This window comes from Thamnophis elegans, chromosome 3, assembly GCF_009769535.1.
Source record: "Thamnophis elegans isolate rThaEle1 chromosome 3, rThaEle1.pri, whole genome shotgun sequence".
Taxonomy (NCBI): Eukaryota; Metazoa; Chordata; class Lepidosauria; order Squamata; family Colubridae; genus Thamnophis; species Thamnophis elegans.
The window spans coordinates 118,163,500-118,365,377 of NC_045543.1; the positions used below are offsets into that span (position 1 = coordinate 118,163,500).

Sequence of the window (201,878 nt, forward strand, 5' to 3'; positions counted from 1 at the left end):
AATGTTCAGATTCAGAATTCTGACTGAGTGCTAGTCAGTGGTTCTGTGTTTTAAGACTACAAACGGTGAAGCTATAGCTATCTTAAGAAGCAAGAATTTCCTTAATAAAATGTTTCTTACTAAAGCAATAGTTTACCAAAAGTTCAGTGACAATTAAATCAGGATTTAGATAGCAAATATCTAAACCATCATCAATAATAAATGACCAATAAAAGACCAGTTTATCTCTTTAAAAATGGAGTTGCTGAGGAGTCCAGAAGCTCCATTGATGATTGGAAGTATGTGGCAGAACTAGGGAAAACAATTAGCAGTATTGATAGGTTGCCAGAATCAGAACCCTAGGGAAGATGAAACTAAGAGTTCCTTCTTGGCCCTACTCATTGAATACATAAAAAGGTCAGAACCTGCTGCCATGCATGAAGTTCATTCAGATTGCAAAAGGAGACATTGTTACTTCTCTCTACTGTGATTGACTTGAGACTTTGCTACTTGCTTCAGTAGTGCATGGGCTGCAGTGAAGCATCAGTCCAGAATTTGGATACCCAATCATAAGATCCTTGTTGAATGGTATTTCAAAGTCTGTAGACTGTAAGTAAGGTAGTTGCAGTCATTTACAACCTAGTCTTGACTCTGTGCTGTTTCCTTCTCTTACTTCCCTGTTAATACTTTCCAATTAATACTATTGGCACAAAGTGTGTCTGCCTCTTCAAAATATAATTGAAGTGCTTGAATCATGTTACACAGCACAAGCATATGTTTGTGTGTTATGTTGTTCGTTGGAGCTTAATCATAAATAACTTTCGGGATCATAGTTTTATCAGCTTAGTGAAATATCAGTTCATCTTTAAAACATAATCATTTCTGAAACAAGGTCAGTGAAAGAACTTTTAAATTGTAGCCATTGGTTTTTTTTTCATAACTACTGTGTTGAAGTAGTAAGTAATGCTGCATATAATTGTCTTAAAAGTTAAAAAAAATGCTACCTATTTGAGATAAAGTATTTGCCATTGGTTCCCTCTCTTTGGGGATATGTTTGGATGACAGGCATGTTTCAGCATTCTGTAGCATTTATGCATTAATGGAAACCTTTAATGTATTAAAATAATTGGCTATAGATGTCTAAATACGATAAAAGTAGCGATTATTTGCCACAAACATTTCTTACCTGCTTCAACTCCTGTCAAAATACACTGCAAGTTTAGATGTGTTTAAGAGCTAGGTTGTAGGTGCAAAGCCTGTGTCTGTGAAGTAATTTGAAAGGTTTTACTATATTTTACTGGTCAAACTTCTGCTACTGTATGCCTTGCTTTTATTTCATTTTAATGCTATTAGGCTGCATGATACCACTTGATATATAGCAGTTCAAAAGGCTGACTGTAAATTGTTTTATCATTGGTTTTAAATGCTGTTGCTTGCTTCATGTAAAACTCTGAAGGTGTTGATTTTAGGAGAATGTGCAGAAATATTTGTTGGTTAATATTGACAAAGTTGAGCTCTGCTGCAAATATAGTGTACTTGTATAAAAGTATTATTTAACTGAAAGTCACAAAAGCTACTGTGAATATAACTATTATAGTTGTCTGAATTCAAGTTTTACCAAAATCAGCTCTTCTTGTTTGTATTGTATATAACTTGTTCAAGCAGAAATTAAAAACTTGCTTCATACATCATTGATCTTTAATTTTCTTTAGTGTACTAATGAGTGCAAGTTTTTAAAATTGTTTTAGCTCCAAAGAATTTTTAAGAGCTTCATATAAACTGTTTTAAGAGTGGGCTGTATTTGATTAAAGATAGATTTGTAAAATGATGATACAGTAGAATTTTGATTAAATGCAGTGTTCAACAATGCTAAAGAAAGGTATCATATAGTATCATATATAAAATGATACCATATGCAACGATACCCAGTTACACAGTAGCTTATAACTTTATGCCATGAGTTATTTTCTAATTACTAACAGGAATAGGTCAAAGGAAGAGGAGTTATTGCATAAAAATATCCATCTTCTGCACCTGTAATACATGTAAAATAGCTCACAAAAATAAATATTTAACAGTTGTGATAGTGAATATAGTAATAAAGTTATTTCATCCAAACTGTTTCTTCTTTGAAGCTTATTCTTGTCAGAAATTGAGTCTGTCTATTTCTCTGTGTGGTTTAAATAATACTTGGTGAATTCTTTTAGAGCAGGTTAAAAAACCCATCATATATTAAGCTGACTGTGGCATTTATCAAAATGATAATCACTAATATGTCCCTATAGACTTGAAATTGAAATTTTAAAAAATCTCAGAAAAAGACAATGGCAACCCTTTCTATAGAAAGCTAAGAAAATTTATGGATGAGTGCCTGAAGTAATCAGAAAGTCCTTGATTCAAAAGGAACATTACTTAATTTTCCAATACTGAGTACACAATCAAACCATATTCTTTATTATAAAAATAGAAAGCAACAAAAGTCAGCATCAACATAAGGAAGAAAAATAAGAATAAAAAGTTGCTAGAAGAAATTAATATAGAATAATAGTACAACATAAAAGAATTATTATTGTCATGGTACTTTTCAAATTATAGAATTTTTACATTACAGAATTTGTTTTTCTTAAATTGATATACAGACATAAATCTTTAGTCTCATGTGCCAAGTTTTCTTGTACTGTACCTATCATGAATATTTAATGTAATTTCACTTGGAATTTTGGCAATGTTTGGAGAGCCTCTGAATAGATTTTACAGGATATTCTGTATAAAACTTTCTTGATTAAATTGAATAGAACTGAACTTAAAACTGGCATGATTCAGTCATGTTCTCCTCTTAGCTGGTGATCAGTAGCTAGAGCTTTGTCAGATTTATCCTTAAAGGAACGCTACCTAATACTGCTAAGTCAAAAGCTGTAGGAACCACATTATAATTATATATAAACACGAATTCAATAAGCTTTCCATTCACTTCCCATTCTGAGCTGTAATATTGTAATCTGGTTAGGTTTACAGTGGCATATGAACCAGGTCCTGTGTTGTATCTAATATTTGCTTTAGAAAATTATGAATGCTTAGCTTATGCTGAAGCCACTTTTTGGTCTCATCTTTTGTACATGCTTTGAAAATACAGACATAAAGAACCCCTCTCAAGATATCTAACATTCCCAGCTAATGTCTTCTTATAACAAGGATCTTATATTGTCATTTATTGTACTGGGCTAATTCAAAGATTATAAAAATGTGCTAGCTTTTTAGTTTGCCTCATCTTTTCACCCCACAAATGAAATAATGGGTTATAGAAAGGAGATATCTGATAAGATAGAATGTTGAGTAGAGTTGCATTTAAAATGCAGATAATCCTCTACCAAATTTAATAAATTCACAGTGTTATTACTAAGAATTTATGGTTTTTGTAAATACTGATCTCAGATTTCCACCTAAAACTATAGTTTGGGCAACTCTTGATGAAACTGATTTACTACCAATCCTACTTGACACATCAAACACTACTAAAATATTTTTAATCAGATCTGAAATATCTAATTTTAATTAATTTTTTGTGAAGTCATCTGCAACTCACAAAGTGGAATTGTTTGTAAACAAAATATTTTATCCCCAACTGTAGATCATACATAATAGTAACATAACATTATGAAAATGGAATAGCACGTGCTTCCCATGCCAAGTCATTCAAAAAAGCAGAAACCAATTAATATCCACATAAGACATATATACAGGAAACAAAATATGATTGTTTTAATATGGTTGGTTTTTTTTTACCTTTATTAAAAACATTAAAAATATTTTTCAGAGCATTTTGAAGACATGACTGAAATCCGTTATGAACTTTTTATGCCAGAAATACTTAAGATTTCCATATAACTGAAGTCCCTGAGGTGTTTTTTTTAAAAAAATTAATATTACTATTATTTCACAGTGATGTTAATAATGCTTACATCTTCATAGGGTTTATCTGTTTTGGATTCACTTTCACATTTGAAATTCTCTGAACAACTTCCATTCCTTTAGTGACTCTTCCAAATACGCTGTGCTTATTATCCAGCCATGGCTGTTATGTGGTTGTAATTAGTTGACATGTGAAAATAAACAGAGAAACATTAAAAAATTAATAATTGAAATTATCAATATTGACAAATTGATCCTATAATCTGTAACTGAGGGAACATGCATAAACATGAAAATGCCTCTTGGCTGGCATTCTAGGAGGCAGGCATGCAGGCAAATATAGATATAGCCCAAACTATATAGGAATCATGTATAGAGAAAAAAATAAATATGCCACCTTCAGTTAAGGGAAATGACTGATTTTATTAACATGGATTCTATTTCTACTTATGGCAATATAAAACATAACAATTCAGTATAATATGATTATTTCATTTCAAAACAAATGTGAAAAAATACAGTTGAATTAATGCTACTTAGTGCCATGGGGCACCTCAGAATTTGATTCAATTCCAATCTTAAATTTTATGGTGAAATGCCCAGATTTCTTGTTCCTTTCATTTACTAGTTAACAGCAAATCTGTGTTTGAGGGGTTAGATTCTTCCTATTAAAGCTTGAGGAAAACTGTCAGAATTGCACCTTAATCACACTTGGTAGGTAAAATACAGAGTCCACGAAACTTTCTTAAAATATCTGTTCAGATCAACTGTCTCAATCCTTCCTGTCTCTCACATGAGTTGTTTTCATTTCAGCTAGATTAAGGGTGAGCAATGAGCCCTCAGGGCCACATACAGCTTTTTCCAAAAAGCAACTGGAATTTTGTTTTGTTTTTTCTTTGAAAACATTTTGTTTCTCATTCATACTATTTTAGAGAGATTTAGAGATTTATTAATATTTGTAGGCCGCCCTTTTCCCTGAGGGGACTCAGGGCGGCTCACATAAAATCGGGGAAGGGGAGATACAGACATTAAGATAAGACATATAATAAAATAATAAACAACATACATTCATCATTCGGGAGGGGAATTATCCTTGTCCCCAGGCCTGACGGGCGAGCCAGTTCTTCAAGGCTGTGCGGAAGGCCTGGACGGTGGCGAGGGTGCGAATCTCTACGGGGAGCTCGTTCCAAAGGGTCGGGGCTACTACTGAGAAGGCCCTCCTCCTTGTAGTTGCCAGCCGACACTGGCTGGCCGATGGTATACGGAGGAGGCCTAATCTATGTGATCTTATTGGTCGCAGGGATGTAATTGGCAGAAGGCGGTCTCTCAAGTATCCAGATCCACTGCCATGTAGGGCTTTATGGGTGACTAATAGCACCTTGAAGCGCATCCGGAGATCGACAGGTAGCCAGCGCAGCTCGCGGAGGATAGGTGTTATGCGGGTGAACCGAGGTGCACCCACAATCACTCGCGCGGCCGCATTCTATTTTTGGATGAGAAGTAAAACATTTTCAAAGGAAAAAAAACAAGGAAGTCAGGTTGTCTTTTGGAAAAAGCACCTTTGTGGCAACTATGACCTGGATGATTGAGAACTTCTATTGACATTTATTCTTGAGATACAACAAAGTAACTCTTAAAATAAGGTAAAGATAATTAGAAAATAAAATCCTGCTTCTATTCAGTTTGCAACATCACACAGCCCATGGCAGCCCTTCATTCCACAAAATATACCTGAAAAACTGACAAATAGCTGACATGTTACTAAACCGTTGGTACTACGGTTACAAAAAAATTGTGAGCCATTAGTGTTGGTCCTGCATTGGCCATACTAAGTGTATATGGCCTATCATGTCGTAAGGTTGCGTGGAACTCGTCTTCAAATTCTCCTCCCCAGATGCTTTCACCTCCCATGCCAGTGCCAGTAGGATCACCAGTCTGATCATAAAACCCTGCATTGAGCAAAACATATGGTCTTAAGTTATCATTAACATTTTAATCATGTAACAGCAGTCCTACTGCCTCAATTTAATGCCCATTCTTTACCAACCAGAATACCCTACTGATTAATCAGATCTCTCTGAGAAATTCTCAAGTAGAAAAAACAGAATGAAGTATTAAATCACTCTTGAGTCTAAGCAGTTGGCATTCATGGGAAGTACCATGATTACTAGTTAGTGACAGGTACAACCTCTATGAAATCTTTCCAAAAACTATGCTCTAGAGCAGGGGTGTCAAACTCGGTTTCATTGAGGGCTGCATCAGAGTTGTGTTTTATTTCAGGGGGCTGGAGTGTGGTGGCTAGGGTGGGCATGGCAGCTCGACATCACTCATTGAGGCTCCGTTTTTGACAGCGACAGCCTCCCTGGGCTCGGGTTTCCACTGGCAGAGGGCTGCAGGAGGCTATCACAGCCAAAAATGGAGCCTGGGAGAGCACACGCTCTTCTGAGCCCCATTTCATTGGTAGAGGCACCGTGGGGCTGGTCATTTGTTGTTTCCCAGCGAGGCTCTGCGGGTCAGATCTAAGCACCCCATAGGCCAGATCCAGCCCGCAGGCCTTGAGTTTGATACCCCAGCTCTAGAGTTACCACATACTGTCACATAGATTTCACAACACGTTAAAAGTTGTAAAATACAATCTCGTAATACAAGCTCATAAAAAGTATGTCCTTTAAGTCAGTATTTCTCAAACTCTGAAAGTTTAATATGTGACTTTTAACTCTCATAATTCCCCAGCCAACATCCTGGGAATTCTGGGAGTTGAGGTCCATATATTTAAACTTACAGAGGCTGAGAAACACTGTTTTAAGCAATCCTGGATATCTGATAAGGTATGAAATATAACATTGAAAGAAGGAAAATATTCTTTGCTTCCTCCATAGCAAGATGCTTCTTTACTTCTCTAATACAATAGGTCATTTGTTAAGTGTATTTTTAAAACTAACCATACCAAATACTTTTGAGAGAGAATATATGTAGCTCATGGCTTAAATTGTGAAGTCCTTGGTGCTCTCTGAGCTTGGTTGTTTGCTTGCAGATGTTTCGTTACCCAACTAGGCATATCAGTGCCAGGCTAGTGTGGGGTATACCAGAGAATGCAATGCAGCATCTGGAAACCACAGCACTCCCACATGTGCAACCAAAGAATGGATCCAGTATGCAGATGGCACGTTTCTCGAAATAAAAAAGCCACAGCCAGAGAAGACATATGAAACAACATCTTTAAAGGAATTAAACCACAAGAGAAATAGAGCGAATGCATTAACCCTTCCTTTATATTCTCATCAGAAGAAATATTACAGCAAAAGAGAAATACAAGTCTACTGAAAAACACTCTAACCTCCCACAAATGGAGCTGTGTAGCAATAAAAAAGTTCCTAACCACTCAATCTATTGCAACACAACAACATAAGCTATGGAAAGAGAAACTACCATACATCAAAAACGTCTCAGGAACAACAAGGTATTACAACCATGCAGTAACACCGTACCATATAAACCCTAAAGATTCAGTAGCCCAATAACAACAACAAAACCCAGGAGTTATCTACATACAGTGTAAGGAATGTAACACCAGGTAAGACAGACAACAGAAGACTAGCAGAGTACATTTATGAAAACTAACTTGGCAGTCAAACCACGCTGTCAGCTTAACCATAGTTTCAACTAGGAAATTGAGTCTACCAGAACCATCTAAATCAACTCTAAGGAATTCCCAGAAGCCTGGCATCCAGACAAATCATCCATCAAATCTGCCATCATAGAAATAAACCATACTTACACCCATTTGAAAGAGACAATAAAAAAAGCTAGGAAGAAAACAAAAACTGCAGAAAAGCATCCTCTTAAGCTGCCAGCACAGAGATAAGCAAGGACTAATACTAGACAAATAAGCAGAAAATAGCACCCCAATTAGGATAAAGTACCAAAAAAGGGGGGGGGGAACCTCTACACTCTCACCAAGCTACTATTTACAGAGAGCAAATCTTGCATCACTTGAACTGAAGATGTTATCCAGTTCAGTAATGAATGATTTCAAGCAAACAACCAATCTCATAGGACTGCATAGACCAAGACTGCCTAGACATTAAAACTTGTGTGCATATTCCAATTATACACAGGAAGTCCTCATATTATGACCACAATTGGGGCTAAATTACTTTGAGACATTTGTTAAGTGAGTTTTGCCCCAATTTATGACTTCTCTTGCCACAGTTATTAAGTGAATCATTGTAGCTGATAAGTTAGAAACCCAAGTTGTTAAATGAATCTGGCTTCCCCATTGACTTTTCTGGTGAAAGGTCTCAAAAGTGATCATATGACCTTGGAACACAACAGTGGTCCTAAATATGAATTCAGATGCCAAGCATCTGAATTTTAATCTCATGATCATGGGGATGCTGCAAAGGTTGTAACTGAAAAACAGTTATAAGTCGTATTTTTCAGTGCTATTGTAACTTTGAAGGTCATTAAATATACTGTTGTAGGTCTAGGATTACATGTAACTGCCTTCAAATTGTTTAAATACTTCACTGCATGAGTTACACAGTTTCAGTGATGGAGCTTAAGATTCATTTAAATTTTTTTTATTTTATTTAAAAAAATCATTATCATTTTATCTAATGGCTTGATTCCCAAATTAGAATCATCCATAAAGTAAAAGCAACATATCAACTTCATATAAACATTGTACAAAAATTTTAAATGGATTTTACTACAATTTTAAAAAATGGCACAGATTGCTTCAGAAATACAAAACTCGTTATGACATGTAAAGGGCTAAATTAACTACGTAAATCTAAGCTACAGCAACTTTGCTAATGTAAATAAAGGCATCTCAATTTGGCCATTTCACTGAACCAAGTGTATGAACGTATATTATAAACACTGAAAGGGATGAATAGCCATCAATTACCTTTATGATCCGATGGAAGGTATGTCCATTATAGTAACCATTCCTACTGTGTACACAGAAGTTTTTCTACTGTTTTAGGGCACCTGCAATCAGAGAGTTATCCTGTTAACATGAATGTAACCCAATGTTTTCACTTAGACTTAAGAGGACCCCACTGACCAAATCTAGCATAGGATTTTTTTATTTACAATGAACAAGCAATGCTAGTTGAAAGGCTGTAAACAACAGCAATGCTAACTCTTGTGTTCTCAAACACTAATACTCAGAAGTAATGCAATATCAGCGTCACCTTCATAACTAATACAATGTTTCCTACATTAAAGAGTTTAAATCCCCTTCTGTAAGTTTGTGTGTAATCAAGTTTGTGAGGAAATCAAATGCTAGAGAGCCAGTAAAAAAAGGAAAAACTCATCTACCGGTGGGATTTTAGAAAATTGTCCAGATCTATTTGTTTTTTCCCTTTTGCCTCTTCTCTCAGAAGAGAATGAAGAGCATGTCTTCCTGAACTGTTTTAAACTGAGATAAATCAGCTGTTACAATCCCAGCTGCTGGTGGAATAAGGATTAGAATTTTATTTTATGGAAAATGAATTATACTTGGGCGCCTTTGTTATGCATCGTTCTATTTCATTCTGTCTTTCTTCTGTGGCTGTATGTTGGAGTGTGTGATTGCACACATGCATGCATCAGGTGCATATTTCTGAATGAAAAAAGAGCAACTGAAGGTAACCATTACATTCATTTTTTTCCATTCTTCCTTTCACTTTCCCATTTCCATCTAGTTCCTTGATCCACACAATAAAGACATACATTCTTATAGAATCACCAGTCTCCTTTTGAAAGGATTGTAACTTTTAAGTCCCAGTCAAACAGAAGCACAAAAGAAGGCAGGCAGAGGGAAATGTCACCACCACACCTTCTACAGAGTAAAGTAGAAGATTTGTCAGTTATTTAGTAACTGCATTTCCCAGACAAGCTGTCTCCAGAAATGTGGAGGTGGAGGAATTGTGGTTAAGCTTTTAGGGACATCCCACTTTAGGGAATGAGAAAGGACAACCCATTACATCCCAGGCAGATATGCATTTGTGTGCATGTTCTATTACACTGTCTGTTGTTACATCTTGTGAAGCCATCAATTTAACTGTGCATAGTGCTAATTAACATTGCCTCTTCATTTTTGTTTATAAGATTTGCCTGTAGTTTGCAATATATGAGAACAAAAATAAGAACAATTCCCCTTCTTTTAAAGTTGAAGTTTGATTCTGATTATCTTACAAAGGGGGAAAAGAGTGTACAAATGAAGATGTGCCCTGTTTGGGGAGAAACAGAATGAACACCTTCCTCAGCTTTCAATGAGAATCGTTTTTTCAGATGAATAGGCCACACCAGATAGCAGCTGTGCGGTTGGAACAAAAGGAGTATATTAAAATAGTCTTCATATACGTACTCAACAGGAAACAGTTTGACATGAATATCTCCCATGCTTGTGTGAATAATGGCACTATCAGAAACTCTTTTGGGCCCTTCAGCTTGAGTGGCCGCCATGACTTCTTCTTTAGATGGTTTCTCATTGAAGACATCTCTATCAGAATCTGCACTCTTGGTATCTTCTGGTTCACGTTTAGTAACTGAAATACAAGACAGGGGAATCCGTTTTGTTCTTGATGTTAAAAGTTTACAGAGCTAAAACTGTCCAGTTTTGGGAAGACCTAGATCTCTGCGGTAGGTTCTAATGTTTGGAAAGGTAGAAGAAAAGAGAAGAGGACAACCGGCAGCAAGTGAACAAACTTGGTTATAGTAGCAATGAGTTCACTATTGGAGGAGCTGAAGCATCAAAACAGAGACAGATCTTTCCCCTCCCTCTTTCAACAATGACTTAATAGCACATCATTAACATCATCATCAACCCCACCAACACCAACACCACCATCTAGTATGTAGATAATCACCATCAAGAAAAGTGCATGAATGCAGTCACCAGAAATCACTTTGAGTTAAGTACATCTTAGTTTTAATAAAATGCGGTTAAGTACATCTTAGTTTTAATAAAATGCGGTAATTTTGGTTTAAAAGAACTTGGATTTGAGAGTATAAAACAGTGCTTACATTGTTGTATTTCTACAACAATATAAGCTATAACAATATAAGTTCTATTATTAAGTCTCGGCTTTCCTTAGAAATTACAGCAATACATAAAGCAATAAATTAAAAAATAAAACATACCACATAAAATCTGTTCTTTTTAAAGGCAGTACAGATTATTGTTGGATCTGCTTGGATGTTCTGGAGAACTGGATTGTCAGATGCCTTCATCTCAACGGTAACAGCAGCACGATGTTTCTTTGCCACTCCCTGGAACAGAGCCAGTTGTGTGACTCTGATATTCTCCTGTTTACCTAGGATTCTCACACATCTATATTTAGAAAGTAAAATCTAGGATCACCATTAAGTTTCTAATTCATCATGCAATCTTTACTCTTGAATCAACAACATAACGCAAAATATTGCTTTAACTCAGAACTGGCAGGAAGGATGTGTTGTGGGTCCCATTCACGAAGGAGTGTTGAAAGAGCCAAGGTGGCGCAGTGGTTAGAATGCAGCACTGCAGGCTACTTCAGCTGACTGTTAGCTGCAGTTTGGCTGTTCAAATCTCACCGGCTCAGGGTTGACTCAGCCTTCCATCCTTCCGAGGTGGGTAAAATGAGGATCCAGATTGTTGGGGGCGATATGCTGACTCTGTAAACCGCTTAGAGAGGGCTGAAAGCCCTATGAAGCGGTATATAAGTCTAACTGCTATTGCTAACTGCTATTGCTATCTGACAGGATCCAGTAGGAGAGCCTTTCTGCAGGGGCACCCATCTTTTGGAATATATCAGTGTGCACAAATTACTACGTGAGACAACCCAGGAGCAATAACAGCAAACAGGTTTGTAATAAATAGTAGGTTTTTATCTACAAAATAATATACTATACATGCACGTACTATAGGCAGCAGTCAAACAATCAGTAAATTACAGCAAGGAGGAACATTCATAGCAAGAGAGAGACACGCTAACAGGGTCTCTTCTTATTATACAGGTTCTTAAAGGAATAAGAGCCAAAAACCTTACTGACTCATTCCCATCAGTACATCTGTGCATCATCGTAGCAGCTGGTCAGCTCTTAAATCACTACCCTTACAAAACACAATTCCCCCTAAGGTCAGATTGGCTCTGACTTTGATAACCTTTTAGAAAGACCTGAAAATATGGCTTTGTCATCTGCCTAAGTATTCAGTAATGTGAATATGGAATCTCAAAGATAGTATATTGTTAGAGAAAACTGACTGTGCTTTTCTGCAAATTATATTTATGGTTTCAATGGTTTTACTGTTTTTAATATTTTAATGCTTTTTATGTTATTTATTATTTGTTCTGCTATTCTTTAATAATTTGTTCACTGCGTGGAGTAATGTATGTCAGATGAGTGGCTAAATAAATTTATCAAATATCCAACTTTTCAAAAATCAGTGGTGAAGGGAACAACTTAAACAACTGTAAACCATTTTTAAACAACTTAAGTCATGATCTATGATCACGTTTTTATTAACCAGCTCTTTATCGGTGTAATGAAAAGACTGATATTTTCCAAATGGTCAAGGTTTAATAAAGTGTTTAAAATGACTGAAAAACTTTTTACATGATACACTTTCATTTTTAAAAAAAAATCTGTTGTGTTTTGTTCTTTTTTAGTTCTTTTTTCTATATCCTGGAGTAATTATTTAAAATGTATACATTTATATTTGATAAGACAACATCCACCAGAATTCTGATTTGCAATGTTTATGTGAGGGAATATTTATATCAAACATAAATGTAAAACTGTTAAAAATAGGAACGCTGAGGTTGAATGCTTTAAGATCTCTAGAAAAATTTCCTAACATTACAAAATATGCTAGTTACAATGAAATAAGCAGAATTTCAACTTACCGATTTGTTTCCACGTTGATAACCTTAATTCCCAACATTGTCCCATAGAGCACAAAATGTCCAGTTTCATCAAAAATGATGTTAATTAACCTTACAGCATCCACCTTTTCCAATTCCCTCTCCACAGCCATACGTCGTCCAAATTCCATATCAGGAAGTTGCTGTCTCATCTGCTGTAGCTCAGTAAACATCTACAAGATGACATTTAGCCATAAGGAAAAGGTAATAAACCGGAATTTTCTACTGTATATTAACCATTTTATTAATGCCCATCAAGGATATTGTATTGTTTACATAAACACTACAATAAAATGACTTACAATAAATATAAAAAAATTAATTATGAAATATTATTGTTAATTCAATACTGTTAACTCATTTATTTATTGGCATTAACTACATCCCCAAACTGCCCTTGAAGCAGAAAATTTCAGCATAATATACATACATTTTATATTTAAAGATGAATAAATATAGAATTACTTAATGTGAGACTTTTCATAACTGCATAATATGTGAGGTCCAGGAGGAAGTTTGAGTTTCTTGTTTCTCAGTAGTGGCACCTACCCATGAACCAGCCTTCAAACAGAAGTCCAAATGGCCCCATTAGGCTTCAATTTTAAGAAAGCTTGAGTTGTTTAGAAGGGCATTTAGTTAAGAACTATCATCAGTATGCTTATTACTATCATAGTAATAGCATTGTGACAGTACTATTTTATTTTAATAATTTCTGGAGGGAGTTGATGGTGAAATTACTATTTCTGTATTAGTTGTGATTATTTTGTTTTCTACTGAATTTTGCTATGTATCAGCTCATATACTGGATTGTATTACTCTAGTTAATCAAAGAATTAAAGCTGTTTTAGCAGGAGGGAAACCCTTAGAAAATAATGTTTTAAAGAAACTCTTTGCATAGATTTTGCATTGAGCTGGATTAAATGCTCTCTAAGATTACATCAAACCCAATTATTTTATGATTTAAACTTTCTGTAAAGTTTGTTTCAAAGTGTTAAATATTAACAGCATTAGTTATTAGAATCTTTACTTACAATCTAGTAATCCATATACTTCAAAAATATGAAAAAGAAAATGGAGCCAAATGGTGGCATTTTCTTATTAACATATCAGTAACACAAAACTGCTACAGGCTAAATATGACAATGAAAATCCATTTCTTACAAAAGAATTCTTATAATCAAATACAGATAATCTCATCACTGAAAGAATTAAAAGAAACTATTGGAAAGTGAATAAATATAAGGAAAAAAATACTTACACTCAAAGATTCATCAAAGACTCGCATAAGCTTTCCTGTTAAGAATCTAAAAATCCGGACTTTTCTGTCAGAGCCAATAGTAGCCATTTTTTTGCCATCAGAGGAGAAACTCATACTGGTTAGGTAGGATTTACATTTAGCAAATTCATATAAATCAGTGTCTGTTTTATATTCCCAGTTCACATTTTTAGGAAATTTATATTCATGGGAAGGACCAGTCCAATATTCAATCATTCCAGACTTGTCAGAAGATACTATGATTTTAAAAACAGAATTCAGTCGTATCTGAGTAAGAGGGGATGTATGTAGTTTATCAAAAATGTGAAGCGGTTGATTATTGCCTCGACCATCATATATAAATATTTTTCCAGTACTCTTTTCAGATGCTGCAACTGAAGAGATAGCATCTCCGGGGCAATAGACCCACTCACACTGGCCCGGATGGTAGCTAGAATGAATGAGATGGACATAATATTAGGACTCTTTTTAACATTCCAAAACAAATTTTAAAAACTAAAAGGATCAAAATGTACAGAAAAAATTAACGTATTTCTAAAGTACAATACACTACAGCCTCATTAGTAATAATATTTATTAGTTACTAAATCATTCAATGCATATCCTACTATTCGTTTTATCCTTAAAGCAGTCCAACTCTGGAGATATTCAGACGTGCTGGTAAAGCTCATCAAAGTAAAGTCCCCATCCAGTCAGAGCTGGAAGAAACTTCTTGGGTGAGAAGCAAAACATCTTCAAAGAAAAACCAGAAAGCCCACTTGCCACTGAAAAAAGCAGGTTTGGGACAACCATGGCCCGAATGACTGAAAATCTCCATAGATACTCACCAAAGTAAGCATCTCTGTTTTTGATGTTTCCTAAAATGCACAACTATATATAGCTTTTTCCCTTCCACTGGCAGAAGCATGCAAGAAATTAAACCTACTTTAATGCTTTGATTACCATAAATGACTAATTAAATCCATAGTAACAATATATTGCCTCTGATTTTGTGCAATCTGACACACTGAAAAAAGTTAATTTATCAATCATCACTTAGTCATCCATCAATTTCTAATGACATTTTAGGCAAAAATATATTAAAACAGTTGGCAATCAAACCACTATAATTGAAAATATTAAGTGATTTACCCAAGTTTCAACATGTTGATCATGTCAAAGTTCACCACATCAAAAACTTTCATTGCTTTATCATCCCCAACAGAGCAGAACAGCGCCCCTTCTGAGCTAGTTGCAATGCCTTCGATAACACCTATTGAGGTTAAAAAAATAACTTTCATTTAAGAAAATGTTTGAACAAAATGATTAAAAATGAGTTGTATCATAAACATTCAAAGATGGCTATAATTCTATAAAAACTATCTCTTCCTATTAAACTTTTGAATAGATCTTTGTAGGATATTGCTATATGGTAAGTATCCAATACACGGAGATTTGAGGGCCACAGTAATTTTCTGACATCACAGCATGGCTTCAAACACAGTCCTGGAAAACCAATTTTCAGAAGTGCTTCTTTATAATTCTGAGACATTCAAAAGAAAATTCTCAGATGTCTGTATTTTGCAGAATGTAATATTTCCAATCCCTTACTAGAATTGCTATTAATTTTTACCTGCTTCTGCTGAATAATGTGACTCAAGAGACAGACTGTTATCCAACAAAAAGCTTAAAATTAGTTAAGACTGACACGTATCTCTATAATAACATTTAATATTGAAAATGTATATTTAAGAACAAAGAAAGAAAAATAGGCAATATAAAATTATACTATACAGATACACAATAATTTACCTAAATGGCTACGAAAATGTTTAACAAATTCAATTCCTTCTTCTACCTTCTTCCAGAATTTGACATGTCCATCATGGCTGGCTGTTATTATGAAATCTGTTCTGCAAATACAATCATATGAAAGAAATAAAGGCCTAGATCTAAAGATTCCAATGCACTAGGTGTTTTACTTCCCTAGTTTTACACACTGATGTTTAAGACACGCTTCAGATCTTAGTATGATAAAATTGTAAAACTTGAGCAAGGATCTAGGACAAAAGAAAAGGAGTGCAAGGTACCATTTTTGAGAGAAGCCTTGTTTCTCTCATATTTCATATTTGAGAACCCAAATATGTCACACAATTTGGATTAAGCCTTCTACTGAGCTTGGAACTCTGGATTATGATGTGGATTTACCCCAAAGAAGAATTCTAGAGCACAATTCAGAAAACCTTTCCATAGAATTTGAAGCAGGATTCAGCTAACCACAATGAAGCTAAATTGTACATCTAAGGTAACTTTTAAGCAAAAAACACTTTGTGAAAGAGATATACAATGTAACATTACATTAGTAAAAACAATTAGACTTACTTAGAACATACTACATGAGTGATAACGTCTCTGTGCATATAACTACGTTCATACATTGAAGCACTGGGAAGATTATCCAGGTAGACATGTTCAAACTCAAGAACTATGAAAAAAATAAACATTTTTAATGAAAATGCTTCACTTAGATTTGATTTAAAGCAAAATTTAACAAGACTTTTAGTCAGAGCAATGCAAAATAATAGAACACACAGCTAGAGATATGTATAATTTAAACACTGTACAAACAAGGAAATATGTGTAGGATCACATGGCTGAAATCCTTCCATTCTAATTCATTTTTAGGATGATTATTTTTATCTTGCTTTTTAAAATGTATTTTGCTCAATTCAAGGTAGCAAGCATACATAACATTCCTGCCTATTTTTTCACAACTTAATGGGACCCACAAAATGTCACAATTCCTTTGGAAAAGCATTCTTCCAGAAATTTATATGACCCCCAACTGACCTATTTAAATGAAGCCTTTAAATTGCCCCTACCCCCAGGGAAGCCTTTGGGTTAGATTGGATGGTGAATCCATGATGGATATACTGTATGTTAAGATGTGTTGGCTTCATTTTGCCTAGAAGACTTAGTATTTCTTTCCATTATTGTTAATTTATTTTTAATATTGTAAACCACCTAAGTTGCTAGGAAGTCTGAGAACCTTACAAATTTAATAAATAAGCAAACAAACTTTTATAAGAAAAATATGATGAGTTTGGGCACTCTGGTAATTAATTTAACAATCTGATATCAGTTTAAAAAGGGAAAGGATAAGTAGGGGTAATACAAATTGTATTTAATAGGACATGTAGAAGAGTTAATAGCATTGTGGAATTTCACAGTGAACAAGCTAATCACATGGAGTGGTTGGGTGTTCTCAATATACAATAAGATACAAAAAAAATCTAAACAAGTCCTAAAACCAATCAAAAGTGTTGGCCCATTTACTAACAAACCAAATAACACCCAGTGGAGTCAGTGGGAAAAATAACCTCAAACTGTTCATAATAAGAGTACATAGTAATCTTGATAATAGGACTAATACTGACAAATGTCATAATATGTGTGTGTCTATAGTGGATTTAACCTTGTGAAACCTAAAGGTTTATAGGTACAAGTGTATAGATACAAGTGTGCAGATACAGTTGCCACATCCAGGAAGTAGACATCAATTTAATCCATAGATCTGAAAGTCATCACTGAGAAAAATTGCCCTAAATCAATTTGTGCGAGTGGGAACTTGTGATTTAGACACAATGATTAGAAAACCCAGCAGGATTAGACTTGGGTTGCAATCTTTCAAATCTGTACTTGGCATTAACATAATAACATTAATCGCAGTAGGATTCCCCGAGAAAGTGTGTCTGGAATCAGTGTCAGGATTGACGGGGCTCTAGGTACTTCTCCGCTCTTGAATCTTCCGGACTAATTTTTTTTTTGGAATTGATCAGATTTTTATCCCATCATTATTACTTTATTTTTATTTATTTATTCAATTTCTACAGCCTCTCAACTCAACCAAGTGGCTTGGTCCCTGGTCCTCCTTTACCTCTTCTCTTTTTCGCCTGCACAGCCTCCCCAGGTAGGGGCCCAACCCAACGCTCTTGGTCTTTATCTCCTTCCTCCTCAGACCCTTCATGTTTTTCAGACACCTCCTCCTTCTTCTTCTCCTCTTCTTCTTCCTTCTCCTCCTCATGCTCCTCTTCCTCCTTCTCTTCTTCTCGAACCCTTCTTTTGCGAGCACATTCCGCCGACGCCATGTTGTCTTACGTCACCCGACGTAAATCGACGAGGGCCATCCGAGAGCCATCCCCGTCGTGACGCACTTACGTCTTCGCCCGCTCTCCTTTCGAGCGGCCAATGGGAACGCAGCCCGCGCGGATTTGGACGCGAGAGGACGTCCTCGAGTGTCGGAGCTCCCCGCGGGGCGAAAGGGGACCAGAAGGAAGGAGCGGAGCTATTGCTATGGTAATGTCGGATGGGAGGCGGTGCATCTCCGGGTAGAAGACTTAGACTTAGAATAACGTAACTTACATTAAAATGAAATCTACCGGTAGTTGCATACAGCTCTCAGAGGGTCACTACCTCCTATATAGAGCAACGGTGGAGAGGCACCAACGCCTCCGTCCGTTTCATTGAAAAGAGGGAAACAGAATTGAGAAACGGCTGTCTGTCCGGGAGGGTTAGGGGAATGTGTGGTCTTCCAGATGTGGCTGAACAACATTTGACAGCCCTGCGGGGGAGCTATGAGTCAGCTGGTAGGTCTTAATCCCTGCTCTAAAGGACCTCAGTAGCACTGTTTATAATTAATTATATTTTTCTTTGTAATATCTTCTTTAGAGTATCAGGGTATTGACATTAAGTCTTTATTGATTATCCCTTGGGCCATACCAAAGTGCAAAGTTCCAGAAACAAAATAACATTGAACACAGCACAGTACAGTACTTAAACAAAATAGTTCAGTTGAGAGTTGCATATGTGGGACTGATTGGGGTAGATTGCAGGGGTGACCCCAAAATATAACCTTATCATATTTTATCCATATCTTAAATTATTGTATTTGATTCCAATTTCATTTTAGACTGTATTTTATTCCAATTACATTGTAAATTGTATTTTATTCTAATTACATTTTAAATTGCTTTTATCAAATTTTAGTAATAATTTGTTTCTGGAACTTTGCACTTTGATATGGCCCAAGGGCTAATCAATAAAGACTCAATGTCAGTACCCTGATATCTTCTTTAGAGCTTTTTTTGTACCTGGGTTTAAAAAAAAAATCTTAAAAGAACGTTATATAGTAAAAAAAATGTTTAGGTATCAACTGTTGATGCGTATATGCTGGTTTTGCTTAAACTGTTTTATGTCCTGCTTTTACTTACAAGCTCCTTTTATGTCAGCAATAAATACAAATAATACTGTTCCTAGGCTGAGAAACTTGCCAAGAACTTTTCTTCAGATGAGCAAGATGTATCTAGCATGTTATTAGATTCAGAAAATTCCAAAGAACAACTCATAGAAGAATGTGAAGAAATATGGAAACAAGTGGAGGAGGTAATAGGCAATAATTGCATGTATTTATGACATAAGTGAAGCTATGCATCTGAATATTTGCTATTAATTTCCTTGTTTTCCTTCCCTCAGCTTAAGCAGAAAGATGAACTTTACTATCATTACATAAAATCATTAACTTTAAGATACAAATAAACATTCCCAAAAAACCTTTTGGAAAATATAATCATAGTATTAGTTCTCCCATTATAATGGCATAGAATAAATTATAAATAGAAGTTGATTGTATCTTAAAGTTATTTTAATATTAGGAATATTTTTAAAACTATAAACATTATATAATATAAATGGATTTATCATATTTTTGGAGTATAAAACATTCTGAAATATAAGAGAGGAGGGGAGGGGAAAAAAGGGGAGGGGAATCTGCCTCTGCCTCCCAGCAATTTGCCTCCTTGCAGCAAACAGTACAGAAAATATACACTGTTTGTGGTGCTGTTAAAATTGATGTGGCTTTATTACTATAAGCTTACATTTAATTTTTATATCCTTTTCCTCTTTGAAGTGCCATACCAAATTATCTCTTCAAAGTGTTGAAACTCTTCCAGATTCAGATCTCAAGGTAAGAGTAAAGTTTCAGAAGTTTTCTAAGCAATGAAACCTTGTCAAAAGGCTAATTGGGGAGATGGGATTTCTGTTACTCAAGAAATGTCAGAAAGTAGGACAATTGGGATTGAATTTACCATTGATGCAAATTGGTAAATTACTGAGGAAATTTTGCAAAATTTGTTTCATTGGTTAACATGGAACTTCACAGTATAATACATTGACAGCATGGTATGATAGAGTAGGTGTTGGATTACCAGCAGGAAGTTTTGATCCATTACCGTCCACAAAACATTGTGTGACTTAGGACTCTTATAGTCCAACCTACCTTACAAGGTATTCATCATGAGAAAAAAAGCAAAAAGAGGGAGTACTATGTATGCTGTCTTGAGCTCTTGCATAAAAGAAATATCATGGGGAAAATTATACTTTTCAGTCTCTGCTTCAACTGGGGTAGTTTTGAAACTTTATTTCAAGCACTGTATATTGTTTGATAGAGAGATGGGTGACCTACAAATTTCTTTAATAAATAATATATACATGCATACATACATATTGAGATAATGTTTACATTTTTCCATGTTTGACAGCTTTCATTGTTAACTAAACGATTCAAGGCTCTGTCGGCTGAATTTAATCAATGGCAAAAAAGAGAACCAGAAAGTAAGTTTTTTTACTTGGATTGAGATTGAATTATAAACAAAATTATAAAATCTGAAGTATAGAATATACAATTGTACCTTTTATAGAATATAATAATTGTACTAAATTAGTGCCACAGCTTTTCTGCTTTACCATATGTTGGCCAATAAATTTAATAAATAAAATATGAATTATATCATATAGATTCTCTTTATTTCACGTCTCCTTTTCTTTCTTGGATGAACAAATTTAAGACACTATTCCTTACTATTCTTATATCCTTTGGAAATCAATTCTCTATTTTTGTTTTTGTTAGCAGTGAATAGTACACTGACATTGATAACACTCTCAGTAATAGTCTCCTTTCCCCAGCCATGTCTTGTATTCAATAACCTTTTCTGAACTAAAGTGGAAGCTGTTTCATTTTTCTGCTACTTTTGATGGTATTTTACTATTCTGACATCTTATTTTTGAGTTTTAAATTATCTGTAATCAACAAGAGAATTTAAGCTGAGCAGTTGGATTCTTTTCCTTTCCTTTCATGTCTTTTCTAACAAGCATATTTGTATGAAACAGATTACAATATTTATTTTTTATTTAGCATATTATATAGCTGTCTAAGTAACATGTGATTCTGTGCAGTATATATATAGGACAGAAAAACTGTAATAAATGACAAACAATAAAAATAAAATAATGTAAACCTATAAAATAAATAATCAAAACTCAAAAGACAAGAGAACAAACATTACTTAATGTCATCCAGCTACATTGTAGGGTCTCCTTGGGATCCCACAGGCTGGTGAAAATATGTGTTTCAAGGGCTTTCCAGAAGGTTAATAAGGAAAGGGCTAATCTCACCTTCCATGAATTGATACTACAGAGTGTGACTGGTGAGATAGATATATGTAATTGGGAACAGGCAAGCCTTTAAATAATGTGGTCCTGTGCCATTTAGGATTTTAAAATCAAACCAGTATAGTCAGCTTGAGATGTTTCCAAACAGATAGTCACTATTATCAGAACTTTCTGGCAAGTATAGCAAGATCTTTGGATAATAACAAGGAGTGATCAAAGATGATTGATTGTCTGTTTCTTCCACTTGACTCTTTCCAAGCTTTTGATAGAAAGAAAAATCCTCTTAGATGATGTTTCCCAACAACAGTATATTTTTTCATAATCAATCCTGAAAGAAAATAATGAGTAATAAAACACTTCCCATGAATGATTTTTCATTACTTTCATTTACTTAAAGTTATAATGAGTGATACATACTCTTCCTTTACTAATAACCTTGTGTTTCAAAATGCAGAAACTTGTTATAGCCAGAGGTGGGTTGCTCCCAGTTCAGCCTGGATCAGGCAAACCGATACTAGCAGCGGGGAGAGGCTCCGCCCTCCCACCTGGACACTTCTGTGCATGAACAGAGAGTTGCAAGCGCGCACGCATGAGCGAACCAGTAGAAAAAAAATTGGGAACCCAAATTGATTCAATCAGAGTATAATATTTTGGTAGAATTGTTAAGACACCAGAGTAGAAATTAAGAGTTTTAGGCCTGCTTTAGTCACAAAGTCAACTGGATGACCTTAGGCCAGTCACCCTCTTTTCTGCTTATGAAGCAGGCAGTGGCAAGCCATTTCGGAAAAAAAACTTTCTAAGAAAATCGCCATAACTAGAGGCAGACACGGGAGTCAACACTGACTGGAGGGATGCATAGTTGGTTGGATAGGTAGACAGACAGATAAATAAGTTTCAAAAACATTTTTTAAAATCTGACATATTTTCTTTTTCAGTAATTACTACAAATCCAGATGTCCTAGTAGAATTAGGAAGAGAACAGGTATGTATGTTAATGAGATGGCTGCAACTTTATAAAATTATAATTTTAGGAATAATTATAGGAACCTATGGCTAAGTTTCCCTGAAAAGCAGTCCACTATGAACACTTGTTTAAACAAATTGCTGTATACTATGTGATGTGGTAAAAAAATCAATTAGAATTAAGTAATTGGAGTGTGTTAAGATGGATCTAGAAAATTTCGATCATCTTAATATAGGATTGTAGATAAAGTCCAACATATGGGTAGCAGGTTAAGAAATTGTAATTATGATTAAAGTCAGGATGTTGAATTTGAAATAAAATTCTATTTTTGCTGTCCACTTGAAGCAACTGTTTACATTGCTCACTAGGGTGTCATATAAGAAAAGTTGCAGGGATATTATGCCTGCAGAGTTACTTGTACAGCAATTTTAAATGCCTGCTATCTTTTTGCTGTGTTGGGCAATTAGTTGTTAATCCACAATAAAGATTGTGATCTCATTGACCTGTTTCTTTAAGTCTTCTCCAAGACAAGCTATAAATGTGTGTTTATGTTGGGGTGTGTGTATGTGTGACATAGTGAGTGAGTGTGACTCATCACTGCCATGCTCAGAGAAACCTGATAGGTAGCAACAATCAAGCTGGTCAACTGCTCGCCGCTCAAGATATCTGTTCTGAAAGTAAAGCTTGGTGCTGCTCATGATTTGTCAGTTCAAATACCTAGAGAGATTGTATCCATTCTAGTCTCAGCAAACCAAGTTAGCCCATTGTTCTTGAACAGAGTCCAATAATTAGCACCCCTAAGTTAGTTGACATGGCATTCAGCTTATAACTAAGCCCAAGGAGTAGATAGTATACAGACACCAGACTTGCTCTTCAGTCAATAACTCTACCTTCCACGCCCATTGTGTCCATTGCCTTTTACAGATATCATGATGGTTTTACTGCCTCAGTCCCTCATTCAGAAAGAACTGGCTATGATTTTATTATGTTATTGTTCATTATTTCATTTGGCTATGGATTCATAAAATAAAAATCACACAATATTTATCCTGAATTAAATCACAGTATTTATCTTTAAAAAGTCAATAATGTATCTCAGAATACCAGACAGAAATAATTTTTAAAAAGTATCCATTCTCTCTATGGGTATAATTTCTTCCATTTTCAATTTAGAATCTGTAAGTTTGAAGTATAAGCCTAGTATATATCACAGAGAGCATCTAAACAAAGAATTCAATACTGGAAAAAGATTTTGATAGCATAATGATTTGAAAATACAATTATTTTGTTTTTAGTTGCAGAAATTAGACCACGAACTTGAACTGGTACTATCAACAGTTAATGCAAAGAACAAAAACTAAAAGAAGATTTTATAAGGTATAGATTGTGCTGAAATTGTTTTACAGTTCTGAAAAATCTGAACTAGCTATTTATGCTTCTCACATTATCTTCAAAGGGAACAGAAATGGCTGGAGGAACAGGAACAGCTTATAGAATGTCTCAGCCAAACAATGGAAAAAATGAACAATCATGTGGTACATTTTTCTGAAAAACGGTATTCCAACTTAATTTAAGATAAAGCAAATTGTATTGTCAAATTCTTTGGATAATTGAGTATTAACATCCATGTCATTAATAACTGACTATCATTCAAACCCAAACTAAATCTAGAATTATGCTTTTGTCAAGCATTTACACCTTAATCTATAACATTGGGTTATTCTCAAAATTTTCATCCTAAACATATCTTCATGAGTTATGACATTTGTTGGCTATTTTTACAGTGTAATTCTGCTATGATATTTGGACTTTCCATCTTCCCTATTAATTTGAATGTAGAAAAGTTGCTACAAAGACGTTGTTAATTATTGATTTATTTAATTGCATTGTGATTTATTTATTAAATGTCTATGCTACCTATCCTGTAATACAACAATTCTGTGTTTTGTTATAAGCACATGTTTATAAAATTATTACCACTAATATTTAGAAAGCTCATAAACCTTAATCTTTTTTATATCTTAGAGCCTTCAGGAACTGAAAGCTAAAATGCTGAAAATAAAAGCTTATAAGGAAGAAATTTTGAATGCATTGGGAGATTTCCTTGACGAACATTCCCACTTCCTGAAAATAGTGGAACTGCAAAAAAGAAAAGGGCAGGTTTATTTGCATTTCATATTAAAATGTTGCTTTTGATACTTATTTATTTATTTATGACAGTCATATACCTTTTCAGTTTCAATAGATTGAAGTACTGCATATAGTATAAAAATACAATAATAAACATAATATGTTGACAATACAATAGTACAGTAGATGGCGCCACATTCCTAACTTAACTCTTTATTCTATAGTGTTCCCTAAAATCCGAAGGCGCTTTTAACAATCTCATGGAAAATTGGGGGGAAAGGTGCCATTTTCACTTCTGAATACAAGCTGTTCTAAAAGATTGGACCTCCTGCAGAGAATGCCCCCTTCAGTTGCACATCTTAATTGGGAGGAAAGCTCATCAATCACTATGCATGCAATAGATTTGCAGATTCTACACAAAACAAGCCAACTCAAAAGATACTAAGATACTATCTGGTTCCAAGCCACATAGACTAAATAGTGATAACCAGTAGCTTGAATTGCACCTAGACAAGGTGGTAACCAGTGCAGCTCCTACTATGTTAATGTTATACATCAATAGTGAGTCTTACAGGCTCTCAGAGTGAGTAGCGGAAATGTAGGAAAATGTGTTGTAGATTCAGAGGTTCCTTGCAAAGCTCAGCAAATTTTTATTCAAAGCCAGCTGCATAAGTCTGATATGCATAGACTCTGAGAGTCTATTTCAGGGGTACTTAGGGTAGAAACAAATTTCTATAATATATTTTGAGAGAGGTTGATAACCTTTGAATTTTTGCTTTTTAAAGAGCTAGGGTTTTTTTTGTAATCTATTATCTGATTGATAGAAAACTATAGGTAAATGTATATTTCTTTGACAGGCATGCTATATGGTTAATAAAATATCCATGTATACTATAGAAGTCTTAAATATTAAATATTCATTGGGGGGAGGGGGAGAAATAGATCCATGACAGTATACAGAGCCTGTTTCTCAATCCATTATCATAAATAATTATCATAAATAAAAGCTTGTGATCTCAGATCTCTTTATATTGAATCTTTGAATCCCAGCTCTTCATTCCTGAAAGTAAAGCAATGTATGCATATGCATGCAGAGACAGCCAAAAATGATTCCCAATCGACGTGACTATATTAACAATTTCTATGTATTGCAATGCACCTCTTTTAAACATTTTGCATAGTATATTATGTGACCATATAAAAAAGGATATCTTTTCTTCATAAAATATTTCTTTAAAATGTGGCACGCATTCTCATTCACTTCTGGTACGACTGGTTGTAGATAAATGCAATTTTAAGTCTAAAGGAAGATGAATGCATTCTAAATATACATTCATAACTATAATTGAAATGCTGTTTTTCTTTATAAACATGCATCTCACTTATAAAAAGATCTTGTCTTTTACTTTCTCTAGCATTCATCAAAAGAGGAAGATGTGCAGCTCATATCATTACATGAAATTTTAGAGGTAGGAAAGTTAGGACTGTTGATTAACAGTGCTGGTAACTATAGTTCAACATAGCTGAATTACAGATTAATGATTACTGTCTTAGAATGTTGAGTTTTTGTATCCAAACATATCATGGAATCTCTCCTTATCATTTCTTTTCATTTCAAACGGATAGGGAACTCATTTTTCATACTTAATAGTATTTCGATAGACATCTCGTTTAGTGCTCATTAATACTTTTCAGGCATAAATGTGTTTCAACTGAAAAATAATAAATAATACAGTACTGTCTGTGCTATTGCATATAGTCTATTTGAAGTGAATTTTATTAAATTTAGTTCCAATTGAAAATGAGATTGCATTTGAAAACATAGTAACTAAACTGAAGCTTTACTTCAGACCCAATTTAGTGATACATCTTTTTACATTTTTATCATTGCTACCTATTCTTTAAAGCTAAAATGCTTACTAATAGTGACTGCTCATTCAGCAACCGTTCAAAGTTACAGCACTGAAATAGGAGATTTACAACTGGTCCTTCAAGTTGCAGTCACTGCATCATCTCCATGGTAGCGTGATCACAATTAGGGCACTTGGCAAATGGTGCATATTTACAATGTGCATTCATATTGTACAGTGTCTTGCACTCACATGATCACCATTTGCAAGTTTTATAGACCGCTTCCAACGAAGTCAGAGGGGGTGCTTGCGGGAAGTTGCAAGTTTTGATCACATGATGTGCTTAACAACTGGCTGATTTACTTAACTGCACTGGAAATATGTTGGTGTGGTCATGTGTTGTTTCAATTCATGACCGCATCGCTTAGCAACAGTTGTCAACTCCAATTGCTGTGAGGGAAGACTATATCTAGAGCTGTTCTAATAAAGTAGCTTTAGGCCTACTCTATCTTTTTCTTAGTCTAATCTACTTTACCGACATTCCACTTGCTAAACTAGGAAGAATCAAGCTACTTAGTTTGATGTGCAAATCAGCTCTAAAACTCAAAGTTAATGGACTATCCAGGTTAATTGTGATTTGGTCTTAAAACTGGCTACTTAAAATTGGAAATCATGTATAAGGTCAATCATCAGGGATTAATTCAGTGCGATAAGAAATGATGGACTGAAAACATTCAAAATACAATAAGAAATATAAAATGGCTTTCATTCTATACAACATACATTGGAAAATATTTCATTCAAATAAATTTTTCATCTCAATCTCATATTGTGAGGACTAAAATCTGACATATTTCAATACATTCTATTTCCAGAATCTCATCAATAAACTGGTAAACACTCCACATGATCCATATTTAACAATCAATGATTCATTTTGGTCACCTTACATTGAGCTTCTACTGAGATACGGGATTGCGTTGAGACACCCGAAGATCCAAGCAAGATACGTCTGGAAAATTTTCACCAATAGCAAGATATTTTAAGATGAAGGTTATTCAGAAGAACAGAACTAAAAAACCTGGAATCTGAGAAGATATTATTAAGTTAAAATCCTTCATGTTTTCAGGCACACTCCTACAATAGTTCTATAGACCATTTTTTAAAAGTTGTGATTGTCACAATTCCTTTTATGTTTTACTGATGTTAGTAAATTATGCTTGTATTCTAAAACTTGGCTTGTTAGATCAGATTAAAGGATTATTTTAGACAAGTGGTTGACTAGCTTTCCTATTCTGTCATTCCGATGTCAAAAGAAATGGTGGGAGGAATAAAATTGTTGACTTCTAAATGATAGGCATGATTCTGTAAGAAAATATATGAAAAAAAGACAGGGAGATGTCATTAAACTTTAAATTCAGATGAAAAGTATCTGCCTTCATGCAACGTTTTCATCCATTGGTAATGTATTTAAAAAACATTTATAATGGAAAATGTAATAGAATACAGGTAGTCCTCGAGTTATGACCACAATTGATCCCCAAATTTCTGATGGAAGGCAGGGCAGTTGTTAAGTGAGTTTTTCCCTAAGTTACAACATTTTGCTGTAGTTAAGTGAATCACTGCAGTTGTTAAGTCAATAATTTCATTAAGCAAATTTGGCATCCCCCATTGACTTTGCTTGTCAAAAGCTGGCTGGGAAGGTTCCATATAGTAATTGCATGACTCCTGGACAGTGCAACTGTCATAATACATGCCAGTTACCAAAGGCCCAGATTTTAATCACTGACTATAGGGATGCTGCAACAGTTGTAAGTGTGAAAACCAGTCATAAGTCACTTTTTTCAGTGTTGCTGTAATCTTGAACATTCATTAAACAAATGATTGTAAGTCGAGGACTCGGGTACTAATATTGAAAGCAGTGTTTCTCAACCTCAGTAATTTTTAGATGGACTTTAACTCCCCAAATTCCCTAGCCAGCCATGTTGATTAGGTGAAAAACACTCACCTAAATTGTCTGAGGGAAAAGTATGTTTTAAAAAATACACAATATGTCTTTTACAAATATTATAGTATTATTCACAGTAGAGATTTTGAAAAGCCAAGATGGTGGCCATAATCAAAGCCACCAGCCTGACCTTATTTACTCTCATCTATACATGCTTCTAGTTTAGCCCTCAAAAGATCATGACAAACAATTTCAGCAGAAATTCTTGAAGTTCTGAATTAGGACATCCCTAAATGTAATTTTGTAGTCAATGCACATATCTCTTCTGATAAACAATCAGCATCAATAGTGCAAAATAGGAATCAGTATAAATAAAGGATGGAAAACCAGAAGCTAGACATATATTATATAGTATTTAATATATGTGAGAGTAAGCAAGGATACAATGTCATTTTAGCTGTAACTCATGAGAACATTGCTGCTTTTCAATTGGTTTAAGGCTTGATCATTTTTAAAGATATTCCTACCGGTATTAATATGTAGTTCAGCAAATTCATTATTGTATATCTTCCATTTTTCATAGAATATTACTTTATTATCTTTATATATCTTTGAAGTAATATTTTATGCATTGTGTATACTTGTTTAAAGTCTTGCAGTAAAATGTCACGCCAGCGCAGGTAGTTAATAGATAATGTATCTACTGTAGAGTCCTTTTCTTTCAAGCAACCCATTTTATAAAGGCCACACACTTCAAGAAGCTTTAACATTATAGTGGGCTCTTGGAATTTATTGGGTTCTAGTTATTTAAACAAGATGTTTTAGTCCTTTCTTAATGTATTAAACTTTTTAAACTACTTTCCATCAAGTTACTTCTGGCTTTCTGCTTCATCTTTCCTGTGATGCTTGTTATATGATATTTATCAGATTACCATCAGTAGCAGCTGCTATGAGGTTAATCACAGCTCCAAGTCACCCAAGGTAGCCGAAACATTAGCTAAAATAACCAAGTCCAGCACTCTTCAGATGTATATAACACTATAACAAAATTTGATGAGGAAGATTAAATCTGTAATCCAACACATTTGGCTATAGACTGGTTTCTGAACAAAGTACACATTTCAGATCCAGGTGGATTAGATTTGAACCATTCTGAATGAGCATTTCCCCAAATAATCCTTTGAGAAAGTCTACCTGCAGCTGTCGTATATCCATCTGATGTCGGGGTCAAGCTGCTACTGACCTCCCTTTTGGTCAGTAGCAGCTTGACCCTGACATCGGATATGCTTTTGAGCTAATTTTAGTATCCCATCTAACATCTTTAAAATGTCACTTCTGTGAATAATTATTTCTGTGAATTTAATTCTTTACACTGATTCTAATTGCCTTGCTAAATTGGAATGTATAAACCAGTGCAGGGGTGTCAAATTGGCAGACCGCAGACCAGGTGTATCACGCATGGGCCATGCCTACCCAGTTCCGCGAATGGGGACAATGTCATGAAACATCAGATGATGGAAACATGGTCCGCCGAGTTTGATGCCCATGAATTAGAGCAGTGGTAATCAACCTGGTCCCTACCACCCACTAGTGGGCGTTCCAGCTTTCATGGTGGACGGTAGGGGTTTGCTGTAACTCTGCTTTATAAATTTTATAAAGTAAAGTTACTTCCCTACTTTATAAATCACCATTACTGTGGAACTGGTAGGTGGTTAGAAAATTTTAATACTACCAGAAATACAAAAGTGGGCGGGTAGGTATAAAAAGGTTGACTACCCCTGAATTAGAGCATGTGATTGACAGAATAGACAGGTAAAGAATCATAATTTGGAGCCACCAGATAGATTTTTGATTTGTGTAAATGAAACAATAATGAACTGATTAAAACTTCATGATTACTGAACAGGGAAGACTTATCATCCAATCATCAGCTATGGCAAGGAAGATATTACCTGAAGAATATTGCCTGTGTGCCATAACTCCATTTACTTCTTCATCTCTACAGTTTCATACATTAATTTGAATCCTTTAGTGGTAGAACTCTTATTTCTGCAATTGATCAGATCATAACTGTTTTGTTACTGAAACCTAACTGAGTAATTCATTGTTTAAACCACTGTACTTGCATCTCTTCTTCTAATCTCAGATAACTTTAGCATTTTGTCTTAGTTCAAATTGTTTCCAGATTAAACAAATACATTCCAAGGACCCTCGGCAGGCAGATCTACCATAATTATAATCAGCCATAGTTCCAGAAACTCCTTTGTTTATAAAACTTTTCAAATTCTGTATTTTACAAAATATATTATGTCAAATGAAATTTAATCTGGCCTTCTCTTTCTGGCAAAGAATACAATTTGCAGGTGCTTCCAAATGAGCTTTAAGATTACAGTAAGCCAAGAAAAATGTAATTTTGGTGGTATTTCTATTGTAATTTAGCACTCATTTAAAGAGTTCTGGAAGCTGTTTCTTGCAGACATACTTTAAATGCAAATTAATCTAGATGACTGTTTTGAGATTCTTGATATATATGAGCAGCAACTTGAGACCTTTACTATTTATAATAAATCATTTCCTTTTCAATCAGTTCCTCATGTTTCTCCAATGTTATAATATCCTTTCTTTTGCTAAAAGAGCATAGGGGAATTCTGGCTGGTTGGCAAGGAGTTAAGCTGTTAGCCATTTGGTGAAAAGATCACACAGCAGCATCAATGCCAAAATTCTAAATAAGTCACAAAATCATTCACATTCAGAAAAACAATCCCCATGAATTGATATTTAATGGGACACTTATTTTTTTCTCCCTTATCTTCTAATTTCTTCAGCACTACCTGCTTTTTTTTGTGTGGCTTTTGTACAATTTCTGAAATCTGCATCGCAAAATTGTTTCATTATCACCATGTATTCTGTGTATATTATAAATACAAATCTATTCATCCTGGTTTCTTTTGTGAATATGTAACTGAATGCTCTTGAGAAAACAAAACCCATTGACTAAAGCCCAGTATTGCTGGCCAGGGAATTCTGGGAGTTGAAGGCCAAACCTCCTAAGGTTGCCAAGGTTGAGAAATACTGGCTAAGCCTAGAGGGAGGGGAGAGGGACATCAGCTAGTAGTTTTTTTAATAGCTGTGTGCCAATGATTCAATTCCAATTTGAAATGGAAGTTTGATTTATATTATTACAATAAATCTTTTAATGGAGTAATAGGCAATAGCAATAGCAGTAGACTTATATACCGCTTCATAGGGCTTTCAGCCCTCTCTAAGCGGTTACAGAGAGTCAGCATATTGCCCCCAACAATCTGGGTCCTCATTTTACCCACCTCGGAAGGATGGAAGGCTGAGTCAACCCTGGGCCGGTGAGATTTGAACCGCTGAACTGCTGATCTAGCAGTAGCCTGCAGTGCTGCATTTAACCACTGCACACCTCGGCTCTTCACCTCAGAGAAGATGTCCATTAAACCAGAAACTCCATTCCTACATAGTCTTTCAAAACACCTGGAGCTCAATACTTGAGTACAGGTTTTTTACAGTAACATAACCTCTGTCTGAGTATAATTTCAGCTCATTTCTTCCTATCATCAATTTGGGCAGCATTCAAGGGTATAGACTGATTCCTTGATCCCACTGGTTCACCCTTATAAATCCCTCAGCTTTAAAAGATCGAATCCCACCAGGTACTCCAGAAGTTGAAGACATAAGCTACTGAGAAGTTCAGGGAACCAATTGAATTGCACTCTCCCCCACCACCACCCCGCCACGCTCCATCCTGCAGCCAGTATAGGTCACTAAGATGATAAAATAGTTTCTATATTATTTCTTGGCTGAAAATCAAGCTGAAACAGGTCCAGAAAATCACTATCATTCATATTGGAAACAAACAACTACTTGATCACTTTCCTCAAAATAGAACTTTTGAAATTGGACTAAAATTGTACCGTTTAGCTGAATCAAGAGAGGAAGATGGAACATGTGGAGGCTTTGATCACCCTTAATCAGGGGAGCAGTCACACTCTGGGTAATTTAGCAATATACCAAGATACCAATATTTTTTTTTTAAATCAATTTGCAAATTTGATATTATAAGCCTTAGATGTAATAAATTCTGTGACTACAAAATTTATAATGCGGTGGCTCCGTGGCTAAGAGGCTGAGCTTGTTGATCAGAAAGGTCCGCAATTTGGTGGTTTGAATCACTAGTGCCCCATAATGCAGTGAGCTCCCGTTACTTGTCCCAGCTTCTGTCAACCTAGCAGTTCGAAAGCATGTAAAAATGCAAGTAGAAAAATAGGAACCACCTTTGGTGGGAAGGTAATAGTGTTCTGTGAGCCTTCAGTGCTTAGTCATGCTGGCCACATGACCACGGAGACGTCTTCAGACACCGCTGTCTCTTCGGCTTTGAAACAGAGATGAACACCACCCCCTAGAGTCGGGAACAACTAGCACATATGTGCGAGGGGAATCTTTGCAGAATTTATTATTTATTTAATGGGTTTCTATTCTACTTTTCATGGCAGCACAGAAAAACAATATGAAGAACATAGTGTAGTGCAGAGTTCCCCAATGTTTCCGGTTTGACAGATGGGAGGGGGGAGAGGGGATGGTTGCACATGAGTGGCCAGCAAGTGTGGGCTCATGCACACTGCTTCATTTGTGAGAGTGGCATGACACACACCTGCCACTCACGCAAATGGAGCATGTGTGCATGCACTCACCCACTGCTTCTATGAGTGAGGATGCATGTGCATGCTTGCTGGCTGTTTGTTGCTATCCCGTCACTGTCCACTAACGGCCGACAGGTTAGGGGACTCCTGGTGTACTGCATATTAAACAGAAACCAACATTGCAAATGACCTCAAAAGCTAGTAACTATATAAGAATCTACACTAGGAATCTCCATATGGAGGGAGATAAATCAAGTTTAGAATAGTAACATTGCCTGAAATAGTAATCTACAAAGTAAAAATCATAATATAGCAATCAAGCTATTACATCTGGCTTTTAAATTATGTTTTATCTGGAAACTTGTTTTTCCTTTTTCTTTACCTCTTTTTGTATTTTTGGACTATTATGGAAAATTGAATTAATTACACAAACTAATCTGAATCATACTATTACGGTATAAGTGTTTTTTAAATTTGTTTATATCAAAGATTCACTTCATGGTATGCCATCCATACAGCTTCGGAAAGGCTCATTCAGTCAAGTCAGTAGCTTCCTAATCATATTTAGCATAAAACAAGTTGTGGTCACTAGCATGATAATTTCTTCTTTGTTTCTTGTTTACGTATTAATGTGATTAGAAATTAAATTAAAAAGGAGCAAAACATTTTCCAATATGCACATGAATTAATTATTAATTTAAAATGAGGATTTTAAAAAAGTGATCAGCAAGATTGTTTTAAAAATGTTGAAAGAGAACTGCATATGTGAAGAAGGGTGTTCAGAAGAGAAGATGGATTAATTAATGGATTAGCCAAAAATAGCCTTTCCATTACATCCTTTTTATGAGGCTTCACCCCTAATATTCTAATCAGATAAGGTGCCAAAAGTTTATGTGTTATATTTATTGATCATTTGGTCTATTGATTTATATTTTGAAGTTTATTGCAAAACAATACTATCTATTAATTGTTATCTTTAGTTTTTGAATAGCCTCATTAGTTTTTAAAAAGGGATGGGTCTGTAAATAATTTGGCAACAATAATAACAAAAGTTGATTGATTTTCTGGGCTCAGTTTGTAAATGAACTGCCCATTATTTTCTTCAATTACTATGTAACCATTTCATTCATGGAAAGAACTTCTCCCTCATCCATAAAAACTCATAAAATAATATATTTTAATAATATACAGTATGTAGCAACAAATGTATATTTAATGTATTCCACATTTGTCTTAATGGTAGGAATATGGAACACTTTCCAGTTCCACAATGGAAGTATTTTACCTTTACAAAAAAAAAAAAATGCAGGGAAGGTTTTTCTATGTTCTGCATTCGTGCAGTACCATTATTTTATCCTGCCCAGGCACTTTGATTCAATCTGCCAAATGACAATGACTCATAACAGAATAGAGTTGGAAATGACCTTGGAGATCTTCTAGTTCAACACCCTGCTCAAGCAGGAGACCCTACATCAGAGGTCAGCAACCTGCGGCTCTGGAGCCGCATGTGGCTCTTTCATCCCTCTGCTGTGGCTCCCTGTCGCGAGTTGGCACCACAATTTTGAGAGGAGCTTATGGTAATGGGGAGGGGAAGCAAGGCGTGCCAGGAGAAAACTCTGTGGCAAGGGGCAGGTTTTCCAGTCAGCTCCACAATTGATAGGGCTTTTGGTTAGGACAGATAGAGGAAAAAGGACACTGTGCTAGGAGGAGACTCTATGCTAGGGAAACCGGAATTCCGGTTGGCTGCAGAATTGAATGGGGGGTTTCTGGTTAGGATCTTTGTGGCTCTTTGAATGTTTAAGGTTGCCGACCCCTGCCCTACACAATTCTACACAAGTGGCTGCCCAGTGTCTTCTTAAAAACATCCAGTGATGCAGCATCTATTGAAGGTTGTATTTGAAATTATTAAAATCATTCCCATTTATTGCAAAACCTTGTTTGAAGAGAGGTAGTTTGGGTATAATTAAGATATTATGAATAATTGCTTTTGAAAGTGATCCATATTTTTGCATTAATCTAATGCAAGTTGAAATCTAATCTTAAATAACGTGAGAGGCATTTAAAAGGTTGGCTAATATTTGGGCTAAAATATTCATAACAATCCTTAGCAGTTTTTTGCGCTAAAGTATTTTCTTCCAACATTTGTTCTTACAACAAATTACAGGGTTTTTTAAAATTATTTTTGGGAAGCATCTACATTTCAAGACACCTTTTGCTGTCAAATAAAATTAAAGCAGGCACTGATATTGTAAAACAATTCAATATTTGAAGACAAACCTCTATTTCATTTCAAATTAGTAATTCTTATAGTAATTTGTCTTTCCGATATGTAAACAATATCAGCAGCAGCAACAACAAATAAGCAAGAGGCTTTTCAGCAGTGTTTCTCAATTTTAGCAACTTTAAGATGGGTGGACTTCAACTTTCAGAATTCCCAATGCTGGCTAGGAAATTTTGGAAGTTGAAGCTCATCTATCTTAAAGTTACCATTGTGTCCTTTTCTGCTCCTGAAACAAAAGGAAAAAAAATGCAATGGCACATCTAACTGGGAAGAAACAGACTCCAATGTTGTTATTGCTACTGAGTTAGGGAACTAATGCCCTTTAGATATTGTTGGTCTTGAAATTCTGGTGAGAAAAATGCACAGAGATGTACAGCTTCCTCACTGCCGAGCTTTAGCTTCTATTCCTTCCATTAGGTAGAGCTAATGACTGAGAGCCAATTTTGTGTAGTGGTTAAGGCATCATGCTAGAATCAGGAGATCATAAGTTCAAGTGTCACCTTTGGTACAAAGCCATTTGAATGATCTTTAGTCCAGTGGTGTCAAACTCAAGGCCCGTGAGCCAGATCCAGCCCATGGGGCCATTCTGGAAAACATAAGGGGCTAGCCTGCATTGCTTTGGTCCGGACTACACCTGTTGCTTCAATCTGGTCTTCCTGCATCACTTTGGCCTGGTCTACCCACGTCACTTCGTCCTGGTTTACCCAATGCAAAGAGGAAACATCAAGCCAGCATGGCTTCGGCCGGGTCTACCCAATGCAAAAAACATCGGAAACATCGGGCCAGTATGGCTTCAGCCAAGCCCACCCAGGTGGTCACACCCACCCACTTGGCCACATCCACCCAGCCCCCTAGGTCAACCACAGCCCTGATGTGGCCTTCAATCAAATTGAATTTGACACCCTGCTTTAGTCACTCACTCATTCTCAGCCTTAGGAAACGGGCAATGGGATGTCACTTCTGAAATCTGTGGGGACTTTTTATAGGCAGTTGCCAGATGTCAACAGTAACTTGGGATGCATTTTATTTCATGTTTTTAAATTTACTTGGAATCACAGGAAGTCAACAAAAAGAACTATTATTGCAACAAGAGTTTAGGCATCTTCTCTACTTGCCAGTCCTGGAAAAAACCATATGGTTGTTAAAAGTCAACATCGACTTGATGGTACACAATCAATCAATCAACCCAATAGTCAAAAGATTCACAATTGTGTACTAGCAGATTCACAAATTGAGGATGGTTGAATCTATATGGCAACAGTCATTTTATACCCTTCCTATCTCCTGTGAAGAGTTGGGAAGCTACTTCTTGCCTTTTCCTAAGATGGAATGAAAATAATAAGAGAGAAAAAATCCACAATGGCATAGCCTAGGATTTTTGCCTCTGCAAACATATTCAAGAAGAGTGCTTACCCGTTCTCCACCTAGTGGTTTATGACCCCCATCCTTTTGGGGCTCATTGGATGGATACAATCCAAAACAGCCTTAGAGACATAGTGTCAGTAAAAGTGTGAGGTGTCTCTAAGACTTCATCTTGATCTTAAGAAAATTAAAAATGTTAAATCCCTATTTGTGATACCCATGATGAAGCTGGCTAAAAGGATTAGTTTAAGTCTATGTAACATTAGCTCTATTTAAAGCTAAAACTAATTCCCTCAGTCAGTTATCTGCTTTTGGGAATTGCACAGTGTACCACTAATTGACACAATTAAGCATGTCATGGGAATTGGATCTAAGATATATCAACTCTATTGAAATAATACAGCTGGAAATGTAGCCAATTGATAGTTGTATAACTGACAAGTCTGTTAACCCAATTCCATAGGTCAATCAATAGGGATTTCTCAGGGAGAAATGTTATTTATCCACTCCCAACTGTGGTCACCAGCTCAGTGTTCAGATGTCACTAGAAAACAAACTTTACTTGTCCAGCTCCTTGACTAATCAATGGAAGTTTTAGCAACTCTTCTTGTTATGATTGGTTATCACCCAATAAATTGTCATTGCTGAAAGAACAATCTGAGTATTTAGAAGAGGTGCCAAAAACTATTCCATAGGTACTCAATTTAATTGTAGAATTTATCCGGGGGGGGGGGGACGGATCTGCATTGATTTATAAAATACTTGTGATGGGAAATCAGAAATGTACAGCATTAACTGTCCATTATATCATAAATGGATGTTGAGAAGTGAAGTGATAGCAATGGGTATCTCAAACACCAAATTACTTTACTTACAAGATGAACATACAATGGTAAATATGATGTCCTCGAAAATATTTTGTGTATGGTGTGTCTAGAAGAGAAAAAATAAGTCAGATCTCTGAAATATGAAGCCATAGTTCCCTATTTTGTTTGATTTTTATCCAGTTAATGTTTGTATTACATATTTTCTTCTCTAAACTCATGTTTGGCTTGTCATAACTCAGGATTATGCCAGATTGGAGACTCTAAGAGATGAAGTCAGACAACTGTTCTTACAGCAAAAATATTGGGGAGTGAGTAATAAATTTTCCCTGTCCATACATGTGTACTTTTGAAAGTGTTTAATGCAAAATCTCACCAAATAATTGCCATGATAAGCAGCTCTGGTCATATAATACCCATTTATCAGTGGGCAAACCCTCTAGTTTGCCATCAACTCATTTTTCTGGGGAAGTGATCACACTTCCCAGAAATCAAAGAACAGCCACCTGTGAATTCATTTTTTTTTCTTGGAAAGAAAGGTAACTACTTGGGGCTGCTTTGCTTTTAATTATACTATCTTCTCAGTTATAAACAAACAAACAAGCAACCACCCACTGAGGCATGGAGAAGGTAGGAAGATTACGGTCCTCTGACATATTGCCATCTCTGAATGCATGAGACAAGGCGGTGGGAATTGTCTGTGGATTGATGAAAGATAGGAGAAGATAACTATTCATTCCATACTCCTTCACCAAGACTGCAACTTGCACACCAGGCTAACTGCTTGGTGCCCTTTCAAAAGTTTGTAACTGGGAGTGTTCTCACCCACTCATGGACTTCTCCATATCTGTTAGGCTAAAAGATTCATAGGAAGGGGGGCAGGTTGAAATGGAAAGGAAGGTTTAATGAATAGCTAATGGAGCACCGTCTCCCTCAGTTGGCATAATTAAAAACAGTAAAACCCGTAAATATTTGAAACCTTGGTGGAAGAAGCAAGGGAAAATTGGTGAAAGAGATAGCAACACGTATCTACCATAGTCTGTCCCTCTGTACACTACATAGGACAGGCAAAAATTCTTTCTGGAAATTGCTAGTTCTGTTTTTTAAAACCAAGTCTAACACTCTCAAACAAATGCTATCCATCCATCCATCCATCCATCCATCCATCCATCCATCCATCCATCCATCCATCTATCTATCTATCTATCTATCTATCTATCTATCTATCTATCTATCATAGACCCATGTGAGTTGAAAAGTGAGCTTTGTAAAAGCCAAGTATTCAGTCCAAGCCAAAATGGCCACAGAAGGCTGTGCTATGCCAGCAGATGGTGTAGGGCCGTAATGACGAACTTATGGCACATATGCCAGAGGTGGCACCCAGTGCCTTCTCGCACACGTGCCACAGGTTTGCCATCATGGGTCTCTACCATGCATGCACGTGGGATGTGGGGCATGCAGGGGGTGTGCGGGGGTCATGCACACATGTACATGGGGTGAGGCGCATGCAGGGGAGGTCACATGTGCATGTGGTGGGTGCATGTGCGGGGTCATGCATGCATGCATGGTGCATGGTGCACAAACGGGGGGGGTGCAAGCATTGTATTTGGGGGGGTTGGGTGCTTATGCGCTTTGTGCACTCGGACCAGAAAAGGTTAGCCATCTCTGGTGTAGGGAACCTATACCTGAACAGCCTAAAGGGGCAGTCCCCTGGCCATGTCATTAATCATCTGGATCAGTGAAATGTGTTTGATTTTGGCCATGGCCACAAGAGAAGTAAAACACCTTTTAACATTAGAGAAGTCAAAGATGATTTTAAACTAGACCAGCTGTGGGCTCAAAGTTAAACATCAACATTTTAAGGACATGTGTTCTAAAAAAGATTATTAGAGAATATTCCTAAGATGGGGAGAGAACATGAGGAGACCTGGGTGTTGGTGCCTCCTTGATGGCTGCACCTAGGCTGACTGTGGACTTTGTCCAAGAGAAGAATAATGTAAATTATTTATGTTGTGCTCATTATCTTTTACATACTTGATGCTCGCAGTTGATTAGGCCTCTTGAGTGCCATCTGTTGGCAAAAAGATTGATTATAGACTGTGCACATTAAATAAAACAAGCAAACAAGCATATGGATAAATGAACAGTGTTCTCTACAATTCTACTCATATCTAGTTTTCCATATGCCTTGTTATAATCACCAATGAAATGTTAAGTAAGACCTTGAATCATCTCAACTCTAATTATGGCTAGCATAGTTTCTGGCAAAAAATGGAGAATTTATCTTATACAAAAACAAACATTTATTTTCTGGGGGAAAGGTCTGTATGTGTATTCTCAGCAAGGGAAATGTTTGTAGCTTCAGTCAGGCCTGAATTCTTTACAGCAATGTTAAAGGAAAGTTAAATCCAACAATGTAGAAAACGGAATGTGATTCTCCCTCCTGCACCCGAAGCTCCGTCTGGCATCTTGAAAAGCAATATTTCAAGCTGTCTTTCAGATATTTTGTAGCTGAATGCTATGCAAGTCAGCTAGAACCGCAACATCAACTTTTCATAAAGTTGAGAATTTGATCTCGCCCCCACCCGCTTCTATCATTTGTCTATTGACACATTTAAAATCATTTAATGGCTATAACAGAAACAGAAACAGCTGAATCCAGGTGCACAGTGCCCAGAATGTTGAAAACGTGATTCATTTAACTTTTTAAATATAGGATCTTATGTCTACTTAAGGGAGGTTAGTAGGAAAGGAAGGAAATCTCCTGTTTCCAGCTAAGGTTGTCCCTACCACTAAGATGTCTACAGAGTACAGTCAGATGATAACTGTAAAAGTGTGATTGGAACGTTGTTCTTTTTAAGTGCATTACAAAGTTTTAAAAAATATCATCGTAGCTGCCGTCTGGATGTTATTTTAATCATACTTCATGGATGCCCTTGCCTGCCATTCTCATCCTACCTCAGATAGAATTCTAACCTACAGGCTAGGGGAAAGAGGGAAATTTTCAATTGGTATTTGATAAAGTTGGAAGAAGATGTGTAACGTTCTAAAATGAGCAATAAAAACCATCAATAATATGGCACTACTCTGATTGCCCAAAATGCAAAGAAAGCAAGTAGTTAAAAGGGGAAGGAGCATCAATGCAAAAAAAGCAGGGCTAAAATTAAATATAAAGACCAAACTAATGATATGTACAATAATCAGCCTTAGAATTGACAATGAAGATACCAAAGGATATCCAATCCCAGTTAGGATTAACTATCAACAGTAAAAGGAGGCAGCAGCTGAGAAAAATGTCCCAGACTAGCACTTGTTAGAGTAGCCAGGAAGGTCTTGGCATGATGTGTCTTTACCTGCAAAAATCACAATCATGCAGGCAATGGTATCCCCTGTGATACTTTTATTGCTGGATAATTAAAAATAATAGTATGGACTAATCCTTGACTTTTTATCCATTTTATTCCCTTTTTCAAGATCCAATGCTGGTTCAGATATTTTGCTGCTTGAGGAGGAGAACTCGTCATTGTTGTAATTAGTTGCAAAGTCATATCCGACCCATCGTGACCCAATGGACAACATTCCTCCAGGCCAGGGGTCCCCAAACTTGGCAACTTTAAGACTTGTGGATGTCAACTCCCAGAATTCTCCAGCCAGCAGAGCTGGCTAGAAAATTCTGGAAGTTGACATCTACAAATCTTAAAGTTGCCAAGTTTTAAGCCCTCTGCTCCAGACCTTCCTGTCCTCTACCACCTTCCAGAGTCTATTTAAGCTCATGCACACTGCTTCAGTGACTCCATCCAGCCATCTCATTCTCTGCTGTCCCCTTCTTCTTTTGCCCTCAATCTTTCCCAGCATTAGGCACTTCTCCAGGGATTCCTTCCTTCTCATTAGGTGGCCAAAGTATTTGAGTTTCATCTTCAGGATCTGGCTCATCATTGGGAGTACCACTGTTTCCATATATTTTATGTCTTAGAGATGGACAAGCTGGCAACTAAATATTACCAGGCAGGGACCTCCAAGGAGAGCAGAAAAAATACCAGAACATGAAGACTGGTGCAAAGCAGACACATACAGATTTATCTATTTGCCATGACTTTCTGTACCCAATCTCCATTATCTCCTTTTTCTTCTATATAGAGATAAGACCAAGTTCCTGGAATATTTCATCCAATTCTGGAAACCGTGTTTCAGAAAAGATGATGTCTACCTGTGAATGTCCAAAAGAGTATAGCCAATATAGTTTGGAAGGAAAAACCTAATAGGAATTGCTAGAGGCACTGGATATGTTTAGCTTGGAGAAGAGAAGATTGTGAGCAGAGATAAAGTGGATTCTGAACATTTGAAGAATTTCTTGACTTTATAAGCAATTAGAAATGGTAAACTCTCCTTCATTAGAGCTTTATAAACAGAGATAAAATATGATGGAGACTGTTGCATTAAGCCTGTTGGGTAACCACTTTTCTTCACTGATAGAGAATTGAATCAGACCCTTCTCAATTTTATTTCAATTTTTATTCCTAAAAATTGGGAGATTGGGGGCAGATGGCAGGAACATTTTGCTTCTAACTGCAAAGCTGAAGCTTCTTGCTGATTTTTTTTTGCTTGGACCAGCAGCCCTTCATATACTGTAAAAGAAGATTTCTCATCCACCATTGCTAATGATCTGTAGTTTAGATATTGCAAATGATTGTTTCCTGCCCCAGTTTGGTCTTATTTTACATTTAACCACAGTTGCTAAAGACTGTACACTGCTGAAAGTTTTTTTTTTGTAAAGTAGTCATTTTTAAAAGTTTAAATGGATAGCAAGATTTTTCGGACAGTTGTCCCACAAGCTGATTTATAAATATTTTAAATGAATAAGCAAATTGATGAAAGAGAGATTTCCACTATCTCTAGGCAGAACAAACTTCTCTCTAAATGGAAAAAGGTTGAAAATTCTACTGTGATCTTCCAGTAACCTGATTAATGACCACATGACTACAACTGAGCCCAAAATTTATATTGCTAAGCGAGACACTTGGGTTTTGCCCCATTTTACAATCTTTCTTGCCACAGTTGTTAAGTGAATCACTGCAGTTGTTAAATTAGTAACACGGTTGTGAAGTGTATCTGGCTTCCCCATTTACTTGGCTCGTCAGAAGGTCACAAAAGTGATCCCAGGATCCCAGGATACTGCAACCTTCATAACTATGAATGTTACCAAGCATCTGAATCTTGAACATGTGACCAAGGAGATGCTGCAACGGTCTTTAAGTGTGAAAAATGGTCATAAGTCACTTTTTTCAGTGCTGTTGTAACTGTTACAAACTGTTGTAAGTTGAGGACTACCTGTATTTCCTAGAGCTGATGAAAAAAATGTTTCATTTTTTTTCATTTCATTTTAATTTTTAAAATGTTTCATTTTGAAAGGTTACTTGAAATGGGGGTAACATTCAGATAAACTGAATGAAGACTATTCCAATGTGTTCTTTCAAGAAAAATAAGTAGGAAACAAAGCAAGGCGAATGCTTGTGTGTATGTGTGTGTGTGTTCTATTTTTTTGACAGTAAGTCCAAGTAGGCCTAACACCCCAGCAAATTTTACAAGTAACGGGAATCTATCCAGTGGTGGGATTCAAAATATTTTACTACTGGTTCTGTGGGTGTGGCATGGCTTGGTGGACGTGGCTTGGTGGGTGTGACAGGGGAAGAGTACTGCAAAATCCCCATTTCATCCCGATCAGCTGGAATTTGGGAGGCAGAAAATAGATGGGGGCGGGGCCAGTCAGAAGTAGTTTTTACTGGTTCTCCAAACTACTCAAAAATTCTGCTACCAGTTCTCCAGAACTGGTCAGAACCTGCTCAATACCACCACTGAATCTCTCCAGGTGAGAGAGAGAGGCCTTCCAGATATTTGGATTGCCCATCATGCTTCATAGGATCCTGGCTAGATACAGGTGATAAAAGCTGGTTTCAAATACAAGGAAAGCCGGTATTTGCCCATTCCTGACTTAGCTCTATTTGTATACATCTTTTAGAGGTATATAACTTATATTAAGAAGAAGAAGAAGCAACAGAGAGGACAGGCCCTCGCGGTTCATAATGAACATAGGCGAGTGAAACCGCAATTTCCACTAAACAAGTAGCCAAATTCAGTGCCAGCAACTATCGGAATTCAAAGAGTTATCCAGTTGCTCTTTACCGCCACTGGCCGCAGGATGGCGCTCCTTGAATAGGCAATAAGTATTTCTCGGCTTCGCTCGTTTCTTCTTTCTTTTTTAAAAGGAGGCAGCCAGTCTCTCTCCCTTTTGTTGTTAAAGCTAAAGGGGTGAGGGCTTGGAAGCCACGGGGTAGGTTGCAACCCACCCAACAATTCGAGTTTTTCATCCCGTCGAGGCCAAGAGCAGACGCAGAGCCTTGACACCTCCCCCCCCCCGCGCCCATTGTCTCGGAAACGCTTTAAACTTTTAAATATCAGGAAAGCTTTTCTCCAAAACTCAGCCTGCTTATGCCCTTGGTACGGGGCAGCCACAGGCCACGTTTCTTTCGGTGTCCGCCTGCGCGAAGCTGAGCCTCACCGGGATGGGGAGGGGCGGGGTGTGTGTGTGTGTGTTGGTTGACCCTGGGCTGTGGAACAAACCGAAACCCGCCAATCTGAATCCTAAATTTGCACCCAGGAGCGCTGGGGGGGGGGTGTTCCGCGGGAAGATCGAGCCTCCACGGGCGCAGAGCCATTCATGGGCCCAGCGACACAAACCACTGGGTACTGGGGGGCGGGGGGGGGTGAATCGCTTGTGCCACTCGTGCCCAGCTGAGCGCTCTCGTGGTGGGTGAAATCTTAAAAGCGCCCGTTATGCTTCCTCCTGGAGCCTCACACACTTTCAGGTTGGAGGAAGGCTGGTGGGTTTTTTTTGGGGGGGGGGGTGTTGTGCGACCCAGCTCACTCGTTCACCCACTTTTCTACCGTGCCTAGGTTTGCTGCTCCTTTTTTCTTTGGAGAAAATAAGCCTTGAGTTTACTGTCTCGCCCTCCCACTCGGATCCCCTCCAAGCAACCCTTTCGCCTGTCTGTTCCTTAGGTGTGAAGAGCCGTTTAAATGAAAGCGAAAGTGCCTTGGCACTTTTAGTCGGAACGCGTAGCTTTTGTTTCAATTCGGGTTTCTGCATATCTGCAGACAGAGAGAGGGGGGGGGGAGAGCGAGCGTTTCCCTCCTGGCTGCGACCGGTGCAGCGTGGCCATGAATATCCTCCGTACAGGAAAGTTTTGAGGAAAGGGTGGGAGGGAGAAAACCAACCTCAAGAACCGTCTCACTGCCAGTTCCAAAGTCGGCTAGTTTCTGGTTACCATCTGGAAATAATGTGGGACGGAGAAGGGAAAAACAGAATCTCTTTCACAAGCCGGGTTAATTGAGTGAACAGAAATGGGATAGGAGTAGAGGAGTATTTGTTGTTGCTTTTGTCACTTCTCATATGTCACTATGTGGCCCCACTATCCTAGAATGAGACAAGGTGGGATTGTCAGCATAGTAGAGAAATTAAGTATCACCAAGATTTGCTGCGTGCACAAGTTTACAGACGTCTAAAATCAAAGGTGTGATGAATAAAACCAATACACATCTGGAAACCACTATAGTAAACGCGTAGTGTACAGAAACTGTAAAACCACTATATTACAGGTGTGATATAGCATGCAAGAACCATCAGCTGCCTGTATCTCCTTGGGACTACTGAAACCTGCTCTTTGGTGGTGGAATTCTGTGTGTTGTTGTTCCTCGTTGTCATGTGGACACTTGCTCAGATGGACTCTCATGCATGTGTGGAGAATTTATAAGGTAAACATGCTATCACCCCTGGACTTTAAAAAGTGACTGGCCTTAACAGATTAAATTAGGCAATTAAAGTCTCTTGTGCCTTAGTTTGCCACAAAAATATTACCCCCAATGACTCATTAGTCTCCATGTTTGGAAGTGAATAGAATACCTCTATGGATAAGGAGTAGGTGCTTCTATATCTTGCTTGCTTTCTAGCCTACAACTAAGTGTCCAGATGGGCTCAACCTCGGGCCACGAGGACAAAATCTGGTCTTCAGCGACCCTTATCTGGATTTAAGCAATCTGGATGGAAGGAGTATGCAACTACCAAACTTTTACCTACTGATGAATTCACACATTCGGTTGCATATGAGGACTAGATTCGTACAAAGGAAAGCAATCAAATGCTTTGCGTTCTTTTCCTGAAGAGGCGACGGGGTAAATCTTTTGTGTAACGCGGATAACACCGCAAGTTTATTGCAGACCGAAGGTACCGGAGCTGATCAACCTCACGCCGAGGCCCCTCGTTTGTTCTTCCTCCTCCCTCAGTTTTGACTACCCCGGTCCAGGGCAGTGCGCGGAAGCCGCCTGGTTTTAGCGGTCATTTAAGTTCCCCGAGCGCGGAAGATTTTTCCAGATACACCGGCTCATCCCGAGTCAAGTCGCCTTTCCCCCCATTTCTGCAGAGCAGTTTTGGAACAGCCCGTCTGACCGAAAGAACCAGCAGAGGTACGCGGCCTGGGGAGAGTCATGAGGAGGAAAGAGTGAGAGAAGAGCGCTATGGCGCGCGCAAAAGAAACAGACAGTCGGCGGGGTGTGTGTGTGTGTGGGGTGAAGTTTACATTGTCCTAGCCCACTCCATTACCCCTTAATGGTACCTCTGCCTTCCCCTCCTCCTCCACGTAATGGCCCGACATGCGCAGCTGTGCCAGCGGCACAGTTGCAAAGTGACGTCAGCGTGCCCTCCCAGGCCAAAATAGTCCGCTTCTGCTTCAGCTCTAACTTGGCTAAAGGCCGGTAGTGAGCAGAGATCTCGAGCTACTTCAACAAAAACTTTCTCTCCAGCCTTTCCTGCTCCCTCTTCCCCTCCTTCCTTCCCTTTCTCCTTCTTTTGAATGGTATTCACATCATATTTCTGCCTCGAAAGGGTGGCCAAGAAGCAAACCTTAACTCCCGATTAAGGCTTTACCCCCCCCCCCCGCTCTCCCCGTTTCCTTTTTCCCCTGTTCCTTTCTCTCCCCCTTCCTTCCTTCCTTTCTTTTTTGGGGGGGTTGTAAAAAGACAAAAAAAATGCAGGGAGCTTAGACAGGCTGGATAAGCCTAAGGCATCCCTCTTTTCTGCTTAGTCTGTCCGGTTTGCCTCAGTTTAGGAAAAGCTAGAGGATTTTATTCTGCTCTAGAATTTACCTCTGGCTGGCTTTTGCCAAGAGGGGGAAATCAGAGAGGAATACGGGACCCGTCCAGTCCAATTGCCATTGTCTGAAAGTCACTTTGTAGCAAAGACATTGAAGATGAGAACGGTAAGGAAAGCTTTGACGGGCTTTTTGCCTTATGATTTTCTTGTCTCCCGTATAGATACGGAGTGGGGGGTGATTGGTAAATACACTGGCTAGGCGATCTGGATTTGCAATGATTTCAGAGCGATCTCTGAGCGGTGAGGATTAACGGGGGCGGGGGACGAGGGGCGCGAAGACTTTCTGCGGCAAAGCAGCTGGATTTAACAAGTGTGCTCCTAAAGGAGCGGAAACGCTTCACTGAGAACCCAGCAAAACATCTGGCCGCGAATGGGAAACTGGGTGTCTGCGAGACTTCGCTTCTAATCCAAACCCGTTACTTGGCAGGGGGCCGCCAGTGTCTATAGCAATGGGGAAGACAAGTGCGTGTTTTTGTGCGTGGACTCAAAGGGTGGCATTGATGGGATCGCTCGAGCCGGCTTGCTCCACTGAATGGAGAGGGACCTCCAACTCTTGAGGGGCGAATGGGAGAGGTGGAAGTGCGGGGCTTTGATTTACTCGGCGATCCGGAGGGCTTTGCTGGACACGCAGCCCTTTACGGGGCTTCTGGAATCGCGGCGACGGGGCTGCTCAAAGGGATGGTGTGTCTGTGTGTGTGTGTGAAAGGTGGCGGCGAAGGTGTGTGCCCGGAGAGTGAAGGTAGGGGGTGAAGGACGATTCTCTGCGTCCAGACTCCTTGTATTGGCTGGTTCCTTTCACTGCTGTGAACGCGGAGAGAGTTCAGTCCCAGACGCTTGTTTTCAGCTGGGCTGCTTCTGCAACTCCTATGGGCCTGGTGCCAAGTGTCTGGGCTACACGCGTTTTATCCAAATAGATTTAGCGCTGCTGTCTGGAAATGGGCTGCTGAATGTTAACTTTAGGATCAGCTCCATTAGAACAGCTCCAGACTCTTCCCTCTGATGGAGGGGGGAGGGAGGCGGGGAGGCAAGGCTTTTGTTCTAGTTCTCTTGAAGGGGGAGATATGTTCTTTTGTACGATGTAGGATTATGTGTATGCGGGGGGGGGCGGGGGCGGAGGACTTTTAAAAAAGTTTTGTCTGGAGTTCCAGCAGTAAAAATGACAGCTGATCCTTTTTGAGAGTGAAGAGGGGGGTGGGTGGAGGGAGGCGCGAAGTTATTCGAATCGGCTCAGTTTTGCCCTCTCCCCACCCCCATCCTCCACCACCCAGGTGGCAGTTGCTCTCCAGGGCTGCCTTGGGAGAGGAGGCGCCGCTTTCTGCTCGGATCTGCAGTCCCCCCGTCTGGTTTGAGAGTCCCTGTCGGATTCCGTGAAATTTGCCTCAGAGCGGACAGGCGGGCGGCAGCCTTTTCCTTTCGCTTTTTTCCTCTCCCAAAATTACAATTGAAAGCCGGAGCGAATAAATCCCCCCGTCCGCCTTTCGGTTTTTAGTTCCCGTCCTCTTCAGCGTAGAAATTCTCGGCTCCGGAACCCAAAAGAGGCAAGCTGTGGCTGCGGCCAAGCGGTTACCTGGGACCGCTTTGGAAACGATTACCCCACATCGCCCCCCTTTCCCTCAACAGCCCGGGTATCGCCTTAGCAACCTCAGGCTGGCCGCCTCTCACAGCCCTCCCTGTCCAGCGTCTGCAGCTCTCCCGAGTCCAGCTCAGTGCCAGGAGACGCTGCGACTTGCCTGCGAGCCAGAGCAGGGTCGGAGGGGGGGGGGTGGAATGGGCCGGCTTCGCCTCTCGCGTCCTCCCCGTAGGGAACCGGAGCGCCCGCCAAGGACTATAAGCGCCTCTAGCCAAGGGCGTCGCTGCCAGACACCAGCCGGGTACGCGCGAACCTGAAGGCCGCGCGGCGGAGCTCGAGGGAAGCTCTGGCCGGGAGTAGCGGCGAGGGGGGGGGGCGCGTCCAGCGCTAACTGGCTGGCGAGGCCGTGACCTTCCCTCTTGCTCTGGTCTTACGCGCAGCGCGGCATCCGGTCAGTTACTCTCCCTCTTCCTCCTCCTCCCCACCCGGAACCAGAATTGGCGCGACTAAATGCCCGGCGGTAACCGCGGGCTGCAGGTGGTAACGGGGCGGAGGGGGGAGAGAAGGCGGGCGTCGCGCGGGGTTAAAGAGGCTCATTGAGAAAAGGCGCCTGCCACAGTCGGCGCAAAGCCACTCGCTTCAGCTCACCCGCTGCCTTTGCAGACAGTCCCGGGGGCCAGCGGCGAGGATTGGTGCGCTGCGGGCGCGGAACGGTGGCCAAGGCTCCGCGGGGACGAAGAACGGAGGAGAGGAACCCGGGTGGCGGCGCTGCTGCTGCTTACTTGGTGGCTTAAAGAAGCCGGGAGTGGGTTGTTGGAAGTTCGGAAGAGCTTCTCCTGGGTTGCCCCTGCTCTGTAACTGGATACGCGTATCCGAAGCCTATAAGAGACTGCCACTGCCCATGCACAGAATTGCCACAACTTGTTTTCCCTTTTCCTTCCACTCTCCAGTGCCTGGTTGAAAATTAATCATGGTGTCCTTGGAGCTTTTGTTGCTTGTTTACAGACTTTTCATTGCCCAGCTAAGGAACTATCAGTGCAAGTTAAGTGTGGGGTTAGTTCCCTGTGTTTATATAGTACTGTTTGCCCACTAGTTGACCCTGAGCTACATATTTTTTTCTTTTGGTCGTTCTCAACATGACTTGTCCTTTGATGACCATTCAAAGTTCAAAGCATGGCCAGGGAAGGGTGCTTTATCATCTGTAAAGCACCTCCAGCCATCAGAAAATCTCTCTCTTTCCACAGACACATGATCCTGGGTGTTTGGCAACCTGTTCACTCTTACAGCTAACTGGTTGCCAAGTGCCCTATCATCAGGTGACTGCCATTTGCAGTTTTCTCTGTTGGCCTCCTCAGAAAATCAGTGGGGAAGTTAGCAGAGAAGGTTGCAAGCTGCTGGTATCTGAAGAAGGATTTCCCCTTCCCTAAAAAAACCCCCAAAAACGAGGGGTAGGGAGACATCAGGGAGACATCCTTCGTTGGAGTGCAGAAATGAAGCAGGGATCTTTGTGATGATCCCCACTTAGCTTCTCCAGCCCAGTGCAGGGTTTGCCTTCTAGAAGGGAGGGATACTTGTGCAATGAGCTGGATAAATAAAACAGGATCTTCCAGATTGGATCCATGCTTTGTTTCTCCAGCCCAACACACAGAGAGAAGAGAAACTTTTCCAAAGGGCTGAAAAAATGCAGATCAGATCCAAAAGTTTTCTGCAGCCCCTTGAAAGAGTTTCTCTCCTGTGGTGGAGAAAAGAACTCCTCTGAAGTGCTGCAGAAAGAAAGCTTAGATCCATGATACTGAACCTATGGTACGCGGAGCCCTTTCTGCAGGCACGCAAGCTGTTGTCCAGCTCAGCTCCAATGTGCTTTCTACCAGCCAGCTGCGCATGTAGGAGTCATGCACGAAGGCATGGGGGGGGGCGTGCATGCATGGGGCCAGGGGAGCATAGGGGTGCAGTGCTCACCCCCCCGTGCCCCATTTTTGGTTTCAGGGGGCTTCAGGGAGGCCGGCTAGGCCCAAAACAGCATGAGGGGAGGGCACGTGTATGCACAGGAGGAGCATGGGGGAGGTCACACGCATGAGTGGGAGGAGGGGGAGTGCAGGGTGGGTTGTGCACACATGTATATGGGGCGGGCCCCATTGCATTGTGGGAGTAGACGTGTGCATGTGCTCGGGTGCACACCCGATTTTAGCATGCGAGGACAAAAAGGTTAGCCATCACTGACTTAGATCCTGAACACCTTGTTTCTTTCTCCAGCCCAGTGCAATAGTTCCCTTCCAAGCATGAGGCTGACTGCCTCCTTTGTACTCTCTGCTTAATGCCCCATGCAGTTGCCTACCAATCACAACTGGGAGAACAAGGGTTGGCCCTTGCTCCCGGTTCAGGTAGGGACGCAATTGATGCACCAGGCCCAGGTCCGCCTGGTGCATCAATTGCGTCCCTACCTGAACCAGGAGGCCCTCAGAACAGTCACTCACGCCCTTGTGACCTCAAGACTGGACTACTGTAACACGCTCTACATGGGGCAGCCCTTGAAGAGCATTCGGAAACTTCAGCTTATCCAGAATGCAGCCGCGCGAGCAATTGTGGGTGCACCCCGGTACACCCACGTTACACCTATCCTCCGCGAGCTGCACTGGTTGCCTATCGGACTCCGGATGCGCTTCAAGGTGCTAGTCGTTACTTTTAAAGCCCTACATGGTATCGGACCTGGGTACTTGAGAGACCGCCTCCTGCCAATTACCTCCCTGCGACCAATTGGATCCCACAGATTAGGCCTCCTCCGGGTTCCATCAGCTAGCCAATGTCAACTGTCGACCACCCGGGGGAGGGCCTTCTCTGTGGCTGCTCCGGCCCTCTGGAACGATCTCCCCGTGGAGATTCGGACCCTTACCACCCTTCAGGCTTTCCGCAAAGCCGTCAAGACCTGGCTGTTCCGGCAGGCCTGGGGCTGATGACTTCCCAACCCCACTCGAATTGTTGTGGCTGTTGTAGTGTTTTTTTAATCTGTTTTGTATTTTGCTTTGTCCTGTTTGTCTTCTTTGTATTACCCCTATTCCCTTATAGTTTGTTAGCTGCCCTGAGTCCCCCTGGGAATAGGGCGGCGTACAAGTTTAATAAACTAGTAATAAACTAGAACTAGAACTAGGTTGTGGAATGAAATCATGTTTCACTCAACAACCGTTTCACTCAACAACCAAGATTTCAGTCCAGTTATGGTCATAAGTCAAGGATTACTTATACGGAAGGTAGAAATGGAGAGGTATAAACTTAAAATAATTACCATGGTATCTTTGGAATAAGTAAAATGCTCTTTCCAAGCCTTTAGTAAGCTTTCCGAACCTTCATTCATCAGAATTAAACACCTTTAGAAAAAGTGAGAAGGGAAAAATGGGAAAAGACCCTAACTCCTATAGCAATTCATCAGTGGCATATAGGTGGACCCATATGTGGTTGGATTTATCTCACTGGCTGTGGGACAAGATGTAAAAGAAAATATTGTGTACCAGTGACTGAAAATATGATACTACCCATTCCTGTGTCCTGCCATTTCCAAGTGGGTGTCATGGCTGGTAGGCTGCTTTGGCTCTGGCACCTCTCCGTTTCAAAAATAAGTTCTGAGCCAACCAGCTAAGGCTTCCCTGCAAAGGGCCCTACGGTCATTACCCCAACCTCTGCCATGGCAAGCTTTCTAAAATAACTGTTCACTGCAGAAGGAAACTGAGGTGAATGTCAATGTAACTGTATCACACCCTCCCTACTAATATATTTATAGCATTTTAATTGTAGTATATTAAAAGAGAAAAAAGGAAGGTTTGTGCTAGTCAGGAAAAGGCTGCTAAACTAATCACCTGCACTTTTGTGGAATTCCCCTGTGCATTATTTATTGCCTCTTTTCTTCACTTAGTTTCTCCTATTCCAGAGAGGCTTTTTTCATTAGGCATAACATTAATCCAGGTGCATGCAGCTTTTTTTTCTTTAAAGCATAACATCTGAACCAAAACCATAATGGACAGCTGAAATCATCATTCCATAGAATGCTCCACATGAGTCTCAAAGCATAAAATTTGTTTTCAGATTATGTTTCTTGCCTTGGTACTAAGTGTTGGCTCTCTGAAGTAGAAAGCAGCACTTGAGGGTCCTTTGATCAGCATGATGATAGTGCAAATAACTTGAATGGGTAAGGATGGAGGTTGCTTTCATTTAACACCTCCTTTATATAGTTCCTCTGTTGTTTAGCTGGTACTATGTAAAAAGGATCATTAAAATATGTTTTTGCTTTTTAGAGTCAGTTTCACAGATGACAAATGGTACATGCCTTGACGTACCCGTATATGTATCAGGAATTTAATTGTCTTTGATAATCTAATTAAGATGCTCCAACTCAAGCTTGGATATGAAAAATTTGGAATAAATATAGTGTGACAGAGAAGGGTTTATGGATTGGCTTCTTTTCTAAAGAGAACCAGACTGCAAACAATAAATAAACAATGCAATTGTCCCTTGTGGCATTAAAATGTGTGAGTAAAAACTGAGAAATCCCACTAAGCCCAAGCATCTGCAAATTTAAATGGGCAAAACTGTGGCATGCAAAATAACTTTAGATATACAGATACAGTGCATTCAGAAAGTATTAGGACCCTTTCGCTTTTGTCAATTTTGTTATGCTGCAGCCTGATTCTACAATTGTTCAAATTCATTTTTCCCTCAACGTACACTCAGTACCCCATAATAACAAAGTGAAACTAAGGCCCTTCTCCCCCAATTGCTCAATTTGACTGGGTGGCTAGCTCTTGGAAGATTCCTGGTTGTGCCATACTTTTTTCATTTGAGAATTATTGAGGCCACTGTGCTCTTAGGAACCTTCAGTGCAGCAGAAATTTTATTGTAGCCTTCCCCAGATATGTGCCTTGAATAATTCCCAGCAAGCTGGCTGGGAAATTCTGGGAGTTGAAGTCCTCCACGCTTAAAGTTGCCAAGGTTGAAGACCCCTGCTTGCAGACAGTTCTTTTGACCTCATGGCGTTTGCTCTGCTACAGTATGCATTATCAGCTGTGAGGCCTTCTATAGAGAGGTGTGTAGAGAGGCCTTTCCAAATCATGTCCAATCAATTTAATTAATTAATTAATCAATTAATTTACCACAGGTCACCTCTAATCAAGGTGTAGAAACTTATCAGCAATGATCCAGAGAAATGGAAGGCACCCGAGCTAAATTTCAAGTTTGTTGCAAAGGTTCTGAATACTTACGCCAATATGATATTTCAGGTTTTTTCTTTTTAATAAATTTACAGACATTTCCAAAATTCTGTTTTCACTGAGTGTACTGAGTGTAGATTAATTAGAAAAAAATGAATTTCAACAACTGTAGAATCAGGCTGCAGCATAACAAAATTGACAAAAGTGGTGGGGATCTGAATACTTTCTAAATGCACTGTAAGTTATAGTGACACATGAGATATATTTGATACATATTTTGTGTCAAGTAATCATGGTCTTAACAGGGATATCTTAATGCAAGGTCTGATGGGCACTTGCCTGTGGGCCCCACAAGCACAAGGGCCCCACACTAATCTGTATGTTAACCCTTCAATGCACCTTGTATCATAAAAATACAGCAACATGTTTATTACATTTTACTGCATTTTTAAATTAATGCTAACACACAAATATATGTTTAATTTTATCTACCATTTACATTTTTATTCCTGTGAGTAGTTCACACTGGGGCCCCAGTATCCTGCTTTGCCCGGGCCCATAATGTTGTTAAGACGACCCTTGTCCTAACTCAGAGAAAGTTAGTCACAATTCTCACTCTGTTTTGGAATTAATGCAGATTTTAATTTAGGAAATAATTTAGACATATCAAGTCGAATGAAAATAAGTGCTGCCAGTGTAATTCTAGGGGAGAAATATCTGAAATGCACACTACATTAGAACGAATTCAAAGATAGCTTGAATGGCTTTGCAGGGTTTTTTTATATAGGATTTGTCTATTTAGAATTGTTTTCAGACAAAAATATCATTTGTAACTTCTACTTGTTCAAGAGCAATTCATAATGTCAGTTGACCACTGATGATTGTGACTTCTGAACCAGAGGTGGTATTCAGCAGATTCTGACCAGTTCTGGAGAACTTGTAGCGGAAACTTTGAGTAGTTCGGAGAACTAGTAAATACCACCTCTGACTGGCCCCACCCCCATCTATTCTCTGCTTCCTAGGTCGCAGCTGATCGGGAGGAAATGGGGATTTTGCAGTATCCTTCCTCTGCCATGCCCACCTAGCCACGCCCACCAAGCCATGCCACTCCCACCAAGCCACACCCACCAAGCCATGCCACTCCCACCAAGCCACACCCACAGAATCGGTAGTAAAATATTTTTAATCCCATCACCATTCTGAAATGTAGTTAAATCCAAGTACTTTCATTTTAATCAGATGCCATGCTGCATATTTACACTTGATTTTATTCCAAAGCATGGATGTAGATCTATAACACAAATTATATAATGGTAAATCAAAACCTAATCTTTGCAGGATAATGTATACAATTATATAATTTATTAATTATGATTGTACTGTTTGAGCTGTCCTAGGTAAAATGTTGAAGAAAGGAATCTAATTTGAGGGAATGATATAGGGATCACAAATATTTTGTATAAAAATAGAAAATTTATATCCTTCTATGTTAAGAGTGTCTGCTACACTCCAGAAATTTCTCCCGTGTGCAAAATGTATATATAATCACCTGAAGAAATCACATACTTTTAGATCAGTAATACAGGTATAATTCAGTCAGTTGGCAAAATTTGGTACAGTGGTTAAAGTGCTGTGAATTGTAGTGTCAGTTTGGACATAAGAAATGGCTGGGTGATTTTGGGCCATTCATATAGTCTCACCATGGTGGTTGTTGTGGAGAAAATGGGAAAAGGAGTGTTATGTATGCTTGCTGCCTTGAATCATATATGAAAACAAGGCAGGATAAAATGAACACATCTTTATTTATATGCTGCTGCAATAGGTAAGGAGTAACAATTCCTACTAGAGATGATTTTTGCTGACCTGCACTACACTGTCAGTAGACAATGAAAGTGCCTGAAAAGCAGAGGAATGTGTTTTGGAAGTTAAAATGAAGGACAAGTAATGATTGGACTTCCTTTGACTTCCATGATTTTACTATAGAGTGAGTGTAGAGTGAGTGTAGCTATACTCACTCTTTTTTGGATCTATTGTTTGTTATGTGACCATAGGGCAGGACTGTCTTTCAAGCTGTAATGATGCAGCATCATAATGTAGAAGCAATGCTGAGAATGTTAGTCATGTAAGATGGGGGAATGGGAGTTACATTGAAATTGGAGTTCACCTCCCCTATTGCTACCATAAATGTCTTGAATACTGTTTAGTACTACTACTATTACTCTGGAGTTCTTAAGTTATCACATTTCTGGGGTTCTGATTCATTGTCCAAGATGAAGAATTAAAGAGGCCCATAATAGCAAAGGACAAACTACAGAAATATAAGCTCAGCTGAATCACATAGAGTTGTAAACTCCCCAAAGACCGAAAAGTCTTTTAAGGTAATAAATGTTGGCCAAGTTGTTGAAACTTCTGTCCTGGGGATCAGTGGCAATTTGCATTTGCGCACACACTTCAGATGTCTGGCAGAATTGGCACTTACCCAGAGTCTATTTTAGTCGGTAGGCTCCTATATGACCAAGAACTTCCAGAAGTCTCTTTATGCTCTACCAGAGGGTTTTTTTTTTTTTGTAAGGGTTAAATTCAAGAAATTCTGAAAAATTCCAGAATGTTAATGTCATCTACTTCCTTCTCAAACAACCTTTTTATGTGTTGGAAATGCATTGGCCTTTCTCTTTCTATTTTTCTAGTTTGGATGAGTAAGGAAATTGAGGAAATGGCTAGATTTACATCTAAAGCTGGAATGTCAATATACAGTTTGAACTTAAGACTTATGAGGGCTGCTGAGTACAAATTAGCCATAAGTAATTTTGACTGGTCGTAAAAGGTTGAGCCAACTAATTTTTCACCTTATGGGTCATTGTGACATTTGTTGGGGGGGGGGAGGAAAACTAGATAATGATTCATATTAATGTCCACAAGCAAACCACTATCTTTGGTGGATCCCCAAGCAGATTTATAGAAAATTTCAGCCATACAGTGAATCACATAGACTCTTCTGCTTGCTTCTACATGAACATGTCAAATGTTTAATCTCTTTACTGTCAACAGACAATGGAAGGTATGAGCTGAAAGATATGGACTTCAAACACTGGAAGTCATGATCAGTTGACTATGGCATGAAAAGGGTGGCATATTGACTAATCTGTGAACAGCAACTTCCTCATTCTTAATTCTTGCTGCCCTCCAGATTCAAGTCCTTGTGTTTGATGGTTGCCTCTAGATCTCGGGCTTCACAGATCCTATCAACTTTCTCCACAATAACTACCGACATTTTTGTATGTTTGTATCTATTTATTTTTTAGATAACAGCAGCTTCACGCATCAAAAAAGACTCCTTCCTGTAGTCCAGTTCTACCAGTATCCCTTGTCTCTTCTTGTTTCCTTCAGGAGAGACCCCATACTTTGTAGAAAGATGGTCTATAATTATGGATGGCACCATATTTTATTTTCCCAGACTCTTTTGTCTCCCCTCCTAGGTTCTTCTTTTTCTTCAAAATGCAGATCCACTGCCTCTTCTTCAACAAAGCACATGTATACCATAGATTGTGTGCTGGATTTCTTTCAACTGTTTCCATAAGCTGCTGACTTCCAAGTGGGTGAGCCCTCATCCAATGGCTCCTGCAACAAGGCCTTGTCCATGTCCCCATATTGCAATCATGCAATCCATCCCCTAGTGATTCTCAGACAGGAATCTCAAAAAAGAATCTCAGGACTCCTTTACATTCTTAAAAACAAATGAGGACCTCAAAGAGTTTTTGTGGGTTATATGTTCCAGTATGTGCTGTATTAGAAATTAAAATTGTGAAATGTTACAATTTATTATGTTTCACTTTGTGGATTACACTTTGAAAAATGCTGGTTTAGGAGACATTTGCAGTGCAATTTCCCATTCTCTTTTCTCTTTGAAATGAATGCACCTTTGGTGCTCTGGGGCCACTATGTGAGTGTTTAATAGTTAAGTAGTTAACTAAGTAGTTAACTGCTGTTAAGTAGAAGGACTCTGGGGATGTTAAATCCTCTTTCATGGAAAGTTTTGATTAAATTTTGGTCTCAAAGGCTAACATTATATCCCTGGCATTTAGCTCCTTCACTTAGCCGTTTAGTATGCTGCTGGCAGTAGTGGCTTCCAGATCATTGGGCAGAGGTAGATTATGGTAGTGCTGGAGAGAGGCTGTTGGCATCTTTATTGCTGGTGTGGTGGGGTAGTAGTAGTAGTAGTTTCTATGATGCCCATGGAACAAAAGCCTATCTGTGGCACTTGTTCTATTGCCAGGGCAATATTTTTCAATTAGATTTGTACTTTAGATTTGTATCTTCTTCTTCTTCAAGAGAGAGTGGCCATGGGTTTGGTATAAACCTGTGTGTTTTGTTATTTATTGTGACCTTTCTGGATTTTGAAAAAAGATTTTCCATTTCCCCGTCGGTAGAAGTGATGACAGTCCTCTTTTTTAAAAAAAAACACATTGTTATCTAGATCATTATGACATCTTTGTGGAGATTGGGTTTGTCTCCTACATCTCTTCTCAGGTGAGGAGTTTGATAATATAGGGAGTATATGAACTATCCCATGTTTTTCTCTGATCTATTTATATTGTGAATAAGAGTCAGTCTTGTGTTTGACATTGACTCGGAGAAATATGTACCTCAACCTAAAATTGAGGATGGGGACTATAGTCTGTTGCTTTCTTTCTGTTTGAAACACTGGCAAAGGCAGTACTATGAGTACACCACAAGTGGGTTCCTATCGGTTGGACTGGTTTAGCCGATTAGGTAGTAACTTGGCCTGCCACACCCCGAACTGGTTCTACCAGTGGCAGCACCATCTTGATTTTCGGTTCTGCGCATGCGCAGAACAATATTCATTGCAAAAGTTTAATTTTTTTCTTTTTCTAACAGTGTGCGCATGCACAGACCTTTTTAGGTGCAAATGTGCACAAGCGAAGCAAGTGGGTGTGTGCAAATTTTTGTGTGCGCCGAACCAACAGTAATGCCAGCAGGAACCCACCCCTGGAATATACACAATTTTTTTCATAGAGTTTATACTCTACACACGCCTTGCTATGACTTCTGGATCCCCCCTGAAAGTTTTGTGATATCTTATTTCCTCCACTGGAAACCTTTCTGATTGTTTCACATCCATGGGGAGGAGGCACTGATTAACAGCTGCTGACTAGGATGCTATTCTCTGGTGCAAAGTCATGATTGATAGACTGAGCACATGGTTGCCCAATAGGTCCCTCAGAAATGATTCTGATTGGTGAGTGGCCAGTGGGAACATTAGGCAACCCAAAAGAGGGACAGTGTTAAACAAACCAGGATGTAATAAGATAAAATCATGACTAAAATAAGTAAGCCAATCCTTTTGTTTGTTTGTTTTAATGCTAGAAATTTGGGGCTTCTTTTCAAGTCAACTTACATAGAACTGCCTGCTATTGTATTTTATCATTTGTGGTGGGAAACTGAAGAAAGGCTATTTTGAAAAATTCATTTAAGCTTCTTGTTTCTCACAATTCTTCTCGTCCAGCAGTAAGGCAAAAAAGAAATCAACAGAGTGGGGAATCTGATAAAGATGTCACACAAACTTACAGTAAGTCAGCATACATCTGCCACCAAAAAAATCGTGAGAAATAAAATAATAAGGCTTATTATGGGTGGTGATGGTGGCTTAAACATAAAATAAAAGGCTGTGTAATCTACCAGAGTGGACCATTCAGAGCATTCATATTTCTAATATGAACCTCCAGAGAGCAGGTACAGGCATGTCAGAGCCGTGATGCTGTGCACACGTGTGTTCTGTGCAGACATGTTTGTGACAAGCATGCTCAGGGCATGTTCAAACTTGTTCTAGGGTTGTTATTCTGAGCATGTGCTTTCAACAGCAATGTCTGCAGGCAGATAAAAACTTCCAACAGTTTAAAACCTGACCAGCATTTGAGAATAATATGGCAGTCTCAGAATCCAATGAAGAATATAACAAAAGGATGCTAAAGCAGAATCTGAGGATAATTTGTTTGATGCAGATTTGATTCCTGAACCACAAAAGTGGGGTCTCAGATTTAGCAAAAGAGCTAAGTTATATAATATTAATGAGAGCAAACATAATATGATGACCATGCCCTGTTGTTGTCTGTTCTGTCAGACATCAAATGGTGAATGCAATCCATTTACCAAACTTAGTATTTTCAGTAATAATAAGTATAATCTATGATATTTCCTCTTTTAAAAATGTTCTTCTTAATACTGAATTATGAATATTCTTAAGGCATATATTGTAAAAGAAATACTGTATCATTGCTTAATGGGATGTCCACAACATGAAGACCAAATGGATGGAATTGATGAAAAACATATTATTAAAAAGTGTCTTCAAATTTCTATGCCTCAAATTGTGTATTCATTAATGTTTCAGACAAAATGAATAAATTATATTTCAAATGAGACTTGCTTAAGTTGAGACATTCGTACAGTGTACCAAGAAGGAGAAATCCCCCCTTTCATTAATGACAAGGATTTGTGATGAGACTCCTACGTATGTCTCTCAAGAAAATGATATGTAATTAATGTCAAAGAAATTAATTACAAGAAAATAATCATACCCAATGAATTTCAAATAAAACATATTTACAAAGCATGTTTAAAAAACAGTTATTTCTTTTTTCCTAAAACGTATTTACGATATGATGGATGAAGAAAGTCTGACTGATTTTGCAAATAACAAAATACATGTTAGGAATTCAATGCCTTTGGTGCAGCAAATTTTACATCAAGAATAGGGCCTGAGACTTCATCTAATGGAAACAGACAAGAATGTTGAAGGCCTCTTATTCAGATGATCTGCAACATTTTCCAGTAAACAAGGGTGCTTCAGAATGGGTGCTACTAATGTAAGTAATTTTGTAGCTAATTTTTAAAATGTAGTATTTCTTAAATGCATAAATGGTATATTTATAACGTTTGTGGTTTTTATTAGCAGGAGGTATCAGAATAACAATATGTGAAAGCTTGTGAAGGTATTGTTTTTCTTACACACATAAATTTTAGAAGCTTCACTATTTCTATAGCAATACTGATGCTTGTCTGTTTCCACTTTTCCTTCACAATGTGCAGAAGATGAAATGATTGCCAATTTTTCACTGTCCTAAGATTCATAATGGTATCAATATATACCATTGGGAAGGGAACACAGGCCTTCCCCATCATGAAGGACAGAGGACAATGAATTAGAAGGTGTAGTATTTAATTCACATACATGTAGAAAACTAAGAAATGTTGTTAGGAATGTTGATGAGAAGTAGTTGGAATATCTACTTATTTATCCAATAATCAGCATACCCTCTTTATTGTAGCAGTTGCTACAAATGACTGTTTCCTTGTCCCCCCCCCCCCCGAATGGTGAAGTGATCAGTTGTTTGCTAAATGTCCAATGCCAACTATTTCACAAAGGGCTTGTCAGATTGTGGGACCAAGGGCCTCCACATCATGTGGAATGCAGGATAAGGAATTAGAAGGTAGAATGTGTAATGTAGGTTTTTAGAAAACAAAGTCACTAGGAATATTGATGTGAGCTAACTTTCAAATAATAAAAATGTAAAGAAAATCTTCTTCGCCCATCAGTCAATAAGTTCTATGTACCAACAATTCTATGTCCTTAAGTACTATCTGTTTGTGTTCCTTCAGAATGGTGAAGTGATTAGATTTTGCTGAATTTCCAATACTGACAGTTTCACAAGTGGATCAACAAATTATGGAGCCAAGGCCATCCACATCAAAAACCTTCTACCTCAAATAAAATACAAGGGGAATTAACATGCATCTCAGACAAAAGCAGGAGATCAGTGCTTTACCCTGATTTCTGAAAGACGTAACAGGATAAAGAACAGTATATTCATGATTATGAAAAGAGGGAAAGTGTATGCTTACAATATGAGCATATTGAAGTCCTGCTAAAAGGCAGATTACTAAACTCTTTTTCAACTGGGATTTAATTTCGGGCAGAGCACCAATTGACTACATCTGTGGTGACAGATCCTGAAGAATTATTCAAATATTTTTTGTGTCCTATAATGAAGTTTCATCATGTGAATTTGTGGATATAGAAGCAGCATTGTCACATGGAAAACATCCAAACATCAGCCTACCAAATCAACATGTATCAACATATTCATTTCCAGTTTTATAATGCTTATGTACATTTGGAATTATACAGATAGTTTGATGGGGGGGGGGGGACAGGTATCTGTACTGTGGTCCTGATTCGGTTATTTTTATATGTAGCGAGGGAAGATGAGGTTGGCTGATGAATGAGATTCCACCAAACACCATGATCATTGAGCTTGTGGTAGTTGGTCCCAAAATGTATGAGTAGGCTTTGTCAAATGGGAAGACAGTTTTAAAAGTGAAAAGACTTACACTAAAAAGTGCCTATTGTGATAAGGTTAACTTTGAGAGCTTGAAAAATTTGGTTGATGATTATTGTCTATCTGATGAGGAAGAGAAGAAAGAGATCAAAGTAGTATCTGGTGCTCAGAAAAACTCTAATAGTGGTCTATAATAAAAGGGTTCTCAAATTTTCTGACTCAGCTCCCCAAACACGACAAACACTCTGAAGTTAACTCAAAGATTCCTTTATTAGGACCATCAGTTTATTACAAAGTTAGGTGATAGAAAAGCCTCACTCAGAAAAAAGAAGCAGATCATTCATCAGTCAAGAGGCTTTATTGAGCCATTATTAGGAGCTGCTATACCACTGGTGAGTAATCTATTGGCCAGGTAAACAAGAAAATGTATTTGGTGTCACATCAGGAACAGCTACAAGGCAGAGTCTTTAGAGACTTCCAGCACTAGCCATTTGGATAATGACATGCGATCCATTCTTCAGAGATCTGATTTGATGAGGACATCAAGATTTCGTACAGCAGAGGTTTCTAAGGCTGATCAGACAAAATGAGTCTGAAAAGGATACTCTGAGTCTCATTTGCCCACCAGAACACTCTTGATCACCCCAGGACTACGAGAACTATTATCACAACAGCTGACACAGGATCCAATAATGCAGGAGATCATAGTTGGACCCATAGGAAAAATGCTGAACTTTTGTTGAACAAAATGAAACACCATTGGGACATTATGGCTTGAGATTGCCGTGGTACATTCTTCTACAAGAGGTCCCACTTCTGATACTAATATTTTAGAGTTGGTAAAAGGGGCTTTACAACACCAAGCACGTACTGTGAAAAAAACCCTAAAGGTTGGAATGAATTTATGAGTGCCGTGGCCGAGATGAAGGTTCTAACAGTATTGATGAGTTTTGTATTGCTGTTAAAAATATTGCGGTATTGATGTTTTAAAGAAAAAATAGAAAACTAAAAGTCTGTGGCTCTTAAGGATGCAAGTGACATTATTCCTGTTTCTTTTATGACTGCACCTATTGAGGCCCCATTGTCAAATCCTACAAATGTCCTAAAGTTCAAATTATATGAATAAAAATACTGTGAAACAAGCAATGAGCTTAACTTTTCGTCTTTATTTTATGATAAGCCATATAAGTTTGCATGTGTTGATAATTGTTACATGCTCCAAGTCTCCTTCCCAGCTTGATATTTTTTACAAAATGTTTAAACTTTTGATCATTTGTAACATTGTTCTCAGAGTACATATTTAAAACATTTTGATAAGGTAAGCCTTTAAATGTTCTGTAGAAAAACTCAGCACTGTCTGCAGGTTGTCTCTTGGGGATATTGCACTTGAAGTGAATGAAAGCTCTAAAAACTTCACAATGGAGCTGGGAAAGTTGGCATTATCTGGTATTCTACAATCAGTGTATAATAAATTCCCTTTAGAATATTTTCATATTTATTCTGCCAAAACACCACTGACAATCACACTTTTCTCTTTAGCACATGCTTTTTATTGGGAATTCAGAGTTTAGAGAGTCTAAACTTAACATTGGAAAAATATTCCTCAGCATTGTCATCATTATCATCAATAGATAAAGTGCAAATACACCCTCCTTCCTACCATATGTGCATACCCTTTAGAAATATAATTGTTAATGCAAAATATAAAATTAATCTCTTACTGTGCTATCACCACCAGCCTGTTTTACTGCTTACTATATAAAAACCATTTACTTACCTCAGCCTATTCCTTGGATGGGTGATAAGGAAGAACTGCTCATCATTTCACAGGATGTCTGGTAAGTATTACTGAGTATGTCCTCTGCTTTGAAATACTCCACGTCATGAATATTATAATACGTTAGGTGGCAATCAAAATCAGTCTCAGGTATCCTATTTCTTTGCCAGAAACTCAACAACAGGTTTTAATACAATCTGTCAAAAGGTCTTAACTGGCTCCTCAAGGTTTAATGGATAGCATTGGAATCTGAGGCTGCCATATTGTCAAATGCTGACAAAGATTTAAATTGCTGAAATTCACAACCGTCTGCAGATGCTATTGTTAACAGCAAATTCTCAGAATGATAACCGTAGGACAAATTCAAACATACCCTGATCACACATGTCTGCGCAGCATGCACACATGCACAACATCACTGCTCTGACATGTTGGTACCTGGCCTCTGGAAGCTCATGTCAGAAACAGGAATGCTCTGAATGGCCCACTCTTGTAGATGTTAAGTTTTACTCATAAGTTCTTTGGCTGTAAATATATTTGCTGACTTACTATGAGTTTGTGTGAGATCCTCATCAGATTCCACACACTTAATTTCTTTCCTGCCTTTACTGTGGCTCAGAACAATTGTGATAAAAGGCATGCTTAAATATATTTTGCAAAATAGGCTCTCTCTCTCTTTTTTTACAATTATAAAATACAGCTGCAGGTTATAGAAGGGGACAAGCCCCAAATTCCTAGCATTAAAATAATAAAAAAGCCATTGGCTCGCTTAACTTATTAATGATTTTATCTTATTACCTGCTAGTTTGTGTCTAAGCACTGTTCTCTTTTGCATTATGTGATGTTCCTGCTGGCGGGTGACCAATCAGAGTAATTTCTGGGGGTTGTACTAGTCTACCATGCGCTCTTATCTGTCAATCAGGATTTTTCACCAATCAGAAGTGCTTCTGAGGGTGGGACAAGGATAGCATGTGCTCAGTCTTTCAATCAAGACTTAGCACTAATCAGAGACACTTCCAGAACTGGGACAATAGCATCATATTCAGCAGCTCTCAGTGAAGTCTCCCCCCCTCCCCGTGGATATGAACCAATCAGAAGCATTTCTCAGGAGGGAATAAGACATCACAGCACTTCAGGGGGATACACACTTGCAGAAGTGACAAAATACACTTCATTAAAGAATGTACATACACCTACTACTTGGGACTCCTGAGGGGGTTGTCATTGAAATGTTGGTATTCTGGGGGATCTGGGAGATATTTATTGCTCTGCTCTCAGAATCGGTTGTTTGAGATTGTATTTGGTGGGAAGGAGTTGGTGCAACTACTATTGAGTGTTTGTCTATGGAAGAGTGTTTCTGTGGTTATTTTTTGATTTACTTTGGGAATAGTATAGAGTAGGGTAACTATGAAGGGTAGGGTATGGTGAGGTAACTAAGCGCCCCTTATTTTTTAGATGAATCACCGATTGACAAATGATGGTTGTAGCTATCACAAGATGGAATGATGCTCTTAGGCAAGGCTCACATTCACTGGCACCAGTTTCAGAGATATATTGGAAAATCTGGGTAGTGGGAGCCATACCTGTACATATCTATTAGATTGTGTTTGTTTCTTAACCTTTAGGAGTATGTAGGGATGATTGAGATTTTTCAAGGACTGGGGCCAACTTGTTTTCACTGCTGCTTGTAAGTACTTTTTAAAAAGTGTAGCCAAAAGCAATCTTTGTGATAGATTCGGTGGAGAATATAGCTTTATTTCCCTGATTCTAGTGAGCATTAGGAACACATCTTCTGTACCACTTGTAGTTCAAAATGACAAATGAGACATTTTTTGCCACTTTTTCTATCCTGATCTTTTTCTTGAAACACTAAGCATGCAAAGAAGGCTAATGTTTCAGGAGTTTAGATGTTTTCATTACACTCATGACTGGGTGGAATTAATGTAATGTTTTGCATGATGGAATTTGCTTGTGATTAAATCCATTCTTCTGGAGGTTAATTGGTAAGGTTATCCCTTTTTTGATGTTCCTACATGTTTACCTCCCACTCACCTAATTAAACATATAATTGGACTAGGATCTTTAGGTTAATATAGAGATATAACCTCTAAAGTACTGGTCACATCAGCTGGAGGCTTCAAGTGTTAAACCACATATGATGAATTTAGTGCACCAGGATCCTACTGGGGGGGGGGAGCAAATTATTTCAACACAAGAATTATTTAATAGGAAAGAAAAAAAGAAAATATTCAAATGAACAATTTTTTAAAATCTTTAAATAAACTAGTGGTTAATAAGGTAAAGTCTCCTTTGAGCTGAGATTGACTGCTGGTGATTTCAAGGACTCATCCATGTACTTTCCATGGCAACAATATGTAAGTGGTTGCCATTGTCTTTTTCTGAAACATATATATATATAATGTACTTGGCAACATAATTGAGGAAAACAGCAATACATCATTTTCTTCATTGCATGTTACAGGATGATTGTAGAGATATGTAAAATATTATCAACTTGCTTAAGTTTTGTGCAGCATATGTTTCATTACAATTGATCCATTACTAGGTCTATTCTGTGGAAGTGATGGAAATGAAGAATCAGTTTCTGAATAAGAAGAAGAAAGCCAAAGGATACCTGATCAAGAAATATCACCTATTGACAAGGAAGTTTCAGAAAGCACCAGAAATAATAAAGCAACAAATAATATTTATAGCCAAGAAAACCAGCAGATATGAAGCTCGAATTGTACACTCTAGGCAGAATCTCTGTCAGTCAAGTTAGAAATATTTCTATGAATCCACCAATGGAGTGACAGCAGTGAATCAGTCAACATCTGACAGTGGAGAAACAATGCACCCACTTATTGCCAAGCAGTTTAACATCCTATTGCAAGGATATAAAATTGAAGATTGATTAACATCTGGTAAAGCCTACCTAATAATGAAAGATCCAACAAAAGAAGCAGTACCAGGCAACTAAGGCCAATTACATGCTTACCAACAACTTTCAAATCGCTAAGTAGTATGGTAGCTGATGTAGTCCAACAGCATCTACTGGTAGTTGAAAATCAGCTCTTTCCACCTAAGCAGAAAGGAAACCTCCCAAACAAGGCAAAAGGACAAAAGATCAGCTCCCCATTGATATGATAATTTTAGAAAACTCTAAGGAAAGGAAGATCAACTTGAACATAGCTTGAATTGATTAAAAGAGGGCATTCAATTCCCTGCCTCATAATTGGGTAATCCAATTCAAAATAACAGGAGTCAATAGGAACATCAGAAACTTTGTGCAGAGGTCAATGGAAGAATGTTAGACAGTTGTTGGTCAATTATGATAGACCAAGAAAGGTTAACACCAAGAGAGAAATCTTTCAAGGAGTCTTACTATCACCACTACTGTTTGTCAGTGCATTGATTTGTCTATTAACAATACTGAACAAGTCAGGCCGTTCCTATCAAACCTAAAGAACATCTGACAGGCTATCCCATCTCCTTTACAGGGCTGATTTGATACTATATGAAAAAGTGTTATCAAAAATTAAATTGAATGTACAACTAAGATATTGCCATAGAGTTTGGACTGGACCAATGGCCACCCTCACCATAAACAGAAAAAAACTGTGTAAACTGAAAGAATCAGGATGCCCTATGGAAAAAAAAATCAATGGATGAAGACAATCACTACAATTAGCATTGTTCAAACAGACAACATCAAGCACACTGAAATCAAGAAGAAGGTTAGCAATGAATACATCAGCAGAGTGTCCCAAAGGTGCTTTTTGAAGAGGCAACTGGACTTTCTAATTTTTCTTTGAAGACATTTCGCTTCTCATCCAAAAAGCTTCTTCAGCTTTGACAGGATGGAGGCGAATTGAAGAATTTATATTCCTTGCAGATAACTGGTCATTTTCATTCTTTTAGTGGGTTGTTAAGGTCACCTGGAGGTTTATCTGTGTCATCAGGGTCATCTGAGTGGTGCAAATGGGTGTGGAGCCTTCTTGGAAGTGTTGAAAAGAATATTGTAGATTGTAGATAGGTGATGTCATATTCCTCCCCCTCTGTTGAATGAGGGCTGTTTAATTTTGACATAGATGGCCTCTAACCCCTCTTTCAAACCAGCAAGCCTCTCCATCCAAAATGTGCACTTTGCTGTCTTTAAAAGAGTGGCCTGTGTCTTTTAAATGCAGATGAACTGCTGAAGCAGTTGTTTTGTTTCCCAAAAGGAAAAAAGGGCATTGGAAGAATATCTGAAGGACAGTGAAGAAGCTATGGTATATTATGAAACCTTGCTGAATGAGAGATGAAAGTGGTCTACAAAAAAGACCACTACAATTAAGAACAGAAAGGAGACACAGCAAAGCAAAGCATTACAAGACCAGTATATATATATATATATATATATATATATATATATATATATATATATATATATATATATATATATATATATATATAAAAACAGCAGGGAAGTTGAAGAAAGAGACAGAGGGGCTAATTCAGCCTGCATAATACAAATCTCTAGAAGAAATCCAGAATTGAGAAAGACAGGAACAGGTAGCAATAGCTATCTTTGCAAAGAAGGTAAAGAAACAATGGATCACTTAGTTACTGTAAGAAGATTGCACAGACTGACTAAAAACAAAGGCATGATGAAGTAGCAACAATGGTGCATTGGAAAATCTGCAAGAAATAATTTGGACAAGAATCTGTTTGGTGAATCTTTGTCCATTATATGTTACTACATAGAGCTGTGATGGCAAGCTTATGGCACACATGCCCGAAGTGGCATGTAGAACGTGGAATCACCAGTTCCTCTTCCAGGTTTCTGGCATGCATGCAAGTACAATGATCAGCTGGCCTTCATGGGTGCGGCAGTGCTGAAAACTGAAAGAGCTGGTCTTGCATTTTCCTGCATGAACATGCGCACCGACCAGCTTATCACGCGTCTGCACACCAGAAACCAGGAAGACTAGCTGGCGCGCTGGAAATTGGAAGTTCATTTTTGGGTGCATTTGCACGTATCTTAGGCAGTTCCTCTTCCAGGTTGCGTCCCAGACAAGCATGCACGCTCCTTTTTGGTACTTGGTACTGAAAGATTCACCATCACTGATATACGGTATAATAAGAAGGAAATAGAATAACTATAACTGTAGATTATATATATATATATATATATATATATATATATATATATATATATATATATATATATATATATATGTTATATTTATGCTGATAAATAAATAAAGGGAGACTAGTATAGATCTATTTCAAGCTATTTAGCTCTCATCAGCTAGCCATACCCAAGTTTTATGGCTAGCTGATGAGAGCTAAATAGCTTGAAATAGATCTATACTAGTCTCCCTTTATTTATTTATCAGCATAAATATAACAAATGTAACAAAAAAGGCAACAGTAAAAAATATTGGGTTTCTGTCTGGATGGTCTCTTGTGACGAGCCTAATGACAGAGAGTGGAAGTGTGACCTTCCTCCCATACTTGGGCATACCAGGGGTTGTGACTTTAAAGTATATATAAAGTCACAACCCCTGGTATGCCCAAATATGGGAGGAAGGTCATATATATATGTTATGTTTGTGCTGATAAATAAATAAAGGGAGACTAGTATAGATCTATTTCAAGCTATTTAGCTCTCATCAGCTAGCCATACCCTTGCTGGGAATCGAACCAGGAGAAACTGGAAACTCCAGGCCTGAAGTAGCCTGAAGTAGCCTGAAGATGACGAATGAGACTTCGTCGAAACGTCGCCAAGACATCTCCAATTCTACGCGGGAGAAAACCCGAATAACTAGAAACCTACATACTAACACCCGTGAAAACCTCAGAAAACATATATATATTTCCAATGAGTGGGCGTGATCCCAGCGTCTCCAAAAGAGACAGTAATTCTTGAAAAAATGACTGAGCTCCATATACCCGAATTATTATAGGTCAGTTTTAATTTTTCCTTCCTGGGCAAAATATTCAAAAGGTTATGGCTTATCAGACCCAGTGATGAATAAAATGAAATGGATTTTCTGGTCCATTTCAATTCAAATTTAGATCTGATTTTGGCATTGAATGTAAAGTGATTTGTCTGCTAATTCTCTTTGACTTTTCATCAGTTTTCAGGACCACTGTAACCTCATGTTACGGTCAAATGGTAGAGTTTGGTGGTAGTTCTACTCACACTTGCCTGACTATTTTCAGAGAGAGAGGTTGAAAGATTTCTGCACAAAGTAGAAGCATATATGGAAAGGATTTGCACAGGGTTCTTCTTTATCCCTGGGATATGTTTGAAACGGATAAGTGATTTGGAGATGAAATGTGCAGTAACATACTACTCAACATTGTCTTATTTTTTTACCAGGTTGAACAGTGAAGGTAATTATTGCTTTGGATGATAAATATATAAGATATGAAGCTCAGTTCAAAGAATATAAGTGGGAAGTGGGTGGTTTATCAAGGAACTGGTGATCATCCTATTCTAGAAAGGAGAGTACTTTTAGATTCATCTTTGCCATTAAAGGATTAATTGTTTTTTGTTGCATGGAACACCTTTTTCAGATTAGATTGGTGTGTTAGCTATGCATCTAGGTAGCTTAGCTTCAGTAAGCTATGCCTTGGTAATCTTTCATTTAGATTACAGCAGAGTACGGTTCGTACTGGTTCGCATCGGTTCAGTGGAACCGGTAGTGGAAATGGCGACTGGATCGCCGAACCGGTAGGGACAGCATGCTTGCCATGCCCCCAAATCGGTTCTCCAGTCGCCGCAACATCTTTTTTTGTCATTTTTAATGTTCCACGCATGCACAGACCTATTTACAGGCAACTGCACATGCGTGTGAAGTGAGAGTGTGTAAATTGCACATGCACCGAACTGGCAGTAATGCCGGCAGAAACCCACCCCTGGATTGCAGTTATATATAAAAGTGCCCCTGAAAGTCCACAGTTCAAAATATGGTTGCTAAAGTATTGGGGAGAGCTAGTTTAACATAAGGAAAAGGAACCAATTTAGAAACTGGGAGACTATGATTTTTAATCCTGATTTAGGGACTAGAAAGAGTTTAGAAAACTAGATACATTATTACCATGTATTTTACTGGATAAATTAAGAATGTTAGGCACCAAAATGCACTTCAAAAATTGGGTTCAGCTTATCTTTGAATGGGCCTATCTGTAAGTATATATGGTAAAAAAATAAATAAAAAGTACCCATATACTTGCAGATAAACCAAACCAAAATATAGTGAAAAATGTGTCACCTGCAGATAAATCAATTATTAAAATTTAAAACAGAATTCTGTTCTGGAAAATATTTATTAATACAAACCATGAAAGCATGCAAAGTCCTTTAGAATATATTGGAAAAACTATACAAAAAGTTTGAGAGTTGGCTTATCTGCAGGTAGTACATTTTTCATGGTAGCTTGGTTAAAAAAAGGGAGATGTTTATCTATAGAGAGGCTTACCCACTGTACATACAGTATGCCATTTTCACTATCTGGTTTTCAGTTTGCTTTCAGCTCAATTTTGGCTTTAGACCAAAGTAGGTAAAGAAACTCCTTTTCATGTCTATTCTTACCTCAGCTCATTTGTGGGGGCCTTGCGCAGAAGGTTTGCACAGAAGGAGATAATGGCAAGTGACAACTTCATAGCAGGCCTTCTCATTAACAACATGTTAACTTTAAAATATCCTTTCTAGTGAGGAACATCTGGCCTTTTTTTTTCCTGCTGTCTCCTTTGGTGCCAAAGATTTTTATTCTCTGAGGGCATTTAATTTAATTTTCTGCATTGCTGATGCCATCTGTTGTTCTAATTAGTGTTATCTTTTACTCTATAGAGTCCGCTGCTTTCAGCAACTTTTTCATTGATTATTTTAACAGAATGGTTTATTATGTCCTTTATGGATTTTTGGCTGGATTTTTGTTGTATAGTGCTCTGAATGCTCCTGTTTCAGACTGAGTAGCAGATTTTAGAAATAAAGACATTTAGCTGAAATTTATTAGGAACATAACATCCCTATGACTAGGCTGCATGTACTTTTTATATTTTTCTAAGGTGCCTCTAAGGAGTCAGAATTGCTGATCTGGGCAAGGTCTTTGGGATTTAGCTTATATTTTGAAATACACAGAAAGGTTTTATTAAAAAGTCAAAACAAATTTTGGATGAATAAAATAAATGCCATTTCCAACATTGCAAAATAAAGTGAATGTAACTTAAGCAAGTTAATACTTTGATTTTCTCTACAGTGCTCTCTGTAACATGCCATGAGGGGAAAATTAATTAAATATATTGTTTTTTTTCCTTAATTATATTTCAAAATCTAGTGACATGCAAAATGTTTTATCATTTTATCTACTTTTTATCTTAGCTTTATGTTTTTTTAAAATTAAAATTAAGCTTAAAATATAACTAAAATTTTAAAAAGTTCTCTCAAATCGATTTTGAAATTTAGTTAGCAAACAAAATGCTTGCCAGAATGAGAATGTTTGAGGCAATGACAGAAAGAGGAAGGAGCCAAATAGTTCTGTTAGAGTAGGGATTGCCCCAACTTAAAAACATTCATTAAAAAGTGTGTAACATTTCTCCATAAAGCATACTCATAGTAAGGATATGTAAGATAATCTCTGGGCAGAAAGAGAGAGAGGGAGGAGAAGGAAGGAAGGAAGGAAGGAAGGAAGGAAGGAAGGATAGATAGATAGATAGATAGATAGATAGATAGATAGATAGATAGATAGATAGATAGATAGATAGATGATAGATAGATAGATTGATTTGTGAAGAGACATGCTTAGGAGTTTAAAAAGCTGGAGAATTGTTTATAATTCAAAACATCCAGTACACAAGGACAGATTGCTCCAAGATAAATATATTGTTTCTGACATTGTCTGATTTGAAACCATGAGTTTCTGTTAAAATATTAATTTAACATTTTCCTTGTTTTGTTTTGACTACAAGTAGCTGCACATTCTCAAGTCTTAAACAGCTGTTGTATATTAGCATAAAATACTTGGAAACCAGCATTTTAAAAGAAACAAAACAAAATTACAATATATTTTCTTGCAGTTTTTGTTTCATAGCATTTTTTTGCTATAAAAGGGCCAACAATTTATAACGAAGCCAACTCCTTAAATATGTTAAATATGTACTTGACACTGCAAATATACAAATTTTATCTGTATTATTCTTGATAATATTTGTGGCTAAATAATTTGAAATAGATTAAATGACTTTTTTCTCTTGCTAAATATCAACATGCATTTTGAGTGAATAAAATATGCAAAACAGTGCTTGTATAATAGCATTAAATACTTTTAAGATCAGAAAGTGCTGCTCTCCATTGGTGAAACCATTTGAAATTTAAGTATACTCTAAATCAGTGATGGCGAACCTATGACACGCGTGTCAGTGCTGACACGCGTAGCCATTTGGGGTGACACGCACAGGATTTCATGCGATTCATCCTCGGCTCCTGCACGGCCGCCGAGGATGAAAGAATCTGTGCTGGAGGAACGGGGGGGGGGGGGGCGGGACGTGTGATCTCCCCCGCCCACACTCACTTACTGTATCGCCGCCGCCCCTTTCTGAGCGCAGGGGCTGCTGGTAAGGCGTGCGTGCCGTGCGCACACACGTCATCAGCGCGGTGAGGGAGGACCCGCAGGAGAGGAGCGCGGGAACAGTGCGCGCCTCTCTCCAGTCAGGCCGGCACAGAGAGTCTACTCCTGGGACTGTCGGTTACGACCGCACCACAGCAGGGAACAGCGGAGTGCCAACGGGAACTGTGAGCGCCATTAGCAGCAACTATAAATTGCGCAAAATTATGTTTTTGTCGAAGTGACACACAACGCGAGTTATGCTCGATTTTTTGCCGATTTTTGACACACCACGCCAAAAAGGTTGCCCATCACTGCTCTAAATGGAAATATGGAATATATGTAAAGAATATAAAATACAATTTACCAGGCTGGAGACAAGGTAGGATGGTTTTTCAGAACACAGTACAGTCATTACTTTCAAGATGAGAAATAATACAATACGGTGATTCGGTTATTTGATTGTGACCAAGAAAATCCAAGTTCAAGTCCAGTCTCACCCATACAAGATCCTTGGGGGATCATCAGCAATCCTGCATTTATAGCTCAACCCTCAAGATTGCTTTTAGGTTGAAAAAATTAATGGAAGCAAATACTATGCTTCCTTAAGCACCTACAGAAATGTTGGCAAATAAATCTAATGCAGAGGTGTAAAACTCATGTCATGGTGGCGTCATGTGTCGTATCAGGACTTTTCCCCTTGACTAAAATGGTCATGGGTGTGGCCAGCATGCAACACATCTGGCCCATGAGTTTGCCAGCCTTGATCTAATGAATAAAGGATAAATATGATATTTGTAGAATGAGGTCTAACATTCCATTATCCATGTCCATCCACTTCGTGTATTTAAGACATGCTTATCATGGACATAAGGGTTCTACCACAAAACCGCGGACGACAAAATCGCGGTCGACAAAAGTGCGTATGTGATGTCATCACAGCGCGATGAAAAAGATCGAAAAATGTAAAAATAAAGGTAAAACCTTCCCCTAACCCCCCCAAACCTAACCCTAAACCTAACCCTAAACCTAACCCTTAACGTAATGAAAAACCTAACGCTAACCCTTAACCTAACGCTAAACGTAACGCTAACGGTCTAACCCTAACCCTAACCCTTAACCTAACCCTAACCCTTAACCTAACCCTTACCTTTATGTGAATCGGCTTGCTGTAATTTAATTTTTATTTCAATTTTTCGATGTTTTTCGTTGTGTTGTGATGACGTCACATACGCGATTTCGTCGACCGCGCTTTTGTGGAACGCGCTTTTGACGGGTCACGGAACATAAGATGCATAAGTGTATTTTTTCTTAAAGCCTACTCAGGTCTTTGAAATATTTCCTGGAATAATTTGTTGAGTTCTGGCCTGACTTGGCCTGCCAAGCTAAGCCAAGCCATGCCAAGCCAATGATTTCTTCAGTTGTTCATTAGACTTCCAGCCTGGACTCTTCTGGATATAGATGTTTTTCCAGGCAAACAATATGCAGTATTATCCTAGACTGGAGTAAGATTACTTAAAATGTATCTTTTGGGAGGAATCTGTTATCTTTGTTGAAACTGTATGTCAATTGTAAAATATACCTGACTGTATATCTGGAACCCTGAAAAGTCTAGGGAATGTAGGCAGAATAATTGCAGGCAGCTCGCATTCTGCTGAACTTTATCCAAATCTACATTAACTTACTCCCAATGATTGGGTTATCCTCTAGTAGGAGTGAACTATTAAAAAGCCCTTTTCCTCTCCAGCGAGGAGCCATGCTCACCCTTTCCCTGTTAGATGTTGATTGGGAGGAGTGACATTGGATAACTAAAACAAGGTCGTGGATTTTGTTTTCCAAAATGAAATGGAAACACAGAATTCCATACCACATAATACAGAATTTAAATTTAACAACAAAACCAAAAGCAATTAGAAGAGTTTATAAAAGCTTGGTTTAATGGACTTTGTAAAGAACAAAATCTATTGTGCATGTAAAAAATGGTGTTGCATATGTGTACAATTTCATTTGTCATGTAATACATTTTGAGTTTAATAGGCCTATACACCTCTTAAGCTGAGTTTACTATATATGAATACTTAGGTGAATATATGAATACTTAGAAATGTAAACATTTTAAACATCCTTCATGGTGGCAGCTGGTAGCAGCCAAAGCTAGAAGGGTCTTCGCTCAGCTTTGGGAAAGGTGTGAAAACATGTCTCTGTAGCCTTGCTTGAGACTACAGGAGCATACAGTCATGGGGCAGGCTAGTGCCGAAAAAGCCCTGTCCCCACATTTTAATTAATTTTACACTGATTTTTAACTCATCATTGCCTTATTTTAAATTTTATATACTGTTTTTATGGTTTGATTTTGTCTGTATACTGACTATCCAGAGTCCCTCTGTGAGGAAGAAGGGTGGTTTTTAAAATGTATAAATAAATAATCATTTTTATGTTCGGAATCACATCTGAACAGATGAAGGTAATCTTATCGGAAAAATGTAGTTAATATAGATAATAAATTACAGTATGAATCTGAATCTGAGTGAAATTTCCCTTCATTGTGGAAGTTTTCAAACTATTCCTCTTCAGTTTTTCATGTAGGGAAAGTTCCAACACTTTTAAGTACTATTTGGAAATGAAAGATTCTTTTGACTCCCAAAGCTGTTATAAGAAATCTAATATCTAAGAACAAGAATTGAATTGACATTTTATGTTGATTTACAGCTTCCATAGGAAATATGGTTGGTAACTATACTGGAAATTTGATGGCATAGAATTCCTTTTCAATGTCATCAAACAGCAGGAACTAAACTTCAAGAGCTGTGGTGGCACAGTGGTTAGAATGCAGTACTGCAGGATACTTCTGCTGACTGCCGGCTGCCTGCAATTTGGCAGAGTGACTCTCACCAGGCTCAAGGTTGACTCAGCCTTCCATCCTTCGAAGGTGGGTAAAATGAGGACCCAGATTGTTGGGGGCAATATGCTGACTCTCTAAACCGCTTAGAGAGGGCTGCAAAAGCACTGTGAAATGGTATATAAGTCTAAATGCTATTGCTATTAAGATATAGGAGACATCAAACTAAACCTTACAATTTTAACAACTCCAGATTGATTGGCACACAGTTATAAACAGATTTGAACATATTTTCTGGAAATGCCTAATTAGTTAGGGTCTTTTTGGTTGTAACTCTGAAGAATTTGAAATGTTATATTGAATTCAACTATTATAATGAACACAAACAAAATTCAGCTGAAAAGAATGCTGCAGACCTATTACAGTTAACAAGAATATTGATAATGCAGTAATTAGGATAGTATGTGATAATGATTTTTAATGTTGTTTGTGCTTTTCAGGTAAAGAAATGGACATTTGTTGACTATTCATTTTAAAGCCTCACAGCAATATGAAGGAATAATTTTTATATTTCCTTTTTGACTGAAAATGTCTGCAAATATAGGGAAAAAACTATGTTATTTCAAAATATCTATCAAGAAGTGGAACAAGAAGTAGCAGAAGAAATATAATATTTTCTGGTTATGGTGCAGTTCTGGAGTGGAGTTAAAGCTATAGCACATAGGTAGCCTACATCTTCTAAATTATGGAAATTTTTTGGAAGACGTTGACCTGGATTTTGTGCTTTATTATGGTATTATCAGACTTTCACGGTGACAACAGGCTTTCATATAATTCTCAAGGTAGGGATCAAACGTTTTAAACTAATGTCTTTTGACCCATATTTAATTTGGTTGCAGTCCTAAATTGCTTTTTTTAAAGTATGCCCCAATTTACTTCTGAATGTTCATGTGTACAAATCACTTTTTAAAAAACATTGATATGTGAGAGAAAATTAAAAGAATTGTGGTTTTAGTTATTTTCTCTCAGGGCATCAAAATAACATTTAAAACTTTTAGTTAGGAAAAAAAATCAATATTTTAGTTTGTTATGTAATAATAAATCCTCAGTATTCAATTATTGTCCAAGTAACTTGCAGTAGTATTATAGCCTAAAACATGCCTTAAAACATTTGCTTTTTGTTTGCTTATTGAAGTGTGATTAGTTTACAGCTCTAAGGATCCTACAGCAATAGGCTCATTAAAGATCCTATCTGCATTATAAGACATTAAAGTTGTTTGTATGTTGACTCCCTATTTAACCTGAATAGAAGTATAGATCATATGAAAACCTCTAAATATCTAATTCTTCTACTGCAGTTTATTTGGGAATTCTTTATGACATAGAGAATTACACAAAGATAATATACAATTTTATGCTTTATTTTAATGACTAAAATAAGGCATTAAATTGGGGCATTATTTATATTTCTAATTGTTTGAAATCAGTGGGAATTTTTTATATTGGATTAGCCTTTATCTACAAAATTATTTTTATGCAAATTATTTTTATAGGCAAAAATATGTAAATTTTAGCAGAAAATATACAATAGATAAACCTATTTTTAACAATCAATACTAGGTAATATTTTCATAAAGAAATATTCATTCTTAAACTGAAGTTGCTTGGATATCATAACATGTAAATAATGTTGTATTATTCCTTTTGATATCCTTTTATATTTTTTTCTTTTTTATGTCTGTTTCTTGGATTGGTTTACTATGTGATTTGAAAGAGGAATTCCTGTCTTATCTTGAACACTATCAACTAACAATCCCAATAAGGGTTGACCATAATGGAGCCTTCCTCAGTTTTACTGTGAAAAATACTAAACCCAGCGGAAGAAAGAAGAGGAGTACTGAGTTTTATGAGCAAGAACTGGCAGTTTCTAAATTATTTTTTAAACTTTCTGCCTATGGCAAGCACTTTCATTTAAACTTGAGTCTCAACACAGATTTGGTCTCCAAACATTTCACAGTAGAATATTGGGGTAAAGATGGACCTCAATGGAAGCATGATTTTTTAGACAACTGTCACTATACAGGATATTTACGTGGCCAGAATGGTACATCTAAAGTAGCAATAAGCAACTGCAATGGTCTGGTAAGTGCAAATTATGTACTTGTCAATACTCTGAATTGTTTAATTTTGCAGAAAAAAAGACTCTCTGTCCAGACTCATACTATATTTTAACATCATTGTGGTACTGAAAAAAGTTAAGAATATTTGTATCAGTTTAAAGTTTTAGTGAAGCATTAGCAAGTAAAGTGATTATTTTATCTAATGTTATTCCCCCCTCCATATTTCCCCCACTGATACTTGTATGAAACTTTATGATTATTATTTCTGTTGTGGACAATAGTCCTATGAAGCAACCTATTGCTTTTTGTTTCTTACGTTTTTGTGATTACTTTAAATTGTTTGTTTAATCTCATGCAATAATAAATTATTTTTTAAACATTTGGTTGCAGAATATAGTAAGAATTGTATAAGAGGGAAGTAAAGCATGTGTGAAAATAAATGAATGCTTACATTCAATATTGAACAGGGAGTAAATTAATGATATATGATGTCCTGTGGTTGTTTAACATATTTATCAATAACTATATAAATAATACTTGTGATAAACAGTGGTTTGTAGATTCAGAATGTAAATATTTTTTGAATGCAGGTCGGCTGAGTACCTGATAGCAAATTTTAGACAGGTTATATGATGAAGTTCATGGAAATTAAAATGAATGTTTCAAAGACCAAGAACTAGGTTTGATAGATTTTGGAGTGAACACTTGCAAATTGTATGCAAATGCCAAAAAACAAAACAAAATACTAGAATAAGTAGATGAATCAATGTATCTAGAAATAAACTTAATACCCACATGCTATTCCCTTTTGAGAAAGGTTAAGATTGTAAATGCTGGTAGAAAAACAGTGGGCAGTACATGGTTGCAATCAATGAATATTTATCAAAAATAACTAAAATGTCTATGTATATTAAGAATGATTATTAATGGGAGACAGAAAAGTAAGTTGAATGCACTGGGAATGGGCAATTGAAGGAGTGTCCATTGTAAACAAGAAGAGATAGAGTCAAGAATGAATGACTATCGAATGAATATGTATTGAATGAATGAGTAATCAGACTTTTATAAGTAAATAAATGAACCAACTTATTTGTTTTACTGGGTTCTCTTTATCTAGTTTTAGAATGTATTGAGTACAGATCATGTTTTAGGTCATATTTATATAGAAATATTGAAAATTCAAAACAGTTCATATAGATTGTATGTATGTATGTATGTATGTATGTATGTAAGCATGCATGCATGCATGCATGCATGCACATACATTTCAATTTCTATGCTATTACTCCTTTCATTTAATTTGTTTAGGGATACTCTTAGGACTCGCCAGCAATTCAAAATGTTGTAGAAATAAAACATCCACTGTAGCTAAATAGTTTGCCTGCAGGAAGAATTTAGATACAATTTTCATACATTTCTGGTGTGGTATACTCATGATTACATTACTTTCACTGTTTTCAGTAGGTCTTTCCTATATGGATCAACTCTGGCTTCCTGCTGATGTGGCCAGATGTTCCATGAAAACATCTGAAATGCCTATATCACATTGGCAACATCTGTATAATTTTACAGATGTTTTTATTGGACAGAAATCTTTTTATGGAGAAAGTAGTATAAGCTCCTCTATGAACTCCACAATGCAATTTCCTAATGCTAGCAAATCTGTTGGCACAACTCTTTGGCTACAAACATAAAAACTGGGAAGGAAAATAACTGTTTTTTCAGTATTAGTGGTAATAAATCACAGCCAAAGGGATAATCCAAGGATAAGCTGTATTTTTTGTAAGTGATAATTTGCTGTCACAATTCTGTGTTATTTCAGGAGTGAGTCTTATATGGAAATAGACTTGTACAGTTGTACTATAATTCAAACCTAAAAATAACTGTAAAGCACTTGGTTAGAAAATGGTAAAAGAGCACCATGTTTGGAGAATGACACGCTGCTTATTACTGTAGTAAATCTAAGTATCATCCATAATGTGAGACAATCATGACTGGATTGCATATAGGTCTCTTAAACCTTCATAAATTTTCTACAAATAGAATTATTCATCATGATTTCAAAATATTAGAATTAGGTTTCTCTCTATTGACCCTTATTATTTTGCAACACTGATGAGCATAGCTGCAGCTTTATTAAGTTTCTCTTGAATTATTTCTCAAAGGAACAATTTCACTAGCCTAAAGAACCTTCCTAAAGGCCCTGAAATAAGGATGGACTATACAATACACTGGCAAGATTAATAAAGAATTGTTTTTTTTTCTATTTTAATAACAAAAATACCAGTCAAGTGGTACACTATGTATTTATGGATTTTGAATCATTTTACATGAGGAGAAAAAAGGAAGAAGATTGGGAATGCTAGAATTATAGCTCAATGCTATAATTCCAGTCAAGAAGTTAAATAAAAGAGGAATAGATAATCTGATGTTTTTTAAATAGTGAAATGTTTTGGTCCAGTGATTAAAACTCTAGCCTAGAAATTAGGAAATTCTGGGGTTCTAGTTCTGCCTTTATCATGAAAATCGACTGGGTGACTTTGAGCCAGTCATTCTCTCTCAGCCCAATCCCCTCACAGGGTTGTTGTGAGGAAAATAAAGAGGAAGAAGGTGTATTGGATATATTTGCCACCTTGAGTTGTTTGTAAAAATAATAAAGGGGAAGGAGGGGGTGTAAAATAAATAAATAATAGCTTTCCTTATTTTTTTAAAAAGGTGAATGTAAAATATATGTGGCCTTTTTGTGGCCAATCATACTGTGCGGCCATTTTGAGGGGCAGGACTGGTTTTAGGACATACTTGCCATTCACTAAATAGTCATTCTTGGATCCCATTAACATTACTGGAACATGTTGTCAATGATGTTTCTCAACAGTTTTTAAGATGTATGGACTTCCAATTCCCAGAATTCCCCCAGTAAGCTTGCTGACTGGAGGAATGCCAGCAGTTGAAGGTCCAGACATCATAAAATTTTTAAAGTTGAGAAACACAGACTTAAAACATCACGCAATCTTCTCAGTCATATTTTAGTGTACGATATTTGGGTTTTTTTTTACATGCTCTTACTTTTAAGAAAATGAGGCTAATTTCTTTTCAGACCTCATTATCTTCCCTGATTTTGGCACAATATAAATGATCTCACTTGCTTCCTGACATTTCTGTGAGGCAAAACAGATTTATTACAATGATTTCACACTTAACCTATAAACTGTACTTCATGATGAATTTTTTATCCAGAACAGGTCTCAGTGTGCTTAGTTGTGTGGCTCTTGTACAGGGCAGCTGTTCTTTACTAGCTTTAGCTGTCAGTACTCAATTAATTATCCTAATAGAATAAATAAAGGTCTGTCTAGATAGGATTTATTTTTCTATCTATGTGACTAGATTGGATGAATTTATTTTAAAACCCCATATCTTAATGCATAAACATATTCAATTAAAGAGTGCTAATTTAACTGTAACTTTTTCCTTCAACAAATGTTAATCATTCTCTCTCTGAATTGGAAAAGGCTTAAGGAGGGGAAAAAAAGAGGAATTTCTCTTTAAATAGACAGGACTTCTCTGGGGCATAGGAAAATCTTCATTTTAGGAGATCCCTTCTCCTCTCTCATGAATTGATGAAAGTTGTAGTGCTGAGAGAAAGGCAACTTTCAATCAGAGGCAGCCCTGTGAATTATTATACAAATAGTTCTCATTTAGCATCCACAAATGGGACTGGGAAGCGGTCACTAAAGGTTTTTATTTGTTTCATTTATCAATTTCTTTGCCATAACTTGAGGCAGCTTGCAGAACAGGATTGGGACATCAAGTAAAAAAGAAATTAACAAAAGAGCTAAAACGAACAGAATACAAGCTTACTATGTTTGTAAAGATAAAATTGGTTAAAAATTCAGATGACTAAATTATTCAGCATAAAATATAAATTATTCTCAATAGAAACAACTAGGATTGTTTGCCTAAACTGTGTCATATACCCATAGTTTTCCGTTCTTTCAGTATTTTCCTTTGACAAATTCATAAGTACTTATCTTATTTTGTAATGTTTTTATGCTTTTAAAGAAAGAAAATACAATTTTAGTCTAGTGATGGGTTTTAATTTAGTATTCATACAGTATGTCTTTCTTTCAGGGAGGTTATTTTTTTGGTGTAGTAATTCTTAATGTTTTCTGCACTTATTAGTCCTATGGCTTAATTGAAACAGAAGACTATTGAAATATATTCTTGGACAAGCCAAAACATTTTCTACTTTTCATTTCTACATTAAAAGCCTGGACTGAAGTCATGTCCTCAAGATTTTCCTGTTACTTTTATGTTCTGTGTTTATCAGTGAACATTTCCCCTGTGTTATAACACTCAAACAGTAACAATCGAAACTGAACACAAATTAATTATCAGTTTATTGTACAAATTGAGGATTACATCATTGTTTTGATGATGTGCTGGTTTGTGCAGCAGTGGTGGTTGGAATTTAAACAGCTTCTATAAGCAATGTAAATAATATGAGTAATTTTGGTGGTTGTTGATTAGACAGTATTAGATCAAAACTACATTTTTCTTTAATACATTGCTTTGAATACTTTCACAATTCAAATATTTACAGTACCATGAATATATTATAATTGTAGTTATTTTATCATTATTCATAATGATTTTAATATAGTGATGGTCTCTGACTGGCATTATCTGAGTTTGGAAGGTAAACATAGTCAAGCCTGGTTTGTATTTGGATGAGGCAATACTAAAATATAGGTTAGTATGAGAAGCTGGAAAACATCTTGGAAGACGATAATGGCAAAACACTTCTTTTGTATGTTTCCATTAAGTCATTTAGACTTGAGTTCAACTTGGAGACTTACTCTTTTATGGTATATTATAAGGAATGATCTCTAGTATTTGCCACTATAATATTTGCATGTTTGTTGATATTTTCTTTGGATATTAAGGATGACAGTGATTTCAAGAAAGTTTTTTTTTTGCTGTTTTCACAGTTCATATTTAAATTTTTGCCATGTCTGTACCACATTGAAAACTGTGTATTATATAAAATTGGATGTCTAAACTGGTGTAAATGCACAACTCTTTCTGTGGGAAAATCTATATGTCTATGGGAGATACGTATGAATCTTCAAATTGAATGTTAATTATGCATGCATAGTTTTGCACTTATTAATAGTGTTCTACAAGCTTGCTTTCATACTGAAATGTTATTGAAATTAAAAAGTTTAACTTAACTGGGAGACTAAATTATGTATATTAAAATAAATATTTTATATATTTTAGATGACGTTTAGATACTTCTTTTCTTTTCTCCTTAAGCATGGTATAATTGCTACAGAAGATGAAGAATATTTTATTGAACCCCTAAGGAACACAAGTGAACAGTCTGATAATTTTCAATTTGAAGTTGGCCATCCACATGTAATTTATAAAAAATCTTCACTGTATCATCAGTTCTTCTATGATCATACCCATTGTGATATGTCAGGTAAATAGGTCAGAATTCCAGTAATATTATTACCAATTGTGAAAAAATACCTAGCTATTTTAATTTTTCATTCTAAGAAAAATATAATTGTGTATTTTGTTATTGTTTGTTTTGTAGTACTACTTTTTTTCAACAATATCATGGGCCCTCAGAGCAAAAATCCAAAATACTGCTATCTGTTCAGCTTCTATTAAAGTGCTAAATTATTATCAAATAGGAAGCTCTATGTAGTTATCAATTGGAAATTCCTTATCAGTTCAAACTGTAAATCTATTTGCAAGTTTCTCAATCAAAGCCTCTCTTATCAGAACTAGATTAGAATCCCCACAGAAAAAGGTTTTCCAGTTTAAGATGAAGATTATAATTTTCTCTATGGCTTTATTTATTTTATTAATTTTTAAATTGATTTTGATTCTTTTATTATGATATTTAAATGTACATATTGCAAGTCTTGGCTTTGAGAGGATTTAATTTTACTAATCTTGTTTCTATACATTTATTAATTCCTTTACATGCTTCTTAGGAAAAAACCCTGATAAAATTTATATTCTTACATGTTATTAAATATTGATGGAATCCTGGATCGTGAGGCCCAGCACACAGTCACTTATTTCCTAGTCCTCGATTGGATTACTGAAATATGCTCTACATGGGCCTACCCTTGAAAAGTATTCTAAAGCTACAACTGTTACAGAACATAGGGGCTTTGTTAGTTCTGGAAATCCCTGGAGTGCCATATGTAACACCACTGCTGTGTGATCTGCACTGGTTATCAGTTTGCTTCCAGTTTCAATTCAAGATGTTGGTCCTTTTAAAGCCATGGGTCCAGGGTATCTCTGGAACCATCTCATCTCAATGGGATTAACTCATCCCACTCACTCCAGTGAAAAAGACTTACTTTGGATTCTATCTGCCAAAAATTTTCAATTGGAGAGGTTGAGGAGAAGAATCTTTTTTTGCTGTGGCCCTTACCTTTTGGAATATTCTCTACACTAGAGATGAGGTTCTCACATTATGGCTTCTGGAAGAGCCTTAAAATCTGATTCTGCTGGTGGGCCTGGGGCCCTGATAGGGGTGTACTATGTATGCTAGCTGATGGGGTACAGAGAAGATCCCCACTTCTATGCTGCCTATCCTCTTGGTTTTTAGTTTTTTATTTAATCCTCTTAATTCTAGGCATTTTAAAATACCTTTTCACCTTTTTATTATATTGTAAGCCACCCAGAGTTGCTATAACAATGAGATGGGCAGCATATACATTTAATAAATAAATAAATAAAAAAAATTAGAATCAATTTGTTTAATTTTAAAGAAATGCAGCAGATGTTTTGGGAAAGGTACAAACTATTTATAGCTTCTAAAGCAAGGGTGTCAAACTGGCAGCCCGTGGGCCAGATGCATCATGTACAGGCCACATCTAGCCCAGTTCTGCGAAGGGAAAAACCATTGCGATACGTCACATGATGGCAATGTTATGTGGCGAGTTTGACACCCATATTCTAAAGCATTTCCTTAATAGAAATGTTTATAGTACCGATATCCTGTTAGAGTAATTAACGTGCTGATAGTTGAACAAATCCTGTGATAAATATAAGTAAACAATGTCTGTAGATCTAAACAGTACATATGCAGATACCTTGCACATACTGTTTTTTATATTCTATGTAAATACAGATTGTTATTTTTCAAACTAATATTTGTATTTTTATGTTTGGTATAAATCAAAGCAACATTATATTGTAAAAGCAGATTTGATTTAATAATAGGTTAACCAATTTAATAATTGGTTATAAACATATAACCAATAGATTAATATGATCAATTTAGATTTGCAAGTTAAGGTAAGAATCTATTTGCATCATATTTTGAGAAAGAATTCCAAAACATTGGAAACATTCAAAATTTCAGCCCAACACAAGTATCCAAAATTTGGATACACTGGTTTGCTGGTCTGAAAAGGTTGGGAAATGGTGCTTTGCAGCACTCCCTGAGCAGTTTACAAATGTCAGTATATCATCCCTAACTATCTGGGTCCTCATTTTACTAACCTTGGGAGGGTGAAAGGCTGAGTCAACTTTGAGTCAGTCAGGATTGAACTCCTGGCTGCAGGCAGAGATAACATTCTAACCATCACCATTTATATTTACTGTTTTGTACCAAATCAGGTTATTTAGTATTTTTAAATTTTTAAATTTAAATTCTTTAAATTTGTGTAATTTGTGTTATGGTTTAATTTTTATTTTCTTTCTGTGCTAAATTTCTTGTTTATGAAATTGGAACCAAATAATTTAAAAACACATATCTGTATTCATGATATATAATATAAAATATATATATTAAAAGAGCAGTCAGTCATGTCACTAATTATTTTAATTTCTAGAAGAACTCACAGGAAGAGGCAAACCTTGGTGTTTGAACAATACTGTTGCTTTTCAAACTCTTCTACCAGCTAATCAGACTTTGAACAATCATCATCGATTGAAAAGATCAATAAGCACTGAACGTTTTGTGGAGACGCTGGTAGTAGCAGACAAAATGATGGTGGGATACCATGGGCGCAAAGATATTGAACATTACATTTTGAGCGTTATGAATATTGTAAGTTTTATCCTCTACATATTCACATAATTTATTTTAATGTTACAGGTTGTAATGTTATTAAATTAAAAATATAAGGCTATACTAGTAAAGGTGTTATTTCTCCATGGTTGGAGAGACAGCCTCCATGTATGGGTAATTACTCGTGCCCTATCCAATAGGACTGAGTCTGATATCTTTAAGATATGCCTTCTCCTGCAGCCACATCCAGCTTTGTAACTCAGTAAATTTCCACGGACAGACGTGTGAAACTCTTTCTTCTATATTTATTCCACTTTAATTAGCTAATTTTTCAAAATCAACCTTCAAATTGTTTATTTCTTTGCAGATTTGGCTAATTTACCTTCTTTTGCTTGATTTTGTCCCCAGAGGCTTCTACAGCCATGGGGAGCCACCGCGAGGTGCCAGATGGCACAGCACAGCTCTAGAGCGATCAGAGGACACCAGATCAAGCCTCCAGAGTGCAGTGAGTGTGTAGTTTCCCGGGGGGGCGCACAGCGGCGGAGAAGACAGGAAATGACCAGGATCGCTTCCAGCCAAGTCAGGAAGGTTATGAGAGCCTTGTCGTAGGCGCTAAAAGGGCAGCCGGCATTTTGGATTCACCACAAGACGGTCGCCACTTTGAATTTGCAATCGGGCTCCGAAGTTATCACTATCAGGTCTAGCTGAGCTCGTGGAGCGATTGGGCCCCCCCTTTGTCTCCCCCCAATCTCCCTGCTTCCCCTGGTGGCCTTGAAGAGTGATTAAAAGGCAGGATTGTTAAGCTGCAAGACCAGACTTCCCCAGCAGGCCCCAGCATAGACCATGCCCTGGAGTGCCTAGCACAACCAACCCCCTCCTCCTTTGGCAAGCCTCAAAATCAGGTGTGGGTTGGCGTGATGGATATGGAAGCAGGGATGGACCACTCTTCCCCCCTATCAGAAGATCCCTTAGAGGGCATATCTGGAGTCAGGTCTACTAGACAGCCAAGAGGACAGCGGAACAACAGTTATAGGCCTCCATTAGCCCTCCAAATGAGCCTACTCCCATCCAGGAGGCTGACATGACCCACTCCCATTGGAGGAATTATCTCCTGACAGTGAGGAATCTGAAGTAGAGGCTGCAGAGGATGATGTCCAGGAGACCAGGACTACCCCATCGCCTGGGCCTCCCATTGCCTACCTAGCTCAACAGCCCCCTAATATGGCTTCCATCATCTCAGAGGCAATTAAACAGGGCATCGCTGCAGAGCTCTATGAACAAAAGGCTTCCTCATCGTCAGGTTTGGCACAAACATAAGGAATCCAGACAATCCATTGGAACACCAAGCACAGCAGACAAGCAGTCCTCCAGATCCCCTAGCAGTTTGTCTGACTCCTCTGGGGTGGAGGAGGCACATAGGGATTCAAATCTATCTGTAGATGATGATACTAAGATCGACCAGCCACCACGGGGGGCCTGTTTCGCTCTTCCATGTTTACCTCTCTTCTTCTGAAGGCACAGAAGGTAACTGAACTGGATTCCGCTCAGGCTGCCCAGGCAGGCCCCTCCACCTCAGTGACCTCAGCTGATCTAGTGTTTTCTGAACCAGTAGTCCAGAAGGAGGTAATTCCTTCCCCTAAACTGTTTCTGGACATTGTTCAGAGACAGTGGACTTCTCTCAGGTCAGGTCCCTTCCCCACCTCCCAAGACGAGAGGTTCTTTAATGTGGGGCTTGAATTAACTAAACTTCTTGAGGTTCCATCCATTGATGCCCCAGTGGCAGCCCTCTCCTCACCCTCCCTGGTTCCCAACATCCCTGAGGAAGTGCTGAAATCTGAGGATAAGAGGTCGGAACACATCTTAGTTAAGGGCCATCAATCGGCTGCCTGTGACGTCAAGGCCTTGACGGTCCCTTCTTTTTTTGATAGTGCTGCCCTCCTATGGTTAAAACAACTGCAGGAATGGATCCCCCCATCGGATTCCAGGGCACACCAAGACCTTAACAAAATTAAGGCAGCCCTGCAATTTTCTGCCGATGCCTCTTTGAGCACACCCAGATTTGCATCGAAATCCATAGCTTCCTCCATCTCTGCTAGGAGAATACTTTGGCAGGAGCCGAGGTGGCGCAGTGGTTAAATGCAGCACTGCAGGCTACTTCAGCTGACTGCAGTTCAGCAGTTCGGCTGTTCAAATCTCACTGGCTCAGGGTTGACTCAGCCTTCCATCCTTCCGAGGTGGGTAAAATGAGAACCCGGATTGTTGTTGGGGGCAATATGCTGACTCTGTAAACCGCTTAGAGAGGGCTGAAAGCCCTATGAAGCGGTATATAAGTCTAACTGCTATTGCTATTGCTCAGACAATGGCAGGCAGACAGCAAACACAAGTGGCTCCTGGTCCCCACCCCATTTGCTGGGGATAAGTTGTTCGGTGCTCCCTTGGAGCCCATGTTGATAGAGTCCAAAGACAAGAGGAAGATCCTTCTTTCCCAATTCCTTAAACCAGAGTCCAGGGCCTCCTGCTACCATTGTAAGCCACCCTTTCGCGGCTCAGACAGGGGATATAGTCACAACAATATTATGGTAGACAGAATCAGCAACAGGACAGGTCAGTCAGAGGAGGGCAACATTACCAGCCCAAGCGCTCTTATCAAGGATCTGGATCCAATCGGCCCTTCCGTCGTCAAAAATGACTACCAGGACAACCTTCCCATCGGCAGCTGATTGGGAGGTCACAATAGATGCCTGGGTCAGGGAGATGGTAAAACACGACCTCTCCCTAGAATTTTTCCTCCTCTGCCCCATATCGCAGGACTGAGGAAAGAGACACCTCGTGGACCAGGCCATCCAGCACCTGCTGGACATCCAGGCTATTCAACCAGTACCAGAGGATCAATGGGGAGAAGGGTTTTATTCCCTTCTATTCATCGTCTCCAAGGCCTCGGGGGATTAGAGAGCAATTCTGGACCTGAAAGCCTTGAACCGTCACATTGTCTACCGATGGTTCAAGATGCACTCCCTTTTGACCATCTTGGAGGGCGTCCTGAGGTATGATTACCTGACCTCAGTGGATCTTACAGAGACCTATCTACATGTCCCCATTCTTCCAAACCACTGGCAGTTCCTGCGGTTTTGCTATCGGGGAAACATTTCCAATACCAGGCTCTTCCCTTTGGTCTCTCCTCGGCCCCGAGGGTGTTTACCAAGATCCTATTGTGAAGTTCCCAGAAGATGACCTAATTAATTTACGAGCCTCAAGACAAAGTTCAAAATAAATCCATTCATTTATTAGGATCAACATTCTGGCGTGTACTCCTGTGGAGCCAAAACTACTTCCGCTTAATTGCGTTTGAACTTCACCCCTCTATCTTCTCCCTTCTGTCATGCGTCATAGATCATATTCATGAACTAGGTTGTAGAAATATGAGATCCAACTCTGGCTGAAGGTATGCATGGAATCCTCCCAAAGGTATGCATGGACTCCTCTCTCGAATGCCAACCTGATAATAGTCATGGCAACGCTTTACAAGTTGACACCTGTCGGCAATCGCGGCTCATCTAAGGGCCTACTTGATCAAGATCTTGTGTTACCTAGACTACATCCTCCTGTTGTCCATGTCCCCAATCCAGGCCTTGCAGGATTTGGAGGTGGCTCTCCAGTACCTGAGGGACCATGGATTCTCCATCAACTTGGGAAAGAGCCATCTGACACCAAAAAAATGACTGCTCCACCTACGAGCTGTCATGGATATGGGTCAATGCTGGATCTTTCTGTTCGACAAGCCTCAGAGCAGTCTAAGGGGCCTAGTTAGGCAGGTCAGGGCACACATCGGGCCCAGCTGATTGTACTCTCTCAGCTTCTCAGCAACATGGTGTCTTCCTTTTCCATAATACCATGGGCCAGACTCCACAGCAGGCCTCTCTATTGGCTCCTGCTGCCGTACCAAAAAGACGACACCAGTTGCTCAACCAAGTCGATTCGCATTCCCAGAAGTCCTGAAGTCCCTAGCATGGTGGGATTCCCCACTTCTCCAGCAGAGATCATTATTCCGGAAACCCCCATGGGTGAGGATCACCACCAACACCAGCCTGTCCGGGTGGGGTGCACACCTGAAGTCGGAAGTGGCCCAGGGTCTTTGGTCTCAGTTGGAACAGTGCAACACCATCAATTAGTTGGAGCTTCAAGGGATTCAGCTGGGTCTTCTCCACCTATAGGACACAGTGGTTAACAGGCATGCCCTAGTCCTAATAGACAACATCACCGCCAAGGCCCATGTGAATCAATAGGACAGGACACGGTCCAAACTTCTGATGCAGGAGACCATGCATCTGGGTTGCTGTCCTATCTCTACGGGCCCTGTCCTATCTCTATGGGCCCTCCATCCTCACCTGTTCTGGTCACTGGTCAGATGCTTCGGCCAGCCCATAGCCAACCTCTTCACCAGCAGAGACAGCAGAAAGGTTCCATGCTTCTTCACAAGGTACGAGACCCAGGGGCAGAGGGCACTCAGATTCCCATGGCCCAAAGGCCTGCTTTATGCCTTTCCCCCTCCCACTCATTCAGCGGATCATTCAGAAGATACTAGAGGAAGAAGCAGAGCTAATTCTCCAAGCTCCCTTTTGGCTGCATTGCCCCTGGTTCGCAGACCTCAAGACTCTCTCCATGGCTCCCCCTGGCGTCTCCCAGCTCAAGCCTCATCTCTAACCCAGGGATCCTTCACCTATCCACACTTCCAGTGGATCAAACTGACCACTTGGCGGCTGAGCGGCAAACCATGATTTTGAAGGGCCTGTCCCCAGCAGTCATCGAGACCATCCAGGCGTCAAGGCAAGAGTCCACCAACTGCATATATGATGCCACCTGGAAGGCCTTCTGCAGTTGGTGCCGCTCCAAGAACATCACTCCATCATGGGCTGTCACACCACATGTATTGGAATTTCTGCAGGAGGGTCTGGATTTAGGGTTGGCACCTCTTAGGTGCCAGGTGGCGGCCCTTTCACCAGTTCTATGCTGTGGGGCATCCATGTCATTGGCACATGATTCCCTCATTAAAAGGTTTCTAAGGGGAGCCACCAACCTTTGCCCTCCTGTGGTGCACCGGTTTCTGACCTTGGATCTCTGAGAGAGACATTGCTCCGTTACATGTCATTCATGATAGTCTTCCTGATAGCCATCACTTCGGCCAGGAGGGTGTCGGAGTTGGCCACTCTGTCTATCAGACAGGACATATGTGTTTTTCACATGGATAGGGTGGTTCTGCAGCTCGACCCGTCGTTCATCCCAAAAGTAAACTCGCTTTTTCATCATTCCCAAGAACTCATTCTACCTAATTTCTGCCCAGACCCATCTCATCCCAGAGAACGCAAGTGGCACACTCTGGATGTGTGTGGAGCTCTACGTATCTACATCCATAGAACCTCTCCCTTTCAACGCACAGAGGAATTGTTTACCTCTTTCTGTCCAGAGTCACTAAGACGCAAAGCATCGTCAACAACTCTGGGGTGTTGGATCTGGGCATGTATCACAAAAACTTATTCTGTGCAATCACAAGATCCGCCAGAGCAGATCACAGCCCATTCCACATGTAGTGTGGCTACTTCAGTGGTCTGGGCTACTCAGGCCTCTTTGGAGGAAGTGTGCAGAGCCACCACATGGGTTTTACCCTCTCCCTTTATTCGTCATTACAAAATTGACCAGTATGCATCGACCGAGGCCACATTGGTAGGCGGGTGCTACAATGGGTTGCGGAGAATCAGATTCTTCCGGTCCAGTCATCTTCATCCCATCCGTAGTAAGGGGACAATTTTGGTATGTCCCATGCATACGGTAGGCTGTCTCCACCAACCATGGAGAATGGGTGTTGGCTTACCTGAGACGCCCTTTCTCAGGACAGGTGGAGACAGCCTCCAGTCCCTCCCTGGTGTTATTTTCATCTGCCCGGTCTGGTATCATTAGGAGAGACTGTTTTATTCATCGTAGAGATTCACACGTCAATCTGTTATCATATTCATCTTTGTCAAAGAGCTGAGTGTGGCTGCAGGAGAAGGGATGTCTTAAATATATCAGACTCAGTCTTATTAGAATTACACATGCATGGAGACTGTCTCCACCTGTCCTGAGAAAGGGAATCTCAGGTAAGCCAATGCCCATTTTCAGATACTTTTTCTATGAATGTATCCCAGTTGTCGGTGAAGTATATTATTTACTTCTTGGGAAAAATGTCTATAAAATATGAACCAATCGTATGCTAACAATGCACCAAATGCAGTCTTTTAGATACAATAAACAATCAATACACTAGCACTGACGATGTTATCTAGTTAGGGTAATGAAACGTCTGCAAGAAAACAAGCAAGCTCAGAGAGCACTAAGGACCCCTCAGATACAATAAAAGTAGTCCTCAATTTACAATTGGTCACTTAGTGACTGTTTGAAGTTACCATGCTTTTGCTTAATGACCATGCTTTTGCTTTTATTTAACAACCATTCAACAAAGCTTATAAAATGTAATCACATGGCTATCCTCTTTATATCACGACTTACAGGTGGAATGAGTAGGCTTCATTGCAGTCTTAAGTTGAGAGCTACCTCTAGCCATAGGTATTTCTTTAGGCAATTTTTATTTTATTGATTGATTGATTTGAATTTTTATCCTGTCTTTATTATTGTTTATAAAACTCAAGGCAGTGAATATATCTAATACTCCTTCCTCCTCTTATTTTTACTACAACAATAACCCTATGAGATTGGAGGGACTGAGAAAAAGTGACTGGCCCAAAGTCACCCAACTGGTTTTTCATGGCCCAAGGTGGGATTAGAAGTCATAATCTCTGGTTCCTATGCCAGCATCACTAGAGCAAACTGTCTCTCAGTGATATTTTAGTTCTGTGCCCAGGGTAGTATCTATTAATTGGATGACCGAGTCACAAAGGGTTGACTTTACTGCTACCCTCATCACCACCAAATAACCAGTTCAGTTAATAGGCTATAAGAACCACGCTGGAATCTACTTTTCCCATAGCAAAACCCTCCACGCAATTAATAAATTTGCTTCTTCTGTTAATAATAGATGCTTCTTTTGTTTACATGGGGCTACATCACCAGTCAGTTTATATCATCTGGGCAGGGTACTTCACTCTAGGTAGTTGGGAGGACAGTAATCTTAGTCCTTTTCTCTTGGAGAGGACTAAATAAATTGCACAGATGCCAACTATCTCTTTTGCCTCTGTATAAATTGCTTCACCTGCCCAATTCTGCTTGAACCTCTGAGCTAGTGCTTCTGATCCTTCATGGGCTTTTATCAAGTAAAACCACTTGCAGGCATGTTGTTAAAGTAGTTATTTAAAAATCAAATTGTTTGGTGGTTCAGTTTCAGTTGATTGTTTCAGTATTACATTTATTTTTCGGGGTTGGTAACTTGCCCATATTGGTAAATGCCCATTTTACATTAGTTGCTTTTCTCAAGGACAGCCAGATATAGAGCACATTATACTAATCTGTAAGGGAGCTGATTGAAACACAATTTATTGTAGCCAAATTTATCTTTTCTTGCAAAAGTAAAATGCAAAATTAAAATGGAACACTGTCTGAAAAAAATATATCTCAAAACTGAATGTAACATTTCGGGGGAGTACCATAGTTAATATTAATATAAATTTTTCCCCTTATTTTTCAAGATTTAAATAACCTAATTCTTAAAGTGTTAATAATCTACAGTTTATACTGGATAAATATCACTACCCAAATAATATATTGTATTACCTACACGTTATGATAAAATATTTTTTTTTAAAAAAATAAAAACTAAATGATACATGTGACATATTTCAAAACTAACAGGTTTTTATTTGTCTGACTTTATGTCTTTTCTTCTTTTCTGGAGGTCAGGTTGCCAAACTTTACCGTGATTCCAGCCTAGGAAACGTTGTGAATATTATAGTAACTCGTTTAATTGTCCTCACAGAAGATCAGGTAAGCAAGTTCAGATATATAAAATATAAGTAATACAAATTAAATGCAATAAAATATGCCTAAATATTGTTTAGAAAAAATGTTTAATGGTAAACATTTACCATTCCCAAGAGTCACTTGTATTATTATTTTGAATTTGGAGAGATTAGGAAAGTATTATTTAAATAATTGAATATTAGTTCAATTTAATATCATGAAAATAACATAAGTGGAAGATTGGAGTTCTAAAATGTTGTCATAACTTGTTCTTTGATCTTGAATTTTGATATTATAAAGACTTTCTAAATATCTCTTTCCTCTGCATAACAGTACTTGCTGTAAGGGAGGAAAAGATAAATATTGGACTAACTCTATAATCCTTACTTTTGGCAAAATCAATTTGAAGTTTGAAATTAAATCTTTAAGATGCATGCACAAAACATACTGTAGGGTAGATTTAACAGAGATAAAAATTGGCAAGAAGAAATTATTCCTAGAAATCACTGCTTCTAATTACACTTCAGAAGTCTTAACCGCTGACCCTAGTAACTTGTTTGGAACATTTCTGGTATGCATGTTGTATTGCAGCCAAACTTGGAGATAAATCACCATGCAGACAAGTCCCTTGATAGCTTCTGTAAGTGGCAGAAATCCATTCTCTCTCACCAAAGTGATGGAAACACCATTCCAGAAAATGGAATTGCCCACCATGATAATGCAGTCCTTATTACTAGGTATGATTCACTGATTTTTTTCTCCTTTCTGTTTCTTATTTATTTCTGTTTTTAAAAAATACTAAGTGTATTTGTAGTAATCACATCAAGATGAAAATATTGCTTATATTGACATAATAATACAATATGCAATAATAGATCATACATTTCTGTCAGTAATACATAAAGTATAAAGCCTACTGCATATGAAATGAAATGGTTTTAAAAGTATTTTAGACTATTTATTTTAGAAAAAAATCAAGAGCAGGACCCTAATAAGTTCCTGCTCATGGAATTCTAAAAGATGTGCATTCTTCTATCTTTTTTGAAGTTTTGATTTTTGGAATCATAGATATATCAAACAAGTTTTAGATCATGGGGTATATCAATGGAAGACAGCTTTTGATTTGTATACATGGCTTATGGATGACTGCTGAGGGACATAACACCTTGGTCTTTAGTTCTTGAACTTCAAGATAACTTTTTAATTTATTGCTCATGCTTTTATTACAGAGTTAAGGCACATGTAAATAGGAATTGTACTATGCTGACCTCACAGTTGCTTTGTGAATAGGTCAAAAGAAAATTACTTGCCTGAAATAGTTCAATCAGCTTCTGGGATTCTGGGCTCTTTTTGCATTATCTTATGTCTGTTAAGACACTCCAGTATGGCTGAAAATATACAGGTGACTGACAGATAGCAACAAAATGTTAGAATTTTTTGTTGCTCTTTGCTGCCACCAGTGGCAAAATATCTGATATTTGCAGTTCTGGTTGTCCTAGCACCATGATGGTGAACCCATAGCAAGCGTGCCACAGGTGGCACGCAGCACCCTCTCTGTGGGCACACAAGCTATCACTACAAATCAGCTCTGCTGCACATACACCTCCTGCCGGCCAGCTGGTTTTCAGGTCTCTGCAATGCATGCTCAAAGGGCGGGGCACATGTGGGGGAATGCATATGCGGGGGTGGGGCATGTGCAGGAGGGATACAAACGCATTGCATTTTGGGGGTTCAGGCATGTGCACATTCATATATGCTCACACTTTAGACACTTGATCCAGAAAAGGTTAGCCATCACTGTCCTAGCACGTATATTCTGTGTATTCCTGAACCTCACTAAAATAATGTTCTTTTACTAAGGGAATTCATGAAAAAACCAATGTGTCGTATATATTTTAATCAGAATAGTAAATAGTAATTTAAGAATAGCAAGTGGGTGGGCTTCTTATTTTAAGAATTACTATTCACAGCTAATAAGAACAGGCTCAGCTTCTGTGGTATTAAGCTTTTTCTGTTACAAAAGCCTTTGTTCAAGAATAATCAGTTTTGGAAACAGTGTTTGTATTCTTTCTAGTTCTTCAACCAAATTACCTCCAAAATTTCCCAGTGAGTTATTGACATGACCTTGCTTTTCCTCACAAATCTTCAACCTACACTCTCAGGGCATTGTTTAGTTTCATTTCTATATAATAGTTTCATTTTGCCCATGCTAATTGACAGTTTTAGTCTAATGTTAAGACCAATGTAACAGGTCTAATAATTGTTTTCAAGTATTCTTTTCTACCTTACTTTTAGGGTTTCTATTTTCATGTGTAGTAAAGTTCATAATATTTTATACTATGTATATTATGATATGGAAGTGCATTTTTCTCAATAACAAACTTGTAAGGTCACTTGGGCAAAGAGAGACGTTTTTGACTAGCAAAACACGTTTTGTCGGTAGTTACTATTTTCATTCATTGAAAAGTTTACTATACAACTTTATATATGTATGTATATCTGTGACTATACATGTAATATGATTTTCTTTCTTTTTTTAGCTTTTCCCTTTCTTTCATAGCTTTGTGTAGTCTTTTTCTTTTTTTCTTTTTTAAGAAAAATATTTAATAAAAGAAAGGGAGTATTTTTTTTAAAAAGGAGAAGTTTTTCTGTAGGTAAAGATGAAATGAATCTTGGTTTTCCCAATGCCAGTCTAGCATCATAATCACTATAAAATACTGGCTTTTAATATGGTACCATTGTGAAAATGACCTTGGGAGAAGAGAAGGAAGAGGCACAGCCTAGACAATAGTTTGATAAACAGTTCAAGGGAAAGATGGGGGATGAAGAAAAGTCTGGAGAATAAAAATAAGGGCAGAGAAAGATGCTTTCAGAGTTGTAAGTGTCTGTTATAATAATATTACAGCTGATAGTGTTAGTATTTATGGTTTGTGCTTCTTGTCTGGGGTCAGTCTTGAAGGGCTGTCACAAGATTGGAGTGCATAGTTTATAAATTTTCCAATGTAATTAAACAAAAGGAAAAATTAAGTTGAGGTCATAAACAAAATAAATGCAAAGTTTCAAGTTTTGCTTACTGGTCTAATGGTTAAGACACCAGGCTACAAACCATTGTTTTAATAAGAGCATATATCATAATTTGATTCTGTTTTTTCAACAAATCATAGTCTAAATTAATTAGTGGCATACAAATAAATTGAAGATAATGTTGTTTAGGAAACAAATGCTTCCTATCTCCTTTCTGCTAGACTTTAAGAGAAGGGAAATTTATGCTGCAAAAGTTTGGTTCACGCAGAGGAGAGAGGGTTTAATGGGAGGAGGAAACGGCTGTGGGAAGTGATGTTAACCAATGCATTGTTAAATGCCTTTGTATGGGAGGGTGGAACCGATTTTGCAAAGCGAGGCTGAGAGAGAACATGCAGGGGGCAATGATGCTATGGAGCCCAGCCCAGCTCAGGCTACAGGGCGAGAAGTGGTCCCCCGTGCCGCCTTTGATGCCGATAATTTAAAGTGAGGCAAAATAATTTCTACTATTATTTCCAATGATAGTGACAATTCAGATAAATTTTCAATCCATAAATTTTAAGAATTTCTGCCCAGGACCATATTAAGTAAATTAAATGTTCATTTAATATGCTCCTTACAAGAGATTCTTGGAAAGTTTTGGATTAGAAGGGAGCAGATTATCTATATTTTCATTGGGATAATAGTTATTAACAAGCATAGAGTGAATTAAAAAAAACAAGGATAGTGGGTTGTCAGATTAATAACAATTAATGTACTCATTCTCACTAATCATGGTCCAGGTTCAACAACAGAACCAGGTCTTTAAGGATCTGTGAAAGGCCAGAAGATTAGGGCAAGTCTGATCTCCAGGGAACAATTTTCCTGAGGAATGCCACAATAGAAAATGTTCTCTTTCTGAGCCTCACCAATGGCATTTTGTAATGGATGGGATTAAGAGCATGCTTCTTCTGCTAGATCTAGCCGCATTAGGGTTGTGTTTGACTTTGGGGGGGCTGGAGTGGCCATGGCCGGTGTGGGCATGGCCAGATTGACATTACTCTTGTTGTGGTGCCTGTGGTGGCCCAAGTGCTCTGCCAGAGAAAACAGCTTGGGAGGGCTGTGCATGGCCCTCAGCTCCATTTTCACTGACAGAGGATTGCAGGAAGCTATTGCAGCTCCATTTTCACTGGAAGAGGCATCGCAGGTCAGTCTTTCGCAATTCCCAGGGCAGCCCCATGGCCAGATCTAAGTACCCTATGGGCCAGATGGTAGCTTGGTACTCAACATTAATTGGTTTTAGGACGTGTGATGCATACCAAAAGCAATGAGTACCAAACAAATGGTTCCCATAAGGAATAATGTAGTGAGTCACAAGGCAGTCGACACCAACAACTTGTGCATTGATCACCAAACAAACAAATACCAGGACAAAATGTTTGTCAAAATGCATTGAGTACCAAATTAGATACCATATATACTCGAGTATAGGCCGACCCGAATATAAGCCGAGGCACCTAATTTTACCACAAAAAACTGGAAAAGTTATTGACTCGAGTATAAGCCTAGGGTGGGAAATGCAGCAGCTACCGGTAAATTTCAAAAATAAAAATAGATACCAATAATGTTTTTGAATATTTATTTCAAAGAAAAACAGTAAACTAGCGGTGTATTCAATGAAATACTTCACTCACCTCATGATGCTGATGTCCCGCTGTGATGATGATGTCCCATGCAGCCGCGGGAGCGATGTCCCGCCTCCTATGACACACGGCACAGTGATTCCTATCATTGGATCACTGTACCAGAGGAGGTGGGACATCGCTATGTGGCTGCTTGCCATAACAAGGAGGAGGTGGGACATCGTTGCAGAGCGGCAGGAGGGGGAGGAAGGGGAATCGTAAGACAGCCCTGCATTACATTAGAACGTGAGGAGGGGGGATGGTGCGGTGCGCGCTGTGCGGCAAACTGACACAGAGGGAGGGGAAACTCACAGGGGCACTGGGCCATTCACGAGTGTCACCCAGCGGCATGGCCCCGCCCCTTTTTCTCCTCCATTTCGGGCAAATTTTTCACTGACTCGAGTATAAGCCGAGGCGGCTTTTTTCAGCCCAAAAAGTGGGCTGAAAAACTAGGCTTATACTCGAGTATATACAGTAAGTTTCAAGTAGTTGAGTACAAAGATACCACTGTATATAACAAATATAAAATGCAATGCTTTTTAAAGGATTTTTCCTCAGTGTCGCTCTGGTATTTTATTATGGTCTCACACAGAAAGGAAAAAACAAACATTTCTATGTCCACCCATCTCTACCCCCCAGTATAGTTCTATCTCAATTTAGCAACCACCCATTACTTCTCATGAACTATATCCTATAATTCATAGGCTGTTAAGATTTTAAAGCTTTCTAGTACTGCTACAAATCTCCATATATTCTGTAGCAATGACAAGACTTAGCACTAAGGAATCATAATAAATATATTTGAAAATCTAGCACCTAATAGCAATTACAATTAAGGTTCTGTATTTTGATTGGATGAATGGGTGTTATTTTGGCACCGAGAATCATATACCAAAATAAATTAAGTTAATACAGGCATATCTTGGCTCTTTTTAAAACATAGAAATATTTTTTAATTTTTAACATTTGAAATCATTTCTTTAAAATAGACCTATTCTCGGTTTTACAGTGAATTAACTAATCAGTACAAATATATTTTTTGTCTTGAACTAAATGTAAGTTGTTCCAATGGTTCTTTGAAGACTAGCAGGCACTGATTCTATACACGTGACATTGTAGCAAACCACAATAACATCAAAATAATGACATGCATGCTAAGATATCATCACATAAATACTGCCATTATGAACTTGTATATTGCTTGTGTGAGAAAGAGTGTCAATAAACATTAAACCAATTTTTTATTTTTACTATTTCCACTCCACCATATCCATAGCTATATATATGTCAAACATCTTCCAGTGAATTATTCCTGAATAATATACTCCAAACAAATACAGTGCTACTTGTGCATTTATAGAAGTAGTAAGAACTCAAAACTAAATCCTGATTCCTTCATTTCTCATTGTGAGACTATAAAAGTAAGTAATGTTTTAATCTAATTACTACCTACCACACAGTTCTTACAATTACAAAGAACATTATATGAACAAATTAAACTGTTTTACATTCTTACCCAAAAGGTTAAAAAAAATTAAGCTTGATTTGGCTGAACATATAGATCCTGATTTACCTGAACATATAGATATGCACAGAATCATAGCTCTGAAACTTGGAAAGTAGCAAGCAACAGCAACACATTCAGTTCAGCCTGGTTGAAGAGCAATGTAGGAAAATGAAAGATATACTTCTCTACAGAAGTATAAATCATCCAGAAAAGTAACATTTTTTTTGCATTTGTTATTTGAAAACACAACAGAATAAATAATATCTATAATGTGTATTGATTTCACAGTCCACATACTTGTACATTGGTAGCCTTTTCAAAAGATCATTTAGAATATATATGGACAAGAATGCTATCATTTATCTCTACCTCCTATCTTATCCACTTTCATCTAGAGATGGGATCTGTACTTGCTGATTTATTAGTTAACTGACTTGAAGGAATTTAAAACGAACATAGGATCACGGTGCTGATAGACTGTAGCCAACTTCCCAGTGATTCCATCCTCCCCATGCCTTATGCAGTCTAGTAAGATGGGAGGGTTCACCTGGGACTATATATTTCTCTTTACATATCTAGTTTCAGCACTAAAATGCCTTCAAAATGCCTTTGAAGAAAATCAGGGGGAATGCATCGTGTTGATTTTCTTAGTGGTTTCATTGATTTTCAATATCATTGACTATGCCATCATGGTGGAGAAATTATCTGAGCTAAGTACATGGAACACTTTTGTTTCGTTCTGCTCATTCATTCCTGGACAAATGCTGACAGAAAGTTTCTGCTCAAATCAAGTGTTTACAATATGGGATTATTTTATGCCCCCCTGTTTAACATTTACATGAAACTGCTAAGTGAGGTCTTTTGGAGAGTTGAACTGAAGATCATCAGTGAGCTGATGACAACATCTCAGTCTCTCCTTTTTGCCGTATGTGGAAATACTGAATCAGAACATGGTCATACTAATGGACTGATGATGGCCAAAAAACTGTCATTTAATCAGGACAAGATAGAGGTGCTCTTAGTGGATGATTCATCTACCAATTTGGGTAGTGTTCAACTTTCTTTTGTTTTTTGAAATGGATATAGTTTCCTCTAAAGAATTAAGTTTGCAGCTTTGGAACAGTCTAAATTTATCTTTGTCAGTAGAAGCATCAGTGTCTTCTGTAATATAAAGCACTTTTTACCAGTTTAGGTTGACAAATCTACCAATTATAGTCCTACCTAGATAAATATAAACTTCTTACAATAACGTATACCATGGTTACTTCTTGAGTTATATGTGTGACTATGCTTGAGAAAGGTTTGGAAGGTATAAAATGACATATTGACTGGAACATGACATTATGAACTCCAAGGGTTCCTTGGTTTTTTTATTTGTATCCTGTCTCAATTAAGGTTGGCATTTGTCTATAAAGCCTTTTATAGCATGGGACTGTCCTTGGGTCTTTTCAGTTGGAGGGTTTTTTTAGAGGGGGGGGAATGTCCTTCCAGGAAGGGAGAAGTCTGATATTAATTATGTTGGGTTTGGGTTTTTGATACTAGGTAAACATGCTTTTATTTAATAATATTTTTATGTAATCATGCTTTTAATAATCATTTAATATTTTGATTTAAAATATATTGCTTTAAATATTTTAATTATATGGGCTATGCTTTTGTTTTCTGATTTTAGTGTTATGCATTTTAATTATTGAATATTCAGTTTGTTTAGAATTGTAATCTGTTTTAGCCCATCCTGTCTTAAACTGGGAAAATTTAGCGTTAAATTTTGGTTTATTTTTTATTTTTTAAATTAAAAATCAAACCAAGAAAGAGGATGGTGCAATACTTTAAACTGTATTTCTCAACCTCAGCAACTGTAAGATACTTGAACTTTAACTATCAGATTTCCCCAGCCAGCATGGGGAATTCTGGGAACAGAAGTCCACACATTAAACTTGCTGAAATTGTGGAACATTGCTCTAAAAGTGTGAAATAAAATATCTTCATCTGTCTTCAAGCTGGGAATACTGATAATCATGAAATTAAGGTCAGAATCTTTCAAACTGGGGTTGTTTCATGCATTCCTGTTTACTACTATTTGGTAAGTAGTAGAACAGTTCACAAGCACATCGCCAATGGCCTGAATGTAACAGGTCAGAATGAGCTGAAGCTGGATTGGATTCAGCTCCCAAATAAAAATCTCAATTGCAAAATATTGTTCAATACTATATTTTATTTAATGTGTTCATCATAGGTAATGTGCAGTTTCATATAATTTATATCAATTTTTATAACAATAAAGGGTGAATCTGAAAAAAAAACTAGTATTTTATTTCTGAGATGGACTACCTGTTTCCCAATCATAATTTTTCAATTTCTTCTATAATTTCCATTCAAATTCAACAGTCGTCTTTCATATTTACTTGAGTTCATTATCTGTTTCACTAAATATGATAGCAAGCAGTTTTGCATTTGTAAAGCTTTTATCCTGTTAATTTTAACCATTAGTTTGCTAACATTTGAACTATATTAATAAAATATAGTTGCTATTAAATATATAGTTAATGATTATAGTATTTGTTCTATATGTTATTTATTAAAGTTAAAAATGATTTTGTGTTAAAATATTTTTTCACTGCACTTGGAGCATAACAGGAAAATTTCCATACTATATGTATATGATTTATTTTAAAGTAAGAGGAAGTGAGATATGAGCTGGTACTATAGGAGGTTCACTGATGTTCTGTTACCAATGAATCATATTAATCAGGAACCAATCATTATCTCTTTATTGTTTAATATCGCTCTGCTTTAGATAATACATACATTAAAAAGTAAGCAAAATGTAAAATAGTAAGATAAAACATTACCACTCAGTATTCTAAAATATTTAGGCAGGAACAGGTTTAATAGAGTTAGAGTAATTATTGTTTTTCTTGTTGAAATACTAATAATTTGAAGACATATGGCTATAGCTTTCTAACAAAATGATGTTATTTTTTAAGGCCATAAATTACAAAGGTCCAATTTATCCTCTTTTTCTTCCTGGAAGGTCTCTCTATGGCTTGAGACCAGAGGCTATGAACATACTGCAGCTTGTAGTTTATACAAGATTGTAGGGCTGCCACTCCAGCTGGCTGCACGTAATTACAGTGATTGCAGTCTGACAACTGGAGTTTCACTACAGAAATGTGATCAATATTTAAAAACAGCACTGCTAAGAGGAATCTCTTATAAATATATCTATTTTCATTCTTTACAGATATGACATCTGCACATATAAAAACAAGCCTTGTGGAACTCTGGGTAAGGTTCATAGTGTAAGCTAAATGAGTATTTATACTTTAAATGTTTCTATAGATAAAATGGCTTCCCTATATCTGTTTACATAAGGATAGATTTCAAAATATATTTTACTTTCAAAAAGGAATTTTTAAATTTTATTATTTGTTATTTTCAATAGCTGGATTACTTTAAATGTCCAGAACATTATTTCCCAACCTCAGCAACTTTAAGATCAGCTGACATCTGCTTTCAGAATTCCCCAGCCTGCAGTGGTTCAGAAATACTGGTTTAGAAGTAATCAAAATGACATTTAGGGGAAAAGGAAGCTTATGCTTTCTTCATCATGAAGATTAGTTTGATATATTTCACATAATACAAAACGAACCCTTAGGAAAGACAGTCAGAAATCAAAATGTACATTGTAAAATTGGTATGTTTTAGAAAATATGAACAGCTGATAATTGCTGTGGGGTCAAAGCTTCCCTAATCTGCTAGCATTCATAAAGTATTCAGAAAACTTGCATGCATTGTATATTTAAGTCATTTTGCTCTGCTTTTAAATTATAATTTGCCACCCCTAATGATTGAATGATCCTGAAATTTCACTACTGTTTATATTCAAGTATATGTGGGCAGGATAAAATAATCTGTTCCTGGACAGATTTTTGTCCATCTCCCCCATTTCCTTACTTGGGAAGTCATGTCTGTCTAGCACCTGGCAAAATACATGGACCAGATGGTATGATTTGAATTTGAACTCTGCATTCAAAACTAAAATCTTTGTCCAGAATTTTCTGAGAGCCACTTAAATACATATGAAAAATCAATTCCTTCTGGTATATGGAAAGGAGTTCACAAATTCGATCTCTGCAGGATTTCACTATGTTCAGAAAGCTGCATTATTACGATCATATTCTGTTAAACATGTTGAAAGCAGAGTGCAGGAGTTATAGTACATTCTTTCCCAGTTGATGATTAGGACATGAGTTCTCCACATTCACAAAATTGTCATCTCCTTGTCATTTGGAGCATGGGGCAACTAGTTTGCAAGTGGCAGGAATTTCCATACTGAATCTGGGTAGAAAAAAATGAAGAGGAGTCTGCAGGCTTAAATAAAAAGAGTGGGACAACAGTAGCAATTCTCCAAAGTCAGCAGAAAGAAGGTAATATTCTGCCAGATACATAAAAACATACATGTTCCTTTGATTATCTCTCAAGTTTGGCACTGGAATATTATTTTGTTGATTACTTCATGCTGTGTTCCAGAGGCACTTGTCTTCCTATTTTTTATCCTGATGTAAGAATTCTATATTAAATTCCACTGTGATGAGCCGAAGTATAAAATAAACTAGACTTTATTCACAGCAGCCAGGATTAATTCTTCATTTACTTCATCATTTACTATTATTTAAACCATCTATTAACAGACTTAAGGGATAACTATAAAATGTATGCAACATTAAATAAACGAACTGCTTAGCATCACATCTTCACTATTCTGTTTTCTTTGCACTGCTGCATATATTATTAATGCTAGCTAATATGAGGTAGTTTTATATATGAAAGATGAGAGTAGATCTTCTACCAGTTCCTATTACTAATATTAACTAGCCAGATATTTCAAGAATTGGATTTTAAGAACCATGCATGTTGTTCCTTTTGGCAGTAGCATTCACTGTATCACTTTATCAACTTTTGTTCATTTAATGTTCTATTTCATTATAACAAGTAGTAACTGTTCATGCACACATTTATAAGCATATCATAGTATTTTCTTGTAAAATATTGTACAGTGAACAATATTAACAGTAAATGTATACATAGATATATTTATTACTTTATTTGCCAGCAGAAATATTACACAAATCTATAGAGAAATTCTATTGTATTTTAGCTAAGTGTATAATACAGGTCCATGTTACTACTGACTAAAATGTACTGCTTAACAGAATATGTGTGAATATACCATTTCCCAGTGCGCAATTCACTTGTTTTGTATTAGTTGCTTTACATTTCATAATGCCACATTATTTCTGCTAATGCAGATTTCTTTAGTTATTTTAAGGGCTTCTTATAATTCTTTGCAATCCATTAAGACATTGAATATGTTACATAATACTGCTGTCTAGCCAAGTTGCCTCATTTTATGTTTGTATCCAATATTTTTGATATAAGATTCACATTTTCTCATGCTATTGAATTTCATGCTATTATCTTGATCAAAAATTGTTAACTGAATTTTGATTCTTTTTATGCCATTTAGGCCATATTATCTAGTTTTGATGAGCAATCTATCCATTATTTTATACAGATTCCTTATAAAATCTTTTTTTTTCCCAAATATATTTTTATTCATTTTTCACATTCAATTTTTTACAGTCACTTATATACTGGATATTTGCTATAAGAAAAGAAATAAAATAAAATAAAAAAGAAAACACAATTCATCATCATTCAGCATAAAACAACACCCCACCTGACACTTCCATCCTCCATACACCCCATCTTCCCCCTCCAACTTTCCTTTCTTCCCTCTAACACTCCCCTTTCCTACTTCCCTTTCCCCTCAAACCTTCCTTTCTCCCCTTCCTCACCCTAGCATTCCCCTTACACCCTCCTTACATTCCCCTCTTACTCCCTCCTTCCTCCTCCCTCTTCTTTCCCTCTACCTCTCCCCTTGGTGTATTCCTTTATTCAACTCTTATTTATTAATATTGAGCTATGAAGATAGAAAATAGGAAACAAAATATGATAAAAAAAAACCAAGGAAAAAAATATAAAGAAAGAAAAAAAAGAAGAGACAACCGTATACAAGTGCATTCTTCTTCTTATTGAAACTATATTACCACCTACCCACCCACCCCCAGTAGGTCCCCCTCCCTAGTCCCCCCCCCCGACTTCCCAGGGCCCACACCTGGCACTGCCCTCTGTCAAACCCCTTCTGAAGTATCTTGTGATCCTATGGATTAAAAATAAAAGTAATATGAGAAAAAACTAAATAAAAAGAAATTACAAATTATAAAAAGGAAAAGAAAAGAAAAAAAAAGAAAAAGGAAAAAACTCTTTGTATTAAGCTCAGCCCCCCATCTTTATTAATGTTTAAACAGTATAAATCATTCTATATGTATTTTATTCTCGTCTCTTGCTTCTTTGTTATTTACCCCATCTTCCTTATAAAATCTTGACTTGGACAATACAATACAAGCAAGGCAAGAATTAATTGGCTATTTCTTTATCAGCAGAGTTTATTTTCCATTCAATAGCAGGTTAAGAGAAATTCTGTATTACTGAACTTCTGGCTGGATAGTGTTTAGTGTACTACAACAATAACTTCTGGTTTTCAGTCCTAAATTTATCCAATGCTTTTTTATTAGATATAATTTCAATCCTAAGCAGGTGAGAAAGTAACCAAGTTGATGAGTGTCAGTATTTAACCAATTTTGTTGTATTTATTTGATGCAATGACAATAAAGACTATACTATATGAGTATACCGTATTTTTTGGAGCATAAGACACACCTTTTTTCCTCAAAAAAGAGGCCGAAAATCTGGGTGTGTCTTATACATCGAATACAGCATTTTTGCTTCCTGAAGCCCCGCCCCTTCACCAAAATGGTCATGTATACCCTTATGGAGGCTTTCAGAGAGCTCCTGGGAATTGGGAAGGGCAGAAATGAGCAAAAAACAGGCCGTTTTTTGCTCCCCCCCCAGCAGCACTTTATAAGCCTTCATAAGGCTATGCATGCAATTTTTTTGAGAAAGAACCGGCCCGTTTTTGTGAAAAACAGGCCATTTTTTGCTCATTTTTGCCCCCCCATCCCCCAGGAGCACTCTGCAAGCCCCCCCAGCTATTCATGCCTTTTTTTAAAAAAACAGGCCTGTTTTTGTGAAAAATGGGTTGTTTTTGGGAGGTTTGTAGAATGCAAAAACTTTTTTTCTCCCTTTTGAAAAGCTCTTTAACTGATTGATGAAAATTAGATTGCTCAAGTGCTGTGCCAGCAGAAACAAAGTCTTAGGTGCTGCAGATTGTCAGCGATTTCCTTCTCCAGCACATGGATAAATACACCTGGAAACATTTACCTACCTACCTACTTTTTCTCTTTCCCCCTACCTACCTACTGTATCTCTCTCTCTCTCTCTCTCTCCCTCCCTCCCTCCCCCTACCAACCTACCTACTATCTCTCTCTCCCTACCTATCTATATTTCTCTCTCTTTCTATTTCCCTCTATCCCTCTACCTACCAACCTACCTACACACACTCCCTCTCTTGCTACCTACCTACTGTATTTCTCTATCTCTCTCTATTTCTATCTCTCTCTCTATCCCTTTATCTACCTACCTAATTACTCTCTCTCTCTCCCTACCTACCTACCTACTGTATTTCTCTGTCTTTCTCTCCCTTTCTCTCCCACTATTTACCTACCTACTTTTTAAAAATTTGCCTCTTCAAAACCTTGGTGTGTCTTATACTCCAGTGTGTCTTATACTTTGAAAAATACGGTATACTTTTGGAATTCCAACAGCTCTTGAAATGAAATAGATAGTCTAAATGTTTTGTATGTTTTGCACCAGCATATGCCTTCCTCTTGAGTTACTGCTAAATCATTCATATTCATTTGAATATAAAGAATATTCCTGTCCTGTTTCTCCCCTAAAAAGAGGACTGATGTCTGTTCTTCAATTTCAGAGACACGAATGTCTCCTCTTGTTTGTGTGTGAAATATTTATACTTCATTCTCTGTTTTTGCTCTTTCTTGCAAACTACTAGGGTTTACTGACTCTCATCAAAAAGCGATATATCCCTCCTTCCTATAATGTATCTCAAAAGTTCAAAAATGTATCTCAAACTCCTTGATTTGCAGCCCAGAGGATGTACATGATACCTGTTTTGCAGATCGGTAGGTCTGCTTCCTCAGTGTACTTGTATAGAATCATAGGACTGGAAAAATGCTTGATGGTCTTCTAACCCAACTTTCTGCTCAAAGGAGGAATCATCATGCCATCTTGGACCAATGGTTGGCCAATCTTTTCTTTAAAATCTTCAGTGATGGATTTCAGAAAATTTCCATTGCTCAATTGTTTTCATTATCAGGAAATTCCTCCTTCTTTCCAAGTTGGAGCTCCCTCTGACAAGCTTCCACACATTGCTTCTTGTCTTACCTTCAGGTCCTATGGAGAATGAATCAATATCCTCATGCATGCAACCCTTCAAGTATTGGACGATTGCTATCATATCTCCCCAGTCTTCTCCTTATTAAGCTAAACATACCTAGTTTATTTAGCAATAGCAATAGCAATAGCAGTAGACTTATATACCGCTTCATAGGCCTTTCAGGCCTCTCTAAGCGGTTTACAGAGAGTCAGCATATTGCCCCCAACAATCTGGGTCCTCATTTTACCCACCTCGGAAGGATGGAAGGCTGAGTCAACCCTGAGCCGGTGAGATTTGAACCGCTGACCTGCTGATCTAGCAGTAGCCTGCAGTGCTGCATTTAACCACTGCGCCACCTTTAGCTAGACCTCTTATCTTTGTTGCTGTGGTGGAATCTCCAACTAGACTGGGAGGAGGGATCAAGTGGGGGCCAAGTTTAGAGTCATTGTACTGCGGTAAATAGTAAGGAACAGACCTCAGAATCCTTGAAGTCTTAACTTGCCATTCCCAAGGGAACACAATCAGTCTGGCGATATTCTTGTAACCTACTTGACTAGCAATAAGCTACTGTTGATACTCTTCATGAGTGGTTTTGTTTACTTTTGCCTGACAGTTTGCTCTTCTCTACACTCTTTCTGAGGCCTTTTTTGTATTCATAAGACCAGAACTGGATGCAGTATTCTCTATGTAGCCACAATAGTGCAGTGCAGAGTGGTGCTGTCAGTTCCCTTGATTTTGATACTGTCTCCCTGTTGATCAACATAGGACTGCATTGATTTCAGAAGATACTGAATCTTGATGCATTGAACTCTACAACTTCCCTGCTTAATTTCTACATATAGTTGTTCAAACCAAGAATCAAGAAACTTTTCACACAGCTTTTCTGTTCTGCCAGCTCTGATGACATCTCCACATGCCTTTATAGTAACAAGTTAAATCAGTAGACTTGGAGCACTTCCTCCCTACTGCAGCAGTCTTTAGTAGAACCCAACTCTTAGTGTAGTTTTTAAAAAGAAGTACATAATGGGGTTTTGAAAAATCTAATCCATGTATTTTATAGTTTCTGGAGTTTTTATACGGTACTATGGGAAACAGTGGGATGACTGCATAAATGATGATCTGGGAATTACAGGGGGTCACCCCCTAGAGTTGAAAGCTTTTCTGTGGCATTGTACAGGAATTACAGACTCCTAATTGCCAAAGATGTCCTGTGAAAGAAAAGCTACATATTCCAAGAAAAATCAGAGTCCCAAGAAAAAAAGTACATAAAGCAAAAAGAGGAAAGATATAGTATTACATTTACAGTGGCAAAGTTCAGAAATTTGCAGAGCAGCCCGAACAGTGGAAAAAAAAACTAGATAGACCTAAGAGGAAAGATAAAACAATAGTCTGAATAAAGTGGTTTAAAACTGATCATTTCTTGGGTTTGTTGGTTTTTTTTTAAGCATGATTATAGGAATTATTCCAGTCCACAGCTATAATTGTATTCATTATATTCTAAAAGTGTTAACAATATTATTTGTACTGTAGAAGAAAAAGGCATCAATAGATACTTTTGTCACAATGGGTAGAATTTATGGAATGCTATCGTTATGTTGTCATCTTTAAATTACGGGAAGGAAAACATGATTGTAACTTTTTCTATCAGAAATTACAGTTGGTAAAAAATAATTTCCATCTAATTTAGAAAGCTTGTTTTGATTACTTTTATTTTGCTCTAGTCTGGAGCCAGTGACTGTTATGTAAACTAAACATATACTTGAAGATTAAACATCAGACTATCTTCATTTCTTGTCCGTATCTAATTGCCGGGAAGCTAATAGAAATAATCTATACATATAAAATTATTTAAAACTGACAAAATTAGGTCAGCTACAGATAATAATGCCATACATGCATCCAGTTAATAGATTTTTGCATACTGTAATTATAATCAAGAGAACTAAGGGGTTAGAAATGGCTAACAAGGAGGATATACTGTATTTTTTGGAATATAACACCAGAGTATAACACACCAAGGTTTTGAAGAGGCAAATTAAAAAAAAAAGTTTTTGCACTCTGCAAACCTCCCAAAAATGGGGCCCCTTTTTCCCAAAAAAGGGCATGAATAACCTTTAGGAGGATTGTAGAGTGCTCCTGGTGGGTGCCCCTCCCAAATGAGCAAAAAACAGGCTATTTTTTGCAAAATCAGGCCCCGTTTTTTGTCAAAGAAATTGCATGCATAGCCTTTAGGAGGCTTATAGAGTGCTCCTGGGGGGTGGGGGAAACTGAGTAAAAAACATCCAGTTTTTCACTCATTTCTGCCCTCTCCAGCCCCCAGGAGCACTCTGAAAACCTCCTAAAGACTATGCATGGCCATTTTGGTGAAGGGGATGGGGTTTTGTGAGGCAAAAAGTGCTATATTCAGTGTATAAGACACACCCAGATTTTCAGCCTCTTTTGAGGGAAAAAGGTGCATCTTATACTACGAAAAATACAGTATGTATGGTTGAAGTAAAAATATTTTCTAACTTGTTTTATACTCGTTATTCTCAGACAAGGTATTTCCTGGTATTTTATATACCATAGTTTCCATAACTGAGTATGCTAGTTGAAGCAGATAGGAGAGATAGTGCAGAACATCTGGAGAGACCAGTTGGAATCCTGAATTATAATGATCTGCCTTGAAGGCAAAAAAGGTATAAAGTTAGTGAAGCCATGAAATACTTGTGATTTATTCCTATAGAAAAGATGTATCCAATATTATTTTTATTACTTTTTTTCTTTACAAGCACAATTGAGTTCTAAAAGTATTCTTTTTATAGAATTCTGTAACAATATTTTTGCAGCATACGTATAATCCTTAGAGGTGTACATTAATGTTTTTTCCAGATAAGCATACAGTACTCTGAGAAATATATCAGTAAGGCTGCCGCAGATCCTTTATCAGTAGTGATAATTGATTAGTCCTGCATTAAAGTATATCATGTACAGTACTCCATATGTAAATGTCTGAAGATATTCATTCATTTTAAATTTTTTAAGGCACATATTTCATGCTGTAATAAAAGAAAAACATGATAGTGAGTACAAATTAATGTTTCTTTCTCTGCAATTGATGTACTGAGGGTTATTTTTTTCTCATAAAATTTCTCTAGAATATATCACTTGGGGATTTTTGGGTAGCTAAAATGTTATTTGTATGTTTTATGAACCCACTAAACTTAAAACCATTCTTTTTGAAAAAGTAACGTGGACACATTTTGCTTTCTGCAACCTCAAAAATGTTAAAATAAAAATGCTTGCTTGAATTCCCTCTCTTGGCTCAAGTTACTAGGTGGTCCCAAGTTACCAGAAGTAAAATTTATAAATCTAACCCCTAGTCTAGACATTTTCCAGCAATGACTGCAGTTCAAAAAATATTAATGTCTAGCCGGCAAAGTGAAGTTCCCCCCAGTGGTTTTGCAAGGACTAAAAAGTTAACCTTTTGCCAACTGCTGCTATTAGGAATGGAGGTTATTAAAAATAATCCAGGCATTTATAACTAAGGCTTTTAAGACTGAAACAAGTTGGCATGACCCTTTGTGTCTCCTTTTGTTTGTTCAGGCTTGGCCTCTGTTGCTGGAATGTGCGAGCCTGAAAGGAGCTGTAGTATTAATGAAGACATTGGCCTTGGCTCTGCTTTTACCATAGCCCATGAGATTGGTCACAAGTGCGTATATTTTTAAACTTTTAATACATTTAGTTTAATTATCTTAATTTACCCTCTTATATTGGCTGCCTTTCCTGTATCCTGATTATTTTTGTTGTTTGATTTCATCAACCATATGATCTTGAAAGAGCTATTACCGCAGCACATATATATTATTGATGTGAAATTACTTCTAGTTGTGTCAGTTTAGCATAAAATCACTATTACAGTGTATTGCTATAATAGCACAAAATAAACCATATAAGCATAGAGTAATACTATACAATCATTGTACAACTATGTCATAACAACAATACAGTTCAGGATATATGTTTTGAGACTGAACTAAAAAAATGTTGCTTACCTTTTCATTTCAGAATCAGATTATATAGTACTGCTTATAACACAGTGTTTCAATTGGAAACACATTGAAAACTGCTTTTAACCATGTTTAATTGACATGATTAAATCACATTATTTTTAACTATTTTCACTGTTGGTCCTCACTGTTGTAATACCATGATCTCCTAATATGAATGAAACTAAAGTTAACAATTGACCACTTAATAAAATTTAATCTAAATATCATGGGAGTTTTTAAACTTTGATGCCCTCTATTTATTGCAGACATGTGCAGTCAAAATGAGCAGAGCTTAGATGAAGTTTTGATAGTACTTACCCTTGATCTGCACAAACCTGATTAGCTATTTTAATTCATTTGAAACTTCCTGCTAGCATAGTCATATTACCAATGAGTAATGTGTAGAGGTGTCAAAAAGTAACAAAGTGACCGTAACCATGTGATAAACCTATCTAATCCAAAATGGAACCCAAGTGCAAATAATGCAAGTGCAAAGTGTTAATTTTGTCATTATCTTTGTCATTATGGTTTGTACCAGATGCTTAATCTGAGAAAGCATGATCCATAGTTTGAGAATTCTGTTGCAAGGTTCATTATGATTCAGTCCAGAAATGGGAATTAGAGCCAGATTTACTGTCGCTATTATTTGATGCCAACATCTTGCTAACACCTTGAATTCAGGAACAAAAGAAGCAACAGCTTTTAAGACATCTGTATGTTACCATACATAAAACATACAGCTTGCTAACTACACAGAAAATAAAATAAAAAGAAATCTTGCAGTTTTTAGATCAACAATGATAGTTTAATTTTAGCTAATATTTTAGGAAGAAAAGTCAACTGAAGCCAAATGTTGTAGCATTAATTTTTTATATTTTAGAAGTCATATTGGCATAATGAACTGTTTCTTCAAATAAGAAACAAGTCACTGCAACCATTCTGTGATTTCAATATATTAGAAATCTGTTTCTCCATTTCTCTCTCCCTACTATTTTGATAAAAGTGATAAATCTCTATCATGTCTTTTCTTCTTTTTATAAATCTAGACACATTTAGAAATATGTTACCATCTTTTAGATGATGAAACTTAACAGATTTCAGGAGTTGTTGCAAACGTCTTCAAGGAATTATATGCTACTTTTGTTATGCATTTTATTTTAGGTCTTTCTTTATTACCAGTAATTTGATATACAGTGTAAAGATTCCTTAAAATGTCAGAAGAACATATGCAGGAACGAAATAAGGAGGTATAATGAATGAAAATGGTATTTTTTAAATAGTTTCTCCTCTATGCTGATAATTCATCTCAGAAAGTGCAAAGCAAGACTTGGATATCTGGTATTAAGAGCAAAGTTCAATTCCAATTCTATATCCTTTCAAGTCTGACATAAGGGAGCATAGGTTGGTGCTGAAAATCAAAAAATATGTAGATGTACATGGGATGATAGAGACTGGGAATGAGGGATTTCAAGTGGAATTCTTTATTGTGCACATTTTTCATGCATCATTAGGGAACGGAATACTTGTTCCAGTTTCAGATATGTTGAAGATCAGAATTAATATATTTTTCTAAGGGAGCAAACCAAGAGAAGGAAAATGGAAAAGATGGGAGTTATAGCAGTGTGACAATGACCAATTGTTTGGAATTATTTCCAATCAGATAATATTAGTCTCTATTTTTATCCTTTCCATATTAATTTTCAATATATATGTACTTTATGCCTGGAAAAAGTATTTATTTGGATACATGAATCTTTATTTAATGAATTATTGACCCATATTTCTGTTTGTTCGAACATTCTTGATAACTTACACAATACATACTCTAAAAATAATAAAATAATAGAGTTAAAATTTAAATAACCAAAATTAGAAGCTTGGTGAAAGACATACTTTCTATTACTTATCTAAGAGCCAAACATCCAACTCTTTAAGGAGAATATCTCATTACTAGAGAATATGACCCTTTCCTCATATATATGATGATGAAACTTCTAACAGAATGGACAATCCTATTGATCTAAGTTCCAGAACATTTTCATAAATGAAGAGGCTTTAAGTCATTTAGAATCATAAGACTAGCACCAATCCTTTTAACTGTGCCCATTAAGCAATTGCTAGCTAGTGCAGATATTTTAATGTCAGTATCATGGGACTCCTGTCTTACAGCAGTCTTCCGCTATATTTTTCACCAGTTACAATTTGTAGACATTATCAAAGGTGCATAAAGCACAGTGTAGTATCTGAGAAGACTGTGATCAAGACATGAATTGTCACTAAGTCTGACCAGTCCAGGAAGGCTCACAGCATCCTAGCCATAATAGTTGAAATATGCTTTTGGCACAGCTGCCATCTGTAAATCCAATTATATAGCTGGTGGAAAAGTGCTCTTCCAATTTTAAAGTACATCTTCCTGGGGGAGGACCATTCATCCAGATCAAGCTTTACTTTAACCACAGAATTGGACTTGTTATACCTTATCCAGCCCATTATTGATATTCAAGGGTACTGATTGCCTTGACATTAGAAGGCAGAGAAGACTAGATTTGGTATCCTCAGCATACTGATGGCATCTATTTCAAAGACCAGAACTACTGCATGATGAGCTAAATCACAGTTTTGCCAAAAAGCCCATGGGGACACTATGGGGAATGGAAGTAAAAGCTGACAAGAGAACTAGGAAAGTCATACTCCCATTTGCTTTCTGGTGTTTCAAAGCAAATGTTCAGCAAAAAAAACATGGTAGAAGGAAGGGATTTAACTATGGTTTCTGTTACAAAACCATTGTTTTCCATGAAGTTTAAATTCAGCCAATTTTTAATAACACTTATGAGAGTGGAAAAACATCTAGCAGAAATATTTGTAACATGATGATTAATGACTGTGTTAAAGTATCTTAAATATTAGAACAAGATGACAAATTGTAAAAGGAAGACATTCTTGAGTTACTTATATTGCTGTAGTCCAATTTACTTCAGTGCATCTGAAACAAAAGAAAAGATCAAATAATACATATGACATTCAATACACTGCCAGTTTAGGTTTTATCAAAAAAAGTTAAAGTCAAATGTTTTGGAAGCCAATATGCATCTGGGACTGTTATGTCTGGGAATGCAATCTAGAGCAGAACAAAAGAAAAATTGCCCTTCATACAGCAAATTGCAGTAAAAAATACATACTTACATTTTTGTTAGAATCAATGAGTATTTTCCTGCTACCTTTTTTAGTGAAGGAGACTATTTTTCTATATTAAAAAATTGGAAAGGCACTTCTGAATAATTTCAAATGATATATATATATATGTGTGTGTCTGTGTGTCTGTGTGTGTGTTGCATTTGTGCTGATAAATAAATAAAGGGAGACTAGTATAGTTCTATTTCAAGCTATTTAGCTCTCATCAGCTAGCCATACCCTTACTGGGATTTGAACCTGTGTTGTATTACATATTAAGCAGTTGTGTTAACCACTAAGCCACAAGGTTCTCCTCCTTTATCAGCTGGGCCAGGGAAATAGGTATGTGTTTAGTGTCACAACCCCTGGTATGCCCAAATATGGGAGGAAGCATACTGCTTCCTTTTTCTGTCTATCGGCTCATCACAAGAGACCATCATGACAGAAAGCCATTATTTTTACTGTTGCCTTTGTTACATTTGTGTTGCGTTTGTGCTGATATATATGTACATGATACCACCTACTCGTGAGCTTCGATGTCGTATCCCTCTTCACCCTAGTGCCAATCAAAGAAGCTTTGACAGCTATCCAAACAAATACAACCCCCCCAAACACATCCTTGATCTGACCAAACACTGCCTATCCAACACATATTTCATTTATAATGGACAAAAATACAAACAGATAGAAGGAGCACCCATGGGATCACCCCTCTCACCTGTCATTGCCATCCTCTACATGGAAAACTTTGAAACCCAAGCTCTAGAAAAATCTGATCACAAACCCAAACTCTGGCTCAGATATATAGACAACACTTTCATAATCTGGCCACATGGGAAAGAACAACTGGACAACTTCCTTACACACCTCAACAGCCTACACTCCAAAATACAGTTCACCATGGAAACAGAAATAAACAACCAACTTCCCTTCCTGGATGTCTTAGTCTACAGGAAATCTAATGGCTCCCTAAGACACACCATCTACCAGAAGAAAACACACACTAACCGCTATCTGCACGCACTCTCACACCACCACCCAGCCCAGATCAACTCCGTAGCCAAGACACTCATCTCCAGAACAAAACGCTTAGCTGATGAACAACACCTAAAAACCGAACTACACACTCTCACTAACGTACTGACATCCAATGGATTCCAAAGAAATAAGATCACCAACCTAATCCAAAAAGAAACCCTCACTAAAATCCAGGACAGAGAACAAGAAAACGGAAAAGCCCTCCTCCCATACATAAAAGACACCACGGACAGAATCAGCAAAATCCTCCACAAACATAACATCAAGACAGCATTCTGCACAAACCGAAAAATATCCACCATCCTAAGAAACCCCAAAGACAAAATTGAGTTAGAAAATCAAGGAGTATATGAAATCCCATGCACCACCTGCCCCACCACATACATCGGACAAACCAACAGAAGAATAAGTGCACGCATTGAAGAACACAAAAACGCAATCAGAAAAGAAGAACCAACTTCTTCCCTGGTCCAAAACCTTAAAGCCACAGGACATAAAATTGATTTTAAAAAGACCAGAACTATCGCCAAGGCTGAACATTTTAACAACAGAATAATCAGAGAAGCCATCGAAATAGAAAAACGCCCACACAGCATGAACAGGCGGGACAATACCTCCCGCCTGCCAGCCATTTGGAAGCCTGCCCTTATTGATAAATGAGTCCCTAACATGAGGAATGATTACATGAAACACAAACCCCCAACCAATCAAAACACACCTCCACCCAATCAGAATACAGCCAAGCTCCCACCCAATCAGCTCAAACCCCCACTGGCAGTTAAAAGGAAGAAACAGCCGAGATCTCACATTGCTCCTAGAAGCACGAAGCCTGAAGATGACGAATGAGACTTCGTCGAAATGTTGCCAAGACACTTCTAATTTTACGCGGGACAAAACCCGAATAACCAAAGACCTACATACTAACACCTGTGAAAACCTCAGAAAACATTATATATATATATATATATATATATATATATATATATATATATATATATATATACACATACATACATACATACATACATACATACATACATACATATATATATATAGTTTCAATTAATATGAAATATTTTTTTAAAAAAAATCTTTTAATCACTTTATATTTCTTGATTTGTTTTGCTCTTATGTGAAGGTTCTAAAATGGTAATCTTTGTTGGCACTAAATCAGATAGAATTATGCTGTAAATATAGTGAAATTTGTACAATGAAATGAACGATATAGACATGCTAATAATTTTGTGCTAATAGCTCTCATAAGTAACTTACATATAGCCCTCTATTTACTTATCATTCTCTCAGAACATTTTTCAGTATTCAGTTGATATGAAATTTTATACTGTATTGTTACATTTGCTGTTTCATATTAAAAAATAGTTTCTCTTCCCTCCTTATTCTTTTTGATAGTTTTGGTATGAACCATGATGGAATTGGAAATTCTTGTGGTACCAAAGGTCATGAAGCAGCAAAACTTATGGCAGCTCACATTACAGCAAACACCAACCCCTTTTCATGGTCAACCTGCAGTAGGGATTATATCACCAGTTTTTTTAGAGTAAGTATTCTCTCAAAGCAATTATACATTTTGGGAGGGGTTTATACCCTGCTAGTGTGAATAACAATGCTAGAGAATGTGTAGTCATAAGCCCCAATCCAGAAAAGTATGCAGAGTGGATGATCAGCACTGTCAGATTCACTCATACTATTTAGCTGTAGAAAATCAGAAAATAGAATGGAGTAGAAAACAGGAATCACTACAACTTATCATTTAGGATGAACATATTAAGTTTTAATACTGATAGTGCTACCCATCATAAGCAAGAACAAGAGCAAGAACTCCACCTTCAGGTCTTGGATGTCATTGTTCTCTTATTCTGCCCTCACTATATATAGATCTCATATGTCATTGTTCTCTTATTCTGACCTCACTTTATATAGACCTGTGAAAGACTTGTTTTGCCTCTTCATTTAACATGATTACTTCATTCACATGATTAAATGACATTTGACTTTACCATTGTATATGATAATGATTTGACCAGAGCAAAAATGTGTAATGTCTTCTGTAATGTTTGATAAAGGTTGCGTGTGAATAAAATGTTAGTAAAATTTATTTCTAATTAATCATTGATTTTGGGGGCAGAATTGAATTTATTAATAGAATGGAAAAGATGTTGTATACTTTGGGATAAGAAGCCAAATTACATCATGGGTTTTAGAAAATATATTTTTTCCTTAAACATTTATGATTGATAATAAAAGTGAACAGAAGGAGGAGAAACTGATGGAGGTGGGCAGACAGGAAAGGATGAAATAGAGCTGAAGAGAACATACAGGGGCTATTGATGAGGTTGTAAGCAGGGCAGTAGTCAACATTGGAAGACTAGAGGAAGAAAAAAAAGCAAAGAAGGTAATCTTAGTGAGAAAAACAGAAAATAACACCCAGGAACTCTTTAAAAAAAAAAACATGGCTAGGTATGTTTTGCCCTTCTGGTAGTTGATAGAAATTAAATGATACATTTATATCTATTTTTAGATCCTTCTTTTACAGATCACTAGGGATTTATGATTCTTAATAATAGCAGCAACAAAATGTAACTTTCTCCTACATGCTATAACATATGTTACTGTAAAGAAAATCCTTTGGGGTGTGGAATAATATTAGCTTCATTTAGTTTTGCTACCTAGCAAAATATTCCCTGGCTCCAATTTCTGTAACTCAAAGAAGATTGTTGTGTCAGATCCTTGATTAGGATCTGTTGAGTAATATGTTATATGTGCACTTGAATTCAGTTTATCATCACTTTTTTTGGTTTTACCCTTTGCAAATAAATGTCATCTGAAAGAATTATTGTAGAAATGTTGCATTCCAACAGAGGAGTATATTTAATAGATCCAATAACTTGAACTGCAAAGTCCTTGGTGTTCTCTAAGCTTGGTTATTTGCTTGCAGATATCTCATTACTTAACATTTTATATTACCTAGTTGGGTAATGAGACATCTGCAAGTAAACAGCCAAGCTCAGAGACCACTAAGGCCTCCAAATGTTAGATTGCTCGAGGAACTAATTTTAATGGTTAGTTTTGTTTATTATTCATTTCTGTTATATATAATTTATAGGTTGAAAACTATTCTTATTTCCATTCATGTTGTAATGGCAATATTTGGGGGTCAGATGGATGATTAGCAATCATTCAGAACGTAATTACTTAATTACTTTGTACAATACATGTATTTGACTTGTGGCTTCAAGATGCTTTTGTGTGCTTTATGTGGATAAAATGTTTCTGTTTAAGGGTTTAGTTTTGAGCCTCAAATGAAATAGTTTTCTGACTTAGTTATTCTTATGTAGGAAGATCTCTGCATTCTTCAAAAAGATTTGTTCTAATATGTATTTTGTCCGATTTATGCTTAAAATGGTCTTTAAAATTTAAGTTTATAAAATAAACCTTCATTTAACTTTTCCTAGCATGCATAAAGTTTGGAGGAAAAGTGGAATTTAAGGTTAGGGTTCATAGTTTGATCATGAATTCACTGATGGTCTTCAACAAAGAACTTTTACTTGATGTTATATAGAAAGAGAAAATCCTGTGAACTATCCCAAAGGTGCTTTTTCAAGAGGCAATTGGACTTTCTAGTTTTCTTTTGAAAAATTTCATTTCTCATCCAAAAAGCTTTTTCATCTATCTGGATGGTGGAAATTGCACCCAATCACTGGTATAGGTGTGTGGACAATATTTTAGTCGAGAGGAAAACACAGGAATTGGAAGTGTTCACCAAACATACCAACTCTGTGGACAGATATATCAAATTCATATGGGAAGATGTTAAGGAACATAGTCTAGCTTTCCTGGACTGTGCGGTACATATTAAGGAAGACAGAAGGCTTAACATTGAAGTTTACAGAAAACCCACTCTTGCATTTTTATTCTCACCACCCACTGGAGCACAAAATGGGAGTCATCAGAACTCTACATCACTGAAGGTTTGCTACCAGCAAAGATGGGAAAGAAAAAGAATGAAAACACACGAAGGAAGCCCTTAGAACGTCTGGCTATCCCAAATGGGCCTTCATCAAATCTCAAAAAAGACTATACAGGAGCTCCTCCATAACAGATAATGAAGAGAACAATAAATGAAGCAACATGGTCATTCCGGAGGTGGCAGGCACATTAAAAAAGCTCAGGAGGACATAACAGCCACGTGCACACTTCAAACCCAAAAATACATTAAGGCATAAGCTTGTCCACCTCAAAGATAAAACACCCAGACAAAAACTGGTATATGCAGTACAATGCAGTGTGCCCTAGGCAGATTTGTACATTGGGGGAAACAAAACAACCACTTCATAAGTGCATGGCACAACTTAGGAGAACAAACACATCAGGACTAGATTCAGCAGTCCATCTGTATTTAAAAGACACAGGCCACTCTTTTGAAAACAGCAAAGTCCACATTTTGGACAGAGAGGACTGCTGGTTTGAAAGAGGAGTCAAAGAGACCACAAATGTCAAAATTGAACAACCCTGTCTCAACAGAGGGAGAGGGATACAACATCATCTATCTCCCATCCACAACACAATTCTTTTAACAGTTCTAAGAAGGCTCCACACCCATTTGCACCAAGTGACCCTGATGACACAGATAAACCTCCAGGTGATCTTAACAACTCACTGAAAATGCAAATGACTAGCTGCATTTTTCTGCAAGGGCTATAAATCCTTCCACTCCCCACCATCCAGTCAGAGCTGAAGAACTTTATTGGATGAAGAGTGAAACATTTTCCAAGAAAAATCAGAAAGTCCATTTCCCTCTTAATAAAGCACCTTTGGAGCAACCATGACCTGGATGACTGAGAATCTCCATAGACATCCTGTAAACTACTAATCATTAACATACAATGACATGCTTGAGCAGTACACAAAATAGCATTTTTATGAATATATTGAAAATAAGTTATGAGAAGTTATGAATTAATGATCCATAATAGCGAAGCATTTCTACTTTCTATAATACACATGTATTTACATAGCTGTAAATGTGGTTAGGACTTTGATTTGTCTTCAGATCATATAAATCTTTCACCTTTTTATTAAAGAATAGTATTTCTGAATTTTTTTATGTTGAACAGTTCAGGCCGTGGTACTTGCCTTGATAACGAACCTCCCAAGCGTGATTTTCTTTATCCTGTGGTGGCCCCAGGTCAGGTGTATGATGCTGATGAGCAGTGTCGCTTCCAATATGGAGCTACATCACGCCAGTGTAAATATGGGGTAAGAGCTCTAAATCCTTATACTTTATTAACTGTCCCAAGTAGTCACTTATACATATTTCATCCTCACATAAAAGTTTATTCACATATAAATGTTAACACAGTTTTCTACTAGTATTTTGATTGTATTATTGTTTCAAATAAGGAACATCAGTTTTTTATGCTGCATCTTTTGCTTGAGTTGTTTGCATATATTAAATACATAAATGTTTGAACTGAGCATTTTTCCTCAAAATCAGTTGGATGATCTTAGAGTTTTAACTAACTCAGAACACTCATTTACCTGTAGAAATGCTGCTAATGACAAGGTTTAATGACAATGTTTAAATAAAGATCTCAGGATACATCTTTCTTTAATATGAAACAATTTTGCACAGTAAACAGTTTTAATTATGTTATGTATTACACTTTTTTGCTTTCTGTCATGGCATTATTATTAGTGACTGTGATTACCATTATTACTGTTAATCACTGTAATAATGAGTTTATTAAATTCATTATTACAGTTATTATAATTAGTTGAGTTGAATGAATGTATTCCATCCCTTTTATTCTTTAATAAAAGAATTGTTTATTATTTTGAAAATGATATTCAAAAATTTTGTGTGTTTTCCACATGCATTAAAAACCAACATCCAAATACAGTTAGGTTATAAAAAATTATTAATACAAAATAAACTTTTAGTTATTTTACTAATACTTAAAAACAGCTTGAAATAGCATTTAGTGGTTTTTATAAGCTAAAGCATCACTTACAATGATTCTGTCACCAGTAGGGTTTAAATATGAAAATGGCATTGAAATGGTATTTTGTAGATTTGTTGCCAAGTTACATATTATTTTATATACTTTTTAAATAAAATATTTTCTGAATGATAGTGTTTTGTCAGGTCTAAAAACTACATATAATAATTTACCTAATCATTTGCAATAATCACTTCTTTTAGAACCACAGTACAAAAGGAATTCAATTTTAATATCCCTAGGGTGATAAGTACAATATTATTCTTGGGATGAATTTTGGCAATTCATATAGCAATGGATTTTAAAGTTTTTTGTGGTTTGTTGGCTGACTAACTGTTAGCTTTTGACTTTTTCAACAAAAAGCCTGTATTGTTTCTGTTTAAGTTTCTTCTGCTTCTGTTTCTGTTTTTCTTCTCTTGATGTCCACATACTTTCATAAACTTTTTTCACTTAGCTATCCCATTTTAGGTATATTTAATAATAGAAAGGTGCAGTCATTTGACTTTATTACATGAAGTATCAGCATGAGGTATGCTTGACATTGAAAAATCAGTGTATATATTATCTTTTTTAAAATAGACTTTTTATTAGCTTCTCAAATAGTGCATTTATCTGGTTTTATCTTTGCAATAGTTTTGTCAGATAGGTAATAGGCAATGTGTGTGATCTAAACTAAATTTCCCAGGTTCTAGATTGACACTGTTAAGTTTTGCACTCTGAATTCTATACCACCTTCCCAGTGGTAGGTTCTGGACCCCGGCACAGCCGGTACGCTGCACACTGGGCCGTGTGTCCTAGACGGGCAGGCGTGCTGCGCATGCCACCGCCCTATGACACCCACCTGCTCAGCGGAGGTCACGTAGGCACTATACGCTGTGCACATGTGCGCAATGGGCCAGTTGCGTTATAAACAGCCATGGAATGCTGGCAGGCAGATGGGCCAAACAAGCCACCGTACTGGTAAGGTGGCCACTGCTCCCAGCTACTACTAGTACTCCCATACTGGGGCATACCGCTTGGAACCCACCACTGCACCTTCCCTTCTGCACTAATTTTAAACTAATAAGAGATTAAAAAGATAATTCTTAACTGATGTTGGTAGAAAAACAACTCACATTAGAATGGTGACTTGTCTTGATTGGATATTTGCAGGTTGATACTTCTTCCAAGAGATTTATAGTTTCCCTATAGTTGGATAGAAAATATTATATTCATTTTGTAGAGATTTATGTGGCAAGGTCCAATGTCTTTTTTCTTCAGCTATTCTTTTCTTCCTTTCTATTCAAGGGTTTCTGTCCAACTGTCTAAAACGTAGAAGTATTACTTAGAATGGAGACTAGTAGTCAGTTCCTAGAGTTCTTCATGTTTTGATGTTATTCAGTATTTTGAAATGATATTACATTATTTTTTAAAATGAATTGGGAAGTTTCAGCACAAAATACAATTGCTAGAATTTGTACCTGAACAGCTACCTCATAACATATCTTGCTCATCTTGAAAGGATTTATTTAGTAGCTGTTTATTCATTTGCCCAATGCAAATTGCATATGTTGACATCTAAATGACTTGGTATCTAGTCTTTCCCTGCCCACAAATTAAGGCCACAGATTAATTGCCCCATTATTTCCATCAGAAATATTGCTTATATAGCAGTAGCAGTAGACTTATATACCGCTTCATAGGCCTTTCAGGCCTCTCTAAGCGGTTTACAGAGAGTCAGCATATTGCCCCCAACAATCTGGGTCCTCATTTTACCCACCTCGGAAGGATGGAAGGCTGAGTCAACCCTGAGCCGGTGAGATTTGAACCGCTGAACTGCTGATCTAGCAGTAGCCTGCAGTGCTGCATTTAACCACTGCGCCACCTCGGCTCTATATGAATAACAGTTACTGGCAGTATCTTCTCAGCTATGCAATCTTCCTTGAGAATGCATTCCCAGCTTCAGCTTCATTGTTTTTTAGTGCCAGACAAAATCTTTATTATCCATCTGATGCAATTAAAATAAATAAGCCCTTTCGGTGTACTAGAATTTGTTGATGAACATTTAAACTGAATATTTACCTGCTGCTTCTTTTTTCTTATTTTATTGCTTCAGTTTTTATTTATTTATACAAAATGATTTCTACAAGCATATGAACTCTTAAATAAAAGAATTATGAATTGAGTCAAATGAACCAAGAACCTAGTTTTATTTCAGAAATCTAGAAATAAAAAATACTGTATCATATCACTTGCCAGGGATTGTGTTATTTAGGCATAATCTCTGAGAATAACTAGAACTTTTCACTTGTAAAATTGCTGTATAGTTCTTACTTTTATCTATGAAAACGTCATGGAGAACAGTTGATTGATTACATAATCATTTTGTTTTTGTCTCTTAGCCACCACAGAGTTAGATTTTTTCCCCAAGAAGTATAGTTTAATACATAAGGTAATTTTCCTGTAACGTAGTTACATGATTTCATGATACATGATGAGTTCATGATTTCTTTCTTTTTTCTTTTTGTTGGATTGCTCTATAGTAATGCAAGATTTGGAGATTTGAGAAACCAGTACTTTCAGCACTGCTGCTATAACTATTATTTATTGATTATAAATTTCTAAAAAAATACAGACTGAAATGATATGAATTCAAGGATGCAATTAATGACTTTAATGCAGCAAAACATGAAAATAAAAAAACTGTAGCTCATCTATGTTATATTATATCATTTTATTCATTCAGCCTGTGCATGCACACTTCAAAAACAAAATGAAAGAATTACTCCAGATTTCATACAAGCATTTTGCTGCATTTTAAATGAGATGAACTTTGTCCTGATTTTGCACAAGGTGGTCTTGGTTAAACAGCATCCTTTTTTCAGGCTGGCACAGAATCCCAATTATAGACCTGGTAAGGTTGAAATGTATTAACGGAAGGTAGAAAAATTGGGTTAAGAATTATCCAGCTCAGAACAAATGTATTTGTTTTTGTTTGCTTCACATTTACAGATTTAAAGCTGAGATGTAAAATGTATTTTTAGAACTAAGTACTTTACGCATATGGTTTACTTCTTATACTACTTTTAACCATCTGTAAAACACTTTACAATTAGTACTGAAGTTGACAATAGTGTTTGGGTATGTCTATTTTGCAATTCTTTTATAGTTCTTTTCATAGACTATTGGCAGGTTGTATGTGTGTACCTTCATATATTATTCTTAGCTCCAGATATATTTTTATAAACATATATATATATATTATATATTTGTAGTGAAATTAGAAATACCATCTAATCCTGTAACTATCTATCATGTCAGGTGTTTTATATATGTTTGTTAGTGTTTGTAATTTCCAATAGTGCTATCTAAGCAAAGGAAATTATGAAGCTTATTCATAATGTATACTAGCTCAGAAAGCATTCTTCTCTGAAGAATAAAAATATTCTGAAAACTATTTGAGCCATTTGAGATAGACCAAGTCAAGAAACAGACTTCACAGGAACTACTATAGCTTATTTTGTTATTGAATTGATTATTGAAAAACTGACAAGAGCTTTCCTCTGCTTTCCTTATATACCCAAGAGCAGTGGTCCCCAACCTTTTTATCGCCGCGGACCAGTCAGCCTTTGATAATTTTACCGTGGCCCGCTGAGCGCGCGCAGGGGTGGGGGGGCGTTGTTCGCGGTTTCGGTGGAATACGTCGATGACCAACGCTAGTAGCGTAGCCTTGCGCAGGCGCAGTTCAGTATGGCTAGCGTAGATAGCGTAGCACAAACTGCGCCTACGCAAGGCTACGCTACTAGCGCTGTCTACGCTAGCCCTACGTAGCTGCGCAGGCGCTCTTAGGTTTTTTTCAGGAATCGGCCAGCGCTGAAGCGCTGAAAAGGAATGAGAAGGGCGGCGCTGGACACAGGGGGGCGGTGGGCCGCTGGTGACGTCAGAGTGCCACCAGCGGTCCAGTAACACCCCTTGTGCCAGTTAGCCCTAATTTGCATACAGAAAGAAACTATGGCCCCCGGCCGCTGCAGCGATCATGGCCCCCGGCCGCTGCAGCAATCATGGCCCCCGGCCGCTGCAGCAATCATGGCCCCCGGCCGCTGCGCGGCCCGGTGCCAGGTACTCCACGGCCCGGCACCGGTCCGCGGACCGGGGGTTGGGGATCACTGCCCAAGAGAATCAAGATAAGTTAGACTTAAATTTCTTCCTCACTTCTTCTTTCCTTTCATGAGTAAGCTTATGTTTTTGTAATGACTGCTAATCTTTTCTTAAGACTATTTCTATATTTCAATATACTATAGCTAATAGAAGCATTCCTGGTTTCAAGATTTTAGTTTCCTTCTAAAGTCCTACATGTATCAAATATTTAGGAAAGGAGAAATGATCACACAGAAATCTAGAACACGACAGCTTTATATACTTCTAATTTAATGGGCAAAAGGCATCTGAAGTTGAAGATGTTCAGGTATGATATCATTGGCCAATATTTCTTGCTTCAGTGGCTAAATGTACTGAGAACATTATGAATTTTGCATCCACAAACCCTAGTAAATAAACAGGGATGTACTCTAAAATAAAACACATGGTTATATCCAATCTTCCACTGAATCATTTTCATAAATAGAACAAGGAACGAGGTCCCCTTCTTCCTATAACCTACTTGGTACCTTTTCAAGGAACATAATTGATGGTGAAATTATTTCCTTTGATGAAATCAGTACTGCTATCTGGGATATTGGGCCAGATTTTCGATGGTGATATAGAATTATGAGGACCTTGTAGCTCTGGAATAGGGATTTCTAGCAAGAGTCTAAGGGTCAAATGGTTCTAGACAATATAGGAAACATAAAAGACAGATTCTTTCCACTGATAAATGACAAACGAGCATCTAAATATTTATATTATATTGCTACTCTACTGATTATTGGTTTTGGCCAATAGTCAATAGGGAAATTGATAATGCAGGTATTTGTGACAGGTAATTGTCACATGCCTTCTTTAGCTTCCCTTTGCCTTTTCCCATATAAGTGATATGGAGAGCCTAGATTTTGCATTGTTTGCTCTGGCTAGTGCTTTCAATGCCTTGAGAAGGTTGTTGTCAGTTTTACATAGTCAAACAATTCTAGATCCATTTTGAAGTCTATTTCTACTAAGATTATTGTATTAATTAAAATTATGTCTTGACTTCTCTTTGATGATAACTAGTAGTTTTTCCTATTTATCTTTTATTTCCTGTCTCTGAACTTAAGGACTGCACTAAAGAATTTTGATCTACACTATTGCTTCTGTCTTAGCTATCTTTAAAAGGACCAACCAGGTCTACTGATACACTGCATAGATTTTGAGGGCCTGAAAAAGAGTCTTGGTAATGATCACATCAATTTGGATTACAATAGCGAGATTGGTTGCTTATAATGCAGGATAAGTCTGAGATGCTAGTTGACAGTTGATGAAGCTTGTAATAAGCCAGGGCCTAGAAAGAAAAGCTGAGTGATTTACAGATTTGCTAAGGTTCAGATAAGCACCCAATATATAGGAAAATAAGATGAGATTATGATTTACTTTATAGTTGGATTTTTATATTAGATACTATAAAACCTTCAGCATGTATGAATTGATAACATGCTGCATCGCTTCATAATGAGCATTTATGAAAATGGAGCATTAAGATTTGTGATTTTTGGGTGCTTATCTGAATCTAACTGAGGTTCATATATCTTTAATATTCACCCTCATATATATAAAACACAATTAACAGCATGAAACAACTGAGGGTGGAAAAATACTAGCTGGATATTTTTGCAGCTCTGAATTGGAAATATAACATCCAAGTATTTTTTTTAATGCTCTGTTTTAACAAATGCTCATCAAGAGGTGCAGCATATTAAAGATTAGCATATACTAAAGGAATATTTTAAGTTATTTTAAAAGTAAACTGTAATAGTTTTCCAATGATATTATGTTTTTATCATTTATTTCTCTTTTATTTTCTTAATATTGTGAATAAACAATTTGTTCATCTTTTATCTTATACTAAAATTACATATGGGAAATAATACAGCATGTTATTCATCATATAAATAATAATAAATGGAGGGATCGTGTTATATTACTTATATTATGCAGGAGCTTTAGAGATATTTAATATACCTACTTGTACAATTCTGCATGACTTATGGAAAGAGGCTCCACAATATATAACATAAAAGCAAAAAGAAGATAATTTGATTTGCTGTTTTTTTTCTCTAGATGGGTTCAGCTTTCTTTAAATGCAAATACAAGCTTCCGAATTCCAAACTGAAGTCATGGAGCCCTAAGATACACCGTTACAGGTTGTGATCTATCTTGTCTTGATCTTGTGAAAGGCTACAACTTCAGTTTATGTTTTGATTACAATTGCCCATATTTCTCAGAGAAATGTTTGTTTTTTACATGCACAAATGCAGGTTCTGATTTTGAGCTGATTTTCTAGGTTTCCAATTTTGCTTTCTTCAGGACAACAATTTTTAACTAAATTACTCAGAGAATAGGATAAAATCTATTTGAAGACAGTAAGTGCATTTCTAGACACTGGAAATAACGAAGAATAAATTACTTAGAATGGCAGTAGTGAATTAAAATTTTAATTTGAAAATGTAAGCTTTCTTAATCATTTTCATTCTGGGTCTCTAGGCTGCTCAGATTATTTCCATAGTAGATTATTAAATGAAGTCCTATTGAATTCTTATTGGTACAATCATATGTAATCAAAGTTAAGGTATTAAATTTAGGGAATAATACAAATTCATAAAGACAAACAAAATCACAGTGATTACTTTAAACATCTCTAAACTTGGCTTTTCCTCAAAATGTGTATTCAATGTTAATATTGCTATAAAATGAAAATATCCTAGTGAATATTGGTTTCATATGTTAAAAGAATATATATTTTTATATCATTCAATAAATTCTGAGTTACATTTTGCTTCCAGTTAATTATTCTATAATATTCTTACAATATCTACTGAGCAATGAACTTTCTCAATTCAGTGATGATGTAAAACACAAATTTATTGTATTTATAGATGACTAACTGATAATTTCATTAGTGTTGGAATAGCCTTTTTGTTGGCACAAAAAATCCTAGAAAAATATTAGTTTTGTTACCTGAAATTCTTACAAGGCTTACAGAAATAGAACACAACTCACTCTGAGGAAATTTTCCAAAGAATATTCAGAAGTTTTTTTTTTTACTAATACATGATTTTATAGGTTTTTTAAACATTTCTTCTCAAACTATAAAATATAGAAGATAATATTTTTAAATTATACACTTTAAGACAGGATTTTTTAACATTTTTTTTACTTCTTTATTATTTAATTTGTGTCCTACTTTTCCATCTCAAGATATCTCAGTACAAATTTAAAGATTTAAAAACTAATTACTGTATAAAATGTAATGGTATACGGAATGCCTTGGGAGATGTTGAGAAGAGATAGGCCAAGGGAACAATAAGATAAAAGGCCATTAGTCCATACCAGGAATAAGGGCAGGGCAAACAGCTAAGAAGGAAGATTTTGTTATGTAAACTTACAATAAACTAGAATTCGCTCAACTGGCCATGTTCATGTCTGGTTTACCTTGCAAGACTTACACCAATCTTGCAAGTCTGAAAGTACATTTCTCCCCCTCCTTTTACAGCTTAAGAAACCTGGGAGTGTTCTGAGATGCTTACTTACCCTGTCCACATTCCTGCTGTAGGCTAAGTTGCCTTTTATCTGACCTTTCAGCTGTGTCTCTTCTCCCTCTTTCCCATGGTTATTCCACTTATAATTACATAAAAAGTAGCCATATAATTTTCAGATCTAAGGTCAGGGAAAACAGAAATGGTGAATCAGTTAGGATGTTTGACGTAATCCTTAAATTCATCTTCATGCTTCCAAATGTTTTAGAATTGAATGCTTGTATGACTTAACAAACAGATGCATTATTTTAAAATATCTGGAATTATCTGGAATAGGAAGGGGAAAAAGTGAGAAAGAAACTATTCAAGAATGTTATGTCTTTAATAAGTATAAGTATAATCTTTATTGTCATTGTACTTAAATACAACAAATTGGTTGTATTAATAATGCAATGCAATATATCTGTGTCAGCACCAAAGGATCCTTTTAAATCTTGTTTTGGAAGAAATCTAGATAATATATTAGTGAATAAAAGTATATACAGTAATTGAGATACAAATTTAATAATGATTTATTGCTAAGATAAGCATATGTGTTACACTATAAATTGTATAAATAATTTTTGGGCAAAAAAAATCATTGAATGACTTTAAGTATGAAGGCAAGCTTCCTATCTACAGAGAGTCCTCGACTTATGACTGGTTACTTAATGACCACTTGAAGTTACAGTACCTAGAATTGTATGTTACATGTATGTAAGATCAACAACTTAGTTGTTAAAATTATTATAATAGCTAAAATAAATAAAACAGGTAATGCTTTATTATCTCACCAATACAATAAGATACTTTATATCCTGTATTTCTCCTACCAATTAAAGAAAACCCAAAACATATATATTAAAGTTGCATCTAATAATAACTAATGTTTATTTTATCTGTGAAATGTAAATATACATTTTTAAACTTTTTATTTTTCTCAAATCATGTATCAAAATGGAATAAAAGTAATATTTAATATTGATTTCAATTGAATTGAATTTTTAGGATATTTGTAGTATTGTTTACTTATTTGGATTAAAAGCTAAAATATCTCTAGCAAGAATTTTCTTTTCCTGTTTCCTGAAATAAAGTCCCCCTTTATTTAATATAACAATATAATGTAATTAATCTTCTTATGTGCAAATTAAACTAATGCAAATAGATGTTTTTAAAAATCTGATTGGCTTCCTAAGGAGATCTATGCTATTTTCCGAGAACCACCATCAGAGAAATAATAGCACTGATTTGAATCTGAAAGTTATTATTTTAACTGAATTATATTTCAACAATTCATATTTTGATAACTGCAGCCAGTTTGCCAATAGTAAGGCAACTGGAAAAATGTAATAGCTGTAATTAACTGGTCTTTTTAATAAAATATATTTCAGACAATGCAAGAAATATGATTGGATGCTAACATTTGACAATTAAAGTCTTATAAGCTACATAGATGCTTTTATGAGCAAACACTATTTTAATATAGTAAATTAACCAATCTTGCTTATTGTACTTGGTATTGTACTGCCTAGCTGAGCTTGTACCATAGTTCTCGATATTTTGATACCAAATATCAGCTTTTTTCAACAGAAATTATTTACTGTTTTTAATAATTATTGTCATATGATTAAATATGAATAATATTCAGATATTGTCCTATGCATACATATATTGTTGGATATATATTGTTGTTACATATATTGAAAAAGAACTTAGTGAGACATGATGTCTAGACTACATAAAATGCTTTGATTAAGCTGCCTAATTGTTAGCAACAAGGAAATATATTGTCTAAAATCTGCAAGAACAGCAAAAATGTTAATGAATTGAGTGTCTTTCCCAATTTTCTCCTTATTTTCTGATGCATCAGATTATATGATGATGTAGAAAACATTTTGAGTGCATCAGCAGAAACATAGATGGGTGGACGCTTTGACAGAAGCTATCTTGTTTCTATATTGTAACATTAATCAAAAACCAATATGGCAATGTGATTAAATATATCATTTTCTGCAATTCTTAGCACTTCAATGTGTGTTGTGTACAATTCTTGTTTTTTCAGGTTAACCAATCATATCCATCAAATATTAACATTTCTATAGTGATAGTTTAAATATCTGATATAAGTCCAATTTTTGGAATAGTATGTAATGATTTAGCCTACGCTGTCAAAAAAATGAGAAAAAAAGAATAGAGAAGGATTTCTATATTTCAACTGATTTAAAACAAATACCTGCTCCACAATCACTGTTAACTGCATACTAATAGAAATGGACCGAATCTGAACACCATTGAAGTCTTATTCAGATAGCATTACTTCATTCCCAATTCCCACAAATTCTGACTTTGAATGTGATACTTAACCATCTACCCTATAAAAACATAATTGAGTTCAGCTAGGAGGCCAGAACATAGAAAGGAAGAATCTACCATCTGCAAGAAGAATCTCATAGGGTATACAGAATAGCTCATAATAAATATGTGATCTTGAAGTTTCAGTCTCAGTAATTAGGGCTAATAAGACACTGTCTATGCTTGGTCAAAAGCTGAGATCATATCCCTTTTAAGACATCATTCAAATGCTATTAAGTGCAGGAAAAAGGCTTTCCATTAAAGCCTCATGAGCATCAAACTGTATTGCCACTTGACTGCTGGAATCCTTAATCTGTTATTTCATACTGACCATGTTTCTACTTTATCCTTTGAGCTCACTTGCCTTGACTATGTGCTGCCCTTTGAAATGTGTACATAGGGTAGAAAATTCAAGATTTAATTTAATTTAATTAGATTGTACTGTTAATTAATTGGGAGTGCTGTACTAATTTAACACTTGCTGCAAATTAATAGTCTTAGGCATGAGGCCATACAACATTGATGAAATATTATCAGCAATTGTATATAATGCGGTAAGTTACCATATATATTTCCATTATGAGTGCTAAGGATACATTGTACCCCTCCTCTGTCACGTATATCAAAAAGTATATCAGTTATAGTACTACTTGAAAGTCAGGACATAATGATATCCCCATTTTCCTTTTAATGACACAAATTATACAGTGAAGAAGTATGCTTTCATTAATCATTATTACCTCTTTTATTTGCACTGAATTTGCACTGAATAAAATGAATAGATTCATTTAAAATATTCAATGGAAATATGGAATGTTTTGAATAAATTCAGAGCATCATGCTGAATTTTATGAATGAACAGTCAATATGATATTAAGCAAGCTGAAAAGTATGTTCCGTAAGCCTTAATTTACAATAGTTCATACAGTGACTGTTCACAATTACAGTGGCACTGAACAAAGGGAATTATGACCTGTATTGGAAGTTATGGCCACTACAGTACCCTGCAGTCACGTGAACAAAATCCAGGCACTTGGCAATCCACCAGCTCTTTTGACTAACCACAGGGATGCTGTAACAGCCCTTTTCCCTCTTCCCATTCTGCTGGAATCATTGGACTTATGCCTAACCCCATAGGTTCCCTGCAGACTACTTCCCACCCCAGCCTCCCCCCACTTCATCATATCTTGCTTTATTTATCTTTTCTGGAGATTACTTTGGGCAAGAAGAGGCAGACAATCTCCTGTGTGGTCTTCCTATACAATAGATAAATGGTACTATCCCAGAAGTTGTCACCATACTATCCCAGAATTTGTCATTACCACTTTATACCATCCAGAAGAGGGGCCATAGGGGGAGAGGCTGCAACAATGGTAAATCTAGTTAGCCACTCTTGATGTTGTTGCATACTGCTGGATATCTTTTGATTCTCTGAATCTGTGTGAATAAATTAGGATTGAAGTGAACAGAGTTGCTATTCCAGTTTCACTCATCTTACTAAAAAAGCTTCACTGTAGTTTTTACCCAAAACCTTTATTGCTGTAAGTGAAATAATTAATAGTGAATATCCACAATAGAAAATTGCTTTTTTTCTTATTTACTAGTGCACCAAGATTCTGAAGTAGTTTTGAATTGGTTGGGAAAATCTGCAGGAATTGGTCAGTAAGAATGATTCTGACTAGATACGAATCTTGCAGAATGCTTTTCTGTCTTCAAATTACTTCACTTCTTTTATACAGAGCTGGGTTTCCCAAGTATCCTATTATACTTAGGGATGATGAATTAAGAAGACTTGTATCCAGAAGAATGAAAGAATGTTCTTCATTTGTGAGGCTAAAAATAATCACTATTCAGTCAAATAAGATTGATTTGAATCTCACCTTTAGAGAAGAGGTGAAGTGGTTCTGCCACGCTGAGAAATTGTTTGTGGTTTCTACGTGTGTGTTTGTGTGTGTGTGTATAACATTATTTTTTTTTTTAGAATATTGTAGATCAAGGACCAATTCACTCAACCTTTGGAATTTGTGTGTGATAAATGGAATATTTACATTGTGAGATTATTCTGTGATGGATTTTCTACATATGGTTAAAAAGAAATGTACAGCACTACTAAATAGGTTCATGGGGAATGATTCCAAAATTTTACTATGTGAGAATTCAGAAAATATAACTTGTTTTTTTAATGTGAGTTATTCCAGTTTAATAAATATTCTAAAATTCATTTCAATTTGTTTTTCTTTTCTTTTTTATATGCATCTAGAACACTATCTTGGACATTCAACACAAGTATATTTTAAGGAGCATTATTATTCAGTTATTCTGAACAACTTGCTTCTGCCTTCTTTCCCAGGAAGTGTGTAGAGAGCTTTGGTGTCTCAGCAAAAGTAATCGCTGTGTTACCAACAGTATTCCAGCAGCTGAGGGTACTCTTTGCCAAACTGGGAGCATTGAAAAGGGGGTAAGTTTAAACGTCTCTTAATTTTCTTCAGGGCACAGAACGTTTCAGAAGATCAAAGAGGATTATTAAATGTTATGTAAGAAATGATAAACTTAAATAGAACATCAACAAAATGGAATGTTCATTTTAATTCACTTGCAATTATATATATTTTAAACAGTTCTTTATTTTTTGATGTAGTCTCAATATGTGGTCTTTATTAAACAGATAATACTATCTAAAAGTTCTCAGCTATGTCTTCTTTCAATGCTTTTGTTCTGAAAGCATAATCTTCCAATGTGTGAGATGCTGTGAAAAAAAGTAGTAATTCAAATGAAATTATCCAGAACAATTTCTTTGCTTTGTATAACATCCATGGTATTTAACCCAATAGCAAAACATACATAGACACACAAACGTCACTTTTTCTCTAATAGAACCTTGAAAATTCTCAAATTCCTATTGAATTTATTGAAGAAAATGAATAGAAATGTAGGCAGAGGAAGGTATCAAACTAATGTTTTGAAATGCAGTGACTGCTAGCTCCTCGTAACAACACTGTTTCTGTTATTATGCATGTACAAGTTTAAACTACTCTGGTAGTAATAAGGCATGAACATGCATTTCTGCTTTTGTCAGTTGATTGTACTTCTTAACAGCAATACATCTTTGTTATAAATTTGACTCCCACAATTTTGCAGTTTTTCTCTAAATGTTTTTGAATGCCTCAAGCTTTCTTGAGTGTTGCTTATTTTTTCTAAGTATGCAGAGGGAATGTTGGCAGGTTTGGGTAGGTTGGAATATTTGTTTCTAAATAATATGAGGAAAATCTTAGAGTATCCACTTTTACTCCACATATTTGCAGAAGTGAGCTAAAGCACTCAGTTTCCTTTGAAGCATTTGTTTAAACATCCATTCAGTCAAAAGAGTAAAATGTTAAACTTCTACAAAGATGGAAGTGTTCTCAGTATACAGATACTGTTGGTCTCTTGTGGAACAAGTATGTGCAACGACATCTATTCATTAAAAAGCATGTTTTGCATGTTCAGTTCAGATGTGGTATATAAACCACAATACCTGTACATGATATAATCTTAGACTCCAGTGAGACAATCTCAACTATTATATGAGGAAATGTTATTCACTCTCATATGAGGATTTTGTCAAGAAATTTATATATTCTATTGTTATATGATTAACTTGTGGTAGATGTTCAAATGAAAAGCTGTGCAAGATAATCCTGACTTTATGGTATTTTTGTGTTATATAATACATGTAACACATGAGCGAGAGTAAGGTGCTAGCATTTTCTCATGCCTAGACTTTAGGAATTGTATGTGTACAAGGGCAATCCCGGGACTTTGTTAAAATATTATAATATTTTATATATTTTCAAATTTTTAAAAGGAGTCTAGTTTCAAAGATGCTATTGTTCTTTCAGATTAGTTATAGTTATTTAAATAAAATAATTATTTCCTACTATGCTGAATGTTTTTTAAGTCACTGAGTGAATGTAAAAGCAGAAAAAATGAAGTTTTTGGTAGGAGTTCAAGACAAAGGAAAGAGGGAAAAGGAAAGAAGAAAATTGAAGAACCAAAGAAATGGAGTACTCTATTGAGCAAGGAAGATGAACTTGATGGACATATCTAGGTTCCATGGCCTAGGTAAAAGGGGCTTGTATATATACAGCTTCCTTTTTGTCTACAATGACTGACTGATTGCTGCTGCTGGCTGTGTATGACTGGAGATTATTTGCTACTGATCTAGTTGAAGATGTTTTAGAGGACATGTAAGGAAACCAGTTCCCCAGAGAGAAAGATCCCTGAATTAGCAAATTGGGGAGTTTTATGTGGAATTATGCAAGGAATTGCTAATTACCTATCAACACAGAAAGAAAAGGAAGGTTAGTGATGATGTACAAGGTATGTACTGCTTGAAGAAGTACAGTACAAGAAAGTGATAAATTCTTGGACAGGAGATGTAAAGTTCCTCAGGAAAGGCAGAAAATACCAAAAACATAAAAAAGAAGACTGGTGGAAGTACACTATATAGCCCAAAGAAGCAAGTTCCAAAGGCATTTGATAATACTGGAATTCAACTATTGATATTCAGCTCCTGCTCTTGACAACAGTTCATGACTACCTGAGCATGCCCCACCAATTCTGGTTTCATGGAACAAGATGGAAAATATATGGGCCCCAGTGATCAAACAACCAAGAACCACTTTGGAAGAATATATTGTGACATGTGATTCCCTGCTCAGACCTGGTATGGCACTGCAGGTAGTATGTCATTCTCCAGTTACCCATACTTTCTAAAGATGTACATGGGGATTTACGACACTGAGAAAACTTTGAAAATATTGTTGACAATTTCATTTGAAATTCTTCTGAAGATGGAAGAAATAACCTAATCCTATTGACTGGGAGGAAATGGTTGAAAAAGTAAGGTGCTTTGAACCTTGGACAAAGTGACCATGTTATCCCATAATATATAGGACAGTAGATATGTATTTGGATTCAGAAAAGCAAAGCAAGATACAGTATACTTCAAACAATTGTACTTAATGGGGAAAAATGACTATATTTAAAGAGAACAATGGATATACACACAGAACCTTCTAAATGATAAAAGGAAACATATATATAGGAAATGAAGGCAGGCAGTATAGCCAGAAAAATGACACAAGCAGTTGCAAGAAATTGTAGATTATGATAGAAAGCCTAATGAGGAAAGAGCTGACGCTTGTGAGGAATGCCCAGAAAAACAAAAAACACTTTTCAGATATGTCAGGAATAAAAAAAAGGGAGAAAGTCTATACAGTAGCAAGAGTGAACTAGTAACAGTGATGGCCGTAAGGCAGAATGTCTTAACTTATATTCTACATCTGTTTTCTCTCAGAAGAGAAGGAAAGCCTTAGCTGGCCATCATTGTGCCCCCTAATGGAAGGAAGAGCTGCAGCTCAGGATAGACAAGGAAAAGGTAAAAGATTACTTAGCTAATTTGAATGAATAGGTTACTGAAGAAACTAATAGAGATTATTGTAAATCACCAAGGGTAATCTTTGAAAATTCCTGGAGAACTGGCAAAATTCCAGAAGGATTGAAGGAACGCAAACGTTATCCCTGTCTTCAAAAAAGAGAAGAACAACAACTTGTGAAAGTAAAGACCTGTCAGTTGAGCAAGGTCCCCGAACAGCTCATTAAGCAGCATATTTATAAGCACTTGGATAGGAATACAACAGTTAACAAGAGTGAACATAAATTTGTCATGAGAAAAATTATAGTCAGATTAAATTCAACTCCTCTTTTCAATAGATCATGATGAAAGATAGGCTTAACTGGACACAGTATTCCAAGTGGAGTCTGTGCAAGGTAGTCTAAAGCAGAACAATTATTTCCTATGATCTGAATTCTGTTCTCTTAATAATGGCACCCCCCACCCTGATATCACTCATCTTTTACTACTGGCTCATATTTAACTTGTAATTAACAAGGAAACCCAGATCCTTTCATATGAAATATTGCCAAACCTGGCTTATCTCATCCTATACTTGTGATTTACTTTTCCCCTACAAAAATGCAGTAGTTTACATTTCCCCTGGAGATTTAAATTTCATCATATTCATTTCAGTCTGTCTGGATGTGTATGAATCTTTTCTCTACCATCTACAGCAGTGGTTCCCAACGTGAGGCAATTAATTTTTAATGGGGCAATTTGAACCTTGTTTAAACAAATTAATGACCTTTAGGTTTCTCCACGTGGAGTAGAGTTCACTTTTTGAGTAAAGTAAGAATTATATGTCATGGAGGGAGGGGGGGCAATCAGCATTTGAAAGATGCTTAAGTGGGGCATGGCCAAAAAAAAGGTTGGGAACCACTGGTCTAAAGTGTTGGCCACTCTCCCAACTTTGTGTAATCTGCAAAATGTTTGAGTATTCAACTCTTTCATTCAAGTCATTGATAACGTTGTACAGCACAGGGATCCAGGACAGAGACTGGACCACTCAATACTTCTCTCAAAGTTGAAATAAACTTCAAGCAGATAAGTTGTAGCTTGATTATTAAAGAAAAAATAATTGTAATAGTATAAGAAATGAATACATCTTCTGTGCTAACACTGTATATATTTTTCTGAAGAGCAATCTGAGTTACCTCATTATTCTATACATCCTATGACACATTCCATTTACTTTAGAGCCAGTTGCTTAAATATAAGTCATTTGGAGATAGCTAATTCCATCCTAGAATACCACAACTTTCTGATTATTCTTGCTTTATTGTCTTGAATTAAATTCAAATTGCTTAATGAAGATACCAAGCATTTGACCACGCTTGTGAACTAGACAGTTTAAACTCACTTTAGCAAAATCAAGATCAATTTGGGAAAAAAATACATTCATTTTCAATTAGTGATAATCCTCAGACTAGAGAGCAAAATTAAGTATACACTAACCTTAGCACCCTTCAGGGAATCCAAAGAGCACTAGATGTTCTGACATCACATAATTATAAGGAGAAAAGAAACAACTATTAAAGATTAGTCAGAGGATTAAAATGGACAGTGTATATGTATAGATATTTGAAGACCCCCCCCCCAATACTTCTAAGTTATTATGGTGCTCATTTTATTGAAATGTACATCTTTTTAAAATGGGTTGATTTGATGCATTATTTAAAAAGGAGAGCATATTACTTGATTCAAAGATTTGGACATTATTTAGTGGTTTCTTGATACCTTATTTCATATTTCAGAAATATTGTTAAATGTGTAATTTGTTTCCCTCTTCTGTGACACTTGGTTCCTCTCAGCCAAAGCAACCATAGGATGTTAGCCAAATATTACTCAGCAGATGCCATAATATGACAATTTTACTTTTGCTTTGGATATGAGATTGTACTTGTGGTTTTGATCAGCATTTTCTGCCTATACAGCAGCAGAGCAAATTGCAGCCTACTGATTTGGACTAGTCTTTGATGACGATTGAATGATAGTGGCAAATAATGGTGAATCCTGAAAACATTTCAATTGTCAGGCAATGACAGGAAGGCAAAGCAAATATTGTTCCAATCTTGGGGGGAAAAAAGGGGGAGGAATTATCCTCTACCTTTAATATATTATTTCTATAACATACTTTTTCAAATACTGTAATCTGACTGCTTGTATCTGTGTGTGTGTGTGTGTATGTATGTGTGTGTGTGTGTGTGTGTATATATATGTGTGTGTATATAATAAATACATGAGCATTTTCTGTCATAAATATTTTATGTTGTCACGAATCATTTAAGTGTCCTTTTTGTATTATTGATATTTGTATAGCTCCTTGGGGGAAAATGCAATTTTTCAAAATGTATCAGGCAAATAAAACTTTTTTATACTGGGCATTTGAAATTTCTCCCTTTCCTCTCGTTCAGTGCCATTATAATGACATTATAATACACTTCATAATATCATTACATGATGTATATATGTGGCAAAAATGGTTTGCGAAACTAAAAAACATCTGGCAAGATACAGTGAATGACATTAGATTTGCCTACATTCCTTTCTCGTTGTCTCATGTATTTTACTATTAACTCTTTTTATGCTTATAAATTATTTAATAGGTAAATTGTGTGATCTATGTATGTACATATGTATGATACATAATGGAAAAACACTGTTTTCATAGGAAAAAGATATCTTTAATTTTTGGATGTGTCCTTCAATTTTATTAAGCAAAATAAAACAGGTAGATTTTTGTCTTAAATTTGGACTTTATTATTTTGCTTAATATGTGAATAAATAAATTATTTCATTTAAGTATATATTTACCTATTGTCTCATAATTTAATAACAAACAGATTTAAAACTTTAGATTTTAAATCTGTTGCAGTTTATTTTAACAAGAGATAGTTAAGGCTGTTTATGAAATGAGAAATGCTGGCTTATTAAATTGTTACATATATTAGGACTTTATGATTCAGTTTTGGTGAAAAATAAAAACAAATAACATTTTTCTAAACCCATAACTAAACAGGTTAAATCAAGCTTATATATGTTATCAGTGCAATGAATGCACTGTTGGTCATATAATATATATTACTGTCCTGAATATTTTATTAGTCAAAGCTAATTCTTTGTTTTTATGAAATCTTTTCAGTGGTGTTATCAGGGAGAGTGCGTCCTTTTTGGCACTTGGCCCCAGAGCATAGATGGAGGACTGGGGTCCCTGGTCGATATGGGGAGAATGCAGTAGGACCTGTGGGGGAGGAGTCTCATCGTCCATAAGGCACTGTGACAGTCCAGCGTAAGTAGCTAAAGTAAGCCATCACCAGCAAAAAAGGACATATTTGGAAATGATTTTAAATGTGGATTTATCTGTCAGTTGTCAAAATGCTTCTGTGCTATATGAATCTACCTTTAAAACAAAACCCATATCAAGTACCTAAAAAATACTACATACTTTCAAATGTTTGATTATATGCAGTATGCCAGATAGATTGTACATGTTATACTTAACAGATAATTTCTTCCTCCATTTTTTTTAAATCTCAAGAGTTCATTAATTCATTTTAATGTAGATCCTCTCAAATATAAAACATCAACATTACCCAACAGCCTCTCCCATTGTAAAGCATTGGAGAAATCTGGATTGTCTAAACAGCAACTGAATTTTCTTGGTTTTTTTCTTCAAAAACATTTGCTTCTCATCCAAGAGACTTCTTTAGACCCCTGGTGGATCTGGCTGATTTTTGAACTCCAGCTTCTTCTGCCATACCAATTTGATCCCAGTTTTAGAGAGTTATCCTGCTGATAAAACAAGATACTTAATTAATTTCAAACTTTTTGTTGACTTGTAAAGAATAAAAAGATAAATACAAATATTTGACAAACCTTTTAAGGCCAATACATTTGCTTATCTTTTATTAGTATGGAAATAACTATGGGAATTTGCAGCTGGTTTAATAATTAGTTGCCTTGCACCAATAGCCAGATTCGATTGATAATTATTTATTGAATTTTACATAACTGTGTGCAAAGCCTGCATTTATGCATTTTTGTTCTTGTATATCTTCCTTCCATTTGCTATTCTCCAACCTTATGTTTACATCTGCTTTTTTATTCTTATCATTTCATTAAAAAGTTTTCTCTCCATATTTTCTGTGATTCTCAAAAACTAGCCAAAATGTTATGTAAAACAACTTTACTTACTAAGCTAATTCATAGAACATGTTTCTTTTACTTATATCTTGTATAGTCATTTCTAGATTTATGTCAATAGGGAAATTATATGCAAACTGCAAATTCCAGTAATTGCAAAATTGGGAAATTCTGGTTATGCCCAGAATTTATAATTACATAATAAAATATTACAATAATTTCAATGGTTTCTCCATACCACACTTGAGTGGTAATTGTAAAATGTGAAACATAGTAGACCTTTGGCAATTTAACTCAGACCAGGAAGTTACAGAGCACAAAAATTTGAAAAGGAGAATTTAAAAAGGATGAAACCGTAAAAAATATTTATTGGATAGACTCAGAGGTGGGTTCCTACCGGTTTGCACTGATTCGAGCAAACTTGTAGTGGTATTTTGGCCTGGGTCGCAGAACCGGCAGCAACCCAAGCTGGCCACACCCACGAACTGGTTCCCTAGTCACTGCTGCCGTTGCTGACATGTTTTTTAGTAGTTTTAACATTCTTTACACATGTGCAGAACAATTTAAAATGGCATGCACACACACAAAACATGCGTGAAGTGGAACCAGTAGGAATCAGAATAGGAACCCACCCCTGGATAGACTATTTATATTGACAATAAATATATAAATATTGTGTGTCTTATGTGCGTTCTGTCAGTTGAAATTTTGATTTTGGGTTTTACTGATTAGATAGATTCATGTTATAGAAATGGCTAGTTCTGTGATGGTGAACCTATGTCACACATGCCAGAGGTGGCACGCAGAGCCCTCTCTGTGGGGCATGCACACTGTCACCATTTGGTCTTCGCGAGTTCCAGAGCACTGGGAAATGGCCTCAAAACAGCCAAAACACAGGAATGCGCACCAGCCAGCTGGTTTTCGGGTTTCTGGTGCTCCCTGGTATCAAAAAGGTTGGGGGCCACTGTCCTATGAATACAAGTAGTCTTAATTAATGATATTAATTGGGATCAGAATTTCTATCACTAAGTAATTCAGTCATAAAACACAATATCATATGATTGTATTGTTTAGCAACAGCAGTTTTGGCAAGCCCCAGTTACTGTCATTAAGTGAGTCATATATATCATTAAGGGAAGACCTCATCTGACTAAAGTTCTGACTTCCTGTTGGTTTCTCCATTGACTTTGTGAGTAGCTGGCAGGGAAGCAAGAACCATATCTTTCCAGTAGTCTAGACAAGAAGCACATCCAGAAGTGTGTACTACTTTGTTGCAAGGTTACATTAACTGAATCTTGCAAGTGTCCCCCATTACCTTTACAGTCCAAGAAACTAGGACAGGTCACTTCTGAGTCATTTAACACACTCACATTCATTCTGCAGCCAATTCTGCACTTAGCTTTGTAACTTCGTTGCTTGTATTCTTATGATTTATATTGATGTTGATTGTTTTCTGATTGTTTATTTGTACCCTATGACTATCATTAAGTATTGTACCTTATGATTCTTGACAAATGTATCTTGTCTGTTTATGTACACTGAGAGCATATGCACCAAAGACAAATTCCTTGTGTGTCCAATCAACACTTGGCCAATGAAGAATTCTATTCTATTCTATTCTATTCTATTATCTGACCATTATCCTGACTGTAAGTTTATTCTTACATACCATTGCACCAATGTAGAAATATTCAAACTTACTTACTAATGCTCATAGCCTACAGTTAGAAGTTATATTCAGTGTACCAATACCCAATCAGAATGTATTTGCAAATCATCTTTTTAAATAAAATACATCTTTCTCCTTAATAAACAACTGAAGTCTTCAGAGACTGTAATATCAATGTATAAAGCATTGATCTCGCATACTTAACCTCTTATTTATTTTAATAGCAATGTTGTTTACTAATAGAAAATATTTTTTTTTTTAAAAAAATATATTCATTTTAAACATTTCCTGGAGTAGCAAGTAAATAAATCTAAATGAAACAACTTGTTGAAATGGAATATTATAAACTATATTTCCTTTCTCAATGTTACAGACTATTACAGTGGTGAATTCAAATGTTTATAATTTATTTACTAATTTGAAGAAAAATAAGTATACATCTACATTATATTTAAAATATTCTTGATGAATGTATTTTATTCTTCTTATGTACACTGAGAGCATATACACCAAAGACAAATTCCTTGTGTGTTCAATCACACTTGGCCATAAAGAATTATATTATATTCTAATGATAAACCCAGAAACAAATATTGAACAAAATATTTAATTTTAAATCATTTATGAATATTTTTGCCATTTAAATTAATAGTGCTTCAATCTGAAGTTCTTGAAAATATTATATATGTATATATTCATAAAATTCAAATGATTTCTTCCAGACCTTCTGGTGGAGGAAATATTGCCTTGGAGAAAGGAAACGATATCGCTCTTGTAACATTGATGTGAGTAGATCAAAATTAACTTGAAATCTAATCAAATGGTCAGAATTCTGTTATTTATTTAGCATATGGAGATTTACAGAAAGCTGGTAGTTTGTTGCATTGGAAACAGTAGATGTTCGGCAGCTGATGGGACCCAGAAGCAGCCACCAAGGCACCTCTGATTTGAGAGATATTAGCCAGTGGCATCACCATTGCCCTGGGAACCCATGGGGATTCCCTCTCTTTCATCTCCCAGAGAGTTCCCATTGAAGTGCTACCTATGTATCTACTTGCATTTTATGTGCTTTTGAACTGCTAGGTGGGCAGGAGCTGGGGCAAATAATGGGAGCTCACACTGCCACACAATCCCAGGTCTTGAACTCCATCTTGCCAATAGTCAAGCCTCCGTTCTAACCAGAGAGGTCATAGCACTTGTCAGAATTCTGTGTATACAACATAAGTAAATGCATTATAGAACTCAACATGTAGACATCAATACTGAAGATGGATCTAACAAGAAGGTAATGAGAATAGCTATTCTCAGTAAAAGATGTAAATCATGAATAATGGTAAATTATAATTATATTACATCTTTGATACATATGAAAATTTTGAGTCTATTTTAAATAAATATTTCTATTTACTATTATTGTGAGAAAATATTTTAGTATATAAGGTGTTTCAGATATCCTATCCTATCATGTACTATCAGTTGCAGGTAGGAGAGTTTTTGAACAACTTGATGTTATGCTCCAGTTGCAGCCTTTCTTTGATTGAGAGTCCCTGTGCTCAGTTATTCAACTCTTGGTCATCTCATGTCTGGACTATTGCAACTCAACATAGGGCTACCCTTGAAGAGCATTTGGAGGTTTAAACTGTGCAGTGGCACAGGCAGTTACACCCACTGCTCCACAAGATGCACTGGCTGCCAGTTTGCTTCCAGGTACAATTCAAGATGTTTAAAGCCCTGCATGGCATGGGTTATGTGAAGAACCATAACCCAGGTTATGTGAAGAACCATCTAACCCCTGAGACTGGCCCACCCCATCACACTGAGAGAGAAGGCATTCTGTGGGCTCCATAGTCAAGGAATTCTAGATGGCAGAGTCCAGGCAAAGGACCTTCTCTGCTATGTCTCCCTGCTCCACCCTTCTGACCCTCCATAAGGGCTTGAAGACCTAGTTTTTACAGATGGCTTAGGGCCTCAATGGGAGAACATCCCACAGCAGGTGGCTGGCAAATTAGAAGGCAATCCCATCTCCACCTTGTTCACCCTGCTCCCTCCCTCTCCAACTTTTAACTATAATTATATTTTTGGTTTTAATTCCATTTATTTGTGTTACAAATATGTATCTTTATTATTTTAAAGCTTTTACTACTGCAAGCCATCCTGAGTCACTTCAAAATAAGATAGGAGGCAAATAAATAAACATATTTTAATACTTTTTAAAAAATGCTTTATCTTAGTTTGGATGTGCATTCATCTTTTGGATTAGTACATGCACTTAGTTCAAGTTTTTAGTAATTTAAATTGCATTATAAGTTAGTAGTGATTAAAACTATATCTACTGATTATATATTTAAATTTAGTAAAATTCAAAGATTTTTTTTTTCAGGATTTATTAAGGACATTATGATTGGTATTCTTTGAAGTGAAAGTCATATAAAACCAAAAGATTTGCTTATTTATTTAAAATATTATATAGCCACCTATCTTATATCAAGCTCTATATTTAGCTTATTGTGTGTACTAAACTGAAATGTTTTGCTTGAAATAAATTTGTCCTGTGTCAGCATTCACTATTCCATTTGTAATTTAAAAAGCATTGCTCCATAAAATTCTAATTATTCATAACAGAATCATACTGGTTGCATATTTACTTCAAAAGCAAAGTAATTTTCTAGCTTTCCTTCATCTGATGTGTAACAAATGAGCATGAGTGTTAACTCTTTGAGTTAACTCTATTTCTATTGAGTAAATCCACTGAATTCACCGTGGCTTCGTTTATGCAGGATATATGCATAATGGATGAAAGGTATAACATTTTACATGTGTTTTTACAAGGAGATCCTGAGTTTCTAATGACTTGTCCATATTTTTTAAGTAATAGGTTCATTTGCTAATTTAGGCTAATTTGTAAAAAAGACTATGTCAAACCATAATCTAATTTAAAATGAAACATTGATCACAAACACTGATTTTATAACTTAGTGATTGTTCGCAAAACATTCAGTCTGGTTAAAGAGGCTTATATCATAGTTTGCATCTATAATAATTGTTTCATATTTAATTAAAAATGGACTTGTGCATGTGTATATTGAAATTTCAAGTTCATCACTTTTTCATTTTTGTTTTTATTTAGCCATGTCATCTTGGAGCCCGTGATTTTCGAGAAAAACAGTGTGCAGACTTTGATAATATGCCATTTCGAGGAAAATATTACAACTGGAAACCATATACAGGAGGTATGTGAAGTTTTTAATCTTAGCTGACTGAAGGCCTGCCCAGGGAAGGCAGGATATTAATTTCTCCTAAGAGGACCTTGAGAATATAGATATATGCACCAGGGCTTTACCGGCTTTAGATTTGATTGAGAAGGGTGTTTCAGAATGCGCAAGGGTATGAGCATAGTATCTGTCTGCAGATCTTTAAAATAGTTGTTTCCTTTCTTTGGATTATATAGAAATTTCAGAGGGTAGTCATTTGATATCAGAAAAGATGCTTTAAAGAGTTGAAGGCATGTGTCATGTTCCATTAACACCCCCACCCCCATGTTTTTGATGATCTTTTTTCCATTTTTTTCTGAAGTACTGCATAACCCTAAACTGTCCTATTGCAGATTGTGCAATGTTAGATTTGATGGCATTGGAGAGGCAAAGGCACTATTGCTGAACTTCACATAGGACTGAATCATGCATCCAGATAATTTTCACTTGGATCTTTTAATCTTTGAATAGGAGCTGCCTAGAGTTTCTGGAAGATGAGCGTCTATATAAATGTTTTAAATCAAGTGAAATAATTTTTTGGGAGAGCTCAGCATAAGTCAGACAGTGACTAGCTGTAAGTCAAGGACTGCCAATACCACTTATCAGCCTTGTAACTGAGGCTGTTAGGACAGAGTACATTTTTGGGGGTATCACATCACAGACTGAGAAAAACATGTTAAAGCAATTGTCTGGATAAGTTGTAAAACAAACCAAGCACTGTATTGCTATTGGAATCCAATAATCTATCTGAAAAGTCTATGCCATAAAGGCAGTATTTAATACTGTTTAATAACATTAAATATTTAGGTCTTGTTAGATTAGTAAAATCTTTTTATCAGTCTTGATCCTATAGCTTCATTAACTTGTTGAAAAACTGCTGAAAAAAAATCAGCGACAGAATTGTGTATAATACTTCAAACTTTGGAATTTGATCTTTTAAAATGTTTTATTTATCTAGGTGGGTTAAGCCATGTGCATTGAACTGTTTAGCAGAAGGTTATAACTTTTATACTGAACGGGCTCCTGCAGTGATAGACGGAACACAGTGCAATGCAGATTCCCTGGATATTTGTATCAATGGAGAATGCAAGGTACAATACATAAACATTACACAAAAGTAAAAGTAATTTAAAATATTTCTATACCGAAACATCCTCTAATGAAAAAGCTGTCAAGAAACTGCCTTTATTAATATATTTGGCACTGACATTTTACCTCATTTGTCTTATAGAAAATGTAGAGCCAATAGGACAAGAAATAGCAAGGAAGCAACTGCTTCTTATTTATTTCTCTCTGCTTTATTTTTCCATGATTGGAAAGCTGATTTATACTCCTGAACTTTTCCCTTCAGCTTACTTTTTACAGGAAAATAGTTTCTTCTGCTGTTTTTCTTTTCTTTTGCCATGAGAACAGAAAAACTCAAAGCTGCAATCTTTTTATTAGATAACGCAATTTCCTTAATAAAGGTCCTTGTTACATTATATTTTAAGCAGCTATCTCTAAATACTCCTAAAGGGCTTGTTTATACTCATATATGTTCTCTGCTAAATATGGACTGCAGTGAATTAGATTTCCAACCAGAGTTATCTCACGTTTCTCTATAAATGTGTTATCAAACTGCTTATATGATTTAGACAATTGTGAGGAAAAGCAAAGAGCATTCTAAAATGGAAACAGCCATCTCAGACACTGAGAAACTGGAAAGCCCTGAATTTGATCTCTGTCCTTTAAAATGGAAAAGCTTTGAAAAGCCAATTAGCTGGCAGCATCTTGCAAAGTGACCTACTAGCAGAACCAGAAAATGAGCAAAAATTTATGACAGATTATAAAAATGCAACTGGAATAATTTGCCTGATTGTAAGCATTTAATTTTTGTTCATTTTAGGTAAAGTGAATTGCAACATAATATGTTAAAATATTCAGGAATTATGACACAGTATCAATCCTAAGTTAGCTGGTTATAAAAATGTGCAATAAGAGGCTAGGAAAAGGATATTTTTGTGAACTGAATATCATGTCATCTAGAAATGTAAGAGGCAATTCTTCCTATCTAGCCTACCTAGCCTATATTAGTGTGCAGGAATGTGCAGTCAGGGGAGGCAGGGGAGGCAGAGCCTCACCACTGTCATCAAGAAAAGAAAAGAAAATGTAAAAGGAAAAAGGCTGAGCTAGTTGCTACCAGAGTCACAGTGGATGACTCTGCTTAGTGCTTAACTGTTTAAAAAAGCCTCTAAAAAACTACAGGAGGAGACGGGAGAATGCGGTGCCTCATCTAGCCTGACTTTATGATCACTCAAGCAGAGCTAAGCAAGGGTTAAAAGCTGAAAAATTCCTGACATAATGAGCACGTGGTTCTCCTGCCTCCTGTAGAGGGCATTTTTTAGAGACTTTTTTTAAACAGTTAAGCAGAGTCATCCACACGGTGACTCTGTCAGCAACTAGCTCAGCCTTCAGCTCATGTCTTTTCCTTTTACATTTTTTTTTCTTTTTATGATGGCAGGCAAGAGCAGAGTTGAAATCGTCTCTGAAACAGCTGGAAAAGGTATGTGATTGCATGCAGAGCTCCGTTGCCTTTTCACACACACACACGCACACCTGGATAAAAGTATATAAGCCCAGCTTCACTGATTACAAGTTTGAAAAGGCAACGTGGCTCCACCTGCAATCAAAGGCTCGGATTGGAAAGCAGCAGGGGAATTGGGGGGGGGGGGTTATGGCAGAGGAGCTGCTTTCAAGCCAATGGAAAATATATCCAATCCAACTTCTGTGTTTGTGTTTGTTTGAGATTGAGTGAGTGAGAGAGTGATCCAACTTCTCTGTGTGCGTGTGTCTGTTTGAGAGGGGGGGGAGAGAGAGGGTGGAAGGAGGGGGAGGGAGAAGAAAAAGAATGATGGAAAACTTTTTCGCAAAGGAGAAAAACAAATGCTGTCGCTTTAAATCGGAACTGAGCATGCCTGGCTGTGGAATTCTGGGAGTTGAAGTCCACAAGTCTAAAAAAAATTGAAACCCCTGTGTCAGTGCCTCACCAGCTATAAACCTTACCAGCCATAAACCTCACCGCATGTTACTGTTAGTGTGATATTAAATAACCCTCCCAATATTGTGAGAAACCATTTAGATTTTAATATATGGACAACAGAACAAAGAATGGTACTTCTAGCTGAATGAATAAAATTGCTTTCAATAAAGAAGGAAGACGTTCAGCAATGATTTTAATAAATGAAAAATGCCATCATTTTGAACATTAACAACTTAACTGAAGAGAAAATAAAACCCCTTATTGTATAGTTATTCTGACTGTACCCATTTTCAGCATGTTGGATGTGACAATGTTTTGGGATCTGATGCTAAAGAAGACAGATGTCGGGTATGTGGTGGCGATGGGAGCACATGTGAAGCTATTGAAGGTTTTTTCAATGATACACTGCCCAGAGGTGGTAAGTCTCAATGCTTATATGTTGTTATATTGTTATTGTTGTTGTTGATTGTACAGTCAACCATAGGCTTAAACTGGATTTGGGATTTTTATCCACTTACTGAGTCCTTCTCAAGACCTGGGATAGGCATATATTGTTGTTTGGTAGTGTTAGGTATTGTCACAAGCTGTATTACTATTATTGATGACTATTTAAAAATAGATCAGGCAATATCCAGGCCACCTGGATGCTGCCATTTTACTCTCATACACTCTTTCTAGAGTACTTACTAGATGTATTTACTTATATCATTCCCAGAGCCATTATCTACTGTTCTCTGATGCATTGTAAAATTGTAGTAAAATACAATTCTACTCCTCATACAAATCAAAGCAAATATGTGAATTGTTTTGTTTTGTTTCTTACATTTATGTCATTGTAATGGAATTATAGGTCTCTGTGCGTTGATTGCAACAAGAAATAATATTAAGATCTTTTGAATTCTTGCTATTTAATTATGTTAGTTATAAACAAATTAAAAATGAAAACTGTTGCTTTTATCAGTGAAACAATTGCCCTGATTACTTTATAGGCTACATGGAAGTGGTTCAAATTCCTAAAGGTTCTGTTCATATTGAAATCAAAGAAGTAGCAGTGTCAAAAAACTATATTGGTAAGTTAATGATCTCATGATTTAATACAAAATCTGATATATGTTGCTGGGTTCAAAATAACTTTCATATAGATTCCATTTAATAGTGTTGCAATGGCTGCACTGACTTTTTTTAAAATCCTGTTGTTACCTGATAACTGCCTATACTAGCCCTTGCCCTGTTATTGGCAAGGGTTTTATTTTTATTTCATAGAGCTCAGAGAAAGTGACTAATCCTATGCTGTCCAAGGAGGGTTTAGCACTTACGTTGTCCTGGTTTTTAGCCTAATGCCTAAACCTCTACATTAAACTGGTTTAATATATAAATGGCTGGAGTTGTTGTTTTAAGAAACACTATGAAAATTGATTGAGACACATTATGGGAGACAGGGGTTAAATTCTTCCTTCTGTGGCTCTGATAACATTTACGTTGAAAGCTGGTATTAAACTTGGAAAATAACTTCCATTAGTTTCACAGTAAAGGGGAAAGAACATATGTATCTATGCCCACTTTCATCTCTATGTCCACATTCTCAATCCAAATTGTGTACTTCTAGCTATTGTTCTGAAGACAATACATTAAATACATAGACATACGTGTGTGTGTGTGTGCGCGTGCACACACACACACACACACACTATTTTATTTATAAAATTTCTAATTGTCCTTTTATTATTAGAAATAAACTACAGCAGGACTTTTAACTTGCATTTGTTTCCATTATTATAGCAGAAATAGGGAGTGGGCTAAATGATGAAACATGCATTACAATATCATAATACAAATGCCATTTATGTTCTTAGTCAGATGATTTTGTGTTTGTCTGATAATATATGCAAATACGCTACTGCTTTGGAATCACTGCTATTTGCCATATTGATATGGATTAGTTATGAATCTCTTTCCTTTTCAAATGTTTCCTTTTTGTAGGAATGACATAATGATTTATCTAGAGCATTTATTAGTTTTTTAAAACTGAGAACTTGTAATGTTAGTAAAAGCTAGAGAAACTTTGTATTAGTTTTTTTCTTCCAAAGTTTCTGGAACATTATTTCAATTAATTTATTTCTACTGGATAGTAAACATATAATTAGATTTGATGCTGACTGGAAAATTCTGGAAGTCCACACATCTTAGAGTTCCTCAAGTTGAGAAACAGTCCTCTATGACCTTGTTCAGTTTATTAGGAGTAAGAAAGTGTATACTGTAGATGGAAATTCTGTTTAATTACTTCCACCTGATTTCTGATGTTAGTGAAAATTACTGAGAAATTCAAAAAACTAAAACTTCTATCTATGATTTCTGAAACATTGTATTTAACCTATACATCATTTTCCTATAAGCCATAATCATAAAGCCAAGAACAAATCTTTAATTCTTGTTTGAAGAGGAAAATAACAAGCTCAGGTCAGGCATTTTGGCTCATAGCCAATAATAAATGTGACAGCAGATAAAGCTTCTTAACTTATTACTGGAATGATATCAAGGATATATATATATATATATATAAAACTTTCTGAGCAGATTTGCTATCCCTTCCTTCCCCTCCTTTTGAAATACTGCTCACATACAAACACCCTCTACAAAGTATTTTTGCCAAGCCACAGTAATATAGTAGTTTGTTAATTAGCATCATGTAATGTGGTGGCACTCTTGAGAAAGAAACCCACTGATTATTTTAGTGTCTATAATTATTTCATTATGGAATGGAAACAGAAACAAATAAAATATTAGAAAATCTATTATAATTATAAAAATAAAGTTGTTGGATTATCACAAAATAATAACTAAAAACAATTTGATAAGATAGACCATAACCTACTACTAGATAAAGTAGAAGAATGTGGGTTAGGCAGCATCATCACCAGATGGATTCGTAACTCGCTGACCAACCGCACTCAATGTGTAGTCCTCAATGGAACTGCATCTATATGGAGGGAAGTATGCAGTGGAGTACCCCAAGGCTCTGTTTTAGGCCCAGTACTCCTCAATATCTTCACCAATGATTTGGATGAGGGAATAAATGGGGAACTCATCAAATTTGCAGATGACACCAAGCTGGCAGGAATAGCCAACAATCCAGAAGATAGGCTCAAGATACAGAAGGATTGGGCACTATCTAATAAAATGAAATTCAATGGTGAAAAGAGTAAGGTTCTACATTTAGGCAACAAAAACGAAATGCACAGGTACAGTATAGGTGGTACCTTGCTCAGTAGTAGTAACTGTGAAAGGGATCTTGGAGTCCTAGTGGACAACCATTTAAATATGAGCCAGCAGTGTGCAGCAGCTGCCAAAAAAGCCAACACAGTTCTAGGCTGCATAAATAGAGGGATAGAATCAAGATCACATGAAGTGTTAATACCACTTTATAATGCCTTGGTAAGGCCACACTTGGAATACTGCATACAGTTCTGGTAGCCACGATGTAGAAAAGATTGGAGACTCTGGAAAGAGTGCAGAGGAGAGCAACAAAGATGATTAGGGGACGAGACTAAAACATATGAAGAACGGTTGCAGGAACTGGGTATGTTTAGTTTAAGAGAAAGAAGGATTAGGGGAGACATGATAACAGTGTTCCAATATCTCAGGGGTTGCCACAAAGAAGAGGGAGTCAAACTATTCTCCAAGACACCTGAGGGTAGAACAAGAAGCAATGGATGGAAACTAATCAAAGAGAGAAGCAACTTAGAACTGAGGAGAAATTTCCTGACAGTTAGAACAATTAATCAGTGGAACAGCTTACCTTCAGAAGTTGTGAATGCCCCAACACTGGAAATCTTTAAGAAGATGTTGGATAGCCATTACCGGGAAGAAGTGTTCCCTACCTCAGAGGAGGGATCCCTCCTTCCGGCCCTGTTAGTTCCACTCCAAGGCCAGATGGCGTGAGTAGTCAAGACCCTGGTCTCAGGTTGTTGTTGCTAAATGCCAGGTCTGTGGTTCATAAGGCTCCCCTCATCCAGGACCTAATTTTAGACGAGGGGGCAGACCTGGCATGTATTACTGAAACCTGGCTGGGCCCGGAGGGAGGAGTCCCCCTCACTGAAATGTGCCCAGAGGGTTTTCAGGTGCTTCATCAACCGCGACCCCAGCGAAGGGGCAGAGGAGTGGCCATTGTTATCCGAAAGTCTTTAGTTCCTCGTAGGATCCCTGCTCCGGAGCTTGTCGGATGTGAGTCCTTGCTGGTGAAGATGGACCTTGCGGGTCAAGTGGGCTTGTTGTTAACGTACCTGCCTCCCAACAGCGTGACAACAGCCCTCCCCTCGCTCCTCGAGTCAGTAGCTGAGCTGGCAGTTGAGTTCCCCAGACTTATGATACTGGGGGATTTCAATCTGCCTTCGCTCGGTGAACACTCTGATGGAGCGCAGGAGTTCATGGCTTCCATGACAGCCATGGGCTTGACCCAAGTAATCCAGGGCCCAACTCACTCAGTGGGTCACACACTCGACCTCGTATTTCTCTCGGAGCAGTGGAGTTGTGATCTTAGTTTGAGGGGTAGTGAGATCTTGCCCCTGTCATGGTCGGACCACTTCCTACTGAGGCTCGACTTTCGGAGACCAATCTCCCGCTGTAGGGAGGAGGAGCCGATTAGGTGGTTCCACCCCAGGCATCTTATGGATCCTCAGGGTTTCCAGACGACGCTTGGTGTGCCTGATACTCTCGCCCGCAGTCCGGTGGAGACCTTAGTTGCTGCTTGGATCTCAAGGGCGTCTGAGGCTTTCCACCAGATTGCGCCTTTACGGCCGATCCGCAGCAGTGGATCCAGGAGGGCTCCTTGGTTTACCGAGGACCTCCGGGAGATGAAACGCCAAAAGAGACGCCTAGAGCACCACTGGAGGTCCAGTAAATCCGAGTCAGACCGAGCACTATTAAAAGCTTGCATCGGAGCATACCTTTCGGCAATACGGACAGCTAAGAACACCTATATTGCCACTCTGATTGCGTCCGCTGAGTCGCGCCCTGCCTCCTTGTTTAGGGTAACCCGCTCCCTCCTGAATGGGAGGGTTGCGGATAATCCCTTACGAGGTAGAGCAGAGGAATATGTCCAGTTCCTCGTGGACAAAGTTGCTCGGCTTCGGATGGACCTGGACTCCAATTGCGCAGAGCCAGCTGGGGTACCGGGGGAGGGTCTTGAGCGACATCTCTGGACTGACTTTCAATTTGTTACTCCTGATGAAGTGGACATGGCCATGGGAGCGATGAGTGCCGCCACGTGTGCACTGGACCTGTGCCCCTCCTGGCTGGTCGCGAACAGCAAGGAGGTGATGCGGGGCTGGATCCAGGCGATGATGAATGCCTCCCTTCGGGAGGGCTTCTTTCCTCCACCATTGAAGACAGCGGTGGTGAGACCCCTCCTGAAGAAGCCATCTCTGGATCCAGCCATTTTGAATAACTACCGTCCAGTCTCCAACCTCCCCTTTGTTGGGAAGGTTGTTGAGAAAGTGGTGGCCTTTCAGCTCCGATGGTCCTTAGATGAAGCCGATTATCTGGATCCCTTTCAGTCCGGATTCAGGCCTGGCTTCAGCATGGAAACCGCTTTGGTCGCACTGACCGATGATCTCTAGAGAGCCAGGGATGGAGGTCATGCCTCCGTCCTAGTGCTTCTTGACCTCTCAGCGGCCTTCAATACCATCGACCATGGTATCCTTCTGCGACAATTACGAGAGGTGGGGGTGGGAGGCACCATTCTTCACTGGTTCTCCTCCTACCTCTCGGACAGGTCGCAGTTGGTGTTGGTCGGGGGGCAGAGGTTGACCCCTAGGCCCCTGAAATATGGGGTCCCACAGGGTTCGGTCCTGTCCCCCCTCCTGTTTAACATCTACATGAAGCCATTGGGTGAGATCATTCGGCGGCACAGGATAAAATACCATCAGTATGCGGACGATACCCAGTTGTATCTGTCCGCCCCATGCCAACTCAGTGAAGCGGTTGACGTGATGTGCCAGTGCCTGGAGGCTGTCAGGGTCTGGATGGGGGTTAACAAACTTGCGCTCAATCCAGACAAGACCGAGTGGCTGTTGTGTTTCCCTCCCAAAAATTTGGTTAGTACTCCATCACTCAGGCTGGGGGGTGAAATTTTACACCCCTCAGACAGGGTTCGCAATTTGGGAGTCCTCTTGGACCCACAGCTGACCTTAGAACATCATTTGTCGGCTGTGACCAGGGGGGCATTTGCCCAGGTTTGCCTGGTGCACCCATTGCGTCCCTACCTGAACCAGGAGGCACTCGCAGCAGTCACTCATGCCCTCGTGACCTCAAGACTGGACTACAGCAATGCGCTCTACATGGGGCAGCCCTTGAAGAGCATTTGGAGACTTCAGCTAGTCCAGAATGCAGCCGCGCGAGCGATTGTGGGTGCACCTCGGTACACCCACGTTACACCTATCCTCCGCGAGCTGCACTGGTTACCAATTGGTCTCCGGATACGCTTCAAGGTGCTAGTCGTCACTTATAAAGCCCTTTATCGTATTGGACCTGGGTACTTGAGAAACCGCCTGCTGCCAATTACCTCCCAAAGACCCATTAGCTCACACAGATTAAGCCTCCTCCGGGTTCCATCTACTAGCCAATGTCATCTGGCCACGACCCGGGGGAGGGCCTTCTCTGTGGCGGCTCCGGCCCTTTGGAACGAGCTCCCCACTGAGATTCGGACCCTCACCTCTCTCCAGGCCTTCCGAAAAGCTGTTAAAACCTGGCTGTGGTGGCAGGCCTGGGGTCGATGAGTTCCCTTCCCCTCTCGAATCGTGTGGCTGTTGGTTGTTTGGTTGTTTTTATATGCCCTGTACTTTTGTGTAGTTTTTGTGTTTCCCTTCCCCTCCTTGGGTTTGTGCGCCGCCCTGAGTCCCGCTGGGAATAGGGCGGCATATAAATAAAATGAAACTCGAAACTCGAAACAAACTCGATCTGTCTGAAATGGTATAGGGTTTCCTGCCTAGGCAGGGGGTTGGACTAGAAGACCTCCAAGGTCCTTTCCAACTCTGCTAAGATGTTTTTGAAAAATAAATGTATACCATTTTACCATGTATATTAAGCCAAGAGTTAATCTCATTAAACATACACTTCTGAGAAAATATGCAGCATATTCTACGATTATTGTGAAATATTTTCAGCAAGTTAAAACTAACATTGACTCCTTTATAAACTTGATTCTGAATTTTAAATGATTAGATGTATCAATTTATGCTGATTGAAAACTACTTTTATGTTTATTTTCCCTTTGAACTAATTATTTTAGTATATAAGTTAAATATAAGGATTGAAAAGTCTATATTTTGAATCATTTATAGTGTCTGAAGGCAATTGTTTATTTAAAAAAGCATTGAAATGGGGAGTTGGCAGTCATCCCTTCCTCACCCATATGATATGAGTATTCTGCATTATAAAACTAGAGCTAGTTAGATGATTAAAACATATTTTCTTAAGATATTTAGTAGTCAAAATTACAATATTGATTAATTTAGAGATTTGATTCAATTTTTAAAATATTGCAATAAATAGCCAAAAATGTAGTATTAAGCATGAATGATCAAAACGTTCTGTTTAAAGTAAAATGCAACTCCTTCAAATATAGTTATTTTGAATTTTAAACAATTTAAATTTAAATTTAGGATAGTGTGTATACCACTCTTGGTTCCTTCATCAGAATCCTTAAGTGAAGCCATTGGTTTCCATTGTAGAGGATTTTCCTTTTTTTTTTTTAAGAACTTTAATAACGTATATTAAAGAAAGCAAGTTTTAGGAAATTATGGTTCCTATGATGTAATTCCACTTTCCTTCATTTGATATTTAATGAACATTCTTATACATTCTAAATGATTTCTATCTTCATGCCATTTACACATTTTTAAGCTTTGAAAACTGAGGATGATGATTATTATATAATGGAGCCTGGACTATTGACTGGCCTAGAAAATTTGATGTTGCTGGGACAGCTTTCCATTACAAAAGACCAGCTGATGAAGCAGAATCTTTGGAAGCTTTGGGTCCTACTTCAGAAAACCTTATAGTCATGGTAAAGTATAAATTATTTTATTTTATTGTTGTGTATCGAAGAGGTAATCTAGCCTTCTGTATTGCTCATGAACCTCTTTTCTATGTTACTTAGAACCTCATTCAGAAAATAGAATCATTGCTTTGTACCTCTAGCTTTGAATAGTGTTTCCTAGATAATAGACTTATGCTGTTTTGCAATGTATCAGTTTACTTTTAAACCAATTGAGGTTTCTAAAATATAATATAATCATTTTATCTAGCAGTGTCAAATTTACATTCAGCATTTATGTCGTTTTGAAATTAACCGTATTGTAACTCACTACTATCAACAGTCTGAAGTTAGCCTCTGATCTGTTAAGCAATTTGGATATAATTGGGGGACAATATAATATAACACTTTTTTTTTGCTACAGAGCTAACAGAAACAAATACCATCTCATTTTCAGGAAGATAAGAATCATATCACTTAAATTAAAATTTAAAAATCGTAGAGTATATATTAGAAATATAAACTAGTTTTGTTTTCAATATAAATAAAAGAAATATTGAACACAGTTTGTTCAGCTGATCATTTGTTCAGCTATTTCTCAAAATTATGACAGTGATAAAAAAGGAAAATTACAACTGATCCTAAAAATTCTGGCCATCACAGCATTCTCACATCACATGATTGATATCTGGGCACATGGCAACTGATTCTCACTTACAACCATTCCAACACTCCGTAATCATGTAACAGTTTCCACACTTCCCACAAAATCAAGGGGAAAGCTATCAGAGAAAGTTGCAAATCACTTTGGTAAGTTGCTTGTCCCAGCAGCAACCACCTCAAGCCTGTGTCTTGCCTTTGCACCTCACAGGCCACTTGCACATTTTCCTGTGCCTGGCAACAGTCACTTCAGACCTCGCCAAATAATGCTGGCCATTCGCACACCATCCCTCATCCAGCAAAATCTACTTCTGACTCCTCATTCCTTACCTTTCTGCTGGCCTGCTTGCAAGCCACCTGAGCTCACTTAATGACCCCCAATCTTAGCTTAGCGACAGCAATGAGGACTACCAGGATTGCTGTCGCTAAGCAATGCAGTCACATGATGTTGTGCTCAAAGACTGCATTACTTAGCAACCTATAATTCTGGTTCCTATTACCATTGTTACCCAAGGACTACCTACATGCTTTATCAATTATCAATTTGATTATATTTTTAATCTAGTCTCCTTCTATGGTAACATAAGTAGTTTTTCATTTAATCTCAAATATTTTCAGATTGTATATGTTATTCAAAACATTGCTGGAACATTATTATGTTCCAACCTAGAACTAAAAATAAATTTCCTGACAGTTAGAACAATTAACAACATGCCTCCAGAAGTGGTGAATGCTCCAACACTGGAGCATTTATCTGAAATGGTGTAGGGTTTCCTGCCTGAGCATTCAGACTAGAAGACCTTCAAGGTTCCTTCCAACTCTGTCTTTATCCTATCCTATCCTACTCATGCTTTAGAGGTTATGACAAATGCCACATTGGGTGGGAGCACTCTAACATTTAAATTTGAAACAACTGAAGGAAATTATCTTAAATTTTAGAAACATCTGCACCAATGTTCAAAGTTTTTCTCAAAAATCAAACTGAAAATAGCTAATTGTTAATATAAGTATTAATATACCAAAGTGTTTTAATGATAAAACCAGTTATTTTCAACTGCAGATTTTACTACAGGAGCAAAATATGGGGATAAGGTATAAATTCAATGTTCCCATCTCTCGTACTGGCAGTGGTGACAATGAAGTTGGCTTCACATGGAATTACCTCCCTTGGTCAGAATGCTCTGCTACTTGTGCTGGAGGTAAGTTAGCTTCTAATAATCTTGAAAAATTAGCTAAGTAGAAATATCTAAAATATTTATAATATAATAAAGGGAAACATGTTGTTTATGTTAACAGAAACATTACTGTTAACAAAAAATTACTACCCATATTCTTACTTGAGTTTTGGAGAGAGGCACAATGTTGATTTCTTTGTTCACCAAAAATTATAAATAAGCCCATCCTAATATACTTTTATTGTACCATAAAATCAACCTACCAATCAGGTAAAACTGTGTTTTAACTATCAATATGTATTGGAGTTAGTTGGTACATAAGTGGGTTGTCTGTAATAATAAAGGAGAATGTCTATGTCCCAAAGATGCTTTTTTTTCAAGAAGCAACTGGACTTTCTGGTTTTTCTTTGAAGACGTTTCGCTTCTCATCCAAGAAGCTTTGCGGAATATTTGTAGTCAGGGTTGAAATGAAGGGCACTTGGAGTTCTCTGAAATTTGTTGTTTTCTTGCAGATATTTCATTACCCAAACTAGGTAACATCCTCAGTGGTAGTAAGAAGTGGAGTTTGCTCTCAGTTTATATTCTAGTGGCTTACCTTTTGGTGGTCCTGGGTGGGTTTTTTGGTTGGCTGTTTATTGTTGGCTTGTTTGGCAGTTCCTTGATTCGGATATTGTTTACTCGATTGTTGATCTGATGTTAATCTATGCTTATCTGGTTGCTGATTGCTGATGGGGTGGTGTTTTGGTCTTTTTATGCCCTTTTTGACTGGTTGATAGACTCTTTTACACAGTATCTGGATATTATTTATGTCTATGTGTCTATTAAATACTAATTTGTCAGAGTACCAGGCTTCCAGAAATTCCCTAAGCATTTTTGGACTTGGCTTAGTCTAGGATGGTCACAATTTCCCAAGTGAAGCTATGGTTAATGTCAGTGTGTTGTGAAATAAAGAGTTTTCATCATATCTTCTGACTGCTAGTTGGTGTTCACGGATGCATTCTGCTAGTCTTCTGCCTGTTTGTTCTAAGTAGTGGCTGTTGCAGTCATGGGTTGTCTGCATTATTTAGCTTTAGGATTCCTCCTATCAGCCAATTCTTACACTAATTTTATTTAAAAAAATGTCTTTGGCCTATGTACTAGCAACTCTTAAGCCTGGCATAATAGAATGTGTTTATTTTTAAGCATGTCATCTTTTTAATATTTTTTAAATGGAAATAGAAATATGAATTAGAAATCAAGTTCCCTCTAGGGTTTAACAGTTACCATGATTACTATCTCTTTTTAATATACTTTCACTTCAAAAAGCTGCTTCTCTCATCTTTTCTTAAACCAAACAAGAGAAAATAAATATTTAAAGGAATAAACTGCCAGGGAGAAATTGAGAGAGCGAGGAATGAAAAAGGTCAACACCTGTCCTTTTAGTCCTTCCAATTATACCACCGTGTGTTTGTGTCTATGCTATATTAAGAGTTGAAGAGATTAGTCTGTTGCCTGAAGCCATTTCCCTTAGTCCCTTCCAGTAACAATAACAATGTTCCCTCCTTGTTTTCTCTGCCAAGAATCACTAATTATCTCCCAATTTCTCTTTAATAAGTATTTTCATCTAGATTTGTATTTTTAAAATTTTAAATTATATTATCTCTTCTGATAAGCTGAAAAGTTATTTTAAATAAATAAATCAATAAGGATTGGTGTCTAGTTCTTACACCTCTATTTGTGTAGGTGCTAATAGCTATTGGTTTCCTATCAACTGTTTTTTATTTCTCTTTTATTTTTCTGTCCTAAAATTGAACCATTTGTTATTCTGTTTGATGAAAGTATTTACATAAAAGGAAGATAAAGGTTTTGTTTTATTTGCTTTTTCCTGTCGAAGTGTTGAGCTTATATGTCCTGAAAACATGGTAATAGTGAAGAACTGAATAGGAGATGAAACTAATGAAAACAATTGCTAAATATACTCATTTCAGAATAGCAGCCACAAAGCAGATTAAAGCTTACTGTGAGGTGTAAGCATTAATCAGATGTATGTTTCTGCTTGAACCAGCACTAAGAAATCTGTTGATTCATTTCCTTTATACTTAAATGATTTCTTATGTAGCTTCCATCTCAGTCTGCATGAAAGAACTGGATTTAGAAGATCCACTGGATTAGGTAGAGCAGGGGTGTCAAACTCAATTTGATTGAAGGCTGTATCAGGATTGTATTTGACCTTGGGGGCCAGAGTGGGTGTGGCCAGGGTGGGCATGGCCAGCTTGACGTCACTCCTATTAGGGTGCCCAACTCTATGGTAGCCCGAGTGCTCTGCCAGCAAAAACGGGCTCCTGAGTTCCATTTTCAGCTGCGACAGCCTCCTGCAACTTTCTGCCAACAAAAACTGAGCTCAGAAGGACCTCCTGAGTTCCATTTTCACTGGCAGAGGAACTGCGGGCCATTCCTTTGCTGTTTCCAGGGCAGCCCTGTGGGCCAGATCTAAGCACCCTGGGGGCCAGATCTGGCTCCGGGCCTTGAATTAGAGCATCAGCTTTGTATAATTACTTGGGAATAAGAGTAATTGAAGTCGGTGCTAGAAACTATAAATATTAATAATTTATTATTATTAATTATTACATATATACAGTGGACATAAGTATTCTACTAGAAAAAACAATTACTACTTGGGGTTATGTTTTGAAGGTAAAATTCACAGAAGTCTGTGGATTAAAGAGATTATAATAATACCTAGTGCTTTATTCTATTGGCCATTTTAATGGATGATAGATTTTGGTTCCAAAATTGGTGTCCTTGTTATTGGTTGTTTTAATATTGGTGCAAAAGTCTAAATTCTGAGTTGTTTCACTGCTTGATATATGACTCCCATTATTGATCTGGCTGTTTCTAAAATGACTATTATATTCTTGGAAGCACCTCTGAGCCACTGATATCAATCATCATACCCCAAGTATTAATCTTAGTTTTAAAAGCCACACTCTTACCCATTCATAGTTATCATCCAAAGAACCAGCATTATACTTGACAAGTAGTACAACAACTCTTCCTAAGTGGCTGACATCCATAACTGTTGCTGCCATCTTTAATTTTTCTTGATATCCTTATGCTTTGTGCTATATAGATATCATTTCTCTATTAATTATTAGGAACAAATCTGTGATATATAAGCAGCTCCTATATTAAAAATGACTGTTCTAATCAAGTCTGACCTCGCTTAGCTTTTCAGTATTGGCCAGCTAGATGCTGCCACCTGCTGTGATTGTTGAAATATTAGCAAATAATGTTAGGAAAAATAAGAATATTTAAAGTATTAACATTGTGTAATTCACCTGCTGCAAACTATGCATTTAGTTTTTTAAGACACTCAAAAGAATTAACACAAAACAAATTCATGAAATTAATTTGATTTCTTATTATTTCAGATAGCTTTAGGTATTAGAAGTATTACTAAGAAAATATTAGCACAATATTAAAATAGGAATTAAGTTGTAATAATAGTGTTTCATTATTGTTTGGCAGAGAAAAGACTGATAAAATTTTTATCAAACTATTTTATCAGATTCTCCCAGTTTCATTTCCTATTAATCATGTATTGCTAGGCTATTTTTTCCTTTAAACATAAGATAGGATTTGATATTTCTTAATCAAACCATTTAATTGACATTATTAGAAACTCAAGTTTTAAAACAAATATTGTTTTAGTTTTTCTAGTTTATTTTTTTTTCTTTTGCAAATTGAAACATCTCTGCTTAAAGTGATATTGATTAAGAAATAATTATCTCAGAAATGTATATACAGTACAAATACACATTGTGTTGAAGTGTGCTTCCAGACAGGTCATTAAAATTGTTGACATCTAGATCAGTTAATCAGTTAATCAAAATTATGTTTTTTTACTACTTTTAATGCTTTTATTTGCTACATCAATTAAAATAAAAAATAAAATTACTAACTAATGTGTTTTGATGTATAGCAGTAAGAATTAGATATTTGAAACCAACTTTAAATGTGTGTGTGGGGGGGACCCTGTGGAAAGGAAGGTAAAGAAACTGCACCTCTATAGAATTTGCAGTTTACTTCAACTGATAAAACTTTCCACAAATCTACAGTGCTGTTTAGAACCGCTTCCAGCTCCCTCCCCACACCCGTCCACACATCATCAAGATGAAGAGCAAGAGGAGGACTTCTGGGAGTTGAAGTCCACAAGTCTTAAAGCTGTCAAGTTTGAACACCCCTGGGGTTTTTTTCTAAAGGGTTAGGGGTGCAAGGGTCTTGTAACTCGACAGTTTTTAGACTTCCGTGCTTCAAATGCCAAAGTTACTGAGCCAACATTTTGGTTGCTAAGCAAGAGAGTTGTTAAGTGAGTTTCACCACATTTTACAATTTGGCCACGCCCACCCAGTCACATGGCTGGCAAGCCACTCCCACCCAGTCACATGGCCAGCAAGCCACTCCCACCTGGTCACATGGCTGGCAAGCCACTCCCATAAAGCAGGCCACACCAAAGAAGAGGTTCTAAAAAAATTTGAAACCCACCATTGGCTCAGTAGGTCTTTGTTTTTCGCCCTCTCCAGGTTCAAGAGGCTTTCTAGGAGCCTGGGGAGGGTGAAAATTGACCCAATATACAAACCGGAAGTTCGGTAACGAACTTCTGGGTTGCCCGTTGGGCCACTTTTCTCCTTCAGAAAGCTCCCCTGAAGCCCCTGGAAGGCGAAAAACGTCTGAAAATCAAGCTGACAGGGCAACGCCTCACGGACCCTCAGAAATGGCTCCGTGTGCCACCTGTGGCACACATGCCATAGGTTCACCATGAAGGTCACAGATTTGCTTGATTTAAAATAAGGGGAAAAAATAAAAACCATTTCATTCTACTCCTTCCTAAGGTATGCAGAAGCAAGAAATAGTATGCAAAAGACTAGATGACAGCTCTGTAGTCCAGAACAATTACTGTGATCCTGATAGTAAATTACCCGAAAATCAAAGAGCCTGCAACACTGAGCCTTGTCCACCTGAGTAAGTACTTCTTTATTCTATTCCACACTATTTATATCTCCAGACTGAAAGTACTACAATGGAACCACAGAAAAATTAGTCCAAAATTGAATTAAGAACAGGATCCAATGAACAATTATTATATATATAGCAATAGTACTTAGACTTATATACTACTTCATAGTGCTTACAGCCGTTTCGAAGAAGTTTACAGAGTCAGCATATTGCCCCAACAATCTGGGTCCTTATTTTATCCACTTTGGAAGGATGAATCAATCTTGAGCTGGTAAGAATCAAACTTCTGGCAGTTGGCAGAATTAGCCTGTAATGCTGCATTCTTATCACTGTACCACCACAGCTCTGAATATAACTTTTCAATGAATGAATAAAATTATGTTATTTTTGGGACTTGCTAATGCAAGTGACCTGCCATTTTATTAATCATAAATAAAATATAAATAATTTAATAATAATTTAATTAGCACTTTTTAAAATAACTTTTGAGAATTCACTGTTCCTCTCTGCCTATCTCCTTGGTTAGGTTAGGTTTATTCAACTTGTATGCCACCCTATTCCCGAGAGACTGAGGGCGGCAAACAACCATGGGGGAAGGGGTACAAATAACAACAATTACAGACAAACAAATTAAAATATAAACAACAGTCGCAACATTCGAGTGGGGCCAGAAGATTCTTCAGCCCCAGGCCTGCCAGAACAACCAGGTCTTAATGGCTTTGCGGAAAGCCGGAAAGGTGGTGAGGGTCCTGATCTCAATGGGGAGATCGTTCCAGAGGGCCGGAGCAGCCACAGAGAAGGCACTCTCCCGAGGAGTTGCCAGCCGACACTGGCTGGCAGATGGAATTCAGAGGAGGCCTAGTCTGTGGGATCTAATAGGTCGTAGGGAGATAATCGGCAGGAGGTGGTCTCTCAAGTACCCAGGTCCAATACCATGTAGGGCTTTAAAAGTAACGACTAGCACCTTGAAGCGTGTCCGGAGCGTAATTGGCAGCCAGTGCAGCTCGCGGAGGATAGGTGTAATGTGGGTGTACCGAGGTGCACCCACTATCGCTCACGCAGCTGCATTCTGGACCAGTTGAAGTCTCCGAATACTCTTCAAGGGCTGCCCCATGTAGAGTGCGTTACAGTAGTCCAGTCTTGAGGTCACAAGGGTGTGAGTGACTATACAAAGGGCCTCCCTCTCCAGGTAAGGTCGCAGTTGGTGCACCAGGCGAACTGGGCAAATGCCCTCCTGGTCACAGCCGACAAATGGTGTTCTAGAGTCAGCTGCGGGTCCAGGAGGACTCCCAAATTGCGAACTCTACCTGAGGGGCGTATAATTTCCTTGGTTGCAAATTTAGAAAACCAGCTAGATGGATTTTCTTTACTAGCAACACCTGGAACATTCTGGAACAGTAATATTCTTACCTAAATTAAACATGAGACTACTGCAGGATATAGTTTGTAGGATTGTTATGCTACTAGGATAACCATCTAGGATAGATCTTGTCTTATTTTAATAAATTTCACACAGGATAGGCAGCACTAGAATAAATCTTGGGAAGCTATATTATGTAAAATATATTAATTACTTCCTTAGTTACATTTGGCAGTATTATATAATTGAGACTAAAACTGTAAAAATTCTGCTTTATTGAATCAGAACTATTATATATTTTTATGCAGTATGCAGTTTTCTCATACTTGAAAGTTCAACACATTCAAGTTGTAGGGGTAATCAGTTCATTTCTTGAACTAATATTTTTTTCTAATATTCTTTCGATAGATGGTTTATAGGCGATTGGTCAGAATGCAGTAAGACCTGTGACGGAGGAATGAGATCACGAACTGTTCTATGTATCAGGAAGATTGGACCTTCAGAAGAAGAGACATTGGAGAGTACTCATTGTTTAACACATCACCCAGTTGAAAAAGAGTCCTGTAACAATCAGTCTTGCCCCCCACAGTGGGTTCCTTTGGATTGGTCAGAAGTGAGTGATCTTGAAAATTCCTTAAGTAACCACTTTACACACATCAAAACTGCAACAAGATATATTACAATGTATCTAACTTGCTGCTCTAACTCAGTGTTTCTCAACCTTAGCAACTTGAAGATGTCTGGACTTCAACTCCCAGAATTCCCCAGCCAGCAAATGTTGAAGTCCGGACATCTTCAAGTTGCCAAGGTTGAGAAACACTGCTCTAACTTACTAAACGTGATGTAGTCCAGCACTCCCAAATTTCTGTAAATCCTGCATGATCTGGGATTGCACAACATGCTAGTGTAAAACTAAAATAGAACTACAGATAGTCCTCAAGTTGTACCCATTCATTTAGCAACAGTTCAAATTTATAATATCATTGGAAAAAGTGATTACAACCAGTCCTTGCACTTACACCTGTCACAGCATCCCCTTGAGATCAAAATATGGGTGCTTGGCAACCAGCATTTATTTATGTTACAGCATCCTGGAGTCATTGATCATCATTTGCAACCTTCCAGTCAGCTTCTAATAAGAAAAGACAATGGGGAGGGAGAAATCTAAATTTATTTAGCGGCCCTGTGATTCACTTAACAACTGCAGTAATTTGCTTAACAACCATGGCAAAAAAGTAGTAAAATCAGGCATGACTCACTGATAGGCAATTGCTTTGCCTATCAGTAGAATTTCTGGTCCTGACTGAGGTGGTAAGTCAAGGGCTTCCTGTATGTAGTTTGTAGCTGGCATTTTATGGGGACTCATATTAGCAAATACTCTTTCAGCTATATACCTTTAGTATTCAAACATACATTTAAAAGTTTGTTACTCCATACTGATAAAACTGGATTCTGTTACCCTTCTAATCCAAATTCTAAACTCAAACTAATCAATATTAATTCAAAAGAGCTGATTCTGTGCACAGTATTAAATAGTACATTTCATGAATTTGAATTAATTGATATTTATTTAATTCCATATTATTCCTTAACTGAACATTTCTTGAAGCAGCTTATAGTAATATTACACTTGTGTTAATAATTTATTTTTCAGTGTCTATTTTGCATAATTGAGTTGGAATTATGAGAATAGGAGGAGCAGGGCACTGAAGTGCAAGAAAAATTTTATTCCCTAGTAATTTCTTCCTTATTTAACTGGAAATGAGATCCCATATACCCCACTTATTTTATACTTAGTCAAACCTTTCCAAGTTTCTATCAGCAAGCAGAATGATTAGTACATAAAGTGATGGTTTTAAAGAATACTTAAAATTCTAAACTCTCTATCTACAAAAAACACAGATATGGCCAAAAATATTGGTACTCCTCCAGCTCCCTTTCCCAAAATTCCAATTTATCATGAAATAAGTTGAAACTGATACAAAGCAATGTCATTCACCATTCTTTATTCTTTAGTCCATAGAACAGACACATTGCTTTGCTTGTATGATTTAACACATTCTTATAGATAATAAAACCAATGAAAATCGTATGTGTCAATCTAGATTTAAAGACCTAATTTTATCTATTAAATAACATACTTCAATGTAGAGGTAACGGTAGAGTTGCTGATATGTTATTGTGCCTTACAAGTGAATCAACCATTTCATTTGATATAGAACTTTTAAAATATTTTTCAATAACAGGGGTGTCAAACTCAAGGCCCGAGGCCCAGATCTGGCCCCTTGGATGCTTAGATCTGGCCTGCGGGGTTGCCTAGAAACAGAGAAGGACTGGCCCATGGTGACTCTACCAGCGAAAATGGAGTTTGTGAGGGCCACAAGTGGCCCTCCCGAGCTCTGTTTTAACTGGCAGAGGGTTGCAAGATGCTGTTGCAGGTGAAAACGGAGCTCAGGAGCCTGTTTTTGATGGCAGAGCGCTCAGGCCACCACAGGTGCTCCCGACACGAGTGACATCGAGATGGCAATGCCCATGCTCACCCCAGCCCCCCAAGGTCAAGCACAATCCTGATGCGGCCCTCAATGAAATCGAGTTTGACAACCCTGGTTTACAGTATGTGCAATTATGACACAATGTCCAAAATTTTAGTGATAATGAATACTTTTAATACGACAATTTTATTTGCAATCTTCAGAATATATATCTGGGCTATCAAACTCCTGGCCTGCAGATGGGCTGCATCACACACTGGCCACGCCCACAGCCAGTTTAGCAAAGGGGAAAAAAGTCATCATACGTCATGTGACAACACCATGATAGTGTGCATTTGACACCCCTGTACTATAAGTTTACCTTTTTAATAGGGCTATGTTGTTAATGTCTTCAGATTTTTACAATTTAAAGTATTTGATTCTAAACACCGTGTGTTTTTGGCTTATAGTGTACTCCAAAATGTGGACCTGGTTTTAAGCATCGTATTGTTCTCTGCAAAAGCAGTGATCTTTCAAAAACATTTCCAGTTGCACATTGCCAAGAAGAAAACAAGCCGCCTGTCCGCATGCGCTGCAGCTTGGGCAGGTGTCCTCCACCACGATGGGTCACAGGAGACTGGGGACAGGTAACATAGGCAGCTTCTTGAATATCTAAAGTGGTACTGAAGTTCAAGGACTAGATATGTGAGTCTGCTGCAACAATAATTAACATACAACACTTATGAATAAATTTGCAGTGATATATATGTTCATTGGCTTCTATAATTGTTGCACTAAGCAGCATAGTCATGCAATATTACACTTTATAATGGCATTACTTAGCAACATAAATTTCAGTCACAATTATGTTGTTAACTAAGAACTACCTGTACACTGGCTGATTTACATTGTGCAATGTAGCTCTATTCAGACGTTTCTACCACTGTCCTATATAGTGTTTCCACAAGTATTTTAAGTTCAGGATCTTATTACTTTTTGTAGCTACTGAGACTTTGACATTTGTCCCCCACTCCTTCCTTTTCATTTTTTTTTCCTGACATAGTGTTCTGCACAGTGTGGTCTTGGACAGCAGATGAGAACAGTGCAGTGTCTCTCATATACCGGGCAAGGCTCCAGTGATTGCCCTGATACTCTTCGGCCTCCATCAATGCAACAGTGTGAGAGTAAATGTGACAGTACCCCTGTCTCTAATGCAGAAGGTAAAGTTGCTTTTACTAATGCTAACATTTTAAAATATTAATATAAATCATAATATTCAGATTGAATTTTATTACCTGAATACCTAGCTTGGTGCCAAGAATTTTATTAGATACACATTGGAGTCCATGCTCCAGTTGACTTAATTACTTTTAAAGATTCTTTTAATTTAAGTCCAAGCAACAGGCTAGTTTGAAACAGAAAATTATCAGTTTCATTTTTGGCAATTTCAGCTCATAAATGAACATTAAAAAAATCTGGTTATCTAAGAATGACAACTTATCACATTTAATATCCGTTGTAACTCTTGTTAAACATTTAACTGGAAAATTATAGCGTTAATATTAGTGGTTAAGGGCCAGATTAGAAACTGAAAGACTATGAGTTCTAGTCCTTGGGACAATTATTGTCCTAGGGAGCAGACAGCGGTTCCACTTCTGAAAATGTTGCCAAAAAAACTAGAGAGACTAGTCCAGTCAATTGTCATTAGTCATTACTGACTCAAAGGCACCAACAACATCTGATGGAATGTTCAAGGCAGGTCCTTTTGGTGACTGCTCAACTTTTGGAACAGCCAATTTGGGGTCCCTAAACTCTTTAGAGAGCTGTGAAGGCCTGGCTGTTCCTCCAAGCATTGGATTAGGATAGGGGTTATGAAGTTGTTTGCTCTGGCGTTGGGGTTGGGGGAGAGTACATTTGTTTTTAATGTTGTTTTATGGTTTGTTGTGAGCTGCCTAGAATCATTATATGAGATAGGCAGACATACAAAGTGCTTTATATAAAACAAACATTACTTTGATTTTTCAAAGTAAGATGTTAACAGTGTGTATTTGGTCTAGCATATCTAATACTTTAAAATTATAAATTTCTAATAGAGACATTCATAAAATCATGATAATCTTGCTGTTCTTTTATCTGTCTTTGTACAGGAGTTAATTTTTTGTAGTTGATTTGTCTTTTAAAATATTTCAGTAGCTGAAAATTGGTTTTTCAGATTTAAATATTTCACAGAAGTCAATTGAAGATCACTTTGATCAGAAGAAAGGGAATAGCTAATGTATGAACTTTGTTAGAAACATTCTTTCCAGTCTAACAATATGTTCATACAAATGTTCTTCTATCTGATTCAGAATAACTGTTGGTTATAATTAAATAGAAGAAGGCATTTCAATCCACCTGCTAGCCAGAACAGTGTCTTCCCTCAGCTTCACCTTTCCATATTGGTTTTAACCAAGACTAAAGAATATATTTGCAACCAGATCCAAATCATTTGCCTACCTTTAGCTATATCCTAGCTTTAGCTTATTGGCTCCTTTCTCAATATGCTGACTCATTCATTTTCATGCACCTGCCCTGCATTCTATGTCTTGTTATGACAGAACTATAAAAACTGGGTTGATATATTTTGGCTGAGGTCCAACAAGCTACTTCTGGTGTGCTTTGATATACCGAGTTGAAAATAGGATGTTTTCTTCTTTTGAATGGCAGTTTTTGTCTGGTGGATGAATCCAAAGCTGCTTTAGTGATAACTCCTGTTCTTTAAATCTAGTTAGAGATTTATTTATTTATTTAGTAGCATAGGAGTATATAAAGTGCTACAAAGAAACACAAGCAAGAGTAAAGGCTGGTTCTTCCATAGAAGAACTAGCAGTCTGAATGTCATCAGTAGAGGGGGAGGGGGAGCAAAAAAAAGTCCTAAATAGAACGAGTTTACAAAAGATGAGCAAATGCAGTTGTATATATATATGTAGGCTTTGTTTCAGTCTGATTCAAAGATTGTGATCTTAAGCCATGTGGAAATATTCGTTTTGGAATGGATTTTGAAGAAAATACTAAACTTTTGACCAAATCCCTTTCTGAATGTTAACATTATTTGGTAGATGATAAGTTGTAACAGAATAAGAGTAAGAAGCACTTTATTCAATGCTATTTGTTTTTCATTGTGCATGTTTTAAATTTATGTAACGATATAATCATTGTGTACCTCAAATAGAGTGCAAAGATGTGAACAAAGTGGCTTATTGCCCACTGGTGCTGAAGTTCAAATTCTGCAGTCGAGCATACTTCAGACAGATGTGCTGCAAGACCTGCCAAGGACATTGACCTGGAGAAACTGAAAGTGCCTTGTTGCTTCATTGTGCAAATGTGTCCATCTAAGATTTCTGCACAGTGCAACCAGTCAGATAATCTACATTCACCATCCTGTGGAAAATATAACCACTGGTCAGCTCCAGCTGACAGAATTGCAAAGTTATTTTAACTTCTGTGAAGTGGGATTTATTCATCCAAAGTGCTGGACACAGTATAAGGAGGCAACGCCAAAATGGAAAACTATACCCAGTACATAGAGAACATGTGTGTACTTTCAACTAAATCCTGTTTACCTCCTTGGACCATTAAGAAAGTTGTTATTATGGACCTAGCAGTGACACTGAATCCATTTGTATTTAATATTGTTAAAATGTAGTTGTTATGGTTTGGTCATCTATAGAAGTAAAGAAGAATTTTAAAAATCCTGTCATAGCTTATAATTAATAATTATTTTATCTTACTATATAGCGCCACAACCTATGGTAAAGAAGTGGGCTTGGGAATATTATTTTAGAAGCAATTATAAATCCAAAGTAAAACAAAAGTATTTTCCTTCGTTTCATCTAATTATTTAAAGGATAATCCATATTTCCCGAGGACTGCAGTGAGCCATATATAAAGCTATTAAAAATGCATCAGGTATTTATTACCAGATTGCATCAAACAATAAATATGTGCTGCAGGTTTATAGCCATCTTGCCATTTTACAAATAAATCAGGATTTTTACTAAAGGGAATGAATTCATACTCCAGGTATGAAGATCGTATTTACTACTATTTCAGTACTTGTGTAGAGAATGCTTAAAACAAATCTTCTTAAATTCACCATTTCTCCCTTCAGTTACAGAAAGGCATTTCTGTAGCAACTAATTACTGTGTAATTATCAATGATGAACTGGCTGTATAGTGGAGAATAGTCTCTTCTAATAATCATGCTGAAACTCTTCTGGGTGTTCATTTCCTTTCTCACTGAAACAATAGAAGAATATTTTATGAGACAACGCAAAGAAGAGGGGGGGGAAGAGTTTTCTCACTTTTGGACAGTTACAAAATAAACAACCAAAAAGTACATAACTGATAAAATATTTTAAGTTGGAGTACCATAACACTTATATTCACTATATCAATCTAATAATGTTCTGAAATGTACTTAAATGTGAAGCCAAGCTCCTTGGATAAAACAGATTCCAAAATCCATTGTGAGCTAAGCCTGAAGGCCATACTTCTCCCACTCCTATTCCCTTCTTTGTCAGTGACACAACAAAGAGATAAGGAAAGTGGGTACTTGTTTATATTATTATATTGTACTTGAACACTTGCAGTTTGCAGCAGGTCCTTGATGAATGTGCTTTTGTGACTAGTTTGCCTCCTTTGTTGTAGTGCAATTGAGATGATGATGTGAACACCACCACCAACTTGTATTAATACTAGAAGTTAAATGGCACTTTTATAAATAATATTCTTAATGAGACAAGTTTTTTAACATGTTATGGTATCTAAATGTGTCAATATATTTAACGAACTGCAGTAAGCCAAATGTGTTGAATGATACTTAACTAATGTGAATTGACAGGAAAGAAAGAGAGAGAGAAACAGAGAGAGAGAGAGAGAGACTTGTGCTATGCAGTAATCTTGACAATCCTTCTGTAGGGTTTTCTGTAGACCATAACCAACAAACTCCTGTCAGATGCTACCTCTTGACAGTCATCTCCACATAGATGTGAGCAGAATTCCTTTTTGGCAACTTGCCTTACCCGGAGCCATTTACTGCTCAGTTGCAATGCACACAACTGTTAGTGGAATCAATGCTGAGGAAGGAAAATTATACACATTTAGGAGTTAACATGTAGGCATGAGAACAACATAATTAGTGGGTGAATTACTTTGTATATTTGTTCATTAAGAAAATATATTGGTGCTAATATGCCTTGATTATGCAAAGGTATAATAGAAGATATAGCTGTCATGAGGATATTTTCCAGGCAAGATACCACCGTGTAACATCCTCTGGTTCCTCTGAGACATCAATATATTTATTACTTAATGTGACTTTTCAAATAGCAAGAAATGATGGAATTTATTCTTACCTCATTTAGGACATTGCCTTTGCAAAGACTGCTTTCGCAAGCATATTTTGCTCTTTCATTGGTGCTAGATGACCAGGGAGTCCAATGTTTACTTTGAAGTGTAAAAAGAGCAATGAGTTGGAATTTAAGAAACTCTTTCCTTGGAGCAATTTTGACTTGCATTGCTAAAAGGAAAAAAAAGAAAACACAGAATGTATTTGAATTATAAATGGACCAATATGTAATGCCCCACCCCAGTAAAATTCTGAATGAAAATTAATCATTTGTTCTGACAGCACCGGACATTGCAGCTGCTACAGTATAGCCATTTATGTAATTATGATGAAATAGACCAAATGTTATATTCATAAATAATGACATTATGATGTTTATATAGGCTGCACCAAAATGGGAAGACTAACAGTTTTGGGGCATATATTAAACACAATGTGCTGTTGATTTGCCACCAGTTAAAACTATCAGACTCAGTACAATTCAGTCAAAGTATACACCCAAGTTTTTTTTTTAAAAGGGTTCATTGATACTATGGATAACAAAATTCTCCTTAACAATTCAGAATGAAAATGAATTCTTTTTATTGTGATTATTTGCTTCTTATTTTATATTCAGTATTATGTGGTACACTGTTACATTGTTATAATTGTTTTTGCTTTTGTAAATTATATGCTAATTTATTTCCATGTTGTCTAACACATGTTCTTACATGTCATGCATTCTGCTGCTTGTAACACTTAATGCAGTAAAATTCCACACCAGGCACAGATTTGTTTTTAACACAGATAATTTAGTAAAATAAAAAATGCAGCTTTTAAGAATGAGCCTTATGGTAACAATCTGTTCACTGACATGCCCATGCAAGAATTTTGCAAGCACAAATATTTACATTGTTGAAAGCACTTCTGAAAGTATATTTACTTTTTGGTTAAAGATACATCAAGTAATGTTTCTATGCTGTCTCAGTACTTGGCTATGATCGCCTTTGGGTGTGATATGGAAATGCAGTGCAGTAGACTAAACTACCACCTATTGCTCCTTCCAAACTATCGTTTCAAAAAGACTCCCATGTAGGCTATGGCTAATTCATATTAGCAACATTTTCTGGACTGTGATCATCTTGCTTTCAGGAGATTTTGTTTGTTGGTTTGTTTGGTTAGTTATTTAGCCATTTAAAGCAGCATTCCTTAGTCTCAGTATCTTTTAAGATGTGTGGACTTCAACTGCCAGAATTCCACAGCATTCTGGCTAAGGTTGAGAAACATTGATCTAAATCAGGGGTAGTCAACATTTTTATACCTATCGCCCACTTTTGTATCTCTGTTAGTAGTAAAATTTTCTAACCGCCCACCGGTTCCACAGTAATGGTGATTTATAAAGTAGGAAAGTCAATTAAATTTAAAAAAAGAAAGTGCTTCAATATCGGACAAAACCCGTACCACCCACCATGAAAGCTGGAACTCCCACTAATGGGTGATAGGGACCAGGTTGACTACCACTGATCTAAATAGTAATTGAACTGTCAGGAGAATGATGGGATCGGAGACTGATGGTACTGTGGAGGAGATGGTTAAGTGATTGAACATTTCCCTACTCTCCCAAATTAGATGTCTATAAGGATAGTGTAGAAATATTATTTCTAAAGTTATCTTAACTTTTCACTAAATGCAGAATAAAATAGTTGAAGAGCATAGTTTAATTTCTAACTTTCACTTTATCAAAATAAGTTTCATTTTATGTTTCTTTTTTCCATTTATTTCCTATTGACTGCCTGTGCTTCATATTATTACTCAGTGACTATTACACAAAGCAAAAACACTGAAGCATAGTGCTGAAAATCCTATCTTGCCTGATCCTGTTGCTTCCTCGATTCTACTTCTATCACTGTAGTTATTAGATTACAAATACAACCCCTGCCATTTTTAACCTAACCAGTTTTGATTTTTAAACTTCTTTTTTGTTAAGGAAGGATCTGAACCCATAGGTGGACACCTATTAAAAAGGCCATTGATAACATTGGTGTCAAGCATCAGGGAAATCAGGAGATCCAGGCAGTTCAAGCGAATATAAAGATGTATTGTAAGGTTAAGCTTTCTACAAGGATCTGAACTACTCATTTGCTCTACCTGGATCTCCTGATTTCTTTGGTTCCTAACCTGAATTACTAACGGTAATGGAGTTAAGAATAGAAAGGAATTCAAGATAGGCTGGACTTAGATTTCTTGTAGGTACCTGGGAACTCATAGCTGATGATGCATTTGACCCTTCCCTCAGGCTCAGCCTGGTCATCTCCTACAATTGATACAATATTCTGATAAACCTGCATAGGATTTACCTATATTATTACAGTTAACAAATTATTTAAATTTGTAGTTTTAAAAACAATTGCAAAACTAGAAAACCTGTTTAGTCTTCATAATGTTTTTCCCTTCCTATAATTATATTTATTTATTTATTCAGTTTGGATGCCATCCAACTCCACACACTGCTGGATGGCGCACAACAATAAGAGTAGCATAAAAAAACCAAAATTTTGAAAGATAACTGAAATAAGTTCAAAAATAACTATAAACTAAGTAGAAAATGGCAATACAAACAACAAAGCAAAACAAAAAATATTGCAAACGGGAATGTCATCCATTTTACCCAAAGATCTGAGTAACTATCCAGAGTTTCAAGATATGGCATCAAGGTGGGAGCTATACAGATGTTAGGGAGGACCTTATTCTAGAAGACAAAGACACTATTACAGATATTTTAAGATGTTCTTATGTTTCTTTGCCATCTTCTAATAGAAAATTCTTGATTCTTCTTTAACAAATGTTTAAATCAGGAAATTAGGAACAAGAGTAACTAGTTTATTACATGCTATCTTTATACAAGAATCTGATCTACAAATGGTCAAAGGAAATTGGTGCTAGAAAAGAGTCAAAGAGTCACTCCAAACTTAGGTCTTTTGTGGAAGTGGAGCAATTCCAAACTGATGATGCATTTGACCCTGCCCTCAGGCTTAGCCTGGTCATCTACATTCGTCACTAAATTAAATATTTATTCTTCTATCTTGTCATTACATACAAAAGCAAAGTAGTTTGAATTTCTTGCTACAGTATTTGTAAGCAATGCACAATATTATGTTTATACAAGATTTCTCCAAAAGCATACATATAAGTGATATTGATAGAGGAAATATTTGTAGCTCAGGGATCCTTGGTGCTCTCTGAACTTGGTTCTTTTCTTGCAAACATTTCATTACTCAAACTAGGTAACAACTTCAGTGCAGATTATGCTATCTAGTTGTGTAATGGAACATCTGAAAGAAAACAACCAACTTGGAGAGCACCAAGGACCCCACATAAAAGGGAAAATGGCTTACACATTGATGAAAACAAATAAGAAATAAGCACCATGTAACACATACAGATCATCTGTAATTATCATACATTTACATTTTGTTAAACTTCTCTATAATAAATTCTGACTGAAACTTATTTTGTGTATTGTTGACCTGAATTACACAATATATAGTGGGCAGAATTTTTTAAAATAAGTTTGGTTTCCCATTTTTAGCTGGCTATGATACAGAAGCTAATATAAAATAATAATATTTAATCAGAAAGAAAAACAGGAAAAAAGGTGAGAGAAACAGTCACTGTTGTCTTTATATGTACATTTGCCAAAAGGACATCTACATTCGGACTTGCAACTGAATGGCATATTTAAATTCTTCTACATAATTTTTTTAAAACAGAGATACAGTGTTCTTGTTTGCTTGCTTTGGTCACCTCTACTTTAGAGTATAACTTGCTTAAACAAAGCTGGTATCACTCAAACTATGCTATCAACATGTGGCATTTGGTTACCAGTTTTACTTTTGTTGGTATTGGGGACACTTGTTGTTTACTTTATTTTTCTGTTGCCCTTTCTTGGTACCAATAATAATTGTAACACTGATACGTAAAATTGAACATTCCAAATCAAAGTAATACTTTCAAATAACGAGTGAACAAAATAGATCTTAATTGGACCAGTCTGTATTTTTTCTATGGCTGTCTAGCTATATATCTGTCCTATAAAGTAAATGGCAAAATATATCTAGCCAGACAGGCATTGCTTTTATCTTTCTAACATTGTAATTGTAATGATCGATGTCTCAAAGCTATTTGTTTTTAGCCACAACTTCCCTAATATGGTGCTCTTCAGATTCATTGAAACTATAGCTAGAATTCACAGACAACTAAATTGATGGGAATTAGAGCCACAGCATCTTTGGAAAATACCATGTTAGGGAAAACAGCCTTAAACTAGAAGGCCTGGGTTATTTTACTTTTGCTATATTTTTTTTCCAATTATGAAGTAGAAAGAAATTGTTTGCATTTATACACAATAATGCTCAAGGCCCTCGGTGTGAAAATGTTTTAAAGCAAACTGGTGTGTTCCACAGCAGCAGTTTCAAGCAGCTGTCATGTTATAAAGATAAATGTCTTTTGAAGAACCATTATTCAGATGGCCTGTAGTGAGCGAAATCCTTGTATGCATTCACTTCCATTAAATCCAGCCATAAATCCAGCAATCAGATTAGATACTTATCTAAGAACCCATCTCTATTAGCAGAGCTTCTTAAAATGCGATGTGATATTTTTGAAATTCTAATCCACCATAGTGGGGGGGGGGGGAGCTAGAAAGATAAAAGTTCATATTAATTCTATAATAGGATGGTGAATAAGAAGAAACTGCCTTATCGTTACCAGGAACCATCAGAATGAGATTATTCATCAAATATTTCAAAACCCACTTTAATCTGGATTTATGAATTTAAGTTATCTTTTTAATTAGATGGATGGATGGGATTTTGGAAGTAGTGCTTCTGATGTTTTCTACCACTGAGCTATGAGATGAATTTCTGCCATGATTAGCCTATTTTCTGAACAGCTGAGATGGTTGTTTTTGACCCGAAGCCAATAACTCTTTGTGATTATAAGGACTTCCTGTATCTGGCTTCAGTGTTTGGTATGCATCTTACCTGTGAACTAGTTACTGTACTATATGAATAAAGCTGATATTCAAGCATTTGATAAATTGATGCAATGCACCGTTAAGCTAACTAAGGAGTCTTATCACTCCACTGCTCAATTGGATACAGGATAAGAAACAGAAATGCACGATTTTTCTCATTACTTATAAAGATAATGCAGCTGATCAGCTGATTTCATGTGATCACAGGACTACCTGTTGAAAAACAGCTCCTCTGTGATACAATAGTGTTAGATGAATTTGGCAGTTGAGACCGTTCATTTCCAGTTGAATTGAGGTGTAACCCAAATTGCCAAAAAAACCCACAAAAACACTTTTTCTTTTGCAGTAGTGAAACACTGCCAAGCTTGTGGATGTTCTCTTTCCTCACTGGCAAGCATTCTTGCTTGACTTCTCTTCCTGGTATCTTAGGGAGAATGCTGGCTGGATTTTGTGTGCATGAAATTGAGAAGAATTTTGTTTCCCATTTCTATTGGGAAAGGCATGGAAAGCATCAGAAAGGTTGGTTGCTTTTTAAAAAGTTATATTCCTGCCTCTTGTGTCAAGGAAGTGAAATGAAACAATTTTGGAACTTAAAAATGGTGTGCAAATGTCCTTACAATAGGTACCAGCTCCTTCAACAAGTGTGCTTTTAATTTTGAAATAATTGTGCCCTCTTCAGCACTTCAGCTGCCATCAAGGCCTTCAATCATACTTGTAAGCATTTTGCACTTTGCTGCAAAATTGATGAACAAAAGAAAGGACATTTGGGTAGCCAGGTTACTTTGACCTGTTATAAATGATAAATGTACAAACTATGGCAAGTTTGTACATTTAGCAAGTTAGTTAAGCATGGGCTTATGAATGACATACGTTAATTGTTTCCAAATCGAAAGAACTAATAGTTCTACTTTATTGAACTTTGGTTAAGTTATATGTGCAGTTCTGGACAACATGATTTTAAAAGTATCCAGCCAAAATGGAACATGTCCAAAGATGAGCAACAGGAATTATCAGAGGACTAGAAGTCAAGTTCTATAAAATGAAATTTGTGAACTATTTGCAATTGGTGAACATATGTTATATAACTACTGTAAACACTTGAAGCATAATTTATCATTTCAATAATAAATGGTATACAGCTTGATTAATTCTCTGGTGAATAAGCACTGAAAAGGTCTCCTAATTAAAGTATTTTGGCTGACTAAATATTCCACTCCTATTTTGCAGTGCACGTATTTGATTTACAGTATATTTCAAAATATTTATATATTATTTCAGGGTTTCCATCACTTTCTGAGCCAATACCCTGCTGTGTTTGAAAATGTCTGGACAGTAATTGTCACTGTTTACAGTGCTGTTTTGGAAAATAGCAAGCATCATGGCACTGAACAAAGTCAGGAATGCAGTTACCCAGTTTGTATACATGATCCAAATGAACTCCTGACTTCACAGACTCAAAAGCTAAAGGAAAAGAGTTTATCAGCAGTAAAATGTTTGTTTATTCTTTGACTGGACATGGTCAGTAATAGGTGACTTATGTTATGGCCAAATTGGGAAAACACTGCAAGCTTAACAATTCCTTATATGTACATACAGTGCTAAAACAAACATACAAATAACCTTAGGAAAGCTTTGGATGGGCTTGGTTATCTATTGTTCCTCCCAACATCATTAGCTGAGGCACAACTGATGAGCAAACACACCAACAGAATCCAAATCTTTTGAGACCCTTTAAAGCAGTGTCTTTTCATCCTTCCCAACTTTAAGATATGTGGACTTCAATCCCCAGAATTCCCCAGCTAACAAAATGGGGAATTCTGGGAGTTGAAGTTAACACATCTTAAAGCTGCTAAGGTTGAGAAACGTTGCTTTAACAAAGACATTGTCTATAATTCTTTGCTACTGCTTTGGGAACTGACTAATGGCTGCAGCCAAAGATTTCAAAATACCTCCGATTTTTTTTCCCAAAAAAGAAAGAAATGTGACAGAGGATTTAGAACAGCTTTCCCCTATTTCCCAATTTCAGGGGCTGTGAATGCAACTCCCAGTAGTCTCAGCCAATCTTCAAACATATTCTATTCCATGTCCTTCTATAGGTAAGAATCTACTTTCAATGAGAACTGGGACTCTGCTTTATTATGACCATCATAATCATACAGGGAGTTGTTCTCACATTCAACCAAATGTGGAAAGATCGGGAATTGTTGGGACCAACAACACGTCACCCATTTACGGTAATACCCAGTTTGCATTACGTGTGACCTAGCCTTTAACGATTACTTGTTAGGGCAGGTGGGAACTTTGTCTACTCTAGAAATGTCCTGAGAAATCCAATCAACGTGAGAAATCTCTGCTTCTTTTGCACTACGGGCCTTTTAAAATATCTCCTGAGTACTTACATTTCTTTCTGACCTATTTGCTATCCCCATGAGCTAAAACTACAATATGTTTACTTCTAGACTTATCTCTAGGCTTATCTATAGCAACCCAGACCTCATTCTGAAAAGAGGATTGCTGACTCCAATTTCTTAGATAACAGTGGGATTAGTCCTATATCTTATTTCTGGGTGAGATCTTGGATGATTTTACCAATGAATCAAAGCAAGCAGCTGTGGAGAAGTTTAGAAGGAAGTGAGATAAACAAATCAAAGACCAACATAATCATCTTAGGGCTGTCCGATTTCACTTCTTGGCTGCTCAAATAATCTAAGCAATCACTTGAAGAAAATATTGTTAGGGTTTCTAGTAAAGGAGTATAGCAAGGTCATGAAACTGAGGTGACCAGAGGAGAGTGTCAAATAACTCAAGTTGGTACTGTGTTTCCCTGAAAATAAGACATGGTCTTATTTTCTTTTGACCCCCGAAATAAGCATTTGGCCTTATGTTCGGGGAGGTCTTATTATTTTTGAGGTGCAGGAGGCGGCAAGTGTAGTCACCTCGTAGCTGCTTCTGTGTTGCAATATTTTTGGGGAGGGTTTATTTTCGAGGCAGAGCTTATTTTAGCGCATGCGCTCAAAAGCCCGATTGGGCTTATTATCCTGCCTGATCGAAATCCTGCCTCTTTTTGAATTGCATTGCAGGCATAAAGCATGTTAATAGAGCTGAGGCTTATTTTGGCTAGGTGTCGCATTAGTGACACACTCTTACAACAAAGGAACTACATTATGGTGTATGTTTCAAGAATCACACCAATTGCAATTGGAGAAATAAACCTTTCTGGTGGCCTAGTATGTGCACACAAGTAACTCCTGTGTGGAGAAAGAAATATTGAGGTAAAAGGATGCTATAAAAGTGAAAGGGAATACATTTCTTCTCTTTCTGATGTCCTCTCGGAAAGCAGCTTTCTTCCAGTATATTTAAATGTGTGCCTGGTTTTTGAAATGCTTTCTTGCATGCAGCTTTTGAATCTCAAGCTGCCATATAAACTACTGAAGATCTCAAATTTCTAGAAGCAATTTCATTTTTTCCTTCACTTTCCTAAATATGTTTCAAGAATCATCTGTCAGAAGAAAGCAGTATCTTCAGGAAGAAGCATAAAAATAGATGTAATTCCAATATTTCCAGTCATATCAGCACAAATATTAGTATATTTATACTAGTTTAAAATACTGTAGGTTAAATCATGCACAGGAAGTTTCACTGACCAAGAATGAGCCTCAAATACTTACACTCTCATGGTTATAGAGCCGAGGTGGCGCAGTGGGTAGAGTGCAGTACTGCAGGCTACTTCATCTGACTGTTATCTGCAGTTCGGCGGTTCAAATCTCACCAGGCTCAAGGTTGACTCAGCCTTCCATCCTTCCGAGGTGGGTAAAATGAGCACTCAGACTGTTGGGGGCAATATGCTGACTCTGTAAACCGCTTAGAGAAGGCTGAAAGCCCTACGAAGCGGTATATAAGTCTAACTGCTATTGCTATTGCTATTCCTTCACTTATTGCGAATTATTGGAGCTTTTTTCCACCTCTCTATGCTTTCCCTTTAACTCTCACATACAACATACCTAACAGCCTGAAAAATAACACGCAAGAGATCAGTGGTGGGATTCAATTTTTTTTACTACCGGTTCTGTGGGCGTGGCTTGGTGGGCTTGGGTTGGCTTGGTGGATATGGCTTGGTTTGGTAGGAGTGGCTTGGTGGGTGTGGCAGGGGAAGGATACTGTAAAATCTCAATTCTCACCCCATTCCAGGGTAAGGTTACTGTAAAATCTACATTTCCTCCTGATCAACTGGAACTCCGGAGGCAGAGAATAGATGGGGGCAGTGCCAATCAGAGGTGGTATTTAGCGGTTCTCCAAACCACTCAAAATTTCCGCTACTGATTCTCCAGAACTGATCAGAACCTGCTGAGTACCACTTCTGCAAGAGATGTGTCCTCAAGTATCGCATTTTGCTTTTAAAAGCTAGCACTTTTTAATGAGATAAAGCACAGAGCATTATATTTGAAAACAGAAAGCCCTAGAAGGGTTTTATAGACACAGCAGGAAAACATTGTTCAGACTTGCTGACAAGGAGAAGCACGATACATATTCAGAGCATAACTCAGTCCTTGAATGAATCAACTTCACATAATGTGAAATAAAATGTACCAGACTGGAATTGATTAGCCAGTCTAATGTTGTAGTTCAGAAGTTAAGTATTTTTTGTTTTATTTGGACAATAAATATTTTTTAGGGAAAGGGGGGAAATCTTAGTTTATAAATGCTGTAGTTATCCAAATGTAAAGGATGAACACATCTTTATAAAAAGTCCCTTTGGTTCTTGGAGAAGCTCAGCATGATCAAGGATTCTGGAAATGGAGAACCTCAACAAAGATAGAGGAATATCTTCAGTACAGATTCTGGCACTCTAACAATTTCATTTAACTCTGAAAACTGCTTCAGTTGGCTGAATAAGTGCCTGTTTTAAATAATGCTATTTCTAATAACAGGATGTAAGGGATATGGTGGCTCACTGGCTAAGACACTGAGCTTGTTGATCAGAAAGGTTGACAGTTCGGCGGTTCGAATCCCCAGCACCACATAATAGAGTGAGCTCCCGTCACTTGTCCCAGCTTCTGCCAACCTAGCAGTTCAAAAGAACGTAAAAATGCCAGTAGAAAAATAGGGACCACCTTTGGTAGGAAAGTGACAGCGTTCCGTGTACCTTTGGCATTTAGTCATGCCAGCCACATGACCACAGAGACAGCGCTAGCTCTTCGGCTTTGAAACAGAGATGAGTACCACCCCCTAGAGTCGAGAACAACTAGCACATATGTTTGAGAGAAACCTTTACCTTTACTAATAACAGGATGTTACAACTAATACTATTAATCACATACACAGTGCTTCCTGGAGATACAAGTACTCCATTATTATTTAAGCAAAGGTTGCACAGAATTTTTGGGGGGTTGGAATGTAGATTTCAAAATCACTTCTCACCTTAGACATCTAGGATTTTAGGTCAGCATAAAAATTATGTGCCACTGCTGCAATTTCAATCCAAGAAAACAAGCCACTTGACCTGCAAGGATTAATAGTGTAAAATAGTAACACACTGCATCCTTTTCTTTTAAGCATTTCCCCCTTTCTTCATTTAAAAACTGACATGCACAGTGTCATTCAACCAGCTTCACCACTTCCTTGCTCTAATTCAGGTCAGCCTAATGGACTATAGATTTTACTGATGTCTTCATTCTCTGCAAAGAAGTCAAGTGCCTTTTTCCAACTGTGTTCAGATAGTATGAATTCCAAAAGGAGTGGAAAGGAGGAAAGAAGAAGGACACTTAATTTTTTAAAAAAAACCCTCTAAAATGTGCATAAGAAGCAGCCTTGCCTCTTTTTTTTCCCCACTCTGTTTTGCTTCTGCCTAGTTAGGAAAACATTTAAGGCACCATGCAGCTTTCACCTGAAATTGATTTCAAAAGTGGCAATTTTGAGGGTGATAGGTTGGTTTAACAGGGTTAATAATGTGTGTCATCTACAATGCTGTTCTAATGTCTGGAAACCCAGTGGGAAAATCTGGCAGAACTACAACATAGATACACTTTCTCTTGATTGAAATGTATAAAAAGGGAACAAAATGGTTTCTATCAGTGTATTCCCAGGGCAGGTTTTGCTTATCCTGTTTAGCACTGCATAGTGATTAAATATTGTTACATGTGTTTATTACGCTTACAAATGCTTCTTCAGTCTTTTTTGTTTAGTAACCCAATCATTGGTACCACATCTACACCTGACTTCAGCTCTTTCACGCTCACAATCCACACACACCCCCGAGTTACCATCCTGTATTCATGCATATTGCACAGAAAACCACGAGCAACATTCTCAGAGAATTCGTTCTGCCTTCAGCTCAGACTAAGTAGGAATCCAAGCCAAAGTAGGTTGACTTCAGAAATACTGCCGCTGATGCTATTACAGGATTCCACTGCATTCCAAACCAAAGTCAACAGATTCCAAAGCTTCAGAAACATTCTGGATCCTTGTAATGGTGTTTTTCCTCTTTCTAGCCAATTTGATACATATTTGAATCTTTTCCATAATTGGAAAACAAACCGCAAATATAAGATATAACCACTAACAGACAAAGAGGGGAAATCCAGATGCTGACAATTAAATTTATTCCAAGCTCAAGGCGTTTTAGAAATATTGTTTCTCCTGTTAGGAGTGAAAATCACTACAGTGTCACTTGGAATTGAGAATTGCTGTTATAAACATGCCTCTGAAGAGGGATTTTTTCAAACATGTTTATCCTGGAATAAATTTCATTTTCATCATACTGGAATTTCTTCTTCCTTCTTTGAAAAAGTCTGTGAGTGAAAAGGAGTCAACTGAGGGCTTTACTAAGCACTCTTCTCTTCTTCTATCCTCTCCTCTCTTCTTTCCCCTCCCTCCCATCTTCTTTCCTTTTTTGTTTTTTCTTTTCCTCCAGTTTCAGTTCATACCACCAGTTTTTTACAAATGCATTTTTTAATGCTTTTTGTGATTAGATGTCCAAACCATACAATTTTTCTTCCTATCAAGCAATTTTTGCAATTTCCCGTCAAATAACACATTGTAGTATTTTTAAATCATGCATATATCATAATTTTGTGGATTTTTAAAAATAATGTCTTGTTTTAAAATTAATGAATATCTTTAAAAATTGGAGACATTTATATTTCAGACAGTGCTTTGATTAGTCAACTTTTTAAATGTAACCTAACAAATTACCTCTAACCTTCGATGTGAAGCGGAAAAAAATATATATATCCAATTCCATACACTACCTAAAAGAAAGGATTTAGACTCTGAAAATTTTGTAAGAAGGAAGGAGAGATTTGCAGCAATGTATTGCAGAGTACATATGATGGCCCTTTCTGTGCTAAGATAGAAGTAGTGAAGTTATCAGCCAAAGAACACAGCCTTTCTCAGACTTTTGCCTATCTTATCAATTATGCCCTTTCAAAATTTACTTGAAACTGAGCAGAAAGCAGAACACATTTTCCACAACTTCTGCAGCTATTTGTCTAAAGTGCTGTTGCACCTTTTAACACCAGCTCAGGTCCCAAATTAAAAAGAGAAGAACGGTTGTTGATTTTTCCCATTCCAAAGGATGGGGAGGTCATTTGAGGCTCTGGGAAATGAATCAAAGGTTTCCATGTGATGTAGAACCGAAGCATGAGCTCAGTCTGAATGTCTGAACTATGGTTGCCTATCAAAGCAGTTTCCCAAATATTTATTTTGCATGTTTCCTTCCAAATTATTGCAATGCAATGTTTTGTCATTTTTTGATGTGATTGAATAGGATTTACAACAAACATTTCCTTTATGTATTTATTTATTAAATTTATTCACTGTCTATCTCACTGTCACCTCAATTATGGAATGGGGAGTAATAGAAAGGAATTGTCAATTTACTGGAAGAATTCCTAAGCAACCCATCTGGGTGCAGCTATACAGATAGACATGACTATAGGAAAGTGACAGAGGAGCAGGGAACCTTGGTTTCAATCCCTATTTCCTGAAACAAATTCAATCTTAGTGGTTTATGCCAGTGTTTTTCAACCTTTTTTGTGCAAAGGCACACTTTTTTCATGAAAAAAATCACGAGGCACACCACCATTAGAAAATGTTAAAAAAATTGAACTCTGTGCCTATATTGACTATATATAAAGTAATTTTCCCACGGCACACCTTACACTATGTCACAGCACACTAGTGTGCCGTGGCACAGTGGTTGAAAAACACTGGTTTATGCAATGTTGGCTCCTGGAAACATGGAAGGAGGGACAAACGTTTCTAAATGGAAAGAAAATGAATTTAAAAATACCCCAGTCAAATGGGCATCAGTAGATATGTAATGTGTTTTCATTACCTGATCTAATTTTCATATACAGTTAGGTTATAGCCCTAAAAATGGAACTGGGAAGCTCCATTTTCAAACAGGAACTTAGTTTTACATCTTAATAGACAAATTGAAGAAGAGTAGTGAAGAGTACTCCACTCCTCTACTCACAATAGAATCCCTTATGCCACCAGACTTGAAATTTTGGGCTTGGACAACCTAGAACTATGCCGATTAAGGTCTGACCTAAGCGTAGTACACAAAATTGTCTGCTACAATGTCCTACCTATCAATGACTACTTTAGCTTCAATTGCAATAATACACGGGCAAACAATAGATACAAACTCAAGGTAACCGCTCCGAACTTGATTGCAGAAACTTCAGCAACAGAGTTGTCAATGCCTGGAATGCACTACCGACTCTGTTGTTACATCCTCAAACCCCCATAACTTTAACCTTAAACTGTCTAGCGTGGACCTCACCCCTTTCCTAAGAGGTCTGTAAGGGGGCGTGCATAAGCGCACCAGCGTGCCTACCGTCCCTGTCCTATTGTCCCCATTTATTCATGTTTATGTCCATGTTTATACTTATACCCGTTTTCTCATACATGTTTGACGAACTAAATAAATAAAAATAATAAATAAAACTGGATCCCATTCCCAATTAAGTGTTCTTTATTTCTTACACTTAAAAGAAAATATCTGTCTACCTTAGCTATGAGAGAATTAAAACATGAGCTACTTGATTTCCTTGTATAATAACATCTGCCTTTACTTTCTTTAACTTTCATGTAGAGAGAAAATCCTCTGAAGACAGTTTATCTGACAGTTGTTATAGAGCTGTCAATCTCACAGTCTCTGAGAGGCTTACAATAAAAACTATAAAAAATTCAATATTAAAAAAACAATTGACAATTAAAAGCACAAATATATGTTTAATATACACAAAACCATGATATTTTGGGGGAAATCCACATATGTATGTACATACATACGTACGTATGTATAATATAATAGCCAGGAAAAAATACCTATAGTGTGTTGGCTTGACCTGGCTTCAAGTTTCTACCCAACTGTGGAGGTTGTTAGATGCCTTTAGGCCATTGACTCTTTCCTGTCTCTCAGCTCAAACTAACAGAGCAGCTGATGTGGTGAAGATAAAAATCAGGGCTTTATCTGTCTTCAGATCTCAAGAGACTTGGTGGTGGGCTGTAAATTGCAGAAACAAAATAAATAAGGGAAAACTTCATTTGTACATCCGTACCTCCTTCCCACCAGGCAGAGGCTGATTTTGTCCAAGTTAACTGGCTGCATCCAACAGCAGCATTTCTTTTAATGTCAGTATACCAGGCAAAATATCTGTGTAGAAATCTAAGGTAAGCTTTGCAGGAAAATTTTGGAAAAACAGCAGAATCCAAAGAGGGCTTGAATTAGGGTCCCCTGTGGATTCCTGGATTCCAGGAAGCTGTTTGGCAAAGTAGAATTGTATCAGGATGTTTGGAAGATGAAGTTCCTTCCTGTTTCCAATTATTTCTTTATCTCTCCATGATGCTTCATGTTACTTCACTGTTTTCTTAGCTGATAGCCATTATACTTTAGGATTGGGAGGATAAATGGAAAACTTAGCAAATTATAAATATCCTGTTTCAAGATGTGTTATCACCCACCAAAAAGAAACAGCAACTGCAGTATGAGCTCTTTTGACAACGATTTTCTGTTTGACTTGACTTTTTTTTCTTATTTTAAAGGAAATATGACATGGCCAAACACTAAAGACCATGTTGGTAGAAGAGGAAGGGTGACTCTTTGAATCTTTGCCCTTCAGCTGAAAAGAAAATCCGCATGAAAAAACTCCTGAAGGAAAAAGTCAACCTTTAATTAATAAGAGAAGAAAGAAGAGAAACATCATCAAGGGGCATGTAACAGTCATTTAAACATTTTTTGGACATGATATGAGTGTGGATAATTTCCAAGGAAAATAGTAGAGGCTGAAAGTATGTGTACAAACTCATGGCTCTGATTAGCGCATCTGAGCGAAGATGATAGTGGAGTGGAAACTGCTAAAGATTAAAAAGATTCTTAACCCAAATGTGTTGGAAAGAAAGGTAACTCAGGATAATAATTATTCCCAAATATTATCTATAGTTGATACATTTTATGCAATCTTAACTCATGTTCCTATATTCAGCAGAAAATCATGGCTGCTTGCTGCTCTTCTCCCAAGTCATATAACAGGGGGGTCAAAGCGAAGGCCCAGGGGCCAGATCTGGCCCAGGGGGTACTTAGATCTGGCCCACAGGGCCACCTTAGAAACAGCAAAGGACTGGCCCATGGTGCCTCTGCCAGCAAAAATGGAGCTTGCGAGAACTGTTTTCAGCTGCCACGGCCTCCTGCAACCGTCTGCCAGTAAAAACTTTTCACTGGCAGAGAGTTGCAGGAGGCGGTGGCAGCTGAAAATGGAGCTTGGGGCCCATTTTTGCTGGCAGAGCGCTTGGGCCACCAAAAGTGCCCCCAATAGGAGTAACATCAAGCTGGCCATGCCCACTCTGGCCACACTCACCCTGGCTCCTCAAAGTCAAACACAACCCTGATGCGGCCCTCAATTAAATCAAGTTTGACACCCCTCTCATAAGCAGGACACAAGATTTTCTGCACTAACTGCATGTATGAAAAGGAGATCATACCAGAGAAAAAGAACTAAAATACCTCAGAGAGCTAGGTTACCTGGACCCAAGACATGTTTGAGCTACAGCTTTCTTTCTATTGGCCACTCTGGACAGGATGATGGGACCTGAAGAGCTTAAGTGATTGCCTGAGACTATTGATGTTAAAATACTCTCACCAATTCTATGGACTGAGGGGATTTTTCTTCTTCCTGATCAGAGGGGTTCGGACTGGTTCAGCTGAGTAAGTAGTAACTTGGCCGGACATATGCCTGAACTGGGTCTATCGGCGGTGCCATAGGCACCACCATCTTAATTTTTGCTTCTGCGCATGTTCAGAAGCAATTTTTTTACTTCTGTGCATGTCCGTGTGCCTAAAGTTGTCCCTGAGCAAACCGGCAGTAAAAGAAGCCGAAACCCACCCCTGTTCCTGATGGCAAATAGATCAATTGGTTATGTCTTGAGCACAAAGAAAAACATGTAGAACATGCACAAAGCATTAGTCCAATCTTATTTTAACACCAAGGACAAAGCACTTAAAGGCTAAGTTTGTATGACATGTGGAGTCATAAATTAGCCATCCACAATTAACCTGTGCTGAGTTTGTTGTTCAAACCCAGAACATTTGGTTGAGTAAACTACTTATTTATGCGTAAACATGGCATGCAAACAAGACCAAAAGTTTATATCCAGCTATGACATGTTCTCAAACCCATAGGCCAGCGCAAAGGAGGTCCATAGTGCTACTTGTATAACACTTATTTTGTGTCTCTAAGTAGGTCCATAGTGCTGCTTGGTGTAACATTTCTTTTGTGGCTCTCTCTCTCTGTGTACTTTCAAATCAATTTTGACTCCAAACATGGGCAAGTCCTTGCAATTTTCTTGACAATATGTTCAGATCTCGTTTGCTACCACTTTCTTGGGCAGATAGGGAAAAGTAACCCAGTTAGCATTCTTGCTAAAGGCAAGACTTGAAGTCACAATTGCCCGGCTTCTAGTTATATGTCATTAACTACAACACTAAATAGGTTCTCTGTAATACTTACTATTATACCTATTTACTATTGACAAACATTAGGTTGCTCATATTTGTGTATTGTTGCCAATGCCTGATTCTGTCCCATGTTGCCTTACTCAACCTGGTACCTCCAGATGTGTTGCAAACCACAATTCTCAGGATAATAAGTGAGGAAAAAAGCTGGGGAGGCTATTTTATGACAAGAGACTTATGAGATCTAACAAAGGGAAATAGTTTGCTCTTAGACGTTTGAGCCGTCTTCCCCAGAGGGATACTCCTTAATTCTTCCTTTTAGTAACTAGTGTTTGCTTAATCCTGTAGTGATATTTTTAACAGCCAATAGTAGACAAGGAGGCAGTTGTTCCATGAGCAAATAATCACCTGTGGAACCATAACCCTTAGGGTATATCCATCAAATTTGGCCACACAAGTTAAATCTTGACTTCCTGATTACAATCAGCAGATAAAGAGGGAATTTGAAGAAGCTACAGCAAGATCAAATCAACTGTTGCATGCGGTTTAGATAAAGCTGTTTTTCCAATATTTGCCTATATTTCATTAGATTGCTCTTTGATTTTTGCAAACCAAAAAATGATACATTATATATGTTTAAAAATATATTTTTTAAGTTTTAGAGAACACATAAGTCTAACACAAATAAATAAAGTGGAGCAGTAAGGAAAAGAAGAAGGAACACAAGAAAGAAAAGGAAAGAACAAAAGAAAGAAGGAAGGAAGGAGTGCAGAAAGAATCAAAAAGAAAAAAAACCTTCCAATTTCTTTGCATCATATATAACTACATTTACAAAACTCTTTCTAAATCTGATTATAAAAAACCTTCATTGTTTCTCTTCTCCATTTTTTAAAATCATCAAAACCACAAATCTTCAGTGCATTTTTGTTTCATGCAAAAAGTGTATAAGGGGTTTCCAGTTGACCATAAATGTAGATATTGTTTTTTCCTCTAATCAAAGAGGTTAATTTTGCCATCTCTGAAAGTTCCATCATCTTCACCAGCCATTCTTCTGTTGTAGATACTGTCGAGACAGTTCCCTTTTGAGCATATAATATTGTTGCTGCAGTTATCATATATAAAAACAAAGTTCTGTGACTTTTTTCTATTTGTCTGTCCATTAGTCTCAAAAGAAAAGTCTCTGGTTTCAGCTGTACTTTAACCTTTAAAATCTTCAGAATTAGTGCATGTATTTCTATCCAAAATGTTCTGGCTTTTTTTTTTTTAAATGTCCAGCAAACATGATGAATTGTCCCTTCAAATTGCTCACATTTCCCATATTTTCCCATTAGTCCACTTGCATATTATAGCCAAAATTTTTAACCCATTTTATCATACATTCTTTCACTTGTTCTTCTTCTGTCTCATATTTCAGCAAAAGTGTGTACTTCTTAGCAATAACATGGTCATTTTAGTACATAATTCTATTTCTTCCTTTGTCAAAAATCGTAAGACTTTTATTTATTTCAAACTTTTCTATTAATTGTATTTAAGAAGACCATTGACAAGGATATCCTTCTGTTATCAAATCTTGTCTTGATTTCATTTTATAATCTCCTTGACAAAATTCTAGCCCATCTAGTTACACTAACCACTGATGTTCAGCTATTTTTTTATTTATAGAATGCTTGTTGTCCATTATAATTTTAAACACTGAAAAAAGAGGAATTTGGTAGCACATTTTCTGATTATAACATGCCGTTAGAGCGCATACAAAACAGTGTCTGTTGTGCTGCTGTCCAACAACTATACCATAAGGGCAGGAGTTGGTGGTTTCCCCCAGCTGAACCTTCAATTTGATCACCGAAATGCCACCACCAATCATCTTACAGAACATGTGTGGGGCAAAGCTTGTATACTCTGGGTGATCCATCCAATCAATTGTTTTTCTTTCTTTCTTTCTTTCTTTTGCCAAAGGATAATCAACCTATGTGGCAACCAAGAGTTGCATTTTTGAGGTCAAGCTTATCCATCAGTGGTTATCCAAATTTATGCAACTCAGATGAAGATGTTGTGTTACTTGAAGAGTTGAAATATGAGAGAGTGGTTTTGGTATGTATAAATGAAAGAGATGTTTCTCAAGAAAATATGTGTGCATGTGCATATGTATTCTTATTCCAAGGCAGAAATACTCTGTAGGTTTGTGGGTGGATATTTCTGTTAAAATTCAGTTGGATTTTTAGTTCCCCACATACCAAAACAACAACGAGGTGCATTGCCCAACATCCACAGTGGAGAGAGCTTTCCTACAGCAGACCTGATGGGCCCATTGAAAATGAGAATCCCAACGCGGATAGGGCCATCACAATGTGCTCCATGTTGTTCATAGGAGAGTCTTGTGGTAGAATAAGAGGGGAAACGACTTCCAGGAGAACATTCCTGAAACTAACTTTGGGCTGCCTCAGCAGCAGGATGGGGCAATGAGACGATGACTTTATAAGGATATGACCTGATGCAGACCATGAGTGGGTGTTCTGTGCCATGGCACGTGAGACACAGGGTTGATTTAAACAAGCAAAGTAAAAAAAATGTAATTGGCATAATTTGTTTTCCTATTTCAGATTTACTTGTTGTTTCTCTGCAGAGTTGTATCCATTGAAATAATTTGATACCGAGTTTGTCTGTGAGGGAGATATCATTAATAACAGATCTGCTCCATAGTGGTTTTGCCTGATTACGTGCCATCAAGTTCATTCCTTAGAGATTTCTCCACAACCATCTGTCTTTAACCTGATCTTTCGGGTCTCCCACTGCAGGTGTAAGTCCATCCATCTGTTCTGACCTAGGCTTCCCAAGAGCACGAAGCCGACTCCTCGTACTGATAAAACCCCTTTTATGTAGTTTAAAGTAAACTCCTCTCCAGCAAAGTCCCGGCCAACAGTTTTTCAAGAGATTTCACAACTACAAACCTTCATCAGGCTTGGAGAGCTGCCAGGCCAATATCTTCCAAATGCCACTTTGTAGCAGACAATATTTGGCAAGAAGTCAGGAACAGATCTTCACCCTAATGAATTGAACTAATCATCTCCTGCAAACTCCACTCCCCTTTTGCTCCTCTTTATTCCCTATGAGAGGGGCCATTCACCCCCACCTGTGCCTTTACTCCTGAGTCGACCCTTGTTCCTTAGCTGTTCCCTTCTCCTGGCAGCTCTGCACATGTGCACACTGGGAACAGCCTCCAGCTGTTCTTCTGCCCCACTGATGTCCAACTCTGAAGGCAGCTGATAACTGTCAGATGGCCCTGGCCCACTTTCTGCTTCCGATGCAGAGCATTCGTCAGAGCCTTCCCCAGACTCCAGGACTCGCCCATCTTCCTCTCCAACCTCCTTACTGTCTGAGTCTGCCACCAGCTCTGCTGGCGGGCCACAACAACCCCTTACTACTGGTCATCCTCTTTCATTCCACCTTAGCCAGCATTCAAGTCCTTGCCAGAAAGCTAGGTCTTCATATAATGCGTCTTCAGTAGGGTAATTTGAGCCTTACTATAGCAACTCAGTAATGTAATAAAGCAAACAGACAGCAAAAAGCTGTTCTAAATTTAATTCTAATGTAAATCTTTAAATATTAAATTCTAATTGCATCTTATTACACCCTAAGGCCATTTTAAACTGAATACATATAAGACATAGTGCTGTTTATGCAGAAAGTTGCATTAGCTACAGCAACTGCATCGTGTGGAGAGCTGACATTTTTAATCGCTTAGCTTTTGAAGTTTTCTTCTCCCTCCTCCAGTTATCTGTGCAGTCAATCAGGTTTGCATGCTGCTTTTACTTTGAAAAAATTAATAATGGTGAGTCTGAAGTCATCCTCAGTATGTTTACACAAATCAATTCATTTTTTAAAGCAGAAGAAACTGATTCTTCTTCAGAATCCCCCCCCCATTTATAATTGGCAATCCTGTCCTTATAGCTTTGCAGCCTCAAGCAAGGGATAGATTATAGGCCTGTTTTTAGCCTTAGCTATTGAAACTTTCCACACCTGTGCCTGTGTGTATACCTTCTAAAGATTGTTTTGAAGTCCTATTCCCTCCACCTCTTCCCCAAGGCTAAGATGACCTCTAGATGACTTGACCTGACCTTGGAGAATGTGGTGAGCCAGAACCTTCCCAAAGGAGAACAGAAGAAAACAAGAGTTATTACTGAAATGAATTTAAAGATAAGATCAAGTGTTCTGCTGAGCTGTGTGCTCTTTGCCCAAATTAACTTAAGCTGTCTTCATCTGCTCAGTTGCATCTGATTTTCAAATATATATTTCTCTCTCTTGATTCTGTTTTGCAATTTCATTTGAGATTTCTAAATTTAAATTAGTAACTTGTTTCATAGCATTAATACAGCTTATTCTTTTCCACTTTTGTTTTCTACCCGGTTTCCCCGAAAATAAGACCTCCATGGATAATAAGCCCAATTGGGCTTTTCAGTGCATACACCTTTCCCTAAAAATAAGCCATCCCCGAAAATATTGCAACAGAGCAGCAGCCATGAAATGACCACCCTCGCCGCCTCCTTCCCCTCAAAAATAATAAGACCTTCCCAAAAATAAGGCCCAGCACTTATTTCGGGGGGAAGAAACATGGTAGTACCATCAACCATTCCTTAGCATAACAGATTTTTCTAATGAATTTGAACTTGTAGTATGAGGAAAATAAAACAGCCTTAACTACATACTGTTATTTAGTTTAGTTTAGTTTAGTTTAGTTTTAGTTTTATTAGAATTTGTAGGCCGCCCTTTTCCCTGAGGGGACTCAGGGCGGCTCACATAAAACTAGGAAGGGGGGGATACAGACAACAAAATAGAGACATATACTAAAAATAGTAGGCAACATCCATACAACATTCGGGAGGGGCAATTATCCTTATCCCCAGGCCTGACGGGCGAGCCAGTTCTTCAGGGCTGTGCGGAAGGCTTGGACGGTGGAGAGGGTACGAATCTCCACAGGGAGCTCGTTCCAAAGGGCCGGGGCTACTGCTGAGAAGGCCCTCCTCCTTGTGGTTGCCAGCCGACACTGGCTGGCCGATGGAATACGGAGGAGGCCTAATCTATGTGATCTTATTGGTCGCAGGGAGGTAATTGGCAGAAGGCGGTCTCTCAAGTATCCAGATCCACTGCCATGTAGGGCTTTATGGATGATTAATAGCACCTTGAAGCGCATCCGGAGATCGACAGGTAGCCAGCGCAGCTCGCGGAGGATAGGTGTTATGCGGGTGAATCGAGGTACACCCGCAATCACTCGCGCGGCTGCGTTCTGCACTAGCTGAAGTCGCCGGATGCTCTTCAAGGGCAGCCCCATGTAGAGCACATTGCAGTATTCCAGCCTGGAGATCACTAGGGCCCGAGTGACTGTTGTGAGCGCCTCCCGATTCAGGTAGGGTCGCAACTGGCGCACCAGGCGAACCTGGGCGAATGCCCCCCTGGTCACAGCCGTTAGGTGGTGGTCAAATGACAGCTGCGGATCCAGGAGGACTCCCAAGTTGCGAACCCTCTCTGAGGGGTATACAATTTGACCCCCCAGCCTGAGTGATGGTATACTAGTCAGATCTTTGGGAGGGAAACACAACAGCCACTCGGTCTTTTCTGGGTTGAGCACAAGCTTGTTAGCCCTCATCCAGCCCATAACGGCCTCAAGACCCCGGCTCATCACATCTACCGCTTCATTGAGTTGGCACGTGGCGGACAGATACAATTGAGTATCGTCCGCATATTGATGGTATCTAATCCCGTGCCTGCGGATGATCTCTCCCAGCGGTTTCATGTAGATGTTGAATAGTAGGGGGGATAAGACCGAACCCTGAGGCACCCCATAATTTAGGGGCCTAGGGGACGATCTCTGCCCCCCCACTAACACCGACTGCGACCTGTCCGAGAGGTAGGAGGAGAACCACCGTAGCACGGTGCCTCCCACTCCCACCTCCCGCAGTCGTCGCAGAAGGATACCATGGTCGACGGTATCGAAAGCCGCTGAGAGGTCAAGGAGGACCAGGATGGAGGAATGTCCTTCATCTCTGGCTCTCCAGAGATCATCCATCAATGCGACCAGTGATATTCTGGCTTAATGTAATCTAAAATTTCTTTACCTATAGTTTTTGCTGTCTAGTAGCTGTTAAGCTACCAACCAGTCCCAAAGGCTGTGAATCTCACCAAAGATTAACATAATAGTAGTAGTAGTAGTAGTAGCAATAATAATAATAATAATAACAACAACAACAACAACTCTGCCGTTGCCGGTCCCAAGCCCGGATGAGAAAGGAGGAGGGTTGGGGTCAGGTTGGCAACCTGGCCCCATAAAAAAAAAACCGCCAACCCATACAATATGGTGAAAGAACCGAATAAAATTTTTATAACGCATCGGTCGTCGCGTGGGTTAACAAGGGCCATGGCGGATGTTGGGGTCCCTGGACATCTGTCGACAAGTGGGCTACAAGTGGACCAGCGAACAAAAAGACAAAAATATAGTGCAGATGAAAACCTTGCCATAATGGCCTGTTACTACAACTCAGAGCCAGAAAAAAGAGGTTATTTAAAGCGAATGTATGAATTATGGAAATAACAATATCCAGATTCAAATGTTAGTGAACAACGACTAGCAGATCAAAGGCAATTTATTATACCAAATAAAGTGTTTAGTGAAGTTGAACTTGAGGAAATTCAGGCAAATTGCAAAACCAAAAAAACAATATCACAAGCAGAAATAACTGATATTCAAGACACAACTAAAGACATTATAGTAGAACTCCCAGAAGAAGCTCTTGGGGAGGAAATAACACCACCACCACTAGAACCAGTTATCACTGAACCAACTGATGAACTAACTCAAAAACAAAAAGAATTGAAGGATAAGATCATGGAGCATTTTCTGCTTAATGAGGAAAGGCAACGATTACCATCACTAAAAAATGTGCCTAAGAAAATTTTGGCCCCTATCATGAAAATGGTTAACGCAGTGTCTTCAACAATTGAATCGAGATCCATCATGGAAACGAACCAGTTAATGTACAGCGCAGCTGTAATAGTCACTAATGAACTAGGTATTAAAATCAAAGTACCTAGTCACACAACAGAAAAAGCATCAAAGCCAAAGTGGAAAATCCAATTAGAACAAAAAGTCAAAAAATTAAGGGCAGATGCTAGCAACTTAAAGAACATGTATGAGCAAAATCATAGATCGGCTAATCAGAAGATATAGATTGGATACAAGAAACATCAATGAAGCTGTAGAGATTGTAAAACAGCAGATAACAGCAACAGCTAGAAAAATTGAAAGATATGATGCACGAATCATCCAATATAAACAAAATCAGCAATTTCGATCAGACCAACGGCGTTTTTATCAAAGTCTTAATGTGAATGGTGACACCAAAAGTGAAAAAACAGAAAAGCAGGCCACAGTTGAATTCTGGAAAGAATTGTGGGAAAATGCAAAGGACTACAATAAGGAAGTAAATTGGATACATGACTTTGAGAAAAGCATTGGCAACAAACAAATGCAAGTATTAGAAATAACAACTGAGATGGTCAAAAATCGAGTAAAAAAGTAAAGAATTGGACATCACTTGGAAAGGACCAATTACATGGTTTCTGGTTCAAATATCTGACCAGTTTACATGCAATATTGGCCGGGCAACTGAATGAAATTTTACAAAAGGGCCAAATTGATGAATGGTTGACAACTGGAAAAACATACTTGATTCAGAAAGATGCAACTAAAGGAACAACACCTGAAAACTACAGACCAATAACATGCTTGCCAACAACCTTCAAATTACTCACAGGCATTATTGCAGATAACATGATGGATTATTTGGAAACAAACAACATCTTGCCAGTAGAGCAAAAAGGCAACAAAAGGAGGAGCAGGGGCACAAAAGATCAGCTCCTAATTGATAAAATGATATTAGAAAATTGTAAGAACAGAAAAATGAACTTGAATATGGTCTGGATTGATTACAAAAAGGCATTTGACTCACTGCCACATAGTTGGATCATAAAATGCTTAGAAACAACTGGCATTAGCAAAAATATTACATCCTTTACTGAAAAGGCGATGAAACAATGGAGAACTGAGTTGGCAGTAGGGAATGAGATCTACGGAATGGTTAATATCAAGCGAGGAATTTTCCAGGGTGATTCACTTTCACCTCTTCTCTTCATCATCGCAATGATCCCACTATCAGTAATCTTATAAAAAATGAAATTAGGCTACCAAACAGCCAAAGAAGCTGAAAAAATTTCGCATTTACTATATATGGATGATTTGAAACTCTATGGAAAGTCAGAAATAGAAATCCAATCATTGACAAACACAGTCCGAGTATTCAGCACCGATATTTCAATGCAGTTTAGCATGGAAAAATGCGCCACTGTATCCATAAAAAGGGGCAAAATCACTGCATGTGAGGGAATTGAAATGCCGAATGGCCAATTAATTAAATGCAAAGAAAATGAAGCCTACAAATACTTAGGCATTCTGCAGTTGGATAACATCAAGCATGGAGAAGTAAAAACTATTGTCAGGCAAGAGTACACCAACAAAGTTAGGAAAATTTTGAAATCTAAATTGAATGGTGGCCATAAGGCCATAAATACCTGGGCAATACCAGTTATAAGATACACAGCTGGTATAGTTAACTGGACACAAGCTGATTTGGACCTTTTGGACTGAAAAACCAGGAAACTAATGACAATGCACTACAGTTTACATCCACGTGGTGATACTGATAGACTGTACCTGCCCCGAAAATCAGGTGGCAGAGGATTATTACAAGTGAAGCAAACAGTTGAAGAAGAAAAACATGCACTGGCTGATTATTTAAAAGAAAGTCAAGAACATCTATTAATCGAAGTAAAGAACAAAAATCTACTGAAGGGCCAACAGATGAAACAAGAATACAGAAAAGATGTGATAAAATCAAGAATGGAGAGTTGGCAGAACAAAGCACTGCATGGCCAATTTCTGGAAAAAATAAAAGATAAAGTGGACAGTGAACAAACTTGGTTATGGTTAACAACAGGTACATTAAAGAAAGAAACAGAGTCACTAATCCTGGCTGCGCAAGAACAAGCTATCCGCACAAATGCCATTAAGGCCAAAATCGAAAAATCCTCTGATGATGCCAAATGCAGACTTTGCAAAGAAGCTGATGAAACTGTTGATCACATACTCAGCTGCTGTAAAAAAATCGCACAGACTGATTATAAATTGCGGCACAATTCAGTAGCACAAATGATCCATTGGAATTTGTGCAAAAATTATAATATTAAAACAGCAACAAACTGGTGGGAGCATCAGCCTGAAAAAGTCACCGAAAATCAGATGGTCAAGATCTTGTGGGATTTCCATATACAAACCGACAAAATACTGGTGCATAATACACCAGACATCACACTGGTTGAGAAAAATAAGGTCACAATCATAGACATAGCAATACCAGGTGATAGCAGGGTCACCGAGAAGGAACATGAAAAAATCGCAAGATACCAGGACTTAAAAATCGAAATTCAACGACTATGGCACAAACCAGCAGTGATAATTCCAGTGGTAATTGGCACACTGGGTGCTATACCAAAAGCACTGGAATTACATTTAAAACAGTTAAAAATTGACAAAATCACCATCAGTCAAATGCAAAAAGCCGCACTGCTTGGATTTGCACGCATATTACGAAAATACATTACGATGTCCTAGGCCCCTGGGTGGGGCCCGACTAGTAACCAATGCCAAATCCGGCGAAACAACTGGCCGCTGTGATACAATTGTATAATAATAATGCAACAATGGCAACCAAAGCAGGCAAGGTCATAGAAGATGATGGAATAGAACTTGAGAATTAAGAAATGATAAAATAAAACCAGTAAAACCAGAAGAAGGCTACAAGTACTTGTGGATTTTAGAGGCCTCTGATGTAATGCATAATAAAGTCAAGGAATTAAAGCCAAGTACATTCGACGAATTTGCAAGATATTAAAGCCCAAACTGAATGGAGGAAACATCATAAAAGCCATAAATATCTGGGCTATACCTGTGATTTGATACTCTGCAGGAATAATTGACTGGACCCAGATGGAGTTGGACAATTTGGACAGAAAAACAAGGAAGCTTATGACAATGAATCATGCTTTGCACCCTAAAAGTGATGTTAACTGATTATATCTACCA

The 201,878-nt window shown here is 37.2% G+C and overlaps 3 protein-coding genes across 3 annotated transcripts; 2 read left to right on the forward strand and 1 right to left on the reverse strand.

Annotated features, from left to right (window-relative positions):
* Positions 1-2,395: 2,395 nt before the first annotated feature.
* On the reverse strand, positions 2,396-18,237 carry PPWD1 (peptidylprolyl isomerase domain and WD repeat containing 1). Its single transcript, XM_032213691.1, is given in 14 exon segments — positions 2,396-3,961; positions 3,964-4,051; positions 5,656-5,837; position 7,386; positions 8,801-8,863; positions 8,865-8,883; positions 10,247-10,427; positions 11,019-11,212; positions 12,768-12,958; positions 14,044-14,491; positions 15,193-15,313; positions 15,853-15,953; positions 16,423-16,525; positions 17,978-18,237. Coding segments are annotated over 14 exon segments (1,956 nt in total). The 5' UTR covers positions 18,189-18,237; the 3' UTR covers positions 2,396-3,908.
* Positions 18,198-27,744, forward strand: CENPK (centromere protein K). Its single transcript, XM_032213692.1, is given in 13 exon segments — positions 18,198-18,396; positions 19,357-19,482; positions 20,006-20,062; positions 20,637-20,709; positions 22,482-22,528; positions 23,806-23,860; positions 23,863-23,887; positions 23,967-24,065; positions 24,538-24,623; positions 24,626-24,666; positions 26,056-26,109; positions 27,366-27,480; positions 27,483-27,744. Coding segments are annotated over 13 exon segments (927 nt in total). The 5' UTR covers positions 18,198-18,288; the 3' UTR covers positions 27,524-27,744.
* Positions 27,745-46,327: 18,583 nt separating this feature from the next.
* Positions 46,328-175,541, forward strand: ADAMTS6 (ADAM metallopeptidase with thrombospondin type 1 motif 6). The gene is given in 28 exon segments (XM_032213354.1): positions 46,328-46,877; positions 76,606-76,947; positions 77,880-78,247; positions 83,542-83,710; positions 86,094-86,308; positions 94,154-94,237; positions 94,805-94,950; positions 103,647-103,690; positions 112,407-112,512; positions 118,472-118,623; positions 122,202-122,338; positions 135,466-135,573; positions 141,695-141,754; positions 141,756-141,841; positions 145,087-145,100; positions 145,103-145,149; positions 147,492-147,598; positions 148,574-148,706; positions 150,929-151,052; positions 151,624-151,704; positions 158,534-158,560; positions 158,563-158,696; positions 160,387-160,525; positions 165,373-165,502; positions 167,265-167,469; positions 169,798-169,974; positions 170,391-170,547; positions 172,539-175,541. Coding segments are annotated over 27 exon segments (3,357 nt in total). The 5' UTR covers positions 46,328-46,877; positions 76,606-76,850; the 3' UTR covers positions 172,649-175,541.
* Positions 175,542-201,878: the final 26,337 nt, after the last annotated feature.